Source organism: Schistocerca serialis, chromosome 4 (genome assembly GCF_023864345.2).
Source record: "Schistocerca serialis cubense isolate TAMUIC-IGC-003099 chromosome 4, iqSchSeri2.2, whole genome shotgun sequence".
In the NCBI taxonomy this organism is placed as follows: Eukaryota; Metazoa; Arthropoda; class Insecta; order Orthoptera; family Acrididae; genus Schistocerca; species Schistocerca serialis.
In genome coordinates this window covers 119,995,140-120,283,497 of record NC_064641.1, presented here as the reverse complement: position 1 = coordinate 120,283,497, position 288,358 = coordinate 119,995,140, and the positions used below count along the sequence as shown (strand labels likewise).

General features: G+C 39.0%; 2 protein-coding genes and 1 long non-coding RNA gene across 3 annotated transcripts; 2 read left to right on the top strand and 1 right to left on the bottom strand.

Moving 5' to 3' along the window:
• The first annotated feature begins 51,684 nt into the window (after nucleotides 1–51,684).
• LOC126473928 (U3 small nucleolar RNA-associated protein 6 homolog) lies at nucleotides 51,685–180,327 on the top strand. Its single transcript, XM_050101286.1, has 11 exons — nucleotides 51,685–51,979; nucleotides 94,006–94,132; nucleotides 104,351–104,485; nucleotides 108,670–108,852; nucleotides 114,029–114,211; nucleotides 116,325–116,461; nucleotides 121,210–121,449; nucleotides 133,920–134,115; nucleotides 152,950–153,295; nucleotides 155,538–155,708; nucleotides 171,898–180,327. Exons 1-11 carry the CDS (start codon nucleotides 51,888–51,890, stop codon nucleotides 172,080–172,082), a joined length of 1,995 nt encoding a protein of 664 aa, XP_049957243.1. The 5' UTR covers nucleotides 51,685–51,887; the 3' UTR covers nucleotides 172,083–180,327.
• LOC126473930 (uncharacterized) lies at nucleotides 157,095–192,253 on the bottom strand. Its single transcript, XR_007586538.1, has 3 exons — nucleotides 192,211–192,253; nucleotides 183,979–184,089; nucleotides 157,095–157,201 (listed from the first exon to the last, which is right to left on the bottom strand). It is a non-coding gene; the product is annotated as an uncharacterized LOC126473930 (long non-coding RNA).
• LOC126473929 (uncharacterized) lies at nucleotides 192,217–282,234 on the top strand. Its single transcript, XM_050101287.1, has 6 exons — nucleotides 192,217–192,493; nucleotides 209,375–209,569; nucleotides 240,116–240,201; nucleotides 248,743–248,867; nucleotides 263,145–263,270; nucleotides 281,886–282,234. Exons 1-6 carry the CDS (start codon nucleotides 192,402–192,404, stop codon nucleotides 282,015–282,017), a joined length of 756 nt encoding a protein of 251 aa, XP_049957244.1. The 5' UTR covers nucleotides 192,217–192,401; the 3' UTR covers nucleotides 282,018–282,234.
• Nucleotides 282,235–288,358: the final 6,124 nt, after the last annotated feature.

The following is a 288,358-nucleotide window of genomic DNA, read 5'->3' as shown; positions in this document are numbered from 1 at the left end:
AACACCTTTGGCAAGATAGGAAAAATGTTACGATTAGGAACCACTACACTGTACGCAATGACATTCTGTTTCGCCGCTCTCATCCTGACAGCAACATTTGGTTATTATGCATTCCTGACGAACTGGTTAACAAACTAATTTGGTACACTCATTTAAGTTACGCACATTACGGAGCACGAAAATGTTTTCTTATACTGAGACAGAACTGTTATTTTACCAACATGGAAAAACGTATACGACGAGTTTTAGCGTCTTGTAAAATTTGCCAGAAAGCTAAATCAGACACCACTTCACATATTCCTCCTTTATATCCCATTATACCTGTGAAATTAAGACACATGGCCGCAGTAGATATTTTTGGTCCGATTCCGAGAACTAACAGAGGTTTTTGCTACATTTTTGTCGCTGTTGAGCTCACTTCAAAATTTGTTACTTTCACTCCGTTACGCAAAGCTACTGCTAAAACTGTTTCGAAAGCATTTGTAAAACATTTTCTATTTCATGTAGGGCATGTAATGAAAGTAATTTCTGATAATGGATCTCAATTTCGTAGTAATGTATGGACACGCATGTTACGAGCTAGAAACATTTCTCCGATCTATATATCCAAGTACCACGCTTCTTCGAACCCTTGTGAAAGATTAATGAAGGAAATTGGTAAGCTGTGCAGAATATACTGCCACAAAAGACATATTGATTGGGATACACACATACTCTCATTCCAAGATGTAATTAATTCCATTCCAAATGAATCCACTATGCTATCTCCGACTGTTATACTGAAAAACGTTGAACCACCGAACAAAATTAAAGAATTAATAGAATTCCCCAAAAATCGTCGCCTACGACACCACGAAATAATTGACATTGCGCTGAACAACATCAAACGTGCCGCAGAGCGCCGGAGAAGACAGCAAAAACAGGTTTGTACACGCCGCGACTTTCACGTTGGACAGAAGATATTAGTACGTACACACTATTTATCCAGCAAATTAAAAGGTAAGTGCAGTAAATTTGAACTTCTATACGCAGGTCCGTATCGGATTCGCAATATCCCTCACCCTAATGTTGTACACGTCGAAACTTTGAGAACCAGAAAATCGAAAGGCAATCACCATATCTCAAACATTAAACCGTTTATTGAGTGAAACCACTGTATGATTCAACACACTATGATGCCATTTACTAATGCAATTAATTCACCTGACTAATTATTGATGATTATCGTTTTTTTTTTTCTTGGCAAGTGCCCGGCAAGGTAAGGTTAGCAGGTCGCTTTTCTTGTCGTTACACATTAGACCGTGCATATTTTTCCAGATGAATTTACACATTTACGACTATTTCTGCAATTATATTTATGTGACTACTTATTGATGATTATCGTATTTTTTTTCTTGGCAAGTGCCCGGCAAGGTAAGGTTAGCAGGTCGCTTTTCTTGTCGTTACACATCAGACCGTGCACATTTTCCATTTTTTTGTGTATATGACTGTACTCCAGTTTTGTTTGTATGCACTATGAAATAGTTAAGATATAACACACACCAGTCGACTTTGACATTTTTTTTTTGCCTTATGACATCTCAACATCGTGACTGTTTCACATTTTTTTTTGCTACTGCATTGTATTATTCTGTGTACATTTTTTCGCATCCGAACACTGTCAATGTCTTGGACATATTACGTTTTCTGTCATGTTATGCTGTATGGTTAATTGTGTCACCATAAACCAGTCATTATTTAGTGGGTATAGGATTTAAATGCAAGACATTAATCTTTGTTCATCAATTTCAGAAAGGAATGATGATTCTAAGAAATAAATTTAACATAAATGGGAATTTCACCTACGGAATAAACGAAAGGAGATGCAATAACTTTATGAGGAAGAGTAAATGGATCAGGATTAACAAGCATTAACAAGACTATACTGTACTCATCACAGAATAGCAGTCTTAACTAATTTTTTCTTTCAGATTACAAGGTGATTGATGCAGGCTGTCAGACTGAACTACACATCTTAGTTTTAGTGATGAAATATGCTAGAGATAAGGAATAGTTATGTAATGAGTAATGAAGTGATTTTTTGCAGATGATAATGAATACTGATGAATAATGATGAAGGATATGCTGTTATGAATAATGAAGTTTTTCTTAACAGGTGGTGATAATAATGAAGTTATGATAATATGGATAATGAAGTGATGGATAATGAAGTTTTTTTCTTTACAGATGAGGATAATGTTGAAGTTATGTATTTATGCTACGTAGTTATTTAAGTATTTGTTGCAGTTTGCTTTGACAGCAGGTGTTACATTGCATAGTAGGATGACTGAAAGTTTTGGAAAGGACAGCTATGGAACACATTTTATACACATTTCACTACTTGTTAATTCGAAGTTCACTACTTTTCAGCATAGTGTGCGTTTCTTCTTTCAGGTCAATTATCCGTTTTTGTATTTTTTCCAGGAGAAGTTTTTCATGACACTTACTAAACCTGTTACTTATTATACCTGTTCTAGTACTTGCATTTTTATATTTTTTACCCATTTGTGTTTATCATTTATAAATGTGATCACATGTACTGCCTTGTTACATAATCTTGCTACAGCTGACTCATGACGAATGACGTTACCTATCCTCATTTGCAGCAATAGGTCAAAAGCAAAAAGTATTATGCCTCAGCAATTAATTATCGATCCCAACGCAATGCATTGCTACCAAAAAAATGTATTACCAGTCCCACATAATGTCACTAGTTTATGATAATTCTGAATAATACTGATCAACTCTGAATAGCATGTCACTCGAGTAATGACCTCTTAATGAGACTATATTCAAAATAATGCTTTGTCACCAGCTAATAACTGCCACTGTTTATTGTAATGCCTGTGATTACTAATGATTTGACTGTAATTAACTGATTTTTAATAATGACTTTGTAATGATCTGAATAATACTGAATGATGAACTATGTTTTATTCTATTCAATACTTGATGGCCACTGAGTGCCAATAATTAATGTCACTCCACGAATTGTTATTAATTATGCCATTAATTAACTCTTGTTTTCAATGTTGATACTTTGTTGTTGGAAATGAATGTGACTGTTTCATAATGCTTTGTAATTAGGAAAAGACTAATGATTCTTAATAGATTGGAATGACACATAATTAATTAACTATGGTACTGTTTAATAATGCTTTGTAATTAATTAAGGCTACAAATGATTAATTAATTAACTGTAATTAGACAAATGATTAATTAACGACAAATGATTAATTAACTGTAATTATACAAATGATTAATTAACTGTAATTAGACAAATGATTAATTAATGACAAATGATTAATTAACTGTAATTAGGAAAAGGTTAATGATTCTTAATTATACTCTGTAACTGAAAAGAATGCGATTATTTCATAATGCTTTGTAACCAGGAAAAGAAGGCTACTGATTCTATGTAAAACAATTAATGAACATTTTTCTGTAATACTACATACTTGGTACAGAAATGTTCAATAACTGGGCTATGAATGCCACGATCTATCAATGAAGACTGTAATTGTCAATATTATGTGACTTGATGTCCTTCACCTCATAAGCTGACTACCCTGAATTACTGCAATGTCCATTTGTCCTGTTTATCCCAGTGATCATGGAGCACTATATTTGGTTTTGCACTAATTCTACGTTGGTGTGCCTTGTAAGAGTGTGGTGTTGACACGACATGCTGTCCACCACCATGAGCGATGAAGACATTATTATGGTCCCACTGTTTGGTGTACCTAATGTACTGCCAAAATGAAAACATGGAACATTACTACGACAGTTCAGTGTCTTGGCTACACTGATAAATTCTGATGGGAAAAGAACTTCAAGTTGTGTCACTTGGTGTTGTACTACTGTGGAAAGATATGGACTTTTAGAGCAGCTGTGTGCAATCTAAAGTGCTACAACCATGATGCAATCCTTCCCTTTCCTATCCTGATTCTTGTCACATAAAGAAAAAATTTTTTTTTGGTAACATCATTTATGTTCATAGGTTATACATTTTTCGATTCGCTAAACTCCAGTGTGAGTACACTTATGTCACTGGTCGACATGATGTTTGCCATTATGTTTATTTGTTGTGAAAATGCTAAAGACATTTTTCAGTGCATGTACACTTGTCAACATAATATTTTTTGCCAGTCTGTTTATTTGTTCTGCATATGCTAAAGAATTTTTCCAGTGCCTGTGCACTTTATCTGTCAAAAAGTTTGTATATACTTTTCTGATTTGCTACTATGTTTTGTACTCACATTTTGTCTTTGTCTGATATATTTTGTACTTAGTGCGTGTGCACAACATTTACTTTATGTACTACATCTAATTATTCTTGCCAGTCTGTTTATTTGTTCTGCATATGCTAAAGAATTTTTTCAGTGCCTGTGCACTTTGTTATCTGTCAAATAATTTGTATATACTTTTCTGATTTGCTACTATATTTAGTATTCACATTTTGTCCTTGTCTGATATATTTTGTACTTAGTGCGTGTGCACAACATTTAAATATTCTGTAAGTTGTAGGATTTTGTTAATTAAAGAAAAATTTTGCCGCGCTTGGCAAGTCCAAATGACTCACCATCGCTGCCAAATTTTTGCCCCCCGAGTGGAGGGTTATGAAACACGTATGTAACGCAGCAGCGATGGCGAGGCATTGTAGCATCTGTGACCAGAGAGTATGCGCTTGACCGCGCGAGTGTTGCGAGCGGTTCTCAGTCAGTAGTAGTCTTTGCGAGTTAGTTGTCGCTATGCAGAGTAGCAGTCAGTCAGTCGTTGCGAGTCTGTAGCTCTGTCTAGTTGAGAGCAGTACTCAGTCTGTAGTCGTCATGCAGAGCGGTCGGTCAGTAGTAGCAGCCCAGTGCGGTTGTGTGATGTAGGCGGTCGGCAACAATGGTCAAGATGAGGAATAAGGTATACTGTTAATTAATATAATCATTAGATAATGAAAAATTTTATTTATTGTAATTATTCTCCAACAAGTCTCCCAATAATAATTTTTTATTTCAAAAGCATTTTCTCAAAAGTTTAATTTTTTTGAACTAAAAGATCTCGTTGCACTTCCCATTTCATTCCACTTCTTTTTGAAGAAAAATTTCACTAGAATTACAAAAAAAAGGAGAATATTATTATTTGCAATGTAGTTCCTCCAAGTGGTGCGCAACAACAAGAGCAGATATGTGACATCGATTTATTCTGAGGTAAGACTTTAATTCTGATTGTTTTTGCACAGGGCCAAAAACCGATATTTCGGTTTAATTGAATTTTCTTGTCGCTGAATGGACTTTAATTTTTTGAAGGATTTATAATTGAGTCAGATTGCGAATTTCACATTTGTTGCCATTGTCAGTACATTTGATTGTAGGCAGGTTACGCATAGAGCCATGTCCATCAGCATTTCTAATTAGTATCGTCATTTTCTTATAAAAATTGCGGTGGGGAGGTTACACTTGGCTCCCATTTCTATTAAGTATTGCTATATTTTATTTTCTTAAAAAAAAAAAATTGCGGTGGGGAGGTTACAAGGTACAGAAAGCTGGCTTAAGCCAGAGATAAATTCTGCCGAAATTTTTACAAAGGTACACACGGTGTTTAGAAAGGATAGATTGCATGCAACCGGTGGTGGAGTGTTCATCGCTGTTAGTAGTAGTTTATCCTGTAGTGAAGTAGAAGTGGATAGTTCCTGTGAATTATTATGGGTGGAGGTTACACTAAACAACCGAACTAGGTTAATAATTGGCTCCTTTTACCGACCTCCCGACTCAGCAGCATTAGTGGCAGAACAACTGAGAGAAAATTTGGAATACATTTCACATAAATTTTCTCAGCATGTTATAGTCTTAGGTGGAGATTTCAATTTACCAGATATAGACTGGGACACTCAGATGTTTAGGATGGGTGGTAGGGACAGAGCATCGAGTGACATTATACTGAGTGCACTATCCGAAAATTACCTCGAGCAATTAAACAGAGAACCGACTCGTGGAGATAACATCTTGGACCTACTGATAACAAACAGACCCGAACTTTTCGAATCTGTATGTACAGAACAGGGAATCAGTGATCATAAGGCCGTTGCAGCATCCCTGAATATGGAAGTTAATAGGAATATAAAAAAAGGGAGGAAGGTTTATCTGTTTAGCAAGAGTAATAGAAGGCAGATTTCAGACTACCTAACAGATCAAAACGAAAATTTCTGTTCCGACACTGACAATGTTGAGTGTTTATGGAAAAAGTTCAAGGCAATCGTAAAATGCGTTTTAGACAGGTACGTGCCGAGTAAAACTGTGAGGGACGGGAAAAACCCACCGTGGTACAACAACAAAGTTAGGAAACTACTGCGAAAGCAAAGAGAGCTCCACTCCAAGTTTAAACGCAGCCAAAACCTCTCAGACAAACTGAAGCTAAACGATGTCAAAGTTAGCGTAAGGAGGGCTATGCGTGAAGCGTTCATTGAATTCGAAAGTAAAATTCTATGTACCGACTTGACAGAAAATCCTAGGAAGTTCTGGTCTTACGTTAAATCAGTAAGTGGCTCGAAACAGCATATCCAGACACTACGGGATGATGATGGCATTGAAACAGAGGATGACACGCGTAAAGCTGAAATACTAAACACCTTTTTCCAAAGCTGTTTCACAGAGGAAGACCGCACTGCAGTTCCTTCTCTAAATCCTCGCACAAACGAAAAAATGGCTGACATCGAAATAAGTGTCCAAGGAATAGAAAAGCAACTGGAATCACTCAATAGAGGAAAGTCCACTGGACCTGACGGGATACCAATTCGATTCTACACAGAGTACGCGAAAGAACTTGCCCCCCTTCTAACAGCCGTGTACCGCAAGTCTCTAGAGGAACGGAGGGTTCCAAATGATTGGAAAAGAGCACAGATAGTCCCAGTCTTCAAGAAGGGTCGTCGAGCAGATGTGCAAAACTATAGACCTATATCTCTTACGTCGATCTCTTGTAGAATTTTAGAACATGTTTTTTGCTCGCGTATCATGTCATTTCTGGAAACCCAGAATCTACTATGTAGGAATCAACATGGATTCCGGAAACAGCGATCGTGTGAGACCCAACTCGCCTTATTTGTTCATGAGACCCAGAAAATATTAGATACAGGCTCCCAGGTAGATGCTATTTTTCTTGACTTCCGGAAGGCGTTCGATACAGTTCCGCACTGTCGCCTGATAAACAAAGTAAGAGCCTACGGAATATCAGACCAGCTGTGTGGCTGGATTGAAGAGTTTTTAGCAAACAGAACACAGCATGTTGTTATCAATGGAGAGACGTCTACAGACGTTAAAGTAACCTCTGGCGTGCCACAGGGGAGTGTTATGGGACCATTGCTTTTCACAATATATATAAATGACTTAGTAGATAGTGTCGGAAGTTCCATGCGGCTTTTCGCGGATGATGCTGTAGTATACAGAGAAGTTGCTGCATTAGAAAATTGTAGCGAAATACAGGAAGATCTGCAGCGGATAGGCACTTGGTGCAGGGAGTGGCAACTGACCCTTAACATAGACAAATGTAATGTATTGCGAATACATAGAAAGAAGGATCCTTTATTGTATGATTATATGATAGCGGAACAAACACTGGTAGCAGTTACTTCTGTAAAATATCTGGGAGTATGCATACGGAACGATTTGAAGTGGAATGATCATATAAAACTAATTGTTGGTAAGGCGGGTACCAGGTTGAGATTCATTGGGAGAGTGCTTAGAAAATGTAGTCCATCAACAAAGGAGGTGGCTTACAAAACACTCGTTCGACCTATACTTGAGTATTGCTCATCAGTGTGGGATCCGTACCAGGTCGGGTTGACGGAGGAGATAGAGAAGATCCAAAGAAGAGCGGCGCGTTTAGTCACTGGGTTATTTGGTAACCGTGATAGCGTTACGGAGATGTTTAATAAACTCAAGTGGCAGACTCTGCAAGAGAGGCGCTCTGCATCGCGGTGTAGCTTGCTCGCCAGGTTTCGAGAGGGTGCGTTTCTGGATGAGGTATCGAATATATTGCTTCCCCCTACTTATACTTCCCGAGGAGATCACGAATGTAAAGTTAGAGAGATTAGAGCGCGCACGGAGGCTTTCAGACAGTCGTTCTTCCCGCGAACCATACGCGACTGGAACAGGAAAGGGAGGTAATGACAGTGGCACGTAAAGTGCCCTCCGCCACACACCGTTGGATGGCTTGCGGAGTATCAATGTAGATGTAGATGTAGATGTAGAATTTGTGGCGGTACAAACTGCCTTAGACGACACTGCGAACACCTCGTGGTTTATGCAAGATGGTGCCCGGCCACATCGCACGGCCGACGTCTTTAATTTCCTGAATGAATATTTCGATGATCGTGTGATTGCTTTGGGCTATCCGAAACATACAGGAGGCGGCGTGGATTGGCCTCCCTATTCGCCAGATATGAACCCCTGTGACTTCTTACTGTGGGGACACTTGAAAGACCAGGTGTACCGCCAAAATCCAGAAACAATTGAACAGCTGAAGCAGTACATCTCATCTGCATGTGAAGCCATTCCGCCAGACACGTTGTCAAAGGTTTCGGGTAATTTCATTCAGAGACTACGCCATATTATTGCTACGCATGGTGGATATGTGGAAAATATCGTACTATAGAGTTTCCCAGACCGCAGCGCCATCTGTTGTTGAAAATTGTAACTACTGTAATTTCGAAAGTTTGTCTGCCTGAAAATGCACTTTTGTCCCAAGCATATTGCAACAAACGGTGTATTTCTATCGCTGCTCGTTTAGTTTTTATTGCCGTTTCAAATATACCGGTCATTTTTGAAACACCCTGTAGATGTCGGGATACATGCACAGGAAACAGTGGCGTTTTGTATCACATGTGTCTCGGGACAGTTTTCTCAGCTTATCACCAATACCATGGACTTACAGATGTGTGTCGTGTGTGTTCCCTATGTGCCTATGCTATTAGCGCCAGGTTTGTGTAGCGCCACGTTGTGTGGCACCACATTCTGCAATTATCCTTAATTTATGAGCATGAGTGTATAATAATAAGTCAGACAACGGTGGTCATTGTTGTGGCGTAGCGGTTGCGATAGCTTCAGGCTGTGTTGCTTGCACACATGAACACATCTCAGGGTTAATTGCTGTTTGTCAGGTAAAGTACTGATAGCACTGATGGCGCACATAGAAAGGCAAAATCCATATAGTGTAATCACATGAAGCAGTCTATGTGCCTGCCATAGCAAAAGATGGATGCATTATTTGCCTGAAGTAGAACAACGCGAGCGAACTTCTGTCCAGCGCGAATTATGCTGGAGTTGAGGCTCACCAATGTATTACATCTCCATTACACGTGCAGGGAGATGTACTAAAATGTAGGTGACAGAGTTATGATTAATAACACTTTATTAGGACCGAGTAAAATATAAAACGCCTGCACAACACTATGTTCTAAACTTAAATGTCCTCCCATATTACTCTCGCATGTGCCACACTTCGTGGCTGAGGCTTATTGGTCAGTGATATCGTTGGTGTTGGTGTCCGCATACTGTGTTAGAGTTTCAAACAGTAGCCAGTTTGTATAATAGTGAACAATATTATACAGTAATAATTTATATAAGTGCTATTCCTTAACATATACCAATGAGCTATTTATGAATACTGGAATGTAGTAACTGTAGATGTCATCATCATCATCATCATCATCATCATCATCATCACCATCAGTTCTTTGTTATATTATCAGGTTCTTACCTCTCATTTCCTGGGATCAATTTCTTCCTTCTTAATGTTGCTGTATGTGTTGTCATCCATCACATCAAGCAGGATCTGAAATCTCTTCCTCCCTTACCTCCTCGTCCCTTTCATAGACAATTACTATTTTTATAAATCCCTCCTTCTGTGTTGACATGTATCCAATCCTACTACAGATGTACATAAGCTTTATATGACGACATCGACTGCATGTAGACATGTTTAAAGGTGAATGAAGAATCTATTCTATCAGTTCATACTGTAATCTGAGGCGATGGTGTAACATAGGGGGGCAGAGGGGGCCGTGGTCCCGTGCAGCACAGATGTGAGGGCAGCGGAGAGCGACCAAGCTGGATAGTCCTGTCTGCAGTGCTGGGTCTTGGTAATTAGATCAGATAACTGTATTGTTACAAGCACTAAATACGTACTTATGCAGAATTTCAAGAAAACTGGACAGATGGAAGTGGTTCACAATAGGGTTGAAAGATTTGATCGAAGCAAATATACCATAGAGTTGTGTTGCTAGAACCCTATGCTTATCTTGAGCCCAAAAAACAAAGAAAGGTTCGGTGTGTTGTTAAAGGCGATAGTTATTGATCCTTAACCAGTTTATTGTTCTTTTATAAAGTAAACTACATAAAAAAAGTTGTGTTATGGCGTAAAGTCAGCGCCGGCACTCCAATCGGGAACCAAAGAGAAGAGAGGGCTTTGAGAAGAGGTCAGCCAATTGAACGCTGACTGACCTCCCTCCAGGACGACAACGCAACAGCAGCGGCCCCTAGATGGGGAGAACATAAGCACTGCTATTCAGTGTTTTCAGGTGGACTTTGGTGAAATTTTCTTTGCTTGTGTGATTGTTTTTATTGCTTGCATCGTCTGTTTACTGCATTTTCCTATTCCACAATGAGCAACCCATCATTCCCACCCACTGCTCGGGCGCCTCAGCTGCAAGCAATAGATGCAACATAGCTAACACAGACGTTCAGTTTAAGATGCAGCAGACTGCGACCGTGCTAAACACGGTATAGCAGTTACTGGGAAACCAAGCACCAAATGCAGCGCAACATGCAACAACTGTAGCTCCGAGTGCCATACTGCCTTTTCGCCAGTTTAACGAAAAAGACTAGGAATGGCTCGAATGGTTGCAACAATATGAAGGCCACATTGTTGCTCACGAAGTATCACATACTGTGGTTCAAGTGGCTCTGAGCACTATGGGACTTAGCTTCTGAGGTCATCAGTCTCTTAGAACTTACAAGGGAACCTCCCCATCGCACCTCCCTCAGATTTAGTTATAAGTTGGCACAGTGGATAGGCCTTGAAAAGCTGAACACAGATCAATCGAGAAAACAGGAAGAAGTTGTGTGAAACTATGAAAAAATGAGCAAAATATACAAACTGAGTAGTCCATGCTCAAGATAGGCAACATCAAGGATAGTGTGAGGTCAGGAGCGCCTTGGTCCCGTGGTTAGCGTGAGTAGCTGCGGACCGAGAGGTCCTTGGTTCAAGTCTTCCCTAGAGTGAAACGTGTACTTTCTTTATTTTCGCGTAGTTATGATCTGTCCATTCGTTCATTGACCTCTCAGTTCACTGTAATAAGTGTAGTGTCTGTGTTTTGCGACCGCCACGCAAAACCGTGCGATTAGTAGACGAAAGGACGTGCATCTCCAATGGGAACCGAAAACATTTATCGCAAGGTCATAGGTCAACCGATTCCACCACAGGAAAACACGCCTAATACATTCTATACGACACTGGTGACGGCATGTGCGTCACATGACAGGAATATGTTGTCGACCCACCTAACTTGTACACTTGGCGAATGGGTAAAAAGATTCTTCTACCTTGCCCGATTTAGGTTTCTTGTGGATGCGATAATCACTCCCAAAAAAGTGATGAAAACATAAGAGTCTGTCACATAAACTGAAAATAAAAAATTAAACTTTTCACTCGAGGGGAGACTTGAACCAAGAACTTTTCTTTCCGCAGTTGCTCACGCTAACCACGGGACCACGGTGCTCCTAACATCACATTGTCCTTGATGTTGCATGGACTACTCAGTTTGTATATTTTGCTTATTTTTTCATAGTTCCACACAAGTTCTTCCTCTTTTCTCGATTGATCTGTGTTCAGTTTTTCAAGGCCTATCCACTGTGCCAACTTATAACTAAATCTGAGGGGGGTGCGATGGGGAGGTTCCTTTGTTAAAACTACTTAAACCTAACTAACCTAAGGACATCACACACATCCATGCCCGAGGGAGGACCGCAGCGGTCGCGCGGGTCCAGACTATAGCGCCTAGAACCGCTCGGCCACTCCGGCCGGCCCACATACCGTGAAACTACATCATTTTTTGGCAACGGTAGGAAGTGCAGTCTTTCGCCTCATTCAGAAATTGTTCCTTAACGCCACTCTGCGTGAACTTACGTATGATCAGATTGTAGGTTCTCTAACTAGCTATTATGACCAACAAGTGAATGCGGTTGCAGCTAGGTACCAGTTCTTTCATTGCAAGGAAATGTCAGAACAAACTTATTGTGAGTGGATAACAGATTTGCAGGGTATGACGAGGAAATGTAAATTCAGATGTGCTTGTGGTCCTTTATATTCAGATGTTAAGTTGCTTGAAGCGATCGTGTGCAATGTAACTGATGTCAGCCTTAAAGAACAGATTTTGAAACAGTCATGATTCAGGTGCCGTAGTGGCTGATAAGTTTGAGCAGCCACTAATTTGTCGGGTTGAGTCGTACCTTGCTTACAACTGGCCCACTAAGCAGCAACAGCATGTGCGAGCTAATCCAGATAAACAATTCTCTAAACAAGCAGCTACATCAGTGAATAGAATAAAGTCATGCCCTAGTACTGTTCACGGCACAAACGCCAACATTGCCCATCCAGACAAGCACAGTGTTACGCTTATAGCAAGAAAGGTCACATACAATCTGTTTGTTTGCAGCGGAACAAACGTAAGAATGCTGCCTACTCACAAATATCTAGTCACAAGGCCCAAGTTATCAGTGCAGTGTATTCGAGGCCTGTTGCTGACATTAGCAAAACTAGGAAGCAAACAGTTTCTTCAGTGTTACATCAGTACAACAAACTTTCTTTCTTCATTCGCGTCTTAGTGGAAAACGTGTGAAGTTTCAGTCCGACACAGGTGCCTCTGTTACATTGCTGAATCTTAACACATATGAACTGTTAGGTTTTCCATGCTTGTCGAAAACTAGCACACACCTGACGGCTTATAATGGACAAGACATTCCCGTTCTGAGAAAATGAACTTTGCCTGCCATGTCTCGCTCCCATAGGCGAAATGTGGCTGTCACTGTGCTACAATCACGCGATTGTCAGAACATATTTGGCTTTGATTCGTTTGATTTCTTGGCTTTCAAATTCAGGACAATGTGTTGTCAGTGGCTGCATTCAATGCCAAAGACAGCTTGCTGAAAGAATTCTCTGAACTCTTTTCTGAAGGTTTAGGCAAGGCTAACAATTTTGTTGCACATATTACTATGAAAGACAGCCGAAATGTTGCCAGCCCAGGACAGTTCCCATTGCATTATGGGACAAAGTCGCTGCTGAACTTACAGAATTGCGAGATAGCGGAGCTATTGCACCCGTACAAGCTAGTCAGTGGTTAAGTCCACTAGTTTTGCTCCCCAAACCTTCAGGTCGCATTCGCCTCTGTGTTGACTTTTAAGCCTACAGTCAATCCACAATTTGTGATTGATACTTATCCATTGTCACGCCCAGAGGATGGACAGAATAGGCACTGGTCGCTACTTTCCAAGAACTAATTTGGGCGACGCATTTCTTCAAATACCAATAGACGAAGAATCTCAAACCGTTTGTGTTGTGAACACTCATTTGGTCTTGTTTAAATATTTCCGTTTGCCTTTTGGCAGTGCTTCCGCACCAGCCAGTTTCCATCTATATTTGGAACAGCTGACTGCTCAAGTGCCAAACTGTTCAAACTACTTGTCGTAGCAGGTCGTACACCTGACGAACGCATTGCAAACGTGCGTGCTTTGTTTTGTATGTTATATGATTCAGGACTAAAGCGTAGACTGGACAAGTGTGATTCGTTTAAACCTGAGTTGCAGTATCTTGGTCATGTCATAAGCAGTCAAGATCTACATCCTCTTCAGTCACATTTGTTAGCCGTACATGACCTGCCAATTCCTCGCAATGTCACAGAATTGAAGTCAGTCTTAGGGAGAATTAAGTACTGTATTCCGTTCATACCGCATTCTGCACACATCGCAGCTCCACGGCATTGCTCGCGTCGCAAGAGCGTCCCCTTTGTTTTGACAGATGAGTGACAAGCAGCTTTTCAAATTTCTCATTGATCGCTGCTTGGTTCACTTCGACCCTGACAAACCAGTTATGTTGCAAGTTGACGCTTCCTCTTACAGAACTGATGCAGTGCTTTCGCACAGATTTGGTGATTAAGTCAGACCTATTGCTTTCGCATCAATAGTGTTGTCCAAAGCTCCGTGTAACTATTCACAAATAGAGAAAGCATTGGCTCCTGTGTATTGTATCACCAAAGTCCACCACTATTTGTATGGCAGAAAATTCTACTTAGTAATGGATCACAAGCCACTGCTTTCCTTGTTTCATACGATGAAGCCGGTTCCTGTACGAACTGGTCAAGAATTGCAAAGATGGGCTTTTTTGTTGTCGCAATACCAGTGCGAGATTGTGTATCAAGTGGTTCAAATGGCTCTGAGCACTATGCGACTTAACTTCTGAGGTCATCAGTCGCCTAGAACTTAGATCTAATTAAACCTAACTAACCTAAGGACATCACACACATTCATGCCCGAGGCAGGATTCGAACCTGCGACCGAAGCGGTCGCTCGGTTCCAGACTGTAGCGCCTAGAACCGCGCGGCCACTCTGGCCGGCGATTGTGTATCGTCCGACAGATCAACATGGTAATGCGGACGCACTTTCACGTCTCCCGATTGGCCCTAATACAGCCTTTGACACTTCAGCTGCATGTTTTTGTGACATCGATGCTCAGGATTCTGAGTTGCTTCAATCCTATGAACTACAGAAAAATTGCACAGGCCAAGGAAGCTGATTCCGATTTGAATATTTTGCTAAGATACGTTCACACATCTTGGCCTCGCTCATTGCATGACATAAAAAACTCTATAGTGCGTCGATGCTTTGCACGTCGGCATAGCCTCGCTATACAGCAAGGTGTGATTCTCGTTCAATATTACAGTGGACAGTCACGTATATTGATCCCTGAAGCTTTTGAAAAATAAGTGTTGCAGTCACTTCACCAAGGACACTGGGGGATTATTCGTAAGAAACAGTGTGTCGACGCTATAGTTGGCAGGGTACGGACTACCAAATAGAACAGATAACGTCACAGTGTCACGCATCTCCGGAAAATCAGTCCGCTCCAGACAAAAATTCTGTACTTGGCCTAAGTCGAAATCCCCATGGCAACTCGCGCACATAGACTTTGCGGGGCCTTTTTCGAACATTCGTTAGTTGATTGTGGTAGACTCTTTAGGAAGTTTCCTTTTGCTGTGCCAATGAACTCGACAACGTCACGTAGCACAGTTCAGGCTTTGTCCTCTATTTTTTGCCTCGAAGGTTTGCCTGAAGTCATAGTTTCGGACAACGGCCCTCAGTTCACATCAATGAATTTGAAACATTCTATGAACGAAACGACATATAGCATATAACTAGTGCACCGTTGCATCCAATGTCAAACAGCGAAGCGGAACGTTTTTTAAAAACCTTCAAGCAGCAGATGGCCAAACTTCGCACCGCACACACAAGGGATGAAGCACTGCAACTGTTTCTCTCCACCTATCGTTCGCATCCACTAGAATCAGGGCCGGCCAAACGCTGCACAGTGTGCAGCCGTGCGGATGTGCTGCACATGTGCGCACGTGTGCGACAGCGAGCGACAGCGACATCTATTATTAGACATGTGTCCTAAATGAACCGCGGCGGCTCCACTTCCCTGTTTATGTGATACAAGCAAGAGCACAACATACCCAGTCTCGTTTACCCCTGGTGACTTAACTATGAAGTACTGAGAAATGGCAGGAACTGTGAAAAAGCAAAGGAAGGGAGATCTATGTTCTCAGTCGTTTAAAAATGACTGGGAACTGCAATTCTTTTTTGGAGCCGTTGGCGAAAACTCACAGTGTTTGCTGTATCGCGGCAGTAATAGGTGGCCAGCGTAAATTTTCAGTTGAAAGACACTACAATACATATAACAAAGACGAGTGTAGTGTACTCAACAGTGAAGAACGGCGAGCAAAATTAAATGTCCTTAAGAAAATGGATGAAACCCATCAACTCGATTTTACTGTACGTCAAAGTAACTGATACATCTTGAACTCTCAGTTTCTTGTGTTACATTTATGTCTATTTTACTGTACGTTGTACAATGTACTGTTTTCAATTTTCCAGAATGACAACCACACTGAATCTTCACTGCGAGCAAGTTTTAAAATCGTATTAAGAGTTGCACAATCTGGGAAACCCTTTTCCAAAGGGGAGTTTGTGGAAGGGTGTCTGATTGATGCTGCAGAACTTGTGTGTCCACGAACGTTAGCAGGTTTCAAGAAATCAGTCTAGCCAAACAAACAGTGACAAGACGTATTAGTGCTACGGCCGGCGATGTGCACAGGCAGCTAATAAATAAGGCTAAAGACTTTGTTGCTTTCTCTGTATCGCTCGGTGAAGCAACATATCTTACAGATACAGCCCAGGTTGTGATATACATACGAGGTGTCGATAACGCACTTTGTGTAACAGAGGACGTTTTGGACTTAGTAACTTTGAAAGGGACTACTACAGGTGCGAACTTACTCCAAGCTGTCGGCCAAGCGATTGATGGTGTCGGTATGGACTGGAATCGGTTAGTCTCAGTGACCACAGATGGAGCAGCATCAACGCAAGGCCATCAGAGAGGACTCATAGTACGGATGCGCAAAAAGCTAGGGCGCACAGACGAGACGTTGTATGGAATCCACTGCATTCTGCATCGAGAGGCGCTATGTGCAAAATCAGTAACGTTAGCAAATGTCATGCAAGTTGTTGTGCGTACTGTAAACTATCTGAAGACACATGGGGGCTTATGCATTGCCAGTTTCGGCGGTTCTTGGAGGAATTAGGAGCGAAGTACGGCGACATACCTTACTATGCCGAAGTACGCTGGCTCAGTCGAGGTAAAATGCTGAAAATATTTTTTGATTTACTCTTGGTCATAGTAACATTCTTACAAGTGAACCTATGTTGGAAGACCCTTGTTGGATATCAGACCTTGCATTTCTCGTGGACATTACGCCTCACATGAACAGCCTGAACGTCAGTTTGCAAGGTGAAAATAATTTAATTTCTGACATGTTGGAAAAAGTAAACGCCTTTGAAAGGAAGCTTGCGCTTTGGGAGAGCCAGCTATTGACAGAAAACACTGCACATTTCCCAACTCTTGGACTGGTCCATGAAAGTGCTAGATTTCAAGAATACGTGTCAATAATTGTAAAAATTAGGGAACAATTTCGAGCACGATTTGCAAATGTTACGAGTTTGTCTCTTGTCATTCGCCTCTTTGCTCGACCGTTCTCTTCGTCAGTTGAAGATGCTCCGAATGATCTACTTATGGAACTGATCGACCTATAGTGCAATATAAGACTGAAGGACAAGTTCTTTGCAGTGCGAAGTACAAAAGAATTCTACGAAAATTTTTTACAAGTATTTCCGCGCCGAGAAGCCGCGAGAGCTATGTCCATGTTCGGGTCGACGTATGTTTGTGAAAGATTTTTCTCGCTGATGAAAATGAATAAATCAAGGTTTCGATCAAGCATAAGTGATGAAAATCTTCGCAACGGCTTGCGTTTGTCAATGAGCCGTGCTTTTGTGCCCGATATTAACTATATCATTTCTCATGACCAGTGATAAACGTGTTTGGATTTATTTCTTTCATAATTAAAAATTATTGCTTACTAACTGTGCATTGTTGCATTATCAGGAAAATTGGTCATTAAACCGATTGTTCCAATGTATACTTACATTTAGGGTTTATTATGCAGATTTCAGACGGAACTGATGAAAGATATAGCAATAATGGTATCGAAATAACAGGTGATCATCGAGAGGTCTGTGGTTATCATTCTGTTCAGAGGTCAGTGAGACAGAAATTATGTGGGTGTAACTGAGGGCACTGAGAATTAGTTATAGGAAACCTTGCATTAGTTTAATATTATTTGAAATCATGAATAAGGTTCGTTGGAAGTCGCTACTTTTTTTTCCTTTATTGAATTTCAATTCCCCCCGAAGGGGGCGGGCTGGCAGCAGCTTATTACGCTGCTGTGCAGCCTACAGACTTTTTAAAATGTAAGGAGAAGTTAAGAAACAATAAAAGCAGGCGATAAAACGGGGACTTAAATAGTAAAACGGCCAAAAATTGGGGAAAGTTAAAACATAAAGCAAATGGTTGGCAAAGCGAATAGAAACACACAGGGTACAGACAGGTAACACAGTAGACAGACAATTAAAAAACATGGCGACAGTCTGGCTTCTGTTCGCAAGATATAAAATCACACCCAGCGACAGTATGATGGCCGTTCGCAATACTTCGGAAAAGACACACAACACTGAACACTCACTGTAAACATTGCACTAAAATGTCGACACAAAGAGGACACACCATAGCCTAGGGCAGATGGGGGGGGGGGGGGGACCTGGACAGATGAGGGGGAAAACAAGGAGGGAGGAGAGGAAAAGCGAAGGGGGGGGAACCAAGGAGGGAGAGGGCTCATAAGGGGGGGAGGGGAGGGGCAGAGCAGACGCGAGAGGGAATGAGAAAAGGCAGAGGAGGGAAATGCGAAAGGACTCGGGGGAGAGAAGGGGGGCGAAGTCGCTATTTTTTTTTTCCTTTATTGTAATTTTAATCACCTATACAGGCGGGCTGGCAGCAGCACATTACGCTGCTCTTCAGCCTTAAGTGGAACAGTAACATGACAGAGGTGATACAGACAATACAAAAAACGGCGGGCAAAAAAATGGAGATACAGAAAAAACAATAAACATGAAGCGGTTCACGTTGGACGATAAAAAGGCGCACAAAACACGGAGAACGGCGATGGAACATGTGAACAGTGGAGTCGTAACTGCACGAAACACAAAACGAAGCACACACGCGAGATACGGATGTCGATGATCTCCGGCGCGCGAATGTTCACAATGCGTGTGCGAGTCCGGGGACCTGCCAAGAGAGGAGGAGGAGGAAGGGTAGTGGGAGAGCGAGAGGGGAGAGCAGAGATGCCACGGGCAGGGGAGAAAGGGGGGAGGGAGGAAGGGGGAGGGGAAACCCGGGGGAAGAGGGGTGGAGGGAGGGGACGTGGGAAAAGGAAAGAGAAGGGAAGGGAAGAGAAGGGAGGGAGGGTGCCCAAAGGAAAGGACACCGGAAGGGGGGGGGGGGGCAGGGTCAAAGTTGATAGGAGGGGTAGATGGAGGGGAGGAGGGCATCATCAGGGAGGGGGAGCTGGCGGAAGCCACCTTGGGAGAGGGTAAGGAGGGTGGAGAGATGGAGACCGGGTGGGACGTGCGAATACAGGTGCGGCAGCGGGCGGGGGTGGGAGAGGATCGGGGAGACGAGCGGGTGAGGAGGATCGAGTTTGCGGGAGGTGTACAGGATCCGTATCCTTTCAAGGAAAAGGAGGAGGTGGGGGAAGGGGATGAGATTGTACAGGATCCGCGTGGGGGAGGGGAGATGGATGCGATAGGCGAGGCGGAGAGCATGACGTTCAAGGATTTGGAGGGATTTATAAAAGGTAGGGGAGGCGGAGATCCAAGCTGGATGGGCATAACAAAGGATAGGGCGGATGAGGGACTTATAGGTGTGGAGGATGGTGGAGGGGTCCAGACCCCACGTACGGCCAGAGAGGAGCTTGAGGAGACTGAGGCGGGAGCGTGCCTTGGCTTGGATTGTCCGGAGGTGGGGAGTCCAGGAGAGGCGACGGTCGAGGGTGACGCCAAGATACTTAAGGGTGGGAGTGAGGGCGATAGGACGGCCATAGATGGTGAGATAGAAATCAAGGAGGCGGAAGGAAGGGGTGGTTTTGCCTACAATGATCGCCTGGGTTTTGGAGGGATTAACCTTGAGCAACCACTGGTTGCACCAAGCGGTGAACCGGCAAGATGGGATTGGAGAAGGTGTTGGGAGCGCTGTAGGGTGGGGGCAAGGGCAAGGAAAGCAGTGTCATCGGCAAACTGGAGAAGGTGGACGGGGGCTGACGGCGGCGGCATGTCCGCCGTGTACAAAAGGTACAGAAGGGGGGAGAGGACGGTGCCTTGGGGCACACCGGCAGAGGGGAAAAAGGTGTAGGAATCTGTGTTATGGATGGTGACATAGGAAGGACGGCGGGAGAGAAAGGAGCCGATCAGACGGACGTAGTTAATGGGAAGGGCGAAGGTTTGGAGCTTGAAGAGGAGACCGGAATGCCATACGCGGTCATATGCACGTTCGAGGTCCAGGGAGAGGAAGATTGCGGAGCGACGGGAATTAAGCTGTTCGGAAAGGAGATGAGTGAGGTGAAGGAGAAGGTCGTCGGAAGAGAAGGACGGCCGAAAGCCACACTGGGTAACGGGAAGGAGGCGGTGCTGGCGGAGATGCTGGTGGATGCGTCGGGTGAGGATAGATTCCAGGACCTTGCTGAAGACCGAGGTAAGGCTGATGGGACGGTAGGAGGAGACGGCGGACGGCGGCTTGCCAGGTTTAAGGAACATGAGGATACGGGAGGTTTTCCACAGGTCGGGGTAGTAACCGGTGGACAGGACTACATTGTAGAGCCTGGCCAGGGTGGAGAGGAAAGAGACAGGAGCTTCACGAAGGTGACGGTAGGTGACACGATCGTGACCAGGAGCGGTGTTGCGTTTTGTGCGGAGTGTAGCAATGAGATCCTGGCGAAGTCGCTAAGAGCACTCTTTCTTAAATACAAGATCAAAAACATTACGCGTATTTACGTGCCGTCAGTCAAGCTGCCTTAATAAAAACCCACGGTTGTTAACTGTATTATTTGTCTTACTGGGTTAAACTGTTAACATAAAAGTAGACGTCTCAAGAGTAGACTGTGACAGTATTTTAAATGTTTAATACGCGAAATACCTTCCCATGGTTGGCTTTCAAGCTGTGGAAAGAGCACTATAATGCGCCAGTACAGAGTATCCCAGCAAGTGGATAAAGCGACATCTGTGCGTAGAGACATGTACTACATGAACGCTGACGGCTGCGGCGTGCACGCTGTGACCCGGATGTTGCACATGTGCAGCAGCACCGCTCGTGTGCGGAATTTCTGGCCGATTAGATGGACCATCGCCGGCGGAAATGCTTCACGGCCGGCGCTATCGGACACTGGCCCACCCTCTTCAGTACGAGGTGCGGCTAGAATAAAACCGGACTGATGCTGGAAAAAACATTTATTTACAATTATTTACAATTTCATGTTATCTCCTTCAATGTACTCTCCTCCTCGGTCTCTACACCGCTCCATACGAATTTTCCACTGTTCATAGCAATGCCGCAGATCATTTTCGGTAAGTCCATACATTACTTCCGTCGCTTTTTCTTTTGCTGCTTCAACAGTCTCAAATCTAGTTCCTTTCAAAGCTGACTTGACTTTAGGGAAAAGAAAAAAGTCACAGGGGGCCAAATCAGGTGAGTAGGGTGGATGATCTAAGATGGGAATGTTGTGTTTTGCCAAAAACGTTTTCACTGACAACGCACTGTGAGCTGGGGCATTGTCTTGGTGAAGGATCCATGACTTTTCTCTCCACAAATCGTTCCGTTTTCTCCGTACTCGCTCACGTAGGGTAGCCAGGACGCTAATGTAGTAATGCTGATTCACTGTTTGTCCCTATGGTACCCAATCAATGTGCACAATCCCTTTGATGTTAAAAAAAACAATCATCATTGCCTTGAATTTCGATTTTGACATTCATGCTTTTATTTGTCGTGGAGAACCAGGAGTTTTCCAATGCATCGATTGGCGTTTAGTTTCGGGATCGTAAGTAAAAAACCACGATTCATCGCAAGTAATAACATTTTGTAAGAAGGTGGGATCACTTTCAATGTTTTCCAGCATGTCGGAACAAATCATTCTTCGGCGTTCCTTCTGTTCAATTGTGAGACACTTTGGAACCATTTTTGAACACACTTTGTTCATGTTGAAACTTTCATGAAGAATCTGCCTAACACTTTCCTTGTCAACTCCTGTTAACTCAGACACTGCTCTGATTGTTAAACGGCGATCTTCTCGAACAAGTTTACCGATTTTTTCAATGTTTGCATCAGTTTTGGCTGACAATGGTCTGCCAGTGCGAGTGTCATCACTGGTGTCTTCGCGGCCATCTTTAAATCGTTTAAACCACTCAAACACTTGTGTTCGCAATAAACAATCATCGCCGTACACTTGTTGTAACATTACAAACGTTTCACTTGCAGATTTTCCTAGTTTGAAACAAAATTTGATGTTAACACGCTGTTCTTTCTGTACACTCAACATTTTCCGACACACAGACAAAACGCCAACTACTTAAAACAGACGCCACGGGCAGACTGAGTGCAGGAGGCAGATGAAACTCGAGCAGTGGGCGGAGCGAGAGTCACGTGACAGGCCACGCGACTTTCAGCCTTATTGCATTCGTTTTATTGTTTCACCAGTACTAGTCCGGTTTTTTTCTAGCCACACCTCGTATGTGTTGCCGAAAGAAGGCCGCAGGTATCGCTCCGTGCCGCATGATACTGTGTTTTTCAGATTTTTTAGTGGCAGCAGACCGTGGGTCCGAGGCTAGATCCTTCATTGACTTGGCGCATGCAGGTATCTCATTTCAGGCCCAGATGAATTGCAGCGTCGACATCATAATCAAATTCACCACTGTCATGTGTACGGCGATCGTTCTGTGTCTCTTCCCCCAGCTTCACGGATCCTGAAGACAGCGCGGCCACAGCAACCGCCAGAGGGTGTCATCACGACACCGCAGGACGACCCCATGGAGACGGACTCTTCGCCTCCTCCGCCCCCTCTCGTCCTACCGATGGAGCTGGAACCGCCGATGCCGCAGCAGCCGACGCCTTCTACATCTTACTGTGGGCCTCAGGAGGTGGACGCGTAACCTTCTGGGCGGTTTCTGGGGGACGTTTCCACCAGAGCGAAGGCCGGATGGTGGGTTATGACCGGAAGTCTGACGTCACCTGTAGCCACAGCTTCAGGTCCATCATTGCGTCCACACTCCTGCCTTCCCCCCCGCCGCCCACCCCGCCCCCCCCCCCTTTGTCGTGCTCCCTATTCGACGACAGTCCTTCACTTTGGGGGGAGAAATACAGCATAAAGTCAGACCCGGCACGCCAGTCCAGAACGAAAGAGAAGAGACGGCTGTGAAAAGAGGTTAGCCAATTGTATGCTGACTGACCTCCCTCCAGGACGACAACGCGATAGCAGCGGCCTCTAGGTGGAGAGGACATAAGCACCGCACCAGACTGATGGCAACCCACTTCTATAGCAGCTTCAACGTAGCCACTTCGTTAGCTATCTCTATTTAGCACAGTGTTGTGTTTATCTATTCTGAAGGAGACTGATTATTTTGCATATCGCCCTTTACTTACAACACACATCACACTTAAGTAATTGTAATTGTCTTTTGTAATAAAAAAATCATGCATATGATTTATTTGACTGTTTGTCTAGTGAACCGTGTATACAGGATTCTTAGACACAATAGGTTGATTTAAATATTTGTTAACATAACTTGCAAGTGTGGGATACGAACCCACTGTTTTTCTCATGTTACTTGGACTCCAGTAACCCTGAATCACAATTCCAACTTTCAGTTGCGATATTAAGGTGGACTCAAATAGCTTATAAAGTTTATTTATTTGTAAAACTAGATTGCTGTTTCTAAAATGTAGTTTATTAAGGCTTTTCTAGTAATCACCAAACAGAAGTGGAGTGTGCCATAGTCGAGAGCGTGGAGCCCATCAACAAAGCCTCGAAACAGCCAGCATCGAAGGACTTTTGTTCTGTAAATGGGAGAAATGAAATATCCAAAACATGTGAAGAAAGGTCTTTTTACAGTCACTTTAAAGCACAACATATAAATGACTAAAATTATCCCCAGTTCTTGAAAATTTCTTCGATGTTTCTATGACAATATTTGTTAGGTATGGTACTCTAACGTTTCATCCGTAACAACATGTGTTAGCAATGGTTTCTAAAATATGTTCTCAGTCATTTCCCGCAATTATTATGCGTCGTTCACTTGTTGCTCTTCATCCTGCTCAATATTTTTTCAAACCAAACTATCTTTGTATTTAGTTACTATGCAATTCTGTCATTCCTCTAATACGATATTTTAGTTCCACTTGCTCAAAACAGCACAAACTGTTGGCGAATCGCTGAAATTAGGCTACTGAAAGGATAACATGGACGCAAAATAAATTAATTTTAGAGCAAATTCACAAGTGCAAAATAAGTTAGGTTTAAGAATAGTTTCCTTGCAAATATCGTGTAGTTTTGAAAAACCATACGTGACGTGAAAAAACTTTTATTTATGCCTAATATTTTAAAGAAGGTAGGAAAAATAAAACTTTGGGCTCAAGTTTACGGTAATTATATTTATGTAAACTCAAATAAAAGCTTGTCAAATATTTCATCCAAAGTAAGATGTTAAATTCCACTTTTTGGATTCTGAAATGGATGCAATGATCATTATATGCCATAACAAGTCTAATAAATCTCATTCCGTTTATTACTATTTTTAGTCAAAATAAGGAGATCAGCGCCACTGCTCCTAAAATGGGTTTTTCAAGATGGCCGCCGAATGACATCACAGGTATTTTCTTCATCCACAAAAAGAAATTATTTAAGATGAAATAGTGTCAAATTTAAATTTTCTTTGTTTCGTATATTTGCTGTAGTGTCAGTTCTTGTCACACAACTGAATATTAGCGTCCCAGCAGTTTCTTCTTGAAAAAAAAATAAATAAAATTCTGTTCAAGTTTTCTTGATAATGCAAAATTCGTTTAAGAAAGATATATACTAGTTTCATCAGTGTCTATTGTCGCAATAAAAGTGTAACTAAACCTTTCTAAATCGTATTTAACTAACACATTTCGTACTGTTTACTAGTTGGATAGACGCGACCTAGGCCTAAGTTTTCCGAGTTATAAACGTTTAAAAACCTGACCAATCACGCTTGATAACATAAATTCTCTAAAAGCAAAATAATTACTAATTCATTTTTCTGTCATTGTATCTCTAAATCAGTACAAAAAGAACAACCACCGCACATAAGACCTTCGTGTCGTTTTTTGTTTACACACAGCCAATCTCGCGTCCTTGACAAATGTAAAACATTCTTTAAACTTAATTATTGTTTCGAAACTGACCACGAATGAAAAAGGTGGGAGCTGTTCTAGGGTAGTGAGTAGAGGGATTTGTTGCGAACCTTGTAGGAAATGTTTTCACTGAGTGGGGGGGGGGGGGGGGATGCAGTGGGGAGAATGTTGGGAGAACAGAAGAATATGCGTTGGGAACATTTTGACTGGGGAATAGAAAGGAAAATCTGTGCCCTTCATGCACCGTTGGAGGAAGCAGGGAAGGAAGTGATAAGGATAAATGTTGATAGGGATGAGGGGGGGAGGGGGATGGTGGTTGGGGACTGGCAGCTGGTAGGAGGATAGGAACAAAGAGAACGCGATCTGATAGTTTTATCATCAACACCAAAAACAGGTATCTACCACCTCCAGAGTTAATTGGTGAAGATCCTCAGGTAGAATGAGGACCAAGAAATGTGCAGCACACTTCAACTTAGGCCAAGAAGCCTAGAAATATACAAAATGTTAGAAAGGAGAAAGTGCTGCTGCTAGGTATGGGAGAGGAGTAGGCCCTCAGGTACAGGAAAGTTTAGTGGCAGCGTACCAGAAGTGACGGTACGTCACATAAATATTGACGTTTTTATCGGTTATAAACCGTAGTTAACGTATTTTATTAATATAATTAGTGTAAAAGATACAGTTAATGTTCTTGAAACAACTGATATGCAGCGATAATTTAAGAGTAACATCTTTATTTAAAAGATGTCTATGAAAATAAAAAAGGATCGTAAAGAGACGCGATTGTACGACCGAGGAGGAAGGACGTACTTAATGGTACACACACTGTTTTGTTTCGCGATACGGAAGACAGTCATTGACCGCCTACACATATTTTATGTAAGTTATTCTGTTTTCTGCTAAAATAAACTAATTATTGTTATCACAAAATAATTTCTTTGTAATAGTTGTCACTTCAAATGCTCGCAGTGGCTAATTATTTTTAATAAGCATTTTTTCAGTAATTTGCGCTGCGGGAAGCTCATCTTCTGATGAAGCCTCTGGTCGGCCATTACGGGCCGAAGTATTAATTTATTTTTTTAAAGTGTTATCAGTAACTGTAAATGCGAGAGATTTTGTTGTAAGAGCCTTTCCAAATTGCAACAGATAATTAATTTACGTTAAAGTTCATTTTTTAAATTATACAGATTCCATGAGTACAGTAAGTTTTATCTTGGCTGCGCCACGGCAACAATCGAAATTCTCTCAAACCTTGCTTTTCAATCAGTAAATAGAATTAACAAAATTTCATTCAATTCAGTTAACGGCAACTATATTTTAGTCACCACATTCAAAATCTAAGGTTAGTACATGAATAACAGCTGCCCTTCAAGAACCCATCTCATATGTACTTATGCACGTAAGCAAAAGTGATGAGAACAGATAATATTCACGAGAGAAAGAATCATGCTCTAACAAAAGAAAAATTCACCTGATAAAAATAAAATAAATAAATATCTATAACGTAACAAATGGCACCGACGTAACACAGACCACCAAATGCAGGGCTAAGTCATGTGATAGAGGACTTAGGGTCTTTATTTTAGGACTTTGCAAAAGAAGACCATGTAGTGATAGTGGGTGGGGTGGGAAAGAGTTGGACAGGGATGGGGCAAATTGTGGTGTCACCGCCAGACACCACACTTGCTAGGTGGTAGCCTTTAAATCGGCCGCGGTCCGTTAGTATACGTCGGACCCGCGTGTCGCCACTATCAGTGATTGCAGACGGAGCGCCGCCACACGGCAGGTCTAGAGAGACTTCCTAGCACTCGCCCCAGTTGTACAACCGACTTTGCAGCGATGGTTCACTGACAAAATACGCTCTCATTTGCCGAGACGACAGTTAGCATAGCCTTCAGATACGTCATTTGCTACGACCTAGCAAGGCGCCATTACCAGTTACTATTGAGATTATGAGTAATGTACCGTCAAGAGCGACGTTCACCATTTATGGATTAAAGTTAAGTATTCCACCAGCTACGTCCGTTTTTCTAAAGTCTAGTTTCCTTGTCCTGTTCCAGACCTCACGCCAGCCTGCGTGAGCTAAAACGCGTGCCTTTCGGCTTCCTCTAATAATACGGTGTTGGCTCTCCTGCCAACCAACAACACAAATGACAGAGGTGATGACCTGAACAGGATAGCTTCCCTGCCTCATGGCACCAACGTACACTTCGTTGAGCTGTTCCGGCGTCATAATCGACCACACCTTGATGGAACTGTGAGACAAATCAATGTGGGTTTAGGAATGGCTCTGAGAGCAATCAACAGTGCTCATGTTTCTCTGGTGCCCGTTGGGACTATCAACAGATGGGGTTTCACTAGGCATGGCCTACACCTAAACAGGACTGGGAAGGGAAGAATGGTACAGCTGATTCATGAAAGTATAGGGGGTGGATCTTGGGCCACACATGGTCAAATACCTGTTGTCATGGATAGGAGAAGTAGGTCTTTTTTAGGATAAATCCAGACAACAGATTCCCCTGCCTAAAGAGTATCTCCAGCAGTTTAAAAAAAATGCTGAAACAACGACTCACAAGACAGATTTTAACATTTTAAATATCACACATACCAGATGTCACAAAGAAAAACAAACCATTGGAAAGAGTAACATGGGGCATTTTACAGACTTAACAATCCTCCATCAAAACATGCAATCAATAAAAAATAAAATACATCTATTAGAAGTTGAGCTCCAATCTTTGAACTGCAGAGTAGTTTGTGTTACTGAGCACTGGTGTAGAGACAGAAATCCAACATGTACACTACTGGACATTAAAATTGCTACACCAAGAAGAAATGCAGATGATAAACGGGTATTCATTGGACAAATACATTATACTAGAACTGATATGTGATTACATTTTCACACAATTTGGGTGCATAGATCCTGAGAAATCAGTACCCAGAACAACCACCTCTGGCCGTAATAACGGCCTTGATACGTCTGGGCATTGAGTCAAACAGAGCTTGGATGGCGTGTACAGGTACAGCTGCCCATGCAGCTTCAACACGGTACCACAGTTCATCAAGAGTAGTGACTGGCGTGTTGTGACGAGCCAGTTGCTCGGCTACCATTGACCAGACGTTTTCAATTGGTGAGAGATCTGGAGAATGTGCTGGACAGGGCAGCACTCGAACATTTTCTGTATCCAGAAAGGCCCGTACAGGACCTGAAACATGCGGTCGTGCATTATCCTGCTGAAATATAGGGTTTTGCAGGGATCGAATGAAGGGTAGAGCCACGGGTCGTAACACATCTGAAATGTAACGTCCACTGTTCAAAGTGCCGTCAATGCGAACAAGAGGTGATCGAGACGTGTAACCAATGGCACCCCATACCATCACGCCGGATGATACGCCAGTATGGCGATGACGAATACACGCTTCCAGTGTGCGTTCACCGCGATGTCGACAAACACGGATGCAACCATCATGATGCTGTATACAGAACCTGGATTCATCCGAAAAAACGCCGTTTTGCCATTTGTGCACCCAGGTTCGGTGTTGAGTACACCATCGCAGGCGCTCCTTTCTGTGATGCAGCGTCAAGGGTAACCGCAGCCATGGTCTCCGCGCTGGTTATCCACGATGCTGCAAACGTTGTCGAAATGTTCGTGCAGATGGTTGGTGTCTTGCAAACGTCCCCATCTGTTGAATCAGGGATCGAGACGTGGCTGCACGATCCGTTACAGCCATGCGGATAAGATGCCTGTCATCTCGACTGCTAGTGATACGAGTCCGTTGGGATCCAGCACGACGTTCTATATTACCCACCTGAACCCACCGATTCCATATTCTGCTAACAGTCATTGGATCTCGACCAACGCGAGCAGCAATGTCGCGATACGATAACCCGCAATCGCTATAGGCTACAATCCCACCTTTATCAAAGTCGGAAACATGATGGTACGCATTTCTCCTCGTTACACAACAACGTTTCACCAGACAACGCCGGTCAACTGCTGTTTGTCTATGAGAAATCGGCTGGAAACTTTCCTCATGTCAGCACGTTGTAGGTGTCGCCACCGGCGCCAACCTTGTGTGAATGCTCTGAAAAGCTATTCATTTGCATATCACAGCATCTTCTTCTTGTCGGTTAAGTTTCGCGTCTGTAGCACGTCATCTTCGTGGTGTAGCAATTTTAATGGCCAGTAGTGTAGTATTATCATTATATGAAATGGCAAACTCTTACTGCAGGACTGCTTCAACGGGTGAAGGATCATGCATTTATATCAGAAAAGGAACACAATTGATATTAAGACATGACCTCAGTATATGTGGCCAAGCGGTTCTAGGCACTTCAGTCTGAAACCACGCTGCTGCTACAGTCGCAGGTTCGAGTCCTGCCTCGGGCATGGATGTGTGTGATGTCCTTAGGTTAGTTAGGTTTAAGTAGTTCTAAATTCTAGGGGACTGACGACCTCAGAAGTTAAGTCCCATAGTTCTCAGAGCCACAATTGACCCATTTGGGTGGCTCTGAGCACTATGCAACTTAACTTCTGAGGTCATCAGTCCCCTAGAATTTAGAACTAATTAAAGCTAACTAACCTAAGGACATCACACACATCCATGCCCGAGGCAGGATTCGAACCTGCGACCGCAGTGGTCGCTAGCTCCAGACTGTTGCACCTCGAACCGCGCGGCCACTCCGGCCGGCTCAGAGCCATTTGAACCAGTTGAAGCTCAGTACAGTAAGTGAAGACAAACACTTTGAAATATCAGCTGTTGAATTAACAGGGCTTGATATTACCAAGAAATTAATCATTTTGTGTGTGTATTGATCTCACAGTAGTAGTGTGGACACTCTTTTCAATAAATTAACAGAAGTTCTAGATAAAGTCTCAAGTACAAAGGTCAGAATAATTCTGTGTGGGGACATTAACATTAACACTAATATCATAAATGAATCCAGCAACACCCTCATAAATATCCTTCAAAGTTTTGGAATGTCCCTATTGGTCAATACTGCAACAAGGGTTACTACAATGACCGCTTCAGTAATTGACCATGTGGCCACAAATATGGACAGGGAAAAATGTGATGTATCTGTAAAAGATCTCTGATCTCTGTTAAATAACAACAGTAAAATCAGCAATCGAATAATTCCCTATACTACAAGCCTACAAATGACATCTATCAGAAATCAAAATAAAAGATTTTTCAGAAGAACTAGCAAAACAAAGCTGGGATGAACTGTATAAGGAAACCAATGTGAATACGAAATTCCCTAAATTCTCCACATGATTTAAATTGAACTTTGAAAAGGCATTTTCAAGAGTGTGCATGTCTGTATCAAAATCTCACAAAAACAGGTGGATAACAGCAGGTATTAAGGAGTCCTTCCAAACACTTAAATACCTTAGTTCCATGAAAAAGAGTCACAATGATCAAGAATTCTTAAATTTCTATCATAGATACAAAAACATCTATAGGAAAGTGCTGATTGCTGCAAAAAAGCCATTTAATGACAAAATAATATATAGTGCAGAGAAAAAAAGCAAAGCAGTCTGTGATGTTATAAAAAAGGAAAAGGGGAGAGGCAAACAAATGCAGAATAACATACTGCTAAGGGAGGGGGGTAAGGTAGTAAATAATCCACAACACTTAGCAAACTATGTAAATGAGCATTTTTCAACTATTGCAGAGAAGTTTCAGCAAAAATTCCCGAAAACAAATATAACACCTATAAATAATGTTGCACTAAATACAATGATGTTACTTCCAATCACAGAGAATGAAGTCAATAAAACTGTTCAAAAACTAAAAAATAAAAAGTCAGTAGGCTTAGATGAAGTACCAATGTGTGTACTAAAACAATGTTTAGAGATTATACAAGACTCCTTAACAAATATAATAAATGAATCCTTCACATCAGGGACATTTGCAGGGCAGTTAAAATGGACAAGAGTTGTACCTTTACTTAAGAAAGTTAATGCTGAAGACAGAAAATTACTGGCCCATTTCCCTGCTGTCACCATTCTCAAAAATAATAGAAGCAATTATAAAAGACAATTTAATGAATTACCTGAATAAATACAATCTTTTAAGTGAATCACAGTTTGGTTTCTGAAGTGGCAAAAAATGGTGTCAGCCATAGAAGAATTGATGCTCTTGTTAAATATGAGTGTGTCACAGGCATATTTTTGGATGTTTCTAAGGCCTTTGATACAGTCGACCACGAGATTCTATTAAATAAACTAGAAGCATTAGCAATAAGGGGGTAGCTAATGAATGGTATAGATCATACCTAGCAGTTAAAGTACAAAGAGTAGAGATAACAAATACTTCAAATAGATCCAAACATTTAGTAAAACACTTATTAGAACTGAAATACATGAATATAGGGGTTCTGCAAGGTAGCATACTAGGACCAATATTATTCCTGACATACATCAGTGACATTCCCAGTAGTGTTACGCATGGTGAAAAAATTCTCCTCACTAATGACAGCAATACTATAGTCACTGAGAAAACAAGAGAACTCCACTCAGAGAAATCAAGTGAAATTCTCAAGGAGGTTTACAGTTGGTCAATAACAAACAAAGTCACACTGAACATAAAGAAAACTAATGCCATGAATTTCGCTTTGAAGAGGGAAAATGACAATGTTAAATTAAATATAGATGGCACCTCTATATACTGTGTAACAAATGAAAAATTTCTAGGAATGAATATTGACTCTCATCTGAATTGGTGTGTACACAAAAAGCTACTTGCAAACATAATGTCATCAGCATCTTATGCCCTTAGAATTCTATCATCAGTGTGTAACATGCAGTGTCTTTTAGTTACATACTATTCATATGTACACTCAATTCTTAGCTATGACATTCTCTTTTGGGGAACAAATGCACAAAATATGAACACAGTTTTCAAACTTCAGAAAATTGTGACCTCCACTCTCCTTCTTTTCTCTCTTCCTTCATCATCGTCGTTTTCTTCTTTTCTTCTCGGCTGTCCAAACCCTCTTCCTTCCTCCTTCGTCGTATCGCAGCTATATCTCAGGGTTTTCGACAAAAGGGAGGGAGAACGGGCACATATGTGGTTGATCACGATGACGTAGTGCTATGTGTGGATATCACCCTTATCTCCATTTTGGTAAAATTGATGACTAAAGCTGAAACATTTCTCTAAAAAGGTAAGTGCTCTCTTTTTCAAAAGTTGAAAATTGTAGTGTAGACTATAATGTTTATCGATCTACTAAATTGAAGGAACACAGCACAGTTTATAAAGTTCCAACTTCAGATAAAGTTTATTGATGCCAAGGAGCTGAAACAAAACTCATCCATTCCAAATGTCATTCACATCGAGAGTAGTTAGTTTTCTGGTGTGCGTGTAGTGGTCACCAATGATTGAAATGAGCGTCCTGGTAATTCCATTACAATCTGTTTATTGGTTGCTAACCAACAAATCAATCAGTCGACTACTCCGTGACTAATATATGTTGTATTCAAACAATAAATCAAACCCCATTTACTGTAAGCACCAAGAACGATTACTATAACCTCCAATGTTTTTTTAATAATTATTACTAAGTTACTGTCAAGAAATTACAGGGAGTATCAATTAATCCTTCACGCAACTATAACGCGCGATAGCCTACCGCGTATCTCAAACTTGCCGCCGTTATTTCAAAGTCCACGTGCAATCTGTTTACAACAAAGTTTGGCCGTGGCTCTCTAGAATGTTTTCCAAACCAACTCTGGATTATGAATTATCATGTTTAGGTCAGTTCTTTAAAATTAAAGAGGACCCGCACTCGATTACAGCTTGGCTGCGCACTTGAGCAACTCAGAAGTTATTTCCTTTTTTTAAAAAAAAATATCTTGTGCAATGCAGCATTGTGATCTGCTATTTCAAAAAAAATTCATTACCTATTAATTCTAATACTGTGTCAATCGCTTAGCAAAGATTGCACTACAAAAAAAAAAAATTACCTTGAGATGACATCACATGTTACTACCTGTTTTGACTCTTGTACTCTCCCGTGACACAAAGTATATCTGACTTTAATGAACATCCCGACAATATTATTGCTTAAAGATTTCGTGGGCTACTCGGATGTTTACCCATATAATGCTACAGAATAATAACTAAAAATAGTAGTCGAGCTTATTGTAAAGGTCTGTTCAAAACACTGGGGATTTTAACTGCACCATGTGAATACATTTACCAGTCAGTTGTACACATCAAAAATAACATTGATAATTATTGTACAAACAGCTCTGTCCATTACCATGGAATAAGAGCTAGACTCAACTTACATTTACCAAAAAAAATAAACAAAAAACACGAAACAGATATTTCTACCAAGGAACAAATCTGTAAAATAAATTACCAAAAGAGATTAATGAAATTTGAAAATTACACTTATTTAAAAAGGCAGCTAAAAAGTACCTGTTATGCAATACATTTTACACGTTGACAGATTACTTAGATAAAACAGAGAAGGGGTTTGGTTAAAAAAAATGTTATGCAAATAAATAATAATAATAATGATTATAAAACATCCAACATTCCATATAACACCTTCACACTATGTTTTTTTCCTTCTTTTTTCCTTTTCTATAAATACATACCCCAAGTGATGCATAGCACAACATTAACACCTCTTCCTCTTTCTGAGCTCAACATCTCACTCATTATAGAGGGATGCTGATCAGTTTTTGAGGATAGCAAATTGGAAGGTGTAGTACAGAAAAAGGCCCAGAGATCACCAGTGTATGTGTGTGTGTGTGTGTGTGTGTGTGTTTGTGTGTGTGTAATGAGTGAAGTGTTATGAAACGATGTGTGTATAGTGTGTGCAGTGACTGATAATGAGCGAACAGTGTGGCATTACACTAATTAATAAGGTATTTGTAAAAAAAAGTATTGTATACCAGGAGTAAATCTAATGATTGTCCCTAACTAGAAATCCGAAAATATCTCTAGTTTTTGTTGTCTGGAGAGCAATGTGTGATGCCTTCAGTGACTACTGTAGCAGAATATTGTGAAATGACATATAACGAAACTCAAAGAAATTCTTGTCATACATAAAGGCTTTTAGTAGCACCAGAGATTATTTCCAGTCCCTAGTGAGTGACAGAGGGACTGAAATTGAGGGTAGCAAATCAAAAGCTGAAATGCTTGTCTCCATCTTCAAATGTTCCTTTACAAGGGAATACCCAGGAAGATTGCCCCGATTTAATCCTCTTACCAATGAAAAGATGAGTGAAACAAGTGTTAGCATCAACAGTGCCGAGAAACTGATGAAATAGTTGAACCTGAACGATGGTGCAGGGCCTAGTGGGATCTCTATCACATTCTGCACTGTATTTGTGGCTGTGTTAGCCCCTCTTATAATCATTATTACTAGTAGTAGTATTTTATTCAGACATAAAAATCTTACACTGCATGGATTTCGCTAGAATATATATATATATATATATATATATATATATATATATATATATATATATGTGTGTGTGTGTGTGTGTGTGTGTGTGTGTGTGTGTGTGTGTGTGTGTGTGTGTGTGTGTGTGTGTGTGTGTTGAAGTGTGTAGAAAGAGAGAGAGCATACAAGGGTGCATAGTACCTTAGACAATCTCACTTTGATTAATTACATAAATGAATGAAAAAGGTATTTTACATTGACAACTTACCTCAGCTTTACATGAAATATATAAGAGCTGTAACACTTCTGTTCAAAATAACTAGCTCTGATCAAAGCAAAAATTTAACTGAAAATGCTATTGACATGACTATGGCAAATAGTAAATGTATATAATTGTTTGCCAACAGGTTATTCCAAGGATTCCTTTACACTGTAATATCAGCTTATCATTAAAAATTTGAATATTGATTCATTAAATCCAAACAATTTTTTTATTTTTTTATATGGGCTGGTAGTTTGTTAACACAGTCTAGTACCTTGAATGTTTGTTTCTGTGCTACAGCCTCGTTTATTCTTTTTCATGGCTGAATTATACCTAAGCAGATCTGAGTTGGTTTACGTATTGTAAATGCACCTTTTTACATTAATTACACTATTTGTATGTGGAGGCTTGGTTAAATTAGAAAATTTAGCTGCTTAAATAACTGCCTGGATAGTGTTAGCCTTGAGCTGTTGATAATTATTCTAACAGCTAATTTCTATAGTGTGAAGATATAGATATGTCTTATTATGACCGCAGTAACTGCAGCCACACGTAATAGCAGAGTGAATGTAAGCAAAGTAGACAACTCTACTACACTGTTTATTAGACACATTACCAATTACGTGTTGTGCAGAGTAAGCAGCACTTAACTTGTTAGTGAGACAGTGGATATGGGCTTTCCAGTCTAAATTTTCATATACAGGGTGGTCCATTGATCGTGACCGGGCCAAATATCTCACGATATAAGCGTCAAACGAAAAAACTACAAAGAACGAAACTTGTCTAGCATGAAGGGGGAAACCAGATGGCGCTATGGTTGGCCGCTAGATGGCACTGCCATAGATCAAATGGATATCAACTGCTATATTTAGATTAAAGTTCAGTCTTAATCATGTTATGTCTGTTTTAATGAGTAACCAGTTTCGGTTTTTTTTTATAAAACCATCATCAGACCTGTGAATAAATTTTAAGAAATACTAGATACCAATCTTTAAATGAATGAAAAAGTCTAATGATGACAAAAATTTTTTATATTGATTTTAGCATATTTTGGTATGATATGTTCCATGAGGCAAGTTTTATTAAATTTAATTTTCATACCAAGTTTCATAATTTTGGTTCTAATATTTCTAAACCTTTTGTAATTTCCAATTGCCTGACTAGACAAACTTTGCACAATTTTGGTAAACATTTTTGGAATACAGTGATCAATTAATTGTTATATTTAGATTAAAGTTCAGTCTTGATCACGTTATGTCTGTTTTAATGAGTAACCGGTTTCGGTTTTTTGTCTATTCAGGCAATTGGAAATTACAAAAGGTTTAGAAATATTAGAACCAAAATTATGAATCTTGGTATGAAAATTAAATTTAATAAAACTTGCCTCATGGAACATATCATACCAAAATATGCTAAAATCAATAAAAAATTTTGTCATCATTAGACTTTTTCATTCATTTAAAGATTGGTATCTAGTATTTCTTAAAATTTATTCACAGGTCTGATGATGGTTTTATAAAAAAAAAAGCGAAACCGGTTACTCATTAAAACAGACATAATGTGATCAAGACTGAACTTTAATCTAAATATAACAATTAATTGATCACTGTATTCCAAAAATGTTTACCAAAATTGTGGAAAGTTTGTCTATTCAGGCAATTGGAAATTACAAAAGGTTTAGAAATATTAGAACCAAAATTATGAAACTTGGTATGAAAATTAAATTTAATAAAACTTGCCTCATGGAACATATCATACCAAAATATGCTAAAATCAATAAAAAAATTTTGTCATCATTAGACTTTTTCATTCATTTAAAGATTGGTATCTAGTATTTCTTAAAATTTATTCACAGGTCTGATGATGATTTTATAAAAAAAAAAAAACCGAAACCGGTTACTCATTAAAACAGACATAACATGATCAAGACTGAACTTTAATCTAAATATAACAATTAATTGATCACTGTATTCCAAAAATGTTTACCAAAATTGTGGATATCAACTGCGTTTTTTTAAATAGGAACCCCCACTTTTTTATTACATATTAGTGTAGTACGCAAAGAAATATGAATGATTTAGTTGGACCACTTTCTTCGCTTTGTGATAGATGGCGCTGCAATAGTCACAAACATATGGCTCACAATTTTAGATGAACGTTTGGTAACTAACGTAGGTTTTTTAATTAAAATATAGAATGTAGGTACGTTTGAACATTTTATTTCGGCTGTTCCAATGTGATACATGTACCTTTGTGAACTTATCATTTCTGAGAACGCATGCTGTTACAGCGTGATTACCTGTAAATACCACATTAATGCAAAAAATGCTCAAAACGATGTCCGTCAGCCTCAATGCATTTGGCAACATGTGTAACGACATTCCTCTCAACAGTGAATAGTTCGCCTTCCGTCATGTTCGCACTTGCATTGAAAATGCGCTGACGCATGTTGTCAGGCGTTATCGGTGGATCACGATAGCAAATATCCTTCAACTTTCCCCCACAGAAAGAAATCCGGGGACGTAAGATCCGGTGAACATGCGGGCCATGGTACGGTGCTTCGACGACCGATCCACCTGTCATGAAATATGCTATTCAATACCGCTTCAACTGCACGCGAGCTATGTGCTGGACATCCATTATGTTGGAAGTACATCGCCATTCTGTCATGCAGTGAAACATCTTGTAGTAACATCGCTAGAACATTACGTAGGAAATCAGCATACATTGCTCCATTTAAATTGTCATCGATAAAATGGAGGCCAATTATCCTTCCTCCCATAATGCCGCACCATACATTAACCCGCCAAGGTCGCTGATGTTCCACTTGCCGCAGCCATCGTCGATTTTCCGTTGCGCGGTAGTGCATATTATGCCGGTTTACGTTACCGCTGTTGGTGAATGACGCTCCGTCGCTTAATAGAACTCATTCAAAAAATCTGTCATCGTCCCGTAATTTCTCTTGTGCCCAGTGGCAGAACTGTACACGACGTTCAGAGCCGTCACCCTGCAATTCCTGGTGCATAGATATGGTTCGGGTGCAATCGATGTTGATGTAGCATTCTCAACACCGACGTTTTTGAGATTCCCGATTCTCGTGCAATTTGTCTGCTACTGATGTGCAGATTAGCCGCGACAGCTGCAAAAACACCTACTTGGGAACCATCATTTGTTGTAGGTCGTAGTTGACGTTTCACATGTAGCTGAACACTTCCTGTTTCCTTAAATAACGTAACTATCCGGCGAGCGGTCCGGACACTTGGATGGCGTTGTCCAGGATACCGAGCTGCATACATAGCACACGCCCGTTGGGTACTTTGATCACAATAGCCATACATCAACACAATATCGACCTTTTCCGCAATTGGTAAACGGTCCATTTTAACACGGGTAATGTATCACGAAGCAAATACCGTCCGCACTAGCGGAATGTTACGTGATACCACGTACTTATACGTTTGTGACTATTACAAAGCCATCTACTGCAAAGCTAAACAAGTGGTCCAACTAAAACATTCATATTTCTTTACGTACTACACGAATATGTAATAAAAAATGGGGGTTCGTATTAAAAAAAAAACGCAGTTGACATCCATTTGACCTATGGCAGTGGCATCTAGCGGGCCAAGCATAGCGTCATCTGGTTTCCCCCTTCAAGCTACACGAGTTCTGATCTTTGTTGTTTTTTCGTTTGATGCTTATTTCGTGAGATATTTGGCCCGGTCACTGTCAATGGACCACCCTGTACATACACACATAAAAATTTTGTGATAGTTACTATCTTATCTTCTTTATTTTGTATCCTCTGCTCCAGGTCATTTTTTGACTTTATTTTCCTGTAATGTATGTAATTAGTTTTTGAAATATTTAAGGTTAACTCATTCATTTCAAACCAGTTTTGTAGATATTCCAAAACTCCAATTGTACATGTTGGCAATACCTGCTTTAAATCAGTACAGTAACATTTTTACTATCAGCAAACTGTGTTATGCGAGTACCATTACTGGAATTTTGATGTAGTTTAAATAAATTAGAAAAAAGAGAGATCCTGGACACTCCCGTGTGGTACCCCAATTTGTACACTCTGAAAGTGAGATACATTTGCAATAATTCAGTCCTCATTGTTTTTATTATTCTTAGAACTTCTGGTTTATTTATGAAGCAAATCAATATTGAATTGACACTTTGTTCTCTTGGGACTGATGTTCCACTATTCCTAAGGCAATTTTTACTCAGGTTGACCAGAGCTTTTATGAAGTATTAATGTATGTAATTTTCTAGAGTAAGATTTCTGGGTAACACTTAGTGATCATCTTTCAAAACACTGTCATCTTGACTTTTAACATTTTTGTATATTTCTTTTTTTTATTACATTCCATATTTCTTTTGATGTGTTTGCTGTCCACAGAATTACTTTGCAATTGTGCATTGTATAAGCTTTTTTAATCGCCTTCCTATAAATGTTCTCATGTGTCTTAACATGGTCTGTGAAGTGTTTATTTTTGTTGTCAGTTTTTATTTGACTGAGATGTTTTAGTGTTTGACTAGATACTCTGAGAGCAGATGAGATCCACTGGTTGTTGTTCCTTGGCAAGACATTGATTTTTGTAAGTTTTCTGGGGAAACGTGTCTCAAATAGGGACATGAATGCATTAGGAAGTGTGTTGCACAGGTCATCAGGTGTTTTTTTTTTTTAATACATTTTCCCCAGTTTCTTTTGCAGCTGAATGAAAGTATTTACTTCATTCCCACCTAAATTTTATTACCATGAGTATAAAATTCTTACATATAATGAGTATGTTGTGATCTGAAAGACCTAAGTTTACTTTGTAGTGCCTCAGTGACGCCATTTTTCATATTTGTAAAGATGTTTATTTAATATGGCTGATGGCATCTCTTTTATTCTACTGAGGTCCATAGAGAGTGGTTTCATGCGAAACTTGTTTAGGATACTCAGAGGCTGTCTCTTTCTTCACTTTCAATTGACATTTTAACGTTAAAATCACCATATAAAAATAATTTCTTCATACAGTTCTTAACACTGCCTCCAGCTTCTTAAAAATTATGCTTTATCACCCATTGGTGATCTATATATTGATATGACAAATAATTTTTTACTGTTGTCCACAGTTATTATATCTGTTCAAAATATTTTCCACTTCTGTTTTTGCTTTAAACTGTAAGCCCACTCTTGTATAAATGCATACTCCTTCATTTTTATATGCACATCCGCAATAATGCGATGCTAATTTAAATTTGCTTGTTTCTATAAGGCTTAATTCATTACCCTTCCACCATCGTACAGATAAACAAATACGTGAGACGTCACCGAAATTATTTACAGCTAATTCTACAGCTAAAACTTTGTTCTTGAGACACTGCATGTTTTGATACATTAACGTGCCTTTAATTGTATATTCTTCACAGGAGGTACTGTGGTTTGCGCCTCTTTCAAAGATATAGTTTGGCTGAAGCATCTGGTTTGGATTTCAAGCTCGTAATTGGTGTGTTTTTATTATAACCACATTATGACTTACGTCCTGTAAATAAATACTGTTTCGATTCGTAGAGGATCTCTCGAAAATATTGATTAGTTTATTAGTATTAAATGTCTGAAAATGAACTATCGGTGTATAAAGGTTTATGGAGGTGTATCGCACAGGACAATGTCCCAAGTTGTATGGCAACAATGTGGCGTCATGGGTAACGATCTGAGTAGTTTATGAAGAGATGGCTTTGCAAAGGTGATAATTCTGTTTCGCTACCTGCCAGTGGCAAAAATTTTATTATTCACTTTCACATTTCTGAGTGCTTCTGGGACTTGTCATTGTCAATAATTTACAAAGTAAGCATGAAACACGGAAATACGAGTGAATATTCAAAACACGTTGATTATGTAGGAAAAACAAATTACCACTCATTGTCAGGAAAATTAACCTAAAAAAAGTAGTAGGTGGCTTGTAACTTTCAGACGCCTATAAAGTATAAAAGAAAATTTGCAGATTATCTATTTCAGGAGATTTATTTTCCAAACAAGAACGTCTTCAAGTAAAAGCAATAATGCAGACGAAATATATTCTGGTACAGGGACATTTCTTTTGGTATTTTTTCTCGTTGTTTCATTTGTTTTCATGAACAAAGGAAGAATTTTACTTTTCTGGCAGGGAATTGTAACTTTTCACACAAATTAGAACATACATCACACAACCAACACATTTATTTAGCAGTGGGGCAGTTTCTTCAGTACAGACACAGTGCCCTTCGTGAAATATATACAAATAAAGGCATGTCACGTTTTATCATGAACATTTGCCAGTATTATTGTTTCTATCATTACCTGGGAATGTGCTGCTTTTTTCCTGATAGTTCTCATTTATCTGCAAGTTTTCAGGCTGATCTTTCCTTTTCTTGCTTTGAAGACACAATTGAACATAATTAAGTGAAGTAGATGTACCTTGCTTTTGCAACTGTCGCTATTGCTGTTCGTGCTGATGCATACATGATTATTTGTACGGTTGCTGTCTTCGTTTCTTTTTCTGATGTTGTTGGTACTGTTGATGTCAGATCTGCTGCTTTTGCTGAAGTTGGTTTTGCCACTGTACTTAGTTTTGTTGCTGTTACTGCGACGAGTCTACTATTTGTATTGAGTCTGATGCTGCTACCGATGTTGGTTTTGTTGTTATCGCTGCTGCTTCTGTTGTTGTTAGAAGAGGTGGTGGTGATTTTGCTGCTGCTGCTACTACTACTTGTGTTGTATCAGCTGCTACTGGTATTTGTGACGTTACTGGTACTAATACTGTTGTTGATGCTGCAGATGCTTCTTTTTGCCTCTTAGTTTCTTCTAGTATTTTCTGCATCACAATTTTGTTCCCTAAGCCATTTAAGTGAAGTCCATGCGAAGTGTGAAATCTGCGCTCTACGCTGTTAATGTCAACAACACAAACAATCCCGAAAAACGCTCGTTAACAGTAATAATCTCCTTGTTTACACATGACCAGCGCGGCAAATTGTAGCGGTGTGAGATGTTTGCAAAGAGAGCATTTGTGAGTGGCATGTGAACCAAGTGCTTCTCTAATCCTGAGCAAGAAATTGAGGTTTCGTTCTTGTATACATCGTTTCAGACGCCAAACAGACAATTTGATAATTTCTTCAGTGTGGACGTTTTTGATTATCTCAGAGAGGGATACCCCAGGCTTCACGAAACTAATGGATTCCACAATTGATCCTTTACTAAGACATGATACAATTTCGCGTTTGTGGGTCTCACAAGATGTGGAGCTTCCCTAAGCGATTATGAATTTTCTGCTGTGACATGAGAGTATCTCAACGTGGCTTCCGAATGTTCTGGGGAACAGCAACAGTTAAATCATATATCTGTGTACTTTCAATTACATTTCCCGAAGCGCATCCATCACTTATTCTGCTTAGCACTTAGTATCTGTTTTTTAGTGGGACAGTTGTATTTAGTTCGTCTCTGTAGTTATCAAACGTCCACTTTGTTATTGTGTTTTCACATGTTTTCGGCGACGGATTAACTTTGTGACACCGAATATGGAACTTAGTTACGCATACAAAACATATGTTACCATTTCTGCCTACTCTCCGGTACTTTTTGCAAATTCTATAGGTTGAATTTTTGCTACTAAAATTTCTAGTATCCGGGTGCAGTTTACTGTGTGATTCATTTGAGATCTTTGCATTATCCTGTGTGAATTTGTTGCACTCGTATTTTAAACACCGAACCTCTTGTAGTAACACTGCAATAATTTTTCTTGTGCAACATTCCTCACTGACTTTTTTATCTACATCATCTACGCTACATTTTTTGCGGACTCGTACTTTACGTTTCGGATCTGCATTAACAAATTTATAATGATATATAGGTTTACATATCATTCACATTATACCTTGAACTGCATGTCTCTTGAAGTGGCTGGAATCCGAGCCTAATATTACACTCGATTCGTCGTAGGACGATTTCGACCAGTGGTCGTCAAACTGCTGCCCGTGGATCGCATGCGGCCAGAATCAAGTAGTCGTGTGGCCCGTGATTCTCAGCGGTATTTTATAACAATATGCATCTGACAACTAACAGCCGTATCCGAAACGTCAACTAATGTTAAGAGCAGTAGTTTTCCTGCTCAGTAACAAAAAAAAAAAAATACTAACACAGCCAGTTACGATTTTAATATGTGCTTTATTTTAATCGATATGGATGAATTCGTCCATGAGATAAGTAAAGTTACCTCACGGGTATAGGGGTCAAGCAGCGCGACCACTGCTGCGTTACAGCGGGAAACTTTTATTGTTTTGTCTTCCAGTACCAATAACGCACGTGTGCGAGCGTCTCGTAGCGATCAACTGCTACAGTATGAACTTTGACACGGAAGTAACATGGATTTTTGAATGCATGTTACAGAGACGGTCATCTTCAAATATGGTTCTTACCTGCAGTAAGGAACATTACATCACAGATCTTATAATACAGTGCAATGAGTAGAAGAAAACTGACATTCAAATCATATGTCATAGTGTCTCATATTGAATAATGCTTTGAAACATAAGTACAGTTACCTCTATTAACCAATTAACCATCCGTTCACACAGACAACACAAGACTTAGTTGGGCAAAGCTGTGCTACGACGTTGGGTCGCTGAGGGAGCAACAGTCTGAAATGGAGAACAGCTGACACAAAGTGGTCTGAATGGTACCGATTTTTAACGAAGACTACGTGGGGGACAGCTGCCAACTTATCGCGCCCTTACCACAACTAGTCTACTGGACGCTTGCAACTTCCTGATTTGTCTGTTGTTGTTGTTGTGGTCTTCAGTCCTGAGACAGGTTTGATGTAGCTCTCCATGCTACTCTATCCTGTGCAAGCTTCTTCATCTCCCAGTAACTACTGCAACCTACATCCTTCTGAATCTGCTTAGTGTATTCATCTCTTGGTCTCCCTCTACAATTTTTACCCTCCGCGCTGCCCTCCAATACTAAATTGGTGATCCCTCGATACCTCAGAACATGTCCTACCAACCGATCCCTTCTTCTAGTCAAGTTGTGCCATAAGTCCAGGGCCTTATCTAGTGTTTCTTTTGTTAGGTTATTCAGATCTGAAATGTTCTCATGTGTGGTAAGTAGTGTTGTATCATCAGCATAACACACAACAGGGTGACCTATATTTTTAGGTAAGTCATTAATAGCGACAATGAAGAAGAAGGGTCCAAGAATAGACCCTTGTGGTATACCTGTGCTGATTTCCATGATGGAAGAATTTAAATTTCTGACTGAAACAAATTGTTTTCGGTTACTTAAATAAGAATTTATCACAGATAATGTGCTCCCTCTCACCCCATAAAACTCTAGTTTCCCCAGTAGTATGTCAACAGGAATGCAATCGAAAGCTTTGCTTAGGTCACATAATACCAGTGATACCATGTTATTATTTTCAAAAGCTGTTAAGGTTTGGTCAATGATTTCCAAGATGGCCCCTGTTGTGTTCTTCCCCTTTCGAAAGCCAAACTGATTGTTACATAGGATATTGTGTTTTTCAAAGAAGTTGCTTATTTGTGTGTGTATCAGCGCCTCAAATACCTTTGAGAATATTGGAACAATGGAGACTGGTCTGTAGCTTTGGGGGAGATGTTTGTCTCCTTTTTTAAAAACTGGGACAACTTTTGATACCTTGAGTGCATCCGGAAAAACTCCAAATTCTACAGATTTATTAAAAGTATAAGCTAATGGTTTGGTGATTGAGTGTATTGTCTTTTTAATTATGTTATTTGATAACCAATAACAGTCCATATTTTTAGAACCTGAAAATTTGGATACAGCTTTTATAACATCAGCAGGTGTGACAGCCCTCCATTGAAATGCCAGGTTAACAGGCAGTGGTGTTCCAACAAGGTTCATTGCAGATGAATTTGTTGCTTTGATGCTGTTACTTATTTCTTTAACTGAGTTTAAAAAGGACTCATTTAATTCTTCAGGATCAAGCAGAGCTGTTTCTGTGCATTTCGGTGTATTCTCTTGTTTTATTATTTGCCAGGCTGCCTTGCATTTATTGGGAGCTCTTTCTATATAGTTCTCCACTGCTTGCTTTTTTACCAGAAGAAGTTTGGCTTTATAGTATTTTTTGCATTTCAGATATGACCTATGAATGTTCACACTCTGTTCTGCCCCTTGGTCAGAGACTTGTTTATGCATCTGGTACAGCAAGTGCAAGTTTCCTCTAATTTCTACTAGCCCTTGTGTGAACCAGTTCTGACTTTTCTTTTTCATTTCATTTGGATATCTAATTTTTTTTACTGGTGAGCAAGAATACCATAAATCTGTGTACTTTTTAAAGGAGTTACCAAAGCTAATTTCAGCTTCCCTTTTTCCAGATTGACAATTATATATAAAGTCCCAATCTGCACTTCCTAATCTATCAACAAACATATTTATGTACTCTTCCTTCTGTCTTCGTACCACTACTACTTTAGATTCTTCAGTTTTAACTGGCTGCCTCTTACAAAGCGTACGGAGTAGTGGCTCATGATCTGCAAGTCCACTTCCTGCAAGTCTAACGGCAAAATCCTCCCTATGGAAATTCACAATAATATTGTCTATACAGGCATTCTTGCATGTGGCACAGTTATTTGTACAATAGAAGTCTAATGATCTTAGCATATTCAAAAATGTCCTAGCAACTGGTCTCTGTGTGTTTACCATTTCTATGTTGAAATCACCACATATAGCAATACTCGTTTTACTCTTCAATATTTTTTTAATTATTAATTCACATTTTTCAATAAACAAATTTACATCACCTTCTGGCGACCTATATAGACTAACTGCCACTATATTTTCACTCATTAGTTTTACACAACTAAACTCCTCATCTAGCTCTGAGGAGTATGTAGATACATCAATTCTGGAAAACATTATTCCTTCTTTGACAAAAATTCCCACCCCACCATTCTTTCTCTGTTTTCTACATATCATGTCTCCCACAACATACCCTTTGGGAATGAACATATTTACTTGTTCTTGTGTTAACCAGTGTTCAGATGCACATATAACATCTACATGCTCAGTGTTACATAAATGTTCTAATTCTAAAATTTTATTTCTAATGCAACTTATGTTAACTTGTAGAAAAGTAAGTAGTTTGTCTCTGTCTGTATTCCTCTGAGAGCAATTTGACTTTATATTCGAAGTTGTAGGTTCCGTTAATGTCTTTAATCTCGATGCACTGTGATCATTTGTGTTATGATAGTCACATACCTGTTCATCCACTTGAAGACTCACTTTGTTAACTGCTTTCGTCTGTGAAACCCCTTCTGATCCCACCAAAAATCCTGGTTCCTCGGTTGTGGTTTCTTTTTTCGGGTTCACTGCCGTACTCCACATGTTGGTATTGTCATCCCTTGAGCTTGATTTGCTGTTCTTCTTTTTGCAAGTTGGTCTCTCTTCGTATATGGTGTCTTCTTTCCTGCCACCTCATTTGCTGCTTCTTCAAACTTTTGCACTGTCCTCTTGGGTAAGTTTATTGCTTGAGTAATTGACCTCTCCACACAAACAGAGTTCACTTTTAAGGATTCTGTTGTTATTTGTGCTGGAGTTGTGTCAGTAACAATTCTCACTGATTCTTTATCTGAGACTTCAGTATCCTTCCATTTAAGTTCTATTGCTGTTTTGTACACTTTCCTGTTTGTTTCCACTGATTCATAAATCCTTGTGGCAATTAGTTCTTTACCAGTTGCATTAAGGTGTTGTCCATGTGCTGTATAGAGCTCCTTGTTACTAGGAGTATCAATAAAACATGTGTTATGGAAGCCGTTCACTATTTTTTTTAGTTTTCTGTTTGCAGATTGAATTTCTTGGTTCATACAAGACCATTCAGGCACGTCATGTCTATGTGGTACACTAACTACAATCACCTTTGTATTTGTATTTTGTAATGCTGACAAGGCTTTATGTAGTGAACGAATTGCCAACTTGGTTTCATTCTTTGCTACATCTGCAAAATCTTCACTTGTCAACTTATGGAGGTCACTGCATTTTTTTAGTATTGCACTAGTGGGGGCACCTGGTATCACCTTCCCTTCAACATCATATTTATTTGAAGCTAAGTTTAAAATGTTTCTTGCACAGTCTCTGCCATGGCTATCTGAGGCAACGATTATTTTGTGTCTCCTATTCACTGACTGACTCTCAGGAGCAAAGGTTTGCATTTTCATTGCTGCACCCATAGATTGATTTCCTTTTTGAACTGTGTTCTGTGTTGTGGTATGCACACTGTGTTGTGAATCGTGATTTATATTGGGTGCACCAGATCTGTAGTTTTTGCACATTTCTATCCTGCCTGATTCTCGCTTCTGTAGTTCGTTTGTTAGCAAACATATAATTGTTTTCGAATACTTAAGTTCCTTTCTTACAATTCTGAGTTCATTCTGTAACTTTTCGCGCGCACACGTTTTTAACGGGTCTGTTTTGATTTCGCCCATATCGTAACCGTCAGTACGAAAACAATCACTGCATTTCCAGCTTTTAGTCAAGTTGTGCCACAAATTTCTCTTCTCCCCAATCCTATTTAATACCTCCTCATTAGTTATGTGATCTACCCATCTAATCTTCAGCATTCGTCTGTAGCACCACATTTCAAAAGCTTCTATTCCCTTCTTATCCAAACTATTTATCGTCCATGTTTCACTTCCATACATGGCTACATTCCTTACAAATACTTTCAGAAACGACTTCCTGACACTTAAATCTATACTCGATGTTGACAAATTTCTCTTCTTCAGAAACGCTTTCCTTGCCATTGCCAGTGTACATTTTATACCCTCTCTACTTCGACCATCATTAGTTATTTTACTCCCCAAATAGCAAAACTCCTTCACTATTTTAAGTGTCTCATTTCCTAATCTAATTCCCTCAGCATCACCCGATTTAATTCGACTACATTCCATTATCCTCGTCTTGCTTTTGTTCATGTTCATCTTATATCCTCCTTTCTAGACACTATCCATTACGTTCAACTGCTCTTCCAAGTCCTTTGCTGTCTCTGACAGAATTACAATGTCATCGGCGAACCTCAAAGTTTTTATTTCTTCTCCATGGATTTTAATACCTACTCCGAGTTTTTCTTTTGTTTCCTTTACTGCTTGCTCAATATACAGATTGAATAACATCAGGGAGAGGCTACAGCCCTGTCTCACTCCCTTCCCAACCACTGCTTCCCTTTCGTGTCCCTCGACTCTTATAACTGCCATCTGGTTTCTGTACAAATTGTAAATAGCCTTTCGCTCCCTGTATTTTACCCCTGCCACCTTTAGAATTTGAAAGAGAGTATGCCATTCAATGTTGTCAAAAGCTTTCTCTAAGTCTACAAATGCTAGAAACGTAGTTTTGCCTTTCCTTAATCTTTCTTCTAAGATGAGTCGTAGGGTCAGTATTGCCTCACATGTTCAAATATAAATCCAAACTGATCTTCCCCGAGGTCGGCTTATACCAGTTTTTCCATTCGTCTGTAAAGAATTCGCGTTAGTATTTTGCAGTAGTGACGTATTAAACTGATAGTTCGGTAATTTTCGCATCTGTCAACACCTGATTGCTTTGGGATTGGAATTATTATATTCTTCTTGAAGTCTGAGGGTATTTCGCCTGTCTCATACAACTTGCTCACCAAATGGTAGAGTTTTGTCAGAACTGGTTCTCCCAAGGCTGTCAGTAGTTCTAATGGAATTTTGTCCACTCCTGGGGCCTTGTTTCGACTCAGGTCTTTCAGTGCTCTGTCAAACTCTTCACGCAGTATCATATCTCCCATTTCACCTTCATCTACATCCTCTTCCATTTCCATAATATTGTCCTCAAGTACATCGCCCTTGTACAGACCCTCTATATACTCCTTCCACATTTCTGCTTTCTCTTCTTTGCTTACAACTGGGTTTCCATCTGAGCTCTTGATATTCATACAAGTGGTTCTCTTTTCTCCATAGGTCTCTTTAATTTTCCTGTATGCAGTATCTATCTTACCCCTCGTGAGACAAGGCTCTACATCTTTACATTTGTCCTCTAGCCATCCCTGCTTAGCCATTTTGCACCTCCTGTCGATCTCATTTTTGAGATGTTTGTATTCCTTTTTGCCTGCTTCATTTACTGCTTTTTTATATTTTCTCCTTTCATCAGTTAAGTTCAATATTTGTTCTGTTACCCAAGGATTTCTAGTAACCCTCGTCTTTTTACCTACTTGATCCTCTGCTGCCTTCCCTACTTCATCCCTCAAAGCTACCCATTCTTCTGCTACTGTATTTCTTTCCCCCATTCTTGTCAATTGTTCCCTTATGCTCTCCCTGAAACCTTTGGTTTAGTCAGTTTATCCAAGTCCCATCTCCTTAAATACCCACCTTTTTGCAGTTTCTTCAGTTTTAATCTACAGTTCATAACCAATAGATTGTGGTCACAGTCCACATCTGCCCCTGGAAATGTCTTACAATTTAAAAACTGGTTCCTAAATCTCTGTCTTACCATTATATAATCTATCTGAAACCTGTCAGTATCCCCAGGCTTCTTCCATGTATATAACCTGCTTTTAGGATTCTTGAACCAAGTGTTAGCTATTATTAAGTTGTGCTCTGTGCAAAATTCTACCAGGCAGCTTCCTCTTTCATTTCTTCCCCCAATCCATATTCACCTACTACGTTGCCTTCTCTCCCTTTTCCTACTACCGAATACCAGTCACCCATGACTATTAAATTTTCGTCTTGCTTCACTATCTCGATAATTTCTTTTATTTCATCATACATTTCTTCAATTTCTTGTCATCTGCAGGGCTAGTTGGCATATAAACTTGTACTACTGTAGTAGGCGTGGGCTTCGTGTCTATCTTGGCCACAATAAGCGTTCACTATGCTGTTTGTAGTAGCTTAGCCGCACTCCTATTTCATTATTATACCTACGCCTGCATTACCCCTATTTGATTTTGTATTTATAACCCTGTATTCGCCTGACCAAAAGTCTTGTTCCTCCTGCCACCGAACTTCACTAATTCCCATTATATCTAACTTTAACCTATACAATTCCCTTTTTAAATTTTCTAACCTACCTGCCCAATTAAGGGATCTGACATTCCATACTCCAATCTGTAGAACGCCAGTTTTCTTTCTCCTGATAACGACGACCTCCTGAGTAGTCCCCACCCGGAGATCCGAATGGGGGACTATTTTACCTCTGGAATATTTTACCCAAGAGGACGCCATCATCATTTAACCATACAGTAAAGCTGCATGCCCTCGGGAAAAATTACGGCTGTAGTTTCCCCTTGCTTTCAACTGTTCGCAGTACCAGCACAACAAGGCCGTTTTGGTTTGTGTTACAAGGCCACATCAGTCAGTCATCCAGACTATTGCCCCTGCAACTACTGAAAAGGCTGCTGCCCCTCTTCAGGAACCACACGTTTGTCTGGCCTCTCAACAGATACCCCTCCGTTGTGGTTGCACTTACGGTACGGCTATCTGTATCGCTGAGGTACGCTAACCTCCCCACCAACAGCGAGGTCCATGGTTCATGTGGGGGCCCAATTTGTATAGCTTACCAATTAATAATAAGATTGGTACATATGCGTCCCGAGGTGTCGTCCCTCAATGTTAATACTGGCTCTCGAGCAAAAAGCTTTGACAGTCACTGATTTAGACGACCCACATGAGTAATTCTTATCACGTCCTCTCGTTAATTCTTTGATTCTTTCAGTTTCTTTTTTGATAATGTAGCACTACAAGCACAAATTATCCCAATATAGACCGATTACATACTAACGTAGATTCCTGGGGGGAAAAAAATGCTGCCCCATAGCTGGAAGAAAGCACTGGTCACAAGCATTTACGAGAAGGGTAATAGAAGTGATCCACAAAACTACGGCCCAATGTCCTTGACATCGATTTGCTGTAGAATCTTAGAGTATATTTTGAGCCCAAATTTAATGAGCTATCTTGAACAGAATGACCTCTTCAAGGCTAACCAGCATGACTTCTGAAAACATCGATCATGTGAAACCCAATTCGCACTTTTCTTACATGATACACTGAAAGTTTTGTTAGGAAGATGCGATTTTTTTTGATTTACGAAAATCATTTGAGTCAGTACTACATCTATTCATATTGTGAAAAGTAGCATGACATGTGCTGTCAAGCGAAATTTGAGATTTTTTGATAGGGAGGATGCAACATGTTACCTCGGCTGGAGAGTCATGGTCAGATGAAGAAACTTCGTATATTAATGACGTTTCGGTCAATAATAATTGTAACCTCAGAATTTATGCAGACGGCGCAGTTACCTATAGTGAAGTACTATCAGAGAGATGCTGCGTAAGTATTCAGTCAGGGCTTGATAAGATTTCAAAGTGATGCGGAGATTGGCAACTTGCTTTAAATGTTCACAAATGTAAAATTGTGCCCTTCACGAAGCGAAAAAACGTAGTACTCTATGATTATGTCAATGAGTCACTGTTGGAATCAGCCAATTCCTACAAATACTTGCGTGTAACATTTCGTTGTGGTATATACTTGAATGGTCACATAGGCTGTCATGGGTAAAGCAGGTGGCAGACATCGGCTTATTGTAGATACTGGGAAAATGCAATCAGCCACTCGTGCGACCCCTTCTGTAATAGTGCTCAACAGTTTGTTAGAGGTCTTCACTATTTTTTCTTAATTACGAAAACAGTGGGGGGGGGGGGGGTTCAGCGAGATTAAGCATTCCTACCAGATCGCCGAAATCGACGCTATGTCATTGATCTGAGGGATATGGCGCAAATATTCGTTGCCGAGGGAGACGCGGCTGTTTACTGAACTGCTGCGCCACTGCCTTCCTGATACGGGATCTCGAAAACGGTGGCTGCGGCTACTGTGTCGATGTCGGTGTCATCTCTGGTGCTTGATTGATCGGCATTGTGACAGTGTCGGTCCAGTGAATTGGGTATATGTTGAAGGACGTATCTAGCTGAGCTGTTGTTGTAGTAGACGCAATTCAGCGCTCTTTATATTTTGAGGCAAAAGATACAAAATTAATCATTTACAATGGCTGAATATGTGGAATTTCGTGCGGAGGAAATGATTAAAGAACTTGAACAAATGGAGAAACTTCAATTGTTCGACAAATCGGAAATTAGGTGAGAAAACCACATCGGTATCATACAGTACATAGCTTGCTGGTTTGTTTATTTTTGTTTGGGAGACAGCGCAACACCCATGATACAATCGGGTGGTATTTGTTACTTGAGCCCGAGACACAACTATTTTGTGGCAAAGCATTGCTATGACTATTATTGTTATAGTCTCTTTATGTACAATAGTAACAAATAGTCCTAAATGTGCTGAGCATTTGGATTCGATCTGTCGCCTAAATGCACAGTCTACATCTGAAAATGATTTTTACTATAGTTCTACTGCACTGTAATGTTGGTTTTTGGATGACAAAATTTAGTTTATAGCTCTTTTATACAGTGATATTCGAATAGTTAAGTGCAATATGGGGTAAAAGTTACGTCTTGGAACCCCTTGCATTATTCAATATGGCGCAGACGTGAACTTCAGGCTTCGCTATCGGTCCATTTGTTACCACAAACTTTATTTGGCATTTGCATTTGTTGGATTCGTAACTGACTACGAGATTGCCGTCTTTGAACATATCCTGGACCTCGTGCTATGCTACAGTTCAGTCTGTCACAAAAGCTTTGATTTGGTTAATGTAATAAAATTTTGAAAGCTGTAGGTTAATTTGAGTTAAATATCAAATTGATTAAACATAATGAATTTGTTTTGTGAATAAAGTCTTTCAGATACTGCTGTCACCAGATCAGACCTTAGAACTTGTAAATAGACGTTCAGAGGCACCATCAGTAATACCTATAGCTATGTGGGATTGGTATTTCCACTGAATGTTGTATGAAATGTTAGAAGTTTTGATCTAAAGTTGACAGAAGCCAAAACAACAGTTTGAATAAGAAAATACAATAAGCGATTTTTGAGGGCTGTTTATGAATATCCACAATGATCACATACTCAGACATGAAATATATTTCTCCAGTGCCTACATACATTGGCAAGTTTGTATGCATGCCAATTTATTCATATAACTTAACTCTTCTTTCCGTGCTGTGGCCAATTCTACATACTCTAAAACATCGAATTCATCATATCCTTTGTTTTTACCCAGTAATAGTGCTATTTGTTTAGATTTTGTTTATTGCTGCCATCTGTGATTCTGATTTGGTTGCAATCAGAAGAGTGTGAGCCACCAGCGCTTTGTGTCCAGCTGCTACCAACTTTAGTTATATATTGAAACTCTGTAATGCACTGTAGTATTCTTTCCATAGTGAATGTAGTACTACAGTATTGATTTGTTCATATACTTGTTTTGAACTGAATGATAAAGTAATTTCTGGTCCACCCTCTTTGAAAATCATTGGAGAAGAACAGTGACAATATTTAGTGAAACATGTCCAGTCTTTCTTTTTGGTGTGAGACTCAAAGCTTGTGTGTTCTCTATGCACTGTGTGAAGAGGGTGGAACTTGTTCAACTTGCACCACTCCATTCCATGCAGTGAGCCTTTCTGTTGGGTGGATAAAGCTTTATCTACACACTGCAAGAAATATATCTTTATTTTTTTTACTGAGTTATTTGCTCACTAAACGTTCAGTATACACTAAGTCAAAGCACAGTTTAACCCTATACTCAAACTTAATTTATGCGTAACTGCACGGAAGTGTAGGAGAACAGTAGAAGAGTCGTAGATATGACCTTCATTGATTGACCTCTAGCAGATGAACATACTATATGAAAAATTTCTAAGTGGGCCATTGGATCATGATGCACAAATATTAATGCTGAACTGAGTAAATGCTGAGGTGTACACCAAGCTATTAATCAAAAGATTTGGAGTTGGGGATGCACTTGCAATGGAAATGTATAATACCGGTCTTGAAGAGAACACCAAGAAGAGCATAATCAAACAATGGAAGATCCAGGAGGAAGGTCGCAGATAGGCACAACAAAAAGACTGTCACAAATTAGCTTTCGGCCAGTCGGGCCTTCGTCAAAAATACTACGACACACACACACACACACACACACACACACACACACACACACACTGCAGTCTCTGGGAACTGAAGCTTCAGTGTTCTGTTTTTGACGAAGGCCATACTGGTGAAAACCTAATTTGTGACAGTCTTTTTGTTGTGCCTATCTGCGACTCAGAATCTCCACTGTATGTCAAGAAGAGTATAATTTAGACATATTGTTGATAGGTATAATAAATTGGCCCTTCTCCATTTAAATAAATCGTAAATAGAAAAACATTGCCAATTAGCAAACTGTTTGGATATCTGATAGCATTAAAATGTCTTGGAAAAGAAGTAGGAGCTTTATCATGATATAATAGCCTACAGATAGTCAGAGCCAAATTATAAGTAATGTAACTGCAGATAGAAACTTCTGATTCATGTCATCAGATAGGCAAAAGCTATACAGGGCAGAATGTGGCTACTCAGCTTATTACATTGCTTTGTGTACGAGGATGCAATTTTTAGTGCTCCAATACATCGTTATTACATACAGTAATAAGAGTTTAATTATTGTATCCTCTTAACAGTTGGGAAATTAAGTCAAAGGTTTATTGGTACCAGAAAGGTAAGATATTCAACCTGAAAATCTCAAATTTATTTTAAAATTTGATGTATCCAGTGAGCAAAATAAGAGCTGGAAAATTGCCAATTTGCAGAGGTATATGACAACTGTGAAGAAAGTTGCAGGCTAGCTAAGTATGAAGTTTGGAACTTGTGTAAAATTTACATGTATCTGTCTCATCGTAAATTACTATAATCCTGGTTCTATTCCACAGCAATAAAACTTAACTGGTATACAGCATGACACGTTTCTAAGAATTTTCACAAGTAGTCACACTGACCTTGACTTTTGACCTTGAATGCCTAAAAACTTATTTATTTCATGTTCCAGAGATCCACATTGTGAATATATCGCAGAATATGGAACATGTCAGATTTACAAATTTGTTATGATGTAATGTAAATAGTGCTGATCAGTTACATGTTAGATACTTTAAGCTTAGGTTCTGTTACAAAAAAGTAAATTTTGAAGTTAAATAAACATTACAGAAAAATAAAAATTACAGAAAATATAGAACAATAAATATCTTTTACGATAATAAATATAGACAGGATCACAAATAAAGATCTGGTAATGTGTGTGAGTTACAGGTACATGGGTACTATTCATTCTGGTAAATAAGAGCTCGTCATCTGTGAAAAAATTTGTGATGGGAGGGCATTAAAAATCACTCAGCCACTGAAATGCCCTTCTGTACCATAATCATGTCTGCATGCTCATAATAGATATCATCTTTTCTTCTAGTGTCAGGACTGTGATACACACTGCTAGTTTTGAAAATGTGCTGGTTTTAACTTAAGAAACACATCAGGGAGAATATGTATTATGCAGTGGATGTGAAGATTCAAAATTCCTTGAAAAGATTTCCGCATGTGACTGTAGTGGGCCGTTTGCTTGTAACTCTTAAGGCACTTTTCTCACAAGTGGCTGCAGTGGCATAGTGAACATAACTGGTGCCCCAGGCACGATACTTTATTGGCACCCCCAACCCCCGCCCGACACACACATTGGTGCCTGCAGCAGAGCCCTTTATTAGCTCCCCCTCCTCCTCCAGAAATCCATATAGTAATATAAGGGCCATTCAAAAAGAACCTGGTTAACATCGCAGCCCCAGGAATTTTACGAGACAGCCATTCACTGCCATGTGTCACAGTGGGACAAGTGTCTCAACAGCCAGCGTCAGTACTTCTAATGTACAGATACTGGTTTCTGTAATTATGTCTTCGGCTCATTTCTTTTTGAACGCCCCTTGTATAATACATAAAGTTTACTCTAATGATAATAATATAGTTTCTGGAAAATCTTGTTTGTCTTGGAGACCATTTGGTATCGTTCTGTAAGTGGCGCCTGGGACACGATGCCCCTCCACCACCCACCTTGCTATGCCACTGGGTGGTAGATTTCTCCAGAACATGATTCCATATGCCATAATGACAAAAAATAACCATAATAAGCTGATTTAATGGTTCCCATATTTTTTGTGAGAGCAGACAATGCATAAAGCATAAGTTGGGGAATTCAGTCTTTTGCTCAGACTCAGCCTATGGTCTGCTGTCAGTATGTAAGCCCATGTATTTTGAACTGTCCACCATAGCTATTTGTATGTCACCTACTTTTCCTCCTGTTTCATCATCTTCAGAGATTGTGTGAAACTAAATTAAGTTTTACTGTTATTAACAGAAAGACTGTTTATGCTGATCTAATTCATAGTATCCCTAAGAATCTTATTAGCTGATGCCTCAAATTTATCTATTGAATTATCAATAATTAATGAAGTGTCATCAGCATAGATTGTGAATTTACAGTTGTCTGTACAGAGAACGAACATTAATAAAAATTATACAATGTAAGGGGACCAGAATAGAGCCCTCGGGCACTCCCAAGTGTGATGGCACCCCATTCCAATGATGCTGAGACACCTTCTGAACTATCCAGTACAATTTTTCGTTTTCTATTTGAAAGATAAGAATCAAGCCACTTCCCTGCTGCGCCAGTTGTACTAGATATGTAGGTTTGTGTAAAAGTATTGTAGGTGACTAGAACAGTCAAATGGTTTTGATAGATCACAAAATATTCCATCCATTTTCATCTTTTTGTTAATGGACTAAAAAATGTTAGTAGAAAAGACTAATATTGCATCTTGTGATAACCACATCTGAAATCCAGAATAACTATTGTTGGTGATGATATTCTCACTGAGGTGCTTAAACAAACAAACACACACACACACACAGAGTCGCTTCTATTGACAGTAATTCACTTCAGTAGAGACATATTGTTGAGGACCAGGTTGCTTTGTGCATGTATAACTATTTTAAGCAAGTGTGCTCAGGGATGAAGTAGCAGTAGAGTGCTAGTGTCACCATTTAAAATTTTTAGTCGCCCAATAAAATGTTGAAAGGCACATGTGGGAATGTGACAAGTACCAAGCACAGTCACAAAGTGGAATGTCGTACATAAAATAATCGTCAAAGTGGTTTTCTTAGCATTAATATTAGTTAGTCGTGGAAGTGCAACATTAACTTCATTCCAATTATTTGAGTGGGGTAAAGCATTTTGCTATCACTCTCTTGTAAGTAACAAATGATCAAATGATGAACGCTGTATGAAAAACAAGCTTGGTAAAAGTTTTTATAAAGCCACGGGGATCCAGTAGTATCATGTTTCTGATATTAAGGATTTTGATGTTCGTAAAATTCAAGTGGTTTCAGATCCTGCATGATTTTGAACAGATTACAGGACTTGTTGTTTGTGCCTATGACATCATTGTTTAATTAATAGTATTGATTAATATTAATGTGTCTGTAGAAAGCCGGCTGGAGTGGCCGAGCGGTTCTAGGCGCTACAGTCTGGAACTGCGCGACCGCTACGGTCGCAGGTTCGAATCCTGCCTCGGGCACGGATGTGTGTGATGTCCTTAGGTTAGTTAGGTTTAAGTAGTTCTAAGTTCTAGGGGACTGATGGCCTTAGAAGTTAAGTCCCATAGTGCTCAGAGCCATTTTATTTTTTTGTCTGTAGAATGAAGATTTAATTAAGTAAATTATTCTTAATATTTTTTGAGCGCGCTTTGTTATGGTGTATGTTGAAATGTCTTCACAGTTAATGTGGAATAGCCAAATGTGAATTTAAATTAAAGCATATAACTCTAATAATTTCATAAATTATCACTAAATAAAAATAATGATTTGACATCCTTCTTTGGTTTTTGGCATATTATATTCTAGTAGCAAGTACAAAGCCCCACACAGACTGTGCAAAGATGCTGAGTTTATGAGTAAAATAAATTTTTATTTTATTTATGTTTTATTCCCACTAGAACACCATCATGAAATTTGACACGCACATTAACAAATAATTTACGAGTAACGCACACTTTTTTTTTCCAAAACATTTTCGAAATTAAAACCCAATTTCATCTTGGGAAAATTCAGTGTTAGTTCATACTTTTAAAGCTTATAAGAAACTGAAAGAAATGGTACAAATTTTAGTTGTGTAAGTCAAATAATTTTTGAGACGGTGATGTTAAGGCTTCAAAATGTAACAAAAAATGATATAATTTTGGAAGTTTTAAAAATTAACAACTCAGAAATGAAAGGTCCACAACAAATTTCATTTGGGATTTTTTGTGTGCTAACTACTGCTGCTATTAATGTACCAAAAATCATCAAAATCTAATATGTCAAGAACTAGACCATTGGTTGATTGCCCGTAAACTGATCCAGTAATCACTGTTGTTACTTTGGTCTGGTTCACTGTGTTAAGTACACTGGCATGCAGAAAAATCCTTGATATATGGAGTGTTGTGATCCTATTTATTCCATTACTGTTGAAAAATGTTTGTTGAATATGTCAGTAACTATTTTTGGATCACTAACAAGATGACCCTGATTTTTTATTTGGATATTTTCACTGCAAACTGCAGTTTTCTCTGCTTCCTTATTTACAAAATTCTTGATAGTTTTTACCATAATACATGATTTATCAATTTTCTTTGGTGTTTGTATGATTTTGTTGAGAATGTTATTGTTCTGTTTGTAATGCCTAACCTTATTCGGATCATTTGATATCTTGGCTGCTGCATAAAGCTCCCTTTTCATTCTACAAGAAATTGTGATTTCATTAGTAATCCAAGGTCTGTGACCTGATTTAAACAGAGTTTCCTTCACTAACTTTTTAGGAAATTTCTATTCAAATGGACTTGTAAATTCACTGCTAAACATATTAAATTTACAGTTTACATGAACAGCAGCATTTACAGGAGACCAGTCCACATGCTGCAGTTAATGTCTAAAGTTTTCCGTTGTGTGTCTTTATAATCCTAATATTTTTCCGAATGAAATTTACTTTTCTTTTTTACATTTATGTGGCTTATGGTGAGACAGTTGACTCTAAACTAAATTTTTTTCTGAAATGTTTACATATCTGGTAGCAATTTTAGATGCAAGTAAAAATAATCTAACTCAATTTATTCATTGACAAAGAATAAAATAAAAATGCCTGTTACACATACCATCCACATTAAACCTATGAGCAATTGAAGATGAATAAAAACCATTTGCATGCCTTGAAAAATTGTGGTTGTCTGTAGATAAGAACTGTAAACAGGTGAGAGCCGAAATCGGTGATCAGTCTCTCACTTAAGGTATATGTTACATTTCACTGTTAAATATCATTTCACTGTGAAGAATTAAGAGTCAGCTAGGGTGCACAAATGTGGTACTATAACCTTACTCCAGTACTGTAAATGAAAATGACATCATCAGTGTAATTTTAGTTAATCTGAGAGAATTGTACATTCAATTTTGCAAGCAGCATCAAAATATCAACTTTTCTAGATTCTGAGTAGAGGTTGAAGTGGTGCATACCTGTTGATGGTGAGGCTTTAGAGAGAGAGAGAGAGAGAGAGAGAGAGTGCTGGGGGGGGGGGGGGGGCACGTGCCCAATTCCAGGGAAGGACTGTACAATAATTCATTGCACATAAAAGGCAGATCTGAAAGATGATGCTATCACAAACATTTGTAAGGGGGTGCGTGCCAACAGAACTACCATAGTCACACTTTAGCTGCCTGTGACTGACTTCTGTGAAAATCTAACCGAGGTGGTTGATGATTTGAAGCAGCATCGTTACACGTCGCTAGGAATATTTGGCCTGTTCTGAAAATCTAGTTATTTTAGTCTTTGCTGAAAATAATATTTTCTTGATGGATGCAGAGATACCTCTGGGATAATTCTCAGGCAACCCTGCACCCATATACAATATCTGTTCAAAAAAATGTCAGAACTTTGTCCACAAAATTTTTCTGCATGTACCTTATACTTATTGTGCACAGTCTCCTTTAAAATATTCTCCTCCACAATTGATACGCCACTCCCATTGCTGTTTCAACTTCTGAAAGCAGTCTGTCTTGGTATGCCTCTTGTTGGATCACACAAAGTGCTGTCTACGAATTTTCTTTTATCTTGTCTATCATTGCAAATCTTTGTCCTTTCAGCACCTCAACATCATAACCATAGACCCACGTCTCATCACCAGTTATGGTTGTCTAAAGGAACATCTTATTCTCATTTGCACGATCCAAAAGTATTTCACAGATTGCGGGCGAAGGTCTTACTGGTCTTGACTCATGAGCTGTGGGACAAATGTGGCGGTAACATGTATTCCAAGAGACTGTGTCAGGATTTCATTACATGATCCAATTGAAATGTTACATTCTTCTGCAATCTCTGACAAACAGTCTTCGATTGGCACGCACAATTTTGTTAACATTCCTAACATGAGCATCATTGGTAGATGTCAAAGAATGCGTACATTGTCAGTCATCTTTAATTTCCTCCTGGCCATTGTTAAACCATGTGAACCATTCGTAACATCGAGTACAGGTTAAGCAGACATCACCGTAAGCTTCCTGCACCATTTGGTTTTCCTCTGTAAAGCATTTCTTGAGTTTCACGCAAAATTTAATGCAGACGCATTGTTTCTCTAACTCTGCCATCTCAAAATTCGCAGACTGTGAGGTTCAACATTCTACTCAATACTGCACAGAACCATAACTAACAGACATACAACAATGAAATATTTGGCAGTTACACCGTAATCGCAGATGTTTGCAGGGATGCAACCCCATTTTGCTCCAACACACCATTGGCGCAAAGTTACAAATGTTTTGGAATTGTTTTGAACAGACTTTGTACACTATATTACAAATTTAACAATTCTGCAAGATCTAAGAGCCTGTGCTGTATATCTGAAAACGTGCAGCACAGTACCACAGTTCAGCATGTTTTCCTCATACATTTTGTCAGAATTAAAAAATGTGTGTACTTCAGTGCTGGTGCTGCATCACAATACGAAATTACAAGAACCTCACAAACCTGAATGAGCTGCTGGAGACGGCAGTCGCGCGTGCGCGCGTTTGTTTGTTTGTGTGTGTGTGTGTGTCCTTTTCTTCCTTTTCTGAAGAAGATATTGCCTGAAAGACAGATGTATAACAGTCTTTTTGTTATGCTTGTCTGCAACTCAAGGTGTCACCTCCTTAAACTGATGTGTAGAAGATAATCGTGGGTGAGCAGTACATATTATTCTTATACCACATTTTTGAGCAGTAAAGACTTTGTTTCTTAAAGATGAGTTGCCCCAGAACATTATTCCATATGGCATTATTGAATGAAAACATGCAACACATGTCAACTAAACTGATTTGCCTCTTTCTGAGATTTGCAATGATTCTAAGTGCAAATATTGCTGAACTTAGTAGTTTCAGGAATTCCAAAATGTGCTGTTTCCAATCTAAATTGTCATCAACATGGACACATGAAAAGTTTGAAGTTTTCTCCCCTCACCATGTCTTACACTTACCATTGATGTAGTGGCTCTAGATGCGCAGAATGGAATATGTTGTGCCTTTTTCAAGTTTAGGTTGAGACGACTCTCAAAAATAGTCATCGGTACTTTCAAGAACACTGTTTACAATTTTTTCTGTTACTGTACGTATGCTTGGATTGATTACAATACTAGTGTCATCGGCAAAAAGAACTAACGCTTCTTGTTGTGGGACGACACTGGTTGGATTACTAAGTACAAGTTTCGATAATATAATATAAATGGATAGGAAAAAAAAAGAAAGATCTGCTCATCAAACCGTGGCAGGGAAACACATACACAAAAGGATTTCATTTTTACAATCTTTCGGAGCCAGTGGCATCTTCTGGCTGAAGAGTCAAAGGGAAGGAAGAGGGCTGAAGGAAATGGACTGGAGAGGTTTAGCGAAAGGGGTACAGTTCAGAAAAGTAACCCAAAACCCCGGTTAAGAGGAGACATACTGGACGAGATGAGAAGGAAACACTGATTGTTGGACTGCACTGGGCGAGATTTGTAAACCTGAGAGCTTAAAGTGGAAGACAGGATAGTATGCAACACAGAGATTACTACTAAAACATTGTGTAAGAGTTAATAAGAGTGAAAAGCTAAGTGCGTTGTTTGCAAGAGAGATGGGAGGGGGGATAGCGAAGAATAGACAAGTCAGAAAATGAAAGATATGTAAAACTTAATTGGAGGGAAGAAAGGGGTAGTTACTGTGAAGAAATACTCAGATGGAAGGAATTAACATAAATTAAAGCTTGGTGGGTGATGAGAACCAAGGACATGTTGCAGCGCTAGTTACCACCTGCGGAGTTCTGAGAAACTGGTGTGTGGGGAAGGAATCCAGATGGCGTGTGTGGTGAAACAGGCACCGGGGTCATGACTATCATGTCATACAGTATGCTCCACAACAGGATATTGTGTGTTGCCTGTATACACCCTCTGCGTATGCCCATTCATCCTGACTGATAAGTGGGTGGTAGTCATGCCGATGTAAAAGGCCCAGCAGAGTTTACACAACAGCTGGTATATGACGTGTCACTTCACACGTGGCCCTGTGTCACTTCACACGTGGCCCTGTCTTTGATAGTATATGTATTGCCGGTGACAGGAGTGGAATGGGTAGTGGTAGAAGGGTGCATAGGCAAGTCTTGCAGCAGACTGGTCACAGGGGTAGGAGCCATAGGGTAGGGAGATGGGTGCAGAAGGAGCATAGGGTCTGGCAAGGATATTGTGAAGATTGGGAGGGTGACAAAAAGCTATTCTAGGGGTAGTGTTTAAAATCTCAAACAGAATGGATCTCATTTCAGGGCATGATTTTAGGAAGTCGTGGCCTTGTCGTAATAGCTGATCGATACATTTGAGACCAGGATAATACTGGGTGACAAGTGGTGTGCTCAGAAGTTGTTTCTTGTTTTAAAATGTAAGTACTGTTGTTTGTTATTAGGTTTGATGTGGATGGAAGTGTGTAGCTGGCCTTCAGTGGGGACGAGCAACTTGAAAGAACCATTTTCTGCATTCTTTTGTTTAGATATGACTTTATCCATTAGTTAAATATACCATCAATCCCATGAAACCTCAGTTTGTCTAGGACAACATTGTGATTCATACAGTCAAATGGCTTTGGTACGCTGCAGAAAATACAAACTGGCACTATTTTGTTATTTAATCCTTGTAAAATTTGGTGAGTGAACATTTAAACAGCATTCTCAGTAGATAAACTTTTATGAAATCCAAACTGTGATTTGCTGAGGGTACTATTGTAGCTCAAGTAAGATACTATTAGAATATATATCACCACCTCAAAAATTTTGGAAAATGCCATCAGAAAGAGGCTGGTAGTTTCTGACATCTCTCGTATTGCCTTTCTTAAAGAGGTGTTTGACAACAGCATATTTCAGTCTCTCAGGCAAAATTCCTTAAGTTGGTGATGCATTACATATTTCACACAAGACAGGGCTTATTACATGGGAATAAATCTTGAGTATTGTAGTGGTAACAGCATCAAAACCAGATGAGATTTTATTTTTGAGAGAATATATAATTTTCTTAATTTCAGAAGGAGAAGGTGTTGAAACATTCATGTGATTTCAACATACTGCTGCTCCTATACTTCCTACTATGTTTAAGAAATGATTATCTGTACTACTGTTTAGACAAGTTGTCATTTAAATTTTTTACCAAAAGTCTCTAAAAATTCTTGTCCAGTTTGCTCCAGATATCTACACATTACTCTAATAAATATTTGAACCGAGCTAGGGTATATATTTTTTAATATGTTTAGGTAGGAATTGAAGGTGATAGCACTTGATTAAACTGAAAGAACCAGAGGTCATAAAGAGTTTGAGAGAGAACATTAGGGAACGGTTGACAAGAATAGGGGAAAGAAATGCAGAAAAAGAAGAATGGGTAGCTTTGAGAGATGAAATAGTGAAGGCAGCAAAGGATCAAGTAGGTAAAAAGAAAAGGGCTAGTAGAAATCCTTGGGTGACAGAAGAGATACTGAATTTAATTGATGAAAGGAGAGTATACAAAAATGCAGTAAATGAATGAGGTGAAAGGGAATACGAATGTCTCAAAAATGAGATCGACAGGAAGTGCAAAAAGGCTAAGCAGGGATGGCTAGAGGACAAATGTAAGGATGTAGAGGCATATATCACTAGGGGGTAAGCTAGATACTGCCTAATGGAAGATTAAAGAGACCTTTGGAGAAAAGAGACTACTTGTATGAATATCAAGAGCTCAGATGGGAAACCAATTTTGCACAAAGAAGGGAAAGTAGAAAGGTGGAAGGAATCTGTAGAAGGTTTATACAAGGGCAATGTACTTGAGGGCAATATTATGAAAATGGATGAGGATGTAGATGAAGATGGAATGGGGATATGATACTGCGAGAAGAATTTAACAGAGCACTGAAAGACGTAAGACGAAACAAGACCCCGAGAGAAGACAAACTGGTAGAAGCTGATCTTGGGGAAGATCGGTTTGGATTCCGTAGAAATGTTGGAACATGCAAGGCAATACTGATCCTACAACTTATTTTGGAAGATGGGTTAAGGAAAGGCAAACCTACATTTCTAGCATTTGTATACTTAGAAAAATCTTCTGACAATGTTGACTGAAATACTCTTTCAAATTCTGAAGGTGGCAGGTGCAAAATACAGGGAGCAAAAGGAGATTTATAATTGGTATAGAAACCAGAGTCGAGGGGCATGAAAGGGAAGCAGTGGTTGGGAAGAGAGGGAGACAGGGTTGTAGCTTGTCCCCAGTGTTATTCAATCTGTATATTGAGCAGACAGTAAAGGAAACAAAAGAAAAATTTGGAGTAGGAAGTAAAATCCATGGACTAGAAATAAAAACTTTGAGGTTTTCAGACGACATTGTAATTTTGTCAGAGACAGCAAAGGACCTGGAAGAGCAGTTGAACGGAATGGACAGAGTCTTGGAAGGATGTGAAAGTAGTTTTTATGGCTTGTTGACTTATGATTAGAATATACAGAATCTGAATCATCCAAAATGTAATCCTACATGTTTGCAAAACTATGCAAAACTCTCACATTGAAACTATTATCCGTAGGGATCCAGCAGCTGGGGAGGTCTGTCTCATATCTTGAATACCAATGAGACCAACAATTTTCCCGTTCTTTTTAAGCGACTTCAACTTCCAATCAAAGTTCCGTTTGTAACAACAGTAAACAGGGCTCAAAGTCGGAGGGAGGGTGGAAGCGATGGACAGAGAGGGGGTGGGGAGGAAATGAACATAAAGAGAGGGAAGGAGGGGGGAGATGGCCAGACAAAATGGGCAGAAGGAAATTGCAACATATATTCTAAGCAGATACATATTTAGCAGTTGCAAAACTTTGCCAAGTTCACTAGTTAATTTGCTACCTGTGACTCCTCATTCAGTTCAATAGTGAACCGAGTGAGTTGGCACAGTGATTAGCACTTGGACTCGCATTCGGGAGGATGACAGTTCAAATCCTCATTCGGTCGTCCAGATTTAGGTTTTCTGTGATTTCCCTAAATGGCTCTAGGCAAGCCGGTATGGTTCTTCCGAAAGGGCATGATTGATTTCCTTCCATATCCTTGACACAATCTGACCATGTGCTCCATCTTTAACGATCTCAATGTCGATGGGATGTTAAACGCATTCTTCTTTCCTTCAGTTCCTTTTCTGAGGTTGGTTGTCCTGTCTCTCGTTTCACTACATTCCGTATAGCCTTAGGTGTGTTGCTGGCATTAGTGTTTTATGACATTATTTGCATGTTCCTTAATTTTTTAATAACAGCTGTTCTTCCAGTTTCGGAGAGCCACTTAAATTGAACAAGATGGGTGACATATCGCAAACGTGTTGCAAACCTGTAGTGATGTTAATAGGTTCTGATAACTTTGAACCGCATTTGATCTGTACCACATTATCTCTGTACATTTCAATAACAATTTGCAAAAGGTGATCATCCAGACCTATATCTTTCATAGCTTCCTGCAGCTTGGATCTAGGGACTGTATTGTAAGCTTTTGCTAAATCTACAAAAGCAATGTGTAGCTCCTTCCCTACTGCTATAAATTTCTCCATAGTTGTTGTAAAATAAATAGGTTATCTGTACATGATCTGTTCTGTCTAAACCCGCTCTGGTCTTCCCCAATATGCTGGCTAACATTTTGTCTAATTTTTTCAAACATTATCTTGCCAAAAAAGCGGCTCATTGTACAGTTGACACTAATGCCTCTATAGCAGTTTGTGTCTTTTCTATTCCCTTTCTTGAAAATAGAAACCATATGTGACTTTTTCCATTCTGAGGGGATTTCAGTCCTTTTACAACAGTTGTTCCTTAGGCAGGTTATTCGTTCTTCAAATATCTTCCTCCAACCTTCAATAATTCAACAGGAATGTTTCCTGGACCAGGTGATTGTCCCTTCTTCATTTTAATTAAGCAAAATTCAACTTCCTCTATTGTAATATTTATATTTCGATCTGTTACTTCCGTCTTCTCTTCATTCCCTTGCGTGTAATATGGCCTATCTTCATTTGAAAGGTCTGCATAATGTTTTTTCCATTTCTTTAAGGGAATTAGGTTGTCTACTGCTTTGTTTACTTGTGTCTTCTTCATACTAGTAATTAATTGTCCTCCACACTTCTGTTGTTTCTGATCCATCTATTAGACTCTAAATTACAATACATTTCTGTTCCCACATCTTGTTCTTTTCTAATTTAATTCTGTTTCTTAAGGGGACACAGTCGTGAACAGGCTACAAAAAATCGATTTTTTTTTTCTTAATCCATGCTCCAATTATTTGGTTACAAAATGCTGTTTGTTTCATACAAATCTGATTATTAGATTCGGATTTATTAATTTGTTCGTGAAGCATGGTAACTAGCACCACGTCCATTTTTGCTGTGTCTTGTGCAGTAGTCGGCATTGACTATAGTACAACAGTCATTTATGTTCCACGGATATAAATACTCTTTATTTGGGTTGCAAGAGAGAATTGTTATTCTGATGTTTGCCAGCCTGTCTGCATTGTCGACTGTCGTTTGTCCGTTTCTTCATCCTAGTTGTTTACATTTTGGTGATACAAATGTAATGATTTTGTGAAACGTTATAACACAATGGGTAGAATAAGGAAGTTTGGATATAAACCTAAGTTTCGTGGAAATAAATATGTAAAAATAAACCACGAAACTGCTAGTTTTGAACAGAGGGCAGAAAATAATATTGAAAGTGAAGTCAGTGCGAGTGCCAGTGCTTCAAGCAAGAAGCTTCTAGGTGCTGCCGGTTTACCAAGTGCCTTTCAAATGCGTGACAATGCAATATGTGGTGTGAACAGTGTTTCTGTTGTTACTGACACAAACATTCTGATCTCCACGAGGCTATTACGTGAACTTATCAAAAAACACACAAATTGTAAAAACTGTGGTGGAAACATTACTTTGCACGAAGATGTGGTGAAAACCAAGGGAATTGTTTGTAATTTAGTTTTGACATATTTGGAATGTAGCTGTACTGCCAATACAATGTCATCCCACGTAACAAGAAGCAGATTGTATGAAAACAATATAAGATTAGTGTATGCACTTAGATCTATTGGGAAAGGGTGAAGTGCAGGTGCTGTTCTTTGTGCAGTGATGAACATTCCTCCACCTCCAAGAAAGTTTGATGTTTACAACAAGACTATTGGTGCAGTTGTAGCTGAGGTAAGTGAATCTACAATGTTGAAAGCAGCCAAAGAAGCAGTTCAGTTGAATGAGACGAAATCTGACCCAAGGCTAATTTCTGCTGGTTTTGATGGCAGTTGGCAGAAACGTGGGCATACATCCCTAAATGGCATTGTGTCAGCAACTTCTTTTGTTACTGGGAAGGTTCTGTATATTGAAATTATTACTAAGTTCTGTGACATCTGTAGCAAAAATCCCACTATACAACATGTGTGCAAAAAGGACTATGATGGTTCTAGTGGAGGCATGGAAGTGGCTGGTGTTGCTAACATTTTCAAAAGGTCTGTGCAGTCAAGAGGTATCCTCTATACAGACTATCTTAGGGACGGGGACAGTAAGGCTTATCAGAAAGTGGTAGAAGATAAACCTTATGGGCCTAGAGTCAAAATTAATAAACTGGAATGTATAGGACATGTACAGAAAAGAATGGGATCATGACTTCTAAAGATATGTAAGGAAAAAAAGTTAGGTGGTAAAGGGGGCCTGACAAAGGCTGAAATAGACAGGATCCAGACTTATGATGGTATGGCCATTATAAATAACTGCAACAATGTAGAAGCAATGAGGAGAGCCATCTGGGCTATATTCTTTCATAAAATTTCAATAGATGAGGAACCACAACATAACCTTTGCCCACAGGGACCTGACAGATGGTGCAAATTCAACAACCCAGCTACATCTTCCAGCTATAAGCACAAACATTCAATTCCAGAAAAAATCCTGCTAGCTGTGAAACCTATTTTCAGAGACCTTAGCCAACAAGAGCTCTTGAAAAAGTGTCTCCATGGAAAAACTCAAAACCCAAATGAAAGTTTGAATTCTGTCATTTGGACAAGGCTACCATAAACTGTTTTCATTAGAAAAGAAACACTAAAATTTGGTGTTCATGATGCAGTGATGTGCTTCAATGCTTGTGTGTCAAAGAAGACTGATGTATTAAGACTCTTGGGAACAAAGGATGGTATCAATACTGAAGGGGACTGAAAAAGATTGACATGGACCATATCCGTTATGCTGATATTTCTGCAGGAAATGCTACCAAGGAGGCCAGGATAGCCAGAAGATCAAAGAAAAGAAGATAAAGATCAAGAAGCTGAGCCACAGTATAGCCCTGGAATGTTTTAAAAGTGTGTCTGTATGACATTGTACATTACTTTCTTGCATGTAAAACTTTAATACTAATTTTCTCAAAACTTCATTTTTTGACCTTTTGGTACACTTTTCTCAAAAACTATGACTGCTGCAGACATCAGACTTACAGTATCTCTTGTTAATACATTGATGATTAATTAGATAAAAAAAATAGACCAGTAGTGATAAAAAGAACAGATTTACAAGCTCCAAGGTGTCTAGAAAAGTTTTAATTTTTTGTCTTATAGAACAAAAAAAAATGATTACTCATGAAATATATAAAATACATTAACCATTTTTTATGCGATTTGAGAATGATGTTTCAGCTGTACACTAAAAGTTTCAGGTCTTTATCTTCATTAGTTACTTCAGAAAGTGTACCTGACATTTGCTCATTTTAGCATTGATTCCTTATGGGAGTTCCCTCGCGACTGTGTCCCCTTAAGTCATAATTTGTTGTCTGGTAGTTTTGCGTGTCATGTAGTGATTTAGTTGATAACCATTTTTTGTAGAGATCTTTCTTTTCCTTAATCAACATCTTCAGGTCATCAGACATCCACGGAGGATCCCGTTTAGCTACACTCTTACTCTCAGTCCATAATACCTCTAGAGAAATTTTTGTAAGTGCTATTTTAATATTTTCATATTCTACTTCAACAATTTCATTTTCTGGAATCTCTTTTTCTAATCTACATTGAAATAAATACTTTATGCTGAACTGCTTCAGGAGAAAGAGCTTCTACTTTGCCTGCTCTAATTTCTCATGATTTGTGTGGTCAGCCACTTGTCCAGTTGTTGATGGTTTTCTTCTAAATGGGTATATCAACTTTGCTAAAACTGATTAGTGACCAGACCGACAGTTGGCTTCCCGCATGCCTCTACAGTCTTGAACTACCATTGTTGGCCATTGCATGGTAATTATGTAATCAATTATTGATTTCTGCTGTAATGATGACCTCTCCCATGTATATCTGTGGGTATCTTTATATGAATAGTGTGTGTTCAGAATTTTCAAGTCATATTGGTTACAGAATTCTACAAGATTTTCTCCAGAACTATTAATGACATTTTCTCCACATCTTCCTACTACTGCATCATTTACTTTTGAGCCAACACTCACATTAAAATCTCCTGCCATTATTACTTCTTGGTGCATTTTGACTTGGTTGAGTAGATGGTCTAATTTCTGGTAGAAATGGTCTTTGGTTTGCTGTGCCGCATCATCATTTGGTTACACCCCTGTTATAACTGTTTCAATGCCATATAGCTCGATGGTAGTAGTGACAATTGTTTCACATAAAAATGCATAGTCCTTGATGTAAGAGCTTTGTTAATTAGAATGGAAACACCTGCTTTTACTCATTTGTTTATCAACTCCAGACCAAAAATGGATGAAATTTCCAAATGTCTCATTCCCTTGTTCCTTCTTTTTTGTTTCTGACAGAATAATTATGTCCACCTTCAGTCGACTAATTTCATTCTCTATTTCAGTGTGTTTGTCAGGTTTTGAACGTTCCATGTACCAACTCTCAAAGTCCTTTTCCTTGACAATAATTGTCGTAAAGAGTTTCTATCCAATTTCCAAGACTCCACTTTAGAGTCTTGAGCTTGTAGAAGTTTTTTGTGGATAATGGGGTGCTGGCCCATTGACCCAACCCCCTAACTTGGAGGACCAGGATATGATATCACGGTTTACTCCCCTAGGAGGGTTGGATTCACCACGCATATAGAGACTCCCCCTTCCCTAAGTGAGATATATTTAGTCTGACTCCTCCATTGAGGCCTGTCCAGCTTGAGTGGCCCTGCCAGTAGCTTTGCTACAGCCGGCATAGCCTTCAACTTAGCTGCAGCACGCAAACCCTCCCGCCCAGTACTGAAGGTACCTTCGATAAGGCAGTGTCCCTTGGGAGGATCTCAGTACAATACAGTTAGTACAATATGCTGCCATTAAAGAACAGATGTTGGCTTACTGTGTTATTCCCTATGTAAGTTTAGTTGTTGAGACAGCTACACAGCCTGGAACTTTGGCTCATACCCATCCCACATTTTTATTGTACCTATGCCTCACAAGGGCGAAACATGGCATTGCCAGTAAACTGCCACTGACAGTTTTAATAATGGTTAATAAAGGTCATTTTTCCCCTCTAGTGTTGTAGGTATCTACCTCACTGTTCTTCTCAAAATGTGGTAGATTATTTATCACAAATTTCATTTGAGAATATACGTATTGTGACGGTGTAGTTTAAATGTGTAACTCTTCAAGGAAATACCTACATGATGATTGTGGATGAATATCTTGTATTATTCTCACTGTTAGTTTTAGTGCAATCAGTACTTCCTTTCTATATGGTGTGTCACGCCAGTATATTATTCTATAAGACATTGTTGACTGGAAATATGCAAAATATGTCTGGAACTTGATTCATTTGTTTCCAAGACTAGCTGTTATACAAAGAGAAAAGGTAGTCGAACTTTATTGTTTGAGCAGATCAGTAATATACTTCTGGTTCAAGTTTTCATCAGTATGTACGCCCAAAAAATTGGAGCATTCTCCCCTATTTACTGACTTCTGTTCATGTGCTACATCAATTGTTTGTATGGCTCAGTCATACAGAATTGAATATATTGTTTTTTCTCACAGCTTAGGGATAGCCTGTTTAAAGAGAACCACTTAATAATTACCTTCTTGTAATTTGGGTCCACAGCATCTATGAAGTGTTTAAATAATGTCATCATGTTTAAGCTGTTAGCGGTTTATTTTACAATTGCAGTTTCAGTGTTGCTCCCTGTGTTGTATTATGTTTTGTAGATGCTTGAGAAATGCCAACAGCTAAAGCAAGATTACATCATTTAAAAAATACACTTAATAAGTCTTTGAATAACATTATTAAAAAACTCATCTGTTGCTTTCTCGGTAGTGAGATTTACTATAACCCTAGTATTGTCTGCAAAATGCACAGTTTCTACTTGTTGAATGTAAACGGAAGGTCATTCACATATATAAGGAATAGGTGTAGACCCACAATTGAACCCAATTGAACCCTGTGTGATTTCTTTCAAGTCACTAAAATTTTCTACACTTCCAACATTATTTGAATTATGTAGTACAACTTTTTGGATTATATTTTTTTGATTGATAGGAACCAGTTGCGAGTAAAGCGATAAGTTTCATAAAACTTGTGGTTATCTAACACCTTGACAAGATCACAAAAGATTCCAAATGATGATATTTTAATATTTAAGCCTAGTAATATTTGGTGAGGGAATGTAAATAGCATTCTCGGTCCAGCAACCCTTCTGGAATACAAATTGTGGTATGCTAAGTAAATTGTTTCTACCTAAATATGAGACAGTAAATTACTTTTCAAAGACTTTGGAAAGTAATGTCAGTAAGGAAATTGAATAATAATTATTTAATTCTGTGTTATCACCTTCCTTCTAAGCAGGTCTAACAGTTGTGTATTTTTATCTTCTGAAAAAATTCCTTGTGCCTTTGATGCATTACATGTCTCATTAAAGGCATTACTTGTTAATATTAAATTAGAACAGCTTTTCAGAATTCTGTTAGGCATTCCAACACCATATAGACTTAATTTCAGTGAAGGGTGTTGCTGGTACTTCTAGTTGCTTAAAGTTTTGTGGAATAACATTTTTAATTTATGTACAACTACATTTATAATCTGCAAACCACCTTATGTTTTGGTGCAGAGGGTACTTAGTGTTATCAACTGTGTCACTTTCCCCCTTTCCTGTTCCAGCTGTGAATGATTTATGGAAAGAATGATTGCTAGTAAGCCTCTGTGTGTGCTCGGATCTCTCTAATTTTGTCTTCGTGGTCTTTTTGTGAGACAGACAGAGGAAGAAGCAGTATATTGGCAGATTCTTCAAGGAACATACGCTCTCAGAACAGTAAACCAAACCATGATGCAGATGCCTCTCTTGCAGCATCTGCCGCAGAAGTTGACTGAGCACCTCCGTGATACTTCTGCGCTTGCTAAATGAACCTGGAATGAAACATGCTGCTATTCTTGGAATCACATCTATTCCCTGTTTCAATCCTATCTGGAACAGATCCCAGACTGATGAACATCAGTCAAGTATTGGTTAAATGAGTGTTATGCTTCTTCAGCTGACCCATTTAATTCTATTTCTGTGGCTAGATTAAGAAAGTGATTGACAGTTCATAAGTTGCAAATTATACTTTTAAGGGTCATGACATTGTCATTTAGTTTAATTGTTAGGGTATCTCACATACTGAGTGGCTGTCCATCTCCCATTTGACAGAATCCCATATAATTTTAATCTTACTGTCTCCAACATTCATTTATGCTACGATGTACACACTTTGTAACATTTTCATTACTTTCCTTAAACTATTACAGTAATTTTTTTTTTTTTTTTTTTTTTTTTTGTTATACAAATAATGTCTGATCTTACCTTAGTCTGACATTTATATAAATTTCCCTCTTCCTCTAAGACAAGATTTTAATTCCCTTAGTTATCCATGCTTGCTTGTTTTTTAATAGATTTTCTGGATAACTTTTTAGGAAAGCAACTTTCAAATATGGACACAAGTTTATTATAGAATAAATTGAATTTGACATTAACATATCTTTCTATATATGCATCATCCCATACCATTTTTTTTAACTTACTTTTAAAATGTTTTACCTGCTGTCATTAGTATGCCTCTCTGTTTTGTATGACCCTGCCTCAGAGTTGTAAGGTGCCGTATTGTGCGTTGTCATTAACTGTGCATTGTGATTAGATAGTACATTAACAATTTAGTACACATTAATTGTTTCTGCCTGAGCACTCTCTATAAAAATATAATCAGTCGGGTTCCTAGTCTGTTGCTGCATGTGCATTGGAAAATTGACTACTGAAATTAGGTCAAAACACCCAAATAAATCATTCCAAATTATTTTTCCTGTCCTCATCTTTTAAGAAATCTACATTGGAATCTCCCACAAACTGCTAACTGCTTCATCCTGTCTGCCAGGTAGCTCAGTATGCAACTGGATATCTCGTAAATAGCTGAAAGTTTCCCAGAGGGGAGACAGAGAGATCATTTTGATAACCATAGAAGTGACGAATTAAATTCACTGTACTTGGATAGTGATGGTGCAAGGATCTGTTTTTATCAGTATAGTGCTTTTTCATTCAGCCAGTTATTTCAAATGAAACAAGTCTCTGCGGCCACACCATATGTATGAATGTTTTTCATTCGCTCTCTGGGTTTGAATGGTTTCACTTATTATGAGACAACCAACTGACCCAAGTATCTGACAGTTAAATCTGTTGTTTGAATGTTTTCATTTAGTCTCTGGGCTTCAGTGATTTCTCTTGCATATTTTTTCAGCCTTTCCCCATCTGAGGTGACATTAGGGTCTGGTGTGTGGCACTGCTGCCATCAACTTTCTGCTGTTCCCAGGATCACAGGCAGAACAAAGAGATGACCTGGCTGTGCGCAACTGCTCACCAGTTATGCAGCACACATTCGTACTTCCCCTGAGCATCTGAATTACCGTCTCCTTTTCCCACCTGCAGCAGTCCATTTCCCGCATTGGTGGCCCAGGTCAGGGCTAACGATTGTGGTTAGCGTGCGATCCCTTCTCTCCGAACTGGAGTCCTTCCCTTTACCACCTCTACTTGTGGTTCGTTCATGTACGCCTCCATGGTGTACGCCTCGGCTGCAGCTTCATCTGGACCTTTCACGTGGCCCTAAGGACTCCATTAACCCAGAGGCTCTCCGTCACTTCCTCTCAATTCTTGAAGTGTTCTGGGCCCCTGAAGTGGTTTACACCGATGGCTCGATGGCTGATGGTCGCGTTAGCTTTGCCTACATGCATAGCGGCCATATTGAACAGCATTCCTTACCTGATGGCTGCAGTGTATTCACTGCAGACTGGTGACCATTTCTTGTGCACTTTAGTATCTCTGTTCATGCCCTGGGAAGTCTCTTCTTTTATGTAGTGACTCCTTCAGCAGCCCGAAAACTAATGACCAGTGCTACCCTTGTCATCCTCCCCCCATGAACCATGGATCTTGCCGTTGGTGGGGAGGCTTGCGTGCCTCAGCAATACAGATGGCCGTACCGTAGGTGCAACCACAACGGAGGGGTATCTGTTGAGAGGCCAGACAAACATGTGGTTCTGAAGAGGGGCAGCAGCCTTTTCAGTAGTTGCAGGGGCAATAGTCTGGATGATTGACTGATCTGGCCTTGTAACATTAACCAAAATGGCCTTGCTGTGCTGGTACTGCGAACGGCTGAAAGCAAGGGGAAACTACAGCCGTAATTTTTCCCGAGGACATGCAGCTTTACTGTATGATTAAATGATGATGGCGTCCTCTTGGGTAAAATATTCCGGAGATAAAATAGTCCCCCATTCGGATCTCCGGGCGGGGACTACTCAAAAGGACGTCATTATCAGGAGAAAGAAAACTGGCATTCTACGGATCGGAGCGTGGAATGTCAGATCACTTAATCGGGCAGTTAGGTTAGAAAATTTAAAAAGGGAAATGGATAGGTTAAAGTTAGATATAGTGGGAATTAGTGAAGTTTGGTGGCAGGAGGAACAAGTCTTTTGGTCAGGTGATTACAGGGCTATAAATACAAAATCAAATAGGGTTAATGCAGGAGTAGGTTTAATAATGAATAAAAAAATAGGAGTGCGGGTTAGCTACTACAAACAGCATAGTGAACGCATTATTGTGGCCAAGATAGACACAAAGCCCATGCCTACTACAGTAGCACAAGTTTATATGCCAACTAGCTCTGCAGATGATGAAGAAATTGATGAAATGTATGACGAGATAAAAGAAATTATTCAGGTAGTGAAGGGAGACGAAAATTTAATAGTCATGGGTGACTGGAATTCGTCAGTAGGAAAAGGGAGAGAAGTAAACATAGTAGGTGAATATGGATTGGGGTGAAGAAATGAAAGAGGAAGCCGCCTTGTAGAATTTTGCACAGAGCATAACTTAATCATAGCCAACACTTGGTTCAAGAATCATGAAAGAAGGTTGTATACCTGGAAGAATCCTGGAGATACTAAAAGGTATCAGATAGATTATATAATGGTAAGACAGAGATTTAGGAACCAGGTTTTAAATTGAAAGACATTTCCAGGGGCAGATGTGGATTCTGACCACAATCTATTGGTTATGAACTGCAGATTGAAACTGAAGAAACTGCAAAAAGGCGGGAATTTAAGGAGATGGGACCTGGATAAACTGAAAGAACCAGAGGTTGTAGAGAGTTTCAGGGAGAGCATAAGGGAACAATTGACAGGAATGGGGGAAAGAAATACAGTAGAAGAAGAATGGGTAGCTCTGAGGGATGAAGTAGTGAAGGCAGCAGAGGATCAAGTAGGTAAAGAGATGAGGGCTAATAGAAACCCTTGGGTAACAGAAGAAATATTGAATTTAATTGATGAAAGGAGAAAATATAAAAATGCAGTAAATGATGCAGGCAAAAAGGAATACAAATGTCTCAAAAATGAGATCGACAGGAAGTGCAAAATGGCTAAGCAGGGATGGCTAGAGGACAAATGTAAGGATGTAGAGGCTTGTCTCACTAGGGGTAAGATAGATACTGCCTACATGAAAATTAGAGACCTTTGGAGAGAAGAGAACCACTTGTATGAATATCAAGAGCTCAGATGGCAACCCAGTTCTAAGCAAAGAAGGGAAGGCAGAAAGGTGGAAGGAGTATATAGAGGGTTTATAGAAGGGCGATGTACTTGAGGACAATATTATGGAAATGGAAGAGGATGTATATGAAGATGAAATGGGAGATAAGATACTGCGTGAAGAGTTTGACAGAGCACTGAAAGACCTGAGTCGAAACAAGGCCCCGGGAGTAGACAACATTCCATTAGAATTACTGATGGCCTTGGGAGAGCCAGTCCTGACAAAACTCTACCATCTGATGAGCAAGATGTATGAGACAGGTAAAATACCCTCAGACTTGAAGAAGAATATAATAATTCCAATCCCAAAGAAAGCAGGTGTTGACAGATGTGAAAATTACCGAACTATCAGTTTAATAAGTCACAGCTGCAAAATACTAACGTGAATTCTTTACAGACGAATTGAAAAACTGGTAGAAGACGACCTCGGGGAAGATCAGTTTGGATTCCGTAGAAATGTTGGAACACGTGAGGCAATACTAACGTTACGACTTATCTTAGAAGAAAGATTAAGAAAAGGCAAACCTACGTTTCTAGCATTTGTAGACTTAGAGAAAGCTTTTGACAACGTTAACTGGAATACTCTCTTTCAAATTCTGAAGGTGGCAGGGGTAAAATACAGGGAGCGAAAGGCTATTTACAATTTGTACAGAAACCAGATGGCAGTTATAAGAGTCGAGGGGCATGAAAGGGAAGCAGTGGTTGGGAAAGGAGTGAGACAGGGTTGTAGCCTCTCTCTGATGTTATTCAATCTGTATATTGAGCAAGCAGTAAAGGAAACAAAAGAAAAATTCGGAGTAGGTATTAAAATTCATGGAGAAGAAGTAAAAACTTTGAGGTTCGCCGATGACATTGTAATTCTGTCAGAGACAGCAAAGGACTTGGAAGAGCAGTTGAACGGAATGGACAGTGTCTTGAAAGGAGGATATAAGATGAACATCAACAAAAGCAAAACGAGGATAATGGAATGTAGTCAAATTAAATCGGGTGATGCTGAGGGGATTAGATTAGGAAATGAGACACTTAAAGTAGTAAAGGAGTTTTGCTATTTAGGGAGTAAAATAACTGATGATGGTCGAAGTAGAGAGGATATAAAATGTAGACTGGCAATGGCAAGGAAATCGTTTCTGAAGAAGAGAAATTTGTTAACATCGAGTATAGATTTAAGTGTCAGGAAGTCGTTTCTGAAAGTATTTGTATGGAGTGTAGCTATGTATGGAAGTGAAACATGGACGATAACCAATTTGGACAAGAAGAGAATAGAAGCTTTCGAAATGTGGTGCTACAGAAGAATGCTGAAGATGTATGGAAGTGAAACATGGACGATAACCAATTTGGACAAGAAGAGAATAGAAGCTTTCGAAATGTGGTGCTACAGAAGAATGCTGAAGATAAGGTGGGTAGATCACGTAACTAATGAGGAGGTATTGAATAGGATTGGGGAGAAGAGAAGTTTGTGGCACAACTTGACTAGAAGAAGGGATCGGTTGGTAGGACATGTTTTAAGGCATCAAGGGATCACAAATTTAGAATTGGAGGGCATCGTGGAGGGTAAAAATCGTAGAGGGAGACCAAGAGATCAATACACTAAGCAGATTCAGAAGGATGTAGGTTGCAGTAGGTACTGGGAGATGAAGAAGCTTGCACAGGATAGAGTAGCATGTAGAGCTGCATCAAACCAGTCTCAGGACTGAAGACCACAACAACAACAACAACAACACCCTTGTCATCCTTTGTTAGCGTCCATCCAGGAGTCCATCTATGCCCTGCAATGGTCCAGTCGTTCAGTGGTGGTCATCTGGACCCCTGGTCATGTCGGAATCCCAGGAAATGAACTTGCCGACAGGCTGGCCAAACAGGCTACACGGAAACCACTTCCGGAGATGGGCATCCCCGCAAGTGACCTCTGTTCGTTATTACACCACAAGGTTTTTCAGTTTTGGGAGATAGAATGGCAATATCTCAGTAGGCACAACAAACTGCGAGCCATTAAGGGGACCACGAATGTGTGGAAGTCCTAGATGAGGGTGTCTCGCAGGGACTCAGTGGTTCTCTGCTGGCTCCGCATTGGCAATGCGTTGGCGACCCATGGCTACCTCCTGCGCCACGAAGACTCACTTCAGTGTTGGTGCGGCACCAGGTTGACATGTCCTTCTTTGGTTGCCGGACTCATTATCATTGATTTTAGCAGACAACACCTCATCGGCTGATTTGGTTTTTCATTTCATCCATGAGGGTGGGTTTTATCATTCAATCTGAGTTTTAGCGCATGTCCTTTCTCCCTCTGTGTCCTCCACCCTAATACTTTTAGGGTGGAAGTTTTAACGTGTTGCAGGGTGGCTGACTTTTCCTTTTTATTTTTGTGGTCGGCCAGCCACTGTAATCTGCTTCATTGTTTTACTCTCTTCTAATTGTTTCTTGCATCTCTCTATTGTTCTCTTGTCCTCTTTCATACCTTGTAGTGTTCATTGCCTCTTCATTGCCTCTCCTTCATTATTGTGGCCTTTCTTTTCTTTCCGTTTTGTGTTATGTTTCATCTATGTTATTCTCATCACACTTGTGGCATTGTTTTATTGGGAACAAGGGACCGATGACCTCATAGTTTGGTCCATTTCCCCCTCGTTTAAACCAACCAACCAACCTGGCTGTCAGTGCAGTGCAAGATCCATCCTCTGCACTAACAGGCCTCCACCTCATGCCGACTACACCCCTGTGAGGCATATAGGCGATCAAATGGTTTCTAATTAATGGGCGTCAGTCATCACAGCTTTTCAGTAAAACAGGTTACAAATGGTGGTTAAAATTTGGCTTTGTTACTGTTTTTTCTTCATATACCTCTGACGGATAAAAAACAGTAACAAAGCCAAATTTTAACCTCTCGGGGTCCCCCCCATGAACCATGGACTTTGCCGCTGGTGGGGAGGCTTGCGTGCCTCAGTGATACAGATAACCGTACCATAGGTGTAACCACTATGGAAGGGTATCTGTTGAGAGGCCAGACAAACTTGTGGTTCCTGAAGAGGGGCAGCAGCCTTTTCAGTAGTTGCAGGGGCAAGAGTCTGGATGATTGACTGATCTGGCCTTGTAACACTTACCAAAATGGCCTTGTTGTGCTGGTACTGCGAGCAGCTGAAAGCAAGGGGAAAATACAGCCATAATTTTTCCCAGGGGCATGCAGCTTTACTGCATGGTTAAATGATGATGGCGTCCTCTTGGGTAAAATATTCCGGAGGTAAAATAGTCCCCCATTCGGATTTCCGGGCGGGGACTACACAGGAGGACGTTGTTATCAGGAGAAAGAAAACTGGCGTTCAACGGATTGGAGCGTGGAATGTCAGATCCCTTAATCGGGCAGGTAGGTTAGAAAATTTAAAAAGGGAAATGGATAGGTTAAAGTTAGATATAGTGGGAATTAGTGAAATTTGGTGGCAGGAGGAACAAGACTTTTGGTCAGGTGAATACAGGATTATTAATACAAAATCAAACAGGGGTAATGCAGGAGTAGGTTTAATAATGAATAGGAAAATAGGAATGCGGGTAAGCTACTACAAACAGCATAGTGAACACATTATTGTTCCCAAGATAGATGCAAAGCCCACGCCTACCACAGTAGTACAAGTTTATATGCCAACTAGCTCTGCAGATGACGAAGAGATTGATGAAATGTATGGCAAGATAAAAGAAATTATTCAGATAGTGAAGGGAGATGAAAAATTAATAGTCATGGGTGACTGGAATTCGATAGGAGGAAAAGGGAGAGAAGGAAACGTAGTAGGTGAATATGGATTGGGGGAAGAAATGAAAGAGGAAGCTGCCTGGTAGAATTTTGCACAGAGCATAACTTAATCATAGCTAACACTTAGTTGAAGAATCATGGAAGAAGGTTGTATACATGGAAGAAGCTTGGAGTTACAGACCGGTTTCAGATAGATTATATAATGGTAAGACACAGATTCAGGAACCAGGTTTTAAATTGTAAGACTTTCCCTGGGACAGATGTGGGCTCTGACCACAACCTATTGGTTATGAACTGTATATTAAAACTGAAGAAACTGCAAAAAGGTGGGAATTTGAGGAGAGAGGGCCTGGATAAACTGAAAGAACCAGAGGTTGTAGAGAGCTTCAAGGAGAGCATTAGGGAACGATTGACAAGAATGGGGGAAAGAAATACAGTATAAGAAGAATGGGTAGCTTTGAGAGACGAAATAGTGAAGGTAGCAGAGGTTCAAGTAGGTAAAAAGACGAGGGCTAGTAGAAATCCTTGGGTAACAGAAGATATTTTGAATTTAATTGATGAAAGGAGAAAATATAAAAACGCAGTAAATGAAGCAGGCAAAAAGGAATACAAACATCTCAAAAATAAGGTCAACAGGAAGTGCAAAATGGCTAAGCAGGGATGGCTAGAGGACAAATGTAAGGATGTAGAGGCTTATCTCATTAGGGGTAAGATAGATACTGCCTACAGGAAAATTAAAGAGACCTTTGGAGAGAAGAGAACCACTTGCATGAATATCAAGAGCTCAGATGGAAAACCAATTCTAAGCAAAGAAGGGAAAGCAGAAAGGTGGAAGAAGTATATAGAGGGTCTATAGAAGGGCTATGTACTTGAGGACAATATTATGGAAATGGAAGAAGATGTAGATGAAGATGAAATGGGAGATACGATACTGCATGAAGAGTTTCAAAGAGCACTGAAAGACGGAGTTGAAACAAGGCCCCAGGAGTAGACAACATTCCATTAGAACTACTGACTGCCTTGGGAGAGCCAGTCCTGACAAAACTCTACCATCTGATGAGCAAGATGTATGAGACAGGTAAAATACCCTAAGACTTGAAGAAGAATATAATAATTCCAATCCCAAAGAAAGCAGGTGTTGACAGATGTGAAAATTACCGAACTATCAGTTTAATAAGTCACAGCTGCAAAATACTAACACGAATTCTTTACAGACGAATGGAAAAACTGGTAGAAGCCGACCTCGGGGAAGTTCAGTTTGGATTCTGTAGAAATGTTGGAACACGTGAGGCAATACTGACCCTACGACTTATCTTAGAAAATAGATTAAGGAAAAGCAAACCTACATTTCTAGTATTTGTAGACTTAGAGAAAGCTTTTGACAATGTTGACTGGAATACTCTCTTTCAAATTCTGAAGGTGGCAGGGGTAAAATACAGAGAGCGAAAGGCTATTTACAATTTGTAGAGAAGCCAGATGGCAGTTATAAGAGTGGAGGGGCGTGAAAGGAAAGCAGTGATTGGGAAGGGAGTGAAACAGGGTTATAGCCCCTCTCTGATGTTATTCAATCTGTATATTGAGCAAGCAGTAAAGGAAACAAAAGAAAAATTTGGAGTAGGTATTAAAATCCATGGAGAAGAAATAAAAACTTTGAAGTTCACCGATGACATTGTAATTCTGTCAGAGACAGCAAAGGACATGGACGAGCTGCTGAACGGAATGGACATAGTCTTGAAAAGAGGATATAAGATGAACGTCAACAAAAGCAAAACGAAAATAATGGAATGTAGTCGAATTAAATCGGGTGATGCTGAGGGAATTAGATTAGGAAATGAGACACTTTAAGTAGTAAATGAGTACTGCTATTTGGGGAGCAAAATAACTTGATGATGGTCGAAGTAGAGAGGACACAAAATGTAGACTGGCAGTGGCAAGGAAAGCATTTCTGAAGAAGAGAAATTTGTTAACATTGAGTATAGATTTAAGTGTTAGGAAGTTGTTTCTGAAAGTATTTGTATGGAGTGTAGCCATGTATGGAAGTGAATCATGGACGATAAATAGTTTATACAAGAAGAGAATAGAAGCTTTCGAAATGTGATGCTACAGAAGAATGCTGAAGATTAGACGGGTAAATCACATAACTAATGAGGAGGTATTGAATAGAATTGGGGAGAAGAGAAATTTGTGGCAGAACTTGACTAGAAGAAGGGATCGGTTGGTAGGGCATATTGAGGCATCAAGGGATCACCAATTTAGTATTGGAGGGCAGCATGGAGGGTAAAAATTGTAGATGGAGACCAAGAGATGAATACACTAAACAGATTCAGAAGGATGTAGGTTGCAGTAGGTACTGGGAGATGAAGAACCTTGCACAGGACAGAGCAGCATGGAGAGCTGCATCAAGCCAGTCTCTGGCCTGAAGACCACAACAACAACAACAACAACAACAACCACCGCCACCACTCTGAGGGACTGGCCATCAGATTTATTAGTTACACACTATTGCATCTGACACAACTTAATCCACACCAATACATTAATGAGTTTTAAATTATGAAGAAAAGAATAATTAGCCTATTCAGTACAAAATTAAATGATTATATATAATGTATATCTTAACTTTGGTGTGCTCCCTGAGATTTCTAATAATGCCTTAATGTATCCCAGAGCTAAGTCTTACTGTCCAGGGTGATTTATGTGTACCGCAGTTTTCTCTTTTAGTTTCATTAATGAAAATACTACAAATAGGTTTCACTCAAAAGAGAAAAGCTGCAGACTTGTTTCACTCGAAAAGAAAGAATGAATAACTCAGTCAGTATGCAAAACTATTCATTCGTTTGCTCCTGCAGATTGGTTTTACTATCATATAGAACCTTTCTGACACTCTGTCATGGAAGTTGGTAACAATCCAGAAAATAATGTAACACCTCTGGCTGAATACAAACTCTTTGTGAAACAGTAGTGTTTATAATATCTCTATAAGATGTTTTGATTAAAACAACAAGCAATGTAAGTGATGATTTGCATGTGTGTGTAATATTTTCTGTAATAGTTATAGCATAATACTTGTTACCATACAGACAAAATTATAGTATTTTTAGCATTAGCATTTAAAATTTGTCCCAAGATTTACTTTGCCCGATTGCATTATAACATCAAAAAGAAAACTGCAGTGCAAGAGAGGTGGAAAACCACACGTGCAAACACCACAAAAAAATATGTAGACAAATGCACTTGAAAATGAGAATAAGTTCTCTAAATACATTGTGTTAGAACGTAAAAAAAGTCACTTGTGCAGTTTTTCATTATTCATTATTATTTCACTCAGTGACACAGTTTCATGCTTTTGAAAAACATCGATTATGATTAAAGAAATTAAGTTATTAGTGCCTAACTGGAAATGGAAGTGACATAACATTTCAAAAACATGAAAATGAAAGTTTTCAAAATGACTGCATACACAAAATTCAGCAGTTAGGTCTGATTCCAAAGGACATTAATGTTAAACCAGAATACAGAAGTCACTGTACAAAGATTGTGAAGTTGAAAATAGAAGCAGTATTGGTCAAATGCAGAAATAAAGCTGTTGCACAAGAAGAAAAGACATTCTAATCAGATAACTTTCGGACATTTGATTAGAAATAGCCGACAGCGTGGACCCTAATACACTGAACATTATATGGGAGAAAGTTCATAAAATAGTATGTAAGGTGTACCTTAAGATCTGTGACACACACAGTAAGAAACTGAAAAACCCTGAAATCCAAACGATATCAGAATAATAGGGAACAGCGTTAAAAACACACAGACTTTCTACAGTGGAGTAGAGAGCAACATAGACATAGTAAAAAGTGAAAACAGTTAAACCATGACACAAAGGTTTGAAATATAATGAAAAAAGAAACCTGTCTGTGAACACATTAAAACAGTCAATATAATGGAAGGAAACATTCCACGTGGGAAAAATTATATATAAAAACAAAGATGAGGTGACTTACCGAACAAAAGCGCTGGCAGGTCGATAGACACACAAACAAACACAAACATACACACAAAATTCAAGCTTTCGCAACAAACTGTTGCCTCATCAGGAAAGAGGGAAGGAGAGGGGAAGACGAAAGAAAGTGGGTTTTAAAGGAGAGGGTAAGGAGTCATTCCAATCCCGGGAGCGGAAAGACTTACCTTAGGGGGGAAAAAAGGACAGGTATACACTCGCACACACGCACATATCCATCCACACATACAGACACAAGCAGACATATTTAAAGACTTAAAGTCTCCTTTCGTCTTCCCCTCTCCTTCCCTCTTTCCTGATGAGGCAACAGTTTGTTGCGAAAGCTTGAATTTTGTGTGTATGTTTGTGTTTGTTTGTGTTTGTTTGTGTATCTATCGACCTGCCATCGCTTTTGTTTGGTAAGTCACCTCATCTTTGTTTTTACATTAAAACAGTCATAGTGACTAAAAAGAATGCAACAGACATTGCAAAACTAAACAGCAATCATAAATCTGCTGTAAGTCACAAACTAAATAAACTCATAGAGAAGGAATTAGTTGGGTATGAAGATAACGATAGACACCACAAAATGATTCAAAACAATAGGCAATATAAACAAAAAACTTAGAGAAAATCAGGCAACAGCCATAAAAGCAGATAAGCCACACAAAAGTCATTATGAAAGAAAGTGAACACATTGAAAAACCTTTTCAATTTTTACAGAAAACAATGTAGTAGATCTGAACAAAGATCCAACAAAACAATTCCACAACAGAAGCAAAGAACAGTTAAGGTCAACGCATTTCAGACTGACAGAATAGAAAAGAAATATATCACCGGGAGTTTGTTAGTTACTTAGTTTCATGTTCCATTTATCGTTTTGCTCGTTAGATCTTGATGATGTTGAATGAATCATTTACATTCGCATCACAAATTAATTTGCACATGTGGTTGCATTTTGAACATTTCTAAGTGTCTTCAAATGTTGTGAGTTAGGAAGACGTACCCATTATCCTTTAATAGAAATTCTTCTGTGGAAAAGGAGGAGTTGTCAAGGAGAAACTTTTTCAGTTTGTTTTCAAATTTTACTTTGTTTTCTGTCAGAAATTTTATAACACTGGACAAAATATCAAAAGTTAAGTTGCAGCATTGTGTATCTGTTTTTGCGCTAAGGACAGTTTTAATGTGGTGGAATGAAGGCCATTTTTTTTCTTGTGTTGTTGTTATATACATCGTCAATCCTTTTGAAGTGCTGCAGATTATTTACAACAAACTTCACGAGGGAATAAATATACTGTGAAACTAGTCAAATGCCCAACTCCACATCTACAAGATGATTGTGGGTGAGCACCACATATTATTCTTGCAGCACACTTTTGCACAAGGAAGATTTTCTTTCTTAAAGATGAATTACTCCAGAACATTATTCCATATGACATTATTCAATGAAAATACGCAGAATACGTCAATTTACTGATTTGTCTCTCCCCAAAATTTGCAATGATTCTAAGTGCTAATGCAGCAGAACTAAGTTGTTTCAGGAGTTCCAAAATATGCAGTTTCCAATTTAAATCCGTATCAATATGGACGTATAAAAAGTTTAAAGTATCCACTCTATTTATTATTTAGTTGTCGTGTGTTACGCTTATCTCTGGTGTAAAACTCCTAGATGCGTAGAACTGAATGTTTTCTTTTTTAAAAATTGAGGGTGAGATCATTCGCAAAAAAATCAGTCAATGATACTTTTAAAAACATTGTTTACTATTTCTTCTGTTGCTGTATGTATGTTTGGATTAATTACTAGTGTCATCTGCAAAAAGAACTAATTCTGCTTGTTGTATATTAGATGGAAGATTGTTTACGTATGTGAGGAACAATAATGAATTTAAGATTGGGCCTTGGGGAACCCCTTGCTTGATTTTTCCCCAGTCATAATTCTATCACCAGACTATATTTGCTGAAATACTACTTCTTTTGGTTAGATAGGACATCCACTGTGTCACCAAACCCATAAAACTTCAAATTAATCTAGGCAGAAACTATGATTCACACAGTCAGATACCTTAGATAGATTGCAGAAAATACCAACTGGCGTGCTATTATATTATTCAGTGCTTGTAAAATCTGATGAGTGAACATGTAAATGCCATTCTCAGTAGATCAACCCTTTTGAAACCCAAACTGTGATTTGCTGATACTACTGTTGCTAAGTTTAACATCACCTTCTCAAAAATTTTGGAAATTGTCAACAGTTAAACAGGTGAATAGTTATTGACATCTCTCTTATCACCTTTCTTAGAGAGAGATTTAACAATGGCACATTTCAGTCTGTCTGGAAAAAGGCTTGAGTTGGTGATGCATTACATATTTCAGATAAGACTGGGCTTATTATACAGGGTGGTCCATTGATCGTGATCAGGCCAAATATCTCACAAAATAAGCATCAAACTAAAAAAACTACAAAGAACGAAACTTGTCCAGCTTGGAGGGGGAAACCACATGGCGCTATGGTTGGCCCACTAGATGGCGCTGCCACAGGTCAAACGGATATCGACTGCGTTTTTAAAAAAAATAGGAACCCCCATTTTTTATAACATATTCGTGTAGTGTGTAAAGAAATATGAATGTTTTTAGTTGGACCACTTTTTTTGCTTTGTGATAGATGACGCTGTAATATTCACAAACATATGGCTCACAATTTTAGACTAACAGTTGTTACTTGATAACAGGTAGGTTTTTTAAATTAAAATACAGAACGTAGGTACGTTTTAACATTTTATTTCGGTTGTTCCAATGTGATACATGTACCTTTGTAAACTTATCATTTCTGAGAACGCATGCTGTTACAGCGTGATTACCTGTAAATACCACATTAATGCAATAAATGCTCAAAATGATGTCCGTAATCCTCAATGTATTTGGCAGTACGTGTAACGACATTCCTCTCAACAGCGAGTAGTTCGCATTCCGTAATGTTCGTACATCCATTGACAATGCGCTGACGCATGTTGTCAGGCGTTTTCGGTGGATCACAATAGCAAATATACTTCAACTTTCCCCACAGAAAGAAATCCAGGGACATCAGATCCCGTGAATGTGCAGGCCAATGTGCTTCAACGATCAATCCATCTATCATAAAATATGCTATTCAATACCGCTTCAACCGCACGCGAGCTGTGTGCCGGACATCCATCATGTTGGAAGTACATCGCCATTCTGTCATGCAGTGAAACATCTTGTTGTAACACCAGTAGAACACTACGAAGGGAAATCAGCATACATTGCACCATTTAGATTGCCATCGATAAAATGGGGGGCCAATTATCCTTCCTCCCATAATGCTGCACCATACATTAACCCACCAAGGCCGCTGATGTTCCACTTGTCACAGCCATTGTGGATTTTCCATTGCCCAATAGTGCATATTATGCCGGTTTATGTTACCGCTGTTGGTGAATGATGCTTCATCGCTAAATAGAATGCGTGCAAAAAAAAATCTGTCATCGTCCCTTAATTTCTCTTGTGCCCAGTGGCAGAACTGTACACGACATTCAAAGTCATCGCCATGCAATTCCTGGTGCTTAGAAATATGGTACGGGTGCAATCGATGTTGATGTAGCATTCTCAACACCGACGTTATTGAGATTCCCGATTCTCGCGCAATTTGTCTGCTACTAATGTTCGGATAGCCGCAGCGGCAGCTGAAACACCTACTTGGGCATCATCATTTGTTGCAGGTCATGGTTGACGTTTCACATGTGGCTGAACACTTCCTGTTTCCTTCAATAACAAAACTATCCGGCGAACGGTCCGGACACTTGGATGGCGTTGTCCAGGATACCGAGTTGCATACATGGCACACGCTCGTTGGGTACTTTGATCACAATAGCCATACATCAACACGATATCGACCTTTTCTGCAATTGGTAAACGGCCCATTTTAACACGGGTAATGTATCACGAAGCAAATACCATCCGCACTGGCGGAATGTTACGTGATACTACGTACTTATACGTTTGTGACTATTACAGCACCATCTTTCGCACAGCGAAAAAAGTGGTCCAACTAAAACATTCATATTTCTTTACGTATTGCACGAATATGTAATAAAAAATGAGGGTTCCTATTTAAAAAAACGCAGTTGATATCTGTTTGACCTATGGCAGCGCCATCTAGGGGACCAACCATAATGCCATCTTGTTTCCCCCTTCAAGCTAGACGAGTTTCGTTATTTGTAGTTTTTTCGTTTGATGCTTATTTCGTGAGATATTTGGCCCAGTCACTATCAATGGACCACCCCTGTATAGGGATAAATCTTGAGTACTGTATTGGAAACACAATCAGCTTTTATTTTTGAGAGAATTTATAATTTTCTTAAAGACAGGAGGAGAAGTTGGTGATACATTCATGTGATTGAATTTTATGAGAGAACTTTTTTAACATACTGCTGTGATTTTTCTCATGAGCTTTTTGTCCCTTCACTTTCTAATATGTTTAACAAATGATTATTAAACACATTTGCTACCCGTCACTCATCTTTTCTAGCCATTTCATTCAGTTCAGAAGTGACGTTATCCTGTTCTGTGGCTGGTTGTCATGTCTCCTGTTTCACTACGTCCCAGATAGCCTTATATGTGTGTCAGAATTACTGATTTCTGACATTATGTGCATTTTTCTTGATTTCTTAATAACCTTTCTAAATAATTTTCGGTAATCTTTGCAGTGTGCAACTACTGCAGGAACCCTAAAGACCCCATATTAAGATACCAACCTAAAGTACACAAGGATGGATGTCCAATAAGACAGTTATATCTCTTGACATCAGAAACATATATTCCAATATCCCTTCTAAAGAAGTCATTGCAGCAATAAATAGCAGTTTACTAAAGCAAAAAGTGTTCACAACCTGATGTTATTGAACTTATAGAGGTATTAGAACCAATTATCAACTACAATTTCTTTGCACAGTGACGATTATAAACAGCCAGATGACTTCCCATATCTAGTACAATAGCAGACATCTTCATAAAGCACTTAAAACAGAATATATTCACTGGCTTATTCATCAGCCTTGATTACCTATCGGCATGCCCTGAAATGAGGGCCCTCCTACCCGAGATACTTCCCAGCCCTCCTGAAGTAAAGTTCCATCGCCCACCTAACCTCCACAACATCCTAGTCCATCCCTATGGCACTCCCAGCCCCAACCCCTTGCCACAAGGATCATATCCCTGTGGAAGACCCAGGTGCAAAACCTGCCCAATCCACCCACCCAGCACTTCCCATTCCAGTCCTATTACAGGTTTTCCTACACCATCAGGGGCCAGGCCACCTGTGAAAGCAGCCATGTCATTTACCAGCTCTGCTGCAATAATTGCACAGCTGTTTATACGGGTATGACTACCAACTACCTGTCTGTCAGGATGAACGACCATCGCCAAACTGTGGCCAAGAGCAAAATAGAGTACCCTGTGACACAACATGCAGCTGAACATGCCACAGTTGATTCCATTGACTTCTTCACTATCTGAGCCATCTGGATCCTTCCCTCCACCACAAGCTTTTCCGAACTACACAGATGGGAGTTATCCTTAAAACACATTTTCCACTCTCTTAAGTACGCTGGCTTCCACCTGCAGTAACATACTGCCCCCACACCCTCCACCCTACAGTTTCCACCCCCTCTGTCCTATCATCTCCTCCCCATTCTCATATTCCACCTTGTTTATTTGTAGCCCTCTGCCAACTCATCTGCCCGTCCTTCCCCGCTCCTCTCCTATTTTGGTCCTCTTTTTCCCTACCTCCTTCCTCCTCAGCCTCCTTACGTTGCACCTGTTGGTAGTCTAGTCCCAGCACACTCTACCAGACAGCGTTCGTCTCTTTCCCCACTACTATCCCTTCCCCTTCCTGTTCCCTCCAGATTGCTGGAATGGGCGTTTGTGTGTGCATGAAGTGTGCTTCCTGGTGTGGGTCTCTCTTTAACTGATGAAGGCTGTGGTCAAAAGCTTTGTGTAAGTGTTTTTTAATTGGCCTGTCTGCAACTTGATGTGTCTTCTTTGCAGTAAGTAGCTGTCTGTCTTTTTCTACCTTGTTGATCAATAATTTAGTTAATTTAGTGGTCAGTAACAGCAAAATAAATTTTATAATTGACAATATAAATAATGTAATCCACAAAAAATGTAAAACCTCTGTATACAAACTCTTTGGGGAACCGTGCTGTCATTGTATCTTTGAAACTTATTTTCATTATGAAAATAGGCAGTGTAAGTGATGATTTTGTGTGATATATATTTTCTTTCTAATGGAGGAGGCACAATACTTGTAAGCAAACAGAAAAAAAACGATTTCTAACATTGTCATATAAAAATCGCCCCAAGAGTTACTTTGTCCCATTTTTCGATTGTGTTGTTGTTGTTGTTGTTGTTGTTGTTGTCTTCAGTCCTGAGACTGGTTTGATGCAGCTCTTCATGCTACTCTATCCTGTGCAAGCTTCTTCATCTCCCAGTACTTACTGCAACCTACATTCTTCTGAATCTGCTGAGTATATTCATCTCTTGGTCTCCCTCTACGATTTTTACCCTCCACGCTGCCCTCCAGTGCTAAATTTGTGATCCCTTGATGCCTCCGAACATGTCCTACCAACCGGTCCCTTCTTCTTGTCAAGTTGTGCCACAAATTTCTCTTCTCCCCAATTCTATTCAATACCTCCTCATTAATTATGTGATCTACCCATCTAATCTTCAGCATTCTTCTGTAGCACCACATTTCAAAAGCTTCTATTCTCTTCTTGTCTAAACTATTTATCGTCCATGTTTCACTTCCATACATGGCTACACTCCATACAAATACTTTCAGAAACAACTTCCTGACACTTATATCTATGCTCGATGTTAACAAATTTCTCTTCTTCAGAAACACTTTCCTTGCCATTGCCAGTCTACATTTTATATCCTCTCTACTTCGACCATCATCAGGTATTTTGCTACTACTTTAAGTGTCTCATTTCCTAATCTAATTCCCTCAGCATCACCCGACTTAATTCGACTGCATTCCATTATCCTCGTTTTGCTTTTGTTGATGTTCATCTTATATCCTCCTTTCAAGACACTGTCCATTCCGTTCAACTGCTCTTCCATGTCCTTTGCTGTCTCTTGACAGAATTAAAATGTCATCGGTGAACCTCAACGTTTTTGTTTCTTCTCCATGGACTTTAATACCTACTCTGAATTTTTCTTTTGTTTCCTTTACTGCATGCTCAATATACGGATTGAATAATGTTGGGGACAGGCTACAACCCTGTCTCACTCCCTTCCCAACTGCTGCTTCCCTTTCATGCCCTTCGATTCTTATAACTGCCATCTAGTTTCTCTACAAATTGTAAATAGCCTTTCGCTCCCTGTATTTTACCCCTGCCACCTGTAGAATTTGAAAGAGAGTATTCCAGTCAACATTGTCAGAAGCTTTTTCTAAGTCCACAAATGCTAGAAATGTAGGTTTGCCTTTCCTTAATCTATTTTCTAAGATAAGTCGTAGGGTCAGTATTGCCTCACGTGTTCCATCATTTCTGCGAAATCCAAACTGATCTTCGCCGAGGTCGGCTTCTACCAGTTTTTCCATTCGTCTGTAAAGAATTCACGTTAGTATTTTGCAGCTGTGACTTATTAAACTGATAGTTATGTAATTTTCACATCTGTCAACACCTGCTTTCTTTGGGATTGGAATTATTATATTCTTCTTCAAGCCTGAGGGTATTTCGCCTGTCTTGTACATCTTGCTCACCAGATGGTAGAGTTTTGTCAGGACTGGCTCTCCCAAGGCCGTCAGTAGTTCGAATGGAATGTTGTCTACTCCCGGGGCCTTGTTTCGACTCAGGTCTTTTCGTGCTCTGTCAAACACTTCACGCAGTATTGTATCTCCCATTTCAGCTTCATCTACATCCTCTTCCATTTCCATAATATTGTCCTCACGTACATCACTCTTGTATAGACCCTCTATATACTCCTTCCACCTTTCTGCTTTCCCTTCTTTGCTTAGAACGGGGTTTCCATCTGAGCTCTTGATATTCTTACAAGTGGCTCTCTTTTCTGCAAAGGTCTCTTTAATTTTCCTGTAGGCAGTATCTATCTTACCCCTAGTGAGATAAGCCTCTACATCCTTACATTTGTCTTCTATCCATCACTGCTTAGCCATTTTGCACTTCCTGTCGATCTCATTTTTGAGATGTTTGTATTCCCTTTTGCCTGCTTCATTTAATGTGTTTTTATATTTTCTTCTTTCATCAATTAAATTCAATATTTGTTCTGTTATCCAAGGATTTCTACTAGCCCTCGTCTTTTTACCTACTTGATCCTCTGCTGCCTTCACTACTTCATCCTTCAGTGCTACCCATTCTTCTTCTACTTTATTTCTTTCCCCCATTCCTGTCAATTGTTCCCTTATGCTCTCCCTGAAACTCTGTACAACCTCTGGTTTAGCCAGTTTATCCAAGTCCCATCTCCTTAAATTCCCACCTTTTTGCAGTTTCTTCAGTTTTAATCTACAGTTCCTAGCCAATAAATTGTGGTCAGAGTCCACATGTGCCCCTGGAAATGTCTTACAATTTAAAACCTGGTTCCTAAATCTCTGTCTTACCATTATATAATCTATCTGATACCTTCTAGTATCTCCAGGATTCTTCCATGTATACAACCTTATTTTATGATTATTGTGTAACCTAAAAAAGAGAACTACAGTGCAAGAGAGACAGAAACTCACACCTGCAAAAGTCGCAAAAAATATTTTTGTAAAAAAGTGCACTTGAAAATGAGAATAAATTTTCAAAATGCGTTGTGCTAAACATGAAAAAGTATGTACCTGGTGCAGCTTTTCGTTATTTAAAGCATGAATGACACAGTTACAGGCTTTCCAAAAACATCATTTACTGATGTGATGAATTAAGATCGTAACGTACGGGCAACTGTCACATCTGTTTGGTTTCAGTTATATTGATGATTTGTTTCTGTGTGTTACTTATGTTACTTTCAGCCGCAAATAAGTAATAATTCAAAAGTCACTAATGATAAAGTGCAAAATTTTTGTGGAAGAGTGATATCACGTAGCACTTGGTAGAATTTTTTGTTACTTTTGAGATGTGTGTATTGTCAAAATTTCTTTAAAAACTGCCTTTCATTCTTTCTCAAAGAGAAAGCCACCAAGAGGGATATTACCAGACATTTGTATCTCTTACACTGAAGAGCTTTGATACTCTATTTTCAGATATTCAATGTGTTCTGTGTGAGCATTCCAGCAGTCCCTGATTATAACGTGTGGATAGTTAAACATGGTTCATATCCACAAACTTGCAAACTGCAACAACATTGTCATTAATGACATTCTTCTGTGACAATGTTTACAGCAGAATGACAAACTGTGCAACATTTTTAAATTAATTAAAATAGTTGACCCTTAGAAGCTTTAATATCTGCAAACTACATTCAGAGTTTGAAGACAACAATGATTTGACATGTTTATTGTTTAGAAAACAAGTAGTAAGGTATGTTTTGTTCATGATAATGATCCTAGCAAAATGCCACTGTAAGATAATTCAACTACGTCACATAACTCCATATAATTACAGATGAACCACATATACAAGACCAGTTTAAATTTGAATGACCAAGGAGTGCAGTGGAAGTTGAAGCAAGCAGTATCAGTAGAAATAACAGCAGAAATTAGACAGTGATTCTGTAAAATGACCTTGAATATAAATTTTTCAAAATAAATTTGTACTGTTAGGAGTATTAGTAGAACGAGCTATATTTTGTGATGAGGCAGTGAATAGGGTCATTAATTGTGCATTGTAGTCAACTTTTGTTTTACTTTTGTTCCTGTTTCAGGCAAATTATAAAGAAAAGGAAAGATTTTGAGTACAAACTGATGAGGAGAACCAAATGCAAAGAAGATTTTCTTCGATACATACAATATGAAATGGATGTAATGAAACTGGTCAAAATTCGGAAAGAGGTAATGCTTGTTTCTGCATTGTATTGAATCATTAGAACACTCACTTGATGTTTTAGGAGGATGATCTGTATATATCTCATTTATTTGCACTAACTTCTAACAGTTGTAAGCAAAATGACTCGTAGAGCGATTGCGATTCAGCACAAGATGTTAGTGATAACAATCAGAATAGTTATTCCTTTTCAGGGAGCTAATGTTTGCTGGTGGAGTGTGCAAAGCCTGTTGAGGTAAACGTAATGGATTTGTTTTTAATCTTCCATTCTTTATCCCTATGTTTTGAAATATTGTTAGGCTGAATTCATTGGATTTAGAGGCTAATACATTGAATTGACCTCATCTGTCTGGCTGCTCTTGTTATCAAGGAGCTGAATAATGCTTAACACTAGTTCAGCAAGACAGAGCTTCAGTCTGTAGTATTATATAAAAAATGCCCTTCATTTAGCCAAGCTTGGTTGCTGACACTATCATATTAGAAGCAGTTAATGGTTACAGACTACTATATTTTGATGCTTATCTGTGAGACTTTTGTGTGTCCACATCATCTAATCAATAGCGAATATAATACAGATTTTGCCAGAAGTGAGGTAAGAACATCAAGGAAAGGTAGACAAGCACTGTAAATGTACACAGACTGAGAAACACACATTAGGAAATATGTTAGATAAAACTTTTACTTAGCATAAAAGACTTTGAACACAAAACCAATTATACAGAACTGTTACACTGAAGTGACAAAAATCATGGGATAGCAATATGCGTGAATACAGATATAAAAAGACACTGCTTTCTTTTGTACTCAGGCGATTCATGTGGAAAGGTATCAGACGTGATTGTGGCCGCACAATGGGAATTAAGACTTTGAAAACGGAATGGTAATTGGAACTAGACACAGGGGACATACCATTATAAAAATTGTTAGAGAATTCAATAGTCTGAGATCCACAGTGTAAAGTGTGTGGCGAGAATACCAGTTAGTTATCAGTACTAACAGACAAGCACCACTGAATGAAATAGCCACAGGAATCAATGTGGGACATGTGACAAACATATTAGTTATGACAGTGTGGTGAAATTTGATATTAATGGGCTATGGGACCATACATGTGATGAGAGTGCCTTTGCTAACAGCACGACACCACCTGCAGTGCCTCTCCTGGTCACGTCACCATATAGCTTGGGCCCTAAATGACTGGAAAACTGTGGCCTATTCTGATGAGTCCCAATTTCTGTTGGTAGGAGCTACTCTGAGACCATTTGCATCCATTCATGGACTTTATATTCCCAAACAATTATATAATTTTTATGGATGATGATGCGCCATGTCACTGGGCCATAATTGTTTGTGATTCATTTGAAGAACCTTTTGTAGAATTGGTGCAAATGATTTGGTCACCCAGATCCCTAATATGACTCCCATCAAACATTTATGGGACACGATCGAGAGGTCAGTTAGTGCACAAAATCTTGCACCGGCAACACTGTCACAGTTACAGATGGCTATAGAGGCAGCATATCGCAGTATTTCTGCAGGGTACTTCAAATGACTTGTTGAGCTGCTGCACTACACTGGGCAAAAGGAGGTCTGACACATAGATACCCTGTGACTTTTGTCACCTCAGTGTAGAATCTGATATTGGTCAACTTATTTGCGCTAATTGTAAACCTGATGATCATAAACTTCAAAACACAAATTAATACGGAATGTATACAAGTCTCTTAATATGTTGCAAACCTTCTACACTGAATGTGCCTTTGTGACCATATCCACACATCAGGAGTTCCCATACTTTTCTTTTGACAGAAGGAAGGCTTTGAGAATACTTGTACTTTGACAGAACCCTTTTTTTCTTTTAAAGGTTAATAAAATTTTAAAGAATGAGGAAAAACTTCCTTTTTCAGTGATTACTCCAATTTTAAATCATAACTAATAACACAGAAACCGTAATAAAATTTTTGAAAAATAATCAGTAGTATCAAAATCTAAGTGATAAAAACCGTGCTATTAGTAGTTTCTTGCGGAGCACTTATTCATTTTTCGCAGAACACAGTTCGGGAAATTGTTCCTTTATATTATAAAATTAAAAAATAGGGACCATCTTCAGAACAAGCTGTCCTCAATCCAAAAGTTCATTTGAATACTGCAGTATTTTAGTATGCACGGTCCCTTTGTAGGTGATGGTGTTGCTTTTCTCAATTGATTCTACATATATAAAGTTGTAACTTAAGAGGAAATCTTACTCAGTGACATTGCAAACATCAGAAACTGTACTCTCTTTAGACTGATACAAAACTCTTTAACTGAATTACATTTGAAAAGAAATTAATGAATACATCGTCCTTTCTGTTAGTAACAAAACTATCTCATATTTTCAGAGCATACTAATACACAAATTGTATACTGCACATTTCTGTTTCTCATACATTGCCTTGTTTTTTTTTCCCATGAATTTGTCATTTTGTGTAGATCCCATCATGAAAGAGGAGCTTCACGGATGAGGAAAAGATAAATGCATATATTAACATATGGTAAAGAGGAACATAAAATTTTTAGGAAGTATGCCACTTAAGCTGCTACTTCGCCATTTAGTTAGTTTATGAACCAGCTATGCAGTCTCTTACCACCAAGGGAAAGATACAACGCAGTCAACGTTGGAAAGTGTTATACTGGCACGAGTTACATCAATGACTATTGGCTGCCAGCAGCAGCAGACAGGAGCTTGCTGGCCAATAATGCTTGTGAGGCTATCCCATCAGTTGCAGCTATGAACATAGTGGTCTTAAGTGTGTAATGTACTGCTTTATGTCAGGCGCAGATAGGCACCACAGCAGCAAAATACTATGGTTTGGCACTAAAAATAACTACTCTAAACCCATGCTTGGCTCTCCATTTGTGCCATCCAATCAAAAATCAATGGCATCCCTGTAACACTGACAGAGCATGACAAAATAACACTGCATAAGATTTGAATGCGGCATTGTCCCGTGATGATGATTAATTGCTACAGTGGCTGAAACATTGGTACACACACACACACACACACACACACACACACTGGCTGCCCAATAGACTGTACTTTTTGTTCTTTTTTTGTTTATCGCTGACCAGTAACTGGCACACTGCAGGACACAGACATTGTAGTTATGTTCATTAATTGGTGCATTTACAGAATATGCTGGAAAAAAAATAGTTCTACTTTCTGCCACCAGGTGAAAATATGGCACTGCAAGAAATCAGAATGTGATGTGGGTGCAGAAAAAGGGGAGGCACAATCACACACATGATAACAGTGGTTCGGGCACTTTTATTAAGGTGTGGTCACAAGTTACAACACGGGTCCAATACGGTCTCCCTACTCAGCAACATGCTACATCCGTAACACTGCATGGTCGACAGTTGCTCGCATCATATCTGGTGTAATCAGTGCGATATGTCGTCGTATGCTATCCTTCAGAACAGGAAGAGCCCGGATACATCCATGATTGACATGATCTTCCAAATGTTCCTGTACCCAGAACTCGTGTGAATTTAGGTTGGGAATCTGGAAGGCCACGCATTTTGAAATTGCGTAGAGATGATGTGCTTGTTACCAAAGGTTTCTCGAAGCAAATCTTTCACCTGGTGAGAGGCATGTGGTGTCAGCCAATATTGGATGAAAATAGTGGTGTGGTCACAGTTGCATTTTTGCAAAGCTGTAATTGTGTTGTACACCTAATATGCCCATGAGGTGTCATCTCCTCGAAGAAAAACGGGCCCAGAATGAAGAGGCTTGTCAAATCTTACTACACCACACAGTCATGTAAGCTGAGTGCAGTGGATGTTCCTGCAGAACATGTGGTTTAGTAGTACCTCATATGTGACAATTTTGTGTATTCACGGCACTGTGCAGAGTAAAATGTGCCTCATCTGTCTGAAGAATATTCACTGGCGAAAGGTACCCATCCTGAATCTTGTGTAAAACGCGTGGCAAAATCTTTTGAACTGTTGACCAGGAGAGAGAGAATTCCCATTACACAGCTTGAGCACTGGCTGCAGAATTTGAAGCATGTGCTGCATTGCTGGCTGTAGCTACAGAAAATTCATAAACAGCTGCCATGGGAATGGGTTGCCTCTGTATCCCTGCTGCACCACTTAAATATCAGTTTCTTCAAATTTCTTAATCATTTTTTTTCCCATTTATTGAAAGGTGTTTGTCAGTCCTATTCACGTAGTGCAGTGCTGCTATTGGTGCTGGTATGATAAAAAAACCTTACCAGCTGTGCACGTTCTTTCTTCTCAGTAGCCATTGTGTTTTATATGGAAAACTTCCAACCTTCTTAGTCCTTTACACCAACAGCCACTTCACAAAAGAAATCAGCGTGTGCCACCAAGCAACTAACAGCATATTGACATCAAAGCAAGAAACATTTCACTTGCAGCACCATATTTTCACATGGTGGCAGAAAGTAGAATTATTATTTTTTTCAGCATACACCAATTAATGAATGTATCTATGATGATTCAGCATGCTGTGATGTAAACAGCCCACACTGTAGCACTTGGAATGTCATCAGTTTAATTACAACCACTTGGTGTATTCCAAAGATGTTTGCTGACATCATTCTTTAAAATAAAAAATGTAATTAATTATACAAAAGTTGTAATTAGCATATAAATTAGGATGTTGTGTAATTGGCAATTGTGATGTGCTTAACATCCAAAGGTTATGATGAATTTGTTTGTATCATAGATTACAAAATTTCAGTTCTAATTTTTATTAGCTATGTTAACATAACGTGTTTCAGCACTTCATATTTACAAGAATATTGCTGAATATTTTGATTGAAAATTTTATTTTTTGGGTAGGTTTGGTCATTCAAAATAATATGAGGATATTTTGTCATATAAGTGAAAAGTTGTATTTCTTTTAAAATTGGTGGCTTTTTCAGCAGAGTGTAGGATTGACAAACATTTTTGTCGCTGGCTGTGTATTTAAGTTCTTGGAGGTGTGAACTAAATGAAGACATATACTTGCAGTGAGATTTAGACATTCTCTGAATCTTATTTTGAAATTTTTTCCTCATTGTCTTACATATATTTTCTCACAACTATTGCAGAAGCGCCGGCCGGAGTGGCCGGGAGGTTCTAGGTGCTTCAGTCTGGAACCGCGCGACCGCTACGGTCGCAGGTTCAAATCCTGCCTCGGGCATGGATGTGTGTGATGTCCTTAGGTTAGCTAGGTTTAAGTAGTTCTAATTTCTAGGGGACTGATGACCTCAGAAGTTAAGTCCCATAGTGCTCAGAGCCATTTGAACCATTTTATTGTAGAAGCCTGTACTTAATACATGAACATGTGTTGTTATATGCTAAGGAAATAATTGCAAAGAAATTGCGGATTTCAAGCCCTGTAACTGCTCATGAACTGAGCTGCTTGTAATTTCAAACTACATACATTGAACAACAGTAATTGTATTGGAAGTGTTACAGTGTAATTTCTTGATCATAAATTTCAGCAACAAAATGAAATTTGATGAGAGGTGATGTTATCACCTGAAAGACTGCAGTGATCCGACATTTAAGAATTTGTAGAAACTAAATCAATATTTGGTAGCAAATTTATTTAATTCAATTAACGATTTTGGTAATTATGACTGACATCAGAGTGATCTAAAAAAGGACATGCATACTTATCAGTAAGAGCATTCTGGTAAGTTACAACAGTATAAGCATTGATTCATATGACCTGAGAAGCATCTGACAAATTACGTACCTGTCTTCTTGAAGTTAATAAAGAAAGTAAATAAAATTTTTAGCCATGATTGGCACCTTCACAGGATATAAAAACATAATACTGTGATGAACACTTATGACTGCTCATGTAAAGTCACCATAAGCACGCTGATGCACTTCCAGCTGCAATATTAATAACTGTGGGAGCCTGGCTGCTAGGTGCCCCTGACTGTAATCAGGGTTCTGTTTTAAAGGTTAAGGAAATTTGCAAGTTTTTGGAGCCCATTGTTCCTTCTCACAGAGGTGTTGAAGGGGAAGGACCAGCATGAAGAAAAAGGACTGGCAAGGTTTAGGAAATGGGGAGAACTTGGAAAAGTTCCCCAGAACCACAGGTTAGCGGGGAAGTAGATCATGCTCGAATTTTGTGTATTGGCAGTGTACACCCTTTGTCTGTGTCCATTAATCTTGACTTATAACATAGTGGTAGTCATACCAACATAAAAGGCCAGATAGTGTTTCTGTAAAAGTTGGTACATGATGTGTGTTGTTTCACAGGTAGCTCTCACTTTGATAGTGTGTGTTTTGCTAGTTACAGGGCTGATATAGGTGGTGGTAGGAGGGTGCATAGGGTAAGTCTTACAATGGGGATGGTCACAGTGGTAGGGACTATAGGATAGAGAAATAATTTCAGCTGCTGAATAGGATATTGCGGAGATTTGGGGGTCGCCAAAATGAGGAGGGGGGGGGGGGGGGGGGAAAGAGCTGCTGAATAGGATATTGCAGAGATTTGGGGGTCGCCAAAATGAGGAGGGGGGGGGGGGGGGGGATGAAATACTGTTCTAGGTGTAATGGGCAAAATGTCGGGCAGAGTGGACACCATTTTAGGGCAAGATTTAAGGAAGTTATAACCTTGTTGAAATGTTCATTCTGCCAGACATTTTTGCCACCACATGTAGAATATCATTTAGTCACACACACACCCCCCCCCCCCCCTCCCCCCCCCCCCCCCCACCCCCCCCCCCACCCTGCAATATCGTGGTCAGACCTATGCTGCTTCGGCAACCATTTCCCTATCCTACGCTACCCTATCGCTACCCTATGGCCCATACTCCTGTGACAATATCCGCCATAAGATTTATTGTATTCACCCTCCTACTACCCCCTATATCAGCCCTGTAACTGGCAAAACTTGTACTATTAATAACTGTGAAATGACAAATCATTTACCAGCTGTTACGTAAACACTGTTTGGCCTTTTGCATTGGCATGAAAACCATCAAGGTATTCGTCAAGATGGATGTAGACAGAGGTTGTACACTGGCAACACAGCTGTGGAGCATGCTCTACAATGTGACAGTCGTGACCTCGGTGCCTGTTTCATTGAACCACACATGCCACATCGGGATTCTTCCCCCAGACACTAGCTTCTCAGAACTGTGCAGGTGGGAACTGGCATTGCATGTCCTCGGTTCTCACCACCTACATGACCTTAATTTATGTTAATTTCTCCAGTCTCAGTATTTCTTCTCAGTAAGTATTCTGTTCTTAACTCCCTTTTAGTGTTCTATATCTTTCATTTTCTGAACTGTCAATTTTTGTCTTCTTCACCTCTACCATACACAATACTCTTAGGTTACTGCTCTTATTAAATCCTGCACAACATTTTGCCAGTAATCCCTATCTTGCCGATTGCCCGACCTTCCAGTCCCCAATAATTAGTCTCCTTCTCATCCTGTCCTGTACTGGGGTCCTGGATGACTTTTTCAAACTCTTACTATTTCCTAAAGCTTGTCAGTCCTTCCTCTTCATCCCTCTGTCTTCCCCTTCAATGATTTTGCCAAAAGGAGCACTGGCTGCAAAAAGCTTACAAATTTCTTTAACCTTGACATGTGTGTTTTCTCTTGCTGCTGCTTGCAGAGTAGACTCTCTATATGTCCAGTTACATTATAAAGCCACAGGTAGGCTGCTTAAGATTATACACAAGACAAAATAGGAGTTAAAACTGTAATAAAAATAGAGCTGAAATAGAAAATGGAGTTTGCTGTAAATAGTTACAATCACAAATTCCATCTCTCAAATAGGTCTACCTTGTACATAGCATAGTATGAAATTAGTTGAAAACAGAATAACGAGACAAGCAAAAAGGCGCAGTGAGCTTGTGAAAATGGAGCCAAAAAGACAAGAAAACACTGAAGGAGAGAGGACATGCAGATCCATAAATAAGATGTGAGCAGCGTGGGACCAGGGACAGAAATCAAAACTTAAATTTATCACTGAAGTAGAGAGAAAAAAAAAGTATTAACTATTGGGACCTGATAGTCACGAAAACCAATAATAGACATGTTTGTTATTTATAGAAAACCTATGTGCATGGATGATGATGATGATAGTTTCAAATCCTGTCATCCTATGCACTATAGAACAATTTTTCTTGTACTTCCATGAAACACCAGTTTATTGGCTTGCCATCAGACAGCCAAGAAATTCATGGAGAGTTAGACATATTAAAACAAATACCTGTAGTAAATGGACACAGAGCTTTGTCATGTGACCTTACAATAACATAAAACAACAGAAACACTCTGGCACACGAGGCAACAAAAAACAAGAAAAATTATGCCTTTGTAACATATTAAGGAAAAGTTTCTTAAGAGCAAGTGAAACAATTTAAGAACACAACTGTGTGATATTGTTTTCAAATAAATAGTACTCTGAAACTCATCTGAGACACAATGTAAGTAACAAACATAATAAATGTTCATCTTAAGAGCAAGTGAAACAATTTAAGAACACAACTGTGTGATATTGTTTTCAAATAAATAGTACTCTGAAACTCATCTGAGACACAATGTAAGTAACAAACATAATAAATGTTCAAATTCACACATCTACAAAATGACAAGTTTCTTGTGGTGGCCATTTTTGCAGCAGCTGTATATTTTAAACTACTGCAATTCATCTTCAAAATACATTGTGATAGTTGGGATAAATTTTGGACACACATGTAGAAATTGAAATACACATTACATTCAGGGAATAGACACGACTGCAGAACAGACAGTATTTGTGCAACACCTTACTGAACCAAGCATACTGTAACCAAAATCGATAACAACATTAGAGTTGTGCATATTGTACTGAAAGGCTGCCTGTTGAACCTTCTGGAGGAATTGGAGATCCACGGGTACAAGAAACACCACTCCACTAAAATTCTGAATGAACAAAGCAAAGTCTCACTGAATGCCTATTTTTAACCATATGATGGGCTGCTGTTCTTTCATATCATGGTTTGCTTACCATATCTGTTTGGTTTCTGTCACTGGTCCCATTCCACCCACATCTTACTCGTGGGTATGGCTGCCCTTTCTCTTTTAGGTCTTTTGTGTCCTTTTGGCTCTGTTTTTGTGCTAGTGGCTTCTTTCGTGTCTTGGTGTAGTTTGTTCAATGACTTTCATAATGTACATTGTACGTCATAATAGACACCTACTTGAGAGCAGGAGGTATTTGCAGTTCTCACTAATATCTTACTCTGGACCCAATTTTATTTTAATTACATTTTAACTCATCCTATTTTTGAATATGTAGAATCTTACATCCTATCTCTGGCTTTGTAACATACACTTGCAATAGCCATTGGATGGGCAATTTGCTGACATCACGGGTTACAAGTATTCGTCATGGTATTATCTTGTTTTTATATCCTGTGGACGTGCCAGTCATGGCTAAAATTTTCAGACAGGTATGTTATTTGTCTGTTGCTTCCCAGGTCATGCAAATCAACTCTAATAATTTCGCTGTTGTAGTTTATCATAATACTCTTGCTCGCGATATGCACATTGTTTTATTAGATGAGTCTGGTGACGACTGTAATGTTCAAAACCATAACTGAATCAAGTAAAAAAAAAAAGTGCAAAGACAATGTTACTTTTTACAAAAATTAAATTTATCTGGTTTTTAAATGTGGAACATGGTGCTGCTGAAGAAAGTTGATGAGTTGGGTAAATTGAATAACTAATGATGAAGGGTTTAATTAGGAATAAAAGCTGTTTATGGCGCAACTTCACTGAAAGTAGTAGTAGATTGTGAGGGTGCATCATGAGGAATCGAGGACTAGTTATTTTGGTTATGGAGAGGAGTGTGAGGGGAGCAAAAATTGTAGACCAAGGCTTGAACACAGTTTGATTCAAACGGGCACAATGTGCAGAGATTACACAGGTGTGGAAAGACTGACGTAGTATAGACTAGTGTGGAGAGCTGCGTCAAACCAGTCTGCTGAATGATGAGAGCAACAACATGTCACTTAAGTGGTTTGACGCTCATGAGAAGTTGTTATCAGAAACAGGAGAAATGTTTTCTAAATCCATTTTATGAAATAGTCTTCAGTATGTCCAGTGTGGCCTTAGTATTAAATTGAATTGTTTTGAGAGCTTTGTATAGAGATATCAATACAATCAACTGGGTATAGGCTAAAGTAATTAGTGCTAAACTTGCTACTATTAATTCTTTTCCAGACCCTGGGTATCAACCAGAACAACATTGACTACTTAGTGGCTCGTCGCATAGATAATGTATTTAAGGGAGCACTCCACAGATTTGGTGATGATATTAGACTATGGCTTTCATACATTAAATTTTGCAAAAGAGTGGTAAGTATAACTGGCAGTTTGTCATAGATAGTTTCTTTTTCCTTCCCCAGAGTTTAAAACTGTATAGTGCATGGTAATATTGTGAAGAGATATTTTTATAGCTAACATTCATCAGTCCACTGATTACAACACCCAGAGACTTGTAAGCTGAACCACTGAAATCCTTTTGAATTTTGATACAGTGGTTGAATGCTCATTTTCTCAGATTTGTGTATGTGATTTATATTATACAGCTTTATTACATCGATACTTAGCAAAATACTGTTAACTGAACGACAGAGAGCTCTTCCATTCTACCACATATTTCAGTTCCTATGGTGCAATGGAAAACTGCTTTAAATGCTTCTGTAAAAGGACATTTCAGCTAATCCCACCCTTGCAATCCCTGTGGAACTGTAGCATAGGAGGGAATAGTTTATTCCTATCACCTCCCTTGATATGTTGTAAGTAGACTTTCACAGAATAGCTGGCTTCCATTTTCTAGTGCCCGATAGTTCAGATTTTTCAGCATTTCTGTGACACTCTCCTGTAGGTGAAACCAACCTGCCACCATCTACGCCCTTCTTTGTTTACATCTAATATCCCCTGCTGGACCTTTTTGATAGGAGTTCCACATGTTTAAACAGAATTGTAGCATGGGCCCCATGAGTATTTTGTAAACTGCCTTGTTTGTAGACTGACTACATTTTCCCAGTACCCTACGGATGAACTGAAGTCTTTCTCTCAGTCTGTCTGCTTTACCTGTAATTGTGCCTATGTGAAAATTCCATTTCATATCCTCACAAATTGCTACACCCAGGTATTTGTATAGGTTGACTGACTGAGATCCATTAAAATTGTAGCATAGGATGCTGTTTGTTTGCCTGAGAGATTTTTTGCATATTGGAAATTAAATGTTAATGTGATTGTATTGTTTATGAGAAAGTTCTGTAATAATTGGTTCTGGATTAATTTCTAATACAAAATTATGACAAGTTTATGTGGAATTTTATGTAAACTGGCACAGTTACAATGACAACAGAACACTAAAATTCCATCACCCAATGGTCTGTGATGCACATGGAGAGCTGCCTAAGTTGAAATCAGCCATGGCAACAAAAAGTAAAAAATAATTAAAAATGCACATCCAAGGAAGGGCTGGTGGAGGACTTGCATAATATCATAATATTTTAAATGCTTGTCAGAGAATAATCATTGTTGTCCCATACCCTTTTTTTTGAGAGGTTACTCACTGCCCATTTAGGTGGGAAGAAAACCACTCTGATGTTTATTTCTGAAATCAATAATTTTTCCCCTTGTTCTGAAAACGTTTTTGCTCTTAGCCCTTTTTTTTGGTTGGTGATTTGATGGTGCCCATATTATGTTAAATGTTTGAAAAAGGGCACAGTGTTTCAAAATTAAAAGATATTAACAATATTGGTGTATTGCTTAAAGTTTGATTAACAAAAGTATACCGTGTAAAACTTAATGTATTATTATTAATGAGAGGGCTGAGAGGTGACATCAATTTTTTGATGTTTCATGCCATATTTGTCCTCACCAACCTTAAACCGCAATGTTTGACTGCTGACAGTCTCTTTTTCTTTGTTACTAAATTGGTGATCATGCCAAATCCTCTTTTGGCTAATTATGCAGAAATTGCAATGAAAAACTTCGTACACCTCATAAAGCTGTATATATACTTGAATTTGCCTTTCCTATCAAAATCAGCCGGTTTAAATTTCAGTTTTAACTTTAATTTTGTTAACATTTGTCTCAACTTCACCTACAGTTAAACTTATGTTTCTGGGTGTGAGAAGGGTTCTAATACCCAATCAGAATTATCTTGTTTAAGTGCCTCTAAATGCAGACAAAATTTCAGATTATCAGCGTCATTTGTTTTCACAGAGGAGAGGTTTGGAAATTGATAGAACTTTCTCTAGCATAAATTTTATTTGGACAAGGCAAGTTTTGACACAAATGCCAAAAAACTGTTTTAGCTTTAATCAGATTCAAAGCATGTCCTTCCGCCTATAGATTCATCTCATTAAATGTATTATATAAATCCATTAAGGTATCAATATTGTTCCTAAACTATGCACAGTCTCTCTCTCCCTCCCTCATTATGCTATTAAGTGGCAGAATACACAAGCCTAGCCTGGACATGCGCTGCACATACTGCAGAAGTATATACAGCATTCAGTTGCACTTGCTACCTGATGACCCACTCCAATAGACCACTTATTCATATTGCCTGGAACACAACTGTTAGGTATTTGCAAAGAGGCTGCAGCAGATGAGGAATATGCAAAAGCATGCTACAACTCGGACCATTTGCTCAGTGGTAAATAACCATCACATGAAACAGCAAGCGATCAAAAATACACTGCACTCTTGGATGCGCCCCTCCCTCCTCTCCTCCAAGGGTGGATCCTGGCTCTAGGAAAAATTACCAGGCTATGTGGAGGAGGGATACGTGTCATTAAGGTCTACCAACTATGCTATTGTCCAAAATTAAAGCAACAAACCACTATTTCTCCATCCTGTGTCTAATTAATGATATAATCTTACAAAATGTCAATAGATGTTCATACGTTTGCGTTCTGCATGGAAGATGGCATTCCAGTTGATGGTCAACCACACCAATGATGATGTCAGGCACCAATCAAACGGAGTAGTGTTTGCTGTGCAGTCTCATATCAACAGCTGCTGTGTACGCAGTCTCAGACACTGCAGGATGGCACAGAGAAGATGTCCACTAGGCTCTCTGTGGTGGTTTGCCATAGGAAGAATGAACGCGGGACATACGCAAACTGATGAGCCCGATGGCTTAATGTGAATCGTTTTGTTGTTTCTCAGATGTGGCGACAGTTTATAGAGACCAAAACTGTCTTCTGAAGATCAGGGCAGGTCACACATATGTTACTTGGATTTAAGGGCACGACGGTACCATCTTAGTACTGCTTGGCAGCTGGTATCTTAGCCTCGCAGCATCCACTGGACGTAATGTATAGAGGTAAATAGTGTACAGAAGGCTATCGCAGAATGGCTTTTGCTGTCGGAGGCCTGCAGTATGCGTACCTCTGATGCATCTTCATGGAAGGGAATGTCTAGAGTTGAGTCCTTCACATACCACCTGGACAGTCGAACTGTGAGCCAATGTTGTTTTCGCGGATGAGTCCTGATTTGGTCTGGAGAGCGATTCTCGGCGGATTCGCAGCTGGAGGGAACATGGAACACCATTTCGGGACCCAAAAACTGTGTAAAGAGACTGGTTTCAAGGCAGATTGCTAATGGTGTGAGCAGGGATTATGTTGATCATTTGGACGCATCGTTGTGAAATTGTAAGGGTGAATCGGCACCTCATAGAGCAAAGTTGGTTGACATTTTCTTGGAAACGAAAGATAGTGCAGACATGGTGTGACCTGCTCGCTCTCCCAATTTGAATCTCATAGAGCATGTTTGGGATGGACTTGGGAGATGGATTGCACCACGTCACCATTCACGAACCACTCTCCAAGATTCGTGAGCAGCTCTGTGGGAAGAATGGGCATTATTGCCTCAACATGAGAGTGATGGCATCATTCACAGCATGCCCTATTATTGTCAGGCCTCTACTACTGCCAGAGGTGTCAGACCCCACACCAAGCATGTTAACCAGCTGTTGGAATGTGTGTGCACATCCATTAAGTTGGAAAAAAATGAAGGACATTTTTGTTTTCCATTATGCATGGTGCAGTTGTTTACATTCTGTATTCTTGACATTGTTTCTACTTTACTGTCACCTGTTTATACTGTTTCGTGGCAAGATAAATGCAATCTTGCAAAATTTAAGTTTGTTGCTTTATGTTTGGACCAGTGTAAATCAGATTGGGAGTGCCGAGTACCAAAGATAGCTGAATAAAATGGAGGTTTCTTGCAGTTGATAGCTGTATGAGTACGATGATGGTGAAATCCAAACTTCAATGGATCTGCTACGATGACTATTACACCTTATGTGCCCAGTTAGCAACCTAATAGTGGGAAATGTAAATTTGTGCATTATGGCTGAAACATGGCTATTGTCTAACTTTCTGTGATTTATAAACTTGTTTTAGTGCATTTGTTAGCTGTACACTTTATGTTGTTTTATACCTGGTTTATTTAAATATACAGTACACACATCATATGTTTCTGACTCAAATTAAAGAAATTGTATTTTGCAGCATTTCTACGCTTCAGTTAGCCGCATGCTGGTAAAAATGGTGCAGGTACACAGTGATAAACCTCAGATGTGGAAACTTGCTGCTCGTTGGGAATTCGAAGAGAGTAATTCCGTGGAGAGTGCCCGGCAGTTTCTTCTCCGAGGCCTCAGATTTCACCCGGACTCAAAACTTCTATACACAGAGGTACTACTAGAAAGACAAATTTACCTTTCTGTTTTGTCTTTGCCTTTAGTGTTAAGGTTTGATTATTATTTATCATGTTCTGCATGAACTGCTGTACTGCTAGTTATTATCAAAACATGCATTTCTGACATCTGTTGCATAAAGTACAGTACATAATGTTCTTGCTTGTAACATTCTGTGTTGGTGGCATTATTAAAATCTTAGATGTAGTGCACAGTTTTAATTTATCCAGGAAATTCCTACATATCTTGTCCATTTCTAGCTGAAGGGCCAGTTCATTTTTTCCCTATGTTTTGTGGTATTCACACAACTTAACACTGAGTGCTTCATTTTATGTCTTATTTCTGCACATCTAATTTCCTCTTTTTGAGTTTAACTTAAAAATTTTGTGTAAATAGGCTGAAGCAGCAAAGGCGCATTAACCGCTAAGCCATATTGGCACAGTGGCTAGCACAAGTGCACAGATTACCATGGCACATCTCCCTCCTCAGTCCAAATTTTCACTGCCGCCCCAGTATACTATAAATTCCTCCTCACACATGAACAGTGGACTGGAGCGACAGTGAGAATTTTGATTGAGGAGGGAGGCATGCCAGGGTAATCTATGCAGTCGTGCTATCCACTGGGCCAAGGTGGCGTAGTGGCTAATGCGCTTGCCTAGTAAGAAGGAGAATCCAGGTTCGATTCATGTACTCAGTGCAAATTTTCACTTACTGCTTCAGTCTATATACATAAAATCGTACAAACAACTTTCTCATTAGGACAGCCACATCTCGGAGACGTTATGAATAACAATAACAACACTCAACACTTGATAACTATGCAAATTATCATAAAAATTACTATAATTAAAAAGTCAAGAATGATGAGGAAGTGCTTCCAAAAGGCACACAGCTGTATGAAGATGCTTTATTTGCAACTACTGGTTTCACATCAGTATAGATGACTCATCATGTTTATAATTGTTACATTTCTGTACAGTAGACAGACAGTTACGGAGTCCCTGCTTTCGGGAAGTTATCCACATTAAAAGTCAAACCACAATGGTGGGTTGTCATAATAGAATTGAGTACAACCAAAAGATACTTGTAAAATTGTACAAAGCATGACTACTGAATGAGCCAGTCCGTGTTCTTAAAGTGTATCCTGTTGTCACAGAACTATTTACACTATTTAAACATTTTATTTTATTTAAATAATTTTGTGACGACAGGATACATTTTAAGAACACGTCTTGACTCATTCAGCAGTTGTGCTTTGTACATTTTTACAAGCATCTTTTGGGTGCACTCAATTTCATTATGACATTATGGTTTTACTTTTAACATGGATAACTTCCCAAAAGCTTGGACTCCGTAATTGTCCACTTTTGGAAACACCACCTCATCTTTCTTCAGTTTTTTAATTGTTGTAATTTTTATGATAATTTCAATGGTTATGGAGTGTTGAGTGATGTTTTTGCTATACAAAAAATCATATCTGTAAGGGACTAGTAAAGTCTCTCAAATTGCATCATTTCGTTAACTTAAAAAATATTGTTTATAAAATGTAAAATTCTATTAAACCTGATTCATCAAAATCTCTCCACAGCTGCTACAACCTACATCCCTTTGAACCTGACAATTTTCAAATCCCCGATCCTCACATATTCCCCATTCACAGGTTAATAATTGCTTTTTATCTAGGTGTCTATCCTATCAACCTCTATACCTTTGTGCCATGAGCTCTTTTCTGCTCAGTTTGATTCAGTATTACTTCATTAATTATTCAGTCTGCTCATCCCATCTAATTGCAAAATTGTTATGTAGGACCACATTTCACAAACCTACAGTCTCTTTCTGTACTGTTTACTGTGTGCAAATACTTTCAGTAAAGGCTTCCTAACACTCAAATTGATTTTTAGTATTAACATGCTTCTCCTTTTCACAGAATATTTTCCTGCATTGTTGCTATTTTGATGCCCAAATTAGAAAACTGATGTACTCTTTTTTTGTGCCTCATTTCCTTGCCTGCTTCCCTCAGCATTACCCAATTTAAATAGACTATGCTCCTTTAGTCTTGGTTTAATTTTCATGATAGTCGTCTCAGAACTCTTTTCAAGACACTATCCATACTATTCAACTGATCCTCCTCCTCCTAGTCCTTTGCTGTCTCTGGCAGAATTGCAGTGCTATTAGCAAACCTTGTAAGCTTTTATTTCAGCTCATTGAACTTTTATTCCCTTTCCAAATTTCTTCTTAGTTTGATATACTTTTTTCTGAATATAAATATTGAGTGATGTGGGGTGTAGGCCTCTAACTTCTGACAGTCTGTTCTCAACTGCTGCTTCCTTTTCATGTTCTTTTAACTCCTAGACCTGGAGTCTGGTTTTTGTAGAAGTTGCAGATAACTTTTTACTCTCTTAAATTCATCTCTGATAACTTGGAATTTCAACAGTGTCAAGAACATTTCCTAAATCTACAGATTCTATAAATAGGGAAACCATCTTTCAAAAAATCCTAAGCTGTGCACAACTTCTCTATCATACGTAATGAAGAAAATCATAGTAGTTTACTACAAATATTAATTTCTAAACAATCAAAATTTAGTTTGAAAATTGTCAACACAAAAATAAAAAAGGAAGTCTTTTCCTTTCAATTCACATTTGTAATGTGCAGACTTTCCATTTAAACATGAAATGATTTTTTAAATTAACATTTACAGACAGTGTAATAAGTTCAGTTCAAAGTTGACATAAAAAAGAGAAATTAAAAGTCTTGAAGAAAATGTTGAACAGTAACATTATCATTGTTTTGTATTTTTGAGTGCGTATTTCATGTTACTCTTTGTTGCATTCAGTAGTCCTTTACTGTCCGCTCCCCCCCCCCCCCCCCCTCCCTCCCCCACCCACTACCGAGAAAATTGAAAAACTCATCACAACTGTAAGAAAAGTCCACTTTTATTTGAAGTTCTCTTTTCACTAAGGCCATGGACATCAGATTTCTTTCTTTTGACCACTGGTTCTTAATCGTACTGAAAATTCTTTCAGCAATTAAGTTAATGGTGGGACTTGAAAATATGTGTGATATAAGCCTAAGCAGTTCAGAATGAGGGATATTAATTGTGGTCTACTGCTTAAAGAAATGTACCCAGATCTGGTCTTCTGCTTTACTTCTATCCTGTCCAGCATATGCATTCTGGAAATCGGAGAATGCATCGTATAACTGATCTTAATCCAAGTTGACATTAAATTTGTTGATAATCTTTAAAACAAACTGCCATTGCAGACATTAATCTTCTTGTTCTTTAAGCAAAAACTTGCAAGTAAATTGAACACATTGTTCTCAGAGAAGTGATAGTTTTGCGACAGACAATTAATGTATTGTGAATAGAAAGGTTGTGCATCATTTTCAAAACCCAGCCTATGTGATTTTGGTATTCCTGCCAAGATTTCATGACTTTTCTTTCCTAAGATTTTGTCTTGTTTCCTACTCTCCAGCTTACTCTTGGGGTCCCTTATTATTCTGTCCAACACGACAGAAGTAACTGTGCTGTTTCCCAGTTTCCTTACAGCAGTTTCAAACTGGAGAGAAATACGCTGCATCGTGCTCCCCGCTTGGTGTCACAAATTGCCAAATCAATCTAACAGTTCTCCTCACCCTTTGAAATGAAACGGGACTTGATGTCAGGCCAGCAGCGCACAACTCCGTCAACTGCAGGAAGTAGCAAGAGCCATCTTGTACAGAAGTACTGCAATATTTCCTTAAACTCTGTCTCCACAGACTCTGAAAATTCTCTCTGTGACTGAATATTTGATGCAAAGGAACCAAATTCGCTGAAGGAATTGGCACATAGAGTCTCTACATCACAATGAAATGTTTTAAGAAAACGTGTACAGTATTATTCATGATTGGCAGTTTCAGTTACCTTTCAGAATGGGTTGATTTTCATTTTTCAGTAAGACAGAAACTTAATTATTTTTGCCATAGTTCACTGGAGCATGTAAGCACTGTTCGCACTTGGCTTGATTCAGGTGCAAGCAATTAGATTGTATAATGTTGTTTATTACATGCAGAATGGCTTTGTGTGTTTCTTTGGAGTCTTCATAAAAATCTGCAATCTCTAACTACCCTGTGGTTAACATCAAATTACTGAACTGCATAAGGGAGTTTTCTTCTTCTTCATCGGTTTGAAGTATCTGAGGACACAAAAAAAAAAAAAAAAAAAAAAAAAAAAAAAGCTTTATGAAGCGTGCCTGTGACTGCATCTTGATTGTATGGGCCAATAACATTTTCTGAGGTAGCTGTTCTTCCACACAAGATTTTAGATGCAATATTACTGTCTGGAAACAGCAAATGATGCATTTCATTTGGCAAGCTAATGACTTGTAGTTAAGGCCGTGTTTTACGCTGTGACAGGCAGATGTGACTTTAGCACTTATTGTGGCATCTTCTTCAGATGTGTGCTTCTTCATAAAGGAAGTTGTAATTGTTTTCTTTTTATGACACTGCTGTTTTATGCCAGAATGTATTTTTGTGTCTTCTGGTGAGCCACTACATCTTTTATTCCTTCAAATTTTATTGAAAATGTGGCGGGGCAAATCACACACTTTCTTTTGAACTAATTTTCTTTCTTCCGTCATGTGAAAAAAAACTTTTTCTTCTAACCAATCTTTGTTGAAAGTAATATATCTTTGTAACTTTCTTCTTCAGAACAGACGAACTTGACAAACCCTTTCATTAGAGGAAGGACGTATCATCTTTTCCAAACACCAGTATTTTCTAATTTTAAAATGTTCATGCTTGATGTGAAATGCGCCCGCAACTTAACTTACGGGTAATCTTTATTTTAACAGACAAAGGTGTATTTTGAATCGTGTATAGTGATTGAAGGGGGAAATTCTTACATCATTCTTTCTATTTGAGGAAATGCACCTTTTATTCTTTCTCTTCGTTCGCATGATTAACAAATTTAACAGAGGGTGGGATAAAAGTGTCTCCAGAGTCCTTTTACCCGAGATCTTTGACAGTACTTTAAATTTTGGGACCATCCCACTGAAAACTGGACGGGTGGCAACACTATCTATAATATAAATGTGGGATTTGTCTTTCTGTATTCCATAATAATGCAGTTATTTGTGATTAAGCTACTTCAAAACTTTGTTTTATAATGTGTATATTACCTTTATCTTTTGTAGGCATTTCATTTGGAACTTGCTTATGTTAAAAAATTGCGAGCTGAGCTGGACCAGAAAAAAGAAAAGGAAGCATCGGCAGCTGCCACAGATGCTCCTTCAACTGTGAGTGGAGATGCGCAGAGTGCAGCAGACACCTCCAAAATATCCACAACACAGCAGTTCCAAGATGAGGCAATTGATGAGGTGATTTCAAAATTTGGCTAAATGTTTTTGAAGCACTACACAATTTATACAGCATAGGCAAAATTATTACTGGCCCAGAAAATATTTACAATAAGACTGAAACAGGAGTGACCCATGTCTACGAACATCACAGAAGATGCTGGGAATGGCCACCATTGATGTCGATGTAGTGCTGTGCTCGATTTATCAAACTTTGTTCTGCTGTCGCTCTTCTAGTAAGTGAGGATTATTCGAGTACACCTGATTCTTCAATTTTCCCCATAGGTGAACATCAGAGGGAGCGAGACCAGGCTATCGAGATGGCCAGGAGATTGTCCCGTCTCTGCTGATTGTTCTCTTGTGACCGAACACTTATGCACTCCCCACAAGGTTGTCAAGGCAGTGTGAGCTTTTCCCATCTTGCTGAAAATATCTATACAGTTCATCATCTTCTGTGAATTGATCTGCATAGGTATTAAACAGTTCCTGGGCGTACTGGTTAGCATTAACAGTTTGATGGAGAAATAGATTTAAGATGGGGACACCAGACATTGCTTACCAAACATCAGTATTGATATTATGCAGTGGCCCTCCATAGTAGTGATGGGGATTTTCTGATATGTAATGGGACATGTTCTGTGAGCCCCTGACAGGCTGGGCCAAGTCTTATCTGAAGAAATGAGAAACTTATGATCCAGAAGTTCTGATTCCATTTCCCTCAGAAACCACAAGGGCAGAACTCAACACATGAAAGTTCTTTTGGATGCATTAAAAAAGAAAAGAAAAGAAAAACCACGTTTAGAGCAGTAAATCTATAAGTATACAGATGCAGATCCTTCTTGATAATGTTTGAACAAGATGATCGCTTTAATTCCCACCTGCACGATAAATGGCATTGAAATTTTATTTGACTTTGTTACAGGCTTTTCTTCACTTGAGCATTGTTTTCTGGTGTTCAAACTCATTTCACATAGTTGTGGTTTTAATTTGCTACACAGCTAGTTTTATGCCATTTAGCCACGAAGTTTTGCATTGTGATTTTTTTGGAGGTTTTCACAAAACACATTGTGTCTTAACTTTTTCACAGGCAAGTTTATCATGAATTTGCTTTGCGTAGCACTTAAAAGAGAATATGTGGTATTTTTTTTTTCTTTATTATGGTCACTAAAACCATTTTCTCCTGTCACTCACTCAAACATAATGACACAGGCACGATCTTGAGACAGAGTATGCAGGAATGTATTTCAGAGACATGTGACAGCAACCAGTCAACCAGTTGGTTTATCAAAATCATGTTTTCCAGCATTTTCTGTGAAGGCAGTTCTCTTTTCAATAATAAGGGTCAGTTCTTCATTAGTCTCACAAATACTTTCCAGCCCAATTTTAGTTTTCTCATCCTGTAGAAATAATCTGTGAATTCTGTAGATTATATGATATAGGTTTTCTCACACAATTGGTTAATAAATGTAAACTAGAAAAAGTCACTCATTGGACCATAAAGTTTTCCAAGTGTGTATCACATCATAGTGTAAGAAAGTATACTGGAGAAACCAGTGTTTTGGCCGTGGTTACTGTAGCCTCCTCTTGGGTCACAAGTAGACCCAAAAGAAGGCCACTGTAAATGTGGCGGAAACATTGGTTTCCCCAGTGTAGTTTTTTTACATTATGACGTGGTACCATACTCGGGATAAATTTCAATCATCAGTTGCAAGTACATTTTAGAGTTTAGCAGATGTCTATATCTCTTTCGTAGAAGGATAATGCCATGGTATTTTCAGAAATTTGCGTATTGTATGTGTCTGACAATTGTCAGACTGTGTTTAAAATAATCACATACAATATGCAAATTTCTGCCCATACTGTGGCATTATCCTTCTATGAAGAAGATATTGATATCTGATAAACTAAGCTTCTGAAGATGGTAAATTAATTTGTTGAAACCAGTAAAACATACTAAAATTTACTTGCAACTGATGACTAAAATTTATCCTGAAAAATAATACTACAGTTGCTGAAAATTACAGCCATTAGTAAAATTTTACAGAAGATTACTACTTCTTCTCAGATTTATTTCCCAACCCTTATAGTTACTTTATTTTGAGTGCCAATTGAAACTCATTTTCTCTCCTTCCAGGTTCTTGATGGACGACTTGCAGAGGTCATCTACGAATCTGCAGTAAAGAAAGTGAATGAAGTTTCTTTCATTATTGGTCTCCTAGCTGTGGCAAAAGAATTTGACTTCACAAATAGACTTCAGATGAAAATCATCAAGTATGTATGATGGACCATCTCTCAATGGTGTGTCACTTAGAAGTCAATTGCTAAAGTGGAAAAGAATGGTCATAGCATCTTATGAAAACAAATATACGCGCGCACACACACACACACACACACACACACACACACACACACAGAGTGAGTAACCAACTGAACATATACTTTTAAAGAATTTGGTAAAACTAGAAGGAATTAAAAGGCTTTCTACTTCCCAGTTGTATATGCACCATTTTCTACACCACCATCTTCTTCTTCATCATCATCATCATCCTTCAATAATCGATATGTACTCGGATTGTGGTTCATGACTCAGAAATTGGTTAATTTGAAATTTCATCCTGTGGAACATTTCTGAGTGTCAACAGATGAATGGGACAAGTAAAATTTTCTCACCAGGATGCAAAATGTGAACCAGAATTAAAATTATCTCATTGCTGGTCTTCAGCTCTGAGAAATCTGTGAATCCATGATTTATTATGTATTCAGAAGAATTCCACTTATATCAAAAACTAGAACTCAACAACTCTGATTTGTATGAAGGCTTCAATTATGCCTTTGATTACAAGCGTGATCCGAAGTTAATCAGGTACATCTCATTTTAACAAACTTCAAACTACCAAAGCAAAAAACAAGAGTCTTCATACATCAGTATTTACATTATTAATCTTCCTTGATGTAATGGTTCTTTGCCGCCTCTGATCACTCCGCATGTCATGACATCAATCATCGGTTAACATTCCTGGGACGGCACAAAAGACCGGCAGAATATATGTCAACTTCTGTACAGGTTTTGCAGATAAGCAAATGAACAGATCTACTGCTAATAAAGTTTGTTCATTTATATCCAGAAATGGCACAAGATTTCACCTTCAGTCAACGAAATGATTTATTTTCAAAGTATTTTGGCCACAATACATTTATGAAATGTTGTACCCTCACAATTTCTATACCACAGACTACAACAAGCAAACTCTATATTTAAATAAGACTTTATGATGATCAAGTTCAGTATGTAGTAAGTCTTGTATTAGGACTTGTATACCATGAAAATATGATGATTCAAAGTACCCGGGAAAGTAAAAGTTTCCAAAAAATGCCATTTTTGGAAGAATTTGCCAAAATAACATGTTGGGAAATGGTATATCAATAGTTAAAACTGCTACTATACCTCTGAATGAAAGGATTGGATGGGAATAAAAAACTCTTCAGTAGTTCTAGACAGATTATGTAGACGTGAGAACTTAGTTTTAAATCAACTTGGGGAAGGCATGGAGGCAAACAGCTTAGAAATACAATATTTGAGAACTTTCGTAAAGTGTATTCAAACTTGTAAGATCTACTACTCAGGTTTGTTGAGTGTCTCTGATACTCTCGCATACACTAAACGAAGACGTTCTTTAAATGTTACATCTTACCTGTCTCCTGTATTAATTTTACATGTTAAGAATCCCAGAGCAATATTCAATGTTAGTCAAGCAGTGGTTTTGTAAGGTACCGCTTTTGCTGGTGTGTTAAATTTCGTTAAGCCTAGTTTACACGACGACAATAGGTTGCAGGCAACTGCACTACCAGCCACTGTGCATGCGCGCCGTGCATTTGCGCAACTCGTTGGTGAAACTAAAAACTTTCGGCGTGTTCCAACATTGGCGACACTAGTTGCATGAGTTTTGAGCTTATGTGTGTTTGTAGAGTGTAGACAAACTGTAATATGAAGTGGGTAATAGAGAATAATGTTCGCTTTGTGGATGTCTATACTTTGCATAGGTGTTTGTGGGATTTCAGTGATGCTGATTAAAAAAATAAACAACATATTGCTGCCGCTGAGACCATCATATGCGATCATAACATAGATGGTTTGACAGTATCTGAGCTGCAGGGCAAAATTTATTGAGTTAGGCACATATATACAACTGAATTAAGAAAAATACTAGCAAGTGTAATTCTAGCTGTGGCAATGCTCTCGTCTACAAGACTAAAATCCCATCGTTCGAGCTGGCCAACTCTTTGTTAAGGAATATTGTTGACAGGAGGGAAGGCTATACAAATTCAAGAAGCTGCATTCTTTATTGAATATTCATCTATTTAAAATGTCGCTGCAGTGCTCCCCATTCACATATGTTAGAATTTTGAAATATTGTCACTGTACATATCTATCTTCAAGAGAGTAGTTTGCAAACCTTTCTCTTCTTCATACGGCCTGCTTTGAATAATTATTGTTGCTAATGTTAACAGTTATTACTGTTAATGTTAATAATTATTGGTGTTAATGAAAAAGCGTCATCACCAACTAAAACTGTTTCTTATAGCATGCTGAGTGTCCTCTATTGTAATGCACACAATATGGTATGTAATTTCAGTTCTGGTGACAGTGCTTCATGCATTACAGTACCTTTATTCCTCATATCACAACTAACTCTGTTTCAAAGAAACATGAACAGTTCTGGTGACATTCTAAGATAATTAAAAGAAATTCTTGGCTCTTCCGTTATAAATTATTTCAGCAAGATGCTAAGCAATGGAGCTGACGTCTTTTCTTCATCTAGTCACGAATCGAAACACGTTTATTTTTTTCCTATGCAGTGATTACACACAACAAGCTTTAATTCCCATCACAACTCGTGAGACGTGCCGCTGCCAAAAGTTTCATTTCAGACATGACTCAGGGACCCACAAAACAATAAAACAGAAGTGTATACTGGTGTTGCTGTGTCTACAGTCATACATGAAACCACTTGTGTGCAACTCATTCCACGCAACGAGTGGCGCAACCAAATGTCGGCGTGTAAACTAGGCTTTAGGATGTGTGCTAGTGACTGCTTTTACAATTTTTATGTAGTCATTCTGCTTTGCATTGCTCTGCTAGCATACCTTTAGATATTTTCAGTTGTAACGGCTTGATTGCCAATAATGGAGCTTTCCATATTTTTACGTATAATGCGCTACATCTAAATACAGGGTGGGGTTTTAATGCTTTATGATATTTATTACATTAAACTTTCATTTGACATATCATTTATGACTGTAAATTTAATATAATAAATATTATAAATCGTTAAAACGCCGATATTCATTTATAAACACCCTGTACTTTAAGACTAAAGATGACCTACCTGGAGTTTCCATTGTTTGACATTTTTACCATTTTTATTATTAGATTGCAAAGCCAGACTAAAAAAAATTCTTAGTTTATAAAGCCGAACTGACTTTTGAAATCCCCGACACCCTTGTTTGATTGTAGGTCATTTTAAAGCTCCCGTTGACATCTATTTCTTCCAGTACTATCTTACACTTTAAATGGTTTATTTATTGAGACATCAAGAGGTTGCAGTTGTGAAGTAAGTCCTCCCCTAATAACAGCAAGCTCTTTATTGTACTATCTCAGTTTCTCTTTCATGGAATTTTTCAAGTGACTACTAAACTGATCTAGCATAACAAGAAAGTTCTTCTTCAATAAAGCACCATTCCTTCTCTCTCTCATCCTTTTTAATCCATAATTTCATAACAGCCTTGTCCCTCCAACCCTTGTCACTTATGTGAACATCAATTGTTGAAGCTTTGACATTGTTTTGCATTTGGAAATGATTATTGGATTAAGTTTAGTATCGTCAACACATCACGAAAGGACAGCAGTGAAGTGCATTTTATCATGCCCATTTGTTTTTATAGTTACAGTTTTAGCACCTTTTATGGCAACAGTTCTGTTATTCGGCATAACAGATGTCAGAGGAGTTTCGTCCATATTCTCGATGTGGTTTAGTTCCATACTGGTTTTCTTCCAGTACTGAATAATAAAGCAATGGAATAATGTTATTTTCTCTTCATACTCTTGTGGCATTTTCTGAGATATTTTGGTTTTACGTAGCATGCTATGTCCATGGCACTTCATGAACCTGTAGTACCAACCAACCTCACCTTTAAAGGCTGTTAAGTTCCACTGTAGCTCTTGTTTATGAAACTGTATCTGAATCATTTTTGTGTGAATTCCAGTGCGATTTTGACAGTGTCCTTGAAGCCATTTCAGTGTGTCATCTTTTATTTTTGGCCATGTTGCATTCATTGCTCTATTCGCACAGTTAGGGTCTTCCTTATTTTTGTCACTACTTCTTCACTATCCCGGCAAGTGCAAATGGTTTTTTCTGTTGGTGGAGGGCCAAAATGCTACTCAGTGCCTTGTTTCCATGTTCTCTGCATATGCTATTATTTTCAGTTTATAGCTCACATCCATGAATACCTTTTATTTTTCCCATTATGAAACTAGTTACTAACAAAAATATTGTGATGTTACTGGTAACACAAATTACTTTCAGTTCAGGTTCACTGGCACCGTAGATTGCAATGACACATCATAGGCTAGAGTGTTCTGGGTTTGTGATGGTGGGGCAGGAGGGAGACAGTGTTAGCAAGCTTGTGAATCCCTACAGCTGATGTTTGTTGTATCAGTGTTCTGTTGCTGCCAGTTGAATCCAGTGTTGCCAGAGGGAGAAAGGTTTCCCCCAGCATTGAATATATGATCATTTTTAGGACTTTTGGGAATATTTATGTAATTAAGATTTCTATTTTTACTATAGGTCTTTTTGTTGTTTATGTTGACTTAATATTGTTAGCAGTATAGTAAACTTAGTTGTATTTGTTAGTGGCCATTTAGTTTGTTAAACTTTATTTTAGAAACAGACAAATCGATTGTCTTCATTTGTTGACTACATTGCCAAAATGCTCAAATTTTATACGATATTGTTTTGCAGTGACATGCTGACACGTTACCCAAATGACGAACTCACTTGGGATGCCATGGCCCGCCGAGAATTGCAGGGGCTGCCGTATTCGACAGACGATGCCTCGAGCACTGAGCGCGAGCGCTCCGCACCGGAGCAGGACGCCCCTGATGATGGCGCCACAGAAACGCGGGATGAGCATGCTGGCAACAAGAAACTTCTGGAGTCTAAAGGTCTAAGTGGGAAACTCTGCTTGAAGGAAAGAATAAGGTGCTAGTTCATTTTCAGTATGCTTTTTATTTCTTGTGTTGCGTAATGTATGTGTCAATTTAATTACGTCTGTTGTTTAATAGGGTCTCTTTCTTAGAGTTTATCCCACCTTATGGGCTCCGCTGTTTTCATGACTTTGAAAATTTGTTTTATTTCTAACTTTGGGGCTGCATGCTCTTCCAGTTGCCAGAGTCACTGGTTAACCTCAGGAAGGGAAGTCGTGTGCATCATCTTTTTGTGAATCGAGTAAACTTGTTCCGATCGTAATTGCACTTTAACTGTTTGTATAAAGTTTTTTCCGTGGTCCACATTGGGGACCAGCCCAGCATTAATCTAAATGAATGAGGCAAATCACTAAAAAGCATCAGGCTAGCCAGTGTACGAGACCAGTGATCATTAATATGCCTCATGGATTTCATCCAGGTCTGCTTGCTATCGTGCAGTACAAGCAGGTCGCATTTGTGGTTAGTCTACAGACTTCAAATTTTCTGACTGGTGTTTATGCTCATCTACCCAAAGGATTGCCTCAGGGCTGAGCATTTTTGACTAACAAGTGTTCTACGAGGGTGGTTTGTAAAGTTCTTGGAATCAGCATGAGAGGTCAGTGCCAGCACAAGAAGTTGTTCACGTGATATTCATTGGACTGTTGCCTGTAAACATGTGCCGCATCAGTGCTCTTGGAAGAGAGCTGCGGTGGTGACTTGGCTCTGTTGTTGTTCTCGTTTAGTGATTAGCAAAGAGGGAAAAAATCGAGATTGAGCAGTGATTAAGTGCTTCGTAAAGAAAGGTACGAAAACAAAGGACATTCATGCCGATTTTCAGAATACACGGGGAACTCTCCTCCTTCATATTCAACTGTTGCCAAGAGGTCAAATGAATTTAAATTTGGTCAGGAGAGCTTAGATGATGATCTGCGCAGTAGTCGGCCAAGATGTATCACTACTCCAGAAATCATTGCAAAAGTGCACAAAATGGTCACGAGGATCGCCGATTGAAAGTGCGTGAAATTGCTCACTCTTGCCATTTATCATCTGAAAGGGTATGTCGCATTTTAACTGAAGGACTAAAAATGAAAAAATTATCTGCAAGATGGGTGCCATGACTCTTGACGCATGCCCACACACGTGCCGTTGCCATAGCAAAATTACACAAACTAAGGTATGAATTGTTGCTACATCCGCCTTCCACCTGATATGGCTCTGTCAGACTTTCATCTCTTTCCAAAACTGGAAATTTTTCTTTTTGGACATAGATTCACTTCAGACGAAGTGGTAGCCGGAGTTGACAACTATTTTGCAGGCCTGGAGGAAACTCATTTTCATGATTACACTCCATGGAAATGAGGGCCCTTGTATGGTTGTTAGACTTGGTAAGTACTATACTCACATAAACACATGAATTGTATTTTTAAGATGGTTTTGGATGAAAAGAGTTTCTTTGGTCTTGTTGGAATACTCTGTAGATGTCAGATGACCCACTATTTTCTTAGTTCAGTGATGAAAGGTCAACATCCTTTGTGATATAGGTTCTTGTAAGAAGTGTTTGAGTAACTTCATTGTAGTACAATAAAATGTTTCTGCTTGTAGAATTGCATTCATTCCATAAAGGAACAATGGAAGCCAAGTGAAATGCAAAATGCACTACTCCATGTAGCTGTAGCATGGGATTGTGTGGCATTCTTCAGCATATGACATAACCTTTTTATGTTTCCATTATCCTGCAGGTATTATGCAGTAGTTTAGTCAGTTTCCAGCCACAGATCTACGCCAAGGCTCAGAACATACTAGATGCTAACTGTGTTCACTAATCTATTACTTGCGACATTCCAACCTTGCTAATCCAGGTATTTTTGAAAACACTGTTTCTACTGTCCTTGCTTCAATATTTCAAAGGGGTGGATTGATTTGATTTGATTTTAACAGGAGAGCTAAAACAGCTTAGGTCTAACCCGCCACTGCCCGCACCGAAACTAGGTTTATTGTGCGGCATCGCTCCCTGTATATGTAGTAAAGCCAGCCAGTGCCCTTAAATAGTGCAAGGAGTCCCTCTACCAGTTTTTTTGTTAGATACAATTTCTTCAGGTCTAGTTGTCCCGAAGATTCTGTATCTTTTACTCTCCAATGCCATGCATTCAAAGATTAGGTGTGATGTAGTTTCTTTACCCTCATCACAGATCCTACATTTAGGATCCTCTTCCATTATACCCATTGTGTGTAGATGTTTTTTGAAATTCCCATGGCCGGTCATCAGTCCAGTCATGGGTTTGATCTCTTTCCTGTTCAATCTCAGGATTACAGAGCTTCTTTTAAAACATGGCTTGGGCATCATTACCTTACCATGTTTTTGTTTATGGACCTTGGTCCAATATCCTACATGTTGTTTCCTCAGCCAGTTCCGTAGTTCTAATCTGATCATAGCCTTGGTGATTGTCAAGACAGGTTCCGGTCCAATAAATGGAGTTGTTGCCCCCATCATAGCCAATCTATCGGCTTGTTCATTGCCACATATCCCTGAGTGGTCAGGGACCCACACTAGGTACACCCTATTGCTTCCCCCTAGCTCCACCAGAGCCCTGTGGCAATCTGCAACAATCTTAGATCTTGTTGCAGGAGCTGCCAATTATTTCAGGGCTGTCTGAATAGATGTAGATGCTACAATCATTGTAGCACCTACTCATATTCTCGTCCACACATGCCCTGATTGCAGTAATTTCGGCTTGGAATACAGAGGCCAGTTTCCCTAGAGAGATGCTGCTCTCCAGTCTTGGCTGAACCCCGTACAACCCTGCCCCAACGCCTTGATCTGTTTTCGACCCAACGGTGAACCACACGATGTCCTCCGTATGGTGTCAAACTGTTTTCTTCCACTGCTCCCTACTTCCAATTATTATGTTGTAAGGCTTGTTGAAGCAGTTAGGAGTTATTATATAGTCAGTGGGCATTTCCCCAGCCATACCTATATTTACCTCACTCACAATGTTAGTGTGTGATTCTGGATATACAAATGAGACCCAGTTTTGGCCAGTTTTAAGTCTGTATGCCCCAGCTGCTGCCTCCGTCTTAACCCAAAGGTGAAGTGGAGGCATGTCCAGCATGGCTTCCATTCCAGCGGTTGGTGTGCTGCTAAATCCGTCCATTATGGCTAAGCAGGCCAATCTCTGCACCTTAGCAAGCTTTTTAGCAGCAACCTGCTGTTCTACCTTCTTCCACCACACTACGGCCCCATAGGAAATCCTAGGTCTAACCACTGTGGTGTATATCCAGTGCATACCCCTGGGCTTAGGCCCCAGTTTTTGCCACAAGCCCTCCTAGTACTCACTAAAGTGCTTATTGCCTTGGAGCAGGTACTCTTAATATGAGGGGTCCAAGTTAGCTTCTCATCCAAGGTTACCCGTAGATATTTCACTGTCCCCTTCACAGGTAGAGTTTCATCGAAGAGATTTAGATTCCAACTTGCATGTTGAATATGTCTCTTCGTAAATCGCACTACAACAGTCTTCTTAGGATTAACTCTCAGATCCTGTTTAATGCACCATTTTTGCACAGTGTCCAATCCTCCTTGTGCCATATTCCTGATTGTGTCAGTGAATTTGCCAAGTATTACTATGACAAGGTCATCTGCGTATCCTTGGCAGAAGCATTGTCTGGAATTTAGTTCCTCAATGAGTTTGTTCACCACTAGATTCCACAATAGAGGAGACAAAACTCTTCCTTGTGGGCAGCCTCTAGTGCTCTTAATTACCATCTTTTCATTCATCATGTTAGCCTCTACCTTCCTTCCACTAACCATGGCTCTGGTCCACCTACACATAGTGGTCCCCAGATCATGCACCTCTGCTGCCCTTACCATTGAATCGAAGGTTGTGTTACTAAAGGCCCCCTCGATGTCCAGGAAGATGCAGAGGGCTATTTCTTGGAAGTGAAGTGCTTTTTCCACCCTCCCGACGAGTTGGTGGAGAGCTGTTTCACATGATTTACCTGGTTGGTATGCGTGTTGGTTCAGGTGTAGAGAGACCCTACATAGCCTCCTCTCCCCAATGTATACATTAACCAGTTTTTCCAGTGTTTTGAGAATGGAGGAGGACAAACTGATTGGTCTCATATCCTTGGCCTTGGTATGATCAATTCTACCTGGCTTTGGAATGAAGACAACCTTCACTGCCCTCAAAACATTGGGAATGATTCCTGATGCTAAGCTAACCCTAAATAGGATTCTTATAAGCTTTCCTCCTGCCTGTTGCAGGAGAGCTGGAAAAATTCCATCTGGGCCAGGTCACTTGGAATGTTCCCACCGCCCACTGTATTTTGTTGAAGTTCACACACTCCTTGGCCACTTCCTAGTCCTCCCTTCGAGTGTCTGAGAACCGTTGTCTCTCTGGGGTCACGTACTGGTCTGTGTTATCTGGCAGAGCATATTGAGGAAAGTGAGTTTTGAGGGGCAATTCCAGCGTCTCGTGCTGTCTTTGTATATTCCCCATCCTCCTTCCTCAACGTACCTCCTGGATTAGTTGGTACTCTAGTGAGAATCTTGTGAAGTCTGGCTTTTGCAGCCGTACCTTCCACTTCCTCACAAATGCCTTCCAGGATGCCTCCTTTGCTTGTCTTATTGCAAGGTTGTAACTGACAAGGGCCTCACAATATTTAGCCCATTGTCCTTTGCGTCTCACAATATTAAACAGTCTCCGTACCTGTTTTCTTTGTGTGAAGGGGGGGAACCTGTGCCCAGCTCGTGAATGTATATGGACAAGTTAAAACACTCACTAAATCAGTCAGAAGGTGGTTTAGGACAAACTAGGTCAGGCTCTTCCAGCTAAAGTGCCTGACTATGGACGACTGGGCACTGTCTGACACAGGTGAGCAAGGGTGGGAAAACGGCCTGTGTGACCTTCCTGCACCAGTTGAACGAATGCAGGCAGGGATGACCAAGTGTTTTGACACATGCACAAAATGTGTACTGTGTGGCCACTTGGTAGGTAGTTTATATTAGCAGTGGGTGGCACTCGTGCACTATGGGGCAGGATTGGAACAGCCTGCACTAGAGCAATATATACCACCTGGAAATGTTCATCAACAATGGTCTGGTACCGCACGCCGCGGAATTTGAGTCCCTGCCAGTCTTCATGGAGGTCTCTGTACCATTGCGCCGTAAGCTGTGGTGGCGTGCGCCTCCTGGCCCGCATTTAGAGTGAGGGCGCCACAGTGGAACACGTGGTTGCAGTGGCCAATAGCGGCATCCCCGATCTAGTACTTAAGTGCCTGCCTGTCGCTCAGCCTGCCAGTCTAGGACATATCGCCTTGCATTAGACAGTGTATTGACTTTCGTGTTTTCTTTACGAATGGACGTGGTTGCCTTGTTTGGTTTCTTGACTCTGTTGTCTGCTCTTGTTGTGTCGTAAGGTCCTTCGTTGGTCGTGTCCGTCCTCTCCCGTTGTGTTGTTGTTCGCGGGCCGCTCCGCAGGTCTTGCCGCGTTTCCGTCACTACAACCCTGCGACTGTTCTGATCGCTGTTACAACAAATGGGGCATCTTCCAGTAGGTGATCTAATATGCCATGTAATTTTCCTTTTCTGGTAAGCTGTGCATAACAGTCCATTGTTGCACATAGTTCTTTAAAATTTGGGCAGACACATTTAGATTATGTTACTAAGTATCTCGTACTCTGTTGAGCCATGTTGTGTTGACACTTAAAAACTGTGACCTTAAATTGTATATGTGTATATGGACAAAGGCTGTCATTGATAAGTTACACCACTGTCTGTCCACTGGGAGCTGCAAACCACTTATATATCAGAAATTTCAGTAATTGACTACATCAGGGATTAGCATTATTGCTGATACTTTTCAGCCTTTATGTTTCTGACATACCAGAAACTGGCACAAAGAAGTTCAGATATGCTAATGATCTAGCCCTTGCGGTATACCACAACGAGTTCAAAAGTGCTGAAAACAGTAACTGGTGATCTTAACAAATTACTCTAAACTGGAGGTCCATACTTTCAAGAAGCATCTCAAAGAACTTCTTGGAAATCAAGCATACCAAACAACCTTACCAGAAACTGCAGTACTAATTGGGGAGCATCAGCAAATACACTTAAATCTTCTGCACTCAGTTTAGTGTTTCCTACAGCTGAATATCGTGCTCCAGTGTGGTTGACAAGCTCTCCTGCATGTAAGGTATGTACCTTTCGGTGCAGTCACAAGTATCATGTTGCATAAGAACTGCTCCACCGTATTGGTTTCCAACACATAGACCCTCCTCTGTTAAGAAGACAAGAAGCTCTGTTGAAAGAATATTCCAAAGTAACGAATAATCTACATCTTCACATCCGTGCAGAAATTCCACGATTGACAATAAACTGGCATTGTTCCAGAAACCCACAACTGTGACTGATCAGAAAGCTTGTTGCTAGCAACTTCACTATTGACAGAAAATGGCATGAAACCTGGAGTTCGAATGCTCCACCTGAAGTGCGGCACCTTATTGACCGTCTACAGGGACCCTATGGTTTGAACTCCCATAGCACGAAGGAAGAATATAAATCACATCTGAACAGGACACAGCTTGTGTGCATACAACCTGCATAAATGGGGCAAGCAGCCCAGTCCAAGCTGTAATTTTGGAGCATTGAATTAGACCACCTGACATATTGTCAAGGGGTGTGAATTGACTTTTTCATGGCTACACCATCAAGCCTTAATTAGATAAGAAGACTTGAGATTACCTTATAACAACTAGTTTTAATGTACCATTCATTCTTATTTCTTACCTAATTATGTATCTGACAATATTATGAAAGTGATAGGTTGCTACTCACCATATAGTGGACATGTTGAGTCACAGACAGGCACAATAGAAAGACTACTTAACAAGTAAGATTTTGGCCAAAAGACCTTCTTCTGAAACGAACAAACAAACGACATGCGAGCGCACAAAAAAAAAAAAAAAACTGTCTGGCAACAAAGGCCAGACTGCGAGCAATTGTGCACGATGGGAGAAGCAGTCGAGGCAGTGGGAATGAGGAGGAGGCTGGGAAAGGATAGCAGGGTAGGGGTGAGGGCCGGTAAAGTGCTGCTTGTGGAAACATGCAGGGACAAGGTGGAGAGAGGGTAGGACAGCTAGGTGCAAATAGGAGGTTAGACGGGAGTGTGGAGAGGGGGTGGGGGGAGTGGAAAAGGAGAGAAGTAAAAAGACTGGATGTGTTGTTGGAATAGAGGGCTTTGTGTGCTGGAATGGGAACAGGGAAGGATCTACATGGGTAAGAACAATGAGGCCAGGAGGGTTATGGGAACATAGAATATATTGCAGGGGGAATACCCACCTGTGCAATTGATCATGACCTTATAATACTCCCTTCTGAAAAAGGATCCGCCACTATTGTTTTGAACTGCGAGTCTTAACTGACATAAGGACTCTGCCAGCTATCAGAGGTGTTCACCTACAAACCTTGCAACAGTGATGCCGTTCCAGAAATCCAACAGGATCTCAATCTCTTACCAAATCATTAGGCACATAACAGAACCTCTCTTCTGAGACTCTGCCTCTCCTCATACATACCACTCCCACCTTCTACATGCTTCCTGAAGTCCATGAACCCAGCCACGCAGGATGCCACATTGTGGCAGATTACTGTGCCCCACTGATAGGATCTGTGCTCTAGTAAACCAACATCTTCAGCATATTACCACAACCTACACTCATGTATAAAAGACACCAACCATTTTCTCCACTAACTCTCCACAGTTCATGTTCCTTTACCACATAGCGCCCTGCTCGTGACTATTGATGCTCCTCTGTGTGCACTAACATCCCTAATGTCCACAGCCTTGCCGCTATTCAACACTACCTTTTCCCGCACCCGATGGATTCCAAACCTATAACCTCCTTCCTAGTCACAATGACCAACTATATCCTCACCCACCAATAGTTTGAAGGCCTCACCTGTTAATAAATCCATGATACGGCAATGGACACTCACAAGGCACCATGTTATGCCAACCTGTTCATGGGCTATTTAGAGGAATCCTTAATAACCACACAGATCCCCAAACCCCTCACATGGTTTGGATTCATTGACGACATCTTCGTTATCTGGATTGAGGGTGAGGACACCTTATCCACATTCCTCCAAACCTCAACACCTTCTCCTCCATTTGTTTCACCTTGTCCTCAACATAACAAGCCACCTTTCTCGATGTTGATCTGCACCGCAAAGATGGCTACATCAGTACCTCTGCCTATATCAAACCTACCAACCACCAGCAATATGTCCACTTTGACTGCTGCTACGCATTCCGTACCAAGAAGTCCCATCTGTGCAGCCCAGCCACTCGCGGCAGTCGCATTTATAGGGCCTCACTGAGGCCTTCATTGACAGAAATTACCCTTCCAACTTTTTACAGAAACATATCTTGCATCTGGTCTCTCCAGCCATCCACAACCTTCAAAAGTCCCACTGTCCTACCACAAAGGAGCATTTCCCTTGTGACTCAGTACAACCCAGGACTGGAGCAACTGAATCTCATTCTCCGCCAGGGTTTCAGGTACCTCTCGTTGTGCCCTGAGATGAAGAATGTCCTACCCACTGTCCTTCCCACCTCTCCACAGTGGTATTCCACTGCCCACCAAAACTTCACAATTCCTTGTCCATTCTTGTTCGATCCTCACTCCCACCCCCTTGCTTCATGGCTCATATCCCTGTAATAGACCTAGATGCAAGACCTGACCCATACAATACCACTTACTCCAATCTGGTTGCAAGCATCACATATCCCATCAAAGGCAGGGCTACCTATGAAAGCAGTCATGTGATCCTCAAGCTAAGCTGCAATAACTGTGTTGCATTCTATGTAAACATGATAGCTAACAAGCTGTCTGTCTGCATGAATGGCCACCAATAAACTGTTGCAAAGAGACAGCTGGACTACCCAATTGCTGAGCAAGCTGCCCAATACATTTTCTTCAATGACTGTTTCAAAACCCGCACCATCTGTATCCTTCCTATCTACACCAGCTTTTCCGAATATGTGCAGTATATCCTACGTTACCATAACTCCCCTGGCCTCAACCTTCGTTAGTTTCTGTCCTTCAGTTAACTATCCCCTTCTCTGTTCCCACTCCGGAAGTCACAGCCCTCTATTCCACCAATACACTCACAGTCTTCTTACTTCTCTCCTTTTCCACTCATCCCCCTCTGTCCCCTCGCCCTCCGTCTAATGTCCCGCCTGCACTGAGCTGCCCTGCCCTCTCCCATCCTTGTCCCTGTATACTCCCACAGGCGGCACTTTACTGTCCCCGCCCCCACCTCTACCCTGCTATCCCACCCCCTCCCCGACTTAGTCTCCTTCTCACCCCGATCACCCAGAGACTCTCTCTCTCTCTCTCTCTCTCTCTCTCTCTCTCTCTGTCTGTGTGTGTGTGTGTGTGTGTGTGTGTGTGTGTGTGTGTGTGTTTCAAAAGAAGGCTTTAAGCTTACTTTTTCAGCAGTTTTTTTGTCATGCCTGTCTGTGACAAGTGTCTGCACTACATGGTGAGTAGTAGTGAGTCCTTTTCATAATACTGTCATTGTTTCATTCTGTTATTTATGTATTTACAATATAAGGAAAAGGATATATTGCTGCTCATCATAAAGATGACATGTTGAGTTGCAGAGAGGCACAACTTAAAGGCTGTTACATGTTAAACTTTTGGCCAGAGCCTTCTTCAGAAAGTAGCTGTCTATTCTTTTCCTAATGTTGTTGATATTTCAACCTGAAGTTTCCATTGTTTTATTTGTGTGTTTTTATGTAATCTTGATTGTTTCGTGTGTAGTATTACATGCTAAATACTAATAACTGCTTAAACAGATGATTAGCCACTACGTTTTCTGTGCCAGACGTCTGATACAAATCAGTTGTGATTTGAGAAATATACTGGTGGTAATGAAGTTGCGGTGATGAAGCTTTCTCATTCTTCTGTTTGAATGCATAAATTTGTTGGGCATTATCTATGTAGATAGAAAATGTTCTTCCTTTGAGCAGGTATTTGAAATTAGTAAATAAATAAATATATCAATGAAAACGATCAATTTTTGAAAATTTGATGTAATTGGATAGATAACAAATCTATTCACCAAGCAGTAGCAGAACACACATATAAAGTTATTAAATATTCCTCTTTTGGATCTGCAGCTCTTGTCTTTCTTTCCGTGTGCAGTCTTTCTTTCCGTGTTTGCAGTTAAATTATTGGATATAGATTCCATCTTTTATGCTAAAACATAGTTTATTTCCTTCATTCTTCCTTTCTTTTCTCTTTTTCTTCAGTGTTTTTGGATAAAAGGCAGAGCTTATATACAATAAAGACATTAAAGTTGGCAATCTTTCAGAGCCAGTGGCACCTTCTTCTTGCAGAAGGGTTGAAGGGGAAGGAAGAGGGGTGAAGAAATAGGACTAGAGAGATCTAGGAAAAGGGGTAGAGTAAGGAAAAGTCACGTAGAACCCAAATCAGGGGAGATCTACCGGACAGAATGAGAAGGAAAGACTGATTATTGGGGCTGCATCGGACGAGATTTCCTTCTCGTCTTATCCAGTAAGTCTCCCTTGACTCAGGGTTCTGGGCAACTTTTGGACCCTCCCCTTTCCCTAAATCTTAGCAGTCCTTTTCCTTTGGCACCCTTTGTTCCCTGTCAATACTTCTGCCAGGAGGAGGAGCCACTGGCTCCGAAAGCTTGCAAACTTTATTAACTTTATATGTGTGTTCTCCTGCCGACACTTGGTGAGTAGATTTTTTATCTATCCAATCACATTATATATAAATACCTAGAAATTCTGTCTTAAATTGAGAAGTACTTCTGGACTAAAGAAAACTTTTCTCAAAAGAAACCACCGAACTTGCAAATTCCATTATGTTTCTGTTGTAGTATTCCTCTTGCTGTGAAGTTGATGCGTCCGCAAAAAAAAACTTGGGCAATTTATCAGTGTGGCTTGGGCTAGATTTTCCTTGCTTTTCTCAAACTGTTCTGTTGTCTCGAAGATCCAGTTGATTTTTGTTTTGTCATTCTTCTTACTTTCCTTCAGAAGAGCTTGCTTTTGTGCAGCACGTTCTTTATGGTGCCAATAGAAGTTAAGTGTGCTAAGAAATGCTCGCAATTGTTGCGCAGTTTCTGAACAAAGTGTCTTTACAATGGTTGTTTCTCTCTTCAACCCTGATTATAAAGATGTTCAAAAAGTGTGTTTAGATGTTTTAAGTGTTCTGCTTTCAAAATACTAAATGCAATCAGGGTCCTATCTATGTAGGCAAAACAGAAATCTAATCCTTGCTGTACTTTCTTAATAAATGTTTGAAAAGTGCTTGGTGCAGTCATTAATCCAAGTGGCATAAAATTAAATTCATAAAGGCCTAATAGAGTGATAACTGCTATTTTCTACATGTCTTCTTCCTTAGACAGATTTTGGAAATAGGTTTTTAAGAGGTCTGTATTTGAAAATATCTTCTTGCCATGAAGGATTAAGTTGGCTTTGTCAGTCTGTGAAATTGCTTAGATGTGCGGGAGTGTACACGTGTAAATGGTGATAATCAGCACAAACTCAACAATGACTGTCTTGTTTTGCAACCATTTGCGAAGAACTGGTCCGCTGATTTAGGCAGTGAAATAAGTTTATGGATTGTAGTGTAAGGATAATTTTTTTTTTTTTTCCCCGCAGTATTCAGTTACTGTGCTTGCAATCTAATATGGGTTTCAGAAGACTGGAGCTCCACTATATGTTGGAATGGAATACATAGCATCATGTTTAATCTCTTTCTGCAGGACAGTGTTTTCTTAATGCTGAAATTTTTAAATTTCCAAAAAATTGCAGGAGATATGAAAGGAATTGACTGTCTCAGTTGCTTCAGTGTGTGTTACAGTCCCTTTAACTTAACGAATCTCTTGTGTTGACATCAGTTAGAAGGTGAAAACAGGAAAAGAAGAGAAAGAAAGCATGGAGATGTGGTGCTGCAGAATAATGTAGAAAATTAAGGCACTAATAAGGTAAGGAATGAGGAGGTTCTCTGCATAGTCAATAAAGAAAAGAACACTAACAAGAGGAAGGGGCAGGATGTGTGTTAAGACATTGGGGAGTAACTTCCATGACACTAGAGGTTGCTGTGGTGGTAAAAATTGTAGGAGAAGACAGAGATTGGAACATATCCAACAAATATTTGTGTCGCATGAGGAATTCATGGTGCGTGCATCAAACTAGTTGAAAGCCTGATGACTCATTTAAAAAAAAAAGAAATAAATAGAAAATAAAAATAAACAAAGTAACAGTCTGACCAGTTTCATACAATTTAGCGAAAATATCTTCCCAAAATCGATGAACATGAAGTTTTGAACTTCTTGGAAAAAATACTTTTTAGTCAACTGTTCACATTTTTGTGTGTTCCCAAACACATTTATTGTTTAAATTGGTACAAGATCATTGTTTGTATAAAATATCATTTCCCACTGCTTTGCAGACGTTGTGTCGCCGTGTATGATGCTGCCGTAAAACAACTGCCGACAGAGCGTATGTGGTCTCTGTACATAGAAACAATGCAGGAACTCGCTCAGGAGGCGACTCCTTTGCCGACTTTCAAGCGGAAAATGCTGCGTAATGCTTACCAGGGTGCACACAGTGCTGGAAGAATGCAGACAAAATACTATCTTATGTGGGTGAGTACTCAATATATCATGCCCTTCTTTATATTACGTTTTATAGCTACACAGGGTGCATTGGCCATTACAGGGGGGTGGAAGAAGTCTTCTTTGGGTCATTGGCTTCACCTTCAATTTTCCCATTGTGCATCTCCAATTGTGTATCCATTGGGTTGACAGAGGCTACAGGAGTCCGCTGGAGGAGTGGGTGGCTGCTGCGGTACAGATGACGTCCTTGGAAACTGTTTATAGTCACAAAAGTTTAGAGCAACAGATAAATGCCTGACAAAGCCCTTGTCATGTGGCGTAGCAAACTCAGGTGTTGATCTCTCAGACCTTCGTAGCAAAGCTTTGTGTTCCCTTGAAGTTGTCAGTAGCCATGACACTTGACGTGGTCTGAGCATGAGGGACTTCGTATGGTAAACATTCCTGACAGCACTGGGCAAGGTGCCGTTGCAGCAGAGTGGTATGGCCACATGAGGGGGGGGGGGGGCAGTGGCAGTGGCAGTGGCAGTGGCAGCGGCAGCGGCAGCCTGCCCCAGCCGTGGTAGGTGATGTGGTGTAGACATCCAGGGAGCAAACCCTAGCCAGGCGTCTGCCACTGGTAGGTGCCACAGTGGCTCAGTGGTTAAGAAGGCCCCAGTTCGACTCTCGGCCCATCTATTGGCAACTGGACCCCCTGGCAGTCAGTCCTGTTGAGGTGATGGAGCAGTAATGACCTCATGGTGAAAGGACTATGCAGCTGTGCTGGCATGACAGCAGGTGTGTATAGGACTTAAGTGGGAGCTTGTAAGAGGATTGACAGGTATGGGACAAAGACTAGCAGAGCTTGAGGCCTCAATTACTTTATTCTCTACGTACTGCAAGCACTTTATGCTCTACCAACTAGATACTACGAATAGTACAACATGTTGTACATTTAATCAATAGGAGATAAATGTACTATCTTTATTTCAAAAATGTCATGTACAATCAATCATGACATCAAATTTACAGAGTAATATGAATTTACAGCAATAATTAGGATAATAATAGCTCTATCTCTGTATTATGCAGCCTGTTACTATTTCATTTAATAAAATACGTAATGTGAAATGTATATGGTAATGTTACTTTTGAATGGAAACATTAGGAAAGTTACTCTGTTTCACAACAGTATTTCAATTTGCTTCCAGGGAAGGATTTAAAAGTGGGAAGAGATAAGGTTGTGGCCACAGCTGCGGTCTCGGAGGTTTGTGGCCGTGGAATATATATAGAGTATAAAACCCACAACTGGTTTCCTCCATTATAAGACTATTTCCACTGCTATGCAGTCCTGTGGGTGTGGCACAGGCCTGTGCTGCCCTTCTCAGGCTGTTCTTACTACTGACTGAGGGATGTTACGCAACTTGTTTAAGTCATATTTTACCTTAAGGATATGCCGTAGCTGCTATTGTTATAACACTAATATAGTGTTGATGGCTATGTAAGCTCAAGTTCCTAGCTTGTTCTACATTTGGGAACAGCACTGATTTTTTTTTTTTTTTTTTCCTGCGGGTTGGTAGCTTTGTAGGTAAGGGTGTTCAAAATGGTTCAAATGGCTCTGAGCACTATGGGACTCAACTGCTGTGGTCATAAGTCCCCTAGAACTCAGAACTACTTAAACCTAACTAACCTAAGGACAGCACACAACACCCAGCCATCACGAGGCAGAGAAAATCCCTGACCCCGCCGGGAATCGAACCCGGGAACCCGGGCGTGTGAAGCGAGAACGCTACCTCACGACCACGAGATGCGGGCAGGTAAGGGTGTTAGGAGTGTTAAAAAGGACATGGGGGATGAGCCCCACATGCCTAATTTCAACATGAATCACTTCACTTTCACCCTCACTGCTGTATCCTGCTTCCTTTCTACGGGCTGTTCGAAAAGTCTCTCCACAGTGCTGTATGATTGTTTGCTGTGATTGTCATATGCTGCACTGAATATACCGAAATGAAACTCGGTAAAATACAAGTTATTAATTTATTGAATATTCATTTTTACTTACAAATTTTCACATTAAATGTTGAAAGTGTCCCCCCTGTTGTTGAATACACAACTCAGTTCGTCTAATCTTGTTTCCAAACACGAGCTGTAACATTTCTCCTGTAACAGAAGCAGTGAAAGAGGATATCACAGTTTTCAATTCATCAATGGATTTTGGACAGTTTGTATAGACAGTTGCTTTCGCTGCACCCCAGAAGAAAAAGTTAGGTGGTGTTAGGTCAGGCAATCGTGGAGGCCAAAGTCCCTGTGAAATTATGCAATCACCAAAAACATCAGCAAGCAGTGACATTGAAACGCCATCTTGTTGAAAATAACTGTTCAGTATTTCACTTAACACAAGTTCTCTTATGAGTGGGTACAGAAAATCACTGCAGTATCGTTGTGCGTTGATCATTTCGTTGAAACACCCAGGCAGGCAAACAATCATATGGCACGAGCAGCTAACACTCATACGGCACTGCGGAGAGACTTTTTGAATACCCTATACTACACCTTCAGTACATATGATATGGATTAACAAGGGTACGTGCACTGCACCTGCGGTATTAGCACAACATAAATCTCAAAATTTGCAGTTGTCTAACAAATATTATGAATCTCAGTAAATTTCCATATATAAACTTTCCTTTTATTAAATATGCCTTCTTAAATAATGGTAATCAGAAGGTGTCTCTACCTTCACATTTCATTCATTTGGATCATCATTGCTTGCGTTAAAATGACTTGGAATCAGAATAATTCTTACAACTGATTCCAGAACTAGTGATCACTTTCTATGTGTGACGCTTTGGTACTATCTGGTATATTGTATAGATAACTAATTACTTGCATTACAAGTTTTTTAAGGAAACCTAAATTTTCATAGATTATATTGGTCGACAAATTAAGATCCGGAGATGTAACTGGTTGCTCAGTCAGCAATATAGTATTTTCTTGCTATAAATTGTTTCTGTTTTGTTTTATGTAATAAAATTAATGTCTTTCCTATGCATTTATTTACTTCTCTTCCAAATAAATCGTTAAGAATTTTTCTCTGTGTATCTTCAGTCTTTAAGATGAATGAACTGACTAGAATATCTTGTGGTTTCAGTTTAGAAATTGCTTCCTGATAACATTATATCACACTTCATTTTAGAAACCTATGTGCCACCACTAACACACACACACACACACACATACACACACACACACACACACACACACACACAGAACTGGTAAGTAGTAGTAAAGCCTTGATGTTTATGAGCAAATGCTTCTGACTAATTAGTAATGAACCTTTGAACCAAGGTATTGTCAATGAGTGGGCAAAATTAATGCTGTAATATACAACCAATAAACTATTGCATTCCAAAATTTGTTAGTGCTAGCAATATACCCATCATCTCTAATTCCTATTACTGAAAGCGAAAATAAATTACTTTCTTACACCAATAAGATACCGAACAATTCTTTCAGTGTGTGCATATTCTATAGCTCTGCACATTGAACTGTAGATTCTGACAGAGTGTAGCAAATTCCTACACTAAATAATTATTGCAACACTAAACCATAAATAATTTCATGGAACTGGAACACTAATAAAAATTTCGTGAACTATTTAGATCAACCAAGCTCTTCTATGTTGACTGTTCCTCAAGAATAGTTCAAACCCGACTGACTTAATCCCATGTTAAACCATTTAACAAACAGATGTAGAGTGATGTTATTACTTTTAACAATTACTCAATTTTTATTTGGCCTTCAGCTCTACTTCTCGTGGCTGACTGGTATCAAAGTAGTCTTTGCCACTCAAACTCCTTGCACTGTCTGTGCACTGTAGATAGCTTCTTTGCTGCTGAGATATGAATTTTGGCCCCACATCAGCATTGGTACACTAGAACATATGGTTTGAAAAGGCACATATGAGCAACATAATACTAACATCAAACCCAAATTTAATACATCTTATCTATAATGGGGCCACTACACCAATATGTTAAGACAAAACAGACTACCATGACAACACTTCAAATAATAAAATTTAATTTTGACCCATTGCAGTTGGGATCTGCTTGAACAATACAACAATGATTGAAGGGGAAGCCATTGAGAGTTTTATAGTCTTGCACATCAGTATGGAAACAAGAGTCTTCAGATTCATCAAACACTGTATCATGCCAGATGGTAAATGAGAGAGGGTGTTTGCATTGGACTGTTTGGCTGTCGGTCTGTACATGATTTCATGCAGATAATTTGACGGAATCAAAGACCGTGTTGCAGCTTCAGTGCTGTTCATGGTGGGAATGGTGTGAAAGGAATGAAAGACAACATTGGTGGCTTGTGGTCTGTCACCAAGTAAAGCTTTCTCCCATATACGTATTCGTGGAATTTTGTCACACCATAGTTAATAGCTAGCACTTCCTTTTGTACCTGGAAATAAATTCACTGGACCGTGGCCAAGAGCTTGATGCAAAAGCAATCAATCTGTTCATAGGTCCAACTCTGTGCGAAAGCACTGTACTGATCCCATACGAGGATGCCTTGATCGCTATCATGACTGACTGAATGGAATCAAAATACATTAAACAACTGTCACTCAACAAATCTTCCTTCAATTTGCTGAAAAGTTGTTTGACACTCCCAAGTCCATACAAAATTAACATTTTTCTTGTGTAATCTATGCAATGGAGCTGCAATTTGCACTGTGTTTGGAATGAAACAAATGTAGTAAATGAGTTTTCCTAGTGCTGCTTGAAATTCACTTGCATTGCAAGGTGCTGGGTCACAGATTGCAGTTAAAAGAGACTGCAAATGGAGGATTCCCTGAGTGTTGATTACATGGCCTAAGTACTCAGTCACTGCCTGAAAAAAGAAAATGAACACTTGTCTTTGTTGCAGTAGAGACCAGCAGCAGAGAGAACGTGAAATAAGCTTCTCAGGTTAGAAAGATATTCCTCAGTAGCATGACTTGAAACCACAGCATCTAAATAATTTGTATATGAAGGTATTGTAGCAGTCAACTGTTAAAGATATTGCTGAAAAATTGCAGATGCTGAAGCACAGCTGAAGGGCAAAAATAAAAACTTGAATAACTTCATGTGGGTGTTGACCACAAAAAAATTTGAGATTGCTCGTCCACTGTAGACTGCTGATATGTGTCCCATAAATTTATTTTAGAAAAGAAGCAACTGGCTTCTAGCTTAGCCAACAGTTCATCAGGTCATGGTAATGCAAATGAATCAATCACTGTTTGAGGATTCACTGATGACTTGAAATCAGCATACTATCTTAAATCGACCAGATGGTTTCCTGGTGTGTACAAGAGGAGATTTCCACTGACTGGCCTCTACTGGAGCGGTTATGCCTATGTCCTACCAGGTTAACAAATGTTAAGTCTCTTGATCTCTAAGTGCCTGAGGGATGTGTCTTGCCGAATAAAATCAAGATCACGCATTTTCTTTCATTGTAATATGAGCCTCAGAATTGTTTGTTTTGCCTAGGCTTTACTGATTTCTGCACAGAATTTTCAAATAGTGTGCTGAGGAACAGAAAAATTTGCAGAAAGTACAGTGTACTGAATGTGGAGCTGTAGAAGATCAAAGAATAAATATCAAAAAGGTTTTGTCTGTCTTTTGAACACAACTCTGTGAATGAAACGGTCTTTGTAACAGTGCAAAAAGTGCCAGGCAGGCTGCAAACATCAAAAACTGGCTGTTATAAGCTGAGTGTGTGTCTGTGGCATGTACCATTTATGCTTTCCCATTAGTTCATATGTGAGTCTGTTCAAAATAGTCACTGACGCTCCCGTATCTAACAGCATGTGTACATTGCAATTAGCAATCACCAAAGTGACAAAGTTTGTTTGCTTGATGCTGAACATGAGAACAGTTCTGAGACTATTTCAACTGATTTTGACACTTGACTTGACACCGTGACTAGCACTACAAGGCTTTTAAAGTACATCATTGATGTTCATAGACTGATTCTTGGAGTAAGGAACAGATTGCTTGTGTGACTTTTACTTTTGCAAAAACTCTGATTTTACGCATCCATGCTTGTCGCACTGAAAACACTGTGCGTCACAACAGAGGCATGCCTGCCACTTGTGTGATGTGTATAACTGAGGGCAAGATTTAAATGCCGCACACCATCTACCTAGCATGCTAGTGATGTTGTCTACGGCACTACCCTGCGTGTGATTTGGAATTACATGGTGCATGAACTGGGTGCATGACCTGTTTGGTATTGACCCTACTTTGCACCACAAAATGTGAGGAAAGTCAAATTCTAGTGCAGCACTATCATACGAGTCCTGTGACTCGATTAATTCTAACACTTGCTTCAAACTTGGGTCCAGATACTTAAATATATTTTCCTCCGATTCTAGACTTGGAGACATTCTGGGGATAGCCTCTTGAATCATTGTATCGCTGTAATATCTACCACATTAGACACATAGTACGAGGGCTATCCACAAAGTACATTACGTTTTGGAATTAAAAATAAATAAAGTATTGGAATTTTTTTTTATTATATACAGATGAAAGCCACACTTAAATACTACTTTCTACATAGTTGCCATTTAAATTAAGGCACTTATCGTAGCGATGGACGAGCTTGGAAATTCCTTCGTCGTAAAATTTGGCCGCCTGCGCCTTCAGCCACGTAATTACTTGTCTTTTGGGACAGAAAAGGTGTGATTTTTGTGGATTTCCTGGAAAGAGGCACTACAATAAACTCTCAAAGGTATTGCCAAACTCTGCACAACCTCAGAAGAGCAATACAAAACAAGCGCAGGGGAAAGTTGGGCTCAAAGATCTTGCTGATTCACGACAACGCCCGGGCCCACACGGCAAATGCCACTCGTGAAGTTCTCGAATCTTTTAAGTGGGAGTTGTTTCCTCATCCGCCGTACAGTCCCAACCTGGCACCGAGCGACTTCCACTTATTCCCAGCAATGAAGAAGTGGTTGGCTATGCAGCGTTTTGATGACTACGCACAGCTTCAAGAAGAGGTAACCACGTGGTTGAAGGCGCAGGCGGCCGAATTTTACGACGAAGGAATTTCCAAGCTCGTCCATCGCTATGATAAGTGCCTTAATTTAAATGGCAAATATGTAGAAAAGTAGTATTTAAGTGTAGCTTTCATCTGTATATATTAAAAAAATTTCCAATACTTTATTTATTTTTAATTCCAAAACGTAATATACTTTGTGGATAGCCCTTGTATTAAAATGCCTCATCAGACCTTGTAAATTGGCTACGTGTTGTCTGTAAGTTTGGGAAAGTTGTCTACATGATCCGAAAAACTTTTAACAAACAGCTACCACATTCACTTGTTCATCAAAGTACCTATCTACTGCAGTGATTAAGTCCTCATAGCCTACACTTTTGGGGCAGGCAGTGTGTAAAGGTTTCCATGTCAGTCTGTAAACTGTGACGCCTGCTGTTGCCAAAAAGTAGGGTTTTCTGTTCATACCTTGAATATGATGTGCAGTGAAGCGTATGTCAAGCTTAGCTTAGTATTCAAACCAGTTTTCCTGCTACATGTTGAATGTCCAGAACTGTTTAACACAGACAGGCGGTGCATGTTGTGGTGCCGCTTAGGGTGTTGTGAGTGACATTAATAGACTTGTTTGGATTTGCGTCATAGAAAGGTTAGAATGTTCTGATACACAAAAAAGTTAGTATAAATACAGTTTGATGGGCAAGCACAGTGTTTGTCCAAGAATCTGTAAGAAACACTCACTATCTTTTTTGCCGTAGTGTTGCTGTCTGAGAAATGCACAGATCAGCCAAATAACAGGCAAATGGAGCACCAGCCTTGGTGTCAATGTAGTTGTATCCTGTAGCGATTCACAGGTTCTAAAGGCAGAAAGCAGAGAATGAGAGACACAACAGGCACATGAAAATCATTTACTTAACTCAAAGGGCTGCAAGTACACGAGTCCTGGCAGGTCCAGTAATAATACCCAGTGTGTCCAAGTCCATAGTCAAATCTTTAATCCACTGTGGAACAGGCAGAGAGGCTTGAGTACTTGCAGGCATTTTTCACAATACTGAAGGGTGCACAATGCTAGCTAGTGGTGATCTTATCCACTTCAGAAGCAGCGCTGCCTGCATAAGCTGAGGAGGGAGTGTCTGTGGGGCGGCCGTCAGTTGGCAATGGCGTGTTGTGTGTGACTGCCTCTGGCTGTGGTACTAAGAGTGTCTGGTGCCACCCTATGAATTATGAATAGATACCTGGCATTTGGTATGTGTGGGTTGAATGATACCACAAAGACATCTATCTGCCTGAGCTAGAGTCGTTAGATATAAGTGAAATAAAGAGTTGCAAGAACAAGAGTGCTGTCAAGTCCAGCAACAATATCCAGTGTGTCCAAGTCCATAGGCAGATCTGTAGAATAGACAGATAGCTTGAGTACTTGCAGGCATATGCCTCAATACTGAAGGGTGCATGATGTTAGCTATTGTGTATTTTCAACTCTCGCCAATTACTTGAGAAGAGAGTAAACATGTCACCCCTATCAGTGATGTTCCATTGTGTCTACCAGTATCCACTCTCCAGTTTTTTAATTGGATGTTTGTTGCAATCCTGACACCAATAATCCTTCAGGGCATTTTCTGTTTCTTTTCCACAGCTGCATTGTACCTAATAGTGATCTCTAAGGAGTATACACTCCAGGGGCCTCATGGTTCTTTTGAGAGTTCATGCGTGGTGCACACAAGGCCCTGAACTATTGCAGCCCAGTTCGTCCTTCCCTAGCTGCTTTTCTTTCCCAATGCCTCTTCCTCCCCATCCTTGCTCCTACCCAGCTGCCCCCTCCTTCCACTCTCTGTCTTATCACTTATGTCAACCTGGCTAGCCACCTGGCTTCATGTATTCCATGCTGTATTGTTCCTCTTGCCTTCTCTCTTTCATCCTAAAGCAATTTTGGCCCACCCTTTGGGGCTTGACCTCCACTTCTAAATGTCCCGTCTGTGGTGTGAGCCATTTGGGAAAGAGCTCCCTCCCTAGCGTCTGTCGTGGGTTCCTCTCCTCCCCTTCCTTTCCCCTCTTTCTCCCCCGCCGTAGGCCCCCCCCCCCCAACCCCGTCCACTAGGTCACCAGCAAGTGTAGCCAGCCTATGTAGCGAGACTGTACCCATCTGGCTGAGCCCCCTGACAACAGCGGGATCACATTTCTGATACCTGAGCTGTTGCCGCCCCACTAATGCCAAGGAGTCATTGCTTATCATCCCAGAGCATCGGAACTCCTGGCAATGGTTGCCATGCCAGACAAGCCTTGTTTTGGTTGTGTGGAACCCATGGGGAGAGCCCCTGGTCAGAGGGGCCCCGTATCAGGGAAGATGCTTTGTGCATGAAGCATAAAGGACTAAAAATTTTGCCATTCTCAAATGGTCATCTCTTTTAATGGTAATAGATCATTGAATGGTGCTTCTTATGACCTTACAGCCTTCTCTTCCCTGGCTTCACCGTGCGAGGGGGGCCAGGGTTGCCAGCGCGGTATGAAACACTTTCCCCACTGCCTGGTCTGAATAAAGACAGACAGGGAAACTTTCACTTCTGCAAAGCCTCTTTTTTTGAGAATATCAAGGCCAAGTTTGGTGGAGTGGAGTCTCTCAGTAAGATGTGGTTTGGCTCCCTGGTGATCAAAGCTGCTGCTGCCTCCCAGTCTTCAGCTCTTCATTCTTTTGATCGTCTTGGTGCCATCCCAGTGTCTTATTACCCCTTTCCAGTCTCTGAATATGGCCCAGGGAGAGATTTTTCATGGGAACCTCGTCCTTAAAACTGATGAACTCTAAGCTGATCTCAAACACTGCTGCATTCATTTTGTTCAACATGTGCAGGAAATATTCTGGCTTTTGAGGGAGATATCATCCCAGAGGAGGTCAAGGTTGTGTGTTACCAGTGTGATGTGGAGCCATATGTCCTGCCACCCAGTCAAGTGCTTTTGGTGCTTGCTTTTTGGGCACGTTTTCCCAATGTACGGCAGACCCTCTATGTGGTGACTGGACACCCACCCCGTGGAGGAAGCCCCTGTTTTCTGCCATCCATGTGTGTAAATTGTCATGGCGCTAACTCTCTATGCTTGTCAGATTGCCAGAATTACAAGAAAGGAAAGAAAATACAATAGTATAAGTTCCTGGGCCGTCTATCGTACATTGAGGATGTCAAAAATGGGACAGACTCCACCTTGTGTTGGTGTCTTCTCCTTTTGCCACTGTTACATCCTTTCCCTCGCCAACCACTCCCTTACCCCAGTCCCGCCCCCTCTCCTCTCCCCCTCCCCTGCGGTTTCCACATCCTCTCCTCCGGATGCTAATCCCCCACCCTGCCCAAAGAAGTGGCCCTCCTTCTTGATGAGACTCCCTTGCAGGACCCCTCCCCTCCATCGTGTCCTAATCCGTAGGCCTGCTAGCACAACTTGGCCATGGGATGCATAGTCTGTACGCAAGGTCACCAACTGTCTTTCAGTTCCACAGTTCCAGGTCTTGCAGAAGCCTACTCTTCCTCTGTGTTCTGCCCTCCTTAGCCTCCAGGGGAAGAGAAGAAGAAACATAAGTCCCAGGACAAGGCCGCCACCCCTCAGTGCCCCCTGGAGGTACTTACTATCACCCCCCTCATAACCTCAGTCTGACATCTTGTTTATGGATGTCACCCCATCATTGGTGGTGACGGATGGTGACACAGTGGCGTGATTGGGTCCAACCCTTTTGCCACCCATTTGTATACTACTTTATGATCGTTCAGTGGAACTGCAGTGGCTACTACCATAACCTCCCAGAGTTGCAATCCCTTATTGCCTTTTACTTGGCTGCCTATGTAATTCTCCAGAAAACTCATTTTATTGGTACTCACTCACTGTCTCTTTGTGGATTCCATGTTGTTGGAATCGGCTTGGCCCTTTGAGGGCTTGTGGTGGCATCTGCATGTTGGCAAAACCATGCGGCAGGCCCTTGGTTGCTATGAAAACACTGTTAGTGGCACGACACAGGCAGCTCTACGTCATGGTGTGCACATGTCAAACCGCTGCCGCCTGCCACGCTGTAGGTCCGCTCCGCCAATCACAGAATGCACTGAGCGTGACGGCCGGTACGGAACCCCAGGCTGCACGAACTTTCACCGAAGTGCTGCGGCGGTCATGACGGCAGCTTATCATCCAATTTCAAGGAAACTGTATGGTGAAAAAAAATTGATTCTTCTGCATCTTACAGGCCGATACCCTTGCTCGATGAAGGACTGAATTTCTTTTTGTTATTCATTGTGGTTGCTTTCTGTCTCACTTTTATGTAAACAATTACACAAATTTTATTGAGTGTGCAGAGGTAAAAATGCACGCCTGGACTTAGCATATAGTTCATTTTAGGTATACATTACTGCATAAGAAATTTAGCCAACATTCTGCCCGACCAATACTTTGCCTTGCTTGTCGGAAATCATGTGGTTGTATCAGCCCCAAATTTCATGAATGGTTGAAGAAATCGAAATGTGGTTTTTTGAAAATGATAGCTCGTAAAGTGTCATGTATTTCGTCGCATGATAAGCATGCAAAATTTATCTATCTATAGAGATGTGAAAGTAACTACAGTTTCTCATAATGGATTGATGATTTTTTTAAATGGCATTTAATAGCATCTGAAATGAGAGTTACAGTGACATGGAACATATTAATATTTACAGTATTCTATATTGATCTACAGAAGTTAAACTGAAACTAATTTGCTGGTATGTAATTCACTAAGTATCTGCAGCTATTGATTATTTCATTTTGTAAGTAACAAACGCGTATCATGATGCAATGTAATTTAATTGCTCAAGACGTGTTTCACCTTTTACTTTGAGACATCTTCGGTAGCTCAGATGGTAGAGCACTTGCCCGCGAAAGGCAAAGGTCCCGAGTTCGAGTCTTGGTCGGGCACACAGTTTTAATCCGACTTTAAATCAGTTATTGGTAAAATATCTGCAGCTTGTGACAGAAGAATAATTGCGCTCCACACCAATTAACGCAAAGAACATGAAAATTGTGAAGAAAAAATTTTTTAACGTGAAAATCAGCTTATGTCTCGTAAGTGAAGTTATAGTGCAATCACATGAGAGGAAACGCAGATGCCAGTCAAATACTCAATTAACTGCAAGCAATCACTTATTCATGTAAAAAAAAGGACTTGAACTGTTTCATAATCTACAAATATCGCAAAGATTCCACTGGAAAATTATGTGAATAGTTTTCAATATCCATGAAGTCTCATTGATCCCCGTCTTGCAAGTAGTTGTGAAGGACCAGTCATTATTGGTTTGACAGTTACCACTTTAGGCGTTATAATGGAATTGCCGATTCCATATTTCGTTGCCAAAATGATGTATTTATTTTTTGATTAACCTGCTTTCTCCGACACAAACAGTAACTAAAAATAGTTTCATATCACGTTACTGCACTCTTTAATATGCCTGAGAATGGTCACATGATATTTGAAGTCAGCAGAAAAGTCTCCACTGCACAAAAAATGTATGGCAGTATATGTACAACTGCATTACGATACATGTGCCATCGATGATTTCTATGTAGTTGGAGAACTGCCACTGCATTCGAAAGTCATGGATAATGTGTAACCAATCATTGGTTGTTGTTTCACAAAGGAATATATGTCTTATGGAAAGTGCTACAAATGGAAGGGTGACCAAAACAGTAATTCAACTTTATCATTTGCTGACAGTCTCCATAAGAAAACTGCTTTCAAGTTTTTTAACTTTTCCTTAACATAAGGCTGTTTGCGGAGAGTAATAGACATACATACACGAATACATCACAAGTGTATGTGCTGGCTGCTATATTAAACAAATATTCTGGCAATAAATATGCAACTGGCCTACCTAATGAAAGGTAGTGTTATTTGCTGTTGGGCTGCATTAACAATAAATATAATTTGTCTTTGTGTTGATGCAGTGTTCCACAGTAGTCTATCCTGTGTAGGCCTCTTCATCTTCACATAGCTACTACATCCTACACCCATTCTAATCTGCTTACCGTTGGCAAGCCTTGGTCTCTCTCTACAATTTAGCTTCCATTACCAAACTGACAATTCCTTGATGCCTCATAATATGTCCTGTCAACTGTCCCCTCTTTTAGACAAGTTGTCGTAATTTCCTTTATCTTCAGCATTCTTCTTTATCACTAAGTTTTGAAGGCATCCATTGTCTTCTTGACAGAACTCTTCATCGTCCATGTTTCACTTACATGCAAGGCTACATTCCACACAAATACTTTTGTAAAATACTATCCAATCATTAAAATTTATATTTGATGCGAAAAAATTTTCTTTTTCAGAAACACTTTCCTTGCTGTTGACAGTCTTCATTTTAAATCCTCTCTACTTCTGCCTTCTCAATTACTGCTTTTCTTTCAAGCCATTGGAGTCTTAGAAATGCAGTTTGGTTTCTGTACAAGTTGTAGATAATCATGTGTATGATGTGTATGTATATGGACTGATACATATTGGTAAATGTGTTACGTATCTAATACTGCGCACTTTGCTTATCGAGAATAGGCACTCCAAAATATGCTACTGGTGACAATTCACGTTTCTTATAATAAAAAAATTGGTAAATTTATGAAGAATTACGTTGAGGAAACATTCACATTGTTAGGAGTAAATTCCCACGTTTTAGTAAGATTTCATTTACCACTGACCAAGGTAATAGTACATGGAAGTCATTGCAATCCTTTCAGCACTATGCATGCATTACACATTTTGAACACGGTCCTGAAACTCGTGTTGGATGACGATTATTAGATAAATGTGCTTGGAGTGGTTTATCCCACAACTTATGCTGCTCGTGTTTGTTTCATGAAGAAAACTGGTGACACGAATTAGATATAGAAAGTTTGAAGCAAGAAATGGAGAGTAAGTGGAACAACTTGGTTAGAATTCTACAGTATGTAAAGGCAGTATGACAAAATTGGGGAACTACTTCCGGAGAGAGAGGTCTCTGAAAAACTTACATGTTACAACAACGGTACTGTGAAAGAACTGGTGATATTTTTAGAGCTATTCAAAGATGCAATAAAGAATGCTGGAAGGTAACAAGTTTCCATTAGTTCAGTTTGTTTTGTTATTGGTGCACAGACTGGAAGTCATTGTAATACAGGGCCTGAAAATACAGAGGTACATACGGTTAAATTACTGTAGATACACCATGTATCCAGAAGTGAAAATTGCGCTTAATTGCAAAAACACCAGTTTCAGTGTCATCTGCATTTTGGCAGTAAAATAGAATGGTCGTATTATCCTCTATTAACTGTAGATAGTACTAGTGCTGAAATATTGCTTCTCCAGCTTGCAAATGAGAAAGACGAAATTTTGATGTACAGAATAGTGCCTAAAGGAAAATTGAAGAGACCTTTGGAGAAAAGAGACCACTTGTATGAATATCAAGAGCTCAGATGGAAAACCAGTTCTAAGCAAAGAAGGGAAAGCAGAAAGTTGGAAGGAGTATATAGAGGGTCTATACAAGGGCATTGTACTTGAGGACAATATTATGGAAATGGAAGAGGATGTAGATGAAGAGGAAATGGGAGATACGATTCTGTGTGAAGAGTTTGACAGAGCACTGAAAGACCTGAGTCGAAACAAGGCCCCAGGAGTAGACAACATTCCATTAGAACTACTGATGGCTTTGGGTGAGCCAGTCCTGACAGAACTCTACCATCTGGTGAGCAAGATGTATGAGACAGGCAAAATACCCTCAGACTTGAAGAAGAATATAATAATTCCAATCCCAAAGAAAGCAGGTGTTGACAGATGTGAAAATTACCGAACTATCAGCTGCAAAATACTAACACGAATTCTTTACAGACGAATGGAAAAACTAGTAGAAGCCGACCTCGGGGAAGATCAGTTTGGATTCTGTAGAAATATTGGAACACATGAGGCAATACTGACCGTAAATCTTATCTTAGAAAATAGATTAAGAAAAAGGCAAACCTACGTTTCTAGCATTTGTAGACTTGGAGAAAGCCTTTGACAATGTTGACTGGAATACTTTTTCAAATTCTAAAGGTGGCAGGGGTAAAATACAGGGAGCGAAAGGCTATGTGCAATTTGTACAGAAACCAGATGGCAGTTATAAGAGTGGAGGGGCGTGAAAGGGAAGCAGTGGTTGGGAAGGGAGTGAGACAGGGTTGTAGCCTCTCCCCAATGTTATTCAATATGTATATTGAGCAAGCAGTGAAGGAAACAAAAGAAAAATTCGGAGTAAGTATTAAAATCCATGGAGAAGAAATAAAATCTTTGATGTTTGCCGATGACATTGCACTTCTGTCAGAGACAGCAAAGGACTTGGAAGAGCAGTTGAACGGAATGGATAGTGTCTTGAAAGGAGGATATAAGATGAACATCAACAAAAGCAAAACAAGGATAATGGAATGCTGTCGAATTAAGTTGGGTGATGCTGAGGGAATTAGATTAGGAAATGAGACACTTTAAGTAGTAAATGAGTATTGCTATTTGGGGAACAAAATAACTTGATGATGGTCGAAGTAGAGAGGACACAAAATGTAGACTGGCAATGGCAAGGAAAGCATTTCTGAAGAAGAGAAATTTGTTAACATTGAGTATAGATTTAAGTGTCAGGAAGTCGTTTCTGAAAGTACTTGTGTGGAGTGTAGCCATGTACGGAAGTGAAACATGGACGATAAATAGTTTGGACAAGGAAAGAATAGAAGCTTTCGATATGTGGTGCTACAGAAGAATGCTGATGATTAGATGGGTAGATCACATACCTAATGAGGAGGTATTGAATGGAATTGGGGAGAAGAGGAGTTGTGGCACAACTTGACAAGAAGAAGGGACCAGTTGGCAGGACATGTTCTGAGGCATCAAGGGATCACAAATTTAGCATTGGAGGGCAGCGTGGAGGGTAAAAATCATAGAGGGAGACCAAGAGTTGAGTACACTAAGCAGATTCAGAAGGATGTAGGTTGCAGTAAGTACAGGGAGATGAAGAAGCTTGCACAGGATAGAGTAGCATGGAGAGCCGCATCAGACCAGTCTCAGGACTGACGACCACAACAAGAACAAGAACAACAACAACAGAATAGTAACAATTCTGTTGTCACACTTCCGATTATTGGAAATGGTGTCTGTTTCTGACAGAAATGAGGCATTAAATACTGTGTGCCAAATTTGTGATGAAATATTAGTGTCTGATAAGCTAGAACAAAATTATAACGTTGACATAATATCTTACTCTTTTTATATATATCCACACACTTGTAAATATTTATTTATGACTGTTGAGAGAGTGTCAGCAGCACTCAGCAGCCAAAAAAAAAAAATTTTTTCGGAGTGACTAGATTGTGAGTCACATGAACCTAAATCTGCCGATAAAGTTGACTTGTATTTAACCTGAACGGGTTGTTGCAACGATGAAGATCCGCTTGAGACGAGAAAGCATAAATTTATTTTCTCTCTCTCTCTCTCTCTCTCTCTCTCTTTTGTTTTTTTTTTTCCGTATCAAATTTAGATAGATGAATGTTTTACGTCCCTCCCTCAAATGTAATAGTGAAAGAAATTTCAGTGTGGTTTGGAAAATTATCTTGGATGGGCGAAGCAAACTTGATCCGAATCGAGTTGATGCATTGTAATTATGCCAACAGGAAATAATTTGGGGATAATTTTGTTCTTGTAAGATTTATAATTTGTTTGGTGGTCAAGTTCACATGTGTACAAATGAATCAATAAAGCAAATGGTATTAAAAAAATAGCAGTGTGACTTTTCATTATGAGACCGATGAAAGTAGGTAGCCACATAGTTTTCTGTGGCATAAAGCGTGCTATTTTTCCTTATGGATCATAGCAGTATCACTATTAGACGCTACCACCCAGGAGTATGCGTCTACAGATAACTAAAGTGATGTGAGTGTAGATCCATCAGCTGGTGGGGGGTATGTCAGAAACGGCACCAGCCTGGAGACACACAGAGCTGCTACTGAAACGGTCGCTACAGCAGCGTAACAAGTGCGCCAAACTGAGCGGACCTTGCCCTCCCCTCGGCGCCTCATTCAACCACAGCCTGTCTGCTTCAAGTGTTCGTACTCGGGGAGCCGTGACTGAGCACGGTGGGTTCAAGCGAGTATGAGTGAGCAGAATGCCCAATTTGCAGACCTCTGCTTGCCTCCACTCTGGTCAGGTTCTCCCCGTCTGTTCCCTCCATTTTGTCTGGTCTGTTGTGCTGTTTGTTTCCTTTATTCTTGTGTCTTCTTCCCTCGGTGTTGTCCTTGTTGTATCGTGATAATGGTATGAGGTGGGTGCCTAGACGGGTCAGTGACGGTACTGGTGCCCCACTGTGCATAGTGTTCCTTGGGCACCTTTGCTCTCCCCGTTTTCACCCCTCACCCCTCCTGTTCTTTTCTCTTCCTGCTGCACTGACGCCCCGTTTGCATGTTACCCCTTCCCCTCGACTGGACTACACTGTTTGCGTTGTTCCTCCCTCGATTTCTGCTGGCTTAGATCACGGGAGTGATGACCTCACTCCCACAAATCGACTAACAGGCCAAATCTAATGGGTATATTAAGAGAACTTGATCTATTCATCCATGGCAGTAGTTCTGTGTTGCTTGATGAACAGTCAGCACACTGTTTTCTGGCTACAAACCTGACTCACAGTGAGTAGTGCTCTGTGATGGACTTTCATGGCAGACTGTAGTAGCCTAACATTCTAAGTGCCTATATTTGATGCCTTGTACACTATGTTAGAGGCCTTGTTCACTATTGCTGATACGTGTTAACTGTAATGAAGGTACTGCTGCAGTATTTATTTGTACCCCGAACTATCATCTTTCTAGCTATGAAACTCTTGTGTAATGTGAGTGTTGCATTTGAAGTTACCGATAATCAGCATGTAGCATGAGTGTTGGACTGGGAAATCGATTATGGAGACGTTAGCCATGATTTACCAAGTGTTCAGGGATGAAAGTGTGTCACAAACTGCAGTTTTTAAGTGGTTCAAGCTTTTCAGAGGTGGCAGAGAGAGTGTGGTCAGCGAGCCTTGTGCTGGACAGCTGCTGACATCAAGACTGACTAAAACGTGGAATGTGTGAGTGTTAGTGTTTAATTCAGACTGTCGGTTAAGTGTGTGCATGATTGCTGATGCAGTTGGCATTGATAAGATGACAGTGTGCACTAGCCAGCCACCAGGCCAGCCATCACCGGAAACTGTAAATTGCATCACACTAATCACCCACACCTGATCAAGAAGTCACCGGCTACCTGACAAATGGCATCGTGACAATTCACCAGTCCTCCTTCGAAGGACAGCACTGTGAGAGCCTAAGTGTCATCAAAGAGGCATGCATGCTTACCTTTAAGGACCTTCTGGAGTTGGCACACCAGAACACCTTCGAGTCGAGGGAAAGCTGCTGGTGAAATGTGTCGATGCTCGAGGGCTATAGTTTGATGAATTTTGAGGCATTGTAGCAGTATCTCGAATAAATCTGTTTTTCCAAAACTTTTCCCTGACTCTTTTTGTATAAACCCTGTACGTAATTTTATGTGGAGCAGTTAACGTTTCGAAACCCTAGTTTCTTCCAATGTGTAAATGTCCGAATAACTTATGGGAACACTGCCAGGTGTGCACCTGTCGAAATATTGGCAGTTGTGGGAGATGTCACTGGCTGCATTCCCGTAAGTTATTTGAACAGTTAATAGTTTGTTTCCTTCACACCACTTCCTCGTCCACTCCCATGCAGTACAAGAACTGTCCTCTAGAGTGGCTCCTCATGTTGCTAGAACTTTGCATTTCAAGTACATAGAGCCAGGCAGGTGACATAATTTTTGATTTCTGACAGGTGGACATGCTGCAGTCAGCCGGTAAGTTGAAGAAGCTGTGTGGCGTGCTGCGCGTGGCAACAGAGCGCCTGCCCCTGAGTGCGGAGCTGTGGCACCTCCGCCTGCGGCTGCACTTGGCGCGCAACGAGGAGGACCAGGCGATCGCAGTGTTCCGCGATGCGGTCAGCCACTTGGGCACACGCGAGGCGGCGGCCTTGCCACTCTGGAAGGTGCTGCTGCAGTACTACCAGACCAAGAGCATGGCGCGCGTCGAGGAGGTGTTCCAGAATGCTGTGTCCCAGCAGGACAGCCCTGTCGCTGTCGCCCTCAAGCCACTGTACCTCGAGTGGCTGGTGCTGGTCAAAGGCAAGTGCTGCTCTGGTGGTCAAATTGTCGGATTGAGGTCTACCAGTGATAACTTTCTCTAAGAGTGTGGTTATTTGGTCTGAGGTTGCAGTCTGTAGCTTCATTTGATGTCTCGGGTCACCATAAATGATTGAATAATAAACCAAAACTTTACCTTATTACTAGCCTCCAGTTCAAAATAAAACCATTTATGCTCCACCTCAGTGTGTCAGTCATCATTGTATTGACCGTACTATTACTCAGATAGTAAGATCCACAGTACCGTCAGAAATGGTCAACCAAAGCACCACTTGTTACTCCCGCCACTCAGCAGTAACTGTCATAACTCACCGAAAAACTGCCTATCTTCTGATGAGGCAGTTTCATTTATAATTGTCATGTATAACATCATTCCTATGTCATCAGCCGAGCCATATGTCTGAATTACAAAGTATCTTTTAAATCTAATTATTATTTATACAATTTCACATGGCACTGGAGGCCAATTTTAATCAGCATACAGTGAATCGATATAGAATTTAGGTGCCCTCACAGGTGGTATGATGTGGGAATAGAAGAGCTAAAACCATTCCATACACGAGAGTCACTAAAATGCCTAAATAAAAATAGTACATGATATGTTTGCTATGTGTATCAAATGATTGCATTTGATTAGTAGATTACAAAGCTGGAATCAAATTTTGCCACGGCAAAGTATTTTGTCTGTTCTCCTTGCATTTTTATTGGTATTTTGTGTAACCTTCTCGCTGCTGTTGATGTTTATACACGTCCTTTTACACTGTTCTCCAGGTACTGTGAATAGGAATATGTGCACTGCTTGGGTTTTCCTAGAGTACTATAGACGTTTGTACGTGTCCTGAGCCGCGGACCTCTCACTGCTGCGGACTAGTTACTTCTGTAAAAGTTTAGAGTCTTCATCATACAATATATGTGCCTCATTGCTTGCTATCATTGGCAAAAAAACATCATTTTGATATCTCGAATTGTTTATGAGGTGTGACAATTCTTACGACCACACTACTAGTGACGTGGATGGACGTGGATGGTTACATCACTCGCGACCGTTCTTTGGTTATAAAACCCAATAACTCGAGAACAAAATGAGATATCATTCTGCTCTCGGTTTTAAATAAAATTTTGAAATCTTATCTACATTTCATTCACCGAAAAATACAATTTAAAGTCAACTGTATGCAAAGTCTGTGCAAAGCATTTTTTGCAAACTCTTTAAAATTGTTTGCAATGTTTTACTTAATTTGATGCAGTGCAATATGACAGATAACATAAAGAAATTCAGTTCTTTATCAAGTGAAGATTTCAGACTGTAAGATCTGGAGAAATCAAATTTTTTTCACCCAATAGTTTCCAAAAAATTGGATATAAATATTTCATATTCGCCAGAATGCCATCTCCTAGCACAGGCACCCGTGTTTGGCGAGCAGAAAAACCATAACAAAAACAGTCTTCAGCACAGAATGCAGAAAGCATGTCTATAGCAGCGAAAAGGTTAATAAAGCACCAAAAAATAGTTGAACAATGCTCTTGTATGAGGCTGTTTGTGTGTTAGTTTAAGATAAGCAAACATCCGACCATCTGAAGCAGTTGGATATATGCTGTCAGCTCATACTTGGAACTCTGCTCGAGGAAGCTTTTGGTGGCTAGCCTGTCTTTACTGAGGCAGAGGTGCAATAGTGTGTGCTGTTGACTTCAGGCATGTCCTTGCTCCCTCCCTCTCTTTCTCGCTCTGAAAAAATTGGTAGCCAGGTCATAAAATTGTATCAGTAAAATGAGTGAGTATGTAGAAAAGTTCCAAAACAATAAATTTGAATTAATTTTCAATTTCAGAAATTTTGTTACAAAACTTTCAGGTATGTTGGATCCATCTTTGTACTAGAAAAGTATCAGTTAGTACTGGTAGCGATTGCTGCGGCGGCAGTATTAGTAGTAATATTATAATTGCGTGCCCTCAACATTTGTTTCCTGCCATTTATAAGAAATGTGATCAAAGCATATGAAATGAGTAGTCACATACCCTTTCTCTTTCAGTTTGTTTGTTGAAAGAGGGGGATGAGCAGGGGAGAGAGGGGGGGGGGGGGGGGGGGGGGAGAGAGAGAGAGAGAGAGAGAGAGAGAGAGAGAGAGAGAGAGAGAGAGAGAGAAAATATGTTGGGCACAGACTGAGCTCTGGGCAGTGTAATTTCCTTTCTGTGTGAATAATTGCATGATTTTTTTCTCGTCGGCAGGAATTGTGGCAGCTCGCAAGATGTATGAAAAGTTGAGTGTGCAGCCTCCATTGTGCCTCGAAATGCACAGCAAGATGGCTGCATTGGAGTGCAGGGTCCCAGAGGTCAACTTCAAGCATGTCCGCCGCTGCTATGAGCTCGCCTGTGAGCAGTTTGGAAAAAACAATACAGGTATGCACATGCAATGTTGTAGCCATAGGCACTGGGTTGCAGGTGTGTTTGTCATTCAACACTACACATGATCATAGCACTGCATGTCAGAAGTGCCGCAGGAGATTGTGTTTGTGCCATTTGTCTTCAGATTTTGGTCTTACCCTACATCATTTGTTTGTTTTTGATTTTTGTCCAGAGCCTTCCTTTTTTCTTGATTTTGTTACACTGTTGTCATCTCTCACAACTTTATTTTCTACTTACTTCTTTCACTCATTTTCATTGTGTCTGACTTTTCAGCTCCATTCCTCGTAACATCTGCCCTGATAATTTAAAATTGAGGTCCAGTCTTGACTTTTGGCCATTAACTGTCATATTTGCCTGTTGTGTACCTTAAATGGGGATTTTGGTAACTTCCCTTCTGGTAATTTGTATTTCTATTCATCCATCCATGGACAGTCTTCATTTTACAGTTGTCATCAAAAGTATATGTAGTTTTAAATACACAAATACTTAACATGCACACATTTCAAATAGGCAAGAGAGTGCGTATGTGCCACACACACACACACACACACACACACACACACACACACACACACACAAAATGATCAAATGTGTTACAATTTGAATCGTTTTTTCACTATTCTGTTGTACACTGGCTCTTGAACATGTCAGTTAATTGACATCAAATGAACATTTATCTAAATGATTTACTTGTATTTTAAAGTAATCCTTAAAATTATAAGAACATTTATTAAAGAAGTAGGTTTTTACAGCTTTTTGGAAGGCATGAAAGTCTTTGGTATTCGTACATGTCTGTTGTCAGGGTGTATATGCCCCAGGATATCTCGGAAAAACCTGGGTATCTGGAAAACTCAGGGATTTTTTTAAAATTCAGTGAGTTTTTCATGGTTTTAGTTTATAGTTGAATTTTTGTAGTTTTGACTGGTAAGAGCTGATACTCTTACAAAGAATTTTACTTTAGCTGACTACTGCAAAATAATGAAACTTCAGATGCAAAGAAAATGCTCCATTTACAACCACAAACACAGTGCACATAGAAATGTCTGTCCACAGCAAAGTATGTAAAAGGTTTTACAAGCTGCGAAATGGGCATGAATAAAACAGTTGCCAGCAGACTACCAGTTTCAGTCTGTATTGACCATCTTCAGATCTGCAGCAAAATATGGGAAAACATAAATACACTAGCAAATTGTCTACAGCTTAAAACAATAAAATAGACCATAATGAAAAGTACTACTGTTATACATATACATTTATCCACTTTAAGAATCAAGAGGCATACCTGTTTTATAAAAACATGTCCTAGTGTACTGCAGCCATAGTGGTATCATCAAATGTTAAACGCAAAATCAGCACCAGCATCGTCAGATATATATAAAAATAACAGCATATGCAAGAGTCATCTTGTCAGCAGCAATACTGTTCAAAAGAAACTGCTGTACAGTTGCCACAAGATGTTTGTGTTGCAAGTTCACCAGATGTCACTACTGTAGGCATACACACATTCTTCAAAGATTAATTGAACAACATAAAATAAAGGGGGGATACAATCGGTAAAGTTTGTAATCGGCTTATAAGGTAAGAGAGACATTACAGTAATAAAAAGTGATGAAATAAAACATGACAAAAATTAGATTGTTGAAAAGAGGAAGAATTAAGAGACAGTAATTGACATATGCTCAAGTTCCAATATTATAGATAATGACATAAATAATAAACGGCTTTCATAGTGCACAGAATAATGTAAAACTATAAAACAAATAGCTAAAGAAGCCACAATGAAAGAAAACAGACTGCCGTACATAATCAGCGCCCTCTGTTTTACTAACGCCAGAATTATGCATAGGGGAGAAGTGGTTAGACGAATGTGGCCATCAGAGGGCCCCCAAAGTGCGTGAACAAGATTATCTAGTTAATGCAGTGTATTATATAAACAGAGAAGGAACTAGAGCTATTTGCACAATGTACGAAAACAAAGTAAATATGTAAGACACTCTACGCTAGGTGAAACTATCAACAAACTATATATAACAGAGGCGTTCAGTGATTAAAGCATAACATTGTCAAACAAAGCAAAGTAGGCATTGGCCACAAAATCGCTCTGCCAGTTAAGCAGTTTTGTTGGTTCTTTCTTTTTTGCTTTATAAATTTCAAGCTCCTCTGCTTTGCTGTCTCTTCCACAACCACACCACCTACACCCAAATCCACTTCACCTGATCATTCTCAATGAATCAACACACCATTTTCCTGTCTATCTACACTTATTACATGGTTCCATAAATGTTTCCATGTCAAGTACACCAACCATCAGCAGTATCTCCACTGTGGCAACTGTCATTGCTCCATGTCAAAAAGTCTTTTTCCCTACAGTCTCGCCATCTGAGGGTGCTGCAAATGCAGTGGAAAACAGGAGCAGATGAAAGGTAGTGATAACCTTACCAAAGCCGTTATTGACAAACAGTATCCTATCCAGCTCATTCATAAATAGATCCCCCTTGCTGTCTCCTCTGCTAACAGCAGTAACCCTGTTAAGGGGAGCTCGAACAATGAAAATGACAAAATTAACGTTTTTTTCGTTTTTTCATTATAAAATTATTTGGAGTTTTCTGAATAAAACAAATAAAGTTTCACCCTTCTAAGTGAAATCTAAGTGTGTTTTTTTATCGCTCCAAAGTTGACGCTCTGCGTAAATGGTTGTAGCGACTTGGCGTGTTACCTCTGATGGCGCCGCTCGCTGGCTGCAAGCGGGGTATCTTTGTGGAATTAGACAGTGTTTTGTTTTGCAACATTGTATGGCTTTATCTCTGTGACAAGTGACTGTTCATATCGGTAAACATAAATGCTATACCATGTGTGTTGACTTGAGGAGTTTGCTTTGTGTTGTTTAGCTGTTCAATTTTGCGTATTTGATGAATTTTGCTCGTACGTATTTGGTTTGTGGTTATCAATATGCCTCATTTTGGCAGTCGAGTGTTTAAGAAAAGGCACAATGAATGGAAGAAGAAATCTTTTGTTGTTTCGAAGGGAGATGCTGCTCCGACTGCTTCACTGACTATTCCAAATGAATGTGATAGAACTTCTTCCAGCAAGAAACTTTGCGACAGCAAAGAAAAATTTGAAAACTATGAAAGTGACAGTAATGATGCGAATGAAATAATTAACATTTCCTTGCTCTCTAATATTTTGAAACGTAACATATTATGCCAAGTTTGCAAAGAAAGAGAACTGGAATTGAAAATAACTTCACACGTTGCTTTGGTATGTAAAATGTTATTGAAGTGTAACAAATGTGCTACAGAAAATTCGTTTTCTAATTCTAACAGCATTCCTCCTAGTGGTAATAGTGGAAAGAAGGTGTATGGTATAAATGTTAGGCTAGTGTATGGCTTGCGTTGCATTGGCAAGGGCAGTGCTGCAGGGACAATGTTATGTGGAATTATGAACTCGCCAAAACCACCATCCAAGTTTGGATTTTATAATGAATTGGTGAGTTCTTCTGCTGAAGATATTGCTCGAACAACAATGAAGAAGCTGTGACAGATAATGGGTACTGTAGAGATTTAACTGTTGTATTAGATGGATCTTGGCAACATAGAGGTCATAAATCTCTAAATGGAGTTGTGACAGCTACCAGTGGAGACAGTTGCAAAGTAATTAATGTTGCTGTTCTCTCAAAACATTGTAGATGTAAGGGCAATACCAAGGACGAACATGGTGAAAGTTGTGAAGCCAAATTTTCACGGCACGAGTGGAGCGATGGAAGTAGAGGGAGTGAAGGCAATTTTTTCCAGATCACCGGAGTCGTGTAATGTACAATACACTAACTATCTAGGAGATGGTGATTCTAAGGGATATAAAGCCGTAGAGGAACTCAAACCTTATGGCAATGAAATTCACATTAAAAAGCTTAGTGATGGTAAGACCCTTGGAGGAAGAGGAAGATTGATAAATGAAGCAATTGATAGGTTGTAGAGGTATTATGGGTGTGCAGTTAGGTAAAATAAAAGAAGCATTGAGCATGTGAGGAGAGCAGTATGGGCATAATATTTTTTTTTTTTTTTTTTTTTTTTTTTTTTAAATACTGCATCAACAAATAATCACCCACAACATGCACTGTGCCCCACAGGTGATGCCGCATGGTGTAAGTACCAATCAGGGAAGGAATACGCCCATAAAAACAGTTTGCCAAATGCTGTAATTGATGTAATTAAGCCCATATTCAGAGATTTATCACAGCCAAGTTTATTGGAAAAGTGTTTACATGGGAAAACACAAAAATCCAAATTAAAGTCTAAATAATTTAATTTGGATTAGGATTCCCAAAAGAGTGTTTGTACAGATAAAAACATTGCATTTTGGAGTGTATGATGCAGTGGCAACATACAATAAAGGAAACATTATCAAATGTGATGTGCTGAAACGTTTAGGTTTCCAACCAAGTCACAACACCATTTCCACAATGTGCCTAATTGATGAAGAAAGACTAAGAGGTGCAGGAAGAAGAGACAAAAGCCTATAACATGCAGCATAAGGGAAGAAAAGACCAGTGAAAAGGAAACTAACATTGGAAAAAGAAGAGGATGCTGATAATCCATCACATGGGGCAGGAATGTATTAAAAAACTTTGGAAGCCATTTCCCATAACTTTAAAATTTTCATCTTTGAGGAACATTTTCTCAAAAACTGCTAACAGTATGTCAATGAAATTTATACACAATTGTTTACTTCTTTTCCTTCATTTTTATAACAAATTGTAAAAAAATATTGTATAATTCAAGAGTTATAGAAGAAAAAGTGCAAAATTCAAAATTTTAGAGAAAAAAATAAGCATCTTTACAAAAAATTGTAAAACAAAAACCAATAAATATTTTTTAACATGACATTATAAGTTTTAGAGAAATGTTCACTGAACATGTAGTCCAAATTTCAGAGCAATATGTTTAATGGTTTTAGAAAAAATATTCCTTGTATTTGCGCTAAAATTAACATGGGGAAGATGGATCGTTCTGGCTCCCCTTAACACGTTCGCTGCGGTCGCCAGTGCGAGCCGCTAACGCGCGAGGCGGACGCTTGTAAGCGCACGTGCGCTGAGAGCTGAAATCATAGCCCTGCGAAACCTGTAAGTTTGTGGCGAATAAACTAGATGCCGCCAGCTGATTCGTTTGGAGTTCGTACGCTGGCTACCAGAGGCGCAGCGTTCCACTCAGTCAAAACAGTTCGGGGCTAGCTGCCAGGAGCGCTGCAATCACTTCTCTTTGCAGCCGCACGGCCTTCTATGATTTTTATTTCGAGGAAATAACTTTACATAGTTACCGACTTAGCTCGCCACTGTATCTTTTCATAATTCTTATGGATGAATAAAACTTTGTTCTGCAAGGGAAGTCAGCAGTTTCAAGTTATAATAAGATACTGCTGGAATTTATATTTCGTAATCCATACCTGGCTGAATACAAATTATGAACACGCCTAAATTTTGATCGCAAGACTAATGTAGTTTTGCGACAAATTCATGTTGTGCACGAACGTAATATTGGCAACGAATATAACGTCTGCGGAAGAGGTGCTAGATATAGAAATACAAGTACACTTTAGCTGCATGCCGATCATGTGATAAATGCTGCCTGCTGTCTGTCGCTTATAAGCGTTACATGCATTTATTGCAAACAATTCTAACAAAGCCCCTTATTTATTTATTGTATTGCTAACTGGACAGAAAATGCAATTCACACAAGTGACAAATCCACTCCATTGAAAAAGAATTAGTCGGAAAACACCAAAAGATTTATAAAACGAAGAAAAAGAAACAGGACTCGTCTGCAATGTGGTGCTATGGAAACCCAATCACAAATATATACATATTATAAAAATGACTGTATGTGTATGTATGTATGTTCCACATCTCCTCCTACTGGACCGATTTCAACGAAACGTGGTACACATATTCCTATTATCGGAAAACTATCACTGTAGGGGTAAGAACCACATACGACACATACGTCAGGAGATATGACGTCATGAACAATGTAATTCGTCAAAAACGGCCGCATCATGTGACGATATTCCACATCTGCTCCTAAACTAGTACACCGATTTCAATCAAATTTGGTACAAATCTTCTCTAAGGTAATGAATCATTTGCTATGGTAGCAAAAACTACTTACGATATATAGTTCAGGAGATATGACGTCATAAACAATTCTGTTCTTGAATAACCGCAACATCAGGTTTGTGATTTCTATTTATTATGTCATTACTACTAAAGCTATTCGCGAAGAATTTTGCAGAGGATATGCATATATACCACTAAATGTAGCTTTGAAATTATATCATAGTATGACACGTAGTACAGGAGATATGACGTCAAAACTATGAAACGCACGAAAATCCGTCCCACTATGCATGTGGTTGTAATGTATTACGTCTGTAATACCAACTCCATTCGCACCTCATTTTGCAGTTTCCTAATATTCTTCCCGGGGAACATGGAAAATTATATTCTTGTGGGACACATAGTACAGGAAATATTATGTCATGAAGATTGACCTGTGTGAAAACGGAACTGAGATGAATGGAAAATAGATAGCGATAGAACAGGAGGCGATGGACAGAGAGAGAAGAAGCAGATGGACTAAAATAAGACAGGAATGAATACACACCCGGGCAACGCCGGGCACTGCAGCTAGTAACAAATAAGTTTTCAAGGTGTAGAGGTGATGTTTTTATAGCAAACCACAAATAAGTCCACATACGGTACTGTACAGAAACATCATATTCTGAGCAACCAATGTAACTATATTTACATGGCTATCAAATAAAACAAACACTTTACAAATCAAACACAAACAGATCTTCCTCTGTAGATACGACGTCCCATTACATTATGGATGTGTAATTGTGCAGCAGTTCAAACAGAATCCAGGTTGGTTTGGACACGTTATACACACGTATGGTGTATCCGTACGCTTGCCCCGTGCCGCGCACGTTTTACATCGCTTCCGCATAACTTGCTTCGTCCCTTCCGTTGCGTCCCGCTTTTGCACAACATGTGTGTCTTTACATTTGTTACGCACACCTTTTGTAACGTCCATTGGTGGAAGTAGTCCCTTTATTATTTGTATTCTATAATCATACAAAGTCATATTATGCCCTGAGTATTTATTATATAGGTAATGTGCATTGAACATTAGCATGTCAACTACATGGAAGAATAGTTTCTTTGGCCAGCGGATTGTCTTTCGTTCACATAAATAATAAGACAACATCTGGTCCTGCCTATCGGTCCCAGACATACAACTATTATATCTGATAATTGGCAGTGGTTTCGCGACTATTTGCTGGCGTGCATTCTGCACACGTTCCATTGTATTGGGGTATTCTGTGGAAATATAGGAGACCTCTCGTCTATCCTTCCATTTGCCGATCATTACCCCGTCCGAATATCGTGCTATGGTGTCCCCTTTCCCCAGCTTGGCGCATACCACGTCTTTAGGGGTATTTTTCCTATTTACCCTTAGTGTCCCGGTGCAATGTGTTTTTGCATTCAACAGGGTTTTAGCTAAGGCAAAGCTGTTGTAAAAATTGTCCATGTAAATGTGATGGCCAACATTCACCTTCTCTTCTAACAAATGCAATACTATCTTTTCAGCATGCCCTTTTCCCCCCATATCACCACGCATCCCCGTGTACACAGCGCATTTATTGATGAAGCCGTCTGGGTTATTTAGCATGTACAATTTGATGCCATACTTATTTCTTTTGTTTTTTATGTATTGTCTAAATGACAATCGTCCCCTCCAAAGAATCATTGATTCATCTAAAGAGAGATCCCTACCTGGATAATACACATTACACATTTTGTTGTTGAAATAATTCAATATAGGGCGTATCTTATACAGTCGATCATTTGGTTTCGGTTCGCCTGACTGGATTTTTTGCAAAATGCAATGCGCGTAAGATAAGCAAATATCTGTCTCTGCTCATACTCATCGTTATTCCTTTATTTTCGAACAGCGGATCCCTCTTCCAGTAGTCTTGTAGTCGGGCACATTTGACATTACCCATATGTAATGAAATCCCCAGGAAGACAAGTATTTCTTCTATACTTACGGGTTTCCAATTACTAATTCTAGAGCCCTCTTGTGTATTTGCGCTTGCAAATATATTCCGTGCGTTATCATTTGTTTCGTCAACTATGAGCTGCAGTATGTCATCTGTAACCAGTAGCCTAAAGAAATCCATTGGCGTATTGCCAGCAGGCTTCATCAGCAAACATTCTGCTTTCGTAAACGGGTGATACTGCATCCCATGTGGTTCTTCATGCCACGTAACACCTGGTTTGCTTACCTCTGCGAGCGCTGGTTCTTTATCGTCGGCGATTTCCTCATCATCGTCGCCCGTATCGTCCGATTCCGAACTGTCACGAAACATACTGGACAGTTCTGCTTCCACACTGTCATCACTGTGGTCTGTTTCTGCAGTCTCCAAATGCCAGTCACCCTCATCTGGTTCGTCCTCTCTGAACTCTACATCACTATCTTCTAACACACGTAGTAACTCATGGTCAGTATATTGGTCACTCTTCCTACACTTTTTCGCGTTCGAAGGCCCCGGTGTCGGTTCATTCGCCGCCATTGCAAACAATGCACAACACAGACGACAAAAAACGAAAACACACAACTGCAGACAGGAACACGTTACGTGATATGTCGTTGGTTACTTGAACTAACACGAGTGCACAGCCGAACAAACTAAACTGAGAACTCTGCTAGTGAACGCGCCGCTTATATGCGTCAGCCGCAGCGAACATGTTGACGGCGTAGCGTAATGGTCAAGCGCATTGCTCACGAAACAGTCGACCTGGAATCAATCCCAGGTGCTTCCTAATTTTTTTCAATTGTTTTCATTCTTATTTTCCTTGGTTTCGTCAGATTTTTCAACTATTTACCGTAGAATTTAAATACATTCAAGTAGTATATTTATATAACTAGGCGAAAGTTTTAATGAAAATAAAGATTTTAAAGATTCTTGTGATTACGTGCGCTACTTTTTATTCATTACGACAGTAGAAGTTTTGCCATTTTTATGGTGACATATCATAGAAACATGTGAAACATATATGTTTCACTCTAGGCACATTTTATGAAGGCATTGTTTGAGCAGTTACATTTCTCTGCAACATGCTTCATTGGAAAGCACACTTAATTCAAGTTTTAAAACTAAGGTGTTTCCTCTAATAGTTTGGATGCAAACCAAGCGTACTAGATCATAGGGGTGTCCACAAGAGCACTGAATTGATGCAGCACGGTCGAATGTATTTTAATTGCATCTTCTCTTGATGATACCTCTCGCTGTTGTTGGAGTTATTCAGGGGCACTTTGTAATCTTTTAATTAGATTTTTGACTTGACGATAGAAATATACATCTACCGTAAATAACCGAACACTCTGAAGATACGAAGTAAAATAAAAATGAGAAAAAAAAATCAGGACGGACCTGGGATTGATCCCAAGTCGCCTGTTTCGTGAGCAATGCGCTTGACCATTACTCTACGCCAATAACGACGAACAGAGCGCTAAATAGGGTATAGCCTCCTATAGTGCTATCGGAACAACTTTCGAGAGCATGTTCTCCTTTCCTATGGCCAACTCAGGCGAAATATTTCGGGCACGTTATGTAGAGTCCCACCTCTTTCTAGAAACAATTCGGACGAAATCGGCGTGTCCCAGTTGGCGACCTCCCCTAGTGAGAACTCAGCTAGCGAGCGCACCGCTTATAAGTGTTACCCGCACTGGCTTGCTGATCGCGGCAACGCTTATGAGCGTCAGCCGCTCTGGCGTGTTGATCGCGGAAACGCTTATGAGCGTCAGCCGCTCTGGCGTGTTGATCGCGGAAACGCTTATAAGCGTCAGCCGCAGCGAACGTGTTAACCATCCACCAAGTAGCACTCCTGTGATCAGTTTGGTCTTCGAAAGCTCAACCACATCCTCCACCAGGGCTTTGACTACCCCTCGTTGTGCCCTTAGATGAGGGATATTCTAACCAAATTTTACCCACATCCCACAAAGTAGTGTTATGCCACCCACCTAACCTAAAGAACATTCTCATCCATCCTTATTCCCATCATACTTACAACCCTGCATCCCATGGGCCATACCCTTGTGGTCATTCCAGGTGCAAGACCTGCCCCATACAGTCACCTGCATCTCCTACCACAGTCCATTCACCCGCATTTCCTACCCAATAAACGAGGGCCATGTGTCAAAGCAGCCATGTTATATATCAGCTACGATGCAATTACTGTACAGCATTCTATGTGGACATGACAAATAGTCAACTGTCTACTTGCATGAATGACCACTACCAAACTGTGGTGAACACAGTTTGACCATCCAGTTGCCAAACATGCTGCACATCACAACACAAGTAACTTCAACAGCTGCTTCACAACACCAACCATTTGAATACTGCCTTCTAGCACAAGTTTCTCTGAACTATGCAGACAGACCTAATTTCTCTCGCCCTGCCCCTCCTCTATGGGAGCATTACATAGGGGGTGGTATTTTTCTGGAGTCATAATTTAAAGCCAGTTCTTTAAACCTAGTAAGAAGGCTGTGTTGGGATAGTTTACATCTATCTTCAAGAGTCTAGCAGTTCTTGCAACCCTCACCTACAGGTCAAACAAACCTGTGACCATTTATGCTGCATATGTTCAATATATGTGGTACAGGTCCCACACATTTGAGCAATATTCTAGGGTGGGTCAAGCGAGTTATTTGTAAGCAATCTCCTTTGTAGAGTTGACTTTATTTTCCCAGAATTCTACCAATAAAGCAAAGTCTACCACCTGATTTACCCGTGACTGAGCCTATGTGATCATTCCATTCCATAGCCCTACAGAGGGTTAACACCCAGGTCTTTCTAGGAGTTGACCAATTCCAACTGTGACTCATTGGCATTAGTCATAGGATACAATGTTTTTTCATTTTATGAAGCGAACAGTTTTATATTTCTTAGCATTTAAAACAAGTCGCCAAATTTTCATCACTTCAGAATCTCGCCAAGATCTCAATCAATATTTATGCAGCTTCTTCCAGACTGTACTTCAGTATAAGTAACTGCATCATCTGGAGGGGGGGGGGGGGGGGAACAACAACAAAAAAAAAACAATCAACTGAGATTACTATCAGTATTTTACGCAAGGTCATTAATATGCAACATGAACAGCAAGGGTCCCAGCACTATTCTCTGGGGCACACCTGAAGTTACTTCTACATCTGACAATGACTCGCCATCTAAGATAACTTGCTGCATCTTCCCTACCAAAACATCCTCAATGCAATCACAAATTTTGCTTTATACTCCATATGATCATACTTTTGATAATATACTTAGATGCGATACTGAGTCAAATGCTTTTTGGAAATCACGAAATACTGCAGCTTTCAGTATGTCACGAGAAAAGTGTGAGATAAACAGGTGTGACCCGTGCTTTCTCACATCATCCGTCATGAGTCAAATCAAATTCAGATACAGATTCGTAACAGTATAATTTTGAGATGTGCCCCTTGCAGAATGGCAATGCTTTTTGTTTGTAATCATGCTTGACAATTATTTGATTGGATTAGTGTTGCCAGAAGTATTAATATGAATGGCATGTCGAAGCCTTAAAAAATAATTTGCTGGTGCATATCATTTGAATTTTGTAAATAAAACTTGTTTCTGTTAATGAAATTTAATGTGTTTTATGCTCATGAGGTTTAACTTTGTTGTCACTGTACCACTTACCTAATGCTGCAACCTGTGCTGAGGGATGGTATTCCAGTTGCTATGAAATACTTACTCATCCAATTTTAAGAAAACTGTTTGGTGAAAAAATTTGAGTTTTGCACGTCTTAGAGTTTGACATCTTTGTTCAATGAAGGAGTGAATTTCTTTTCATTATTTGTCATAGTTACTGTGCTGCATCAAATTTAGTAAAGCATTGCACAAAATTTTAATAAGTTTGCAGAGATTAAAACACATTGTGTAGACATTACTTATGGTTGATTTTAGCTCATGCATTTCTGTGTACAAATTGTAGATAAGATAATGATTTTTTTATTTTTATTTTTTTTAATTGAGAGCAGGACAGTATCGCATTTCGTTCCCAAGATAATGGTGTTTATATCCAGTGGACGGTCATATGCATAACACCCAGCTCTGTCAATGTGCATTGTAATCCAGAGCAGTCAGAGGGTTAATGATTTACTGTGGCTGTATTAATTAATTTAATAATAATGCACGTCTACCTGATACATTCCAAGTCGCCGCACATAAATATGGGATTCTTCTGGTCCGCATACCTCAGGTTCTGTTGGTGACAAAAAGGTAGGGTCAAGTGTTTTGTGTAGCCCTTGGACTAGGGACCATTTGTATACCCAAACAAAAGAATCATGTTGTTGTTGTTTTCTTCTTGTTGTTGTGGTTTTCTGTCCTGAGACTGGTTTGATGCAGCTCTCCATGCTACTCTATCCTGTCCAAGCTTCATCATCTCCCAGTAACTACTACAACCTACATCCTTCTGAATCTGCTTAGTGTATTCATCTCTTGGTCTCCCTCTACGATTTTTACCCTCCACGCTGCCCTCCAATACTAAATTGGTGATTCCTCGATGTCTCAGAACATGTCCTACCAACCGATCCCTTCTTCTAGTCAAGTTGTGCCACAAGCTCCTCTTCTCCCCAATTCTATTCAAGACCTTCTCATTAGTTATGTCATCTACCCATCTAATCTTCAGCATTCTTCTGTAGTACCACATTTCAAAAGCTTCTATTCTCTTCTTGTCCAAACTATTTATCGTCCATGTTTCACTTCCATACATGGCTACACTCCATACAAATACCCATTCGGGAGGACGATGGTTCAATCCCGTCTCCGGCCATCCTGATTTAGGTTTTCCGTGATTTCCCTAAATCACTTCAGGCAAATGCCAGGATGGTTCCTTTGAAAGGGCATGGCCAATTTCCTTCCCCATCCTTCCCTCACCCGAGCTTGCGCTCCGTCACTAATGACCTCATTGTCGACGGGATGTTAAACACTAATCTCCTCCTCCTCCATACAAATACCTTCAGAAACGACTTCCTGACATTTACATCTATTCTCGATGTTAACAAATTTCTCTTCTTCAGAAATGCTTTCCTTGCCATTGCCAGTCTACATTTTGTGTCCTCTCTACTTCGACCATCATCAGTTATTTTGCTCCCCAAATAGCAAAACTCCTTTACTACTTTAAGTGTCTCATTTCCTAATCTAATTCCCTCAGCATCACCCGATTTAATTTGACTACATTCCATTATCCTCGTTTTGCTTTTGTTGATGTTCACCTTATATCCTCCTTTCAAGACACTATCCATTCCGTTCAACTGCCCTTCCAAGTCCTTTGCTGTCTCTGACAGAATTACAATTTCATCGGCAAACCTCAAAGTTTTTATTTCTTCTCCATGGATTTTAATACTTACTCCGAATTTTTCTTTTGTTTCCTTCACTGCTTGCTCAATATACAGATTGAATAATATCGGGGAGAGGCTACAACCCTGTCTCACTCCCTTCCCAACCACTGCTTCCCTTACGTGTCCCTCGACTCTTATAACTGCCATCTGATTTCTGTACAAATTGTAAATAGTCTTTCGCTCTCTGTATTTTACCCCTGCCACCTTCAGAATTTAAAAGAGTGTTCCAGTCAACATTGTCAAAAGCTTTCTCTAAGTCTACAAATGCTAGAAACGTAGGTTTGCCTAGTATTTTGCAGCTGTGACGTATTAAACTGATAGTTCGGTAATTTTCACATCTGTCAACACCCGCTTTCTTTGGGATTGGAATTATTATATTCTTCTTGAAGTCTGAGGGTATTTCGCCTGTCTCATACATCTTGCTCACCAGATGGTAGAGTTTTGTCAGGACTGGCTCTCCCAAGGCTGTCAGTAGTTCTAATGGAATGTTGTCTACACCGGGGGCCTTGTTTCGACTCAGGTCTTTCAGTGCTCTGTCAAACTCTTCACGCAGTATCATATCTGCCATTTCATCTTCATCTACATCCTCTTCCATTTCCATAATATTGTCCTCAAGTACATTGCCCTTGTATAGACCCTCTATATCTTAGTGTCTCTATACTACAGTACAGAGTCAAAGTATGAATATTACACACTTTCTGCTGCTTAGTTAAATGGAGCAAATGTGTTGGTTCTTCTTGCGTTTGATATGGTCTACAGTGGACCTTAAGGGGCTTATGGAGGCAGCATTAATTCATGGATGGTTCCTTAGAAAACAATTTTTCTCTGATACTGAACTGTGGATTCCAAGACTATGCACAGCAGAAGGCTGAAATTTTTTGTGTATTGCTAATATCCCAATCTCGAGCGACCTTGAAAATTTTCTTGATGTTCGTATCCATTTCCAAGATACAGAGGTTCAAAGTTGCTATACTTGAACGTACAAAATCTGGTGTGTCAGGAAAACATAGTGTATAAACTGATGTAGCAGGGAGAAATATGCCGTAAAGTGTCTCTGTTATCATCATAAGACTTCTGAGAACCCCACATTGTAGAACTGGAGCATATGCAAGCACATGTAAAATCCAGTCTGAGATGTATGTTACTTCACTTTTCCAAAAGTAAACTATCAAAATTTTAATCATCCATAAAGTTCTTTTCATACGAGTGACATGCCTTCGTGTGGCAGGGAAAAGAAGGGAACCAGTGCAAATATGCTCCTGTCGGAAGCATGAGAAAAGCAAATATGCTCCTGTTTAAAAGACACTGACTGAAATGTGGGGCCGGCTGCTGTGGTCGAGTGGTTCTAGGCGCTTCAGTCCGGTACAGCGTGGCTGTTATGGTCACAGGTTCGAATCCTGCCTCGGGCATGGATGTGTGTGATTTCCTTAGGTTAGTTAGGTTTACGTAGTTCTCAGTAGAGGGGACTGATGACCTCATACGTTAAGTCGCTAGTGTTTAGAGCCATTTGAACCATTTGAAAAGTGTGGTACCAGCTGCCTTATTCTGCCTTCATCAGCACCTTTAAAAATTTTCCCAAAAATTTAGCATGCGAACATGTTCACGCTTTTTTGTACTTACAGAGGAGGAGACAGTGGCAATGAGATAGAGGTGAGAAGTAATATATGCTGGAAGATAGGAGATCGTGATTGTGGTATAGAAAGAGCCAAGGGGATATAGCTGTGTGAGAGAAAGAGAGGGACACAATAGCAGTACAACATGTTGACAGTGAAGGAAAAGTGCTGGGAAAAGATTGAAGGAGACACTACCAGTGGGAGACAAATAAAGAGAAGGAGACAATGTAAGTGAGTGAGAGCTGGTAATAATGAGACACAATCTATGACAAGACAACGAGGAAGAGAGGTATATGACAGCGAGAAGAGACAGAGGCCACAGTAGTAAGGCAAAATAAAGGAAGCTGTTAGATACAGGGGGGGGGGGGGGGGGGTGACAATGAGTGGGGCTGAATGAATGAGTGAAAGTGGGTGGATGTGAGCTAGTTAGTTAGGGGACCTTGTGGAAGTGAGAGGTGAATTACATGTTAAAAAGATTGTGAATATATTCGCAAGCCAGAAATTTGGGGAAAAGTTTTAAAGGTTTTGAGGAAAGTAGAATGAGGTAACTGGTACTCCACTTTTCAGCCAGACACTTTTAAACAGGAGCATATTCACTTTTTTTGGGCTCCGATAGGAGATCTTATCTGTTGGTAGCCCTGTTATTCATTTGATTGCCTGCAATAGCACAAACACTCATAACGTGATCTTGTCAAACGGTTTATGTGAAAAACAGCATATCAGTGGTGATGGATCAGTGAAATTAAACACTGCCCTGCAAACCCTCTAATGTCACTATAATGTATTTGTCCTGCTGTCTTCTAATAAATGTTTTTATTATTTTATGTTAACATTAAACTGATAAATGGATGTGAACATTGCATTCGCCTTAGAGATACCCACACAAGTTAATATATTTAGTGTGTCTGGTATCAAACAAATTGGAAAATTTCAAACAAATTTAATTTGTCGGAAGACATTGCATTCTGTGGAAGTCAGTCAGTTATGAATTTGGACATGCAGTCATCTATTAAGAGTGAAAGACAGCAGAGAATTGGAATTATATCACAAGTTGTGCATCTTTTTTGCTTCTTGTTGTTTCAGATGTCTGGATGGATTACGTTAAATTTGAACAGAAACTTGGTGAAGCAAAGAATGTGAGTGAGATATATTGGCGAGCATTGAAGAATTTGGATCCGAAGCACACGGATGCATTCATCAGTGAATTCAGTCTCGTGAAGACTGGAATGGCGGGCCAGAATGCTGCTACTTCTTCTGTCGCTCTGTAGAGGGGCTTTTTTTTATCTGTGTACGTCACTGTAGTGTAGTCATATTGAGATTTATTTCCCTGTTTATCTCTCAAATGCAAAATGATTAGACGTTTTGCAATTTTTGCTGATTGTTAATTTCCTTAGCATTGTAACCATGTTGCTTAGCTTCTTTTTTAACTATCAAGTAATCAATGATGCACATTTTTTTCTACATATTCATTTTTAAAGATAAATACGTATTAATTCTGTGAAATATGTAACACAGTTTGTATGATCTAACTGTGATGTGAAAAATATTTTTTGTTGCGCCAATGAAAGCATGCACAATTATTTCAAAATAATGTGAATTACATTAAATTAGAATAGGATAAATCTACCTGATAATTGCAGAAACTGGAACAAATGGGGTAGTATTGACATATATGCAAAACAGGTGAAGGTAACAGATCTTGGGCTTCCAGGGTAGGAATCTTCTTCCGTTGGTAAAGTCCTGATCAAGAATTACTGCTTGTGTTCCAGTATATCCACTTCTTGAAATTCTGGTTTTTTTCTGTCTTTTGTTAAGAAAAATATGGGAATAATAAGTGCTGTATCTTGTGTGTGTATGACATAGTAATGTATGGAAAATTCTGAACTAATTCACCTCTTTAGATTTTTCATTATTCATATTACAAAATATGAAGTCTTAAGGTGTGAAATGTTCCTTTATCATGAATGGCGCTAATGAGAGATATATGACTATACAGATTTTTGAAGGTAGTGAAGAGTGGCAGTAGATGGCCTGTCTGAAACTGTACATGGCCCTCCTACTGCAATGGAATTGAGCATTATCATCAGTGGTAGTGGGAAGCATCATTCTCGTTACAGCAGACACAATTAATGTAATCGAGTCAGAAGATATGTAGTCCATTTTGGGCTAATGCACTGCCATTGGTTAGTGCCAAATGATGTCATAAGTAAGACACTAGTAACCTTGATGCAAGTTCTCTATTGTGATTGATATATACGACTTTACAGATTTTTGAAGGTAGTAAAGAGTGGCAGTAGATGGCCTGTCTGAAACTAGACATGACCCCCTACTGCAATGGAATTGACCATTATTATCAGTGATAGTGGAAAACGTCATTCTCGTGACAGCAGACACAATTAATGGAATAGAGTCAGAAGATATGTAATCCATTTTGGGCCAATGCACTGCCATTGGCTAGTGCCCCATGATGTCATAAGTAAGACACTAGTAACATTGACCCAAGTTCTCTATTGTGATTGATTGAGGTGACACAGTGAATAATGCACTGGACTTTCCAACAGAGTTCATATCCTAGCCCATCTGTGCAGATTTATGTTTTTGGTAGTGCCTCAAAATCTGTTCAGAAAAATGTTAGAATTAATCTTTTGAAAAATACTCAGCTGATTTTCCTTCTCTGCCTTGATCTATTCAAACGTGTTCCCCATCTTGGATGATGTCCTTGCTAGGTTTGCTATATTTTTAGATTATCACTTGTCTTTTGTTCATTGTTTAAAGTGCTGTATAGTAACAGGAGAAAGCAGCAGGAAAATTGGCTAGTTTTACATTGTCATTTAGTTCATATTTAAATTTATGTACCATACTAATGTTTTGCTACTGGTATAGACACACACTGAAATGAAACAGCAGGCATCTTATCTACCAATGTTAGGGAGAGGTATTTAATCTGTGGTTGCCAAAGGAGACACATACTTGGACTGGCATCTTACGTAGATGAAATTTTTTGTACACACGTACAAGGAAATCATCATATCCTATTATTACATAGAAATGTTCCAAAAGAACAGACACAATTTCTGTATAATATATACACGCCAAATGGCGTTAAGATGTTTCAGTGTGGATGCACAGTAGTATCCAACACTTGCAACAATACAGTCCAATTGTGAGCAAGTGAATTAATGGATAGGGAGAGGTACTCCATAGCGTGTAGCGTATGGAGATGTGGGTCTGACTGGGGATGTGGTCAGTTAAGGTGGCCGCCGATGGAAAGGTTTGACTTCTGGTTTGGCCCAAATTTTCATCTGCTGCTATTGAGTTCGCTCAATGCTCCAATGCCACCAAATGTCAGAGATTTCTTCTGTCATTTATTATATCCTACATTTGTGTGCATTTCAAATGTTTGGGTAATGTCATTGTTTCCAGCTCACCTTTTTGTACTTTGAAATGCTTTCCCTGTGACAAGCTACAAAACTAAAAGTAACCTCTAATTCTGTTGTCACTGTCAGTCATTCATGTAATTAATATGCGAGTGCTCCAGTAAAAACAAAAAATTTACCTAAGTGTTGTTTTTTTCAGAAGGCTGACAATTTCCTTTTACATTTCTATTTATATTCTAATATTCTTGTAGTTCACCTCCTCATATCTCGTTTTTACTATTCGTTTCAAGAGCTTTCTTGTTATGATGTAAACCCAGTTTATTGGGTGATTCTCCCATAGCTTCAGGCCTTCACCAAATATTTGAGCACCTGTACCCATGGGTGTTTATTTCATTGAATTTTTGATTGCCTACCTAATTAAAGCTTTTAAACTGTTTCACTGTGCTTCTAATTAAAACTGAATGATGCACATATTCATGTGCAATGTTCATAATGCACTTTTTGTGCTCAAATTTTGTATTGAGACAGCACTCAGATGTGCAATGTGTATGTTACAGTTCAAAAGGCAAAAATATTAAGCCGCTGTGTGCAGTTGCGAGTAGCATTGTGCTTGTCTGATTAACAGGGTTTTATGTTAGGCATCACAAAGTTCACATACAGTCCAACTGGGTGTGTGAAAATGATGCCACGAATTCATTTATTATAGCAACTGCATGGCTGCAGTCCATCACGCCACAGTACAGTTCTGAAATTGAACACTCAGCATTGTTCCTCCAGTGCTGATGCTACATTTATCATCTTTTGAGTCAATAAATCTGGCAAAACACAATTAGTGCCACATAAAATTAAATTTACATCAAACTGGCTACTTCAGTATGTGCTGTTTGGTGACATAGTTCACCCCACATATTGCTACTTTGTTAGCAGTACAATGTGTGACACACAGATCTGGGCCAAATGAAGTTGGATTTAAAAATTGTTCCTGCATAAATCTATTGTTTGAGGAAATTTGGACTGTTGGCAGGTTGCAAGGATCAATGGTAACTGATATAAAACTTCTGACATAGAACATCATGGTTGCAAAGCAGATGTGAAAGAAACTCTGAATTGGGAAGATACAAAAATTAGGTAGATTAACGATAATTTTGCTGATTGAAGAGTGGACTTGCAGAAAATTGAGTCAAATGGAGAAGGGGACACTTTTTTTTTTTGTCAAAGCTTCAGGTATGTAATGATGCGTAAAGTCCTTGGACATATGCTGCTGATTCTCTCTCCCCTCAGGGGAAATTTTGGACTTGTGGAGAGAAAGTGCTCTGATATCTTCCTTTCACTGTCACCACAGGTGAATACCAACAATTATTTGACACTGTTGTGAACGGAAGTTACAAATCTGAGTCTCAGTGGCATCAAGATTGATTCAGATATTGTGTGGTAAGTTAATTATGTTTAAGTATGCATTATATTTAAGAGTGAGCAGGATTGTGAGGTATTTGCTCGTAAGAGGCAAAACATTCTGGAATTCAGCTGTGCGTTGGTGTAGTTAAATTTGGAGAGCAGTGCAACGTTCACCTATAAAAGTGAAAACTATGTAAAACCTGCTGAAGCTTTGTAGTGCAGAACGAAAATGTCTGATAAAATATAACTTTAGGAGAAACTGATTTGTTTAACTTTAAATAGCTTTATAGTTAATTATACTATGTGTATAAGTGTTCTTTGATGGTGTCCTTCACTTCCTCTTGATGTGCTTATTACTGTGAACTTTCAGTTTGCAACATATGAAAGTGATCTAGTGTAGAACAACAGCCTTGTGTTGGACAAGTACTAAGTGCATGTTTCAGTGCACAATTTCTGACTTTCATTTCAATTTGTTTTAAATATCCATGAGAATAACTAGGTAGTTTCACTACGACAGCTGTGGTTGTTATTTACACATCTCAAGCTAGTGATCTGCCTCTGATGATGACCATCTCTTAGTGCTTCTTACAAGGGAAACTTCCCATCCTACCCCCTCTGATTTAGTGATAAAATGGCCCAGGGGATAGCTCGTTAAAAATTGAATGTAGATCTAACATTAAAACTGGAAGAAGGTATACTGAACTGCAAAAAAAGATACAGTGGACGGTCCAAGCTTAAGATGCGCAACATCAAGCAAGTTGCAAGCACCATGGAATCATGGTTGCGTCATCACAATGTTGGACTGCAAAGCTGGAGATGAGTGTTCAAATCTCACTCATGCCCCCCCCCCCCCCCTTCCCAATGACAAATTTTGAAATGTCCATCCGGTTATTGACATGTCTGTTCTCTTTCTGTAGCCTTGGCAATTGTCAAGCTGTATGTTGGTCATAGGATATGAGTCATACGGCGGTAAGAATATATTACTGTTGCAAGTAAATGTGATGAAAAGTGAGCGCAGGCAAGATGATGCATAGACCTCTCACAGAAATGAAAACAACAAATACAGGGTTATTAACTATGTTACAAAAAAGGAACTTGCGAGTTAAAACTCCAAAACAGAGCGCAAGAGTCATAACATGTGGTACTTGCGTAGAACAAAGAGGAGGTACGTATGTCTGAGGGTCCCTTCTTTACACCTCGCCGTTGCAGACGGGTGTTACACCACAACACAGACACAAATTTGAATTCAGATATGTCAATGACTGGGCGCACAGTTCATAATTTTGTGTTGGAGGGGAATGCAGCACGAGGGTGCGGAATGCAGCACGAGGCAGATTTGAAAAGGATCTTCGCCTTCACAATCCAACAACGTGACCACGTAAACACGTTGTCATTTTTATTTAAATTTGCTCAATGTTGCACATTTTGAGCTTGGACCATTCGCCCTTCTTCTTGTTTTCATGCTCGACATGTATTCAGTTTTTGACGGGCTATCCACTGGACCATCTTATCACTAAATCTGAGGCGGTTGCAATGGGAAGTTTCCCTTGTCAGCACCTTAGCAAATGGAATTTCTTCCATGCATTATAATCTATTGACATCCTTTTCATAATCATTTTTAGAAGCTGATTGATATGTATTTTATTACTTAAGTCAATTGCTACTTTCGTTCACTGCATGTTTCACATGCCTGATGGATCTTCATTTAAAATTCCTGCTTTGTTTACATTTCCCTTTTATTTTGTGACCCGGCAGATATTTATGCATGTCAGCAGATTCTTTTGGAGTATTTCTTTTTCTTTTTTCCATTAGAGGGATAAAAAATACTGAAGAACATAAACATTGTAATGATGTGCTACCAACACTGTTTCTGTTGTTTTCCACACAAATTTTCTTTTGTTTTTGTGTATCCTGAAATTAAATTTGACTCTTGGTGGAGTGGTATTCATCCAGTAGTTTCTGAATATTCTCTGTCATATTTTCACGTGTTTTATCTCTATCCTTGTAGTAATATAATATTTCTCTTTGTGTACACCGTTTTCAACAAGCAAGTTAGCTTTAAACTTGCTACTTTTGAAGAACCAAATCAGAAAAGTTCCTCAGAGGTTTTCAGACACTTGCTTCAGAATGTTTCTAAAGCCTTACTATATGTTAAAATCAGGTGAATTTATAGAGAAATGCTGAATGTGCCATATCATTTCTTAAACTTATTGTGCTTAGCTTAGTGGTGTATGTTATTCAAGGTGTATTGATGTTTAGTAGTCTCAGTGTTAAATCTTGAACAAAAACTGTGGTCCTCTTATTCGATGTGGTTATTTTGTTGTCTAAAGCCCACCAAAGTGTGACAATCTGTAAGTATGCTATTGGGTCTTGGGATATAGCTCTTCAGATTGTAAGAGGTGGTTTTATCTGCGAGCCCTTTGTTTTTGCATTTACACGATAAGATTGGATGTTGTTATTATCATACATTCACCTCCCCCCTTTTCCTCTCCTCTCTCTCTCTCTCTCTCTCTCTCTCTCTCTGTGTGTGTGTGTGTGTGTGTGTGTGTGTGTGTGTGTGTGTGTGTGTGTGTGTGTTTTGGTGCATGCTAGGTTGGAGCCTAAGTTTCAACTAAGCCATCTATCTTTTTAGAAGACTTTAAACGGTAACAGAGCACTTATTTGTGTTTTTGTTCTTGGATTATTGGTGTTAGCTGTTCAGGTGTATTGATGTTCAATTGTCTGTGTTATACCTCAAATAACTATGGACCTCATATTGTCTGTGGTTATACTAAATGTGTAAAGCCCACCAATCCGTCATTGAACTATTGGGCGCTGGGATGTAGCTCTTCAGACTGTCCACAAGCTCTTTGTTTTTACATTTCCACAATAAGATTGCATGTTGATATTGTCACCACACATCCCCCCCCCCCCTCCCGCACCTCTCCCTCTCTCCCTCTCTCCCTCTCTCCCTCTCTCCCTCTCTCACTCTCTCTCTCTCTCTCTCTCTCTCTCTCTCTCTCTCTCTCTCTCTCTCTCTCTCTCTGTGTGTGTGTGACCGAGCGAGGTGGGCAGTGGTTAACACACTGGACTCACTTTGGGAGTATGATGGTTTAAACATGCACCTGTCAATCCTGATTTAGGTTTTCTGTGATTACCCTAAATCAGTTCAGACAACTGCAGAGATGATACCTTTGAAAGGGCACGGTTGACTTCCTTCCCCCTCCTTCCCTAATCTGATGGAACCAATGACCTTGCTGTTTGGTCCCCTCCCCCAAATCAGCCAACCAGTCTCCCCCCCCCCCCCCCTCTCTCTCTCTCTCTCTCTCTCCTCTGTCTCTCTCTCTCTCTCTCTCTCTTTCTGTCCCTTTGTTTGTTTGTGTGCGTGTATGTGTGCGCTTGTGCTTGTGTATTTTTGCTGAATGCTGGGTTGGAGCATGGATTCCACCTAAGTCGTCTTCTTCAAACAGATTAGATGATAACAGACCTATTATTTGTCTTTCTGTGCCTAGCTTAGTGGTATACATTATTCAGGTCTAGTAGACTTTGTTAAACCTTGAACTACAGGCAACTGTGACCCTTTTATTCCTCGTGGTTGTTTTCATGCATAAAGCCTATCAAAGCACACCAGTTTCTCAGTGAACCATTGGGTGTTGGGATGTAGCTCTTCAGAATGTAAGAGGTGGTTTTAGTCATGAGCTCTTTGTTCCTGCATTTACACAGTAAGACTGTCTCTCTCTCTCTCTCTCTCTCTCTCTCTCTCTCTCTATCTATCCATCTATCCATCTATCTCTCTCTCTGTCTGTTTGTATCTCTTCTGTGTGTGTGTGTGTGTGTGTGTGTGTGTGTGTGTGTGTGTGTGTGTGTGTGTGTGGGTGGGTGGGTGCGCGCGCGCGTGCACACACACACACACACACACCTGCATGTCCTGTCCTGGCTGTCGTATCTTTCACACACTGTTACACAGGATAAGCTACTGTAAAAATGTTTATTCCTCCAAAATTTGCTTATACATGATAATTATGTGCATTTTAAATATTATGTATGTGTGTTACTAAGTAATTGTTGATATGCAGTCATTCCATAAAGACTGTTATTTAATTGATGTTTAGAGCTTAAATGTGTCATAATAATGCTCTTTGTATGAGGGTCAGTCAAAAAGTAATGCCCCCTTTTTCTCCCTCCAAATTCACTTTTCAGTATAATCTGTATCCATTTGCCCAGACTTGACATGTATTGTGCAGTGTGTTGAAACACACGGTCCTGCTTCTGAAGCCATTAATGCATGGATTCTTCTTCAGTGAGTTTCTGTGATACAGTTCCATTTATCTCTCTGACCTCTTTGATTCTATGATTGCTGTCACACTGTGTTTCTCCAGGGGGGAGTAATGTGACACAAATGACCTGTGGTCACCCAGTGGTCACCACGAATGATGTCATCAACTCGCTAAATGTTGTGTGGACTCACCGACCTGCTGGTCAACATTTCGTCAAATTTTTCATTTAACAGGCTTTATATAAGGAGGTCAAATTGTAGGAGGCTTTGTTTTTTGACTAACCCTCATAGTATAGATAATGAATATATTCTGAATTTGTATAACAATTATAATCATAGATAGTATTTAGAGAAAATTGTTAGGCAGTATTTATTTCTTGTTGTTTATGTGCTGAAATGTTTCTGTCGCTTCACTGAATGTATCTACAGCTGTAAAAGTTTTATCTGTTCATGTATGTTACAAATAAAGACCCTCATGTAGTCCAAGCTGTAAGTCAACTCATTTCATGCAGATATCTGTTATACAGTCTCCCAGCGTCTGCCAGTTATGTTTTAATTGAAATGCAGATGTCTCGATGGAAATTTTTGTAATTGAAGTTGAGAATTGAACTGCTTTCATAGCGCACCTTTCATGGCAGCACTAGGTCATTAGAGAACAGCATATTTTGTGTTTTATGGTACTTGAGAGCCTGTCTAATTAAACTCACAGACCCACGTACTGTTTTCACCTTGTTCCTTGCATTTCTGCTTGTAATAATAAAGTTCTGGGACAAAGAAGCTGTGTTCATTTGCACATGCATTTGCATGCGTGGTACGAGGTGGGGGCGGGAGATGGCCACTAGGTTTGATATGGAGGAGGACATTTTCTGAAAACTCGGCAATATTTTCAGTGATAGTTTGTTTTTTGTGTTTTTGTTAACTGCTTTAACACATCTAAATGATAAGAAATTACTTTTACTCAATCTGTTATTTCTATTCCACTGAGACTTTCGAGTATTTACATTAATAAGTTTGTTTTACTTTGCATAAAGTAATATTCAAAAAATTTTCTTTGGTATAATTGTCAATGGGAAATTCCTCTGATAAGTTTATAAAGTTTTATAAGTGATTGAATGGATGAATTTAGGTCCTAATATCAAACTGAGTGAGATGGTACACTAATTAAACAACTTGATCTACATATGGGAGGAATTGGGTGCAAATCCCCATCCAACCATCTTGATTTATATTCCCATGGTTGCCCTTAACCACTCAAAAAAAAAATTTCTTTTGTTGGAACAGACACAGACTGCTATCTGTCCTATCCTTATTGAATCAGAGTTTATGATCCAACTCTTACTAATTTTTTATTTTCCTATTACAGTCTTTCCTGTGCATTTTTATTTTCGAATTTACCCAACAACATTTGCTGACACTTGAATTGGAGCACTAAATAAACTACTTGCCATGGTTGCAAACCAAAAAATTTCTTTAAGGTAGGGAAATCTAAAAATTCTGCTCATTACTCTGAGCTTGTTTTGGATTCGTAGGAGACATTTCTATCTCCACCCTTCTCATAAAATTTGGTGCTTCTGGTTAATTTCTATCTGTAAACTTACTATGAAAATGTTATTTTGTTTAGTTATTGGCTGATTCTGATTATTTCCCTTTTTAGTGAAATCAAATGTTTTCATCAGTTGACCTAGTGTTTAAATTTCCTTTACTTTACATCTATGGTCACAAACTTTTTGTCAACAGATTACCGGATTTGTTCTATAATGACCATCTTCAGATCTACAGCGAAATATGGGAAAACATAAATACACTAGCAGATTGTCTACAGCTTAAAACAATAAAATAGACCATAACGAAAAGTACTACTGACATACATATACATTTGTTTGCTTTAAGTATCAAGAGGCATGCCTGTTTTATAAAAACAATGTCCTAATGTATTGCAGCCACTGTGACGTAATAAAAATCGATGAAATAAAACGCAACAAAAGTTAGATTGTTAACAGAGGAAGAGTTAAGAGACAGTAATTGACATATACTAACCCTCGTTAATCCAGCCATTCCTGACACATGCGGGTGCCGGATTAGCGGAAGTGCCGGATTATTGATTATTCATTTGTTTTGTTTTTTATTTATTTTGAAAACATAAGGGATATAGTGTACTGTACTTTATTAAACCCAAAAATACATTAATTTTCAAAGAAAACTTTGTCCTTGAGTGTATACTGTACATAATTATACAGTCGTATCACTCACTATGAAACATATATCCCTAATTTTTAACTGTCACAATGATGATACACAACAGTGGATGCTTTATCAAGCAACCGCTTTACAAGCATTACATCGGTACTGCATGTATCTGGTTGTTGCATAATGTACTCCAGGCAGACCTCGACAGATTCAACATCAGCAGTGTGAGAAATCCTCATGTTGTCTACTCCTGTGTCCTCTTCTTTGTCATTTTTGTCATTACTTTCTTACACGATTTTGATTATTTCTTCATCTGTTAATGTTCGGTCCATATCACAGTTTTCCACATTCAGCCATTTCGCGATATCTTCATCATCAATTTCTCCTCCTCCTGGAATATTGTGGAATATGTCAGTGTACAAAGTAATTGATAATTCTGAATTGATTGGCTCATTGCTGTCGCTCACTAGTGGATGCAACTCAATGGATGGCCACGATTTTCTCCAGCTCTTCATTATGGTCACGCTCTCCACTTTATCCCATGCTTCGGCTGCTTGGAAAACAACATCACGTATCTTAATTGGTTTCCACACCTTCAGCATAGTCTCGGTAGAGTCGTTTTCACTTTCGCTCAGCAAGGAGACAAGAAGTGAATGTCGATAATGACGTTTAATTGGTTCAAAAATTCCCTGGTCAGTGGGCTGAATTAGGTCTGTCACATTGGGTGGGTGAAAGAGTACTTGTATACCTTCGGACTTTAGAGAAACCTCTGAAGGATGACTGGGAACATTGTCAATTAAAAGGATAGCTTTAGTGGAAGCTTTTTCTTCTTTTGCTCTTTTCTTGCTGCTGCTACAAATTTTTTATGGAACCACTTAGAGAATACAGTATTTTTCTGTCCATCCACACTTTCTTCTGAGCACAATACTGCATTGGTAGAGTATTTATGTCAGTGTGTTGAAAACAACGTGGATGCTGTGATTTTCCACTCACCATAAACAGTAGTTTATGACTACCATTTGCATTACAACACGCCATTAATGTTACGCACTGTTTCTGTTGCTTGTAACCATGAGCTTCCTTCTCATTCTTGGCAGCTAGTGTTTATGAAGGAAGCATCTTGTAAAAGATGCCTGTTTCATCAGCATTATACAAGGCATCAGCAGTTAAAGCTCATTCCTCTATTATCTTCCATATCTTGCTTACAAACTCGTCAGCATCCTTATCGTTAGCTGAGTGACTTTCCCCAGTGACTGTCAGCTGCCAAATGCCCTGTCATTTTTTCCAGTTTGATAGCCAACCTTTGCTTGCTGCAAGTAAGTTAATACCGCCAAGTTGTGTATTAAATGCAGCTGCTTTTTCCTTTATAATTGGGCCACTGACTGGAATTCCTTTACTGTGTTGTTGTATGAACCATCTATAAACAACTACGTCCAGTTCTTCATTCTCACTGTTTCACATAACCTTCCGTTTCCCCAACTCACTATCCACTTGTGATGAGTACTGCCGAATAAGATGTTCTTTGTTTTTGATGTCATAAATAGTTGCTCGACCAACATTGAACTCAGCAGCAATGGCTTTCTGCGAAGAACCCCGATTTAACTTATCTGAAATTTCGAGTTCCTGCTTGAGGTCTAGTGTAACGTGTTTCCTTTTAAAAGACATGGATCCGAACTGTAAAGAAAGCTACAAATTCAAATACAGTATATAAAGCATTGTTTAACCAAGCATTGTTGTGCACGATGATTCATTGTGCATGTTTTTGGATGTGCGACGGATTACTGAGAGGCCAGACTACAGAGGGCCAGATTAGTTAAGAGTGTAGTGTATGCTCAAGTGCCAGTATTATAGATAATAACATAAATAATAAACAACTTTCATAATGCACAAAATAATATAAAAAAACTATAAAACAAATAGGTAAAGAAGCCGCAATGAAAGAAAACATACTGCTGCATGTAATCAGTGCCCTTCTTTTGGTGCCAACGCCGGAATGCTGCATAAGAGAGAAATGGTTACAGGAGCGTGACCCTCAGAGGGCCCCTCGTATCCTGTGGCATGCTGTTGCAGGAAAAGAATGATAAAATTCCGTATCAGTGCATGAACAACATTATCTAGTTAATGCAGTATATTATATAAACAGAGAAGTAACTAGAAAATACAAGAGTTATGCGTACAACGTATGAAAACGAAGTAAATATGTAAGGCACTCTATACTAAGTGAACTATCAGTAATAAATTGTCATCAACATACCGTTTATAATAAATAGTTTTAACTTTTAGCTGCGGAAACTTAGCAAAAAATTGACATTCTAAATCGTTGACAGAAATATCTGCTAAAGTACCATCTAGACTATTACCCATCCCAAGACTATCTTTTTGACAGTACAGCATTTTATGTGAATATGACCATCAGCCAACTGTGTACCCAAAAAAAAGGGCCACTGCTGAACTGACCGAGTGCTGCTTCACAACCTGTGTTATCCAAATCTCCCCTCCCAACACTGGCTTTCCTGAATTACATAGATGGGAACTATCCTTGTGACACATCCTTCTTTCCTGTAATCCTAGCCTCAATCTCCACTAACTCTCTGCATCCACACCCTATTCCTGACATTCTCCCCTTCCTCTGTTCTGTCACAGCTTCCTAACCCACTCCGCCACATCGTTCTCATAGTGCAACACACTAACTCATGGGGTCGGATGGGTATGTCACATTCGTATCCGGCACACCTGCTGCTTCCGTCTGAGTTATGAGCCAACCTCTCCAAGACCCCCTCCTGCTCCCTGTCCACTCCACCTGCCACAACCCCTCACCCGGTCTTCCTGCCAAATTGCAGTCTTGGTGTTGTGCATCCAGCCAGCACAGTGTAGCTGTACGGGTGCATTTATATGTGCCTATTTATGCGTACTCCAGATCGAAAGAGGATTCATCTGAATGCTAGCAAACTTTTCAGTGTTGTTTGGGCTGTTGACAACTCAACCACCTATACAATTTGGTGAGTTGTCATCTTTACTCACAAATTATTTGCTTTGTACTTCCACATTTGATAATCCACACTTGAACATCTCCAGACTACCTCACAACACACTCCTCTATTGTAATCCCTTGAAAGGGGGCCAAAGACAACTAATAAAGCTTCTTCTACAATCTATAAGCAATATTAATGTATTGCCCAATATTTGTGTTAATGATGATTTTAATTTTATGGACATTAGGGCCGTGGTCCAAGGCATATTTCTCTCCCCAACATTTTGTCTTCCAGTACTGAGTTGTCATAGCCTCTGATGATGTATCCAGCATTGGAAGATGAAACATTAGACAGAGAAATATGTTGCAGACTACGGCCTAATGCCCATAAAACTAAAACCACCAAATATTAACGTAGTTGCTAATACGGCTAACAGCTTCATGAAGTACTGTGGGTCAAGTCATGTATTTGTGTTGCATTAAAACATTGAAACATATATCAGACATTTGCACTCCCGACACTATTGACTCCTGTTGCATACATACATTTTTAGCAAAGAATGTCTGCAAGTTTGCGGTGGATATATATGTCACAAGCCATTAAAGAAATAACACTCCTTTTGCTTTATTCTTGGAGGGTTTTATTCTTCATGCCTATTCCGTATATGTTGCTTTTTATTAATGTATTGGAGTAGTTTACTACATATCTTACAGTGTTTTAACTTTCAATTACAGCCTGTCCTCCGAAATAGGTGGAATATTCTCTTCCAGGCACACGCTGATTTAACCAGACATATTACCCATCACTAGTTCCTTTCTGTGTCTGACTTCAGCCTCATTTGTTTTAGAGGAAGTCAAAACTCGTGCAATACTCTTTGAGTTTGTTCATGTACAGAATAGGCTGAGGAGCAAGCATCATTAAAGAGTACGAAAGGAAAAATGAAAACAGTTGTTTATTCCCGTATGAATTACGATATGGTATGCCAGAAGTGATTTTCCAGGACAGAAGGTATTCACATCTGAAGAGTGATAAACATGTGGGACCTAGGTCTCTGTAGGAACAAGGAAGGAAGTGTATCCTAACCAGTTGAATGCCGGTAAAAGAGAGAGTGGGAGGCTCAGACTAATGCTCCTCAGTGGCAGGCAGTAGCCACCCTGTACACTGTTTAAGAAAGGGCTCCCTTTGTGCGCAAATTCCAATGTTACAACAAAAGTATCAGCAACCATTAATTATTTTATATTGCAGTTACATTCAAATTCAGATTTTTGGTGTCTAGATCAGGACACATTGGTCATTATTATTTAGAGTCTTAAATCACTATGACATACATTTCAACAATGTAGGAAAAGACAGTGTTTGGAGTTTCCAGTGTTTGACATACATTTCATATATTTATTTAGCTTTAGGAGCAGTGGTCTACTATCTGACAATTTTTAACAGTACTTTTTGCTTTGGTTAGCAAATCTCTTCTTCTTATTCTTCCTTCACATTTTCGCTGAACCCTGTGACAGTCCTTGTTTGTGTTTCTATTGTACACTTTTTTCTGTTATGACCTGAGCCTAAGTGCCCTGCATATTTTATTGTTAACATTGGACCATTATGGTCAGATCTTTGTCTACGCTCCTCCTTATTACAGGTGGATGCTTCTCATCCTGGTGTCTGAGTGACCTGCCCTTTGTTTTTTTAAGCTTTCCCAACCCATCCCTTTTCCTCACTGACAGAAAAAGTGTTAGCTTTGAAACTTAGGTAGTGTCTGTCTCTTACATTTTAATGTGACTGTTAGCAGTACCACACATTTCATCTTTTGAAGGCAAATACTGGCCACCTGTTTTGTAATAAACTTGCTAAACAATGGCAAAGCTGGGCTGGAATAATAACAGTATGGAAAGGATGCATCACTACTCACCACATAAAGAAGGCATTCAGTGGCTGACAGGCACATTGAAAACACTGCTAGACATGTAGGTTTATACAGGACAACAATTTGCAGCATCAGCATCAGTTTTCAGTGTGACTCAGCAGAAGTGATTTTAGCATCCAGCAACAGACCCAAGGAGACTATCAAGAATTCTTATAACTATGGGACTATGTTAAGTCCTCCATCAGGCAGAAACCAAACAAGGTGCGCGCACGCCCCCCCCCCCCCCCCCCTCCACACACACACACACACACACACACACACACACACATACACACACACACACACACACAAAGAGGTATAACTTACACATGCGTGGTCACTGTCATCACGAGGTGCTAAGGCCTGTTACCAACTATTTTCTGAAATGAGCAGCGATCTTTGCCAGTATGGGTAGCGGGGACACGAGAGAGAGTGGGGTGGGGAGGGATTGCAGGTAGAAATGGTGAAAGATGTTAGTGCTGCTTTGTGAGTGCGCAGGAACATGGTGGGGATACAATAGTGGGCTGTTAGGTGCAACAATGGGAGCCAGTGCTTGTGGTAAGGGGGAGGGAAGGGTGTGAGGAGAGAAGTAGAGGAGAGGAAAGGGCTGTGGATGTGCAACGGTTGGTGTGTGTGTGTGTGTGTGTGTGTGTGTGTGTGTGTGTGTGTGTGTGTGAGCTGGAGAGGGAACAAGGAAGGGGTAGGCAGCTGGAAGATGGTGACTAGTGGAGGGTGGGGCTAGTAGTGTCATAGGAATGAAGAATATGTTGCACAGAGAGTTACCAGCTATGCAGTTAAGAAAAGCTGGTGTTGGTGGGATGAAGGTCTTTCTCTGAGGGCTTCACTGGCCGAAATTATCCTTTCCAACTTTCCCAGAATAAGACCTCCTGTGCCTTATATCTCTAGTCACCTACAATCTCTCACATACCACTGTTGGCCACAAAGGAGTACCTCACTCTTGATCCAGCACCACCCAGAATGGGAGCAAATCAACAAGTACTCTGCTAGGGTTTTGACTACCTCTCATTGTGCCCCAAACTGAGGAATATCTTCCCCACCCCTCCCGCAATGGTTTTCCACTGCCTGCCCGACATACACAATACTCTTATCTGTTCTTCTCCTCTCCTGCCCCCTGCCCCCTGCTCTGTGGCTTGTATTCCTGCAGTAGACCTAGATGCAAGACTTGTTTCATACTTGCTTCACTACATATACTCCAATTGCATCACAAACATCACTCACCCCTTCAAAGGCAGGGCCATCTGTGAAAACAGCCATGTGATCTATCAGCTTAGCTCCTACCACAGTGCCCCATTCTGTGTGATCGTGACCACAACAAGCTGTCTGTCTGCATGAATAGCGACAGCTAAACTATGGCCAAGAGCCAGCTAGATTGCCCAGTCATCAAGCAATGTGCTGGCATAATTTTCTCAATTTTGACAACTGCTTCACAGCCTGTGCTGTCTGGGTTCTTCCCACCGATACTATCTTTTTTTTAACTGCACAGATGGCAGCACTCCCTGCAACATATCCTGCATACCTGTAAATCCTGACCTCAACCTTAGCTACTCCCTGTCTTCCACATGCCCATCACCTTCCCTGCTCTCATTCCCAGCAGTGTGTCTGCGTAGCACTTTGCTCTTTTCTACTTTACTACTCTCCCCTTTGCCCTTCCCCCTCCCCCGGCACAGCCTCGTGATGCTGCACCTAGCAGCCCACTATCTTGCCCCACGACAACCCTGTTCGCTCCCACAGGCAGCACTGTCACCTTCCCCCACCCCCACTCCCACCCCCACCCCTGCCCTGCTATTCCTCTCCCTCCCTGTCTCCTACTCTTTCATACCTCCACTACCCATACTGGCAAAGATTGCTGCTCGCCTCAGACACAGTCGCTATCGGCCTTTAGCAACCAGAGACAACAGTGGCCGAACACATGCGAGTTGGGCAATGGCGAATATGTGTGGGTTTCGTGTTGTCTAGATCTGATGGAGGACTCAGTCTGATAGCTAATAATATCTAGCAGTATTTTTTTTACTATTTTTATTTAATTTTTTTAGTGTGCCTGTGTGCCTTTTACAACCTTCTCTGTATGGTGAGTACAGTCTATCCTTTTTGTATTGTTGTACGTAGTTATTTGTGTATTCCGTAGATCATAATTGTGACCCCCTCACTATTACACGCTGAGATATTCTTCTATGGAGTTAGAAGGAATGACTGACTGGAGTTTGATCATGTGATGTACATAGTTCTTTATTTATTTGTCTTGATCACAAAGTTTAAAAAAAAAAAAAAAACAGAGTTACTGGTTTCATCTATACAATAGCCGTCTTCAGGCTGTACAATAGAAGTAAAATAAAAACATTACTATCTACTACAGTAAGAGATTAAAATCAAAGGACAGAAAATGTAAGGTAAGCATGATATACCTCTCATTCTGCTGCACGGCAACATTTTATGACCATGTAAAGGTAATGAGTTCAAAGTGCCATGCACATACTTCGAGACATGTATAGGATGCAAAGCTATCCTAGAGGTCGTCGATGCATGCATATATGAACCTCCTCTTAATTAGTTTCTTTAATCATCTGTACATTGTGTGTGCATCCACAACCTCTAGGATAACTTTGCATCCTGTACATGTCTGGCTTATATTATTTTTACATGGTTGTGACTTGTTTCTGTGCAACATCATGCTTGTATTATATTTTCTGTCCTTTGTTTATCTCTTATTGTATGAGATAGTAATGTTTCTCTTCTGCTTCTAATGTAGATACTGAAGCTTGCTATTGTGTAGACAAAACTGCTAACACTGTTCAAAAAACTTTGTGATTGAGGCAGTTAACAAATTGTGTAGAAGCAATTGTCAAACAGGTATAATTTCAGTTTATGTTCAGAGTTAATTTTCTTCACATTGCTAGGTAAGCGGCCAAAACTTTCTGTGGCCGAATATCTCACTTCTTTCTGTATCATGCTAAAACTGGGTAGTGAGCTGTGCAACTCATTCCTGTTCCTGGTATTGTGTTTATAAATTTTACTGGTGTTTGTCAACTGTGACTGACAGTTGACGACAAGCTTCACAAGAAGCTGTGATGCCCCCTAGAATAATGGATTTCCTGTTAGTCTACATCTACCTCAATTCTCCACAAACCCCTGATGGTCTATGGTGGAGGGTACTTCTAGGACCACTAGCTGATCCCCTGCCTTCCCTGTTCCATTCGCAAATGGTGCATGGGAAGAATGATTATTGGTAAGCCCCTGTATTAGCTCTAATTTCACAGTTTTTTCATCATGGTCATTTCATAAGATGTGTCTGTGAGGAAGTAATATGTTGTCTGACCATCCCAGAAAGTACTGTCTCGAAATTTCAATAGCAAACCCCTCTGTGATGCATAATGCCTTTCATGCAGCATTTTCCACTGGAGTTCGTTAAGCATATCTGGAACACACACATGCTGATTAAATGACCCCGTGATGAAATGTGTCTGTCTTTGTTGGATCTTCCCTGTTTCTTCTATCAGTCCTACCTGATATAAGGGTCACAGACTGATGAACAGTACTCAAGAATCGGTCAGACAAGTGCCTTGCAAGTCACTTTTTTCATGGACGAGTTACATTTCCTTCAGTCTGTCATCTACTTTTCGTACTATGTGTCTTATATGGTCACTCCACTTAAGGTCACTCTGGATAGGTACTCCTAGATATTTTACAGTGGTTACTGTTCCAGCAATTTGTCATCAATAGTGTAGATGTATAGTAGTGAATTTCTTTTCCTATGTATGTGCAATATGTCACATTTATTTATATTAGAGTCAACTGCCAGAGACTGCATTGTTTGCCAGTCTTCTGTAGGTAATGTTGGCAATCAGTACTGTCTTCTGGCATCGATTCTTTCGTATAGACAACCGCATCATCTGCGAACAGTCTTAAAGAGCTTCTGACACTTTCTTCTGGGTCATTTATACGCCCCGTAAACAGTAGTGGTCCTATCATACTTCCTTGGGGTACTCTGGAAGTTATCTTTAGATATGTAGATTTTTTTCCATTAAGAGCAAACACAAGGAGGTAATCAATCCAGTCACAAATCTGCTCTGATCTTGGTAAGCTTATACTTTTTTCACTAACCTTATTTCTAAGTTTAGTGATTGTTTTATGGAATTTCTGGTATCCTTTCATTTTTGTTTATTGATGTTAGAAGTTCATTCTTTTTGTCTATATATCTTCTTACATCTGTTATGACAGATACTAAATCAGTTTTCTCTTGGATCTACTGATTCGCCTAAGTTGTAATGTATTGTTTAGCTAGTAGCAGTTTCATTTGTTGCTATATTTATCCCGTAGTTCTGCCTGTCAGATGATTTTACTCTAAAATATAAACTTATAATACTGGAAGTCCATTGGATAGTATGGATACAGCTTTGGTAGGCCTGGGTGGCACTGGCAATTAGCTGTGTTATTAGCTTCTTCTCAGAAACATCCAGATCTCAAAGAGTAGACACAAATTCTGACAATCAAAATGTAAACAGATCTTGTTTAAAGTGATTAACATTCCAATGTTCACCGAAATAATGTTTTTCAGCTTCTTCTTCTTCTTTGCAACCCCTTTCCATTCTGTACAACTTGTAAGGAAATCTAAATTAAAAAAGTATTACAAATTTGTCATCACAGGATCAAAAAATTTCTTGTCATTAATGCCACATTCCAATGTCCTCCCACTCAAGAAAATTAGTGCTTAATGTCAACAGTTTATGCTCACAGTTCCTGATGATCTTTCACCTAAAACTGAACATGGTGTGTAAGAAACCTGTTGTAACATCTGTCTGTGATCCTGGATTCAATATTTGTGATACTGAAAATGGCCAGGGCCTCCACAGTCATCCTAATTGGTTGTTGTGTTACTTCTTTGCAGGGAGGAATGGTAGAACAAACAGTATTTTAGAGCTAAGTACTGAGATGTCAAAAGAACATATAACTGACTTTAAATTCTAGGATAAGAGGCTTCAGTATTAAAGCCTACCAATTTTCTCTCTACTGATCCTTGCTCGAGTTGAAGAAAAGAATTATTTCCAAAGAGGTGATAGATTTCAAACAGAAAAGCAAACAAAATAGGTCTCAAAGATAACAAATGGTACTAACAAATGTTTGCTAGTATTTGTGCTGTTCCTAGGATTGATATAACATTACATAATTTCTTGTTATATGTTGCAGATCATGTCCATACAGATATAATTTTTATTTATGCGTAAGCTTAGTGTGTCAGATACCACAGCTGTTCGGGCAGGAAGTTATGATAACTTTGACCTTTGTCAGACTTACTGATAGCAGAGTAAGACACCGTGAAGCTCTGCAGTAATCTCATCCACTGCCATATTTGTTTTGTCAACTGCACTGCTGAGACAGACTTTTGGGCTGCATGTCAAAATTTGGAAGTTTTTGAGAACTAGTATAAAAGAGTGGGAAACTGTTTGTGAGGAAAATTTGTGTATGTGTTTTTCTTTGCCAATATCATGGAAATTCATATGTATGCTAGACACACAGCTATTCTGTGTATACTTTCCTTTGTGATCTCTTGGGCAGATGTAAACGCGCTACGACACAGGTATGCCAGTTATTTTTTCTCATGACCCATAACTGAATTTCATGCAGATTGTTATAAAACAAATTCTCTTGTAAGTAAATGCTGTCAAAATTATTATGAAGTGTAATAACAAAAATACATATAGTTCATGCTAATTTTAAAACAGTAAAAGATAGTTTTCATAATAGGGCATTCTTTGTTTGACATAAATGAATTGAGGAAAGTATTCTGAATATTTAGATTATCCATACATGGAGCTACTCAAAAGCAACTCATTTCTGATTCGAGTTAGAATCAGGACACTTGGGAGACACTTCATTTGTAAATCAGTCCAATTCTGCACACAGCACTACCAGGCACAAACTCGCAAGTAACCAGTTTGTAACCAGCTATAAGTAACTCACCTTACCAGTAACCAATGACTCTAGTTCCTCATTTCGGAGAGATCAAGTGTGCTTTTTCTGATAGTGAAATAAATTTCTTAATGCCATTCCAAATGTGCATTAAAATCTTTTCCTAAATCTACTTAAAAACATTTTCAGATTATCCAGATTTTTATTTCGTCAGATTAATTCCATTCAAAATAATGTGATTAAAGTGAATGCTTCATCTGCTAAAAAATAACAGAGGGAAGGGCTATCCTTCACATAGTAATTTTGGAAGGGATGGAGTATCAAGAAATCCCCTTTATAAATCACTGTAGCGCTGTTTAATTATTCCATAAAAAAGATAAGAATTTAGAATCTGTCTTTCTGCAGCTCCTTCACTGCCAGGACAAGCCTGTAGTTCACATCTTTGTGGCTGTATGGATGAACTTGACATAATCGACATACCAAACCCAAAGATACTTGAGCATAATGGCAATTGGTCACACCTGTCCTCCAGGCTCACACATGGCATTCGCTGTTTCCATTCCTTCACAGGAACACTATGCGTGGAACTGCGTTGTCAGAAAGTCCAATCAGTGATTTCGATCAGCAAACAGTTCTTTTCTTTCAGTACCTCCATATATGACAACCTCATTTGTTGGTCTGTGTAGGTACCTTTAAAATGGCTGACTTTCACCACTCACATGCGTACACAGATGAACACAGACAGTTATGCTGCTACCAAAATAAACAAATACACACACATAATGGGTTTTATATAGCAGTCTTGAACTGCAAATTCTATTTAAATATAACAAATTTATGATGACAAACAATCCATCATGAGCGCTGTTTACAAATGAAAATGACCACTTGAGTATCTAGGCTACAAAGTAACTCTCTAATCTTGGGAGCCTCTGTGTGTCAAAGGACATAACGGTAACATTTTAGTAGGTGCTGTAAAGTGACTTACTGTAATACAATTTGGGCACATTAACCAGTAGTCATACATAAATAGGAAGAGGATGGTGAGAAAAGCAGAGCACTACTTTTGTGTATGAAATATAGAATTACTCTGAGTGAATACGTCTCATCGAGAAGTGTAACTCCATTCTGCCCGGGTGATCATTTTTATAGTGAAGTGTATTAAGCAGATGGATATTTCCATTTGCTGTTATGTTAAAGAATTAAGTTTCCCAGTAAAACATAACAAAACTTTAACAAAAAAATCCTCAGCCTGAGACTTGGCAGGCTCTTCCACTGTTGTATTTACGCCATGAAAAAAAGTTTTGCATCACCCGGTTCCCAGAACTCCTGAAGATAGATGTTGACTGCAGATATTGTATCACAGACACAGTCCCTTTGATTGTTCAGAGATGTCACTAAACCCGGCCAAAGATGTAAGCAACCTTGTATGAGCAGTGTCTGCTAGACAGAGGGGGTCCGACAGCCGATCAGTTCCAGTTGTTCCTCCAGGAAGGAGGTAGACGGCTAGTGTTGCCTGTAGTTCAACCATTCCTAGACGGTCAATGCCGCAGTTCAATCGCTTCCCCATTGTTACTTTGTGCCAGGAAGGACTCTCAACGAGGGAAGTGTCCAGGCATCTCGGGATGAACCAAAGCAATGTATGCTGTTCGGACATGGAGGAGATACAGAGAGACAGGAACTGTCGATGACATGCCTCATTCAGGCTACCCAAGGGCTACTACTGCAATGGATGACCGCTACCTATGGATTATGGCTCAGAGGAACCCTGACAGCAACACCACCATGTTGAATAATGGTTTCCATGCAGCAACAGGACGTCATGTTATGACACAAACTGTGCACAATACACTGCATGATGCGCAACTTCATCCCGATGTCCCTGGCGAGGTCCATTTTTGTGACCATGACACCGTGCAGCGCAGTACAGATGGGCCCAACAACATGCCTAATGGACCGCTTGGGATTGGCACCACATTCTCTTCACCAATGAGTGTCACATATGCCTTCAACCAGACAATCGTCAGAGACGTGTTTGGAGGCAACCCGGTCAGGCTGAATGCCTTAGGCACACTGTCCAGTGAGTGCAGCAAGGTGGAGGTTCCCTGCTGTTTTGGGGTGGCATTATATGGGGCCGACATACTGGTGTTCATGGAAGGTGCCATAATGGCTGTATGACTTGGGAATGCCATCCTCCGACCGATAGTGCAACCATATCGGCAGCATATTGGCGAGGCATTCTTCTTCATGGATGACGATTCGTGCCCCCATCGTGCATAACTTGTGAATGACTTCCTCCAGGAAAATGACATCGCTAGACTAGAGTGGCCAACATATTCTCCAGACATGAACCCTATCAAACATGGTTGGGACAGAGTGAAAAGGGCTGTTTATGAATGATGTGACCCACCAATCACTCTGAGAGGTCTATTTCGAATGACTGTTGAGGAGTGGGACAATCTGGACCAACAGTGTCTTGTCAAACTCGTGGATAGTATGCCACAACGGATACAGGCAAGCATCAATGCAAGAGGATGTGCTGCTGGGTATTAGAGGTACCGGTGTGTACAGCAATCTGGACCACCACCTCTGAAGGTCTCGCTGTATGTGTGGTTTCCATGAGCAATAAAAAGGGTAGAAACGATGTTTGTGTTGATCTCTATTCCAATTTTCTGTACAGGTTCTGGAACTCACAGAACCGAGGTGATGCAAAACTTTTTTTGAGGTGTGTTCTTTATACAATAATTAAGATTTTTTTGATACATTGTTAGTTCTTAAAAATCATTAATTGTACAACTAAAATTTACACTTTTACGCAAGTCCAAGCATTGAAAAGTGTTCTACAGTAAACAGAGATCCTCTTTACCTAATATGAGGCATTGTTGAATATGTTTTTCTATAAAAAATTTTATCCATACATGATGATAACAATTAGTTAAAAAGCCATTAATTTTTTAGGAACAAAATTAATTTCCAAGCTACTGAATGTTGATTTAGTAATGAACAATATTCGTCTACATTCCTAAGTTAAGCAATTTCAGCAACTGGTATCATCAATTTTTTGTGGAATTTTCTAATAAAGTAAATTTAGTTAAAATAATTATTTGAAAGCCAGGAAGTATCCTAGTTGAGCATAAGGTAATTACAAACATGATACAATTGGAAACAAGATTAATCATGTTAACAGATATCTACAGAATATATGTTCTACATGTGGCCAGTGTATTGGGATGATCATCATTCCTGTCATTGATAACTTCATGATATTGTTACCATGTCTGCTGCATTAGAGTAGCCACTTGTTGATATATTGCCCGTGTGTCTCCATCTTGGAATCCTCAGCTGACATTTTTTTAAAACCGTTTTTCTGACATTGAGCCAGCAAAAGTCACTGGCATTGTAAAAGGTGGTTGACTACCAGCAATAGAGGATGAGCCTTCAGCAATGCCACCCACTTGTGCTGGCAAAATACCATGGAAATTGGTGAACAAACGTTGACCCAAGATTTGAAGGGAGAAGCCAACAGGCGATTTGTCATGTATAAAATAATTCTCTTTCTGATGTCCCATTGAGTCAGTTATAAGAATACAAAAAAAGTATGTTAATTGATCGTTTCATTGGTTTTCAATAGAGTATTTTAAGCATTGTAAAGGAAAAAACACACAATGGTGAAACAGCCAAACATCAGTTTGTAAAATAATAAATACTGTAGGCTATTACATGAGGCTTGTGTGTTTTCCCTTCATAATGTGAGGGCAAATTAGAAAGCCTTTGCCCCCCCCCCCTTTTTTTTTTTTTTAGTCACATTACAGCTGTAAATGGGAAGTCAACAAATCTATTCCCAGCATTGGGTCTGTTTTGGTTCATGCCAGCCATATCTGCTGGTAGCACTGCCGCACGGCGCTGCTGTCAGTTGTTAAAGATGCTGGTTGTGCTTCACATGTCCACGGCATTAGAGTAACGAAGTGCGATTCGATTTCTATGGAGCAAGAGACAAATGCCCATCGAGATCTACAGGGATACGCAGCCCAAGTATAGGGAAAACTTTCTTGCTTTGAGAACTGTGAGGTGGTGGTGGTGGTGGTGGTGGTGGTGGTGGTGGTGTGAGTTCAATAAAGGCGGTCAGTCTTGCATGACAAAGAGTGGTCAGGGAGGCCCCATTCATGACTGATTGACAACATTTCCCATGTGGATGCAATGGAGGAAGCAGATCGGTGTGTGCAAATCACGGTCATTTCCTGGGAGCTTGGCATATCATATGGAAGTGCTTACGACATCGTTAACAGGTCCTTAGGATACTGGAAGATTTCACATCAGTGGGTGTCTAAGTAGTTGGATGACATGATAAAAGGCAAGAGAATTATGTCTTCACTAAATCATCTGGAACAGTACTCCAAGAAGGGTGAAGGTTTCCTGGACTGCATTGTTACTGATGATGAAATGTGGATACTGCATTTCTCGGCAGAATCCAAGCAGCAGAGCATGGTGTGGAAACGTCCAGGTTCGCCTGTGACAAAAAAATTCTGTTCAGCAAAGTAATGTTAACGGCCTTCTGGGACAGCCGTGGACCACTCCTGCTGGATTTCATGCCACAAGGTGCAACCATCAATGCCGACAGTTATTGTGCCACACTGTGATGTCTGAGGGCTGTCATCAGGCGAAGGTGCTCAGGGATTCTCAATGTGGATAATGTGATTCTGCTCCACAACAATGCGAGACCACTTGTGGCAATATCAGAACTGTCAAAAAGCTCTGGGCAGTTTGCTGGGAGAGTCTGGACCACAAATTGTACAGTCCAGACCTTACCCCCTAGCAATTTTCATGTTTTTGGACTGCTAAAGAAGTTCTTGGCAGGACAGCAATTCACAAGAAATTATGAAACAAAGACAGCAGCCAGATGGTGCTTCAATAATCAGCTGGATGAATCCTACCACAGAGGCATCTCAAATTTAGTGCTGCATGGGAGAAAAGTGTGAACTGGTGTGGGGAGTATGTTGAAGAAGTGTAAAGTATGTAGAATAGGGTGTGTGTGTGTGTGTGTGTGTGTGTGTGTGTGTGTGTGTGTGTGTGTGTGTTATTACCTGTATGTACCTTGCTTTGGCTACTAAAAAAGAGGGGCAAAGACTTTCTGATTTGCACTCGTACATAAATCGTTATTAGGTTTTAGTAACAAAATTAAAAATCATCCATATTCTTGCACTGCCACCACAGAGGTCACTGTGTCCAATCTTCTCTATCTGTTAGCCCCCTATGGAATTCTCCTTCCGGTATCACACCGCGCATCCCATCTTTATCCCCTTCCGTATATTTATGTTTTCTTCGTTCAGCACTTGAATTCAGTACTCCTGTGTTATCTAGGGATTTCTGCTGGGTACTGCATTTTTACAGTTTTTCCAATACTATCTTCACTATTTGAACTCTGAATTACCAATTTCTTCTATTGTATTTCATTCCCCAGTTCCAGTTGAAAGGATCTTCCCCAGTGTAACAATTCTAGAAAATGGAATTTAGCCTTCTCTCTTTCATTCTCTGTTTTGGTGCGAGTGTGGTCACTAATTGATTGGATTCCATTACTGATTTAACATAAGACCAAAAATTCTAAGAATTTTTTGTCAGCTTGGTGGATAGAATTTAGCTTTCAAATTATGCACAGTTCTCTTTTTGCATATTTGAGCTTTGATAGTTTTTTGTTTGTCAACCAGACTTTCATTACATTTAAATTCGAGGTGTTCTCTTTGCTTTCAGTGCAGCTTTCTGACTCAGCTGATGAATCACACCTAGTCTTTCCCATCCTCTCACAACCTTGATCAGCATATACCTGTCTAAAGCATATTGTACAATACTTCTTAATTTTGTCTGTTTACACTCAGTTTTCATAGTTTCAGAGATGAATGTTTCATACTGACTGCTCTAGTAATCTGAGATCTGTTTCTTGATCCACTTATAACAAAGGCTGTCAGTAAACCATATGTTTATGGGCATTTTTCAACATAGTAGCCTTTTAGGGCCACTCACTTTTGCCACTGGTGCTGCAGGCTCGTTATACCCTCTTTGTAAAACTTTTCTTTCTGCCTGGTAAAAAAGGCCTCTACGTCAACCATGACCTCATCTGACTGAAAATGAGTTCCATGTAGATGTTTCTTGAGCTTAAAGAAGAGATGAAAGCCCGAGTGGGATCAAATCAGGTGAATAAAGTGGGTGTCAAAGCATTTCAAAGCCACAGGACTCAATGACACACATCTCAATGACAGATGTGTGCAAAGGTGCATTGTCCTGATGAAAGAGCACTCTTTTTGTTAACATCCCGACACATTTCACTTTGATAGCCTCCGTGAAACGCACACATGGTGCATCCGACATCACTGAGTGTGCTGTCCATGTGTAGAATGCCGAAGGCATCCAATCTATCTGCATTTGATTGTGATGGTCCAGAGATTTGGCACTAGCATTTTGAAAATTTCGTGACTTGCCAGGTGTTCAAGGAGTATTGTGGTGAGTGTCCAACACACAGCAAAACCAGACATCATGGTGTTGGGCGGCCACCCCTCGTTACAGATGTTGGACACTGTAGGGTGGGCAGACAAGTAAAATGGAAAAGGTGATGATCTGTCGTGGAACTAACATCAGAATTTAATGTTGGGCAGAGTACAAGTGTATCTGAACACACAGTGCACCAAACACTTCAAACGATGGGCCTCTGCAGCTGATGACCTGTGCATGTGCCACTGTTAACACCACATCAACAGCTATGATTGAAATGTGCACATGACCATCAGCACTGGATGCCGCCACAGAGGCAGAGCATTACACCGTCTGATAAATCCCTTTCATTGTGCAGGCATGAGGGCAAGACTCGGTCATCTTCCAGGGGAACAGCTCCTTGACACCTGTATTGTGGGACACAGACAAGCTGATGGCAGCTCCATTATGTTCTGGAGAACATTTATGTGGGCAACCATGGCTCCAGTGGAGGTCGTGCAATACACCATGATGGCCAAGGAGTGTCATACACTGGTTGTAGACCATGTACACCCCTTCATGATGATGATGTTTCCCAATGGCAGTGGCATTTTTCAGCAAGATAAATTGCCCTGTCTCAAGGCCAGGAGTGTGAGGAACTGGTTTGAGGAACACAGTGGTCAGTTTCAGTTGATGCGCTGGCCCCCCAACTCACTAGATCTGAACCCAATCCAACACATCTGGAATACGATTGAACTTGGCATCAGAGCTCATCGCCCCCCCTCCCCAGTATTTGTAGGAATTAGGTGACTTGTTTGTGCAGATGTGGTGCTGACTCCCTCCAGCAACCTACCAAGGTCTTATTGCTTCCATACCATGATGCTGCAATTCATAATGCCAACTTTTCTCACAGTATGTTATTTTTTAATTGCAAACCTTACACAGTTGCAGTGAAGGGTTTGCAATCTGTGGCAATACTTGGAATTCTGCACGTCCCTAATTTAGAACAATATCACACACATCTCAGCATGTACCATATGCTCTAATCACTTTATGGTCTCATCCAACAGCTGGTAAGCTGTATCAAAGCACTGCACTGAACAGTTATTTGAATGTCGTGAGGGGCAGTTGAATCTCGTGAAAATAAACTTTTAAGTATAGTTATTTATAGGTCCCCTGACTCAGACTTTAGGGCATTTCTGCGTAAGCTAGAGATGGTTCTTCATTCAGGGAAACAGTAGCACAACCACGGACAATATTTTTATTCATTGTTCTTTGGTAGGTAGGTATTCTGGGTAGTAAAAGGATGAATAGCCTTTCAGACCATGATGCACAAATTTTAATGCTAAAACGTTTCTTCACACAAATAAATGTTATATATACTTGGAAACTATGTATAAAAGCTAATCCAAAGGCAATAGAGAGTTTTTTTTAACCTTGTTAAGGAACAAGAGTGGCAGGATGTTTATAGTGCCGATAACATAGATGATAAATACAATGCTTTCCATAACACATTTTTCATGCTCTTTGAAAGTTGCTTAACATTAGAATTTTCAAAGCAGGGTACTAGCAGTAAAAGGCAGCCTGAGTAGCTGACTTGTGGAATAAGGATATCATGTAGAACAAAGTGAGAATGATATCAAAATGTTAGAAGTAGTAACAATTGAGCTACAGTAACCCATTACAAATAGTACTGTAAGGTGCTTAAAAACATTATTTGGAGGGCACTCATTCATGAAGGAAGTGTCTGGTCAGTAGCACAAGGTCAAGGATATGAAGTCAGTACATAGTAAAAATATTTCAATTACATACAAGTCAGATATGTGTACAGTATTTAACAATCACTTTCTCAACATAACTGATGAATTACACAAAACCTTAGTTTCAGCAGGGAATCATGTAACCCTCTTGGAATATGTCTTTTTGAGACTGATATCTGAAATACTCTTCCATGGTACTGACAGGGAAGAGACGGAGTCAATAATTCAACTTTCACCATTGATTTAAATCAATGCCCACTCGCAGGTAATGTCTGTAATTCCTTTGTGTCTTAATTTGTAGTGGCTACTGGATGAAAATGAAGTCAGTTCTTTCAGACATGTCTCAAAGAACAAACAATACATACACAATATAAAAGAGGGAAACATTCCATGTGGGAAAAATATATCTAAAAACAAAGATGATGTGACTCACCAAACGAAAGCGCTGGCAGGTCGATAGACACACAAACAAACACAAACATACACACAAAATTCAAGCTTTCGCAACCAACAGTTGCTTCATCAGGAAAGAGGGAAGGAGAGGGAAAGACGAAAGGATGTGGGTTTTAAGGGAGAGGGTAAGGAGTCATTCCAATCCCGGGAGCGGAAAGACTTACCTTAGGGGGAAAAAAGGACAGGTATACACTCGCACACACACCCATATCCGGCCACACATACACAGGTGTCTGTGTGTGTCTTTTATATATGAAAAATTTATCAAAAAACTGTTTGTTTGTGTGTCTTTCGACCTGCCAGCGCTTTCGTTTGGTAAGTCACATCATCTTTGTTTTTTGATATATATGGAGAGTAATGAGGATAAGGGGCAAAGGTCACGACATTGCTAGTGTGTGGATAAGTTGAGAGTCTGATGGAAGGCATGCTTGGGTAGCCCATGCAGCTCTGATGACCTCTGAGTTTGGATGGCTTATTGGTCAGAGCATCTGCGTAGTAAGCAGGAAACCTGGGTTTGAATCCAAGTCTGACACAAATTTTCAACTTTCCCAATTGATTCAACCAACCTTAGTTGTAGCCAATGTCTGTAATTCCTTTTTGTAAATTAATCACATCCGAGTAATAGCACATAATGAAAAGACAAAATTGGGCACTCTATACAAACTAAGTATTGCTGCCACCTACTGCTCATGCCAAGGAGTGCAGCACTATACAACAAATTCAACTTACAGGAAACTAATGCTTGATAAATACACAAATGATTATGAAAAGTTAATAAATACTACTCAACACAGATAATGAGTTACTATTGTCTTCTTCACAGATGTACATAAGAAAACAAGTACACTAAATGTCATATGCAAACTATATACAGCATGATTCTGCCTTCTTCATGCTCATTTATGATTAGAATGCTACAGTATTGCCAACTCCAAAGATCTTTAATAAAACTCTGAGCTTTGTACACATTTTTAAAGTATTGTTTGACAAACACTGTGGTTCTGGTGTGACAAATGTGGCTGAGTCAGATCCCAAAAACAATACTTCAGCAATAGGTGATACATCAACTGAATTTGTGCTTATATATGCACAGGTATAAAATGAGTGCGAACGGCCTTGCCACAATGGTGACACCGGTTCCTGTCAGATCACCAAAGTTAAGCGCTGTCGGGCTGGGCTAGCACTTGGATGGGTGACCATCTGGTCTGCCACAAGCTGTTGGCATGCAGGGTGCACTCGGCGCTTGTGAGGCAAACTGAGGAGCTACTTGATTGAGAAGTAGCGGCTCCTGTCTCAGAAGCTGACATAGGGCCAGGAGAGCGGTGTGCTGACCACATGCCCCTCCATATCTGCATACAGTGACGCCTGTGGGCTGAGGATGACATGGCGGCCGGTCAGTACCTTTGGGCCCTCATGGCCTGTTCAGGAGGAGTTTAGTTTTATAAAATGAGTGCTATGCTACATAAATTATATGTACAAATAAGAACCCAGGTTTCATTAAAAGTGGATTTGGTAAATTTTTAATTCCACTTGCAACTATTACTTCCGAGCTTTGTGATGATCATTTTGCCATCCTTCATGATTAATGAAGTGTTTTCTTGACACCTTGTGGAATGACATGTCCACTGCTGGAATTCCCACTCATGATGCTAAAGATAAGCAAAATGAAGCTAATATGCAAACATGGATGTGAGTTGGTCTACTACAGCAAGCATAGTGCACAGCAACATTCAAACAGAGTGCCCATGGCTAACTGAGGTAGTCACTAGGGGCAGGCTGGTCACTAACTGAAGTCATCTAATCCACCATGCACATGCAGCATGATTCCAGTGATACCAGACACAGTGTCTTCATAGGGCCCTCCATTGGCAATGTAGCTGATACATGTAACTACTTCCAGTGTAATAAATAGTATTTCTTTTATGGCCATGTGTCTCCTTGTGTTCCTAGTTAGAAGGAAATAGCTAATGAGTGAGGGTGGGAGTTTCATGTATTTCAGATCCTGTGGTTTTTATGCCATTCAGCTCTTCCTTGGAGGATCTATTCCATTTACATCTCCAGCAACACCAGACAAATATGGCCATGCTGGGGGTGGTTGTTGGCTACGGTGACCCAGGTTCTATTGCCAGTAGTTCATCCATCGTCTTTGCTCAACCTCCCTCCCCCCCTCCCCCCTCCCCCCCCCTAATTATTAATTCATCAAAAGTCTTGGATGCTTATGAGAAACAGCTTTGTCACCATTCTGTCATTCTGTGGCCCACAAGGAGGTCTGTAAGGCTGTTTTCTTATTGTGGATCCCCCTCGTATGTATCACTGTGTCAGTTAGCTCCTCTGCAAGAGCCAACATCACTTGCTTCTGACGATATGTGTTAATTGCTGTCGTCTTACCACCACAAGTGTATGCACGTGGTAGCTGCAGGTGTTGAATTCTACCAAAGTCATAAACAACAGCAGCAATTGTATTGGGCTTGGGCGGCCAAACTTCACCACCTCAGTTGTAAGTGTCAGTTCATCACTCGTGAGTCTCAGGAGTCTTATGCAGACACCATTGTCAGACACAGTCATTCATTTGGCTCCACACAAGGAGGCACATCAACATGCCCTTCAGCTTGAGGACCCTATGTTAGAAGAGGTTTTCAACATTGCATAATCATTCAAAGTCTCCAACACTGCAGGCTGCCAATTAGAGGGTTGGAGTGATGTCACCATTGTTGACAGTATGCATCCTCAGCACACAGAGCCTAACACGGTGTGGGAAGAGGAGGTGCCTACACTACAAACAAGCCAACTGGGCTGATGCAGTCAAACATGCCTTTAGCAGCAGGAACAGTGAACACTGCTTCCTTCGTGTCCCTCTTGTTTTGCACAGCATTAGCAGGCAGCCAGCCCTAAGTGATGGACCTTTTGCTATAAAAGTAAAAAAAAGTCACTTAGCAGTTATATGTCAATCTCTACATTTCTAGGAGCCATCGCAGGAATCAGCAAACGCCGATATTCACGCTGTTCCATCATCATGTTTGCCATTGTCTGTAGGCCACAATAAACTTTTCATTGAATTGCAAGTGAGGGTTAAACCATTAATCCTACAAGTTAACACTGGGGCCGCCATGTCCTTACTCAGCTCAGGCGTATGCCAGGCTAGGGTCCCCATTGTTGCCACAACACGAGTATTGATTGGTAAGCTACAACAAACTGCAGGTTCCTATTCTTGGCCATTCACTACCGAAATAGTTTACAAGTTAGTTGTCTGTTCCGTTATGTATTTGGTAGTTAATGACGCGAGTACCGAAAGTATGTTTGGGCTAGATGACTTTGCTACTTTTGGTTCTTCTATTATGGACACAATGCATCTCGTGTCCAACCAGATGCCATATTAAGTGTTGGATTCCTTGTGTTCTGAGTTTTCAGGTTTGTCCGCCCTGCGATAGGTTGTGCAACCACTTTCACAGTGCACATCGCCCTCGAATCCTCCACCTGCCCTCACTTTTTTTGGGCACAGCCAGTACCAGTAGCTTTACACAACAAGGTTAAGATGGAGCTGCATGGGTACAGCCTTAGTGATTGTAAAGAGCCATCCAGTCAATTTCTGCTATGTGATGACTTTGAGGTCACTACTAATGCAGTCATTGATACGTATCCCCTACACCCAGAGGAGTTGCTCACAAAGTTGACTGTGGGTCAGTTCTTTTCGAAAATAGACTTAGCTGAAGCCCACCTTCAGATTCCGTGGATGAGGCATCAAAACAGTTGCTTGTGGTTAATAAGCCTTTTGGCCTCTGTCAGTATCAACAGCTAATGTTTGGGGTAGACAGTGCACCTGACACATTTCAATATTTTTTAGACCAAGTTACGTCTGTTGCCCCTCAGTACATTAACTGTCATGATGATATGATTTTGATGGGTGCTACCTTGGTGGATCACCTATGTCACCTCCATTTATTGTTTACTGTTCTACAGGCTGTGGGCCTCAAACATAATTTTGTCAGGTCTCACTTTTTCCATTCTTCCAGTGTTTATTTGGGTCAAGAAATTTCCCAGCAGGGCATGCGCCCCATGGAATAACATGTCACCACAATTACAGCTTTCTCTCATCCATATAATCTACAAGAACTTCTGGCATTCCTTGGTAGTGTGGCATACAGTCACAAGTTTATTCCTAGAGTGCCTACTATCACCTACCCATCACATCTGTTAGTTCAGAAACATGCTCCTTTTGTGTGGTCTGCTGTGGCAATGGATCTGGTACTCCAACAGGTTGTATGCACAATACAGCATGGGTGGCTCTACTGGCACTGAGCCAGGCATCGAACCTGCTTCAGAAATTTTATGTGCTATGGCATTGCCTCACCCTTTCAGATGATGTTATTTTCCTATCAACAGAAGGGTTTACTCCCTGTGTCACGGTCTCAGTGGCTCTATGGTGGGAAGTCCTCAGCTTATTACATCAGGGCCACTGGGAAGTCTCTTGCATAAAACTGCTAGTGTGCCACCATGAGAAGAAGGCATGAATACATACTTTTCTTGCTTCACTCAGGGCCCAACCAACCTAAATCCATCACTGCCTCCTGGAGGTAGCTCTTTAGCTTGACAGGTAGCTGCTTAGTTAGATCTATGTTCAATAAATTATATTCTTGATAAACAAAGTGATGTGGAACATGTCAACTGAACAAAAGCTTGTACTCAATACTCTAGAATTCCTCTGTGGTACAGGAATTGTTAAGGAGAAACAACTGCACCCTACTGTGATGAAGCAAGCTGGGATAATTTTAATTCCCCTCTTGTTTTGCCTCTGCCTCCTTAAATTCATTTTGTTACTTTCAACTATTTAGCATTAACATATGTGAATATGATCTGCATTTCCACAAAAGAGGAAGGTGGGACCTCAGTTTTAAAGTAAATAACACCAGATCTAATTTTGTGCTTAGTTTTATGTATGTAATTGATTTTCTAATTTATTTTGATTATTCCTAGTTGGTACCTTTCATCATAGGGTGAAATCAGTAATTGTTTCATAACTTAAATTCTATTGTTGGCATATAAACAAATATAAATCCTGCACTGATTATAAACATTTGGAAGATGAAATGCTAGTAATCTTGAAGTATCTATTTGCCTATAGTCGGAAACATGTTAGCAAAGCCAGTCCTTCATTAATTCCAAAGTAATTAACAGTCTTGTCAGAAGTATTGTTTGCAGAACTGCATTTGTTAATTTCATGATTTAAACAAATAATTCGCCCTAACTTTTGTAGTAGAAGAAACTGTTAAAAAGAAGCAATTTTTTGATGTATTCAATCAATTTAATGAGTTAAGTTTTAATCATAATTTATGTGAATTTCACTTGAAACAATGTGTAGTTTAAGCACCTATTATTGTGATAATATATAAGGGCCCAATTTTTGGTCACGAGACAGTCAGTCCACGGCCAAGTTTCTGATGAGTAACCTGTGCTGGTTAGAACAACAACAATGCTTCAAATTAACTGTGGAATAAGTGTTAGGAATTAGGCTGTGTGTAAAAACAGTGACAGTGTCTGCTCCATATGTACCTGATTATTCTTCAAGATCTGTGGACTTTGTGGTTAGGTTTTACTGCTCGTAGGTGTTCAACAAGAAACTATTGTAGCAGTATGTGGAGTTCCGCCTGCTAACTATTAATGAGGCTTGTCAAAAGTTAAATAATAGTGCACTGGCTGTATAACTGTGTGTTATTAGGGGGTTGTGAACAGTGAAATTAAAGTACTGTAAACCATAACTGTGCATATGTTGGCTACATCATTTAAAGTAGTCAGTGTTGGAATCCACACAACCCATTTTTCAGCCAGTAAATCAACACCGAGAACAATCGTCAACAAACGAAGAAATTAAAAGCAGGCAGAACCACCACACTACATCTGAAAATACTTCTGTCTGTCAGACATTTCACTTCCTTGTGGAGAATGTTAGTGTGTTTTATAGCTCAGCACTTTACTCTTTCCTGTGTCAATCTTAGATTCTGTAGAATGAAATGCAGATCATTTTCCCTTCTAGTATTGTATTTGTGAACGTCCTCATTACTCTCAGGCTGCAATGTCTTGCTGACAACAGATTTTTCAGTAAATACACTGTGCGACAGAATTAAAGGATCACTTTCTTGAAACCCTGTAACTGTCTTCCATTGTGACATAGAAGTTTGAAATTTGTCTCAAGGGTGCGCACAAGCTTCCTCTCTAATGGTGCAAAAGCTTGGCACTCTGTGACATTGCCCTTGGGCTCAATGACACTTCAAGCACAAGGTGTAAATGCGTGCAAAAAAGGCCAGAGCTCAGAAATTTGTGTGATGTGTAAGGCGGTTAATGATGTAATACTGGCACAAAATTTCACCACAGTTCTGTGCAAGCCACTGTAGATGTGTCACACGCTGGGAAGGTCATCACACCTCCTCTTACACATGTTCACCCTTTCTTTTGATATCTGTGTGACAGATGTCAGAATAGCGACACCAAAGGTTATTGAGATTATCATCCTGATGCTCATTGCACTGAGAACTGTCACTTTAGATGGTGAAGAGTGTTGGTGTCAATGCCCTATGGAAAGGATTGGCTTTATTGATACTCTTTATGCCACCCTCTGAGGCTTGTTCGTGTCAGTTCTGAGAAGCAAAGTGTCCGAAATCTTTTCTTCAGCCACTCATAAGAAAACCATGTGATTTCAGCAATGGGTATCACTGTTCTGACCCCGTCAAAAAAAGGGATGAAATGTGGGTAAGAGGAGGTGTGACAACCTCCCTGACATGTGGCACATCCACAGTGGCTTCAGACAGAATTGTTGTGAAATTTTATGCCGTTGTGACATGATTAATCCACCTTACAACTCACATGAACTTCTGACCTGTGGCTTTTCTTGCATGTGTCAACACCATACTGTCTGAAGCATCTTTCATCCTGAGAGTGACATTGCATAGCTCCGTGGACATGCACCATTATAGAGGAGGGTTGTAGGCACCTTTGTGCCAAATTTCAAAGTTACTCATCAGAATGGGACAAAATTATAAGGTTGTGTAATGTGGATGCACTAATAGGCTGTGATTAATATTTATTGTTGTATAAACAGATGCTTGTATGATGTACTTTTGTGTACACCACAGATAATTCAAATTCCTTTTTGTGCAATCAACTTCCTTCCATTGAGTGATAAGTTGCTGCCAGAAAATTATCCTATAGGACATCAGTGATTGAAAATAGAAGTTATTCGTTTCTATGCCCCCCAAAGTTGTGAATTCTGGTTAAAATGTGTGATCTAAAACATTTTAGCAGGTATTCTGTATGAGTTTTCCAGTTTAAGTTTTCACCAATATGCAACATAATAACTTGTTAACTTTATATCCTTTCAATTAATTTTTGTTGGTACACTATGTTAATTGGAGGTGGAGTATTTTTGACAATACAGAACTGTAGGAGCTGTAGTTTTTCAACATTCAGAACCCATTGTTAAATATTTACAAAACTGTAATTTACTAGTTTTGGTGTCAGTGTTCCTTTGTATGTTCCAACAATAATGTTTTTCTTATCTGCTAAAAGGGCTAATCCTGTCTCCAGTTGATAATGAACAGAGAGCAAGAACAGTAACAAGTCCCTAATTGAACCCCTGCCGAATGGTTATTGTGATTTCTCCCATGCAGATAATGTGGCAGTGTCCTTTGTCCTAGTGCAATTTCCAGCATTCTGTTTCCCAGCCACACACATGCTGAACCATATTTTTTATAATAACTACTTTAACTGGAGAATCCCCTTTCACTTGACAGCATTTAAGAAAAACATTACTTGTTACGAATATTTAAACTGTGTCTATGTTTATATCACCAAACATTTTGAAGCAATTGATTTCTCTCTTAAAACAGATCCAATGAAGCTGTCTACAGGAAGAGAAGAGAGGTTATAATTGGTTCTGATGTAAAGGAGTCGTTAGAGCAACTAAAACTAAACACTAAGCTGATAGAGAGTGCTCTCATAAATCAGAGAAATAGTTTGGAACAGCTTGAACTAGACATTGCAGAAATGAAAGCAGCCTTGAACAAGCAGGATAATAACACAAGGCATGTGGTTAGCTTATACAAATTCATTCATGAGCACCGGATTAAGATACAGCTACCAAATATTTTATGAAGTGCTCTGTCTTCATTGTTTGTAAATGAGCATTATTGCTATACTAGTTGAAATAATTATTGTTTCTAGGAACAATCGCATTAATGTTTTTACATAACTGGTTTCAATCCTCTCAATAAATCTTCAGATCTAAAAATAAAACTTCAATGTGCTACATGGAGGAGCATGTATTGGTTGTCTTGATCAATTATTGATTAACAGTGGACCTGGTTATTTCATTTTTACTGTGTATTTTAACTTGTGCACATAACTTTAGTATACATTGATAGATTTTTCCCCCTATCAGTGAGTAAAACATTTACCAGTAGACTGTCTTTCTTGATGAAATTTTAGGATTGGCTCTTTTTTTAGATTCTTAATATTATTGTTTGCAAAGAAGCTTTCAGTTTTTTTTTATTTTTTTTTTTATGTGCCTTGTTGTAAATGAGAAAGGAGAGTATTTTGTTGTTGGTCTAGGGCATTACATAGCTTCTGGGTCACTCCTTGTAGTTGAAGCTGCATCAGAACACTTCATGAGATCTGTCACCCAATGTAACCTCTGGTGTATTTACCTTTTTCTCTTTAATTTGGTCGCCATAGTAGATTCTCTTGAAGCAGAGGTCCTGCTAATCATTGCCTCTGAAATCCCATGTGCAGCTGAGGAGAAGCTTGACTTCTTCACATTCTGTAGCTGTTATGGGAGCAAAAGAAGATAACTTATACTTACGTCATGAAAAAGCACATTCATTAATATCCTTTTATATTCTCTTGAATGGGTGTACAGATCATTTGAGTGACTCATGAATTAAAGAAGAACACAACTTTTTATACAACATAAGCCTTGAAGGCTCAACATGAGAATCCAGATTACAATATATCTCATTTGTCACAAAACCATCCTTTCTTATTTTCATTCTTGGAGAGTGTGGTTGCTCTTTGATGATCAAGCTACGATGCCAAAACATAAAAGGCCCCACCCACAGCAGGTGAAGCCATTTATTTGTCATCACATCTTGCTGTTTTCTCATATTTTACACCTCCCATTTAATACCTGCATACCTGTGTACAGTATATGTTCTGCAATTATCTCCTTGCTTAATATTATTCTTTCACGATCATCTTTCCTTTCTCAACACAAAGAGTGTGAAGTGTTGTATGCCTAAATGGCATGTTCAAAATGTATTTCTATTGCCAGTTTTTGTGCTGATATTTTCTCATTTTTATTTTTTATTTAATTTTTGTACATTTCATTTTCTTGCATGTCTGCCTGGGATACTTTGTCATTGTCAGTGATGCTGTCTCTGACCCCCCTTTTTTTCACCTTGTTCCTTTTTGAAGGTTTTTTAAAGTAATTATTCCTCACCTTCCTGTAATGTCAATTTTCATATTTACCAATTATTTATAAAGTGTATGGATTGGCATTTTTAAAAAAAGGCCCAGCATTATGCCAATCTATTTCTACTCATTTCTGTCTGAGACAATTTACCTTTCTTTCACTATCTGTTTATTAGTTCATCACCTTAGTACAACAACTAGATTACAGCAAATATATTGGAAGAAATATGTTTGAAAATTTAACAGAATTTTAAAGCTTCACTATACTATGTTTGAAATAATTCTGATCTGATGTATTTAATTTGAAAAGTATAGTACTTGTATTTGTTGCACTGGTCCACATGGTGAGTTACCTACTTGTTATTTCCAAAATAAGCCAATTTATATCTATAGTAAAGTATTTATTTGCAGAAAAACACATAGTGATGTTGAAATATGCAAAATTGTTTTAAACATACACAATAATGCTGAATATTCAGGAATTCATTCACTTTTTAACCTTTTTTTGTTTCAAAAACAATTGCAGTCACCCGAAGTCATTTACTGATTTTCAGATGATGATTTACATCTTTCTGAATCTTCATGATGAAATAGGTTTTTGTAATATGGCCAATATTCTGATCTAAGTGCAGGAAGCACTGACTTGAACAGGGGTGTAAAATCATTGCACTTTTTCTCTGTTATAGCCAGGTGTACAAAGATTTGGTGTCTGACAATGTGATCATGTTGACTTTTCTTGTTACAGCCCAGAACTCTAAACACTTCAACAAAGTGTTCTTTGAATTGTAAACAAATAGATGCCGTTTTGTGAAGTTTACACATCACATCCTCTGCTGTTTGACTGGCTTCATATTCACATCCTCTTTCCGCATAGTCATGCAGTGATTCAGACAATACTTCCAATTGATAATATTCTCATGGCTTATTTCATGATCAACATAAGGTTTGTTATCCTTCCTCCTTACACTTCTGACAATAGTTGTCTGATCAGCAGGCTAGTTTACTTTTTTGACTCTTTTTAGCTCATTTTTGTTTGGTTGCTTCCTTGTCTGTTCAGTTCAAATTTTGCAATTGATTTTAAACTAACTTTCCAATGAGCTAGAGACCTGAAACTTTCAACATAGCTTAGAACCAGATGACAGTGTAGTACTGACTTTCTTTCGTGGCTGGTGTGTGGAGGACAGTACTTTGTGCATCATTGCCGTTTCACCCTTTTCCCATTCCAGTCGCAAATGGTTGCTGGTAAGCCTCTGTATGTACTTGAATATCTGTAATTTTTATCTTCACGGTCTTTTCACAAGGTATTTGCAGAAGGAAGCAATATAATGATCGATTCAGAAGAGAAACTGAAATAAACCTGTTGCAGTCTCATCAAGATGTTTGAAATCGATTGAAAAATTTCTCACATTCAAGACTATAAAGAGGAAAATAATTATTTCAACAAAAATTGATATTTAATGTACCAAGTCTTTCAATTGGACTACAAAGTACAAAATAATTCCTGTTAGCTGCTTGCAGATTCCTAAACCCATACAAATAGTCCTAAAAACTTTTTATTCTGAATTTTTGTGAAAATACTTCTAAGATTTTAAGTGAAAAACGTGGGATGCATGCAGTACATAATTGATGCAGGAATAGTTCACCTCTTTGCTATAGTCCCAACATAGTATGCTAGTGAAGTATTACAGCTAAGTAACTGAAGTTATCTACTTGTAGTATTATAGTTATCTCATCATCGGCAATCCCTGTTGCAGATCTACTGGGCAACTCAAGATATCTGTTTGTAGCACAGAGATACTCCCTGGGTTTAATACCTGTTTGCTGAAATGCAGTAAATCCAGAGAGATGTCCAGTTGTAACATTGAATAGAGCATATCGAACTAGGCAAGAGTCATACAGATAACTCAAAGGTTCAAAACATCATGTTACCTTGTTGTTGCAGTAAGATGACAAACTAATTCCTATGTACTGTCAAATTGTAATAAAAATAGTAAATGGCTTACTGATGTATATTTTTAATGTTTCATAGTTTAGTCAGTCTTTCATTTTGCAAACTTCCTGGAGCTGTGTTTTGATCCAGGTCATTTCAGTTTCCTGTTATTTGAGACGGAGTTATTTTCAATTTTAATTTTTGCATATTTTGGTGTGAGTAATGGTTATGAACTTTTCTTACTATAATCAATTTTAGCATTACTTCTAATAACTTTTATTCTCAGTTTCATAAGCGCCCTAATATATCTGTATGCTTGTATCAGAATGTATTTTATGAACAGTGAGAAGTTGATCATTTTCATTGTGATTGCTGCATTCACTAAAATAATTTTTGTTTCCAAACACAATCACATTTATGTTTTTAGGTAACCAGTTCCAAATGCCTTAAAAGTTTCTAGGGGCTTAAAAACAAAAATTAACTTCATTCTGTTGCATAGAATCAGCATATGCTGTCACTCATCAGTTGTTCGTTATGTGTATCAGTATATCATTCCGACAAAACCCGAATAAGCTCATATCCATTTTATCTCTTTTTGCCTCATTGACATTTCCTGGATTTCAGCATCAAAACTACTTCATAACTGCTTAAAACCAAAATTGCAATTCTGGCATTTATGATAAATGTGTACAGCCAATGGGAAAAATATTGTTCAACATTTTTCTCGTATAGGCCATGCAATCTCTTCCTAGGGTCCCAAATGATATTTTCTATAAGAGGTTGCTGGTAAACATCAGAAATGAAACTAAAAATCCTCAAATATTCAAAAACAAATTAAAAGGATGCCTCATTCATCACTCTTACAATTTATTTGAATATTTGGATTCATGGATCTAAATTCCAAGTAACTGTAATATTTGTATTAAGCATTAAGCAGGCCTTCACTTTGGCGGTATACAGGCAGTTCATAGACATCTGTGTAAAGTGTCAGTGACAGTGGAGCACAAATGGCAAAAGTTTAAAACCATCATTTAGTATCCCTTAGACAAGTATGTTTTGAGCAAGATCTTAAGAGATGGGGAAGACCCACTATGGTTTAATAGCTGTGTTAGAAAACTGCTATATAGACAAAGAGAAATTTATCACATATCCAAGAGAATTCAAAACCTAGTTGATAAACAAAAGCTGTAGGAAGCAAAGATCAGCACAAGGGGAACAGTGAGACAAATGTTCAGTTACTTTGAAAGTAAAATTTTGTCAGCAGATCTGACGGAAAAACACTAACAGTTTTTGGTCTTACATAAAATCAGTATGCAGTTTGAAATCACTTATTCAGTCACTTACTGACTATACAGGCACCAAAATGGAGAATAACAGAGAGAATGCCAAAATACACTGGGGAGGGGGTGGGGGGAGTAGCACAGTGAAGCTGAGAATCTCTAATGGGGAGATCTTTGAAGATGGACACAAGATATCCTGTGAAAGCGTGCTCCAAAAGTTTCAAGAATCAGCATTAATTGAATAATCTGGGAGTGTATTAGAACTATGTATATATTGTTCCTATTGGAGAGAGATTAGAGTTGCATCTGAGGTGTGCATGTCCTGATCAGTAGTGTTCCAGGTGTGCTCCATAGGTTTGAGGTAAGATGACTGGGGCCTACCCAAGCATGATCATTCCTGTGAACTGTTTCTCAGTTTTACCAGAATTTGAGTTTCTCAGTTTTACCAGAATTTGAGTGTGATGGAATGGAGAATTGTTGTGCTAAATGGGCAGATCATATGCAGGATACTGTAGGTGAACAAAGGGATATTCACATGATCAGACAGATTGTTCCTGTAACAGTTACCTTATTTCATCCCTTGCAAATATCCCCCCACAATACATTAACCATCTGCATGGACAGGATGTTCTTGTGAAGCAGGTTGCATCACCTCCTGTGGTATTTTCAGATCTACATCTGTCCTTTATAAATTACTGTGTATGTCATGGCAGAGGGTTATTTTTTATTGCACCCTATATTAAAGTTTCTTCCCATTTCATTCAGGGTGGGGTGTGCAAAGTATGGCTGCTCGTATGCCTCTGTTTGAGTCATTACTTGTCTAAGTTTGTCTGCTTGATCTTCACAGGATAGATACAGACAGGGCTGATGAATAGTTTCTGTGCAGAAATATGTATTTTGAAGTTTACCAAGCAAGTTGTAGTGAGCTGCTTGCTGGTTTAGATTTTTCAGTATACCTATCACCTTCTTGTTCCAGATAAAAAAGCACCACCCTTTACTGTATACGCTCAGAGTTCCCTGTAAGTCCGATCCAACATGGGTCCCATACACTTATGCAATACCATTCCATATTAATGTGGTAGAGGAGGAGTAGTATGGCTTTTGACATGGTAGATCAACAGTAGATCCAGTCTTTAGCGGAGTATGAGACAGTTGTTGGAAATACATTGGGGGTATAGGAAAGACCTGGTGATGACCTGTCTTGGTTAGTGAAGGCTCACAATAGAGTCCACAGAGAAAATGTATGGAAAACTTGGGAGGAAGGGAGCTGAAAACAGACAACTGAACTTATTCAAGAGATGTGTGACACCTGTGTCCAGACCTAAGTTAGAAGAACTGATTGACTTATGAATGTTATGGGCTTGAGACAAGAAAGTGTGATTTCACCATTATTATTTATAGCGACAATGGATTTGTCATGAAAGAGACAAAAGAAGTTCGTAGGGGAAGGGAGATGATCTTACGGCTATTTGCTGATGATATCATGGCTTGAGGAACCAATGGTAAGGATGTACAAGAGCAAATAGATGTCTTAAATGGAAACATCAAGAAATATGGAATGAAATGCAGTGTGGAGAAAAGTAAGACTATAATGGTAACCAGAGGAGACAGTAGGCGAGAGAGAAAGGACAGGCTATTGAAATTGTGGATAATTTTAAATGCTTAGGAAGTGTGATAATAGAGAATGCAAGAATGGGGGCAGAAGTTAACTAAAGGATACAACAGAGGACTGCATTTTACCAGTGTGTGTGGAACTTAGTCTAGGGATGGTAGGTGCCTGGAAGCATACAGAAGTACTGTAGAAGATATACTTCACAGCCACGCTAACACATGCATCAGGGACCTGAACAGTGACAAGAAAAGAGGAGAGTAGAATTCAAGTTAGTGAAATGAAATTCCTAAGAAGTATGTTGAAGAAACAGAATGAGAAATGAAGATGTTAGGAACAAAACTGGAGTAGAAAAGATACATGTGAGAATTGAGAACAACAAGTTGAAACGGTTTGAACATGTGAAGAGAATGGAAGGTGGAAGAATACCAGCAAATGATAGAGGCTAAGTTTGAGGACAAGAGGGGAGATGTATAGCAAAATTGATTGACTCTAAAGACCAGAGTAAGAAGATGGAATCTGAACTGGAACAACACAGTTACAGAAGAAGAATCTTGGAAATATGGGGGAAAGTGGACAAGTACCATAAATGTCCCAACCTGGCCTGATGTTGAGTAAAGGGGGAACTGACACTTGCACAATATTCAGGTGTGGAGCAGTGCAAGGGTTTTGTATGCAATTTCTTTTTGAATACAAACTGCAGTTTCCCAATAGCCTACCACTTACCACTGACTAATAGCCAGCCATTACCTTAACGTACCATAGGGTTCATACTGAGGCATATAGATAGTCATTTTTTGCTTTTTCTATTTGTGACTGCAATAGAAAAGGAAATGACTAGTAGTGGAACAAGGTACCTTCCGCCATGCACCATACAGTGGCTTGTGTAGCATGAATGTAGATGTAAATACAACCAGTCCTATTTGGGTGTTTCACTTCATATCTCTACTCATTGTTTCTCCTAAATGTTTTGTAACATGACAGACTCTATTTGTGACTCATTAATCCTGCAGTCAAAAGATACTACACTTTTACATGTTTCGTCAAGTGCAGAACTTTGGCAACTCTCTCTTTCAATGGACACAAATGCAGTCTTTAAACCACTCTGATAGTTTTTTAAGCTCTAACGAATATTACTGCAGTTTTTATTGGATAGAACTTCCTCATAAATAACTGTATCATCTGTGCAATATGTCTAAGATTGCAACTAATACCATCTGCTAAGTCATTAATGTATAACATGAACAGCGATTATACTATTATGCTCCCATAGGGCACACCAGAAATTATTTCAGTGCCTATAGACAATACTTTGTACCACACAAAGTGCTGTGTAATTTGTAATCTTGCCCTCCCTCACAAAATTAGTTGTTTGTCACTCTTCAAAATAATTTACTCTTTTAATAAGCTTTGAGAGGAATAAGATTTACAAATAACTTTTTTACTTATGTTCTTTTCTTGCAGTTGGCTCCAATTCTTCACATCTGGGGGTTGATTCTTGAGGCTGAAATTTTTGACTTTGTAGGTTCCAAATCACATGATAATTCTGAAGTAAGACTGCTCCATAATTTCTGTTTCTGTAATTTTTTATTCTATCACATTTTTATTTGCTACACTGTCTCTACAATCTCCACTTTTAAATCAAAAATTACATTGCCAAAATTAGAAACACTTCCAACCACATCAGAGGCATACCCACTACTAACTCATTCTGCAGAACTAACAATATTCCAAAGAAATTACAAATTTTCTTGACAAATGAATATCCACCAATTTATGTTGTTGTTGTGGTCTTCAGTCCAGAGACTGGTTTGATGCAGCTATCCTATGCAAGCTTCATCACCTCCAAGTGCCTAATGCAACCTACATTCTTCTGAATCTGCTTAGAGTATTCTTCTCTTGGCCTCCCTCTATGATTTTTACCCTCCACGCTGCCCTCCAATACAAAATTGGTGATCCCTTGGTGCCTCATAATGTGTCCTACCACCTGATCCCTTCTTCTAGTCAAGTTGTGCCACAAATTCCTCTTCTCCCATCTAATCTTCAGCATCCTTCTGTAGCACCACATTTCAAAATCCTCTATTCTCTTCTTGTCTTAACTATTTATCGTTCATGCTTCACTCTCATACATAGCTACACTCTGTACAAATACTTTCAGAAAAGACTTCCAGACACTTAAATCTATACTCAATGTTAACAAGTTTCTCCTCTCCAGAAACACTTTTCTTGCCATTGACAGTCTACATTTTATATCCTCTCTACTTCGACCATCATCAGTTATTTTGCTCCCTAAATGCCAAAACTCATTTCCTACCTTAAGTGTCTCATTTCCCAACCTAATTCCCTCAGCATCACCTGATTTAATTTGACTACATTCCATTATCCTCATTTTGCTTTTGTTGGTGTTCATCTTACACCTTCCATTCCATTCAACTGCTCTTCCAGGTTCTTTGCTGTCTCTGACAGAATTACAGTGTCATCGGCAAACCTTGAAGTTTTCATTTCTTCTCTGCGGATTGTAATTCCTACTCCAAATTTTTCTTTTGTTTCCTTTACTGCTTGCTCAGTGTATAGATTGAATAACATTGGAAATAGGCTACAACCCTGTCTCACTCCTTTGTAGCAGCAGCAGCAGCAGCAGCAGCTTTATTCATCTGTAGCTCTCATTTTACAAGAATATAGGACATGTAAAAGTATTTACAAGTTTAGACCAATTTAAAATAAACTAATTTGTATACACATACACTTACAGTCTTCTAGTTAGAGACAATCGTTAGATTTACTCCTGGTATACTATACTTTTTGTACAAATAACTTATTACATAATGTAATGACACACTATTCACTCATATCACACTGCCAGTCACTGCACGCACTATACACACATTGTTTCATAACACTTCACTCACTACACACACACATACACACACACACACACACACACACACACACACACACACACACACACACACACACACACACTGGTGATCTCTGGGCCATTTTCTGTACTGCAGCTTCCCATTTGCTATCTTGAAAAACTGAGTCAGCATCCGTCTATAATGAGTGAGATGTTGAGCTCAGAAAGAGGAAGGGGTGTTAGTATTGTGCTACGCATAGCTTGGGGGTGAGTTTTTCTAGAAAAGGAAAAACGAAGGAAATAAACATAGTTTGAAGATGTTATGTGGAGTTTTGGATGTTTTATAATCATTATTATTATTTATTTGTATAACTTTTTTTAACCAAACCTCTACTCTGTTTTGCCTAAGTAATTCTTCAATGTATAAAATGTATTGCATAACAGGTACTTTTTAGCTGCCTGTTTGTTGTTGTGTATGGGGGTTGCAGGGCAGCACGCACTGTATCGTCCCTAAGCATCACAGCTTCGCACGTGGCTAAACACTGGTGCACGAATGTTTTAGGCGGAGTGTGTGCTTTCGGAGTGGGTGCTCTCTGCACTCATATTGTCTGTTGTATGTTCTCGATTAGCATGGGGTATTCGATGGTATTGCCTCGACCCATCTAGTTGTTCTGTCGATAAAAGTAAGCAAGTATCGGTAACCATCCACCTGGGGAAGGGGGCTGACAATGTCGATGTGGATGTGGCGGAGTCTGCCAGAAGGAGAGCGGAAGATGCCTGAGGGGGTGTGCAGTGGCGTCCGACTTTGGACCGCTGGCACGAAATACAAGTGCGACACCAGTCACGACAGTCTTTGAGAAGCGAAGGCCATACGAAACGCTAGGCGATGATGCTCGTAGTTGCGCAAATGCTTGAGTGGGCGAGACTGTGCAGTGCGTCAAACACTGAGTGACGCAAAGAGGAGGGGACAAGGGGGCGTGGCACACCAGTGGAAGTGTCACACCATAGTTGCGAGCATGTGCCGGGGATCGTCTTGTGCACCAGGCACAGAGAGTGATTATTGTCAGATAAAAGGCTCGCCAAGGAGTCATCATTTGTTTGCGCTCGAGCAAGAGTGTTGAAGTCGATTGAGGAAGATATGCCCAAGATCCAGGAGAAATAATCAGCGGCTATGTTGTTGGATCCCCGAACGTATTGTACATTAGTTTTGTATTGTGAAATGAGGTCGAAATAACGTACCCTCCTAGGAGGTGGGTCGGCTGAAGTGCTTGGGCGAGAGGTTTGTGGCCTGTAAAGATCATGAAGGGGCGTCCCTCGACGTCTTCACAGAAATATCTAATAGCTTCGTAGACAGCTAAGAGCTCTCTGTCAAAAGCATACCATTTGCACTGAGAGGGAGAAAGTTTTTTGGAAAAGAACTTAAGAGGTTGCACCACCTCTCCTCTGTGTTGTTGAAGTACTGCTCCGATAGATATTTCGCTAGCATCTGTGGTGAGCGAAAGTGTTGCATCTGGATGTGGATGGGCAAGCGTGATGGCTTCCACAAGTGTGGTTTTGAGTTTTTTGTAAGTCGCATTCATGACCTATGTCCTCGGCACGCACCTGTCACCTGACGTTTGTGGCCCACGCAATGCGTCTGTGAGGGGGACCTGTTGTTCGGCGGCTCGTGGAATGTGGTGACGGAAAAAATTGATCATTCCTAAGAACTGGCGGAATTCATGGTATGTTTCTGGTATCAAGAGCTGTTTGATAAGTCTATTTTCTCTTGTGTGGGCCGGATACCATAGGCTGAAACTATGTGTCTCAGAAAAACAACAGAATATTGTCTCAGTTTGCATTTGTCTTTGTTGACAATCACACCATAGGATTGTAATGTGTCAAACAGCGCTTAGATGTGAAGCTCGTGTTCCTCTCGAGAGGAAGAAAAGATCAAAATTTCGTCCAGGTACGTGTAGCAGAAAGGTAGGGGTCGTAACACTGTATCCAAGAACCTCTGCCAGGTTTGGGTGGCGTTTTTCAATCCATAAGGCATGTAAATGTATTCGAAGAGGCCAAATGGTGTGGCGATGGCCGTTTTAGGGATATCTTGTTCGTACACTGGTATTTGGTGATACACTTTCTCACAGCTACCACACTGAAAATTTTTGCGCCTGCCAACTGAGGAGCGAAGTCCTGAATGTTCGGTACTGGATAATTGTCCATGATTGTGCGATCATTGAGACGTCTATAGCTGCCACAGAGTCTGTAGGAACCATCCTTCTTCGGGGTGAGATGAATCAGTGACGACCAGTCACTGGAGGATGGGAGTACAATACCTGCTTTTAATAGGTCCGAGATGATTGCTTTTGCCACTTTGAGTTTGTGTGGATTCAGGCGTCATGGTCAGTGTCTGACCGGAGGGCCCTCAGTCGTATTGAGTTTGTGGCATCCACCGCTCTTGATTGATAACATGCTACTCGCGTGGGGTGCGTCGTTAGCTTTTGAACACTCGTGCAATGAGTCAATGATTTGAGCACACGCCAGTTTGTGCGAAGAACGAATACCTCGAGGTGAGGTGAGTTCGGATTTCGTGCTCTGTAATGTCTGTTCGGTACGCTCGATAAGGGAGGTGAGCTTGGCCTGCGTTTGCTTGAGTTCACTGATTTCTTGTCGTTGTAGTAGCACACCGCAACTTTTACTAGTTATCTTGGCCGCAAGAAGAGCACATTAGGTCTGCAATAGTGAAATGTCAATGTTTGTTGACCGAATGGGTGATACAGGTGCAGTGGCCATGAGGACGATAGTCTTTTGCGAAGGTTGGTGGACTAATGTACTTCGCGGAATGTCTAGCAAAAATTTGTAGTGTCGCAGAAAGTCAATGCCTAAGACCGGACAAGTCACCTGTGCCACATGAAAAGTCCATGAAAACTTCAAGTTTTTTGACAGTTTGAGCGTTAACTGCACAGTACCTAACACTTTGATATGAGAGTCATTAGCCGCACAGAACAGTCTGCGCGAGGAAGTTAACACAGTAGGTGTGAGAGCTGGGGGTATTACACTCGTATCAGCACCACTCTCAATGAGGAATTTAGTTCCTGAGACGAGGTCAAGAGCGAATAGACAACCGTCGGCGCTTACCATGTTAGATGCTGTTGCTGCTGTTAGGTGTCTTTTTTCCTGTGCGTGAGACGCTGCACCTAAGGCGCATCGTGAGCTACATTTCCTGCCGTGCAAGGGCTGCAACATTTCCTGGCCGCTTCGCCGAAGTTGGTGTGGAACCAACACAGCGGCCAGGCTGCGTTAGGCGGGGGTTATGTAGAGCTCCTGCTGTCAGCTGTGTCCGATGTGGAGCACTGCAGTGTGGTGTCGGTTGTCATGGCGGATGTCATGGAGGCTGTATCTGGTTCCCCGCGATGGCGTGCAGATGTCACCACTGTCGTAGTGTAAGTGCTGAGGAAGCGAGCTCGCCCGAATCCTGGAGGGGGAAGGAGGGTTGGCGTGCTGTTGAGATCGCTACCCTCACTCTTCATGCTGTGCACTCGCCTGTTAATCTGACATTCCACACTCCGATCCATAGAACACAAGTTTTGTTTCTCCTGATAACGACGCCCTCCTGAGTGGTCCCCACTCGGAGATCCGAATGGGGGACTATTTTAGCTCTGGAATATTTTACCCAAGAGGATGCCATCATCATTTAAACATACATTAAAACTGCATGCCCTTAGTGGAAAATTACGGCTGTAGTTTCCCCTTGCTTTCAGCCATTTCCAGTACCAGCACAGCAGGGCCGTTTTGCTTAATGTTACAAGGCCAGATCAGTCAATCATCCAGACTGGTGCCCCTGCAACTACTGAAAAGGCTGCTGCCCCTCTTCAGGAACCACACGTTTGTCTGGAATAATAGGACTTTTAAGTGTGCCAGATATTTTGTAATTTCAAATTTTTCTAAATGAAGAGTAATTTTAACTGTACATACAGAGTTAGTACATATTGATAGAGACAAAGAAAATAAATTAATTTCTTTTTATACATTTTAACCTGAAATATAATGCATCATATACAAAATCATATGAAACTATTTTAGTTAAACATCTGAGATAATATTAACCTGTTTAAAAGGTAGGAAGTATTTTTGGTATCAATAACTTCTGTTAAATAAAGGTAATGTTGGAGGAGGGTGTCTCTTTACAATATCCCCCTCACAAAATTCAAAAACCATGTGTTTACAATATTTTGTGACACACTATAAGTTTTGCCAAAGGGTGTACAATGTGATGCCAAAAGATAGAATACAGATGTCTAGAAGTATCTGGTGCATAACATATTACAGAAAACATAAGAAAAATATCTACTATACAAGTCATAATCTATACATATTTCAGGACATGGCATTCAGATTTTCAGATCTGTGGAACATTCTGTCACAAGACAGTTGATACAAAGTCAAAACTACAACATTGCAACACTAAACCAGAGAAATAAATACAGAGACAAGGTAAATTACTAGAATTACAAATTGTAAGTTTACATCTCTAAAATCATACTTTCAAAACCTTCAAAAGAGAAGAAAATGGCGAGTGAGCTGACTTGAAAAATTCACGACAACGGGTACAGACCAGAGGAATATACTCAATCTTGAGTAGGATTATAGCTCAAAATCAGTCAGCCACATAAACCAGAGTACTTAAGGATATGTTGACTCATAAAAGGACAAAATAATGAAAAATATTAGGGCCTAAGCTTACGATGAATCCAAACCACACCTGGTACAAACCAGCAAAAAAGTTTTGATGCAACAAAATGAATAAAGCTCATAATCATATCAATAAGTTCAATCATATGCAAAGAGTAATTGTAAGAAGCATCAAGCCTCAATCAATGGTTGTACCCTCTCCTTCAGTACACACACATAGTCGCAATGACCAGGGATACCCAAAACAAAGTTAAACATGACTTTGCCCACAACTCAACTTCCAATCAGATACAACATTGCATTACTCAGGATAAATACAGGTAAACAGAGTCTAAATATCTTTGAGTGGTGACGTAATCAAGTAGCTTGAGGACCAAAATCAGTGTATGAATGCAGGCATGTATACATCTTGTTATATTGTCTATACTAATAAATGTTGTCTACACTGTTTGGTAATTGTCCATACAAACTAACCTACATACATAAAGGTGTAGATGAGTCATTTACAATTGATGAAAAAAATACTGATTTAAAGTTACATTATGTATTGGGAAGTTAACCCCATACTTGAAAAAACATACATTTATGTAGACTGACACTGTCTTTGGCAGTCTTGGCACACAGTTTACAAATCTCAGTCACTACACTGATGTGGTTGACAGATGCTTGGGTACATTACCCAGCACCTATGATCTCTTGTTAAGTCGACTGGTCCAGCCAGGTACAGCCATACAGCAGTGTAGGGAGTGGATCCGTCCACATCTTTCAGTTTCCTCCCCAGAGTTCTCATCACATGCTCCAACAGATAGGTAACTTCCTGTTTAGCATTCACATCAAATCCTGAGACATTGTTTTGTGTACTAAATATGCTGTTCAACACCTTCTTCACATCACACGGCATATGCTCTCCCTATTTGTATACCAGAAGCAATTATGTAGGATTTACATCAGATAGGATTAAAAAGTGTTCACATTTGAAACTTTAATAAACAGAGCTAAGTGCAATGAGAAAAGAAAAAAAAGTTAAACTAACAAGGTGATACACAGATATATACTAAGATACTATCCCTAATTTTTGCAGTACCAATTATGAACATTGTCCCAATTCAAAATTGTTAAAGGATCCACTCATTTAGTCTCATGGCATATATGTATCAAATTCTAAATCACAAATCTATTATGGAACATAATTATATAGTGTATAATAGATTTTACCTCAGTCAACAGATAAGACAAAACTTTAGAAATCACATCATCTTACATACTACATTCCTGACAAACAAAACACCTTTATATAGTCTTATGACTCTGTAAATAGATTTAATCTCAGTCAATAGATAAGACAAAACTCTAGATATCACATCATCTTACATACTAAATTCATGACAAACAAAACACAATTATATAGTATTATAAATCTACAAATCTTCTAGATTAAGGGTCATTATGCATCCATGTTCAAGGGTTTTGTCCTCTATAGTAAATGTTATCAGTACTTGAAATTTTACATACTTGCTTTGCTTACCAGTAGCTTTACACGTACAATGGACATTTCCACAAAATTCTTACTATACTTAATCTTGTCTCAAACAGTTCCCTTCCCACTGATCAGTCTCAATCTTAATATAAGGACACCCAAAATCTGAATCATCTTCTCTGTTATTAGACACTTCATGCAAAAGATCACTTTCTATTTCATCAAATGCTACATCCACACTGTCTTTGCAGGGTTTATCAACTTTATTGGTATCATAGCATTGCTTTGGTTACTCATATTGTCAGGTAAAGACTGAACACAATGAAACAATTCTATAGCACAACTGACATCACTTATTACAGAAGGAACACAAAATATGTTACTGTCAAAATTACGCTTCCTACTTATATCTTCTTCCACTTCCTTTACCAATTTGGATACAAATTTTGTCTAACCACAGCGTACTTATTCCAGAACACACATTTATCTATGTTATCATCAATCTGGTCCCAAACAAACTTCAAAAAGTTTTCACCTTTATTCTCTAGGCTTACAGATAACTCACCTTTACTGTTTGGATCATTACTCTGTATGACTTTAATAAAAAAACTGCTTTGACTGGACTGGTATACTTTGACTCTCACTTACATCATCACATACATCACTTATGTTATCTGTATTGTCAACATCATTCACAAATAACTCTAAAACTTCATTGTTCTTAAATTCCACAAATACCTGATACACATCATCATCTTCATAATATTCTTCCAAAATTATTTCAACAACAACATTAACACAAGACTGATCTCCATCAAAGTCATTTACCTCACCTACATTCATTTGCAGTAACCAATAAGCTACCAGTGTCAGACTCAATAACCTTAGTTATTTCAAGGCTCTCATTCATATATACACCAAAAATACCACCTAATTCAGATCCAATACAGTTATCGTCTGATTTACATACATCAATAGCACTGTTTTCTGACCAAGAGGAGAAATTATTAGTACATTCTACATCAAAATTCCCATTACTCTCACATTCTGGCTTGTGATTAGCACCTACATCACTATAATTAAACATAGTATCCCAAAACTTTTGATCAAAACATAAATGAGAAATCTGCTATTTCTTCTGTTCAACTTCAGACACCTGTGCCACATTATTAACACTGTTATTATTGGCTAATTGCAAGTGTAAATTAGGGATCCTGTGCTTGTTGTGTTTCCTTGCCCCAAAACTGTAGCCCTTCATTGAGGCACACTGCCATTTCCTGAGTAATTACCTCTGTGATTGTTTCTCCTGTTAAGCTGCTGATAGTTATCCCCATTTTTCCTATTCTGCTGATCTACAAAATTTCTGCCTCTATTAGCATTCTGACCGTGATAGAATTAGCATTATCTCTGTTTCTGTAGTTATTACCATTGTGATCTCCATTCATCCCAATTGTTATGGTACATATGTCTCTCTACTGCCTTATCCAGCCTGTCAACATATTGTAAAAATTGTTCAAGACAATTGTCAGGTCTGTGTACTAAATCCCATTGCAACCTTTCTGGTAATCTCCTTTTGAGTGCATCAGTCAATGTCATTTGGGCAAATAGTTTGTCAAGGTTTGTTAATTTCTTAAGCTGGTTCTTACAAAATTCTTTCAGACTACTGTCCCTATTCCTATAATTAGGACCATTCAAAAATTCGCTTTTAATTCTCCCCTGTTCAGCTTCTGACCAAAATTTATTTGTTGTTGTTGTGGTCTTCAGTCCTGAGACTGGTTTGATGCAGCCCTCCAAGCTACTCTATCATGTGCAAGATTCTTCATCTCCCAGTACCTACTGCAGCCTACATCCTTCTGAATCTGCTTAGTGTATTCATCTCTTGGTCTCCCTCTACAATTTTTACCCTCCACGCTGCCCTCCAATACTAAATTGGTGATCCCTTGATGCCTCAGAACATGTCCTACCAACCGATCCCTTCTTCTAGTCAAGTTGTGCCACAAACTCCTCTTCTCCCCAATCCTATTCAATAACTCCTCATTAGTTATGTGATCTACCCATATAATCTTCAGCATTCTTCTGTAGCACCGCATTTCAAAAGCTTCTATTCTCTTCTTGTCCACACTATTTATCGTCCATGTTTCACTTCCATACATGGCTACACTCCATACAAATACTTTCAGAAACGACTTCCTGACACTTAAATCTATACTCGATGTTAACAAATCTCTCTTCTTCAGAAATGCTTTCCTTGCCATTGCCAGTCTACATTTTATATCCTCTCTACTTCGACCATCATCAGTTATTTTGCTCCCCAAATAGCAAAACTCCTTTATTACTTTAAGTGTCTCATTTCCTAATCTAATTCCCTCAGCATCACCCGACTTAATTCGACTACTTTCCATTATCCTTGTTTTGCTTTTGCTGATGTTCATCTTATATCCTCCTTTCAAGACACTGTCCATTCTGTTCAACTGCTCTTCCAAGTCCTTTGCTGTTTCTGACAGAATTACAATGTCATCAGCAAACCTCAAAGTTTTTATTTCTTCTCCATGGATTTTAATGCGTACTCTGAACTTTTCTTTTGTTTCCTTCACTGCTTGCTTAATATACAGATTGAACAACATCAGGGAGAGGCTACAACCGTGTCTCACTCCCTTCCCAACCACTGCTGCCCTTTCATGCCCCTCGACTCTTATAATTGCCATCTGGTTTCTGTACAAATTGTAAATAGCCTTTCGCTCCCTGTATTTTACCCCTGCCAACTTCAGAATTTGAAAGAGAGTATTCCAGTCAACATTGTCAATAGCTTTCTCTAAGTCTACAAATGCTAGAAACGTAGATTTGTCTTTCCTTAAGCTAGCTTCTAAGATAAGTCGTAGGGTCAGTATTGCCTCACCTGTTCCAATATTTCTACGGAATCCAAACTGATCTTCTCCGAGGTCGGCTTCTACCAGTTTTTCCATTCGTCTGTAAAGGATTCGCATTAGTATTTTCCAGCCGTGACTTATTAAACTGATAGTTCGGTAATTTTCACATCTGTCAATGCCTGCTTTCTTTGGGATTGGAATTATTATATTCTTCTTGAAGTCTGAGGGTATTTCGCCTGTCTCGTACATCTTGCTCACCAGATGGTAGAGTTTTGTCAGGACTGGCTCTCCCAAGGCTGTCAGTAGTTCTAATGGAACGTTGTCTACTCCCGGGGCCTTGTTTTGACTCAGATCTTTCAGTGCTCTGTCAAACTCTTCACGCAGTGTCATATCTCCCATTTCATCTTCATCTACATCCTCTTCCATTTCCATAATGTTGTCCTCAATTACATTGCCCTTGTATAGACCCTCTATATACTCCTTCCACCTTTCTGCTTTCCCTTCTTTGCTTAGAACTGGGTGTCCATCTGAGCTCTTGATATTAATACAAGTGGACCTTTTCTCCAAAGGTCTCTTTAAGTTTCCTGTAGACAGTATCTATCTTACCCCTGGTGAGACAAGCCTCTACATCCTTACATTTGTCCTCTAGCTATCCCTGCTTAGCCATTTTGCACTTTCTGTCAATCTCATTTTTGAGACGTTTGTATTTCTTTTTCCCAGCTTCATTTACTGCATTTTTATATTTTCTCCTTTCATCAATTAAATTCAATATTTCTTCTGTTACCCAAGGATTTCTAGCAGCCCTCGTCTTTTTACCTACTTGATCCTCTGCTGCCTTGACTACTTCATTCGTCAAAGCTACCCATTCTTCTTCTACTGTATTTCTTTCCCCCATTCCTGTCAATTGTTCCCTTATGCTCTCCTTGAAACACTGTAGAACCTCTGGTTCTTTCAGTTTATCCAGGTCCCACCTCCTTAAATTCCCACCTTTTTGCAGTTTCTTCAGTTTTAATCTACAGTTCATAACCAATAGATTGTGGTCAGAGTCCACATCTGCCCATGGAAATGTCTTACAATTTAAAACCTGGTTCCTAAATTTCTGTCTTACCATTATATAATCTATCTGAAACCTGTCAGTATCTCCAGGCTTCTTCCATGTATACAACCTTCTTTTATGATTCTTGAACCAAGTGTTAGCTATGATCAAGTTGTGCTCCGTGCAAAATTCTACCAGGCGGCTTCCTCTTTCATTTTTTACCCCCAATTCATATTCACCTACTACGTTTCCTTCTCTCCCTTTTCCTACTACCAAATTCCAGTCACCCATGACTATTAAATTTTTGTCTCCCTTCACTATCTGAATAATTTCTTTTATTTCATCATACATTTCTTCAATTTCTTCGTCATCTGCAGAGCTAGTTGGCATATAAACTTGTACTACTGTGGTAGGTGTGGGCTTTGTGTCTATCTTGGCCACAATAATGCGTTCACTATGCTGTTTGTAGTAGCTTACCCGCACTCCTATTTTTTTATTCGTTATTAAACCTACTCCTGCATTACCCCTTTTTGATTTTGTATTTATAACCCTGTATTCGCCTGACCAAAAGTCTTGTTCCTCCTACCACCGAACTTCACTAATTCCCACTATATCTAACTTTAACCTATCCATTTCCCTTTTTAAATTTTCTAACCTACCTGCCTGATTAAGGGATCTGACATTCCACGCTCCAATCCGTAGAACGCCAGTTTTCTTTCTCCTGATAACGACGTCCTTCTGAGTAGTCCCTTCCCAGAGATCCGAATGGGGGACTATTTTACCTCCGGAATATTTTACCCAAGAGGACGCCATCATCATTTAACCATACAGTAAAGCTGCATGCCCTCAGGAAAAATTACGGCTGTAGTTTCCCCTTGCTTTCAGCCGTTCGCAGTACCAGCACAGCAAGACCGTTTTGGTTAGTGTTACAACGCCAGATCAGTCAATCATCCAGACTGTTGCCCCTGCAACTACTGAAAAGGCTGCTGCCCCTCTTCAGGAACCACATGTTTGTCTGGCCTCTCAGCAGATACCCCTCCGTTGTGGTTGCACCTACGGTACGGCTATCTGTATGGCTGAGGCACGCAAGCCTCCCCACCAACGGCAAGGTCCATGGTTCATGGGGGGGAAAATTTATTTAAAAAAATTTTTTTTTTAAGCTTTGATATTTTTCCCACTGACTTAAATTTAAATTTAAGACATCTTTTAACAAATTTAATTTTTTGATTGACACTCATGCCTGACAAAAAACTCTACAGTGGTGCAGAAAATCCACTGGATGTAAATTGTCTGATGGAAAACTTTTGATTGGAATGTTGGACCATGCATTACCATTGTTTGAATACAGATTTTTGTGAATACAATTTTCCTGAACTGCTGAAATTTTTTGATCTAAAACTTTTACATTAGTTTGCATATTGTTTTCAACATTTAAAATTTTTTGATCTAGACTACTGAAGTTCTTTTCCATTTTTTCCACTTCGGCCTTCTGTTCAACTCTGACATCATTAATATTCTTCATTTGTTATCTTGCATATTCAGCAGTAAACTCATTTTCCAAAACAATAAAATTATTTTCTAAAACATCAACTTTTCCATTCACACTTTTTAATCCCTTTGTCAACCTATTTTTTGGCTGCGAAACCTGATTACTATGTTGGTCTATTTGGTATTGTACTCTGTCCATTTTACTATTGTTTTCAGCTCTTATTTCAGTTAGCTGATCATTGCTGCACTAAATTTGGCACTGTTATCTGTCTGCATTTCCTCTAGTTTTGCCAAAATCAACTGCATGATGTCAGTTTTTACTGTTTCTTTGCTGACTGTGATTTCACTTGGTTCAAACATGTCCCGGCTTAGTCCTACAGCTTTCACTTCTACATCACTACTACCCTCATCTCTAGTCCTTTTGTTACCTATCTCATGTGTCTATATACAAATTAATTTCACAAGCAGTTTGTACTTATCCATCCTTTTCTTATGTTCCTTGTTGTAGATGTAAAGTCCTCTTTCAATTTATCTGGTCCGTCATTGTTGGTAGTATTTCGTCACTGTTGATACAACTTTGTTGGGCAGCCCTCGGTCTTCTTTCATCAAGTGATTGCAACTTCATTTATATATAAACTGCAATGACACAAATTACTTTCCCTTCTTCTGCAACAGACAAAACTTCATTATCAGTCAATCGATCCTGGATGAAGCCACCAATTGTAATCTTACCCTGTCTCACAAAATTTGTTGTTTGTCACTCTTCAAAATAATTTACTCTTTTAATAAGCTTTGAGAGGAATAAGATTTGCAACTAACTTTTTTACTTACATTCTTTTTCTCGTCGTTGGCTCCAATCCTTCACGTCTGTGGGTTGATTCTTGAGGCTGAAATTTTTGACGTTGTAGGTTCCAAATGACATCATAATTCTGAAGTAAGCCGGCTCCATAATTTATGCTTCTGTAATTTTTTTATTCTTTACATTTTTCTATGTCGCACTGTCTTTACAATCTCCAATTTTAAATAAAAAATTACATTGTTATTGCCAAAATTAAAAACACATTGTGAGGTAATGGGGAGTTGTAGTGCCCTGAAAATATTCTAAGTTCGGAGTTGGTGTGGCCGCACGAGCCGCTCAGCGGGCGCAGACTGCTCTTCAGGCTGACCACATAGTACTGGACGTTGGCCAAACTGAGAGGGGTCCAGCCTGAACTGCATGGGTGGGAATTCGATGGTGACACTGTGTCAATGAAAGAGACTTGTATGCCGAGAGTGCCAAAGATGACAGACTTTGTGAAACCATCATGGCAGACATTTCACAGTTAGGATAGAAATTAATAGTAGCCAGATGAATCATGATACCTCAAAAAGAACCAATACATTACTGTCATTTGCTCGAAGCTTCTGATGATGTAATCAGATTTCTGATATCTTTATTAGTTTAAACTTTAGTATCTTACAGTAAATTGTACAAGTAACCCCAGCAACGAATTTCCAAAATTCAAACGGTTCATCCAATTTCATCGATCAATGTCTCTTTCAAAAGCTATTAGTGTAAACCTAAATTGGTATGAATTACAGGCATGTAACTTGAGTAGTACATGAGTTGTTAGAGGTAAAAATGGCCGATTACTATCGATTCTGTCCTGCTATAAGTACTCCACAGTTACATGAAAAATGGTAGCAGCATGCTTATAAATATTTTTATTCATCTATGCCTTTGTTTTATCTGATATATGCTATTCATGAAGAAATTGGTCAATTATTTACTGTGTTTTAGAAAGCACAGAGACATTAGGCTACTGGCCTACTTTTGCTTGCTATTCTTTTGATATATGTTTATTTAATTTGTTTATGTATTTAATAATGTATGTTAGAGCATGTTTATGGTCCAGCCATAGGAATGTTTATTTAATTTCATGTTATTTAAATGTAAATCCAGTATTTTGAATGTGTTTCAATACATTTGTGAGTATGTTTATGTAAATCCAGTATTTTGAATGTGTTTCAATACATTTGTGAGTATGTTTTGGCTTTGAGACATGGAGGGAGTGCTCTAGCCAATCACAGTGCTCATGAATGGGGATACTGGGTGGAAGTTGGAGAAGAGCATCGTTTCAAGAGAGGACAAGGGGCACTTAGGAAGAGTGTAGTGTGAGTGGACGGCACAGGACACGGGGAGAGTCCGGGACGGTATGGCGTGACAGACGGTCGGCGGAAAGACTTGGACAGTGGAGCAGTTTGCGCGTGGTCATGGAGGATAGAAATATTTTAGAGTGCTGACCTGTGCTCTAGTGTGATTTCCATGGCTTCTGCAGTGAAGATGTAGTATATGTTCAGGAGTGAATATCTCACAAGCTATGTTGTTGTTCATAATTAATTATGTGGAATAGGAATATATTGTTTCCCTGTTATTCAACTCATATTTTATTTAATTGCTGGACCATCGACACCAATAAGTGTTTTGTAGAAATATACCGCACTCTCAAAAGTACTTCTACTATCGTACTCGTCATTTAAAGTCAATAAGATAGTACCTGCAGATTTTATTTAATTGCAATCTTTCATTTATAAATTTATATGTTACATTCATAATTTGCAATTGGCAAGTGATAGAAACCTTCGACCATTCAATTCATGTGTGTATTCTTATCGTATACTGTAGACTCAGCAGTATTTGGCCTGTAATGCAGCAACTACGTGTCCCAGCCCCTAGACAGCGAAACCAGCCAAAACTGTTAATATTGCAACTCTGAGTCAGAGGGTATGTAGTTGAGAGGGCGACACCACATCATTTCATTCATCATTGTTTCTGGAAAGCCCGTAACAGCCAACCGCATCAGAGGCATGCTCACTACTAACTCATTCTGTGGCACTAACAATATTCCAATGAGTTTACAAACTTTCTTGAAAAATGAATATTCACCAGTTTATGTTATTCTTTTACAAATGAATCCAGAATTCAATTTAATAATTAGCACCAGATTGCATAATTAATAATAGGAATTTTAAGTGTGTCAGATATTTCGTAATTTCAAATGTTTCTAAAAGAAGAGTAATTATAACTGTACATACAGAGTTAGTACATACTGATAGAGACAAAGAAAATAAATTAATTTCTTTTTACACATTTTATCCTGAAATATAATACATTGTACACAAAAACATGTGAAATTCTTGTAGTTAAACAGCTGAGATAATATTAACCTGTTTAAAAGGAAGAAAGTATTTTTGGTATCAATAACTTCTGTTAAATAAAGGTAATGTTACAGAAGAGCATCCCTTTACAATTTCATATGTTTAAACTTTTATATTTGGTAGGAACATTTTCTTTATAAGCCTCACTGATCAATGTAGTAGTGAATTAAAAACTTTTCATAAGCCTGGTTCATGGTGTGGGTTCCTGTTATGTCCTAGTTCATGAACCACGGCCAACGTATGAGTGGCCAAGTAAGTGGTCCTGACAGTCAGGATACCAGTTACTTTGGAATAAGGCTGGGCATCTCGGACATATTCTGAGTCGTGGTCACCTTTGTGCTCAAACGGCAAAGACTACTAAATCCACCGGGTAGTCCCTCAACCGTTAGGGGTAAAACTCAATGGGACCCAGGGCAAGTAAGGCTAGCAACCTGCTTCCCTGGTACTTTAATATGATGCTGGCAACAATCAGAGCAAAATGCCTCGGACCTTTGGAAGTGACGGAGTCCCACCTCTAATTGACAAACCAGGGACTCCTAAGATACAACTCGGCAAACGAATGGTAACGAGATGGGGAGCTATTAATATCAATGGGGGCTACTCTGGGATGAAAGTAGAGCTGGCAGAGGCTGCAAGTAAGATTGGGTTGGATGTTTTAGCTGTTAGTGACATTCGGGTAAGGGGTGAGATAGAAGAAGAAGAAGAAGAAGAAGAAGAAGTGGGAGAATACAAGGTCTACCTGTAAGGAGTCAAAGCAGGAATAGCACAATGGGGTGTAGGGCTTTACATCAGGAAAGAAATGGAACCCAGCATTGTTGCAATAAGGTATGTAAACAAACGACTGATGTGGATAGATTTGACAGTGTCTAGCAAGAAAATTAGGATTGTGTCAGTATATTCACATTGTGAAGGGACAGATCAAGATAAGATGGATAGTTTTTGTGACGCACTCAGTGATGTAGTTGTTAGAGTAAAGGACAAGGACAGTGTTCTGCTCATGGGTGATTTTAATGCCAGGATTCGAAATCGAACAGAAGGGTATGAAAAGGTTATGGGTAAATTTGGAGAGGATATGGCGGCCAACAGGAAGGGGAAACAACTCTTGGATTTCTGTGCCAGTATGGGCTTAGTAATCACATACTCCTTTTTTAAACATAAGAACATTCACCGGTATACTTGGGAAGGCAGGGGAACCAGATCTCCCATTGACTATATAATAACAGATCAGGAGTTCAGGAAGGCTGTGAGGGACACACGTGTATTCAGGGGATTCTTTGATGACACTGATCACTATTTAATCTGCAGTGAAATTGGTATTGTGAGGCCGAAAGTGCAGGAGGTCAGGTCCGTATGTAGGAGGATAAGAGTGGAGAAACTTCAGGATGAGGAAATCAGGCACAAGTACATAACAGTGATCTCAGAAAGGTACCAGTTAGTTGAATGTTGTCGATTACAGTCATTGGAAAAGGAGTGGACAAGGTACAGGGACACAATACTAGAAGTGGCTAAAGAATGTCTTGGAACAGTAGTGTGTAAAGGTAGGATGAAGCAAACAGCTTGGTGGAATGACACAGTCAAGGCAGCCTGTAAAAGGAAAAAGAAGGCGTATCAAAAATGGCTACATACTAGAGCTCAGGTAGACAGAGAAAGTTATGTTGAAAAAAAAAAAACAAAGCCAAACAGATAATTGCAGCATCCAAGTAGAAATCTTGGGAAGGCTTTGGAAAAAGGTTGGAGACTTTGGGTCAAGCTGCTGGAAAACCATTCTGTAGTGTAATTAGCAGTCTTCGAAAGGGAGGTAAGAAGGAAATGACAAGTATTTTGGACAGGTCAGGAAAACTGCTGGTGAATCTTGTTGATGCCTTGGGCAGTTGGAGGGAATATTTTGTAGAGTTGCTCAATGTAGGTGAAAATACGATCAGTAATGTTTCAGATTTTGATGTACAATGGGATAGGAATGATGATGGAAATAGGATCACATTTGAGGAAGTGGAGAAAATGGTCAATAGATTGCAGTGCAATAAAGCAGCTGGGGTGGATGAAAGTAAGTCAGAACTCATCAAATACAGTGGAATGTCAGGTCTTAAATGGCTACACAGGATAATTGAAATGGCGTGGGAGTCAGGACAGGTTCCATCAGACTGGGCGAAAGCAGTAATCACACCAATCTTTAAACATGGAAACAGAAAAGATTGTAACAACTACAGAGGTATCTCTTTAATCAGTGTTGTGGGTAAAATCTTCTCAGGTATTGTTGAAAGGAAAGTGCGAGTATTAGTTGAGGAAAAATTGGATGAAAATCAGTGTGGGTTTAGGCCTCTTAGAGGTTGTCAGGACCAGATCTTTAGCTTACTGCAAATAATGGAGAAGTGTTACGAGTGGAACAGGGAATTGTATCTATGCTTTATAGATCTAGAAAAGGCATATGACCGGGTTCCTAGGAGGAAGTTATTGTCTGTTCTATGAGATTATGGAATAGGAGGCAAACTTTTTCAAGCAATTAAAGGTCTTTACATAGATAGTCAGGCAGCAGTTAGAGTTGACAGTAAATTGAGTTCATGGTTCAGAGTAGTTTCAGGGGTAAGACAAGGCCGCAACCTGTCTCCACTGTTGTTCATATTATTTATGGATCATATGTTGAAACAATAGACTGGCTGGGTGAGATTAAGATATGTGAACACAAAATAAGCAGTCTCGCATATGCGGATAACTTAGTTGTGATGGCAGATTCGATTGAAAGTTTGCAAAGTAATATTTCAGAGCTAGATCAGAAATGTAAGGACTGTGGTATGAAGATTAGCATCTCCAAAACGAAAGTAATGCCAGTGTGAAAGAGATATAAACGGATTGAGTGCCAAATAGGAGGAACAAAGTTAGAACAGGTGGATGGTTTCAAGTACTTAGGATGCATATTCTCACAGGATGGCAACATAGTGAAAGAACTGGAAGTGAGGTGTAGCAAAGCTAATGCAGTGAGTGCTCAGCTACAATCTACTCTCTTCTGCAAGAAGGAAGTCAATACCAATACTAAGTTATCTGTGCACCATTCAATCTTTCGACCAACTTTGTTGTATGGGAGAAAAAGCTGGGTAGATTCAGGTTACCTTATCAATAAGGTCGAGGTTACGGATATGAAAGTAGCTAGGATGATTGGAGGTACTAGTAGATGGGAACAATGGCAGGAGGGTGTCCACAATGAAGAAATCAAAGAAAAACTGGGAATGAACTCTATAGATGTAGCAGTCAGGGAAAACAGGCTTAGATGGTGGGGTCATGTTACACGCATGGGAGAATCAAGGTTACCCAAGAGACTCATGGGTTCAGCAGTACAGGGTAGGAGGAGTCAGGGTAGACCAAGGAGAAGGTGCCTGGATTCGGTTAAGAATGATTTTGAAGTAATAGGCTTAACATCAGAAGAGGCACCAATGTTAGCACTGAATATGGGATCATGGAGGAATTTTATAAGGGGGCCTCTATGCTCCAGACTGAACACTGAAAGGCATAATCAGTCTTAAATGATGATGATGATGATGATGAAGCCTAGAAACATTGATGAACATAGTTTTTGCTATCTAATGCACTGACAATGCCATGTATGAAGAGCGTGAGTTGAGTTTTGTATGCCTGTGGGTTTTGTAACTTTTACTGATTTCCATGGAGAAGATTACTTTGTTCCCTGTAGATCATAATGTTTGAAATCAACATACGTTCAAGAGTTCTGCTGCAAGTTTGTTTAATTAATATAGAATGGTAGTCTAGAGACCAGTTATACTTCCAGTTTTGTAGATAACTGTAATCTTCTCACCTTTTTCATTATGGAGAACAGATTTCTGCTCAAGGGTTTTACAGTAAATTATTGCCAGGAATGGAAGTATTTGACTTAAAAATTCCGTATAAAACACAGTGACTCCATCAGGCTCTGTGATCGTACTGAGCTTCAGTTATTTAAGCTGCTTTCAGCTCTGCTGGTACTGATTAATATATAAATGCTTCTCAGTAGCTCCACAACTACTGAATATTGGCTCAGAGCCTTGAGTTCTACACCGATTCCTATATTCCAGCTCTGCATCCTTTGACATTGCCATGATGGACCATTCAGTGGTGACTGGCCCATTGTCATCTGTCAATGGCATCATTCTGATGCACCATTAAAAGTGTGTAGTTAGCCATAATCAGCTTCCCAGGTGCTACGACTTCTCACTAAAATATCTCCTTAACTGTCATCATAAAGCTGAGTGCACCTCTTTCCAGTTTCACCATGGTAAAATCCCTGCCAGTACCAAGAAGTGAACCTGGGTCTTTTGTATGACAGTCAAACTCTCTGACCCCTCAGCTACAGAGGCAGATACTCTAATTCCTATAGATTCTGAAATATTCATATGGTTTGAATGCAATTTCCTTCTGAAATGGAAATTTGTAAGTCATCATAATAAGAAGAGAATCCACTATCCAGTCCCCACAAGTCACTGTATACTAGTTCTTCAATTTGATTGTGCCGCAAAATGTGCCATTTTTTTTTCACCGAGAACTGGTGCAATTCACCTTTTGTGTTTGATAATGAATCAGAAAGAGAAAAATGGCAGTGCAGTTGACTGGCAGAAAAGCAGCGAAATGTGTTTGTATGTAACTGTGTTCAAAGGTGTAGCGGATTTCAGTATTTCAAAATAATGGTTCTCCTATTTTGTCTTAAATAATTAAAAAATAGTGTTGGACTGTGTGTCTAGGGAAAGGTGGAGTGATGGGAAGGAGTGAAACCTGGGTTTGGGTTGTTTGGGGAAGGAGACCAGACAGCGAGATCATCAGTCTCATCAAATTAGGGAAGGATGGGGAAGGAAGTCGGCCGTGCCCTTTTCAAAGGAACCATCCCGGCATTTGCCTGGAGCAATTTAGGAAAATCACGGAAAACCTAAATCAGGATGGCCGGACGTGGGAGAGTGAAACCTGAACCAGATCATAAGAACTCGGAACTTTCAATAGTAAAACTAAGGATTATAAAGAAAATGAATGTAATAATGAATTAAGAATGGGTCTACCTCTGTGTAAGTACACAATTACTGGCTTGCTTTAATACCCAAACATGTTTCATCACAGTTGTGGCATCCTCCCACATACCTAAGTTAATACACTATCATCATTACTATATTTGGCTTGTCCTGACCAGTGGCAGGTTTATATTTGCATGCGAAACATGTTTTTGTGTAGTTGAAATGAAGTTTTCTCTTGCACATTTGTAAATCCTGCATCTTGTTATCTTTTTGTGACTTGGACAAATGTTTCACTGCACAATTTATGTAATCATACAGTGAAACTTGTCCCCAAGCCACACCAACATAACAAGATGCAGGATTCACAAATGAGCTGGAGAAAATGTCAATTCAGCTAAACAAAAACATGTTCGGCTCACAAATACAAACTAGTCACAGCTCAGGACAAGCCAAATATAGTAATGATGATATGTATTAATTTAGACATGGGGCTAGATTTTGGATAGCCACATGACACAAACATATACTGAAAGGAAAAAGAAAAGAAAAAAGCCCACTGAGGATGCCACAACTGTTGTGAAACATGTTTGTGTATTAAAGCAAAACAATAATTATATACCGGGTGATCGAAAAGTCAGTATAAATTTGAAAACTTAATAAACTATGGAATAATGTAGATAGAGAGGTAAAAATTGACACACATGCTTGGAATGATGGGGTTTTATATTGTGTGCTCAGCCACCACTTTCGTCATGCTTGGCCTCCCAGGTCCCCAGACCTCAGTCCATGCGATTATTGGCTTTGGGGTTACCTGAAGTCGCAAGTGTATTGTGATAGACCGACATCTCTAGGGATGCTGAAAGACAACATCCGACGCCAATGCCTCACCATAACTCCGGACATGCTTTACAGTGCTGTTCACAACATTATTCCTCGACTACAGCTATTGTTGAGGAATTATGGTGGACATATTGAGCATTTCCTGTAAAGAACATCATCTTTGCTTTGTCTTACTTTGTTATGCTAATTATTGTTATTCTGATCAAATGAAGCGCTGTCTGTTGGACATTTTTTGAACTTTTGTATTTTTTTGGTTCTAATAAAACCCCATGTCATTCCAAGCATGTGTGCCAATTTGTACTCCTCTATCTACATTATTCCATGATTTATTCAGTTTTCAAATTTATATTGACTTTTTGATCACCCGGTACTTGCAAAAAGGCAGACCCATCCTTACTGCATTATCATTTTCTGCAGTCATGGGGACTGTGTCCAAAATTACAATAAGATAAAATGAATGTATTTAGTGCTCCTTGCTGTTTTGTACTTACAGCTTTTTGTGGGAATTCTGCTGATTCTTAATTCTATGTACTCATCAGGTATATTTGTGTCTAATTCAAGTCTAACTTAATCATCTTCAAAATGTGACATAAGTGATCTCCAAATGGAACCTATCTTCACCTTATGTGTCATGATGATATGATGTTTCTCTGTTATTCTTATTACTGACAACACATTAAACATATTTATGTAATCAATCTCTTGTTTTTGACACTTCCTTGCACCAGTAAAGTTTAGGTTGTGTCAGTTGACAGGTCTTACCACATTTGTTGTCACTAACTGTAAATTCAAAATATTGTGTTGGAAACGGCTTTAGGTGACTGTGTTAACCCTCACTGATACATAACTATGTAAGTCTTTGCATACTTGTGCTTACAAATTCAAGAGTAGGTAATGTAGAACTTTTCTTTTTATCACTTGCAGGGCATTGCAGGAGAAAACAGCTTCCATATTGGACTTTCAAAAAGAATTACAAGTGGTAGTATCTGGCTTCAGGAGTGAACTAGCAGGTAATGACTGCTTTTTTAAAAGAATTTTCCAACGATCAAGCTGCTCATTGCAGTGTTGGGATCCATATCATACACCAGGTCACAACAGTGCCCTTCTTCTGTATATTATTAATTAAGAAAAGCAACCAAGGAGTTTGAAATAGCAAGAACAAGCCTACAAAGGATTCAGAAAAATTTGATATTGAGAACATATAGTCCTACTTTCCTTCAAGGCCTAAATGAAGAAGATCTGGACAGACATATGGAATTCTGCAAGTTCTACACTTCCTGACACGAAGCCAGTCCTGAGTTTTACAAAAACATTCTTCAGACTGACAAAACCACTTTTAATATGAATGGCAGAGTGAACAGACACAGCTGTCCCCACTAGGGTTCTACGAATACCCATGTGGCATGGGGGAAAAGTTAAAATCTCCTGGCATGTATGTACGGGTAGGTACTTTCAGTGGGCTAATAGGGCGTAGGGATTTTCAGCAGTGGGCTAATAGGGCCACATGGAAATGTCCATTTTTTGAATGTTTGCAGCCAGTTAAGGAAAAATTTATTTCGGCAGTTAGATGGAACACCCCCACATTCTGGAGTTATTGCGAGAGACTTTCTAAATGAAAATTTAAATTAATGGATTGGCAGATGGGGTAGGCCACACTATTGAATGGCCTCCATGGTCCGTGGATATCAAACCCATGTATTTGTCAGTTGGAGGTATACTACAAAATTAGATTTATTCAATAAAGATTTGTGACAAAATTTGGAAATCAGTGCCGTGAAAGGTTACAGTTATAGTGACTCATTGAGTATCAATATCTGTACCTCACACGTAGTGGTGTAGCACAGCAGCACTGCCACCGGGGGAACCCCCAGTGATCGAGAAGCTCAGTTTGTCACCATCTTTATGGGGGACACAGAAGGCAAGGAGTAGTAGAGAATCGTGGCTGGAGGTCGGACAAGGTTGGAAAATATGTTCCTACATGCCATGAGAAGTTCAATAAATTCATTAAATGTTACAGTGTTCATGCCCAGGATTGAGAACTCATCAACCTTAGAAGCGAGTTGTTGGTAAAGATTGGTAGAAGGAATTTTTACATCTGAAAAGTAAAAACAACCTGAGTGAATATCAGTACATGTGATTAAAAATGTTAGGAATGTGTATTGTGACTCATACTAGAGACATTAAGCCTTCCTGTTCAATGATGCCAGTGTCTCCTTTTGAATCCTTTTTGTATCTATAGATTTTGTGAATGGAAATGTGGTGACTTTGATAGGGCATGTACCAGTAGGCACATGTTCCCAGTTTTAGTCTTCGGGTGCATGTTCCTTGGGCGTGAGATGCCCACTCTAAGCTGTGCAGCGTAAATATTGATCTGATCACTGTTATTATATCAGCACTGCTGGTTTTAGAGAGGCATTTGGCCTTGATAGATACAAATAACAGACTGGGCATCTTATAGTCAGGAAGATGCAGTGTTGCTTAGAACAGAATAAGAACCACTTTGAGCACTTTTTGTAAGTTAACTGAGCTCTACATCTATGAAGAATGATCCAAAAATATGGGGAATGAACTTTTTTTGGCAGGAACTGCTGACACTACAACCATTTGATGTATTGAGTTGTTGCGTAAATTCATAGCTTTTTCCATAATTTTAATAAACACAACATATACACATAACAGAGACTTCAGTCATCAATAATATGTTCATCTTCACTATCTACAACAGTCTGCCAACATTGGGGTAACTTTTCAATTCTGAAACTGTAGAAATCACGTGCTTCTGAAGCAAAGCGCATTTTCATCTGGAACGGGAGGTCCTTGAAGGTTGTTAGATAGAGAGGGGAAAAGCTAAAAATCTGAGGATGCAAGATCAGATGAATAAGGTGGGTGTGGACTGACTTCCCAACTCAATTCCTGTATAGTGCTAGCAAAAGGTGGGTGGGCAAATTGTGCAGTAGCATCACTTCACACAGTCTTCCTGGGCACTGTTGTTGGACTGTGTCTGCAAGTTGTTGACAGCAAATGTCAGTAGTGATGGTTACATCTCAGGAAGGCAATTGGTAGTACACCACACCATGGCTGTTCCACCTGATGCATAACATTATCTTTTGTGAATGCACACATGACACTGTATAGGGAGTTGCTGCTTTGTTTGGGCTCAGCCATTCCTTTTTTTCTCTTCTGTTATGATAAAGACATCATTTCTCATCACCAGTAACAATACGGGATAGGAATGGCCAATGTTGTTCACAAGCCAACTGATGATGAGCAAGCAGAGATGAAAATATGGCCACTTCTGATTTTTGGATTTTGGCATAGAGCATGCAGTACCCATATGTCTTATTTTTGAACCTCCCCCATTGTTTACTTGTTGGTCTGTAAATCTCTGTGTCACTATCGGCGTATTAACAGACTTCGGTTGTACTGGTCTCTCTTTGTATATTAAATCTATTGAGTCCAGTACGGATAGAAAGTATTCGATGTCTTGTTCCGGGATGGTAATTAATTTTTCTCTAATGTGGCCAGGAAGACGGTTCTTTAAAATTTTCAGCACATCTACTTGAGATACTAGGTTGAAGAAAGATACAGAAGGATATATCTGGAAATATGAGAGCTGTCAGAAGAATAAACTCCATAGGGGACACACAAAGGTACCTTCACAGATCGCAAAGACACCGGAACTCATTTTTGGGAGGCCTGATATTAAAATAGTAGGTCAGGCAGACTGAGGAAATAAGTATATTCTTATGCTTCAGGACGCACTGACCAAGTTTATGAACCTACTGAACGGAAAGATGATCCAAATTTTGTCACAAATCTTTATTGAATAAATCTAATTTTGTAGTATACCTCCAACTGACAAATACATGGGTTTGATATCCACGGACCATGGAGGCCATTCAATAGTGTGTTAGTTTAAAAAAATTGTACTGAGGTATGGATTACCTTTGGTATCATTAAATGACATGGGAAGTAATTTTATGGGTGAAGCCCTGAAGAGAATATACAAAATGGTGTGAATCATGAAGCCACAGTATGCTAGCATTAGAGAGGTCACACTAAACATTAATAGAGTTGTTGGGACACCATGTAAATAGAGCTCAAACCGACTTGGAAAGTTAGGTTCCATATGCAGTTTACATGTAGAATACGGCAACAGACAGTGTGACAGGATATGCACCACATGAATTGGGCTTTGGAAGAGTGTGTAGCAATCTGAAGATAAAACGGAAGGATCCAGCAACTAAGGTTTAACTTTGATGATTATGTGGCAGAGCTAAAAGAGTGCATGCAAGAAATGCTTGAGGCACATTCACAATGCAAAACAAGCAACAAAGAATATTATGGTAAGATGCGAATACAAAACATTTTTATAAATATGTCAGTTCTTTGACGATAGCTCCCGATGAGGCAAGTTGCATAAGTTAGATACGCAGTTGTGGAGACCCTTTACAGTAGTACCAAGAAGGGGACATAAGAAATAAGTATCTTATTGCCAACAGACTGAAAGAATTTTTCTAATTCCAGATGTTTGCACTGTACTGCATCATCAGTATTACTCTCCTACTAATTGAATTTGAGCTCAAAGGACAAGAACTGTGTATACAGACAGCAAATTTCCAATTGGCACCCGGACTATATTGTGACATGTGAAAAGTGAGAATTTACTATGTAACTTGGAGAATTGTGAGTTATTTTAATTTTGCTACAGCTAAAGGAAAAATTTGAATACATGGAAGTTGTTACAAGGTGAGCAATTGGATATTGTAAATATAAGTTGGCTTAATTGAACAAGGGTGCAGCAGTGTGGAACTTGGGTTTACATTGGCATGTAAGAAAAACTGAAAAAGCACAAGGTGTAATTGGACAATTGGCATGATGTGAATCCTATACAGGGAATTGAAGAATCTTAAATTGGTGGAGAAGATCTGTAAAATCTTGTGTGGCATGTTAGATGAAGAAGACACCACGCACTCCAAGGTGAAGATAGATGTGTTAGAAGGGGATCAGAAACAGCTACTCAGACTCTTGAAGGGGCTGATGACCATAGTTAAAGCAACTTTAACTAGTTGTAATCAAATGGTAAGCTCCATAATGTAAAAAAGGAGAAATGATCATGCAGGGAGTGAGTAGACACACAGTACACTGTGAGAATAGCACACAACGCACAATTACAGAGAGCAGAAATTTTGATCACTGTTAACGAACAGCTAATACAGCTTACAGGTATATTCTGTGAATTATAACAGGAACATGACATTTTAATATCACCAACAGCCAACATTCAGAAAGGTATTTTGGAGTAGTATCTGATCAATCACGTTCAGATTGTAAATTATTTAGGACTGATACAAGACACCATCAAGGGCAAATGGTTCCCTGTCACTGTTATGGTGACAGTAGTTACCAGTTGACCAGAATTATGGATCTGGATGTTTTCATTGCTGGGAATATTTTAAGCTTTGTGTTAAATATCCAGATAGTAGAAGATGAAATTTTACAACTTGCATAGAATACTGCTGTTGCCATTGGATGTAGACAGAATAAGACATTTATTTTTGAACATTGCCCCCAAAAAGTATCTACTGATAACAGATGATGCAAAAAGATAGTATGCCCAGCAGAGTGATGAATGGCTGCACTGTAAAACAGTAAGTCAGAGCCTCAGATTACCCAAGCAAATATTCATACTTTTATTCATGTTCAGCCATGCGAGGTTAAGACGCTGCAATTAGAATGAAATTTTCACTCTGCAGTAGAATGTGCTCTTTTATGAAACTTTCTGACCGATTAAAACTGTGTCCTTGACTAAGACTTGAACTCAGGACCTTTGCCTTTTGTGGGTAAGTGCCTATGGACTGAGCTACCCAAGCACAACTCATAACCCACCTCATAGCTTTGCTTCTGCTGGTACATGGTATTCTACCTTTCAAACTTCACAAAAGCTCTCCTGTGAAATTTGCAAGACTAGCACTCCCAGAAGAAAGGCTATTGCAGAGACATGGCTCAGCCACAGCCTGGGGTATATTTCCAGAATGAAATTTTCACTCTCAAGTGGAGTGTGTGCTAATATGAAACTTCTTGGCAGATGAAATCTGTGTGCTACACCAAGACTCAAACTTGGGACTTAGGTCTCCAATTCAAGACTTCGCTCAGCACACAGTTTTAATCTTTCAGGAAGTTTCATATCATGCTGCAACTATAGTCCGATCCATGAACACTGGCAGTTTGCGCATGTCGAGACAGGGATGGGGATGGCATTGTTGTTGATTTCAAGCAACAGTTGCAGTATGCAAAGTGAGATACATATCTTCAAGAATACCTTAAAAATTGGATGATGGAGAAGTGTTTGTATACTGTCAAGGATTATCTGAAATAACATCTAAATATTGTTGGCAACTATGGTAATGATTAACTGCTATGATTAAGAGGAATTTTACAATATTTTCAATAGAACAATAAAGTATGATGTACAGTCATAGTTAGTAAATCAAATAATGTATGCATTTGCTTGTGTGTGTGATTATATATATTGATATAATAGAGGGAAACATTCCACGTGGGAAAAATATATCTAAAAACAAAGATGATGTAACTTACCAAATGAAAGCGTTGGTATGAGACACTAACAAACACAAACACACACACACACACACACACACACAAAATTCAAGCTTTCGCAACCTACGGTTGCTTCATCAGGAAAGAGGGAAGGAGAGGGAAAGACGAAAGGTTGTGGGTTTTAAGGGAGAAGGTAAGGAGTCATTCCAATCCCGGGAGCGGAAAGACTTACCTTAGGGGGAAAAAGGGACAGGTATACACTCTCTTGCACGCTCACATGGGCGCACGTGCGCGCCCACACACACACACACACACACACACCCATCCGCACATTATATATATTTATATGAATGTATCATATATATTAATATGCTGACAACATTCATAGAATTTATATTGTTTACAGGTGGACAGATAAATAAATGAACCTGAATATGGTGCTTCACATCATACTGATTTCTAAGTTCCAAATCATATACAGTTCTGTCACCCTTATAATTTGTGTATTGTGGATATACTTAATGTGTAATATGAAGTCAATTTTAGTCATGTGTGGTTTGGTTCTGTAATTTTCATGGATACCAATTTGAATATTAGGGCAGCATAGTGTTTGGTCACAATGATTAAAGTTGTACCTTTCTATCAAATAACTGAGTTTTCTGAACATACTAAAAAATCATAGGGTGCAATGGAAACAAAACATTTGTCCTCCTTCAACTACATAAGAACATCATGATGAAATATAGCTTTTTTTTATAAGTATGAAAATAACAACAATGATTCATCAGTCAATATTTCACGTTTTACATATCCTTCTACCTTCCCTTTGTTCATTTTCTAGATATGTTTTTCAATCTGAGAAGCACACCAGAGAAAAAAATAGTCACATGCCCCTCTCCACCCCCTCCTCCTGTTGAGCAGACATCATGTTAGCATCATGTAACATGGCCCTCTAGCCTTGATAATGGCCTCCATTCAGTGAGAAGGAGTGTCTGCAAATTTCTTTGGGTACACCATATTCAGTTGAATCCACTCATTGATGTAACCTGATGGAGCTATCAAATGTCAATTACTATTTATGATAAACCTGCTGTCCAATTAGTCCCAAACATGTTCTATGGGACTACAATCAGTTGGTTTAGTGGGACAGTCAAGGTGTGCCAGGATGTCTTAGAGTTAATCAAATGAGGTAAGTATTCAAGCAGTTCTGTGAACCTGGCTGTTGTCATTTTAGAAGATGTGAGTGTCCCCAGCATACTCATCACAAAGACAGAAGAGAAAGGACAACAAAATTGTTGAAATAAACGTCCTGGTTCACATTTATGGTAACTTGAATGAGGGTGTCCAAGTGATGATGTGAAAAATACGCCCAAAACATCACAGAACCATCTCCGAACTGAAATTACCTCACCACACTATGTGGCCTCAGTGTCTCATTGGGTCGTTGGTGGCCTTGACACCACTGAGCAGGCCTTGACACCACTGAGCATTTGAAAAAAGGCAAGATGGCAACTCATCAGGCCACAGTACTCTGAGATGACAAAAGTTATGGGATAGCAGTATGAACATATACAGATGGTGGTAGTATCATGTGCACACAGTATAGAAGGGTAGTGAATTAGCAGAACTGTCATTTAGGCACAGGCGATTCATGTGAAAAGGTGTCTAATGTGATTATGGCCGCACATTGGGAATTAACTTGGTAGTTATAGCTAGACACATGGAACATTTCATTTCAGAAATTGCTACAGAATCCAGCATTTTGATTGCACAGTGTCAAGAGTTGTGCTGAGAAGACCACATTTCAGGCATTACTTCTCACCACAGTCAACACAGTGGCCGACAGCCTCCACTTAACAACTGAGAGCAGTGACATTTGTGTAGAGTTGTCAGTGCTAACAGGCAAGCAACACCGCATGAAATAATCATGGAAATCAATGTAGGATGTACAACGAATGTATCCATTATACAGTGCGGTGAAATTTGTCATTTCAAAAATGATCTGTGAAAATGTTATACCAGCTAAGTCATCATTGTGGTGTCAAATGATTAGTATATGGTGGAACATCAGCACGTATCATATGTTTTCATTTCTTGTTATTTTATTTGTGATATGCTGATGTTCCCTGCCATATTTTTTTACAATTTGATACAACATCACTATGTGACTTTCAGTGTTGTAAAAAGAATGTACATCTAATAATGTTACAAGATCCACTGATAACAGAATAGATCTGTTGAAATCAGTCATAGTAATAAAAAGAATTGTTAGTGATCTTGGAAAACGTGATTCTTCAAGAATGACATAGATATTTACAATATGAAGATTTCTAAGGTGATTGTTTAAATGTAAACTTTCACCAATTTTATAGGGCAAAAATTAATATTAGTGTGAAATATATTTCAGATGTTTTCTGTGTTCATGCAGAGCTGGCTGGCACACTTAAAACTTTGTAAACATTTAATTTTTCACTGTAAATGTGGAAAAGTATAATGAATGTAATATCCATGATTGGTGTATATTTATATAAGGGCCAGTGCCAAGTCAGTTCGTGAGCCAGTTTTGAGGCACTTTTTGTGAGGCAGCTATGAAGCAGTTGTCTATGATGATCTATGCTGAAAATGTCTGCGCAACAAACAAACTGGTCTGTCACTCCATAGTTTGCGCTAAGACATCTACCTCTCACAACTTGTGACAATGAGCCAATTTCAACAGCAAAGTGTTCAATAATGCTTCTTACTTTTCCTTTTATAACCAGAATTTCTAGGAAATTTTCTTTAATTAGTAGCACTGTTGTAGTTGTATATTTAGCTGTAGGTGGGAGGGTATATCAGAAGGTTCTACTCTATCTACAGCACACAAGAGCCACCAGTCAGCCCTTTTAAGTGGGTGACTGATAGTTTGGTTGTCACCCTTTACAGCCCTCATTACAATCTTGTCTGTATAAAATTTTTGATATTTGTTTGCAAAATATCTTGTTGGCTTTTAGATTTGAAGCATGAACTGGTTGAGGACAGTAATGCTCTGGAACAAAAATTTATGGCCCCACTGGAAACACTGAACCAGACGGTACAGCATCTAACACACAAGGCATATGAAGACCTTTTGCATCAAGTGAGTGAGAGTTATTTATTCTTTTATCTGATAGTTTTATAGTTTTATGAAAAAAATGTGGAGTGAAAACAAATGCCAGATGCTGGTTGCTACTTCTCTTACCACATCGACCAAATATATGAAAAATAATATATGTTACTTGTTTTTTTTTTGATAACATTATGTAAATTAAATTACATTATATAAAGAGACTATCATGTTATTTTTTATTACAAATAACTCTTTTCACCATGTTAAAGTTTCCTCAGATATACCTAAAAGAAGAGCTTAGCAAGGACGTAATTATATGAAATTATAAATTAAGCAGCATGCTTCTAAGCTGCACTAAATTTAAAAAAAATATTTTAAAAAAGTAAATTAACACTCATGAGAAACCATCAAATAAATACATATCAACTGCTGGTAGGTTGGTTATTCAGAACTATGCCAACAAACCATCTAAAGGAAGAACAGTCTCACAAGTTACTCTGGAACAAAACCAAGGGTATGAATTTAAAAGGATAAAAACCAGAGAAAAATTATGAAGGAAAAAATAAAGAGAGGGGGGGGGGGGGAGGGGGGGGGGGAGGGGGGGCAACACAGGCGAATAAAGTCATGCAAATTACCTGGAACAGGCATAGCTGTCATGTGAAGTGCAGTGCAAAGCCATACATACATCAAATGAATCTGGAAAGCAAATGAGTAAATGCTCTATTAGATGGTAAAATGTAACCAGATCCAGAAGCACAGCATGTTTTACATTTTTGGAGGTGATAACGTCACTACCAGACATACACCAATTAATCTGTTAACAACAAATGTTTATTTGTCACAACTTTACAGGCACCAGAACACGCCAGCTAGTACTCCAACAGCTCTCCTCTCAAGCCTTGACAAGGTGTATTTTTACATCTTTTAACAATTAGATTCTTTGACATTGTTATGTTATTTCATATTTGTTGTTACAATTGCAATAAGTTAACGCCTCAAATTCTGACATTACAGAGTTTTAGTGGAAATTAAAACGAGTACAATGATATTTCCGAAATTAACAATCTTTTCCAAGTGCAATTTTGAAACATACAAACAGTTAACAATTAAGTTCTTATTATTCAGTCCAGAACATTCTCGAATATCTTTCCATAATTTAATTAATTATGTGATTTTATGAAACACTTTTGAGCTGGTAATATTTCTACAATGTCAAAATTACAATTCAAACATTCCAAAGGGCTTTTTTCAACATTTGAAGGCTAAAATGCGGAACAGTTATGTACAACCCAAAAGCTTTAAATCATATTACAAAAGATTAATGAATCATTCTTCTAACATTATTTGTCATACAAATTGTCTTTATCAGTCAGGATATGTCTTCATCTTCTCTAGTTTTTGTAATATGTGGACATTGCACAGAATTTCTCTATAGAATGTTCCAGAAACATTAATTACGAGTTTAATTACAGATTTTTAGTTGGTGATTTCTGTAAGAATATGTTGTCCTGCCTTTCAAAGATACACAAATGTTAAGCTTTTCTAAAATTAATGGTTTACACAGTTAATTTGCATTATGCTAAACAATGAATTTTTACAAATTGAATTATAATTACAAAACTGAATCCATTATTAACACTGATTCCAGAACTTTTTCTTTTCTTCAAAACATCCCAAAATTCATAGCAATGTGGTAATGACTTATCCTAACTGTACATTACTTTACCTGATTAAGAACATACATTAATTGGTCTGTGACACAGTTTAACATTTTTGTTACCACTATTTCACACTGTTGCAGTAGGTTACCTCATTCATTAATTGTCCTTATACACTACCCATATCTGTTTTAGTGTGTATCGCGTACTATGAAACCTGCTGTATTGGGTACTCCACATGACGCAGTACAGCCTGGCCTGTTTCATTACACAACCCTCCCCCCCCCCCCCCCCCCCCCCCCCCCTCCCCACCTTCTGTCATCACTTTCACATGAAATATGGAAGGGATGATGTCCCTACTTTACAAACCCACACAAAAATAATATATATATATATATATTTTTTTTACATATCTTTGGCATCACCTTTTCTTGAGGAATGGTGTCTTCTTTCTTGAAGACTGGTGTCGTCTTTCTTGAAGACTGGTACACCTTAGCGGCACACTCTAATCTTCAGTCCCTATCTGATTCTTGGCATGGCTTTCTTGTACACTGCTGGCTACCATAGGCCGCAATAGCACAGTCCGCTATTAGTACACAGTATACAGTGGTCAAGTCTAGTTAGGAATGAGTGAAGGAGGGTTTAGTCTTTTGTGGATAGGTTGTCAAGAACAAAACAGGTTCACAGAAATTTTTACATGTAATTGCACAAAGTTCGAATTATTCTAAAAGATTTGTTTAAAAGTAAGATTAATTTAAAGAATTTCTTAAAGCTAAGAGAGGATAGATTGACAGTTGGAGAAAATTGATTATACAAGATAACAGAATAAGTGTAAGATGCAATGCTACCATATGAAAATGAAACATGGCAATTGCCCAGCTAGGGGACCCAGTGTTCACCAAACATTTAGCATACAAAGAATGTATGCTCCCCTGAGGAACAAATATATATAACATAGTATACAATATATCCTGGTAAAAATACATCATGAAAGCATTTAAAATTTCTATAAACATCTATTATAAAATATTTCTTACATTTTTTAATATAATTTCAGTTTGGTCACATTTCATAGGCCAAACAGTGCGCCAGAACTTGGAAAGACCAGACGGTAAGCATTCAGATGTGGGCTGTCTTGAATTCTGAAAGGTCCAATGTATATGTCAAACAACTTTTTTAATTCACCACCGATCACTTTAGATTTCTCTTGTGTTTTACCAAGGACTAAGTCATCAATTTTAAATTGTGTAGGATTCAATCTTTTGTCATGTCTACATTTCTTTATGTCACCTTGAGATTTCATGGTTTTTCTTACAATTTCCTCTCTCTCTTGAGTTCTTAATGGTTTGCAGACTGGGAAATCAATGGAATCACTAATTGGATGTGGTGGTTTGCTATTACACTGTATTTCATAAGGTGAAAAACCTGTTCAGGAATGCTGCAGGCTGTTCATAACATCTTCGAGTTTCTCAACATAGTCAATCCAGCTACCATGATTAGTATTACAGTATGTTCTAAAGAATCACCCAATTTCTCTCATGTATCTCTCCAAAGGGTTTCCTGATGGATGATAGGCTGAAATAAGAATGTGGTTTATCTTATCTCCAATAAAAGCTTTCCATGGTCCAGAAGTAATTTGAGTCCCACTATCTGATAAAATTTTCTGAGGTTTTCCTACCCTGCTAGAATAGTCCCCTCTGATTTGTGAAATAATGCTCTTACTGTTTGCTTTGTGAAGAAGGTATAACTTAATGAATTTTGAAAACATCCGCCCTAACAAATATAACAATAGCCTCTTTTGGTCTTCGGTAATGCTCCTTGTAAGTCCACAGCAACTAACTCATGTTGTTCTTTTGGCAAGATGTTCTGCATCAATCCTCTACTAGTTTGGTTGGATACTTTTACTCTTTGGCACCTGTCAAAATTCTTCTAACTCTCCTGGCTATATTGCTAAAGTATACATTCTCTTGGATTTTCAGGATACACTTCTGAATTCCACAATGGCCAAAACTTTCATGAATATATTTAATGAGTACATCAATGTATTTATCAGCCCAACATAATTTCCATACATCACTATCTACACTGTTTCTCTTGAATAGAATACCCTTGTAAATTTTTTTAATAATCTGCCACTTTCTCATGTCCCCTTTTTCCTAAAAAACGTTTGACCAGTTTACAGTTCTCGTCTTGGTTCTGATTCCAGTGGATGTCATTACAAATGTCTCTGATTTCTTGTTCATTGTCCACCCCTCTTAAAAACATAATTTTAAATTCTTTTTCACATTCCCCACTGTTATCTTCAAAGTCACTGCCCCACAGGTAGCCTAGACAAAGCATCAGCAACTACGCTATCGGACCCTCTAGGATATTTTATTGAGTAGTTACACTGCTGTAACAAGAGTGCCCACCTGGTAATCCTTCCATGATGTAACCTACATTCTTGAATATAAATTAATGCCTTATGGTCAGTGTAGACAACTACGTGATGTTCCAATAAATAATTTCTGAATTTACAAAATGCCCAATAAATGGCCAAAAGTTCCTTCTCTGTAACAGTGTATTGTTTCTCATGTTTTTTCAAAGTTCGACTAGCAAAAGTAAAAGATCTGTGTTCTGTTTTCCCAGTTACATCTACTTCTTGGAAAAGGTGAATCCCTAGACCATAATCACTACTATCTGCCATAATGCAAAAGGGTAAACTCAAATCGGGACGAAATTTGACTGTTACATAATTGTGATTTTGTTTCTTCAAAGGCAGCCTCACATTCATGACCCCAAACCCACATTGCATTTTTCTTCAGCAATCTGTTGAGACTTGGAACATTCAAAGCTTGGGTACTAATGAATTTTTGGTAGTAACTGCACATCCATGACTTCTATTGTTTCTTGGTTTTAGAAATTGGGAATTTCACAATTGCCTCAAGTTTTTCAGAATCTGGCAAAATACTCTCCTCAGAAATGCTGTGGCCCAGAAACTTCAATTTTTCACAGCAAACTTACATTTAGATAGTTTAAGTGACATTCCTAATCTATTGCAAACCTCCCTCAAAGTATTAATGTGTTCCTCCCAGGTTTCTCCAGTAATCAAAATGTCATCTACATAGACAGTTAATTTTGACAAAAGTTCTTTTCCCAAAAGGAAGGCAAGAGCTCTAATGAATTCTGGTACTGAAACATTAAGGCCAAACGGTACTACACAATACTGGTAACATCTTCCCACATACAAAAAGGTAGTATACTTTCTGGAATCATTTTCTGATTCTTCTTGGTGAAATCCCGAAGTGAGATCTAAACTAGTCATGTATTTCACTCTTTCATATTTATGTAGTAACTCATTTATGTTCTCTGGCTGATCAGTTTCTCTTTCCAGATACTTATTTAGGTGTCTGGAATCAAGCACGAGCCTAACACTGCCATCATGTTTTGCTACCACTACCAATGGGTTGTTGTATTGGCTCTTACTTCTCTCAATGATGCCCCACTCTTCCATCTTTTGAAGTTCCTTTTCTACATCTTTTCTTTTTGCAATAGGTACCCCATAAGGCTTTATGAAGAAAGGCTCATGTAGTTTTAATCATAGTTTATACTGATAGTCCTTTACTTAACCAGGTCTGTCATCAAAAACATCATAGTAATTCCACAATAATTCTTCTAATTCTACCTTCTGTTCTTGGTTCAATTAATCATCATAATCTTCAGTAATTTCCTCTACACAATAACCCCTGTCTTTAGAAAAGATAACTTCCCTAATTTCAATTCCCCTATCAGCACAGTTTTGAATTGACATGTCAGTGCTGGCTGGATCTTACCCCTGTCTTAGGGTAATTAAAGATAAATAATCTGTTTCCCCAGTCAAATGCTGCTTTAGCTTTCAATATCCAGTTCATGCCTAACAGTACATTCTCATTCAGATCACTTATTACAAGACATTCTTGAGTAAACTGTACATCATTTACACTGAAGGTCGACAACACTTGTCTATTAATAATTTTGCTCAGCCTACCGGTAGCTCCTCTAATTTTTATTCCAACATCTGGTAATTCAATAAAATCAGGATCATGCTTAATTATATCTTTTAATTTGCTTGAGAAGACACTAATAGGGCTCCCTGTGCCAATCAAACAAAATCCTTCCCAACCTACAGCTTTAATTTTTATGTAGGGACTGCCAATAGTAGTTTTCCCTGTCTTCGTGTTCCTCATACAAAAGATCTTCAATTATCTCATCAAACCTCTGTTCCATGTTCATGTTTTCTTTACTAGGCAATACCTTCTGCAAACATATATTAGAATTTACTGTAATTTTTGAGTTATTATTTACCTCACACATGTTTTGACTAGTATCTTGTCTGACGATTTCATTTGGCTTAGAAGAAGAAGAAGAAGAAGAAGAAGAAGAAGAATAAGAAGTTGGTTCACAAAATTCCTTTAATTTGATCTTAACTTCACTGTCATCATTGTAATCTTAAATTCGTCCAAAACAGATTTCAAAATAATCTCAGACACATCAGCACAATCAACCCCCTGTCTCCTGATGTATTACTAAGCTGAACTGATACAAACTGATTCTCATGTGGCATGTCATTAGAGTTCCTGGCACTGCTTTTCTCAACAATATTACTAATAACATCCTCCTTGACTTCCACATATACTATTCCATCCAATTCACTTTTAAAATCTTCTAGCACATAATCATCATAATCCCTAACATCAACTTCATCATCATCATCATTACCTGAGCTTACACTACAAACACTATCAACATCACCAACATCACACACAATAACATTTTCACTAACTACATCCACGTGAACATCAGACTTTCCAGAAAATTCATTAGAAACATCATTATGACAACTTACATCTAAAGCATCACCACACATAAGTTTGCACAACCCAAGCGATCGGCTGATTATTCCCAGTAGCTTGCGTCTGCACATATTGTACGGGCTGGCCATACGCTACTCGCCCATTGTAATTGTTTTTGCTAAATTTTTGCCCATTTGTTTTATATCTACCTTTGTATTTACAGCTTTCTCCATTGCTGTTGTGATTACCATTACCATTACTATTACCATAGGTCTGTGTGGGGTAAGGTTACCATCCGTGTTGTAACCAAGAATCCATTGTTTATTTGTTAGTCCGTAAATCTCTGTGTTGCTATTGGCGTATTAACAGGCTTTGGTTGTACTGGTCTCTCTTTGTATATTAAACCTGTTGAGTCCAGTACAGATAGAAGTATTCAATGTCATGTTCTGGGATAGTAATTAATTTTTCCCTAATGTGGCAGGAAGACAGTTCTTTAAAATTTTCAGCACATCTACTTGAGATACTAGGTTCGTCCAATATCTGGTTTTATTTAAATATTTTTCAAAATAGCCCCTTATGCTGCCATACTTGCTACTGAACGGAGATGGGTTGAATACTTCACATCTGAGCCTCTCTTGTACAGTTTCAGACCAATAATTATCCAGAAATGCTCTCTCAAACTGTTCATAATAGGGCAATGTTTCACCATGTCCATAATCCATAGCAGAATGTCACCCTGTGTGTATCCAACAATAAATATAAATTTCTGGGTTTCTGTCCAGGTGCGCAGTAAAACATTTTGTGTGAAATGCTCTGATAAAGAGCACAGGGTGTGTTCTTTTCCCTTCAGAAGTAAATATTGGAAATTGTTGATGCTTAAGTAATCCATCATCTGCAGGTAATGTTGACAAACATGCCACGCTGTCAGTGACAGGCGTGTTTATGTTCGCTTGTGGGGTAGCGCACAGCAAATGTGCTTACTCGACAGGTGCAACTGCTGGCAAGCATTGTTGCATTGTGTTACCTTCGCTATTTTCCTTTGACGGGCCAACCCCATATTGTGGGTAACCAGTGAAGGTATCTAACTTCTCTAAAAGCCCAAGTTTGTTTTCTGTCATATGTTGTTTTGGAATGTCAGTAATTTTGGCAACGCTGTCTTGTAACCTTTCATCTGTTTCATTTAAACCCAAGTCTATTTTAGCTAGAAGTTGACTTTCCTTCCCTTTTAGAGCTTCTTCATCAGTATCTACATAAATTTTGCATTCTGACACTACCTTTTCAGCAAGGGTGCTGCCCTTATCCAGCATCCCGATTTCAGCTTTTCAGTTATTTTACATCTGTACATAACTTCTCTCTCTCTCTCTCTCTCTCTCTCTCTCTCTCTCTCTCTCTCTCTCTCTCTTTTTATTTTATTTTTTTTATTTTTTATTTTTTTTGGGGGGGGGGGGGGGGGGGGGGCAAATTCTGTCTCTAAACTTAACTGATCTACTCTTAGATTCAACTTGCATGTTTCTTAACATAGGTTTTTGCACATATCTTGCCGCTCACTTACTGCGTTCGTGACATTTTTTACCAATGCATCCACTCGGGACTGAGTCTCCTGAATTTGAGAATATGCTTCACTAAGATTTTGTAACTCACCCTCAAGTTGTTCCTGTTTACAATCTACAGATGTTACTTTTTCCGTTAATGTATTTATATTGTGGGACATGTTGATAATTATTTCTTGTTTTAGTTGCTTACCGAGCTCTGTGAACTTACCAGATAATTCAGTGTGTATAGTTTGCTCACCTCACTGAACCATTGACTAATAATGTCCTTGAAATCATTAAATGCCTGATTTTGCTGTGCAAACTGTTGTCCTATATTTTCCTGAAGTCCCTGTTGTTTTGTAAGCTGTTGTGTTATTAACTGCATGAGTTGTGTCAAATTGTGGGCGGCACTAGTGTTAACATTGCTGTTTTGAACTGTTTCCTGCTCTTGCATTCATGACAGTGAGCAAATAGTCAGAGGAAATTTCGCTGTCACATGCTTCAGTTTCACTGTTTTGAAAAATGTTTCCCAGTGAGAACTGAGAAATTGTCTCATCAAGTGTCATAAAAGTGACATCACGATTAGTTATATTACCAGTGTCATCATTTTTTAATAGTGTGACACCAACCTGGTTGCTTTGGTAGCCATTGGCCAATTCAAGAGGTGGCAGGTTACTTTCAGCTGTTGCCAAGCTTGGATTTCCGCCATCTTGGCATATTGCATTTTGCAATGAATTTTCAACAATGGCCATTTCCTTTGACTCCATTGTGAACATGTTTAATAAAATTATGAAAAAAAAAGTTTTTCAAAGACGAAATTTTGTTTGTATTGGTACCTTTCAATTAAATCAGATTTATATGCGTAGTCATTAATGAAGCTGATTGTGCTCTGACACAACCTTACAGGATTTGAATGAATTATTTTGAATTCTAATGTCGGCTTTACACAAGTTTTCATCTTTCCTATAAAAACGCACTTTCCATAAAGAATATTAATTGGAAGGAAAAGAGATTATTTACTGTGAGAGAGACGGTGCCAAGTGTGGCCATATAAGCATACAGCGTAGCACCTTCCTACCTTAACTGCTGAAATCCGCATTCCTGGCACATCTCATTTGTAGGCATTATTTAATTTTAATTTGCTCCTTCAAGTTGTTAATAGTTCCAGTCTCACAGACCTGTAAGCAATGCAAGAAAGGCCTCATTAGTTTCTTCTAATGATAAAATGGATCATTTATCTTAAAAAATATATATCTCAACAATTGAGAGGTCTGTTCATGTTCCACTCAGCACAGTCCTTTGAACGGGTGCCATTGAATAGTAGCTAGGGGAATAAAAATGTAATATATATATAAAATTCATTAATGATATGTGTACTGTCCAATTTATTTTCAATCATTCTTTCAAAATTTTCCTTTTAATTGCTGCTTAAATAATTAAAAGGAAAATTTTGAAAGAATGATTGAAAATAAATTGGACAGTACACATATCATTAATGAATTTTAACCATCATTAATATGAACAGACCTTCAATATTCAATACATTTATTCACATTTAAATTTATGTACTTCTTTTTCTTGTTACTGTGCATAGAGCTTGGTGTGACAATACTGGTTCTGGATCGCCCCCCTTCTGCTCATGCAAATTATTCTTGTCTGTTTCGATCCTCTAGATGCAGGATTCTCGGCACATTGCAGAGAGATGAACAGACGGGTATCATTGCTGGGAATGTATGAATAAACTTTGGTATCTTGATAACTTTCTTTATTACTTTCTAATGCACAATGGGAATACACACTTATGAACAATACCAATGCGGCAGAACTCGTCACACGTCCACCCGCTACCACTTACAGAGACAGACTTATGAATCTAAAGCAATTAAAAAATTGAAGAGCATCTCTCTACCTCTTTTGTTTCTATGGCAATGTTATCTATGGAACGAAATCATTAGATTTTTTTACACTGCTCTACTAGAATGGGAAACATGGGTTTCCTCTGCACTTTAGTTTCAATGTGGCCGTCTATTAGACCATTTACTCGACTGCTCTCCAGGTTCATTCAACGTACATGTGGCTCTACGCTGTGTTTTGCCTTGCGGCTATGACTGTTTCAAGGTGTTTCCCATGACTTTATTTGCCTGTACTGCCCCCCCCCCCCCTTTATTTTTCCCTTCATAAATTTTCAGTGGTTTTTATGCCTTAAAGTTCGACCTTTAGTTTTGTTCCAGTGTAATTTCTGAGACGGTTCTTCCTTCAGATGGTTTCGTACCATTGTTCTGACCAACCACCCTGTCAGTCAGTGAGGTGCATTTCTTAAATAGTCTTTCATGGCTGTTAATTTCTTTTTTAAGAACTTTTTAAATTATTTTTTTTTTTTTAATTTCACATAACATAGAAAAATCAAAATTCATTGTAGCTTCTCGATTCCTCTTGAAGACAGTTCTGAATATTTTTGTGTCATTTAACATACTCTATTATGTTCTTTTTTTTTACCATTTCCTTGAAGGTCATGCCTTCTTTTTAATAGTTATCTTCAACCACCTGGATTTTATTTTCAATTCCATTAATTACAGATAAAACTATATTACTGTTTGCCTAATACCTTTGTTAAAAAAAATCCCTCTTGCTTAAGTATGTATAATCTTTCTGCTCCCAAGATGCTGAATTTGGTGCTTAATTTAACCTGCTAAACTTCCAAATTATGGAATAAATTATCATAGCATACACTTCTGAAATTTGTTGTAATGAGTAAGTTTTTTCTATCATTGTTAACATTGCCAGTGTCTGAGCACCTAAAATTCTTAAGTTGTTTAGGACCATCCTAGCCAGTAATAAAGCACAATTTAAGAAAAACCTAAGGAATTTATTGGCAGCCAATTATTACTCTACTGATCAATTTAGCGGAACCAAATGATTTATTTGTTATTTAACTGTATCATGTAATATGAATGTAGCACGCTCCCAATTATTCATGTTAATGTGCAACCAAGACTGTACTGATAGAAAAAATCCTCAATTAACATATCTTAACAGTCTGGGAAGCTAAAGTTTGCATGCGCGTCCTTCCAGTAAAGTAAAGTTTCATCATTGTTGCAAATCTGTTCTGGGAGAAATCTGTTATGTTCGATGTAATTGTAGAATTTGCTTCAAAAAGTATTAGCTGCATTTTGTCAGCACCAAGTTTCTCAACCTGATCAGCAATTTCTCAAATCCTGTAGTGATGTTCATTAAATATAGCAAGCCATCCTGATGAACTGTTAAATTCTCCTTGAGTATTTAGAGTTTTATGGACCTCTTTTCCTTTCTCTATTACCATCAGACTTTACATGGAAGTCTCTTTTATTTGAACCACAAGTTTCATGTAAAGATGAACTTTGCGGGCCTGTATGCTCTGATGGGTCCTTTTTGGCTTTCAGGTTTGGTTTCAGAACTTAACAGATTGTGTTTTTATTCTCTCTCTGTTTGTATGCCTATTCCTTAATTCTGGCAAAGTTATATTGCAAATTCTCACTTTTCTGAGTTTTGTATAACTTCTAAATTCTTCTTGAATGTTAGAACAACACATTTGCATTTACTTGCCATCTTCCTAGAACATGTAAACCATCTGTAGCTTCAACAACAACAAAAATATGATGCAGGTCCATATTCAATATCAGTTATACTTTTTAGGAGCTATAAAATTATAGAGACATGTTGGCAGCTGGAAAATTATGATAAACAGTGCACTCCTCCTGTTTAACAGTTTGCCTTCATTTTGCATCAAAACAGAGCAAGAATTCTGATGGGCACTGTTCCAGAAGAAAACTTCAATCAGTTTCTTTTACTAACAGCTTTAAGTGAGTTGAAAATCATCAACCTTCAGTTTTTAGGGGAAGGACTAGGCAAACACATAGACTGTAATTTGGCCATGGACATGTTACAAAGGGTAGAGTCCCTCCATTTACCTGAAGATGAAATTAGAAACACTGTAAAAATATTTCAGCGATGTCCAAGAATGGGACAGGCCCGCATTATCTTTTGATGGTGAAACTTGGATCTCATACATTCTTAACAAAAAGATTCATTGTAATAATTACAGACTATGTTAGGCTTTATTTTTTAACAATCACCAAACTATGTGTGGATAATACACAAACCTGATAATCCTCAGCCAGATAATCGTGATCATCCTGCACTTTGCAATACTCAATTTCGCCAGAGGAATGTTATCTGCGTAAGTAATCCTTATAAACAATTACTGTTTTGTGTATGTTCTATGGCATTAATTTATTTATTTAACCAGTTTTCAGCTTACAAGGCCATTCTCAGAATTTAACGGACTTTTGTTGTCAAAATATAACTACAATGGAAATTCCTGGATGGAATAATACATAAAATGAAGGAAAGGCAACCAATCACTTATAGCTGACTGATGTCTGGCACATAGAAACACTCAACAGAATACAGTATCTACACTATCTTTTGAGCTCTCACTCTTTTTCTAGCAACAGTAAACACATTCACATACACAACCACACAAACACCAAATCAGTCACACCTGCAGCCATGCTTTTTCTGAAGTGAAGTGTGTAATGCATCACTAACTTTGGCATTTTTCTGGAGATATTGAAATAAGCCATTGTCAAATAACTCTGTAAGAAACATGATAAGAGAGATGTCAGTAACTACTGATCATTTAACCATGAATATCATTTTCCAAAATTTTTGAGTGATGCATTCTAGAATAGTTTCATGCCTGAGGAACAATAATATCATTTGTAAATTGCAGTTTGAATTTAAAACAAGTTGCTCACCTGAGAATGTCATTTGCACATTCACTCACCAAAATTTACAATCATTAAATAACAAAATAGCACTTTTTTGTATTTTCTGTGAATCACAGTGCTCTGTGAGATAAACCTATGTTTTATTGATTTGATGGTGTAGCCAACAAATGGATGTTGTCATGTGTAATCAAAAGAATGCAAAGCGTTGCACTTAATAATTCAAACAATATAAGCAGGAGAAGTTCTTCTCATAGGAGAAATAACTTACTCAGCTCCATAAGTCTCAATCTCAGGTCTGGTATTATTTCTCATATATGTAAATGACTTTCTATCTAATATACAACAAGCACAATTAATTATTTTTGCAGATGACACTAGTACATACATACACCAACAGAAGAAATAGTAAATACTATAATGTTCTTGAAAGTATTGTTCTGTGGCTATCTGCAAACATTTCCATACTCATTTTCAAAAAGAAACAACATATTCAGTTCTGCACATCTAGTGGTAAGTACTGCACCAATGATATGTGTAAGATATGGTGAGGAAATAATAACTAAAGTCGAAACTTCAAAAAAGTTTAGTTGTCCATATTGATGAGCATTTCAAAAGGGGGGGGGGGGGCAGCGGGACATCATGGAACTCCTCAAACAACTCAGTTCAGTCATGTTTACACTTAGAATTATTGCAAATCTTGGGGCAAACAAATCAATAAGTTGGCATATCTTCCATATTCTCCTTCAATAATGTATTGGATAATGTTCCGGAGTAATACATTTTAAGGTATGTCTAAATTGCTCAGAAATGTGCTGTAAGAATAATATGTGGTACTCACCAAAAACCATCCTTAAAATAGCTGTTTAAGGAGTTTTGATTACTGCTTCACAGTACATTTAGTGCCTCGCGAAGTTTGTTGTAAACAGTCCACTGCACTTCAAAGGGAACAACAATGTATATAACTACAATGCAGAAGGAAAAAAAATGAAATTACTCCACATTGGTAATATCTGAAGTGCAAAACGGTTTTGTACAATGCTATTGCCAAAATTTTTAATCATCTACGCATTGATGTCTGACAGACAGCAAAGTTAAATTTGAAAACAAACTGAAAAAGTTTATCCTTGGTGACTGTTTGTGTGCTGTAGAATAATTTCTGTTATTTTAATGTGTAAAATGTGGTGGTAGAAATTACTGATTCACATCTGTACTTAAAAAGAAAACTTGTAAATGGCCAGCATGTAGCCATATTTACATATGTATGTGTAGTATGAATGTATAATGGCTCCTTTCACATCATTACAATTAAAGCAGTGCAAATTATCCATGGAGCATGAAAGTAACTGACAAGCCTTATAGTATGGGAGAGGGTACATTATTAACCAATATCAACGCCCTACCATGTACTTTTCTTTGTTCCACTGTCAAATGTTGAATGAGAAAATTAGTAGCACTCTGTACGAGATGTAATTTCTCTGTTTTTTTGTATTAGAGAAATTCAGACCTACTTTTTCAGAGCATTTCATTCACCTTGCAGATTGCAGAACTGAAGGCAGAACAACAACGACAAGCATCTGTGGCTTTTGAGGCCTTTGAGAACACACAGAGCATGAAGGAGGCCTTGCAGGAAATGTTGCAGTTTAAAGAACAATACATTTCAAAGGTATGTAAACAGATATGTTCTACACATCTCCTCCAACACCTCTAACTTGCATGGACTGACACTAGAGGTGATTATGTTGACAGGATGCATGATTTAATATACCACCTATTTCATTATCAAATGTTTTGGATAGTTATAGAAGCTGAATTACCCAACATTTGTGCTCAGCTGGCTACCATGTAGGGTGGAGGAAAATGCATTGTTTACCTCTATCATCCTTCTACGACATCCTTTGCCTTATACCACTTGCAAATGTTAGACAAGAAAAACTGATGTCTTACCAGCCCTCTGCATGAGATTTAATTTCCCTAGTTCAACTATTAGAGAAATTCAAACCCACTTATTATAATCATTGATTAATTATGAGTATGAGTAACAACTACGTGGAGTGTTGCAGGCCACTTTGTGTTTTTGTGTTGCAATAAAACATTGAAATGTATGTATGTATCTTACATTCATGTTGTTAGTGCTATTGACCACTCTTACGTAACACGAATGGGGAGGCATCATCAGATGTTAAGGTGTCATCTGGAGTTCCTCTAGGTGGTATGGTAGAGCCGCTGCTGTTCATGATATACTGGGTGCTCAATAGGTGTGAACCACCCTTCTAAAACTATAAACAGGTGGATCAACAGAAATTTATAGTCAAATGGTATGAGATGTGAGAGAGAGTGGTGGATGTGTGAAATTATGTTACCAACATGGTGATCATTAGAGAATTATAGGATATAGGTTCTGCCTTTTATGGAAAAAGACTTTTTTCTTGTTACCCAAACATGTTTTGGTTCCTTTGTGCCGGCAGTAGTGGGTTTTGTTTATTGAAAACTATAAAAAGTAAACATATTTTAGAATGTAACTAATCTAACAAAGTGAGGCCTAAAGTAGGTTTTCGTTTGTTTTTGTTCTTCCTGCGATTTTACATTATATGGTTTTGGAGGACCTTCTGTAAGGTATCCTGCGCTGATAGCTTGTAATATGCAAACAAACAATATAAATACGAATTTCATCAGCAAGTTAACACATCCCTTGGTTTTTGTTAATTCACTGATGAAATTCACATTTACATAATTTGGTTTGCAGATGACAAACTGTCAGTGTAGGACACCATACAGATGGTCCTGTGAAACCATATAATGTAAAATATTGGTAAGAACAAACATGAAGAAAAACTTTCTTTAGGTCTCACTTTGTTAGATCAATTACACCCTAAAATGTATTCACTTTTTTCAGTTTTCAATAAACAAAACTGATGATGACAGGGAGCAGTGAAACATGTTTGGGTAACAAGAAAAAACAGTGTTTTTGCATAAAAGGCAGAACCCATATGCAATAATAACTGCAAACACAGAAAGAAAGACAAGAGCAGCAGATCCAAAAGATGAATCATAATTTTCAGTTGGAAAGGGGATCATGTGACGTACCAGACACACAAAGAATTACACAAAAAAACAATGATGTCTTACAGGTGATCATAGTCTTATTTCTTCTTGTTATATCTTATACAGGACTAGGGTTGTGATCACATCCACATTGCGGTGGGATGTCATGCACCTTCTCCACCTGAACCACTGGGTTGTTTCTCGTACAAAATTGCTGGGCTGCTGCCACATGTTATGGCCGGGCATTGACAATGAGATGACACGTGTTGTGTCAACCGTCAAGCAGCAAGATGGGCCTCTCTTTCCCTGTGGCCTGCTCCCCCCCTGCATGCCCCCCCCCCCCCCCCCCTCCAGTACCTCAATTTTCCAGGCCCATCCTGAACTCCTTTTGACTTGTGGTATTTGATGCTTTCTCAAAATTCCCTTACATTGTTTGTTGCCTGTCCATGTCAGAAGCGTCTGTGGTCACGGCCCTATCAAAGATTTTTTGCTAAGAAAGATTGCCGTGTACATTATGGTGGATGATGGGCCACATTTTATGACTCAAGATTTTGAAGATTTTTGTACAAAGAGTAGCATCTGGCATGTTACGGCCCCTCACTTTATCCTCAGCCAAACGGTTCAGCTGGTCCATATGTTCAAAACCCAGATGAAAAAATAAATCTATCTTCTCTGAGGAAGCTCTTGATAGGTTCTCAAGTTCCTACTGATTGACTCCAGTTGGCAGTTGTAGCCCAACAGAGCTGCTTCATGGCTGGCAGCCCAGTACAGTGCTCCATCTGCTCCGGCCAACTTCCAACCACCCGTCTCACGATTCCTTCCAGGCTCCGCTGCCTGGGCCTAAGGGTTTGGGCGCTGTCCTAAGTGGATACCAGTGGTCAACCATCACTGCTGAGGCTGCTGCTTCTGCATCATGCACATTTTTGATGGCTCTATGTCATGACACGACAACCAGCTCTGCTTACAAGTGACCGACCATGAGCCAGAGAGCCCTACTCTCCCATGGCTGCCTCCATCATCAGCACCGGCCCTCATAATGCAGCCTGTGCCCCATACAGCTCCTGTGTCATCTTTGTTCTGTATGCTGCTGCAACCAGGCAGAGTAGCCAGTGCCAGGCCACCATCTTCATAGCCCCTGTTGCTACTGCCTCCACTGTCTTCTCTGGCGCCTCCATCGCCAAGGGCCTGCCCAGTTGTTGACACAGTTCCAGTCCCTCCATCACCATTTCTCCCTTATGGTCTCTTTTGGGGGAGTGAACACTGCACATCTTCACATCTACGTCATTTCACACAATATTCTCCTGTGATGACATGACAGCTGTTGTCCCTAACCGATGAAGGCTCTCATATCTCCACAGTGGACACTTTTCCCCAAGGGGGACAGGAGTGAGTGTGCATAATCAATCTGTGCATGCCTCCACAGCCGGCCTGAAGAGGCCACCTTGCATTGGCAGAGGCGGTGCAGCAAGTGCTGTGGCACATGCAAAACAGCTTTGTATAAGCTGGCGTGCCAGGCCTTTGGCCAGACAAATGTTTGTGTTATTGTATGCTCAACTGTTAGATTGAGCTGTAATGTGTTCTGTGGTTAAGTGTGATCTTACTAATTCCTACTTCATTCATTGTCTTGGTGTTTCCCTTCTTGGAGAAGTGGAATAAAAGCTGGTTGGTGGGAATTCTGATATTGTGATTGTACAGTACAATACTTGTGCTCTGGCTATAAGACTGCTCCAGTCAACATGCTAGATGCTAGACTCAACTTCACTCTAAACGTAATCCAAAGAACTCCAAAGAAACATGTAGCTTAGTATAGTAACCTTACAACTGGCAGGTTGTAGAAATCAAGAATGGATCAGAGCAGTAGCTGCAAAGTAAGTAGTAATTTAAATAATGATTGAAATAGTCCTAACTAAAATAACTATTGAAATCTTTATTACTGCTAGAGCTCTAAGAAAAACACATGTTAATCAATTCTCCATACCCTTTTGGCATCTGGAAAAAGAGAGCTATAATTTAAACTTGCAGAAAGTATTAGGGCCTTAAAAATATTCCTATTCAATAAATTTAGTGTCTTCATATACTTTCATAGTGGTCTATCATAATTGTGAGTGTGAATAATGGAAGGAGTAAAAGTAACAATTCACCGAATGGTTGAACTTTTGAGTCTTTGATAAGCACAGACATGATAAGAATGAGAATATTGCTAACTTTACGCTGGATTCTTCTTCAGAGGTGTTGAGTACAGTATCTTACAAATTTTAAAAAAGTCACAATAAGGGATGTGGAGAATGTTATATTATCGTTAAAAATTAAAAACTCTGCTGGGTGGGATGGGATACCCACTAAACTGATTGAAGCAGTGTGTGGCATAATAGCACCTCCCCTAACTAAAATATTCAACCATTCTTTTGAACAGGGATACTTTCCCACTGTTTTGAAATATGCTGAAGTCAGAACTCTGTTAAAAAAAGGGGCGAGGGAAGACATGGGAAACTATCAGCTTATTTCTATTCTTCCAATACTGTCAAAAGTATTAGAGAAAGTAGCTGCAAACCAGATCAAAAAAATTATTTAAAAAAATGATATTATTATAAGTAACCAATTTGGATTTCAGCCAAGTAAAAACACTTTGTATGTAGTGGACAACTTTGTTGAAAAGATAGGCAAATGATTGGATCAGAGCAGTAAAGTTGCAGTCATCTTCTGTTATCTCACAAAAGCATTTGACTCTGTGAACCATGACTTGCTTACCTACAAATTAGGGATTAAGGACAATGCCCTAAATTGGCGAACATCATACTTACACAACAGAAAACCAAGAGTAACTATCACCTCAGATGCAGTAAACTATTACTCTAAATGGAGTACAGTATCACAAGATGTGCCTCAAGGCTCCATTTTGGGGCCGATCCTGTTCCTATTCTATGTAAATGACTTACCCATAAATATAAATTCCCCATCTGTTCTGTTTGCAGACAATACTCCTGTTTTAACTGAAGATGGTGATGCAGGAAAAATTCTGAGCTCCATTGTAAGCACACTGAATACCTTAGAAAACTGGCTCCAGTTAAATGAACATTGCAAAAATCCATGTGGTATACTTCAAAACCAAACTTTCAAAACATATGGAACTTAACATACAACATAACAATCAACCTATGAAAGAAGTTGACACAGTCAAATTCCTGGGACTAAATGTGGACAGGAACTTAAGCTGGAATACACATTTTGACTTCCTATCAAATAAACTAAGCAGTTTCGCATTTGAAATATGAATACTAGCAAATTCCACTGACTAGGGTGCACAAAAAATTGCTTATCATAGCTATTTTGAATCTGTCATTAGACGTGGGATAATTTTCTGGGGAAGTCCAAGTAGTGTATCTCGAATACTGAAACTGCAAAAAAAATTTGTCCGATACATGTGTACTGGACAGCAAACAGAGTCTTATCGCCCATTATTTCAGAAACTGCAAATCCTAATTGTTCCCTTCATATACATTTCTGAAATTATAATCTTCCTATATAGCAGACAAAAATTTTTTTGAGGGAATAACACAAGAAATAAAAATAATTTTATGTTACCCATACACCAGATGAAATTATATGCATGGACCCCACATTATATGGGGATGACAATATACAACAAGTTAATGAACAAAAATATGTTTAATATGAAGCCAGAAATGTTAAAAATGAGGCTACAGCAGATTCTGTGGGAGAAATGGTACTATCCAATAAAATAGTTCATAGAGGATGAAATGATCATTTGAGCAAGGGGTAATTAAATGTTAGATTTTATTGTATGTATGTATAGCAAAATTATATATTATTATTTCTTCCCTTTCTCAGACGTTATGTCTGGTTAGAAATGGAAAGTGACGCGGACCTTGATCAAGCGTGACTTCCTTTTAACTGTACAGTATATGTTACATCGCATTTAGGAACTTTCAGATAACTGAACATGTATCAATAATTACAGATTTCTGTAGTTGTACATATATGTTTGGATGTATATGTATTGCGTTGATGTACTGGTGGATATTGTGTAGCATGACTCCTGTAGTTGGTAGTATAATTGGTATAATGTCAACTTTATCCTGATGCCACATGTCCTTTACTTCCTCAGCCAGTTGGATGTATTTTTCAATTTTTTCTCCTATTTTCTTCTGTATATTGGTTGTATTGGGTATGGATATTTCGATTAGTTGTGTTGATTTCTTCTTTTTATTGGTGAGTATGATGTCAGGTTTGTTATGTGGTGTTGTTTTATTATGTGTTATAATGGTTCTGTTCCAGTATAATTTGTATTCATCATTCTCCAGTACATTTTGTGGTGCATACTTGTATGTGGGAACGTGTTGTTTTATTAGTTTATGTTGTATGGCAAGTTGTTGATGTATTATTTTTGCTACATTGTCATGTCTTCTGGGGTATTCTGTATTTGCTAGTATTGTACATCCGCTTGTGATGTGATCTACTGTTTCTATTTGTTGTTTGCAAAGTCTGCATTTATCTGTTGTGGTATTGGGATCTTTAATAATATGCTTGCTGTAATATTTGGTGTTTATTGTTTGATCCTGTATTGCAATCATGAATCCTGCCGTCTCACTGTATATATTGCCTTTTCTTAGCCATGTGTTGGATGCGTCTTGATCGCTGTGTGGCTGTGTTAGATGATACGGGTGCTTGCCATGTCGTGTTTTCTTTTTCCAATTTACTTTCTTTGTGTCTGTTGATGTTATGTGATCTAAAGGGTTGTAGAAGTGGTTATGAAATTGCAATGGTGTAGCCGATGTATTTACATGTGTGTTTGCTTTGTGTATTTTGCTAGTTTCTGCTCGTTCTATAAAGAATTTTCTTAAAATGTCTACCTGTCCATAATGTAGGTTTTTTTATGTCAATAAATCCCCTTCCTCCTCCTTTCTGCTTAATGTGAATCTTTCTGTTGCTGAATGTATGTGACGTATTCTATATTTGTGGCATTGTGATCATGTAAGTGTATTGAGTGCTTCTAGGTCTGTGTTACTCCATTTCACTACTCCAAATGATTAGGTTAATATTGGTATAACATAGGTATTTATAGCTTTTGTCTTGTTTCTTGCTGTCAATTCTGTTTTCAGTATTTTTGGTTAGTCTTTGTCTATATTTTTCTTTTAGTTCTTCTTTAATATTTGTATTATCTATTCCTATTTGTTGTCTGTATCCTAGACATTTATAGGCATCTGTTTTTTCCATTGCTTCTATGCAGTCGCTGTGGTTATCCAATAAGTAATCTTCTTGTTTAGTGTGTTTTCCCTTGACTATGCCATTTTCCTTACATTTGTCTGTTCCAAAAGCCATGTTCGAAATTTGTACAGTGATGTTGTTTTAAATACTTGTACTAACGAAAGAAATGACGCTCCATTGAAGAAGAGTGAACATGAAAAATGTGAAACAGTAAACAAAGGTAAGAGTGAACATATAAAATGTGAAACAGTAAATAAAGGTAACCTACAAAGTGCTTCTGAACACTTCTCGTGTAATTTAAAAATGGTTAAGAAAAATGACTGCAGTAAGTTGAAAACAAACACGAACATGAGTCAGCTTACAAATAACAAAAAACAGGTACTGTTACTTTCAGATAGTCACGGTAGGAACTGTGCAGAAGTACTGAACGAAATTTCAACAACCAGCTATAAATTTACATCTTTGATAAAGCCAAATGCTATATTCAAAGAAACAACATGCAATATACAAAACAAAACGTCTAGTCTAGGACAAAATGATTATGTTGTTGTCTTAGCTGGTGCAAACGATATTAATGGATCAAAACGTGGTTTTATGACATCACTAGATGAAACGATCGCAAAAACTAGGCACACACAACTAATTCTATGCACAATACCGTACAGATATGACATGCCAAATGAAAACTGCAAAATCTACCAAATGAACAGTTACTTGATGCAGAAGGCATCTTACAGTGAACACATCAGAGTTTTAGATGTAAATAGCTTCCTCCAACGGAAAGACTTCACCAGGCATGGGCTTCACTTACATAAAAATGGGAAAAAGAAACTGTGTGTTAATCTGCTGAATGCCATCAAAAGTCCACTGGTAACAAGAAGTGCCATAAAACGTGTTACACCAGGACATCAAACATATTCGTGGTCCAATGAAGCTAGTTTGGTGGACAATCTCAGAAGAATGAGCAATACTACAGCTGAACCAACAGCAACACCAGGAGCTGAAGAGCCATCAGTAACAACAACAAAAGTGAATATGCAGTCAGGGTCATCAAGAAAAACACCAGAAACAGTTTTAGAAAAGAAGAAGGTATCCACAGTCAGCACTAAGTCACCAACAACATCCTATGCAAATATCTCGTCAAGTGCCACAAATCAGTCAGCCCACGACATCCAAGTGGAAACAGCAAAAAATGTGCAGCCACACTCCAAATCAGCACCACTGGAAACTGTGACAAGATCTTCAACACGAAAACGCAGACCTCCAGTCCACAGCCAGGATTTTTTATGGGCAAGAACACCAGTAGCTCCCTGCTAGCAGCAAACCAAAGGAAAACAGGTGCAGAGCAAAATTTTCATGAACCAAAACTACAAGAAAACCCGGTGAGTGGTGTCAAAAATCATTCCATTGGAAAACAGTCACTATTATCCTTTAAAATATTACACCATAATGTGCAGTCAATGTTTAATAAGTTACTAGAAATAGATCTCTTCCTAAAAACAAAGCCACACTTAGATGTTCTCTGTATTACTGAACACTGGTTAACAGAAGACAAAATTAAAAAAACCCCACTTGGCGAATTTACTCTAGCTGGTTATTCCTGTCGGAACAAAAGTAAGGGAGGTGGTACAGCAATCTATGTCAAAAAATATTTAAGATACAAAAGCCTCACAAAGTACAATAATATGCAAATAGAAACAGACTTTGAATTCTCCTTAATTATCTTAACAGACTATAACCTATTGATACTGAATATATATAGAGCCCCTGATGGAAACATCCAAACCTTCAAAAACTCCCTCGAAGCACTACTCACAAAAATTCACTCACTAAACAAAAATCTATTAATAAGTGGAGACTTTAATATTGACTTCCTCACACCTGGAAAAAACAAAGACGAATTGTTGAATATTACAAATTCATTCAACCTATCCCCAACTGTAAACACACCAACCAGGATCACAAAAAATTCAAGAACAGCTCTAGATCAGATTTTCATAAACACAGACAAACTGCACCACTCAATCGAAGTCATCAGCACAGGTTACAGTGACCATGAAGCCCAAATACTAACAGTGAATTTAAATTACATAGGACAATATCCCACAATAACTAAAATGCAAAGGCAATTTAATGATGATAGTATAAGGCTTTTTAACTATCTGTTAAGGGCTGAAAACTGGGCAGAGGTCTATAAAGAAAATGATGTAAACTACATATTTAATTCCTTCCATGAAACATTTCTCCAACACTTCAATACTGCATTTCCACTGAAATCCAGGAAAATCGGAAACAAACACACAAACTCATGGGTAACAAAAGGGATAAGGATTTCCAGCCAAAAAAAGCGTGACTTAAAAAATCACATGAAACACCATGACGTCGATGATCAGTTTGGGTCATATTGTAAGACCTATTTTGCAATCTATAGGAAAGTTATCCAACAAGCAAAAAAATTATACAATGATAAATTTATAAAGGAATCTAACAATAAAATGAAAGGCTTGTGGACGGTTGTAAAAAATGAAACAAACAGTAAGCAGCATGTTATAAACAAAACATTAAAACTAAACCTAAATGATGAAGTCACATCAGATCCCCAAAAAATAGTAAATGGTTTTAATGACTATTTTAGCAAAATAGCAGAAAACCTGATAAAGAAAAACTGCCACAGACCAAATGCTCAACACCAAACACTAATAGAAACCGCACCGGTACAGGCATCAATGTTTCTTCACAAAGTCTCCAATCCTGAAGTACTTACAGTTATAAAAGGACTAAAGAATAAGTACTCCAGTGGTAGTGACAATATTCCTGATTTAATTGTTAAGAAATGTGGAGAATCCATTGTAGAACCCCTAACCCACATAATAAATGCATCCTTTACAAACGGAGTTTTCCCTGACCTACTAAAGACATCTAAAATTACCCCACTTCACAAAAAGGGCTCTAAAAATGATGTAGCCAATTACCGGCCCATAGCACAACTCAGCTCATTCTCAAAAATATTTGAAAAATTATTTTACACCAGATTGGAAGACTTTACTAATAAACTATCCTTATTGACAAAACACCAGCATGGTTTTAGAAAGCAAAAGACAACTACCACAGCTATTTATGAATATCTCAACGAAACCTTAAAAGCACTGGATAATAAGGAAATCACTACTGGTATCTTTTTAGATTTATCCAAAGCGTTTGATGTAATTGACCATACCATACTCCTTAAGAAGTTAGCAAATAAAGGTATAAGAGGAATTGCAAACAAATGGTTAGAATCTTACCTGTCAAACAGATTTCAAAAAGTTGAAATTAATTTTGAAAAAAAGAATACAACCACCCATCAATCTACTGTCCACTCCTCTGACACAATGCCTATTAGATATGGTGTGCCACAAGGCTCAATCCTGGGACCCATACTGTTTCTGCTATACATTGATGATATAAGCACAAAGCTTGCTACAGGACATACCACACTATTTGCCGATGACACAAGTATTCTAATAACGGGTACTGATACAGAGGACCACAACCAAAAAATTAAACCACTTATGTCGTCACTCAGCAAATGGTTCAACGAGAACAAACTGATTATAAACATACAGAAAACAACCTACATCAACTTCAGACTCTCATCCCAAAAACAAGAAATGCCTGATGTGATTCTAAATAACCAAGAGCTTATGTGTGTGGACTCTGTCAAGTTTCTTGGCATATGGCTTGCAGAAAATCTTAAGTGGGAGATACACACAAATTATATCTCAAAAAAGCTCTCAACTGTGTGTTACATTTTAAGGATACTCAAAAAATCAGTCACAAAATCTGTTCTCATACATGTATATTATGCTTACTTCCATTCTACATTACAGTATGGAATCATATTTTGGGGGAACTCACCTGGAGGTAGATATATTTTCAAAATGCAAAAAATGGCAATACGCATAATATGTAATCTAAGACATAATGAATCATGCAGACAACATTTCAAAACAAATGGCATTATGACACTGCCCTCTGCTTACATTTATAATATCGTCTCATTTGTCAAGTCATACCTGTTAAACAATGACTGCACACTAAAATTCAATGGAGATATTCATAACTATGCAACAAGGCAGCAATCTGACCTACATATGATTCAGTCCAGAACTACCTGCTACCAAAAAAGTGTTTTAAATGTTGGGATAAAAATGTATAATAATTTACCCAATGAAATCAAAGCAACAAAGAACCCAAGAGCCTTCACACATAAGTTAAAAAAATATCTCTTGGACCATTGCTTTTATGCAGTTGATCATTTTTTTGAAAGGGGTTAAAAATGTAAAAAATATGATAAATGTTCAATTAGGTCTGAAAATTATATACTGTGCATGTCTATGAAATACACTGGACTACTTTACTATTACATTTGTATTGGCTGTTTGTATTTTACCATAAAACATTTGCATTTACTGTTTTGTTAAAGATAGGTAACTTCCTCATTGCAAAATAATGTAAAAACAATTTATTAAATATTACCTGCAAATATGTTCCCTTGCCCTATCCAATATCGTATGTAAAACCTTACATCTCTTTGATTTGTATTAACTGTTTTGTTGAAGAAAGATAATTTCCTTGCTACAAAATAATGTAAACATCAATTTGTAAAAATTACTGTAAATAGCTCTCTTGACCTATCCAATATCATATGTACAGCTGTACAATACTATGATTGCCTGGATCAATAAAAATACAATACAATACAATACAATACTTCTGTTATCTTTAGTAATTGGTTGAGTTGTTGATTTGTTGCTGCCAGTAGTTTTAGATCATCCATGTATAGCAAATGTGTGATTTTGTGTTGGTATGTTCCAGTAATATTGTATCCATAATTTGTATTATTTAGCATGTTGGATAGTGGGTTCAGAGCAAGGCAGAACCGGAAAGGACTTAATGAGTCTCCTTGGTATATTCCACGCTTAATCTGTATTGGCTGTGATATGATATTATTTGAATTTGTTTGGGTATTAAGTGTGGTTTTCCAATTTTTCATTACTAGGTTTAGGAACTGTATCAATTTAGGATCTACTTTGTATATTTCCAATATTTGTAGTAACCATGAGTGGGGTACACTATCAAAAGCTTTTTGGTAATCAATGTATGCGCAGTGTCGCGACCTTTGTTTAGTTTTAGCTTGATATGTCGCCTCTGCATCTATTATCAGTTGCTCCTTACATCCTCGTGCTCCTTTGCAGCAGCCTTTTTGTTCTTCATTTATAATTTTGTTCTGTGTTGTATGTGTCATTAATTTCTGTGTAATGACTGAAGTTAATATTTTGTATATTGTTGGTAGGCATGTTATGGGGCGATATTTTGCTGGGTTTGCTGTGTCTGCTTGATCTTTAGGTTTCAGATAAGTTATTCCTTGTGTAAGTGTATCAGGGACTGTTTATGGGTCTGCAATGTAATTGTTAAATAATTGTGCGGATGGATATGTGTGTGTGTGTGTGTGTGTGTGTGTGTGTGTGTGTGTGTGTGTGCGCGCGTGCGAGTGTATAGCTGTCCTTTTTTCCCCCTAAGGTAAGTCTTTCCACTCCCGGGATTGGAATGACTCCTTACCCCCTCCCTTAAAACCCACATCCTTTCGTCTTTCCCTCTCCTTCCCTCTTTCCTGATGAAGCAACCGTTGGTTGCGAAAGCTTGAATTTTGTGTGTACGTTTGTGTTTGTTTGTGTGTCTATCGACCTGCCAGCGCTTTTGTTTGGTAAGTCACATCATCTTTGTTTTTAGATATGTTAAATAATTTAGTTAGATGTGAACGTGTTGAGGTGAACTTCTTTAACCAGAAATTTGCTATTTTATCATTTCCAGGGGCTTTCCAATTGTGCGTAGAATTAATTGCTTGGCTGACTTCATGTTGCAAAATTATCACTTCAGGCATTTGTGGTATCATCTTGTATGAGTCTGTTTCTGCTTGTATCCACCATGCATGCCAGTTATGTTGTACCGGGTTTGACCATATGTTGCTCCAGAAGTGTTCCATATCTGTTATGTTGGGTGGATTGTCTATTTTAGTGTGTGTGTTATCTATTGTCTGGTAAAATTTCTTTTGGTTTGTGTTGAATGTTTGGTTTTGTTTCCTTCTATTTTCACTTTTTTTGTATCTTCTAAGTCGTTTGGCCAGTGCTTGTAATTTCTGCTTCTTTTCATCTAATTGCTCTATTGCGTCTTATTGTGAGATTTTACCTAACCTTTTTTTGTTTTTTGTCTGATATTTCAATTCTTATAAATTGTGTTAGCTGTCTGATGTCTTTTCTCAGTTTTTCTATTCTGACCTGTAACCTGTGTTGCCATGCTGGTTTTGTGGGTTTCTTCTGTGTGTTGGTTGGTTCTGATCTCTGCCTAGTGTGTATATTTAGTGTAGTGAGTGCTCCTACATAAACCAGTAGTTGTAACTCTTCCATAGTTGTATTTGTATTTATTTTGTTGTGTATGATTGTGTTGATAGTTGTTATTGTTGTTTCGACTTGTGGTTTATTTGGTGGTCTACGCAAGAATGGTCTAATGTCTGTATTTGTGTCTTTGTATTCTATATATGTCAATTGAAATTTTTCTTATATATCTAACATATGTGTCACTTCATGTTCTATTTGTGCTTGTTCTGGTGGCTGTCTTAAGATTTCGTTTTCCTCTGATTGTTTAATTGATGCATGTCGTTCTTTGTTTGTTTGCTCTGGGGTGTTTGAGTCCATTACTGTATTTTCTTCTTCTTCTTCTTCTTCTTCTTCTTCTGATTGCTCATTATTTTGTTCCAGTATTTGTTGTACTTGTTGTTTGATGTTTTGTAATTCTGACTGGGGTATCCTGTTATTTTTGATTATTACATGAATCTGATCAGCTGGTCCTTGTTCTGTTAAAAATTTTAATTCTGGGTTTCTGGTAATAAATGTTGTGTATACTTGTGATCTGTATCCAGTTCTGTTGGTTCCTAAGTTTGTTGCTTGGTAATAACAGAACATGAGGTGTCTGTTAACTTCATCTGACCATCTCATCCTCTGTCTTTGTTTTCCGCCTAGAGTGGTTGCAGGAAGCATGTCCAGCAAAACACCTCTATTTGGATTTAAATCATTTTCCGTGTGGCTAGCAGTGTCGTTACCATTGTGGACGGGCATAGGGTTCAAGCGTCGTTCCAAACCATGACAGCGCTTGCCCGAGGCTTCTTTAGTTCTGTCCTGAACCAACTGATCACACTAAAAGGGGAGTTAGCCCTATTAGTGGTTTGTTCTTTTCGTCGCCTTTTATGACTGGCACAACATACCGGAGGCCTATTCTTTTCTCGAGCCTCCACGGGGTTTATTATTATTATTATTATTATTATTATTATTATTGTTATTTCTTTACTTTCTCAGACGTTAAGTCCGGTTAAAAATGGAAAGTGACGCGGACCTTGATCAAGCGTCACTTCCTTTTAACTATGTGTTATATTGCATTTAGGAACTTTTGGGTAATTGAACATGTATCAATAATTACAGATTTCTGTAGTTGTATATATAAGTTTGGATGTAGCTGTATTGCATTGATGTACTGGTGGATATTGTGTGGTATGACTCCTGTAGTTGATAGTATAATTGGTATGATGTCAACTTTATCCTGATGCCACATGTCTTTGACTTCCTCAGCCAGTTGGATGTATTTTTCAATTTTTTCTCCTGTTTTCTTTTGTATATTTGTTGTATTGGGTATGGATATTTCGATTAGTTGTGTTAATTTCTTCTTTTTATTGGTGAGTATGATGTCAGGTTTGTTATGTGGTGTTGCTTTATCTGTTATAATGGTTCTGTTCCAGTATAATTTGTATTCATCATTCTCCAGTACATTTTGTGGTGTATACTTGTATGTAGGAACGTGTTGTTTTAAAAGTTTATGTTGTAAGGCAAGCTGTTGATGTATTATTTTTGTGACATTGTCATGTCTTCTGGGGTATTCTGTATTTGCTAGTATTGTACATCCGCTTGTGATGTGATCTACTGTTTCTATTTGTTGTTTACAAAGTCTGCATTTATCCGTTGTGGTATTGGGATCTTTAATAATATGCTTGCTGTAATACCTGGTGTTTATTGTTTGATCCTGTATTGCAATCATGAATCCTTCTGTCTCACTGTATATATTGCTTTTTCTTAGCCATGTGTTGGATGCGTCTTGATCGATGTGTGGCTGTGTTAGATGATACGGGTGCTTGCCATGAAGTGTTTTCTTTTTCCAATTTACTTTCTTCTTATCTGTTGATGTTATGTGATCTAAAGGGTAGTAGAAGTGGTTATGAAATTACAGTGGTGTAGCCGATGTATTTATATGAGTGATTGCCTTGTGTATTTTGCTAGTTTCTGCTCATTCTAGAAAGAATTTTCTTAAATTGGCTACCTGTCCATAATGTAGGTTTTTTATGTCGATAAATCCCCTTCCTCCTTCCTTTCTGCTTAATGTGAATCTTTCTGTTGCTGAATGTATGTGATGTATTCTATATTTGTGGCATTGTGATCGTGTAAGTGTATTGAGTGCTTCTAGGTCTGTGTTACTCCATTTCACTACTCCAAATGAGTAGGTCAATATTGGTATGGCATAAGTATTTATAGCTTTTGTCTTGTTTCTTGCTGTCAATTCTGTTTTCAGTATTTTTGTTAGTCTTTGTCTATATTTTTCTTTTAGTTCTTCTTTAATATTTGTATTATCTATTCCTATTTTTTGTCTGTATCCTAGATATTTATAGGCATCCGTTTTTTCCATCGCTTCTATGCAGTCGCTGTGGTTATCCAATATGTAATCTTCTTGTTTAGTGTGTTTTCCCTTGATTATGCTATTTTTCTTACATTTGTCTGTTCCAAAAGCCATACTTATATCATTGCTGAATCCTTCTGTTATCTTTAGTAATTGGTTGAGTTGTTGATTTGTTGCTGCCAGTAGTTCTAGATCATCCATGTATAGCAAATGTGTGATTTTGTGTGGGTATGTTCCAGTAATATTGTATCCATAATTTGTATTATTTAGCATGTTGGATAGTGGGTTCAGAGCAAGGCAGAACCAGAAAGGACTTAATAAGTCTCCTTGGTATATTCCACGCTTAATCTGTATTGGCTGTGATGTGATATTATTTGAATTTGTTTGGGTATTAAGTGTGGTTTTCCAATTTTTCATTACCATGTTTAGGAACTGTATCAATTTAGGATCTACTTTGTATATTTCCAATATTTGTAGTAACCATGAGTGGGGTACACTATCAAAAGCTTTTTGGTAATCAATGTATGCGTAGTGTAGCGACCTTTGTTTAATTTTAGCTTGATATGTCAACTCTGCATCTATTATCAGTTGCTCTTTACATCCTCGTGCTCCTTTGCAACAGCCTTTTTGTTCTTCATTTATAATTTTGTTCTGTGTTGTATGTGTCATTAATTTCTGTTTAATGACTGAAGTTAATATTTTGTATATTGTTGGTAGGCATGTTATGGGGCGATATTTAGCTGGGTTCGCTGTGTCTGCTTGATCTTTAGGTTTCAGATATGTTATTCCGTGTGTAAGTGTATCAGGGAATGTGTATGGGTCTGCAATGTAACTGTTAAATAATTTAGTTAGATGTGAATGTGGTGAGGTGAACTTCTTTAACCAGAAATTTGCTATTTTATCATTTCCAGGGGCTTTCCAATTGTGAGTAGAATTAATTGCTTGGGTGACTTCATGTTGCAAAATTATCACTTCAGGCTTTTGTGGTATCATCTTGTATGTGTCTGTTTCTGCTTGTATCCACCGTGCATGCCTGTTATGTTGTACCGGGTTTGACCATATGTTGCTCCAGAAGTATTCCATGTCTGTTATGTTTGGTGGATTGTTTATTTTAATGTGTGTGTTATCTATTGTCTGGTAAAATTTCTTTTGGTTTGTGTTGAATGTTTGGTTTTGTTTCCTTCTATTTTCACTTTTTTTGTATCTTCTGAGTCGTTTGGCTAATGCTTGTAATTTCTGCTTCTTTTCGTCTAATTGCTCTGTCGCTTCTTGTTGTGAGATTTTACCTAACCTTTTTCGCTTTTTTTTCCGAGATTTCATTTCTTATAAATTGTGTTAGCTGTCCGATGTCTTTTCTCAGTTTTTCTATTTTGATCTGTAGCCTGTGTTGCCATGCTGGTTTTGTGGGTTTCTTCTGTGTGTTGGTTGGTTCTGATCTCTGCCCAGTGTGTATATTTAGTTTAGTGAGTACTCCTATATAAACCAGTAGTTGTAACTCTTCCATAGTTGTGTTTTCATTTATTTTGTTGTGTATGATTGTGTTGATAGTTTTTATTGTTGTTTCGACTTGTGGTTTATTTGGTGGTCTATGCAAGAATGTTTTAATGTCTGTATTTGTGTCTTTGTATTCTATATATGTTAGCTGAAATTTTTCTTCTATATCTAACATCTGTGTCACTTCATGTTCTATTTGTGCTTGTTCTGGTGGCTGTCTTAAGATTTCGTTTTCCTCTGATTGTTTAATTGGTGCGTGTTGTTCTTTGTTTGTTTGCTCTGGGATGTTTGAGTCCATTACTGTATTTTCTTCTTCTTCTGATTGCACATTATTTTGTTCCAGTATTTGTTGTACTTGTTGTTTGATGTTTTCTAATTCTGACTGGGGTATCCTGTTATTTTTTATTATTACACGGATCTGATCAGCTAGTCGTTGTTCTGTTAAAAATTTTAATTCTGGGTATCTGGTAATAAATGTTGTGTATACTTGTGATCTGTATCCAGTTGTGTTGGTTCCTAGGTTTGTTGCTTGGTAATAACAGAACATGAGGTGTCGATTAACTTCATCTGACCATCTCATCCTCTGTCTTTGTTTTCCTTCTAGGGTGGTTGCAGGAAGCATATCCTGCAAAACACCTCTATTTGGATTTAAATCATTTTCCAGTTGGCTAGCAGTGTCGTTACCATTGTGGGCGGGCATAGGGTTCAAGCGTCGTCCCCGACCATGACGGCGCTTGTCCGAGGCTTCTTTAGTTCTGTCCTGAACCAACTAATCACAGTAAAAGGGGGGTTAGCCCTATTAGTGGTTTGTTCTTTTCGTCGCCTTTTATGACTGGCAGAACATACCGGAGGCCTATTCTTTTCCCGGGCCTCCACAGGGATTATTATTATTATTATTATTATTACTATTATTATGCTGTCTGTTAAAATCAGCTGTTCTTTGTTTATGGTGAAATTTTACCACAATTTGAAGTGTCTCTGTACCCGCATCAAGTGACTTAGATTATGCACTTTATGAGACGGATAAACACAATTCACTTACATACACACACCTCCATGGCTACATTATCCTGACTGATTACAGTCTTAATCTTGTTTTCATATGTCTCAATTATTTGGTAAGTTATTATATTTACTCTGTTCATCATTCATATTGCACTGAGGACATCTTGTGACAGTCCTTTATCAAAGAAAATGTTGATAACTGATATACATTGTTTCACACATTATTTTATCTGGGAGTTTGCGTCATTCAACGAGAAGTATCAGGATTTCAGTCATGTACAAGTAATTCAAAAGATATGACATGCTGGAGCAACTTTATGATGATGGTGTGACACTAGTAAGTTGGATCCCTTTAGATACATTGTTGTTTGTGCCTTGTACAGAGTTGCAGTTTATGGCCACTTTCTTACACTACTGGAATTAATTTATGATCATTTGGGAAATTCACGCATAATGTCATACATCTGTATTTGGTATATGCCCCTGCTTATGTTACCCATAGTACATCAACCCACATTTGCCTTCCCTAGAATGGCTACAGAATTAAACAGTAGTTGTACCTTCTGACAGTGTTATTTCCATTGTAAAAATAATGGAACTACCATTAAGTATTCAGTGGTTACTGTTGCTTACAAATAAAAACTGTAGAGAATAGTCTCTCAACTGTTTCATAACAGTTCTCTCAATTATAAGCTGGTTTCATCAGTATTTTACAAGAACTTATATATACTCATATTTTATATTATTTTTGTAGGCTGACCAGCGAGAGAAAAGAGCAATAAGCAACAAATGCTCTCTTAACGTCCGCCAGAAACCTGAAGATGGCCGTATTGATGTGCTCATGGTGATGGATCCACCAAATACTGAACCTTCTGCGTGTAATTAGTGGTACTTTCATAGCAAGCATTGTGTATCTTGTGAGACGGTGTAGATAACTGTTAACATCTTATCACACTACTGTTTATTCGTGTTAGTTTCTCTTGATCTGACTACATGTAACATTTTTTTCAAAAATTAAGGTAATATTGCAGACCAGAATAAAAGCTTATATTGTTGTGTAGTAAATAAGTTTGATTTTTCTGTAAATAAAGTCCATGAGAGAACTTCATGTTTTCTATTCAAAATAAGATTTCAGTTGCACCAGAAGTACCATAAAACCAAAAAATAATTTCATCCTGGATCATTCTCCCTAATTTAAAGTGCAGTTTGATTCATTTATTATCATCATCATAATCTGCATAAATTACTACAACAATAAAAAAAAATAAACGTTTGAATTAGAAACAGTTTTGGTCATAAATGCAGTTGCTGTACCAGACAGCTTAATGGAGTGGAAGATATTTTACAAAATACACATGTGCAATTATTTACACTGTATAAACATTGAACTGTACAGACTACACACAAATGTCAGAAGACTCAATCCAGTAGAGTACCCTATCAGATGTTTCATGTATATCACCAAGGAAACACCTGATACGACACTCTCACAGTGTGACTCATTGTCTGACACACAGTCATAAGTACTATCAGTGCAAGAGCCTGACTTGAAATATGATACTGTATTTGCACATACCTTCTCCAGTCCAGTATCTGTTAAGCTGTATCCACTCCTCCCTAAGATGGTGAAGGAACTGAACATTTAGATTCTTAATATGTTCATGGTTCTGGGTTTTCGTGACTTGTTATGTTTCCATTCAGCGTCCCTGTTGGATCTAGTAGAGAGCATTTGGATTCTGGTTTTGAGACACTTGCTAGGCATTGACAGTACATCTTTGTAACTAAGGTTGATTTATTTTTAGATGCTTGTTTTGGCAAAGGTTGTAGAAAGCTACCTGGTGCTGAAGGTGAAAAGGACAGATGTCTAATAGTATTGATAGATAGCACATAAGTGTAGATCTTACTGCACCATTAATGGTTCTCGTGGCTGCATTCAAATTAACATCAACTACCTTCACATAGCACTGCGGAGCCAAACTGGTGCAAAATATTCTGCTGTAGAGAGTTTCACCCTGAGGATGGTCTGTATTTACTCCCCATATACTACCTATTAACTTGCTCACAATCTTCACTTATGTTTGTAACTTATTAACTGTGCTGGAAAGATGTTTATGATATGCCAGCATTCTGTCTAAAGTGATACCAAGATATTTTGGCTTATCATTGTATTTGACAATGCCAAGAGGGCCAAACTGTGTGCTGATCTTTGCTGATGCTAAATAATTAGAGGTGGAAAAGAAATATTAAGTCTAAGTTATCATGTCTTAAAATACTGAAGAGTTTAGTGAGGCTGTTTGTAAGGTGTTCTTCACATTCAGAAAGATCTTGACTCTGATATCAATCTATAATATCATCTGCGTATTGGAATTTCTGGCAGCTCAAGTTCAGAAAGTCTGCCCTATAGACTGGCTTTAAAAGTGATGATAAGGAATGAGAACCATAAGAAATGCACAGTCGCTGAAAAATACGTACAAAGAAGATTTATTAATGCAAACAACATAAGGGTTTTTAATGGTATGCTAAAAAGGGTGCAGTGGGGCATAGAACAAACTGATGATGTACACAAAAAGTATGATAGTTTTCTCACTGATTATAAATATTCCTATGATGTAGCATTCCCGTTTAAAAAAATTAAAGTCAGTGAGAAGTCAAACACATGGGCAACACAAGGGATTAAAAATCAGCCTTAGAAACTTAAGCAAACATGCTAAAATAAATACAAAAATAAAACCATACTATAGGAAATATAGAAGGGTCTACAGGAAAGTTTTACAGGCAGCGAAAAGGCTAAGCAATGATTCAAATGTTAACAAGGGAAGCAATAAATAAAAATTGATTTGGAAGGTTATAAACAATAGGATAGGAAAATGTAAAACCAAGACCAATAATTTCAAAATTAAAAGTGAGGGTAAAGTGATAGAATATGCTCAACAGATAGCCAATATATTCAATGAACATTATGTGAACATGGCACCGAACCTAATTAAAAGTCTGTGCAATTCAAACAACAAAAACATAAAAGTACCAACTTGTAAAAAGACAATGTTTCTGTACCCAGTAACAGAATGTGAAGTTAGAAATGCTATCAATAAACTAAATAATAAAATGCCTTGTGGTATTGATGGAATTCCAGACAAGGTAATCAAACATAGTTCCACCAGTATAGATACTCACCTAACTGACATTATTAATACTTCTTTCAGGACAGGGGTGTTCCCACCAAAACTAAAACTCTCCACAATAAAGCCACTTCACAAAAAGGATAATACAGCTGACATTAATAATTACAGGCCAGTGTCATTATTGTCAGGTTTCTCTAAAGTAATTGAAAGAGTAATGTATGAAAGGCTAGCCGACTTCCTGAATAAAAATAAAATACTGACTAATGCTCAAAATGGGTTTAGAAAGAACAGATCCACAGAAACATCAGTCTTCCTATTCATGAAAATGGTCCTAAATGCCTTGGACAAGAATGAATTAAGCTGTGGGATATTTTTAGATTTATCTAAAGCATTTGATCTAATCAGCCATGACGTATTGCTTATGAAACTAGAATTTTATGGGGTCCGGGGATTTGCCTTCAAATGGTTCATTTCTTCTCTCCTCGATAGACAACAAAAAGTACAAATATGTCATGAAGGCAGAGAGTATCTTTCACATTAAAAAAAAAAAAAAACTAGCTATGGTGTGCCCCAGGGTCCCATGTTAGGCCCACTGTTGTTCTTGTGTATATAAATGATTTACCAAACCATCTGACAGTTGCAGAAACGGTGATGTTTACTGATGACACTAACATTTTTATAAAAGGATACACTGAGTATAATCTGCAGCAGTGTGTCCCTAGGCCAATAAATGAGACGGTAAAATGGTTTAGCGATAATGCTTTGATCATAAATAAGGATGAAACGGTATTGATGAATTTCAGTAATATTAAAAGTAAAGCTAGAAGAAGACTAAAAGCTGAGTTAGAGAACTATGTTATTGCAAAAGCTCCATGCGCAAAATTCCTAGGTATATGGGTGGATGAGCACTTGATATGGGAAAAGCATATAGAAGTTTTGAGTAAAAAACTAAGTAAATGCTGCTATGTGCTAAGAATGCTTTGGTAATGTTGCAACACTGAATCATTGCTGTGTGCCCATTTAATTTATATGAACAGTTTTCTTAGATATGGCATGATCTTCTGGGGAAATACATGTATGGCAAAACAAGCTTTCAGACTTCAAAAAAGGTCTATTAGAGTAATGAAAGGGGCTCCCTGTAGAGTGTCATACAGGGAAATATTTAAAGAATTTAAAATAATGACTCTTACTCTTAGGAAGAGCCTGCTTTCTGAAAACTCACCAGGAATTTTCAACATTAAATAATCATGTTCATAACCAAAGTCACTGAAAATGATGTTGCAAAAGCCCTCAGAGCGTTCAAAAATTCATATTCAGCTAGAATTGATCGTATCCCAGCAGGTGTAATCAAAAACTGTGAATACACAATTGCTGAACCATTAACTCACCTCTGTGACTGTTCTTTCCCTGAAGCTCTGAAACTTTCTGAAGTAATTCTTGTCTTCAAAAAAGGTGGTAATAAAGATATGAATAACTACAGGCCTATCTCAATCTCGTCCTGCTTTCCTAAAGTTTTGAAAAAAATAATGGACTTCATTGAAAAAAAAGATTTACTAAGTTTAGCTCAACATGGGTTCAGAAGCAACAAATCTACTGAAACTGCAGTATATGATTGCATAAATATGCTATTAGATCTGTTAGATAAAAAACAACCCATAACAGGCATATTTCTGGATCTGTCAAAGGCTTTTGACACAATTGACCACAAAATATTGCTGGAAAAAAATAAAACACTATTGTATCAGAGGAATTGCAAACAATTGGATTGCTCCATTCCTAACCAATTGGATGCAGAGAGTCAGCATGAAATACACTAATAGCCAAACCAACTCAATAACCAAAATTCTATCAAGTAATAAAACTGTAAAGCAAGGTGTACCACAGGGCTCAGTATTGGGACCTCTACTTTTCCTCCTGTATATTAATGACTTGAGCCTGAATGTAGAGGCACACAAAACAATAATATTTGCTGATGACACAACTGTACTCCTCAAAGGGGAGAATACAGAGGCTGTGCAAAAAGCTGTGAACTTGGCCACTGAACAACTCAGCAACTGGGCTAAAATCAACAGATTAACTATCAACACCATAAAGACAAAAAAATTCTTCTCAGCCACTTGTCACTGCCAATAACCAGCCAATAGATACTGACACTGTTTTCAAATTCCTGGGTCTTTGGGTTCAAGATAACCTGAAATGGAATACACATACAGGAAAATTAAATGCCACAATTGGTACTGGCTGTTATGCATTGAGTGTACTTACATACAAGCCCACCTAAAATCTACATCTACATCTACATCTACATGATTACTCTGCAATTCACATTTAGTGCTTGGCAGAGGGTTCATCGAACCACAATCATACTATCTCTCTACCATTCCACTCCCGAACAGTGCGCGGGAAAAACGAACACCTAAACCTTTCTGTTCAAGCTCTGATTTCTCTCATTTTATTTTGATGATCATTCCTACCTATGTAGGTTGGGCTCAACAAAATATTTTTGCATTCGGAAGAGAAAGTTGGTGACTGAAATTTCGTAAATAGATCTCGCCACAACGAAAAATGTCTTTGCTTTAATGACTTCCATCCCAACTCGCATATCATATCTGCCACACTCTCCCCCCTATTACGTGATAATACAAAACGAGCTGCCCTTTTTTGCACCCTTTCGATGTCCTCCATCAATCCCACCTTGCAAGGATCCAACACCGCGCAGCAATATTCTAACAGAGGATGAATGAGTGTAGTGTAAGCTGTCTTTTTAGTGGACTTGTTGCATCTTCTAAGTGTCCTGCCAATGAAACGCAACCTTTGGCTCACCTTCCCCACAATATTATCTATGTGGTCTTTCCAAATGAAGCTGTTCGTAATTTTAACACCCAGGTACTGAGTTGAATTGACAGCCTTGAGAATTGTACTATTTACCGATTAATCGAATTCCAACGGATTTCTTTCGGAACTCATGTGGATCACCTCACACTTTTCGTTATTTAGAGTCACCTGCCACCTGCCACACCACACAGCAATCTTTTCTAAATCGCTTTGCAACTGATACTGGTCTTCAGATGACCTTACTAGACGGTAAATTACAGCATCATCTGCGAACAACCTAAGAGAACTGCTCAGATTGTCACCCAGGTCATTTATATAGATCAGGAACAGCAGAGGTCCCAGGAAGCTTCCCTGGGGAACACCTGATATCACTTCAGTTTTACTCGATGATTTGCCATCTATATTCTGGGGAAATTCTCCAACTGCCCTGAGCACATTCAAAATACAGAAGAGAGCAAGGATTATTACTGGGAGCAAACCCAGAGACTCCTGCAAACCCAGCTTCAGTAAGTTGGAAATCCTTGCACTGCCTTGCCTATACATTCTCGAGACTCTAAAATTTTTCAGAAACCACATAGTGCCAACTGACTCCAGAGTCGTAAAAAATAATGAAATACATAAACACAACACCAGAAAAAACTCTAATCTGCATGTTTTACGTGCAAAAACTCAACTGTGTAAAAAGGAAGCTTTCCACATGGGTCTCCAATTGTTCAATAATCTTCCCACTAGTATTAAGTCCATCGAAGACAATATAAAATTTAGCAAAGCCAAGAAAGTCATAGTAGTTGTGTCACTGTTTTTACTCTATAAATGAATACTTAGAAAAGAAATCTTGCTATTTGTGTTAAATTGAAAACATTGAGCAATTGAAGTAAACCTAACTAATCTTTGCAATAAAATACATTAGGATACTGTATGTTAATAATGTTAACTGATATTTTCTGACATCTGCAACACACTGTGTATCATTAGATCATATGGAATAAATAAATAAATAAAACAAGGAACAGAGATGATTTTCACAGAAACACCCAAAAAGAAGCATTCTACCAAAAAAGTGTGAACTACCAGCCCAAAATACTTTTTAGTGCATTGCCTGCTATAATAAAGAAAATTAAAGAATTTCATAAATTCAAAGTAGATCTTAAACAATTTTTACTAACACATAGTTTTTATAACATTGAAGAATTTCTGAATATGGAAAAGTAATATTATTTATAATATACTGATATAAAATATTTGTATTTATTATTCAAGTTTTTGAAAC

What these genes read in the sequence shown, in the direction of transcription:
- LOC126473928 (XM_050101286.1), top strand. Translation starts at nt 51,888, where the DNA reads ATGGCTGAATATGTGGAATTTCGTGCGGAGGAAATGATTAAAGAACTT. An exon ending in TGGTCAAAATTCGGAAAGAG is followed by an intron (nt 94,133 to 104,350) that starts GTAATGCTTGTT and finishes ATTCTTTTCCAG; the next exon opens with ACCCTGGGTATCAACCAGAA. An exon ending in AAGATGAGGCAATTGATGAG is followed by an intron (nt 114,212 to 116,324) that starts GTGATTTCAAAA and finishes CTCTCCTTCCAG; the next exon opens with GTTCTTGATGGACGACTTGC.
- LOC126473929 (XM_050101287.1), top strand. Translation starts at nt 192,402, where the DNA reads ATGGAAATTCATATGTATGCTAGACACACAGCTATTCTGTGTATACTT. An exon ending in AAGCAGGATAATAACACAAG is followed by an intron (nt 209,570 to 240,115) that starts GCATGTGGTTAG and finishes TATCACTTGCAG; the next exon opens with GGCATTGCAGGAGAAAACAG. An exon ending in AAGAACAATACATTTCAAAG is followed by an intron (nt 263,271 to 281,885) that starts GTATGTAAACAG and finishes TTATTTTTGTAG; the next exon opens with GCTGACCAGCGAGAGAAAAG.